This window comes from Rhynchophorus ferrugineus, unplaced genomic scaffold, assembly GCF_030347505.1.
Source record: "Rhynchophorus ferrugineus isolate W39M unplaced genomic scaffold, kcgeb_rfMv2 rfM10, whole genome shotgun sequence".
Classification (NCBI taxonomy): domain Eukaryota; kingdom Metazoa; phylum Arthropoda; class Insecta; order Coleoptera; family Curculionidae; genus Rhynchophorus; species Rhynchophorus ferrugineus.
This window is the reverse complement of record NW_027472589.1, coordinates 5,948,730-6,237,087: the sequence shown is the minus strand read 5'-3', so window position 1 is coordinate 6,237,087 and position 288,358 is coordinate 5,948,730. Positions and strand designations below refer to the sequence as shown.

Sequence of the window (288,358 nt, the reverse complement as noted above, 5' to 3'; positions counted from 1 at the left end):
CTTGACATATCAAATTTCCGTTTATCGTTTTAACCCCCGGCTTTCCGGTGGTGCCATCTTCTGTAAAATACTACATTTACTACACATAGGTATCATTTTAATTATTTTGAACCATTCTGAATCATTCTATTAAAAAAACTGTTGATAAACATCTGCACATATACATAAATTAATATGTCAATTAAAATTATTAAAAACTAATATATTAATTGATATAAAATCGCATAGTTATTAATGTAAATTATTTAATCTTAGATTGCGTTTCATTTTGTTATTGGCTGAAGGTTGAAGATAATAACATAATAATAACGCCTAACACGCTAAGCTTGAATTGATTAAAAGAACCACCATCTTGGTGGTTTCATTGAATTTACCAGGTTTTTACTTTTAGTCTATATACTTAAGTTATCTTATTTGATGCGTGTTCGATATATTAATTTCTTGTTTCTTTGTTATTTGTTTTAAAGACATACTTCTTTGAAGTTGGTTATTACCATTGCTATTTACCGTACAACTCAAAACTTTATATTCTCTTAGTTTGTTGTATTAGTAAAGCAACTATAAGAATATATAATAAGTGAAAATCTTATTAATTAACTTAGTTATTAGTCCAGCAGCTATGTTAATTTTGAAGATTAAGATGGAAGATATATGCTTTTTATTATCTTTATTATACATATATATATATATATATATATATATATATATATATATATATATATACATAGGAACTATTTACTATTCAGTCAAAATATCATTGATCACTTTGCTGTTTCTACTGAAGAAACCGAAGAATGTTAAAAAGTGTTGTAGCCCTACAACATAAAACTATTGCGGCAAAAGTGATAGCAGAACTCAACATTCACAGTACGGTGCTAGGTCCACAAAGTTAACACAAAGCACATTCATGGAGGAACTGCTTTATAACGGAAGTCAATGCTGACTTTTGAGAAAATATCTGCAGCGTGCATAAATCCGTAAGAATATGGTTTGATCTTATGTATCATCGTCTAGATTGTTTCCTGCGGTTTCTAACGGCCGGGTTTATAACAGGTTTCGCTTTAAGCGTTGTGTAGACGTCCAAATTTTATTGTGAAGACGCGTTGAGTACACTAATGCAATTCTAAGACTGTTTGGTGAAATGGAAGAATTTTCGTCCAAATTGATAATGAGCGATGAAGCCCATTTTCTTCTCAATGGCCACGCCAATAAAGAGAGCAGTCGGTTTTGGGGAACACAGAATCCTCAACTAATTATTCAGTATTCATGCTGAAATCATCATTGGTCTCTATTTTTTGAATATAACCAAGATGTTGCAGTTACTGTTACTGCTGAACGGTACCAAGACATGATTGGAATTTTTCTTGTGCCTGCAATGGAACGGACTAGAGGACATGTGGTTTCAGTAACATGGAGTCACAGCACATACAGCTCGACTTTTCACGAAGTGGCGATTTAGCATGGCCAGCCAGATCTCCGGATTTAACAACACCCGACTTTTTCTTACGGCTTTTTCTAAAATCAAATCTTTATGTGAATAAGCTCTAAACGTTCCAACATCTTAAAGATAATATTGATGTTGCAGGTTGTCATGATTGCGTCCAAACACTGTCATATTCTCAGATGAAGCGTCCACACACAGAGCACAAAGGTATATTCTTGGTTTGAGAAGCATCAGAATATCATTATACCTCTTCCTTGACCAGCACAATTACCAGACCTCAACATAATTGAACCGTTATGAGGATTTTTTAAAAGGAAATAGTTAGTGATTTTGGCACGAGAATGAGAAAATATTGGAAATTATTCAGACATTCTAGGAATCTATTCTGCGAAGAATGTAGCTATTTTAATAGCAAATGGTTGCCCAACACTTTATTAATAAATAAATATTATGCATATATCGGGTATTAATATAATTTTATCCATCTTCTAAACATATAACTATTGACAACATATAGCATTTAGACGACTACTAATTTCATTCTGGCAAATTCAATGGAAAGTTGTTTAAATTTAACATCAAATATGTTATAGATTTTATTTTTCAATCAATTTATACACTTTGATTGTTCTTTCGTTATTTCAGAGACCATCTTGATAATATTTTTAAATTTTTGTGGATGAGTTTCTTTCCATTTCAAATGAATTTCAAGATACCAATGCCAAAAAAAAAACTGCCAATTATAAATCACAATGGACTGACCTCAAAGTATTCTATTATCGAATGATTACCATTCAATTCCAATAATGAAACTGATTAATTTCTGTTGGGAATGTTGCAAAGCTGCTGATATTATATGGCGTGATTCCCTCTTAAGACCTCATATTAAAAATAAATTACATTTTTTCTGTTAGCAAAAAGGTGATGTTTATTGAGCTGAAAATAGTTTTATATATTTTTTACTTTTTCTTTGTCTTTACAATACTGACGAACTGACTTTGATGATCTGTAATTTGTGTTGAGCTAAAAATAGTTTTATATATTTTTTACATTTTGTTAGTCTCATTGAACTGACTTAAAAAAATAAATAAGGAACTCACCAAAAATTTAAAAAAATCAAACTTAGATTTTTAAGCCAAAAAAAAAGCATTTTAAATTATAATATGTACATAATAATCGATGTAATACTAAATAAAAATAATCAAAACCTTATTTAGCCTATCTACTACATGTATTTTATATTCTACTATATACACACAATTTAGCTTAATACCTAGCTAATCCTATTTATCTATTTACGATATTATTTTAACTGCTATCAACTGACTACTTCGAAGTCGGTGCCGAACTCAAACAGTTTGATATATTCTGTTGGTAATTTAATGTTTTTTATGTTGTCACACAATTATATTATTATATTTGGTAATATATATACACAGCCGAACACAGGAACCTCATGCTTTTTCGAAGTTACTTAGAAATAGTGTGATGGTGTGCAATTTGTGTTATTTAATGTGTTATTATGAAATATATGAATGGAATATTATTAAAGGGAAAATAAAGTAGCAACTTATCAGTTTTTTTAACTGATAAGTTATCGATTGGTGAAAATGAGAAGAAACAATTATTTCTATCAGTTAGTAAATGGCACGGTTTTAACATTTCACTACATAAAATAACAGTTATCCATTTAGTGTTATGAAGTTCACTGTATACAGACGCTAATCATTGAAGGCCCAAAATCTCATTTTGGATAATCAATATTTTTGTTGTTCTCAGATAAAATTCTCAAAGAACTTTTAAACCGTTTAACAGTTTATGAATAAACTCTTTCCAGCTGTTGACATGCGCTGGGAACGACTCAATATGAAGAAAAATGAGTACTATACCAGAATTACCTGAAAATGCCATTTGAATATATCGTAGGCATACCAAGAGGAGTTTTATGTAACGTGTTGTGACTAACAATGGAAATTGAATCTACTACGATAATCTAAATGCTAAAATTCCACTCACATCGACACCGAAGCGGAATATTTATGGTCATAAAATCATGCTGTGCATGTAGTTAAATTGGCAAAATTTGATGTACTACTAGTTATCAGAACTGAATGAATGTAGAGTTCTGTCGAGTAGTAGCATACTCACTAGATATAGTACCTTATAATGGTCTCCCGGTCACACACTAAAAATTCTGAAGAAATCTGAAAATGGATCGATGACTAGATAAGTGCCAAACCAACCTCATTTTTGTGACACGGTATGGCTATATTTCCAGAAAGATAGGAAGAAGGCATACTAAATGATTAACTTAGATCAATCAATTTATAAATCGAACAGACATGACTCCGTCCGATTATCATTTCTATCGCCTGTGACTCAGTGGTACACGCGGCATTTGTACAATATTGAATTCTAAACTAAAATTATATGAAAGTATATGAAGTAATAATAACCAGCAAATTAAATGATCCCCTCAAAATTAATTCACAGTCTATAAGTCAAATGACCCCAAAGTATTTTACCCCACATTCATCTTCAACAACCTTGCCCGCTACAACTTTCTAAGTTTGCCTGTTAAACTGTTATGATATCTATATTTCGGTAATATAAATATTCTTGTTATACTTACTTAATTTAACTCTTCAAGGTTGATGATCTAATGCCGATATTTGATAAGAGTGAATTATTGGGTTATTGATTCCATTAGTCTACACTATCATGTTAAGAGTTAATATACAGAGTGATTTAGATATCAAAAGACAACGACTAATGTCGAAATCCACTTCATTGTTCGAAATTGGTTATAGATATAGTCGTAAGGATTTTTCTCTGACTATTCTGATTTAATTGATAACATATTTAGAGGCAAAAGTTAAAATAAGTAACGAAATTAAGTTCAAAATCCTTTGAACCAAAAATGTTTTGGTGCAAAAAGTATATTTTCGTCTCTAAAATGCCGATGTGTTTTTAAAGATTCCCCCTTGTTCGAAATTCCTATTATGTCACCATTCGCTTAACACTTTCTATTTTTTTTTATCTCTTAGCGTTGTATTTCTTCAATACACACCGAACGTAAATATGATATTCGCATATGTCCAGTCGAAACCCAGTTAATCTTATTTTGTAAAACTTAAAGTAATTTTAATTTTTTAATATATTATTAATAGGCATTTCTGACTAACTTATATTTTGTCTCTACAGTGCCTACTGTGTCTCTAATATATACCCAGGAAGATCTATTAGCCCCTACTTGCTTTCACAAAAATAAAAGTTAGTAGCACTTCACTGCACAAATATATGCTTCACACGGCTTGGTTCTCTTGACTCTGGGTCTTAGATTAAATTAGTGCTATCCAAGAGTTGTTAACATTAGAGTGGAGTCTTCCCTCATATTTTGTTGCGAATCTCTTGATTTCCTTGATGATAGTTGCAATCCGAAACTCTCGATGCAACTAGTTGTTTCTATAGTATCTGGATGTATTCATAATACTTCTTGAGATTTTATTTTGAAATGCTTGTATTATGTTGATACTTCGTCTCGCAGAACATCGCTATAACTGAATTCCATATGTCCATATAGGTTTACAGCACTCACTCATTATATATGGATAATTTAGATTTTCTTTCAAATAAACTTTTTTAAATTCTTTATTAGGATACAAAATCGCGTTCTTTTTTCTATATATTCTATATTTCTATATAATATTTTAAAATCTGTGATCTTATTGTTACTAGTGTTATATTTCTCCTATAATAAACTCGAATAAATCAACTTTAGATGGTTATCATGAAAATTACGTGACAAACAATTAGTTACGGACGTATTATGCTGAATCGGTTTTATTGATGATTAACGTTCTCGTTTTGTATCAAATTCGTATCAAGGCTACATTAACTGGAAGAACAAACATACATACGGATACTGGCAAAGTTTATGCAGTAAAAGTGGAACCCTTGTTGGTTCTCAGTCACCACCGATACGGTGGTACTTTTCCTTCGTCTATCCCAACACTCTACACGTTATTATTTAACCATTATCGACAACCTTGAATGAATATCAAACTGTAACGCATTTTAACATTATGTAATTGATATTAATAAGACAGCGTTTTTGCCTTATTAATTCCTGTGTTTGTTTTCAATTCTTTTAATTGGTATATCAATGTGCACATTAAAAATGCACAGATATTTATCAAGGAATGATTAAACATGTTGCTATTGTGACATTAATGTTCTTCCCCATTCCTGTTCAGACAGTATTGCAGCTGCTTTTGGTATATTAGATTGGAGAGAAATTATTTAATTTTTAGTTTTTTTTCTAATGCATGGTGGCCTAAAGTAGTACTTTCTGGTATATTTGGGTAGCTCGCCTGATAAAAAATATATGCACATAGAATAGACAGACAATATATTTATATATTTATATATATATATATATATATATATATATATATATATATATATATATAATAAAATAAGTAATAAGTTTAAAGTAGTGTCATTTATATATTGGACGTCGCTAAAGATTTTCTTAAAATTGCTTACAAAGTTACATGGATGACCTTGTGTCTGTTACTCGGTGTTTCTGGTCTTTTTGACGTTCAGTTTGCTTAACTAATGTCAGTAGACATTTGCAATTACGGTGCCATTACATTTTAGCAGCTCGTAATACTGTACACCTTGGTTATCCCACCATATATACAGAAAGACTTATTGCCATGAATATTCCACTTTGGTATCGATGTAGATGGCTGTTCTGCATTAACCATTAACTTTTCTGGTGATTAGAATTATCGTAATATATCCACTTTTCCTCTCCAGTTATAATACACCATAGAAAACTCTTGTATCTTGACTGGTAACCATTACAATTATGTTTAATAATTCACAAATTAATAAATTATTACACAAATGTTATTCATTAATGTACATAAACAAAGAAGACTGTCGCTGTTTCTGTTAAGTTAAAAAATGTGTGAAATAAAAATAGTCACCACAAAAATTACTTGTTATCTCATTTAGTGCTTCTATTCTGTTTTATTATTAAGATTAAGACATTATTAGATCAACATAACTGTGAGTTAAATGAAAAAAGAAACACTTAAACTCGTTTAGCCAGTAAGAAAATATGGTAATGTTTGTTTCGTACAACTTTCTCGAAGGTCATAAATTACACATAGTTTTTTAAATAAAAAAAAACCAACAGGAAATGGGGAAGTCCATCAGGAATCACATCTAGATTATTTGATTATATACCCGTATATTGCGACATGTTAAAACATTTATAAAAGTAAGAAAAATAGAGTATATGTTTTACATAGTACATGTTCGTACCATAAAGATTAACGGTTTTGATACTAGGCTATTATATACTGCTAAGGCTTTGACGTACTAGCACATAGGTAAGAGCACTTTATCTATGGTTTGTAAACTGTAGTTGACCTAGAAGCAGATTGAATTCTGGAGCAGTGCTTAAATTTATATCTGCGACATCTTCATCTTCGTGAACTAGCTCATAAATCGATTCGAAATTGGGTAACTTTTTGAGTACACATTGAGTATACGTGACACTCGCAAATATTACTTTGCCTATTCAACAACTGAAGATTATGTTGTTGTATTTAACATACACATTTTGGAGGTCCCGTTGTTATTGTGGAAATTGTTCTTGATCTCCAATTCGTAAATATAAAAGGAGAAGCTTCTGTTTCTAACCGACTACGAAAAAGGAGGAGGTCCTATGTTCGGCTGTATGTATATATATATATATAGATATATATATATATATATATATATATATATATATATATATTCTTAATGTATGTTCCCCGATTTATTCGTCAATTATGGGCCGATCTTCAAAATTTTATTCGAAAGAGTGCACTTTCGAGGTGCTGCCATTGGAACCAAATCAGGATGTATTGGGGAAAAGGGGGGAAACCCTCAAATTTCAAAGGTATATACAATGTTTTCAAATATTTCTATAATAATGAGATATTTGGGTATAATGTTATTGTTGAGCTGATGTGACGGAAAATCGGAAGTCGTTCAGTGCAAAAGCCATTCAGTTTGCTTGTCAGACACAAACTATAGCATATATGACGCCTTAGAAATATTGTGCACAACTGCTTCCATGGTGTAATGGTTAAAGCGTTTAGCTCCTAAACGGAGGTCGGGCGTTTGGCTCCCGATGGGGACAATTACTATTTGTTATCGTTTAGTTAGAATATTTGTCAAATCACCTAGACTAGGTAGTGGACCCAGGGGTCTGAAGCGCTCTTTAATTTCAATCATTGTTCCTTTATTCCTATTTTTCCTCATACGTTCCCTGCATGTTTACTTTGCGTACCGATCGTAATATTAAATAAAATAACTGTAGATTAAATAAGGTTTTTGAATATTTTGATTTAATTATTACGACGATTATTATGTACATATTTTATTTAAATTTTTTTTTAAAGTTTAATTTAAAAAATTTTGACTATTTTTAAATTTTCAGTGAGTTCCTTATATATTTTTTGAAGACGGCTCAATTTTTTTGTTACAAATATTTTATATTATTTAATAACATTTGTTGATATTTTTTATTATAGTTTCGGTCTGATAGTTCATAATAGTTAATAATCAATAAAACAAATATAGTAATTAAATTTTTAACGGAAGTGTTGAGAAATCTAAACATCAAAAATTATGTAAAAAAAAGAAGAATCCGAATTATAAATTTATTATTACATGAAAGGCATTAATACTCGTCATATTAAAAAATTCTATTATTGCCTTTAACCTTGATAATTACTCGGTAGTAAATTTTAATAAACAAATAGTTAAATACAGTTTTTTTCTTATTATCTGTCCACAATTAGATGGTAGTTAAATATGACACTAGTAATTGCTGAAATGTCGAGCTAATGATTATATTTTTTTGCTATCATATTTTTTATCATACCATATTATTGTTATTTTATTCATAATTGGTAGATTAAAATGCTACATTGCATTGGAATGTATTATTCGAAAAATGCGTAAAAGTAGAATGTAATTTTCCGATATTTTTCTTATTAAGTGAATAAAATAGTCATATATAATACGAAATATCTAAAATTTTGTAGGACATCTTAGGTTATAAAGTCATTTGTAGTTCGCAAATAGCCACAAGAAGAACCTTTTATTTTCCTTTATAATAGTATGGTTGTTAATTTGGATATGATCGAACAAACTGAACATTTCTTGATGAAAAAAACTCACCCATATTGTCTACCAAGTCCCGTACTGACCTGATAAGTATTTTGCATCTAGTTTTAATCAATCATCTAGTGACAATCTCTCTGGCTAAACTTTTTGTTTATTGCACTTTTTATAAGGGAGCTCCAATTCTGAGAGTGGAGATGTCACATCTGCACAGCCTCTTGTGCTGTTGTCCTACACTGAGTGCTAATGCCAGCTCGGTTGTATATTGTGCAAGTGTTCTCTGATATTTTATGCTATGATGACTTATTTCCTGCTTCGCTGTTCTTATATTGACATCTAGGTACATGTTCGTTCATGACGTTTGTGCTTTGGGGAATATTGAGCATGTTCATTAGTAGTTTGTTCTAGAATCTTTCTGCCATTAATTACAATATTGCTATTGCTTGCTGTGCCGCACAGTTGAATGCCTTAGGTCCATATTGGCTTAAGGATTGCTCTCTATATCATCAGTTTGCTTTCGTTGCCTAAGTGGCAGCGTCCACCTATTAACGAATTTGAGTTTAATGACACCATATAAGAAAAATCACTGAGGGGGGTTAGAGTCATATCTCAATAAGGTTACAAAAACTGTTTCTGAAAAAATGGCCACCGATGATTTTAAACTATATTTAATTGAATATAATATATCAATTTATGTATAGCTAACATTAAAATGGTTCTTTGAACTAAATCCTTCTAAACAATTACTTTTGGGCCGCTCATTTTAAAGAAAAATTAACGATTAATTTATAATTATTAACAACTATTGCTCATAATAAAATCGATCTCAATTAGGAAAAAAAATCGGAATATAATTAGTTTTATTATCAGCGACCCAGCTATGGATTTTTTCCGCTGGTTTTTGTATACGGTAACCTTGAAATTGTATTATAAATCTCTTATATGTAACGCTTGATTCTTTTTATATTTACATAAAAAGAAAAGGTTTTCTGCGGATTCAATGCCAACGCTTGTGGGGAAAAATCGCTCTGTTCTACATCGTTGTTTAACGATGTCGTTGAAAGTTATGATGCCAATTAAAACCAAACCGCCGTGCGAGCTATGATGGAAATTAAGAGAATTAAATCTGTTTAGATATAGGTTAGGTATATATTATGGGTTTTGATTTTAAATAAGAGATGGTAGTGTTACGTTTGGATTAATTTGATGTTAGAACTTGTGAGAAAGGGTCTGATAAAAGGTAAAGCATTTCATTAATCTCAATATCCACAGACCTCAATAAACAGTATTAGGAACCGTTGAGTTAACCATTATGATATACTCGTCAGATCTGTTCTTATTTCGCATGAAAAAGCATAGAATACATAAATGAATCTGTGTAAAAACTTTCGAAATATAAGCAGTTAAGGGGTGTTTTATAACAATTTCTTTTATTAATCTCTTAGAACTTCAACAATCTGCCCGTGGGAATATGTATTATTATATGATTTCCGTTATATAATATAACTATCCTGACATGTAGAAGATCGCTTCAGTAAGTGATCTACTGTACAACTTATAATCTAAATCTTATTCTAGATACTATTCTAACTTATTCTAGAGATTATTAAATCTCACTCTATGTGTATGTTAATCAGTTCGTATGGTAGTTTGCGTTTGCTTTCGGATGCACCCGCCAAACTAATAGTATTTCACTTCGAATCACACTCGTTATGTGTTCTATCGGGATATCGCTCTGAATAAGTTTGTTGGACACGTAATATGGGGCATCGACGATGACTCGCAACACTTTATTCTGGAACCTCTGGAGGATATCTATGTTACGTTTGGTAATAGTACCCCACAGCTCAATACCATAGGTCCAAATGGGCCTAGGTATTGACTCAGATAGCAAAACCTTGTTATATATTGATAATTTAGATTTACGCCCTATCAGCCAATATATTTGATCCAAGCATCTTGCGTTTTGTCACTATATGTTTCTTCCACGTGAAACGTCGATCAAAATGCATTCCCAGATATGTTGTCTGCTTTCCTAAGTTCATAACTATGCAATTTTACTGTGGGACAAGTTCTTCTACAAAGGGTGAATGTCACATGGGTGGATTTTGTCTTATTTGGTTTGATACGCCACATTTTCAACCACAATTCGACTTTGTTAAGATGACGTTGGAGGTTTATTGTGGCTGATATTGGATCCTTGTGTGATGATAAAACCGCTGTATCGGCAGCATATGTTGCAACTGTAGTGTTTCTTAAGGTTAGTATGTCAGCTGTATACGATAGATATAACAGTAGGCCAAGAACACTGCCCTGCGGAACACCCGAATTTATTGGATGTAGGTCAGCGTATTCGTCACCCTATTTGACAATAAAATGTCTGTGTGTGAGGTGTGATTTCAGCAATTCAAAGTGTCTAGTGCCAAAAGCTTTTCAATTTAACATGCAGTCCAGTATGCCACAACTTGTCGAAGGCCTGAGATCGAGATATAACAAAATGAATTTAAGGATTTAAGCTCCATTCAGACAACTTATTATTAATAATTTAATTGTAATGTGTTACATTTAAGTAAAAGGTGAATTTTGTTCAACATATCAAAAGCGAGTCCTTTGCAGTTTCGGTTTAAATAATCTGACCATTTTTTCAGATTGGATGTAGGAATGTGCGTGATAGTACAACAAAAAATGTTTGGTTCGTCGACCTGAGTTGATGCTGGTGGAATTTTCACGATGAATCTGCAGGTTTTTAATTAAAGTAATATCGGTATATTGTACCTATTTACTAGATTTAATGAGGCTGTGTCAGTATATCATTTAGAGTTTAATTAAAAAAAAAAAAAGATTAATTTTGCTACTTCTACATATATGTACTAGAATATTAAATATATAAAAGCATGTTAGTAAAATTATATGTTAGTATATGATCCAAATTTATTCAGTACAGTTTTATCAGATATTGTTCTGTTTCGTTACTCTCTAACTTCTCTTCCTGATGTTTTATTTTTTGGTATTGGATTATTATTTTATGGTGCTTCTTGTAAATCTACCACAAATAATTCTTTCCCAGCTCTTTATTTATATTTACATATATTTTTATTTATATTTATTTATATATATTATTTTATATTACTTTTATATATTATTTTAATTACTTCAAATCTTCACCCGGCCGTATTATTTTAGTGGATAGTGATATGATGACATATCTTGTAATAGTCCATTTTTAGGTATCTTGCTTTTATGTATAAGTAAATTTGTTTCAAAAATTAGAATTTTTTTACTTAAAAGTAACATTTATATTTCATAAACATGCTGTAATAGTCTCTTTGTATTGGTATAGCGACATTTTAGATAACTATTTTAATAGTTGACATTTATTTCTTCCTTTTGTCAGTTGGCTTATTGCTAACTTTCAACTTTTTCCGGTTTTAATTTTTATTATTATTGTTATTTCGTTTTTATCATGTCAAAATGTTATTTCATTTAAACGAAAAGCCACTATTTGGACGGTGTTTTGTCCACTAATATATATATATATATATATATATATATATACATTAATTGGGAATACATAGTACAAACAGATAATTAACCAATCCTAATACAACAAATTATAATAAATTAGCGGTAACAAAAAGTGTATTGGTTATCAAGCCGCTATGATTCAGACAATATAATTAAGAACGTAAAGGTTAAATCCACCGAGCGTTTCCGCTTCGCGGACTTCTTTTTTATACTATTTACAGTCGTTATTTTGAACCCGTTCTGCCGAAGAAAAAAGACAAACATCATACGGTTTAATTCGTTCGATTTTTTGTACGTTTTCTAATTATTTTACTCGGAATTCTTTACTAATAGCGTCATAATAATTATGCCTTACCAATAAGTGGCATCGCTTTTTAATTAGTTCTTGAATTTATGGATTAATGAAGTTTTTAGTTTTCGGAAATGTATTTTTAATTTTGAAATATTATTAAGTTGAGAGTATCAGCCCAGCCTGACACATAGATGGCGCTACTAGAATTAAAACCATATGTTTTTTAGTTCAAAAAACGATGGCAAAAATCCACGAATTGGGCTTCGAATTGCTTCTTCATCCACCGTATTCTCCAGATCTGGCCTAAAATCGTAAAAATGCTCGTTGGGAAGAAATTTTCGTCAAATGAAGAGGTAATCGCAGAAACTGAGGCTTATTTTGAAGCAAAGGACAAATCGTACTACAAAAATGGTAACGAAAAGTTGGAGGGTCACCCTTGAAATGAATTATGTTGAATAAAAAAAACTAATTTTGCCAAAAAAATGTGTTTTTTATGGTACTTAAAATTATTTTAATGCAGTAATTCATTTAACATATTTACCCAATTGCTAAGAAACATTTCGTCCTATGACAGAAAGGACAGATCTCAGATATTTTTGCTGGGCTGCGTCGCAAAAGTTTGGACAAGTTTCTGAAATGATAGTATGTTCGAGTTAAATATTGTCTTAGAAGAATGAAGACGCAATGAAGAGCCTCGAAAATGACTTGGATGAAGACTGTAGAAAATGACAACAGAACAGTTGAGGTTAATAGCGAAGAATAATTAAATTAATTCAATATGATGATGATCATGAGGAAGCTTTTTAATACCCTGGTCCTTCTTGAATATATTTTTGAGTATTTTATTTCAAAATTTCTAGATTTTTCTTGCTCAGATAATCTCGGATTTACGTGTCTCGGACTCACGTCTAGGGATCTAAATAATTTCATACTTTTAATTAATATTATTGTCTATTGGTTACGATCTTTTTTAATAACTGTAGTAATATTTACTCATGCGGCAAATATATTTAATTTTCTTTTGAATCTCAAGGTTTCATTTTCAGAAAATATCCAAGCGTCGTAATTCCTTGCAAAAATTATCTGTATAAAAATATCAGATAAATACTTCAACAACGATCATAACTATTAAAAATTAGTTCTGTTCGAAATGCACAAGAGCAAAAAAAACCGATCTGGTTATTAAACAGCTCGGGTGACTCATTCTTTTAATTAACAATAACTTTTAAGGTTAAATAATACGAAAATTTCCGGTGGACAGTTTCTTTTTTTTAACGTTCATTTCTTCTGACCCGCCACAATTGGGCGTTTCTTCTCTTATTGTTTCGGCTGTTTCGTGTTTCGTTGGTCGTCGCGTTTGGAAATAAATAATTGACCGGTTCCCGATACGTTTTGACTTGTGTTTCTTTTTGTTTGCCTTCTGCGTTGTCGTAACGTAACGCCGCGACCTTCTTTTGTAATAGATGCACGTCAATTAATATATGTTTTATTTTTGTTGCGAATTATATATATATATATATATATATATATATATATATATATATATATATATATATATATATATAATATAGTAGTTTCTTTAAAATTACTAAATATTTATAATACAATTACTAGATATAGTGTGATTAAAAAGTTTACATGAGATTTATTGACATTTTCAGAGGAAGTATATCTTTTAAACGAATTAAACAGATTAAGGTTCTAATTATTAGTAACCACTAACTGTAATATGCGCCATATTATCTAGACATCTTTTGGATTGCTGTTGTAGAAGAGCTCGTTCAAATTTATTTTCTTATAAATTTGCTGATGATGTGACCTCAGTATTATTTTGATTATCTCGATAGATCATTCTATATGAGACCTGATTATGAATGAAGTCATTAGTTTGAGAGGCGACAATCAATTTACAGTACAGGAATAAATCCAGATACGCAGATTATCATAGTTTTACAATAAAAAAAAGCTATTTGATTATTCTTAACTGATTTTTATATATTTTGCTATGGTAAAAATGAAAATATTATGGAATTATTTTTCAGTTATTCAAAGTATTAACTATTTGATTCTATAAATCTTGCTAATCTTTCAGACAATTTATGAATACCATCCCAAAAAAATGTTTGTCCTTTGAGGAAAACCATTCATCGAGCCATTTTCTAACTTGTACGAATTTGGCGAAGTGCTGCTCCGTAAGCGCGTAGATAGTCGTTTTCAAGATCTGGAGACTACGGCGGGCGCGATAATATGTCTCCTCCAAAGGCTTTCAATACTTTCTTGACTAGTTTTGCTATATGAGAGGACGCGTTATCGAGCTGTCAAATAACCTTACCGTGTCTTCGTGTCCATCCAGGACGTTTTTCGACCAATGCATGGTTCAAAATGATCATTTGTTTTCGGTAATGATCACTATTCTAGCATTGTCTTGCGACCAAAACGATATGGCCATCAAGTCGGTGGAATTTTTCTGCGCTTAAGGTTTACAAAACAAATCCACTTTTCATAATTTCCCCCAGTAAAAATGAATAATTAAGAACTCTCGCAAGCAGACAATATTAAATATCTGGGAATTCATTTTGATCGACGCTTAATATGGAAAAAACATATAGTGACAAAACGCAAACAGTTGGGCTTAAACTAAACCTGATATGACGTAAATCCAAATCATCTATAGGTAACCAGGTTTTGTTTCATAAGTCAATTCATTTACAAAAACATTTACAGAACTGCTCGATCATGCGATCAAGTGGTTCAAATTCTGGAGGTTGCAAATCAACCCCCTGAAAAGCCAGGCCATCATTTTCGCAACTTAAAATCGATACCGCAATAATTCCATTGCTGGATAATGTCACCTACCTACGTCTCCACTTCGACCGACGGTTCGGTTGGCTTCTCCGATCTGCCCTTCTAGCAGACTTCCTATCTCCATCAAATGCTTGTTTTACAAGATGTTAATTCCGTCCGTACAGCTCTACGGATCTAATGCCTAGTTCAAGTTTGTTACACCCAACCAGGTGAAACGGCTTCAAGTTTTCCAAAATAAGCTCATCAGGAGAATCTTAAACGCTCCATAGTTGGTCAGAAATCATCAAATTCACAGGGAAAGTGTCACTCCAGAGATCAAGCACTTCATATCTCAATCCTTCCACAAACAACAACTCAGCTCAAGTTTTTCTGAATACGCGCTTGTTCGTGAGCTGGTCGACATGCTAGGAGCTTAGCACCGCGTTATCGCTAACGTCCTCTTTACCAGCCTGAAACGACCTCATCCGTCGCTGCAGTCATAACTTTTGCTCCCACAGTAAGTTCGCGCATCTATAGTTATTTTCTCCATCGGTTTTTTTCGCTGGGTCCTCGTGCCCTATAACAGCTGTCCGGTTAGCGGGTGTCAATCTTCAAATTTAATGCAGTAGCAATAGCGAGCCACAGGGGTCAACTGTGAGGCGATTTCGGCTTAGTGTAATCATAAGCCCAGAGGCAGTGCCACATAACCCAGTCCAACTCATCACTCCAAGGCAAGACTCCGTCTAAGTGTCCAGGTATGCTTCATTTATTCCACCGCCTGGTTTCAGGCCAGAATAAAGAATAATCAAGGTATATGCCTAAGAAGATCGGAGTTATGAGCTGATAACTTGGTTTATCATTGAGATCATTTGTAAATTAATTTATCTTTAAGTGAACTATGAAGGAAACAATAAATGATACTCACTATTTCTCCCACTATTTTTCAATGACATAAAAAATATAATACAATGAAACAAACTGCATTAACAAATAAAAACTTTAATTAGTTCACCGGGAAAAAGTTGAACTGGTATTAATCATAATGAGAACAAAAAATGTTTAAGGTTAACTATCTGCCACTTATCCGGAAGGTAACCGATTATTTTAAATTAATTCTTTTGACCCCAAACAATCGGCTGTCACGACGTCTTATTCGTTGAACCGCTTTTAATTTCCTTATAAGGTGGCTTTTAAAATAAATAATGGATCGATTCCTGAAACGTAAAAATTCCATTGTCCTTCCGTCGCTGTAATTGCATACAGTGACGTTTTATTGTTGAGAACAGTAATGGAACACTAATTGCAAGTATATTTCTATAATTCTAAATAACGTTTCTATTCTTCTTCGAAAGGTCTGGGAATTTCGATAATAAACTTTTTTTTTATATAAAATTAATAAACTTACCATCAAGGTTTTGGTTTATTAAACTAACTAAACTAAAATAAAAAATAGATGATTTTCTATCTTTATATTCCAAAACGTATAACTTCCTTATTTGCCTTCCTTATATTAATCTGTTTATTATGGTAATTTTTAATTATCATTATAATATAAAAATATATATTATAGATGAAATAATAACAATAATATTACATTTAAAAGGTGAATAACGTAATTAGTTTTATTAAGAAAAATAGGTACAATATGTATTGTCTATTTGCCTTATTGATCAGGTCTATATCTGAACTGTTATTGCTCCCTTGTGGATCTCTAAATTGGTAAGACCCCATCGCCCTGCCGTACAGAGTTCTGGCCCTTGTTCTTTTGTTCAGGGTGCATTCGACCATTATGTGCTTCGCGTCCTCCATATCATTACCACATTTGCACAGACCTTCACTCTCCCTCAATCTAAATCTGCTGATGCATGCAGCCATATTTCCATGTCCTGTCGTTAGTTGTACCGCCTTTCTGCTTAAGCTCAATCTCTCGCATCCCACCCTCTCGCAGAAGTCATGGAGAGTTCTACCATCGCTTAAATTATTCCATGCCAGCTGCCATCTGTCGATTGTTTTCGCTTTTTCTCTCGCATTTGATCTGTCCCTTACTTATCCATCCCTGGTTATCAATGTCTACTATCGCCTTTTTTGTTGCCTCCTTTGCCAATCTGTCTACCCTTATCATCCCTGGTGTGGACAGGCCCCTTGTCCATTATATGTTTATATTAGTCGAATTCTCAGCTCTTTCATTGCAGTTCTGAGGTTGTCTATGTAAATATTCTTCCTTGGCGAACCGTGTTCGGGCCACCATAAGGCTATCTTCCTATCAGTTCTGATAATGTGTTTGCCCAATTATTTTATTTTTGTTAACAGTGTTCATCACTAGCGTCTACTCGTATTGTTGTGTCTGATTTTGCCAGTTCCATGTTTGTCCAGGCAGTCTCCCATGTCCACGGTTCGGATTTTTGATCAACTGCTTTGGGGCCCATGAGGTAACCATATCGTTTGCTCAAAGTGGCCCGCACGGTGTAGTGTGCAAAGGTGGAGTGCCTGCTACAATCCTCAAGGCTTCGGTTGATGTAGTTCTATAAGCCCCCGTTATGGCTATCAGGGGCGGTCTCTGCGCACTAGACAAATCGTTTTTGATTCTTATCTCGTCTACCTTGCTTCCCCATATCTCTGTTTCATACAGGGCCGCCGGCTTTATAACCCGTTATTCCCAAATACAGTATTGTTTCCTGAAATCTTCTAGTTTTATTGTCTACTCGTATTGACGGTGGTCTGACCTTCCTCCCTCCCCACAGCCATAGTGCCACAGTCTTCTCCGAATTGCAAATCGCTCCGTTGTTCTGCGCCCACTTCTTGCATTTAGCACTTATCCCAGGCCACATCTATGTTGTTTTTATAATATTTATTGCTGATCAAAATAACCTGATCGTCCGCCAACTCCTGAATCCAGCTGTGACAGTTCCCAATATCCTCTCCGTGCATTGTCCGGAACCAGCAGTTCATAAACCTGAGCCACATCGTGAATCCAAGATTGGAGCCCTGGGGAGCCCCTGCCTAAGCATTCTGTTATGTTGTTACTTGTCACACTCCTGTCGGACAAAAAGCTCGCCACTGTAGATGTCAATTTCCGTCCTATTTGGCACCTTTCCATGTCGTTTAGCACTGTGTTTTGTGTTGCAATGTTAAAGGCATTCTTAAGATCCAACGTCACCATCAATACGTGTCTTTCACATCTTGTCCCATCTCTTATCCAATTTACCAGGTCATATATGTACTAATAAAAATAGTTAAAGTATCATTTATCCTACGCTGACAGTGTTACACAGTTCTGTATGATCTCTACTTGAATCATGTTATTCTTACCAATATGTGTAGAGATACTTGTGTCATATGTTCATGTTTATTTGAGAATCTAAAAACATATCGTAAAAACGTATCTAAAACATTATTTTACTCGACGGAAAGACTAGAGTTTCCATCCAATAGCCATTTACATTTTTCTGAAATTCATACGAAATGAATGATGATTGAAAATATAAATATATAATTTAATATAATAAGTAAAATATAAACATATATACATAAAGAATAAATATATGGCTTTTATTACTACACCAATATATACATTAGTTTTTTTCTTGTCAATATTGATAAGCAATTTTTTTATTTACAAGAAACCAGATCAAGTTACTATCAAGGTTAGGCTTTAATTGTTCAACTAATTAAAAAGAATGTTTATTTTACCAGGTTGGTTTTATAATTATAGTTAATTAACATATATTAATTGATATAATATAGAGTATTTGCTATATAAAAGTCTAAAAAGCTAATAAAATATTGTATTAATAATAAACAGAAAAAACCTCAAATAAATGTTTAGTTTCTTTTTTATGGCGTTATAAATGCTAATTCCTTCATTTATGTGTTCAAAACATACACTAAATAACACATGGGTTCAAAAGAAGACAGCAACAATAAAAATATGCAGATTGTTCCAAGAAGAAGCTTATTTCCTATTATTTTTATGATCCATTGGTCCCAACTCGTTAATTTATTTTGTTCTTGGTATTCGTTAATTTATTATATTTTTATTCAAACTATGATTCAATAAATTTTCAAACTGATAATAAAACAACAAACCAAAAGATATATTATGAATAATGTAATTAGTTATGGTATTATAGTGTCTTCCGTAGATATATGATAAGAACAATCATAAGTTACTCAACTAAATTCTACGTAATTTTGGCGTTAGAACAATTCGTGCTTTATTCACCCGGTATAACACCTCTGGATTATGATTTTAATTATTTGATAAGGAATATAAGTTGCACATCTCAAGACTTTGAGGGCGGAGGTGCAACAAGACTTGGAAGGAAATTCATGGAAATAAGTGAACAACAGAGACCATAAGGAACTAAAGAAATCTGACTGCTTTGAACTCTGAAAACTCGGTGACAATCAAGCTATTTAGAGGAAAATGTAGTAAATGTATTATCGGATTACCTATATTAATGATTTGCTGTAAGAATGGAAAATGAAGACGAATTGAAAAATGGCAAGTAGATCTATGTAAATACACCAGAAAATTGTTTAAGCTATAAAAAGTACAAAAAATAAAGAATTGATCATGATTAATTACATATATATAGAATCGTGGTCTGGAAACCACGTTAAATAGTAAAAAGTTCTATTTAACGTGGGCTCCGAACCACGATTCTTGACATTACGCCTGTCTACTAGCGAGTGATTAGAAAATATCCGGTCTTACCCAGTCTGGCTACTGGCGTGATTGGGATTATTTTCCTTGTCGGATTTCGCACTGTTACTAAGGACACTCATAAACATAAATTTACGACCATACCCCATCAGGACGACCGTCCTGTCGCCTTTATCACTGCACCAACCAAGCCGGTGAGAAAGTACATCAAAACCGTAAATATGTAACATAAAAATAGATAAATTGAAGACGGACAAGAATAGTATATGAGGAAGGATATTCAAAAGACAGTTAAGGGCAAGAATTGACGAGTTTGGCGATGAAGATGACAAAAGGCTAACACATGATAAATGAGAATTGGTAAAACCGAAACTAAATTTAACAAGTTAAAAATGGGAGAGGAGAGGATTCGCTAGGAGAAATAGAAATGAAATATTTGAAGGCTGAAGACTAAACATAGAAATAGCAGGAAGAGTTTCAACAAATTAAGATACGTAAACTAAGGATAAACAAAAATAATGAAGAAACCTGGCATTTATGAAAACAGTGATAGGCGTACGTTCATTTAGTAGGCACTCTAATTTATAAATAGAAATGGAAGAAAAAAGAAACAAAAGAAAAATTAAACAAAGAATTGCAGAAAGGTATTTTCTTTATTAAAATCAAGATTACGCCATAAGAAAGGCAGTTGCTACTCTACTAGAAAACTACCTGGAACCTTTATTGACGACACAATTATTATGGCATTCGAAATATCTCTGCCTGAGGCAGTAGGAAAAGTGGCAGTTAACAAAATTTACAAATGGACTAAAGACTGAAACAATAAAAATTCAACTTAATAACTCCAAATCGGTTCATGTTAATTTTGCATTGCGGCAAAATAATAAAAACCAAATTATATCACTCAATGGAGTCCCAATTCGTCATGCAGTATCAACTAAATACCCCAGCATCTATCTTGACGGTAGATTAAATTGGAATCATCATATTAGACACAAATCAAAGCACATTAGAACCAACAATAACGGTTAGTCGCAAGATATTTTCATCTTGAACCAAAATCAAAGAGACCTATTTATCAGTCAATCATAAAGCCCATTTGGACCTGTGGGATGCAAATATGGGGTTGCACTAAAAGTTCAAATCAACTAGTCATCCAACGCTGCCAAAACAAAAATTATTCGATTAATTACCAAGGCCGATCGCTACGTAAACAGCGAAGCTCTACACGATGACCTGGATATTAAATGGATTTGAGAAGTTATCCAAGATTTCGCCTTGAAACACGAAAGAAGATCATACTAACGTGGAAGCAATACAACTGCTGGACAAAATGTAGTAATAAAATAATTTATAATTAAGATTGTACTAAGCATATCTGATAAAGATGTTATCAAGAAAATGAACATATGAACCTTTTAACTTAAATATAATAAACTTCATGAAATTTCTTTGGTAAAAAAGTGATGTTGAGAATTTTTACGAATCTATTTTGCATCGAGATTCATAAACTGATAAATTCAGGCAACCACAAAAACCACTTTCGATTCACTATGAAAATGACAGCAAAAGCAACGAATTACTCCAGTTCGACGCTTCGCCGAAAACGTTATTGTTTTAATCGCTCGCCTGACGAAAAAATGCAGTTCCACGGCGATTTTTTACCCGCCCGCGGATAATAGGATTTTATTTTCGTAATTAAAATGCCGAAAAAAAAAACTAATCTGTCAGGCGTCAAATGAACCGGAAAATTAATCGGCTCTTAAGGTTAAATTTTCGGAATTATTCCGGTTTGTTTCTTTGCTCTTGTTTGGTGGTATTCGCGCGATTTTTGCACCGTTTTCGACATGTAAAACGTGAATTGTTTTCTTTTTCTCGGTCTCTGCCTTTCATGTCTCCGCCGGCCTGTCTTTGATTGGTGACATACCAACCCTGACCAAATTAATTATTTAGACACTTTCGAATCTTTGAATCTCAGCGTACAACATGCTCGATTGTCCGGTTTAGTCATGAAACAACAATCCCCAACACGATCGGTAGACCGTTTTTTTTCGATAATCACTCCGTTATGGCCACCTTTGCGGTTTAGATTTAAAATAAATCGATCGGTTATATCTGGTATCTAAACAAAACTCCATCAGAGTACCATAAACTAAATGAAGTCAACCGGAAACTATATAAATAGCTAGAAAAAGGGACGTGTACAACATATATGCGGTTATGTCAGTTTTTGAAGTACTTTGAGTCAATTCCTCATCATCTAATATGATTCAGAGACCCTATAGGCCCATACCTGTTGAATGCAGCATTATATGTTGCGTTGCTAACTACAGATTTGTTATATATACTTCCACAAATCGTTCTTTTACAATATTCCTCATTTTCCACAAATAACACCCCATTTACATCACTTTAGACAGATTGAAATATCAAAACTTATTGTTACTTTATCACCAAAAACTGCAGATAACCTCCAAATGCACAACTCGGACGTTATCCAAGATTTCTTCTTAAAACATGAAATAAGGCACCTGAAACACAGCAACAGAAAGCAATACAGCTACTGAAAAACGCTCAGGAAGGGAACCAAACCACACGATCTTATAAGATCTCACACGATAAGTTGTTTTGAACAAGTGTAATTTGATAAGTGTAATTGAACAATAATAATAAATTAATTTGTAAATTGAGATTATGGAAATGCCTACGAACAGAAAACGTTTGCTTAGCTATATTCTGGGATGTAGAGTATGCCTTCGATAAACTCTAGCATGAGGGACTCATATATAAACTACATAGTATTTTATCGAAATAATATGTGGAACTCTTAAAGAACCATATCTTAACCAGAACTTAAACTAGAAGAAGCTTATTCAAATAATGAACGAAAGAAAAACTAATATCTGTTTCTCACTGAAAGCAACAGCAACTGAGAGCAATACAGCTACTGAATAACGATCAGGAAGGGAACCAAACCACACGATCTTATATAAGTTGTTATATAAGTGTAATTGAACAATAATAATAAACTAATTTGTAAATTAAGATTATACTAAACATATCTAATATTTTATGAGCAAATATTCAACAATCGACAAAGTACTTAGAATCACAGATATTATTGGAAATGCCTACGAACAGAAAAGCTTTACTCAGCTATATTCTGGGATGTAGCTTAAGCCTTCGATAAAATCTAACGTAAGGGACTCATATAAACTACATAAAATTTTATCGAAATAATATATTGAACCTTTCAAGAACCATATCTCAGCCAGGAGTTAAACTGGAAGAAGCTGCTTCAAATAATGAACGAAAGAAAAACAGATGTTACAGAAAGAGTTTTAGGTTCTGTTCTTTATCTACTCTGTTACAATGGCTACATTTGCTGATGCCACTGCGATACTTGCTATTAGAGACATTAGCAAGGAAACAAATAGAAAACTGCAACACGCAAGTGATAATATAAATTAGTGGACACAGATATGGAGAATACGAATCAACAATAGTGCATATTGAATCAAACTGTTCATATACCAACAAATATGAATAATAGTATTACCCCATACAGCAATTCTAAGTAACTTGGGATGAATATTGACGTAAAACTTTGTTGTAAGGACCAAATTTATTGGATACTACAATAAGTTGCTGCTATACAAGCAAATACTGAAACATATATGAATCAATAGAATTCAATATGAGAATGTTCTGCGAGTAGTAATATCAATATAAAACAACTACATCTGAATAATGTCCTGATAAGTATTGGATGGATGCACCCAGATACTGTAGGAACAGTTGCCTACACCAAGACCGTCGGATTCCAACTGTTATAAGGATTAAGAGATTTATAACAAGACATGAGGAAAGATTCTGGAAACAGCATTGAAATCTTTCTAGATAAGTACTTACGTTTAAGTCACTATAGAGACCAATTATAAATTAGTCAGAAACGACCAGCAAAAACGTATTAATAAATTTGAAATATTGAAATACATTTATAACACATTAGACTACAGACGATTCTAATTAGCTTTGACGTTTAATTAATTTGAACATTAATTCATTAATTATTTTAAATTTATTCAAAGTAACGTAAAATAATAGTACTAAAAAGTACTTAACATATTTAAATATAATAAAGAAATTTGTTATACCTTCTTCTACAAGATTGCTAATTTTCCACGAATTTTCTTCCTCACTAATAACCTTTTATTAATGGTAATATTGTAGCAATTAGTATCAATATTGATTGTTTTTCGTAGATCCTCTGACTTACTATAAAAAAAATATTTTTTCAAAAGTACTAATATATAAGACATAAAATAATAATATTAATGAATAAGTAATAAAATTATCTAAAATAAAGAGGCTATTTGACTTAGACCATCAAATGAAATAAATCAAATAGTATTTAAAATCAACATTATTATGTACAGAAAAAAATTAATTATACTAAATTATATTCCTTTACGTTTACGGTTTGCAAAATCTATACGTCTTTTTTATGATTATGTCAGACTGCCGTTAGTGGTCAATTACGGTTAATTATAAGTGATCATGTGAACACTTCTTCGAAATTTAGGTTTAGGAAATTCCCGGTGTAATCGAAATCATGTGGTTGGTCTCACATCATTTGTGTTACGTAATCTAGAAGTTTTTTAACCTTGCATTTCTCTTCTTATGTTATCAAGAAGGTGATGTCCTAGAAACAAACAAGGTTTCGTTTTGGTTGAAAATATCTAAACTTATTCTAATAACATAACATCATAAATTAAATGAAAAAATGATTGTTCGTTTAACTCTTTAGTTGACTTCTTAGAATGTAGCACTTTTTGTAGTCTATACATACTTATACTGTTCTAGTACAATATGTTTTAGTAAAACATGGTAGAACTCTTATATAATGTAATAACTAGAAATCTAGAATAAATACAAACTTCCAATATCAATTAAACTATGGATTATATTTGATAGCAACTTATTGGACTTCTCTGTTGACAACTTTTTTACTGCTTTTAAAATGCTTTCATCTTAATTTCCATACTTCTTTAAACTGTTAAAGCTGAAGCTGATATTAAACACCATTTCAAATAGTATATATATATATATATATATATATATATATATATATATATATATATATATATATTTACATATATATATATATATATATATATATATATATATATATATATATATATATATATATATATATATATTATACAGTATGTGGGAGTTGAGATTAGTGACAAGTTTCTGTGACCATTTCAAAATACTATTAGTGTTAGATAATGACTTCGAACTGGCTGTTGGGGAAATCAAACGAAATAACTGAACACGTAAGAAGATATTTTTGCAGAAATAAAACCTAACCTCATATTCATCTTATATTAAAAAGTTCTCAAAGAGACAGAAATGTTATTAATATCTCTGCAGTATTCACCAAATGCTACATCTTTAGATTACCATTATTTCAAGTTAATGTCAACGGCGCTACGAAAAGTCATACGTCAACAAGATATTCAATATATTTCCTGTCGCAATTTGTAAATTTGAATTACAATCAGTCAATATTTTCCTTCTCCTTTTATTCTAGTTAAAAAGAGAGACAATGCTGTCAGATAAGTTGAACCTGTAACCGAACTAGCCTGTCAGAGTCTACCGGTTGTCAAATGTATTGAAAATTCTTCAAAACGATAGTGATAAAAGGTTATAAACTGGCGAACGTTATCTTAATGCTTCGCTTGTTTTGATAAATTTCAAATCGCTGCTTATTATTACTCTGACTGAAAATTCTGAAGCCTGACAGAAAATACTGCGTCACTAATCAGTGACTTTGAACAGGAACGAGATAATGGAGGCCCCCTCTTGCCTGTAAAATTCGCTAGAGAGGTAAGCATTTTTACTGTTAACTATTAATTTGCTGCGATTTTTATTAAAAATATGTTTTTGCGTGTTGCAGCTTAATATTTATTTATAACTCTTTGCAGATATACTATGCTTCATCCTGGAAACAGGAATGGTTAATAACGCCTTCGGTTTGGATGAACTCGACGCAGAGATATGTGTAATTCTTCCGAATATACATGAGCATTTATTTAAAATGTATGGGGAGAGAAATAATAGTAACTGTTTTACAGATATGGCAAATGGATTAAAGAGAATGCCGTGATTAAATCTAGTTTTATCAAGAAAGATGTGTAGAGGTATTAACAGAAAAATCTAGGGAGTTATACAGTAATATCAAAATGTCTTTACAAGGAAACATTATACCGAAAGACACAAGAACTAAGCGTAAAATGTATAGATACTCTCTAATGACAGTAACATTTATTACTTGGATATACAATTGTTAATTAGGTGGATTAAGCATCCAGGGAATACAACTACATAAAAACGCGCCTACAACTCTAACGCATAGGTGATATGGAAAAGGTTTTAATTTAATGTAGATATAATCAAACACAACCCTAACTTACAAACTATGATAACTGCATTATATTTACTATAATGTCAAACATAAATTATATTTGATAACACTATTACTGTTTAATTATTTTCTTTGGATTAGAATTTTATTGTATATCAAAGCCAAACTGAACTAAAATTCAGAGTTAATACGGCAACATTGCGACATTTTGACCTTACAAATTCAGATGGCATATATACGAAACGTTTTTGGATAGACTATAGATAATTTATCTAAGAAAGTAAATGGAAATCATATTTGGATACCTAATAAACATATACTCGTTGGTTAAATAATTTAACGAATGGTTGATTAAATTTATTTGTTAGTTTTTTCCCGTGATTTGAACATAATTAACGTCTCGATATTGTTGGTGGATTCGAAAAAAACAGCGTGTGAGCGTTTCATATCGAATCATTGTTGAGATAACTATATGGTGATCATTTTTCCATTCCAATTAAAAGGCCGAAATAGTTATAAATATTGACGACCCTGACAACGTGTTCGCGTTGTACGTGACCAGATAAAAATACGCACGATTCGAATATGATACCACGTGGTATAATTCCTTTCCAGTTCAGCCATTGCCCCATATATTCATGTCGTTTTTTCTTAATGTAGAAACCACAGCGAGGGTCATGAGAAGTGTGGTCATATTCGTATTTTATTTACCATATTTTGTTTTTTATCTATCAGTATGAACTACGTCAACACTATTATGACCTATTATGAATCAAATGAGCAATTTTTTTTGCATCATAAAAGATATATGTTTAAATACAAATTGGAAGAAGCACATACCCGTCAAACAGAAACAACTTGGACTTAGTTCTGACTCTGACTCTGGTTCTGAATCTTAGTCCAAGTTATGATTAGATAACAAGATATTATTGGGGAACCCCCAGCAAGTCCAATAGAGCTCTAGAGTCCTCTAGAACCAATAACGAGTATAATTCAACGTGTTTGTGTAAAGTACTTCGAAAGGGTGTTAGTGCATCCCAATATGCTCGCTGTGACTGTGAAGTGCGTAGACTAAAACGTCTAAAACCACCTGATCTGATTTTTGTAAATATATAAACTTTAAAATAAGCTTCAGAATAAAAATAGTTAATTAAGATAATATTTTATACAGGAGATCACTTAATAAAGTGATTTTCTGCATGACGTGTATATATAAGCATAACCAATATTTATTGCTCTCTGAGCAGATTGTGGAACTACTAAGAATAATAAATAAAATACAAATAACTATGCAAATAACAGTTTTTTGCACATACATATTAAAAATATATATAGGTAAAACTTGATGCTAAATAAGTATAACTTCTGAAGAAATATTGGTATAATTAACAGTCATTAACAGAGGCGAAGGCAGACGTTTCCAAAAGGGAAGTAGTATACCAAACCATATATTTAGTACAAGATGGGCAAAAGTCCCGCTACCATTTTGATTGCGCTCTATTTTGGGTATGTGACGTTTAGCTCAGTTTAGCTTTACCCATTATGTTGTGTAGGCGTCCAAATTTTATTATGGATAAATATACGCCACAAGAACGAGCAGAAATAATGATAATATTTATTTAAAATAATCGTTCAATTATTGTTACTCAGCTGAAAATGCGTCAATAGTAGCCGGACTTTTGCCTCACGTGTATAAGATAACAGTAGAAAAAATAGATATCCAAGAAAAAGAGATATATCTAGTCTTTATTGATTTCGTAAAGACATCTGACAGTGTAAGAAGAGAAACACTATGAGTATCAGAAGAAAGAAGAGCCAATATTAAAATTGCAAAAATAATTCAAGAAATACACACGATAAATACTAAAGCCGTCATTTCGGACAACATGGAGTTAAAGACCTTCAAATCCTAAGTAGGACTAAGCAAAGTAGAAGTTTAACCCCAACCCTGTTTATATTATTATTAACAATAATACAGAAATGTGAAACAGACAAAGACAAAATAGATAAAGAAATTAATATTGTTATGGGCATTATCGGAATGTGCATAATGTGCGATTATTTTGTGGGATAATAGTGTCATTAGACGTCTTAAACGGAAAAAAACTTCTGATCTTGCAAATGTTTGAACACTAAGGTTATTTGTTGGTATACTAGTTCTAATAAATACATTTAGTAAAATGGAAAGAAGAGAATTGGATGTTGGGTTAGTAATTGTTCCGCAACTTGTTTCTGCTCCAAGTAACTAATTAGAGACTTCTAATTAGCAACACTAATATTTTAAAAGAATTTTGTAGATATTTGACAACAATAACAGCAACCACTAAATTTTTTCTTTGTCAAACTTCTTTATCTTTCTAACTCCAGCATTTTCAAAAATTGTAATGCTTTGAAACAACAATTCTGGAGGGTTCAAAGCATGTTTATTTTAGACATCACTCATACAGTTATTCACATTTTAATTAGACTAGCCATGTTAACAATACCAATTTTATAATATTGATTAGTTTTTAGCAACCACTACATTTTTTCTTTGTCAAACTTCTTTATCTTTCTAACGACAATTCTGGAGGCTTCAAAGCATGTTTATTTTAGACATCACTCATACAATTATTCACATTTAATTAGACTAGTCATGTTAATAATACCAATTTTACAATATTGATTAGTTTTATTATCAGCGTTGTTATCTCCCAGAGACTCCGATGCGTCGGTAGACAAGTAACCCCTTACTAAACGACTTATGGGATGAATAAGTTACATTGAAGTAGTGTATAATGTTATAATAATGATGTTCTTTATTAAAGTGACAATATTTTTAATACAAAAAATATATGTTATTGTTATATACCTTATAATATGTTATATTTTCTCAGAACAAGGTTATTGTGGGTGTGCATGATAGATGTTCTGTATTGTAACTTGAATACTGGAAGTTTTTTTAGTCAATACAATAGTTTCGTATTGCAAAATCAGAATTTAAACAACAATGAAATCAGCTAAGGTTTCAGGAAGTGAATAGAGTTTTTGGAGACAGGTAGTAAAGTATTTGACGTGTACAGGCATAACATATTATCTGCTATAATAATACGTTTGTTTTAATCTTATTCTTTATTTTTTGAAGGTAATATAAAACACAAATCTACTGAGATAAGGGTATCCACTATCTCGTAGATACATTGACATATATTGTAATATATCAGATGGTAGTTATTCATCAATATTTGGAGGTACATGGCTTTTCCTTGACTTCTTTCTATGTACACCTGTACTCAGGAGTACTGGATTCAATATTACTGTCTTGTCTAATCTCTTTACGTTTCCTCCTGTCCATCTCTGTTACAGCCTTGTCTCTTCTGAGGTCTTTAATTTCTGCTGCTTGTATTTTACGTCTCACTAGCGAATGTCATGGTTAGTGTATAATTAGTTCGTCCATTTCCGTTTTAGTTTTTCATCATATTTCCTTTTCATTAATTAATTTGCTATTTACAGAGAAGTATAAACTTATGATTTTTACAATTCTAACATTAATTTCAATCTTAAGGCTTATATTACTTTAGATTTCTATACCCAGATACTTAAATGCTTTAAAAGAGTTAGGGCCGTTAAGGACTGAGGCATAAAACATTATCCTCTGAGTCTAAATGAAATATTTCTTCCAGATTTTCTGAAATTATATTTGCTTTTTCAAAATTGTTCCTCCCATCATGCTTTCTGATATAAGGAACTTCAGATATGGGAAGTTTAACATGTTTATTTAGTTCTCCAGAGTGAATACTCAACATTTTGTTTCGAAAGGAACCCAGCGATTGATGCTTGTTTGATTTTTTAATTTTCTTTGTTAATTGATGTGCCAGAACCACAAAAATGCTACTTAAGCATGGTTTTTGTACAATGGGCATCTTCGTCTAGCTTAAGCTTAGGTTTTTCGCCTGTCAGTTTTCGTTCAATAATAGGGATACTTCTCCAAATAGCTTCTTGAATGGCAGTGGTAAAAGTAACTATTTCCTCTTATAGTTGCTTTGTTATTTTCAGAGTATTAAGAGTGTATTCATATTAATATCCTGCTATAATAGGCAATTCAAATAATCCCCATCTGTGTGTTTATTAACCAGAATTGGATTTGGAGCTTTCGTGTTTATTTCATCACTGATTGTTAGATATATTGGAAAATGATCCGAGTTTAAATCGCGGCTACTTAACTCAGCAAAAGTTATATTAATGGTCTGCTTGTTCTGATAAATTCGTTCTGATAATCGCTGCTTATTATTATGATGATTGAAAATTCCGAAGCCAGACAGAAAAGATTGCCTCTCTATCCAGTTACTTTGAACAGGGACGAGATAATTGAAGCCCCCTCTTGTCAGTAAAATTCGTTAGAGAGGCAAGCATTTTTACTGTTAAATGACAAGTTGCTGCGGTTTTTATTCATAATATTTTAACGTGTTGCAGCTGCACTAGATATTACTATGGACACGGTCACTAAAATATCTCAAAAAAATGAAAAATATAGTCAAGATGTGCTTGATATTGGCTCTATCAGAGATTAAATATATGAAATGTATAAACCAGTGAGTAGTTTTTCAAAACAAACATAATTTAACACAATTATTTGAAAGAAAACTGTTAGTCTGAAAAGTATCGAAGACGTCTAATGGAACTTCCGGATACTGCTTTTAAAAGAATACAATTTTTAAGAGCATATATTAAAATAAAGAAAGACTTATTATTTCAATTTATCTATTTGGATGAGATAAGGATATTTCAGAATGGGACCAATATACCCTATGGTCACCCATGGCAAGATAATAATAAAAATAGTGTTATAAAATCAAAAGTTGATGGAAAAAGGTATACGTTGGAATAAGAATTGATTAGGTTTTATCAGTCATAACATTTATTAATAATTCATTACAGATATATTGTACTTCATCCTGATAACAGGAACGGCTAATAACACCTTCGGTTTGGATGAACTCGGTCAGACACATTGGAGAAGAAATTGACAAATGATGAAACTTTCTGAATATGATATGGTTCAATGTTGCCGGTTTATAATACAGGGTGATGAAAATGAAAACCAGTAAAGGTGAGTATATAATTAATATATGATAACTGTAGGAAATGTTATTGTAGAGTGTAAAAGATGTATGTGCAGAGTGGTGGAAACACAAATACAATCGTTGGTGGAGGATGGATTAGGTATCCAGGGGATATAACTACCAACGCGCCAAGAACTCTAACTCATATGTGGTAAAAGAGTTCAATGTAAATATAATCAAACAGAACCCTAACCTACAAACTATTATAGCTGTGTACTTAATTGTAGTTTGAAGTCCTTTGTATATATGCATTATATTTACTATAATGTCAAACATTGATAAGCTATTTGTGTTTAATTTGTGTTATTATTTTATTTAGATTAACATTTTGTTGTATGTCAAAACGATTTATATATAAATATATATATATATATATATATATATATATATATATATATATATATATATGTATGTATATATATATATATATATATTGTTCTCATTCAAGTGTGACCTTATGAAACACGTACTGTACACATTTATAGTAAATTTCAGGAGTTCTTTTTAGTATTTTTTTTTCGAAATCAAAACGATCTAGTCGCAAGTGCATATTTTTTGTCTTTCGACCGATAGCGAGATCAGAAAATCAATTAGCGATTCGAGAGGAAAAAAAATTAATAAACTACCGAGAGCGGGAGGGACGGACGGTTCCAAGACCCTGTACGAGATCCGAGCCCGGCAATGTTCTCACCTTAACATTGACACAAAATTCCAGTTGTCACATTTTAGTTCATTGTGAAGGATTTACTTTGTTTTACGACGGATTCGTATTTTACGGTCCCGTAGTCCGTGGTCAAACGCGGGTTTTCGGCTCGGCGAAAAAAAATAGTAATCAGAATCACCTGCCGAGAGCTATTAGAGTAAAAAAAAAACAACGCACAAGGTAAACAAGTAGTGGGTTTTTATGGTTGGTCTTTTTTTACAGATACTTTCTTTAAGGTTAGAAATGATCTATTAGGGGATTTCATGTACCGTGATATTAAAAGGGCGTTTATTACCGAAAAATTGGTACAACATGTATTAATTAAGATATTTTCCATCATTTCCTACCACTTTGACCCATATCTCCGGTAACATAGCGATATTGTGCCGAAATAAAGGTGTTTGTTTACTAATAATGCAATCATCGATTCATTTTCGGATGCTGTATGGATTTAAACTGTAATAATCCATCCTTCACAACTTTTGCATCATTTACTAGGGCGTTGTCATGCTAGAGGATGACTTAGTGTGTTACTGTCATTCCTGGTATTTTTGCAACAATACTTTCAATTTCTTTAAATGCCATCTCTCAACATCTACAATAATAGTTCATAGAGTATATATAGAGGTGTTAGTTAAATAGGCGCAACCGAGGAAATGTTTTGCGCGGTCCAACTAATGGTGGCTCTGAAATTACTTTTTTTATTGGTTCATTTGAATTGGCATAAAAACGCCTTTGATTGGCTCATTTCTATAACGCGATTGTTTTTTACGGTCTGTTTATGACGTCATTTTTGTGTGTCTGATATTAAAGTAGGATCAGCATTTTTGCGTCTTAATTATAATCGGTATTATTTGATTCTAATGTATTTCACATCATGTATTGTATCAGACGTCGTTTTCCCTGGAAGAAATAACAGAAGTTAGCTAGAGTAAGGATGTGTGCGTGACTTAGTATTACGTTTACTTTATACGTATACAATAATTTATATAGAGCATTTCTGTTCATATATATATTATATATATATATATATATATATATATATATATATATATATATATATATATATATACTAGAAATAGATATAGCAACAGAAGACATCATGGAAATATTGATGTTGAGTATTTCATGAGCTCAGATTTGGTGACCATGACGTCTAAGATAGAAGATGACTTAGTGTAGGGCAGAAAATAAATGATAACGCGGAGTTGAGAGTTCAAAATGAAACTTTTAAACTTCAAAAAAAGTCACTATAAAAATGTATTGCTATATTAGAGTTAACCATTAACACAAGGTCGTTATAGAAATGAAAATTAGATTAATTCATATTACAATATGAAGACTTTAGGTTTTGTCTTGTAGAATGAATGAAAATTAACTTGAAAATACTTAAATAAAAGTATAATGTTATATCGATCAGTTGAAGCCACAGAATTGGCTTTTAAAAGTTTCAAGTCTTATCTCATACAAGTAGTTCTAATTTAAGCTTTTGGTCTTTTGATCCAAACATTAATTTAATAAAATATACGTATATAATATATTATGGCAGATACTTATTATAAGAGAAATATAGTTTAAAAGATACAAAGGCTTGAAACATATATATTAATGGGTTCTTTAAGTTAGATACCAGACTGAGAATATCTGATATCAAATTGTACAATGGTATTTTTGTAATCCTAAACAACATAATCTTCTCTACAATTCTAGACAATCCTCAATAGATTCAGTTAAGTCAGTTATACAGCTTATTTGGACTAATGACTACGTAACCAACGAAGAAATGCACGATGATCTCGAAATCAAATTTATTTATAGAATAATCCAAGATTTCACCTTATAAGATAGTTACTCACTCAGATACCCAGATAGATCTTTACTTACTCAGATGGATCAGAAGATTGAAGCAAGTACACATAATTCTACAGAGTATAAGTCTTACCATTAACTTTGTCTTAAGTGCTTTAGTAATAACAATAGTAATACATTAATTTTATTAAGCAAAGTTGTACTAAAAAAACACTTCACTAAAATTATTATATCACATTAAATTCGACATTTATGAGACAATTCACAGAGCTACCTACATTGGCTTCTATTTCTGTAAAAATCTAATTTTAATAATTTCAGTTAAAAATAAAACATCATTTTACCTATAAGTTTATTTTGTATACAGTTTTGTTGCTACTCAGACTTATTATTATTATAAAATGCTCGTTATATAAACTGTTGCTTATCTAACTAAGTGCTACTATAATAAGTATATGCGTCGACTTTTTTATTAGGGGAATAACATTTGTCATTGGTGTATGACAGACTAATATTTTTACAGTAGAGCTCAACGTTTTGAATGAAATCTGAATATTATAAAACACAAGTAATATTTGTGTCATTTGTTTTTGTCACTAGATTTTTCATATTAGTTATTATTTACAATTATTCATAGAGAGAAAAAACCTAACACCAATGTACTAGTTTGGGTTTATTAACAAGCATTCAACAATTGATCAGGTCCACAGAATAACCGATGTTATTGAAAAAGCATACGAAAGTAACAAAGTATGTTCGGCTTTCATTTTAGATGTAGCACAAGCCATCGATAAGGTTTGGCATGAAGGCCTTGTTCATAAACTACAGAAAATGTTACCAAAACAACACACCGAACTACTAAAATCGTACATTATAGGCAGAGTGTTAAACAATAAGGAGCTTACTCTACAATTAAAGAAGCTAAAGCAGGTATACCACAAGGAAGTGTACTGAAGCCAATGCTTTATCTACCTTCAATAGTGGTGTACCACAATTGGAGAATATTACGATGGCTACATTTGCTGATGATGCTGCATTTATCGATGTCGGAGACAATAGTGAAGAAGCCACACGAAAATTAGAACAGGTAAGTGACAATATAAATAATTGAACACAAGCTTGGAAAATAAAAATTAACGAAAGTCAATCTGTACATGTGCAGTTTACCTACAATCAGACCATACAAGCACCAATAACATTAAATAATATTATCATTCCATATAGCAACAACGTTAATAATCTCGGAATGAATCTTGATACAAAACTTCGCTGGAAGGAACATATAAAGAAGACAAGAAAAGAACTGGAATTGAAATATAGGAAAATGTATTGGCTAATTGGAAGAAAATCACAATTATCAGTACATAATAAATTGCTATTATATAAGCAAATACTGAAACCTATATGGACACACGGAATTCAATTATGGGGATGTTCTGCAAAGAGTAACATAAAGAAAACACAACTTTTTAAGAACGAAATCCTGAGAAGTATTATGGGCGCACCCAAATACTACAGGACTGACTACCTACATCGAGATCTTCAGATACCCACAGTCAGCCAAGAAATCAAGAGAATTGCAAGGGGGCATGAGGAAAGACTCCATTTTCATGAGAATATTGAAGTATTGCAACTTTTGGATACCACCACAGCGGGACACACACTCATAAGAATCAAACCATCTGATCTTATGTAGTGCTGTGTAGTGAGGTGTATGTAATAAAAAATACAGCAGTGACATGTATAAACATTATTTCACCGGGAACTGAAATAGGGCCGAAGGGTCCTCCTAGTTATATATCTGGATTTAAGTTATCATAAAACAAATTTTAGATTAGTCTGAAACGACTAGTGACAATGTGACAATTAAATAATAAAAAAATTACAACTATTATAATAATTATCAATAAAGTTACATTTTGAGCTTATTAAGAACCAATTTTCAACTATATATGGTGAGATTAAGGCATGGTTGATTATATTAAAGACGTCTTATGTCGTCGATTTAATGGGTTATCCTGCCTTATTTTCACCAAGCAGAAAACGATTTTTATATGTTAACATTATACCTAAAATTGATTCAAATACAATTAAACCTGCAAATACCTGAAAACAGTAAATAAAAATTCATTTCTAAATAATATATAACTATTAGTGATCTCAAATCCTGAAATATAAAAGACAACCCTCTTATATCGTTTCCTTCCAGGCAAATATTCCTTTCTAATTAGTGTAAGACAATTTTTGAACCAAATCTCTGGTATTTTCAGGTATGCGAATAAAAATCCTCATAAAAAAATCGTTATGGGCAAAGCTCTTGGTCTAAAGCAGTTCCTTAGTATCCGTTCGGTACCTTTCTATCTTTGTGTAATGAGTTTTTATGCGAACCACGCCCACGTAAGTACTAGTTACTGCGTCCGCGATATCTGAAAGTCCGCGAGTTTGAAAGGTCCTGTTGGCCTCAGCACGAGCTGATAGGAAAATCTAAATAACGTTTCGAGCATTTCTTAGAAAATATCGTCACAGGTTTTGATATCAATCCAAAAACAGGAGCTGGTATACCGTTTTTTTTTTGGATTATTCCTTTTCCTTCATTTCCTTGCACAATATGTTAACTTATAATAAAACTATTTTATATCCGCATTTCCAAACATGGAGTTTCCAGTTTAATGTACCATCGAGACGGGTGCATCTTCCATTCTGCTTAAAAACTTATGTTGTATTTTCGTTACAACATTGCTAGAGGAAGATTTCTTACTATTAAGCTGTATTTTCCAATGTCCCGCCTATTTGTGAATCTTCTAGTTTTTCTATACCTCTAGACAGATAGGCATATTTTGCCATAATGAATGTACTGTTTTCTTTGTTGTTGGTATATCGATATTTTCGAATATATACGGAAGTGGTCCCAAGATACTATCCTGTGGAACTTCAGATGAAAAGAATTCAAAAAGGTTATTATATTGGTGTTGATTCTAGCTCAAGAAGTAATATTAAGTAAAAAAAAATATCAAATTAACTTAATACAATTGAAGTATTCAATGCCTGTATAACATTTCTATAAAATAAATGCGAAATTATTGGTGATTCATATAGTCAATAGCAAATATCACTGATTTAAACAAGATTACTAAGAATTTAGTATGCAGTTATGTATAATATCAACACAAAAGATATAGTATGTAGTATTGTAACATTTAAAACATTACACAACTGTATGTATGTTATATTTTTTGTCCAAGACCTGTGCATATATTTCATAATAGTCGACATTATTTGTTGTTGGCAACATTGATGCTTATCCCATTAAAATAATGTAATTTAGTTATGATATGCCTGCATGATATATTACGAAAATAAAAATAGAATTCGGTGTTACATTGTGCTACATTACTAAATACGCTTTAACTTGTATAATGTTGATATTTACAGTGACTTTGAGCAATGTCAGCTTCTACTTCCTTCTACTACTACTTCTACTTTTTCTTTTATTCTCGCATGTGTAACACAACATGTATATACAGAAATTATATTTTTCCTGATTTCATATAAGATAATAATAAGAAAATTATGAAATTATTAAATTAAAAGCAACAAATAGTCCTTAAAATCAATATATACCACCAGTATTTCATTATATGTTTTTATAGATATCTTTAATTTCCCATAATTTATTAAAATTATTATTTACCTGAAATCCCGAAAATAAAAGGCAACCCACCAAACTCATTAATTCTTATTAGCAGGTCTTCTATGACTTTTTTAACTATATATGTATATATATATATATATATATATATATATATATATATATATATATATATATGAAATTAGATGATGAATAGATTATGAAAAGATTTTCTTCTTTTTTACTATTTTACTATTTGATTTATTTATCACACATATCACGCAGTTGACATGCAAAAAATTGAAAATGAAGAAAAATAAACTAATCAATTTAACTTAAAAATAAAGAAAATATTGCTATTATAAGGTCCTAGAATACGTTTTATTATATTTATAGTAGATTTTATCATGATAAAGGAATAAAAAAGAAAAATGCGAAAAATAAAAAAGAGAAAACATTCCAAAAAGGTACCAGTTCTTATAAAAAGAAAAAGAAGCTGAAAAAAGAAGGTAATATATGAGATGAAGTGTAAAAATGTGATGGAAAAGGTATAATAAGGTATTATAAGAATCTTCTAAATACTCCATGAATGATATTGATTTCTAAGAAATATCCTCAATGTAGTATGTTAGTTATTATGTTAGTGATAGAGACTTACAGGAATAATTAACAAGCCTACGAGGGTATAAATCGTTAGAATTATAACATTAATTGCGTCACTTTATTACCAACTAATATATATACTGTTAAATCATAAATTTAATGTGTTGAAAATCAATTTGTTTCACTCAAACACCACCAAGCTACTAAAAAATCTTATTACCGGTAGTAAGCCCAAGAATTATTATGAATGGAACTGAAATATCTACTTAATGTCATTCATAAATACCAATAAATTTAACGACAGGTCTGCAAAACTCACACGTGTTGAAAACGCACCTCTAATAATTTTTTATTACGTTTTTAAACCAACCCAAGGCATTTTATCAATTTTCTTTGTCATTTTCCTCGGGTATTAGTTACCACTAAAGTAAAATAAGTATCAGTTCTAATTTAATTGAGTAATACCTTCATAATAAATAATTATCTACGAGAAATAACGTTAAAATAACGGCGAATTTTTAACGAATTCACAATTATCGTTGCTGCTTACCATGTATGACTCATTGAACGTATAGTGGAGAGTTCAAAGCGGTTATATGGGGTATGTAATTTAGATTCCATTTCAGATATTATAGATATTAGAAATCAGTGAATTTTATTGCCAATTCGCTTGATTCTACTTAACGAGTAACGTATACAATTGAGGTATTTTATGGCAACAGTAATTGTAACAAGTTGCAGGATTTATTTTCCAGCTATAAATATTAGTATTCTATTCAAATGTATATAAGTGCGATCTAAAGATTTTTTATATATATTTTAAAGTCTCCTTTTACCAACTATGGGTTTATCTGGACTGGACCTACAGTTTAACGTTAAAGCCTACCGACTGGCGAGTGACCAACTTTAGAAATCATCCCAGAAGATATCCGGTCTTACCCAGACTGGTTACTGGCGTGACTGGGATCATTTTCCTTGTTGGATTTTACACTGTTACCTAGGATTCGAACCCGCGGCTATCGCAACAGTAGGATTACTGTTCCATCGCCTTTACCGCTGCGCCACCAAGCCCGCCGATCTAAAGATTGTTCTCTAATATAGTAAGCTGATTAACAATCGGCGAACATACATTAAAAATATATATATATACAGCCGTACATAGATCCTCCTCCTTTGTCGAAGTCGTTTAAAAAATAAACGTAGATCAATGCTGCGCATATCAGCCAATATGTAGAATTGGACGTTAATCAATTGGGCGTCAAAATGGTAAATGTATATAATATAGCAGATATTAATTCAAGAAATTATTTTTACTAAAAACCGAAAAATTAAACTAGAAAATGGTATCCTTAAAAGTTCTGTGTATAAAAAGACTTCATAAATTATTAACATATATATAGCAATAACATGTTTTGTTTGTAATAATAATTTGCTAATAGTGATCAGGGAATGAATTATTATTAAAGAATACTGGATTCTCACAGATGATTCGTAGACACCTTTCTTCTTCCATCCATTAGTAGATTTCATGTGTCTTAAATGTTGGATAAACTACAAAACGCAGAGTTATATGATCTTTCAAGCTGTACATCAGAATCTCTGGTATCACAGCTTTTGTGATGAAAGAATTATGTATAGTTTACTTGTGTCGTGTCTCCTAAGATAGTCATTTGTTACTTCTATTCCTGTCTGTTTTCTTGTTATTCTTCTCTTGTCATTCATCTTGGTTCACTATTTAGTCTTATGATTTGTACTACACTATTTTGCAAATAAATTAAGCAAATAATCTAAAATAATCAAATCCTTTCTTGTTATAGTGTTTCAGCACTATTATATCTTGTGTATTTCTTTACCTGCTCATTCTCTATGTGCATACAGGTACATTACTTTATTAAATAATTATACCTTATATTTATACATTATTTTATTATATATTAATAAAGTCTTAAGTTTTCTTGGGCTAACTAAAGATGATGAAAATAATATTACTAGCTTTCTAAATTCGCCATTTCAAATAAAATCACATAAAATACTCACCGTCAAAGAAGCTCAACAAATAATAATCAGAGAGATGATCTAATATGATCTAATAACCGGAAAAGTATTACAGGAACTGTCAGAGAAGGAGGTAAAATTACCAACGTTCGTATTTAATGCTATATTGCGAACTTATTATTTCCCGAGCATCTGGAAAGTAGCTCAAATAATAATGATTCCTATAAGTTTATTACCGATAATATCCAAAATTTCAGAAAATATACATAGAGGGGCTCAAATGTCTAATAAAAAAAAGGAAAGATCATTCTGAGCATCAATTTGGGTTTCGCAATAAGCATGGAACAATTGAACAAGTGCATAGACTTTTTAACGAAATAAATATGGACTTGGACGCCAAAAGATATTGTCTGCGTTCCTAAACATAATCTCAGGCCTTTGATAAAGAATGGTATACGCGATTGCAAGTTAAATTAAGGAAACTTCTCCCTCATCCGGATCATGAGCTACTAAAATCTTACAGTAAAACAAGGTGATGATCATACCGAATTACATGCTATATATTTAGGAGTTCCGCAAGGTAGTGCACTGGGTCCACTATTATATCTTCTGTACACAGCTGATCTGCCTACAACAAAAATAACCTCTGTTGAAATATACGCAGACGACACAAATGTGGCTGAAAAGATGGCGTATAAAAGCCAACGAAACAAAACAGTAATATAACTGTTATGCTGCGTAGAAGAACATGTCCACCAGTCTATATCAGAAATTGTCAAGTTCCGCAAGCAGGGGATGCTAAATATTTTGGTATGCACCTAGATCGACGCCTAACTTGGAAGAAGTACATGCTCGCCACACGAAGACAACTTGGACTTAAACTCTACCAAATGTATAGGCTTATCGGATGCAAATACATTGGATAACAATATATTATTGTATAAATCTATCCTCAAATCTATTTGGTCATATGGAATCCAACTATGGGGAACCACTAGCAAGTCTAACGTATCCATCATACAACGGTTCCAAAACAAAGTGCGTGTCATTGTCAATGCTCCGTACCATATTTCACATGAAGTGATACAACACAATATTCCTCTAGAGTCAATAATGAGTGTAATTCAACGTGTTTGTGTGTAGTACTTCGAAAGAGTGTCAATGCATCCCAATGTACTCGCTAATCAGCTAAATATGCGACGTGATAGTGAAGTGCATAGACTAAAACGTCTAACATCATCCGATCTGATTACTGTACTTTAAAATAAGACTAATTAATTAAAACAGTATTTTATACAGGAGATCGCTTAATGAAATGATTTTCTACATGCCATGTTTATATAATATAAACTTTACTGCCCTCTGGGCAGATTGTGGAACTACTAAGAGAAATAAAAAAAACTTTTCTTATGGCTATATTATCAACTTTCATACTTCTTTGGGAAAAGCTTTGAAACTTTGATGGCTCGTCTTCTAATACTAATATATGTGCAGAACTATCAGAATTGTAAAATGAAAATTATGTGAACATTGATATATAGCATAATAACATTGATATATAATGATATATTTATATATATATATATATATATATATATATATATATATATATATATATATAAGTTAATTACGTTAATTCTAACTAATTCTAGACCAGACATATATTGTGATAACAGAGTATTTGATTATAAACTATTAGGGAAGAAGAAACAGGAAGAATTTAATGTTATATTATCAATCATCAATTATCAGAATCAAATCAACGATAATAAATCTTATTATATCTGGTTAAACACTAATGATGACTTTATTCCAAATATTTCATCAGATTTTTATGACAGAAAATGCACCAAAAAACCAACTTCTAATTACAATATCTTTTAGCGAAATTTATTAAATATTCTGTTTCGTAATTTTAGTTTTTTTGCGACAAAATAATTGAATTTTAGTCTCTCGTTTTGCGTTATTGTTAATTTTTTGGTAAATATTATGGTCGACATCGACGCCCAAACAAAAAATGTGCAAGGAAACTTTTTTGAGTGGGACCTAACCAAGTGTCCACCTTGAAATTATATTGATGATTATGGTCACGTAATAGTTCTCGATATTGAAACTAGTGTTGTTTTTTCATCGATACTAGAAAAATGAAACGTAAATAAGATTTTAAGGTTTTTACGTCACGAATCAAAGGTAACACCGGAGAATATTTCATCATTCTGCGTTTGTAAGTCCTGCTGATTATATATGCAAATATTCGTTTACACATATGTTTAATCAATGAGGCTTACTTACTACTTCATTCATGACTTCATGAATTTGCATTGACATGAATGAATTTAAACTTCATGAAAAGCTGAAGTTTTTTTTCAAAATTCCGTAATTTTCGTGCACAAAACGTTATAGTAATCGAATGTTACAGTCTGGAATGGAATATAATTTTGTTTTTAAGATGAGCTTGATGTAGCAGTTCATAAATGTTTCTCTTAAATTTATCATTGTTTACTTTCAACAATCATTTCTGCGCTGGAGCAAAATGTTCTGGACAAAAGGTAATTCTATCTGAACCTTCAGATTCAGGAAAGCAATTCTTTTATTCTATCTTTGCATCTAAACAAATAATTTTTCAAATTAAAGATAGAAATAGAAAAAAATATTGTTCTTGCATTTAACAATTTTCCAGTTCCTGAAACAAGAAGTTGAACTAAAAAAATTCAACTACGTTGCAAGTTCTTGTAAATTGTATGTGTATTTGAAGAATATAATATAGATGGAATCAATTCTTACTACAATCAATCTTTACTCAATTATCAAAACTCTAGTTGAAATTTTGCTAATTTATTTGTACAATTTCCATCTTCTATAATATGATATATGAAGATTTATAAATATATACTTTTATAAATATATTTAATTTTAAAAAAATTCTGAAGAGAATAACAAAACAATATGGAAGGGAAGATAATATATATATATATATATATATATATATATATATATATATATATATATATTTATATTTATATTTATATTTATATATATATATATTATTTATATATATATATATATATATATATATATATATATATATATTTATATATATATATATATATATATATATATATATATATAAATATTATGGTCGACATCGACGCCCAAACAAAAAATGTGCAAGGAAACTTTTTTGAGTGAGACCTAACCAAGTGTCCACCTTGAAATTATATTGATGATTATGGTCACGTAATAGTTCTCGATATTGAAACTAGTGTTGTTTTTTCATCGATGCTAGAAAAATGAAACGTAGATAAGATTTTAAGGTTTTTACGTCACGAATCAAAGGTAACACTGGCGAATATTTCATCATTCTGCGTTTGTAAGTCCTGGTGATTATATATGCAAATATTCGTTTACACATATGTTTAATCAATGAGGCTTACTTACTACTTCATTCATGACTTCATGAATTTGCATTGACATGAATGAATTTAAACTTCATGAAAAGCTGAAGTTTTTTTTTTAAATTCCGTAATTTTCGTGCACAAAACGTTATAGATTATAAATTATCAAAACTTAGTTGAAATTTTGCTAATTTATTTGTACAATTTCCATCTTCTATAATATGATATATGAAGAGGCTTTTATAAATATATTTAATTTTAAAATAATTCTGAAGAGAATAACAAAAGAATATGTAAGATAATATATATAATTTATTTATCAATATTTAAATAACACAACTAAAATCCAAATGTATGATTCTATTAGAATATGCTATAAATTATTTTTCATACCACCCTTCAAGCCCACAAGAATCAATACAATTATACGTATACAAGTCCTGGTGATTATATATGCAAATATTCGTTTACTCATATCTTTAATCAATGAGGTTTACTTACTACTTCATTCATGATTTCATGAATTGGCATTGACACGAATGAATTGAAACTTCATGAAAAGGTTAACATTTTTTTTCAAAATTCCGCAATTTTCTTGTACAAAACGTTATCAATATGTATATCAAAAGAATATAATGTAAGTGGAATCAATTATCTTTACTAAATTATCAAAACTTAGTTGAAATTTTGCTAATTTATTTGTACAATTTCCATCTTCTATAATATGATATATGAAGAGGCTTTTATAAATATATTTAATTTTAAAATAATTCTGAAGAGACTAACAAAAGAATATGTAAGATAATATATATAATTTATTTATCAATATTTAAATAACACAACTAAAAACCAAATGTATGATTCTAATAGAATATGCTATAAATCAAAAAATCAATAAGATGTGAAGATGGATACCATATCAATTAAATGACTTGCAAATGGAACATCGAAAAATCATCTGTAAAATGGTTCTTCGAAGGTATGATCCGTAGCCATTTCTGCGTCGAACAGTGAACAGTGATGAAAATTAAATTTATTTTGAAAACCCTCCTGGCAAGGCCGGCCGATCGACTCCAAGGCCAAACCGTTTCGGTTGCAAGACAATGCTTTGTGTTTTGAGGGACTGGAGCGACGTGGTGCATTACGAACCGTGGAAACCTGGCGAAACATCGCTACCAACAACACATAATCAATTTGAATCAAGTATTGATCGAACAACCTCCGAATTGGGCCCGAAGGCACGGTGAAATGATTTTAGAGCACGATAATGCGCCTAATGATCTCATGAAGCAAAACTGGTCAAGGAAGCGTTGAAAGCACGGGATGGGATATATTGTCGCACCCGCCATACTTTCCAGATCTTGCCCCATCCGACTATCAACTTTTCGCATCAATGGGACACGTGCTTGTAGAGCGGCACCTCATCAATTTCGAAGAAGTAACAAAATCGCTCGATAAATGGTTTTTCCCAAATGACAAACGGTTTTTTTTTGGGATGGCGTCCATAAATTGCCTGAGAATCAAATGGCCAATACTTTGAATTAATAAATGTTGCGATTTTCTTCGAAATTATGTAGTTTCTCCTGAAAAAATCGGTGATCACTGTAAGATCGAACTGAACGCAGTAGACCCGTTAAAAAAATATATAGAATGTTCGGAAACTAATTTAAATGTGCTTTTATCTAGTTGTCTTGTTTACAGCACGTCCCAGTCAAATCCCATCGGACCAGTAGCATGGCCTACGTGGATACAGACACCGTGCGTAATTCGTCGACAAAAAACTGCTTTACCGATGTTTTTGTTACCTTTGCCGTACTATTTCGGTACGGCTCACGTCCGATCGTTAAATCGGCGGTCTACGTGGCCGGCCGACAACAATGCGTCGTTTATTTATTTACATTTTTTGCCGTTGCATTTCGTCTTGAGACCCGGATATCTTACGGGCGGCTTCAGCCGAAGCAGTCGCGTTCCGCTTCAGGGAACCAATCGCGTTTTTTTTCTCCCGTCATTGTTCTCTCTCTCCGCGCGGTCTTGACTGGGAAAGGCAATCGACCGTGGTCCGAACTCCGAATAAATAATCTAAATCCGATTGTTCCAGTCAATAAAAGTCGAAATTGTGCAGTTGAGTACTGCCCGTGTGTAGGTTATGATGCAATCGTTCGCGACTTTCCGATTGGGCGCCATGCCATGTCGTATATACTGTGGATGGAAAAAATATTCCCCTAGGTACCTGTCAGGAGTGTTTTTGTTTTAATTTGTTTCATTAATCTCCTAGAACGTCAACAATCTGCCCGTAGGCAATAAGTACTATTATATGATTTCAGTTACATAATATAACCATCCTGACATGTAGTAGATCACTTCAGTAAATGATCTGCTGTACAACTTATAATCTAAATCTTATTCTAGATACTATTCTAACTTATTTTAAAATCTATCCTAACTTATTCTAAAAACTATCCTAGCTTATTCGAGAGATTATTAAATCTCACTCCATGTGTCTATTAATCAGTTCGTATGTCAGTTTGCGTTTGAGCCTACGCACTTCACCATCATCGCGCACATTTAACTGTTTGGCGAGTGCATTGGGATGCACTGATAGTCTTTCAGAGTACTTCGCACTAACACTCCGAATCACACTCGTTATGGGTTCTATGGGGATATCACCCTGCATCAATTTGTTGGACAAGTAATATGGGGAGTATCGACGGTGACTCGCAACACTTCATTCTGGAACCTCTGGAACATATCTATGTTAGATTCGCTAGTAGTACCCATAGAACAATAAAGACGCAACTCAATAGGGGACTCTGGCGCAAAGTTTTTCTTTGCCCAACATCCAGAGGGAGCCATAATGGGCTATTCAAGTAATTTTATTGGTCAATTTAAATCTCCATTACAGACACCTGTAAGAAAAATATTTTACTGTAAAGACAATTGACTGACTGATTGACTCATTGGTAATGTTTGGCACGTGACAGCATTGACGTCATGTTTAATTGACCAATGAAATTAAATCAATTAAATATACATATAAATATAATATTTAAAAATAAACATAAATATAATCTGTAAAAATAAATAAATATAAATATAAACTATAACAATAAATATAAATTTATAATGTAAATTTATCTACAAAATATAAATATAATACAAAAATAAATATATCTATAAATTATAAATGTTATATATATATATATATATATATATATATATATATATATATATATAACCATAAGCAAAAAACTTTGGTGCATTGCAAATCAAAATGATCTCTTCCATCATTTCATTAGTACTTTTAATATTTTATCCGAAAGATCATTATGGAATGTACAATTGAACTGTTTTAAATTTACTTTTTTTAAACATTTGACAAAAATCTTGTTATATTAACGACGTGGCATAATCGTTGAATAAAATAAGACATAGCTCAAAGACCTACTGACAGTATAATAAAACAATTTTGTTAAAGTCTGGGGCACGAGATATTGTCTTGCCTCTATAAAATGATTCTCGATTTCTGGATCTACTGATTTATTCATAATTGTATGTAAGCAAAAATCACATTTAATTTCTTTTTAAAAACTTTTACTAAATAACCTGAGATGTACACTACGGTACAACGTAAAACTTTGTTTGCCTTTATAAGAACATCTCGATTGAAGTTATAGAGTCAAGTAATTAACAGTAAGAATGAGCAGGAAGAAAATTACCATTACCTTCTGGAGTTTGTTCAAATGTCGATGATACTTGCTTCGAACACTCTTTTCTGGGATAATGGAAATATAGCACTACAAATATAGTAAGACAGTTTAGAAATTAATGGTAACAATTATGAACAGAAATGTGACTGACTCCTTCAATTTATCTTCTATATAATTTTGATTTTGTTCCACTTCCATTTGTACATATTCTGTGCCTCGTGGTATTATTTTCACCATCATTAAATTGTTCATAAGTACTTAAAGAAAAGTTTAAATGTACCACAAAAATGTCTCACAAGGTAACGATCATAAATCTGTTTTATGTTTAAGCCAACCAGTTTCGTATTTTTAATGTTTTCTACTCATTTCTTAAACATCGCTTTTTTAATGAAAAACGATGATGAATTTCCTCACTATCTGTGCATCCTGGCACTTCCTTCCTAGAACGGGAATGCATTTCAACTACCGACTTGTATATAGTAATAAAATAAAATAATAATTTAATGTATAAAGGTTATAAAAAGCTAACCACACTGTTCTCAATATAAGGCACATTGAAAATGGCGCGCAAAATAAACAAAGCATAGAACGAAATGAACCAATCAAATTCCGTCGCGGCTCTTAGCATAGCGAATAAAACAAGTAATATGTTAAATGTAGCGACATCTACATGATGGACGTCGCGAAACATTTCGCCAAAATTTCCTATGAAGTTAAATCTATATTTCTCTATGGTAGTACCCCACAGTTCAATACCATAGGTCCTAATGATAATTTAGATTTACACCCTATCAGCCAATACATTTGGTTTAGTTTAAGCCCAAGCTATTAGCATTTCGTAACTATATGTTTTTTCCATGTCGAACTTCGATCGAACTGTACTCCCAGATATTTAACGTTGTGTGCTTGCGGAAGTTCATGATTATTCAATTTTACTGAAGGGCATGTTCTTCTACAAAGGATGAATGCCAGATGGGCAGATTTTGTCTCATTTGCTTTGATACGCCACGTTTTCAACCACAATTCGACTTTGTTAAGATGAAGTTGGAGTTTTTTTGTGGCTAATATTGGATCCTCGTGTTAGATGTTGCAACAATAGTGTTTCTTACGGTCGGTAGGCCAGCTGTATATATAAGATGTAACAATGGGCCAAGAACACTGCACTGCGGAACACCCGAATATATTGAGTTCATCACCCTGTTTGACAATAAAATGTCTGTCTGTGAGGTACGATTTCGGCAATTAAAAGTGCGTATGGGGCAAAAGCGTTTCCAATTTAATTATTTTAGTTAATTAGTCTAGTGTGTCACGCCTTGTCGAAGGCCTGAATAATATCGGGAAATGTAACGGAGCAATATTTTTTATTGGTTAAAATTTTGTTAATTTGGTTAACTAATCTATGTATTTGTTCTACTGTTCCGTGTTTATTACGGAAGCCAATTTGATGGTCCGGAATAACGGAATAATAATTCTCTTCCCTGCGATTATTTTGAGTCTTTTAATGTATAATTTTTCGAAAAGTTTCGAGATCACAGGTAACAGGCTTATAAGACGATGAGAGGAGACGTTTTCTGATTTTTTCCCAGGTTTACGAATCATAATGATTTGAGCCACTTTCCAAGTGCTAGGAAAGTAATTAGGTCTTAGCATGACACTAAATATGATTGTTAATAATATGATGCACTTTCCTAGCAGCTCTTTTAAGATTCTTCCAGTTATTAGATCAAAACCACGAGCTTTTTAGACTTGATTTCTTTATGTATTGTTTGTTTTACTTGTTTAACAGTAAATTTCTCATGTGGCGGATCCATCTGTAATAGAGTGTAAAGAAAGTTAACTATATTATTTTCTTTTGTTGTAGATATTCCAGACGGGTACGGATTAATTATTGTGTTTAAGTGTTTAGAGAAAACTTCCACATTATCTTTATCATTCCTAGCCCAGGTATTGGTGTCAATTTTAATGGGTGGATTATGTTTTTAATATATTTTTTTACTTCCCAGACAGAATATTCCGTTCCGTCAGTTGGTTTCTTATTTATTAGCTCTTTCAGTCTTGGTTTCTGTTTTTATTTCGCTGCTATTTCTGTATCTCTTTCTCTTTTGAGCGGTAAATTTAGAGATATTGAACTGTTTTTTAAAGTAAGAATCCAAATTATAAAACACACGGTATAATGCTCAATTCTGCACCAAACCATCGATATATGGGTTTAAGCATAAACTCAATAACCACTGAAAACGCGGCCCAGCACTGCATTCCGTGCCAGAGCCTCCCACTCCACAAGTAGAGAACGGAAACCGAATAACATACTGCCGAAGGAGTTTGAACACATCTCACACCTCGATCATAGAGTAATAGAGAGACAACTCAATAGGGGACTCTGGAGAAAGGTTTTGCTTTGCCCAACTTCCAGATGAGGTTAAATCGGCCATTCAAGTAATTTGATTGGTCAATTTAAATCTCCATTATAAGCACCTGTAAGGAAATGATTTTGATGTGAAGTCATTTGATTGACTCTTTGTCAAAGTTTGGCACGTCACTGTACTGACGTCACGTTTATTAAATAATTACATATATATATATATATATATATATATATATATATATATATATATATATATGCAATATATATGTATATGAGAGCCAGAACGTTAAAAATCAGTCGAATGAAACAAATAGAACCAAAAATAGTAACTAAAAATACACGATTGAAACAGTCGATAGTAAATAGTAACAAAATCATTCGGTCCGAATAGTCGACTGAAACAGTCATTGGTAAAAAATTATAAAATCAGTCGAGCCATAAATAGCGACTGGAACAGTCGATAGTAAAAGGTTAATTACTAAATAGTCGATAATCAATTTGGGTCGATTGTTCCCAACACTAATATTTTCCCTAATAATTTTGCCACCCACTATATGTCCAAATTTTCTCATCAATGAAATATCGAGGTAAATAACATAACACGCATCAGGTTATGTACAAAAATCACTCACAAAATTATTAGAGAATGTTTAACTAAAGACAAAACTTACAAATATTGTTAAACCACAGTGTATATTAAGAATGTGACTCAGAACGTGAGAACCTACCAGCTGTTATTTTCAAAACGATAACCTATAACTATTTATTTTAAAAATAATGATTTAGACAAAGCCAATTATGTACAGTACTCGTTTTTTTTGTTGTTGTAAATATGGCTTTAGTTCTATAATAACTCGAACAATTGCATTATTCACAGTATTGTCCATCGGAAGCTATAATATGTTTAGATATTTTAAAAAGTATATGTATGCCATCGAACTATCTCGAGCTAATTTCTGATTCCTTCTAAGGGAATACATTTAATTCTGGTAAAGGGCATTCTGTCAGAAGGGTTTAGGTTTGAGTAATATTTTCTAGTCAGAACTTCCTGCAGACTGATGAGTTGTCAATAGTCACTCTCATTATCAGGACTCTCGTTAGTAGTTCATAATTCCTTCTGAACCCATCAGATGTGCAAGGATACCTACGATCTTAGTGTATATTCGTAAGTTTAATCACTTTTCATCACTCCTATCAGCAAACAACCTAAAAAACAACCAGATGACTTTTAAGATCATGTTTTAATGTCTCTCTAATAATTAATATGATAATCTCTTTAATTTATATAACATATCATCCGGAAGGTGGTAAAATAACAATTATTTTATGATTCAAGAAAGTCCTTTTCGTTTTTGGAACCTATCTTCGGCTAGTAATTCAACTTTACATTTTTGTGGATGGTCTGGATGCTCTCTAACTTTCACGTTAAAATTTACATATTTGATGCCTCAAAACTAACCTCTACAAGGGCTTTACTATCCAAAGAATTACAGTTCTTCAGTAGCCTTCGTCATTAAATTCGAACGGTGGACTTAATGCTTTAAGTTTGTTACCCTTTTCTACAACTCTTTGTTCGAATAATGGAAAAGGAACTGGACATCTCTCAAGTGATATAATTAGGTAAGAGAAACGATAGAATATTTCCACGGATTTCGAGCTATTTAGGTGTCTTTTCCAGACCTAGAGTCCGTTTGTGAATCTTAGTGACTGCTGTTTGTAGTTTTATTTTTTCAAAAAATCGTTTCAAATACTGTTCCTTTTGTTGTTTTTCAATAATCTGTCATTGGCGCTAGCTACAGGCAATACACATTTATCACTTACCAGCCAGTAGGATTTACGAATTGCTAAAAATTATTATGCCGCAGGGTGTTAACTGGGGGTAATTGGTGCCTATGGTTCGGAGCCCGCGTTAAATAGTGAGACGTGTAGCTTAAAAATCAAAGAGATTGGCGTGGTGTACAAGATCCATGTACATACATACATTCTAATATTAGTAACAAAGCACTCTTCGTAAAGGAAAGGTCTCTTTGGTTGAGTACTACTATGAAAAAAAAACCTCGACTAAATATAATATAAACTTAAAATAATTACTATTAAACGGTATCCAATCTCCGATAACCACCCATACAATATTAATTTAAAACATAAGGAACTGCTCATAATTACATATATCTTTAAAATATTACCGTTCCAAATGCGATACTACTTCATGCAAATATTTTAATTATCAGTTTATTTTTCTGTTAATATTGTGCCAATTTGCATATTGAGTCGCTAATTAGTTTCATGCAAATGTAACTAATAATAGATACTTTTAAATATATCGCTACAAATATTGTTCATAGCGAAACACGGAATGATCAGGTTGTTTGAAGTCAATGAAAACATAATCGACATTATGTGACTCTGTAGTTTAGATTGTTTTTAATTAATTCGTAGAATTTAAATGAAAATTGATTGTTGTTAGTAATATTTAATTGAATTAGATCCAGCATTCAATATGTACATTTCGACTATAACAAGTCAATCGAAAAGTCCCCGGCTTACCATAGTAAATCACATTCTTTGGCAAAATTAGTTTATATTATTCAACATAATTCTCTTCAAGTGTGATACACTGCTTATAGCGACCCTCCAAATTTTCGATACCATTTTTGTAGTACGATTTGTCCTTTGCTTCAAAATAGGCCTCAGTTTCGGCGATCACCTCTTCATTCGACGAAAATTTCTTCCCAGTGAGCATTCTTTTGAGATCTGAGGACAGAAAATAGTCGCTGAGGGGAAGATCTGGAGAATACGGTGGATGAGGGAGCAATTCGAAGCCCAATTCATACATTTTTATCACCGTTTTCACTGACTTGTGACACGGTGCATTGTCTTGGTGACTGGGCACTTTATTTTTCTTCAAATGCGGCCGTTTTCGGCGATTTCGTCCTTCAAACGGTCCAATAACGATATGTAATAGTCGTTATTCATGGTCCTTCCTTTCTCAATGTAGTCAATGAAAATTATTCCATGCGCATTCCAAAATATGGACTTGCCAGCGGATTGTTGCGTTTTCCCACGCTTTGGAGCGGGTTCGTCGTGTGCAGTCCACTCGGATGAGTGGCGACAGGAATTCGGAGTGAAATGATGGAGCCATGTTTCATCGATTGTCACATATCGATGCAAAATCTCGGGTTTATTACGCTTGATCATCTTCAAACACTGCTCCGAATCATCAACTCGTAGTTATTTTTGGTCAAAAGTGAGCTCGCGCGACACCCACTTTCTACAGAGCTTTCTCGTACCCAAATATTCGTGAATGATATGATGTACACGTTCAGTTGATATCTTTAGAGTGTCAACAATTTCTTTTTTATCCATATTTTTCAGAATAACAAAGGCTGTTTCACTTAAAATGTTATAATTCATAAACTAACGATCCGACAGCTGTCAAATTTATACACCCATCTTGTGAGGGTTAGGGCTAACTATAAAACATGGATTTGTGGCAACCGCCACGACCCTTTAGGCCAGCACGAATTCACCAACAACAACTAAAAAGGTTGGCAACGCCGGTGGATTGGTACCATGCAGTTCCAGGCTATAAAAGACCATCACGACGACGTCTCGTTCTCTTTTCTTTTCCCATTGTAATAGTACCACTTCCACAGCGCTACCGTACTTCCTCTACCTAACCTAATATCCTGTCAATTCTCCCGTCGACCACATGTATAATTTAATATTAAAATAAACACTATTTCTTCAACCTATGTTTTCAGTTCTCGTGCAAATTCCTTCCAAAAATAGTAGTCAGTGTTCTGACAAATAATCGCAACGGCAGCCACACATTTCGACCGACTGACCGACCCGACGAACATTCCTACAGATTTAATTCTAGTAGCGCCATCTATGTGGCAGGCCAGGGAATGACGCTGTTTTGCGCCATTACCATCTTCTGAAACATTTGAATGTTCTGTGTGTTGGTATCCTAAATGCAAATCCTGTTATATATCATATAAATACATCAAATGTAACTCTTGGTTGTAGATTAAAATATTACTGGGTCTTGAATTTTTTTTTTGCAAGAAAACATATAGTTGTCTATATCTATATAGTGTTCGTTTCATTTTAATTTAAAATCTAATGTTATACCTAAATACGACTAAAAGAATGACTTTTTTATACTGCTGTGAATCAAAGACGTTGGTAACCGATTAACCATAAAAATAATTAAATAAAAAACACACAAAGGAGTTGTTTGTTTTTTTTTTTGGTTTAATGCTCATTTCAATCAATTATTCTATTCTATATGACGTTTGTTTACAATATTTTAACAGCAATTATCCGTCAAAACCCATAGCATCGCACCATTTACCGCACCTAATTGTGACAAACGTTCGTAGAATATTCAGTCATAATAAATTATCACCATAGTAATACTTGACAAATAAACACACCGGCCGGCTTAGAATTGTATTGAAATTTTAAGCCGAGCTATTTTAATGGATCGGAATTGTCAGTGCACGTATGAAACTGTAGAAAAAATGGAACAAAAGAAAAGAAAAAAAAAACAATACGTTGTACGATTTATTAACATGTTAGAAACCACGAAAAAAACAACGCTTTTCAAAGCCAAAAAATGGTTACGCTGCATTAGTTTCAAGCAATTGTTAACATTAGTTGCTTGATATTTTTTAAAAAATACTACAACAATAAAATATGAGAAAGGTTTTAATAAAATCTGAATGTATGCGATTTAGATTCATTTTTAAGATACATTGTTTTTTTAATATTTATTTAAAAATATGTAATACACTTATTTTCTCTTTCTTTAGATTTTTTTTATATTTTAAATTCTCCTTTTTACTAACGAGGGTTTATCTGGAGATAGAAGAGTTGAATATATATATATATATATATATATAGTAGATTAGTCTTTAACGATTATTATCTATTAGAAGTGTCAGCCATCGAGAATGATGTCGATATATCGATATGTCGGAGAAAAAAAAATATCGATAATTTTAAGCTTTTTACATAATATAATAAACTTTTACAAGTAAGTGCCAAATATATATTGAACGTTTAAAATTAAGTACCAAAATAAACAGTTTATTAAAAGTAATTAAACGTTTTTTATAATGTTTAAAAAATATATTTAACCCGATAAAAAATCCTTTGCTTGATTATGTTTCGGATTATTAGTGATATTTAAACTCGTATCGTGTATATCAATTTCCGCAAGGTGTAAAATTGGAAACGACAAAACCAATCGATTCAGAGAGGATTGTGAGAGAGCCAGGTTTGATTTTTCAAGTGATCTGTCGTTGACATGAAGGGGCTTCAATCCTTTTGTCTTCCGGTACATTTTAATCAATAAATAAACACGGCTTCCCGCAAAAATATGATTATATTATCAGTACAAACACATAGAGGCGGGCCAAACTTAATTTAACTGTAAATTTGTTTGTATAATTTTTGTTTTGTATTCATTTCGTATATATTTAATTAGTACTAAAACTTCTTTAATTAGCTTTATTATTAAGAAATTATTGATATTTTTTCAATATGCTTTACGAGCTCTATCTAATAGATTTTTTTAACTACGTTAGTAGTTTTTATTTGAATTATTTGGTTAGGCTTACAACAATGTATAGTCAACCTTAATAGACGATAGCGACAAGTTATGAGCAATAAAACATGATTCCTTCTCTATTGTCTTTTCCTAATCCCGATTCTGCCACATTATCCTTAGCCAACTTGTGTGAGGTCATTGTAATATTCACCTGTTACCATTTGTTGAGGGTATAATCTTTTCTTCAATATTTTCCTCGCTGTTTGTTACCATTGGAGGCCCTCCTCAAGCTCTTTCGAGTCCGTAAAATTGTTGAAAGAAAGACTGTTGTTGCTTGTCTTGAAAAAATTGTGAATTATTCTATTGCTTTTCTAAATTCATTGTAAATACCTAGATTATCCCCACATAACTTTGTAATGAAGAAATTTATGGTTAGTTAGCAAAATGGTTAGTTCACCAACCATTTTGCTTCGAAATTTAGAAGCACCAAAATGTCAGGAAATTCGTTGTAAAAAAATAAGGAGCAATGTTTTTGAAGGTACTGTTTTGAACAGCATGTTTCAAGGTGAACTTCTTCTTCCACCACCTTCAGACTCACCCACTCGATTGAAACGTTTGCAATGTTCCATTCGCTTGGTATTTGCAATGACCATTGCAGTCACAACGTCAAACAAAGTCAATTTGTGGATTGTATTTATAAAATCTATGTTTTTCGCGCAGGCAGTTATATATTGCGTTCTAAAGGATTAGCACACCATCAAGTTTGTCCATCTATACCCCTCGGGAATTACCCAAAATATTGTTAAACAAATCGCATTACGATTAATTCCTGCTCATGTTAGGACTGAATTTATACCTCAATATTTATTTTTTGTACATAACATACCTGTTATGAAACCGACATGACTTTTTTCTTTCTTGCGATTAATTGAAACGGTTTTTAGTTTCTATATAATACTTTTAAGCTTATAGTATATAGATATACTCGCACACAAGTAATCTTTAGTTATATATATATATATATATATATATATATAATTACTATCTAATTACCTAATTAACATAATTATTCGATACCAGTTCGAATGAATATAAACCACGTAACTCTATAGCTATTTATTGGCTCTTAAACACATTGTGAACTTGATATATTTATATATAATCGTGAGACATTGCATAATAGTGAATAATAATTTGTATTCATTATAGCACACCTGTTCGAACTGCACTATAAAAATGGAAAGCGTATGTAACAAATCTGTCATCGAACAAAATCAAGCGCAATCTTAAAATGTATCCACTTTCAATACTTGAGATCGCATCAGTTCTTTAATAGATTTATTTTTATTAATGTGTTAGAACTTAAACAATCTGCCCGTGGGCAACAGGTATTATAATATAATTTCCGTTATACAATAAAATTCTACTGACATGTAGAAGACTGCTTCAGTAAGTAATCTGCTGTACAACAGCTAAATCTTATTCTAGATAATATTCTAACTTATTCTAAACTTTATCCTAACTTATTTTAAAGACTGTTCTAACTTATTCTAGAAATTATTACATTTTATTCTATATGTCTATTGAGCAGTTTGTATAGTAGTTTGCGTTTGAGCCTACGCACTTCACTGTCATCGCGCACAATTAACTGTTTGGCGAGTGCATTGGGATGCACTAATAGTCTTTCAGAGTAGTTCGCACTAACATTTCGAATCACACTTGTTATGGGTTCTAAGGGTGTATCGCACTGAATCAGTTTGCTGGAGACGTACTATGGGGCATCGACGATGACTCGCAACACTTTATTCTGGAACCTCTGGAGGATATCTATTTTAGATTTGCTTGTTGTACCCAACAGTTCAATACCATAGGTCCAAATGGGCCTAAGTATTGACTTATACAACAAAACCTTGTTATCTAATGATAATTTAGATTTACGCCCTATCAGCCAGTGCATTTGGTTTATTTTAACCCCAAGCTGTTTGCGCTTTGTCACTATATGTTTGAGACTACCTTTGGGCTACCCGCTAAACCCCACGCTCAGCTGATCCTGTGACCCTAACTGATACTTCTTACTGTTAGTAAGGAGGGTGCCCGTAACCGGTAACACCGTTAGGAGGCACAAGGGCCAGCCACGGACATGGCGTCGGTATCACACCACGCATCTCGCGGTACCTGAGTTAATCGCTCGTCGGAGAAGGTCGAGATAATTTGGAGTTAGAGTACGACGGGGCAGTGTCCGATGCGGTAGAATAAGGCCACTAAGAGCCGAATGAGTTATTGGTCTAAAATATCGGCCAGCTCGGTAATACATATATTGTCCGAGAGACGAAATGTGGAGAAATATCTCGACTAAAACTCGGATATAAAATCGTGAACTTGGGGTACGTCTGTTTCTCTATGAATTTGATTATTCCTGACGAACCAAGGGCATTGATTATTGTCCTGAGAATTTTGTTCTGCAGATCTTAAAGGCGTTCCACCTGACTAGGTGAGACGTATTTGAGATATATACTGGAGCCGTATAGAACGACTGATCGAACCAGTATTTTATACACGAGAGATTTTATTGAGAGACGAAGCCTGCTGGCCGGATTGATAAGCGGGGAACAGCAGATTGACAATACCTTGATCTTTCTGGAGAAACCTTTAAATCTGGGAGTTTCACCTAAACTTGCAATCGAACACAAGACCAAGATAAGTGGCTTCTTATTACCATGAAATTTCTGCCTTCTCAATTTTAAGACGCGAAATACTCGGTGCTTGCCACCTGTAGATATAACACTTATAAGAATATAATAATTATATCCAAAAATAACATTTCCTGGACCGTCTCATGGAGTTATTTTTGGAGTCTGACTTGAATGTGCGGTGCTACTCTTGAAGAAGCAAAGTAAGCAGTGTCGTCTGCGTAAAAAGCTGCTTGTGGCCCCTAAGGGATATTTGAAAGAAAAAAGATTAAATAAAGCGGATTAAATAAAATATATTTAATCTTCACCTGGAACGATCGTCCTGACAGAAGTGATTTAATGAGAGCTGTTAGGTCATCAGGTGAACCTAACTGAAAGCATTTCGCCACTAAGCATTCGTGCCAAACCCTGTCAAAAGTTTTGGTTAAATCCAAGAAGACCGCTCCAAGTCTTTCACGTCGGTTAAAAGCACAGTTGAATTTTGCGGCCAGCCGATGGGCCTGATGAACGGCTGAGTATTTGGCGCGGAACTCGAATTGCTCATCTGGAATGATATTGTTTGTTTTCGTAAAATCATTAAGAGCATCAAGAATTCCAGCAGCTCTTTCAGCAACTTTGCAAATGGAACTTAGTAAGCTGATCGGTCTGTAATCAGACGGTGATGACTTAGCTCCTTTTTGGGGATAACTGCGATGAATTCATGTTTCCATGTGGATTGGAAGTGTTGCAGCCTCAGAATGGCGTTGATGATAAGTTAATTCGTTGAGTTGCTTGTTGGGCAGCTTTTTGAGTTGGGCTATCGAGATACTATCGAAACCCAGGACCTTCTTCTCCCGAGTCATGCTGATCATTTGCGTGAGTATTTTGGGAGTAACTAGTTGGTTTAGAAGATATCTTGGAGGCACTTGAGACTGAACGGAGTCGGCCCACCTAATGATTTCGTCGTTCATGGCAATTTTTTTATTTGTAGCGGGAGGGAGGCGTTCCATCTGAGCCTCATAGGTTTTAGCGAGGAGCTCGGCCTTTTCGTGGTCGGTGACTGCGAAAATTCCTGTCTCCGCTGACTTCAGGGGAGATGACGTTTTACGCCTTCCCCACGAGGCTTTTAGAGAGTCGCCAGGAAGTTGGGGGACCATCCAACCTTTGATCCGCTAGAAATGAGTTCCAATTCTCGGATCGCCAGGCTTTAATGTTTTTTCACTTCCCGTTTTACTCTATTGGCCTCCCTTTTGTCCGTCGAGTTACGGGTGGCACGAGCTCTACGACAGAGATGATTGATTGATGACTCTTCCTTTACTGATTAATAGGATCGGCTAGATTAGTTCTACTCTGTTTAAGTAACGCCTGACTGTACTTTTTATTTGTATTTTGAATGTTAAATAAAAGTAATTAAAATACTCTATTTTGTATTTTAAATAGATGGCTAAGAAGTAAGGGTGGCACGAGCTCTACGATAGAGATGATTGATTTTGAGTCTTGCGTTGGTTGCTAGAATGTATCACAACAGACGAGAGGCAAATAATTCAATACAAACATGAAAATCTGGAATGTCTGGAAGCTTTTATATATATATATATATATATATATATACATATACATATATATATATATATATATATATATATATACACACATATATATATATATATATATATATATATATATACACACACACACATATATATATATATATATATATATATATATATATATTCTTGTAGTTCTAGCTTCTTGTAATTACTATTGTTGTTTGTTTGTTGTTTTTACGAACAGTGACAAATGATCAACCGTGGACAAACATGTATTTAGAGTTAGTTTTCTAAACGATAAAAGTAAAATGCTTACCACTTGTTGACAGTTATCCCAGTTGGTATAATCACGACCTGAGGATAGATGGTTTTTTATCGGGGAGTACATTTGAAAATTGTGTTGATGGAAAGGAACTCCTCCTTTACTGATTAATAGGATCGGCTAGATTAGTTCTACTCTATTTAAATAACGCCTGACTGTACTTTTTAATTTGTATTTTGAATGTTAAATAAAAGTAATTAAAATACTCTGTTTTGTATTTTAAATAGATGGCTAAGAAGTATTTTGTGTTTCGTATTTTATATATATATATATGCGAGATACTATTTTATAATTTATACTTTAATTAAAAGAAAATATGTATTTTGCCGAGCTCTGAACGGCGACCACGACACAATCCTGAGGGTTTAAATTTATTCTAACGTAAACAAAACCCTTAAGTTTACACGTCTCACTACATATTATTAAGATAAACATAAACATATATAGTATTCCAAGTCTGATCGTATCCGTTGATCAATACAACATATATATATCATGGTAATCCAATTAGTAATATGAATGACACTATAATTTACATAAATCTTATAAACTATCATTTTAAACTACATATAAATCAGTTTAGCTCAAGACTATTGCTGAATTTAATTAGGCTTTATCTGTCTTTAATTTGATCTAGTTTCTAGTAAATTATATATCGGTATAGGCAAGGTTACCACCGCTAAGTGTGTGACCCAAAAAACGATTTCCGACCACAAGGAAGTAAGGTCTCCATCGTTTACTATAAATCGACGATTTTCAAGGAATTAAACCGAAGGTTCCACGTGTCCCATATTGAAAGTACACCCGCTATCTACGTCGAGTTAATGAAATCTTTCTGAATATGAAAGGGAGTAAAACAAAACCAACTTTTCTTTTTTTTGATATCAAGTAACTACTGTCGATGGTTTTTTTTATAGAATTTATGGTTGTTACATATAATGCGTTATCTCTATAAGGTTTTCCCTAAACCAAGCGGAATGTTTCTAGGATATTGACATTCAATGATTCCTTGCGTATGGTTGATTATACATTTTAATTACTTTAAAATATATTTAGTGCCAGAAATGCTAAAAAATGGGTCAGAAATCTACTTTATTATTAGTGGAAATGTACAATAGGGTACGGAAAGAGGAACAAATCCCACAAGAGTAACAAATATTACTTATGGTACCGATACTTAAAAAAGGAGATAAAGAAGACCGTAATAAATTGTAGAGGGGTCACTCTCTTGTGCAAAGCCGCGAGGATACACGAGTAAATTATGGAAAATCGTCTAAAATCAACGGTAGATAACTTGCTAATCCAATTGTAGAGTAGATTCTGAAGGGGAAAAGGTATAAAAAACCATATATTTAGTGTGAAAAGATCAATAGGTTATTATAAAAAAGGAAAGGACATTTGGCAGAGTAAGAAGAGAAATACTTTGTGTTATATTATGGATTATAACCCTGTTTATAGTACAACGTCGGGAAAAAGTCCAGCTGCCATTTTAATTGCCTATAACTTTGCTCAAAGAAATGATCAGTAAATCTGGTTGTCATAAAAGTGTATTTGGTATTTACATTTTTTTTCAATAACGTATTATATAACATAACATTTAACATTTAACAGTAGTTAAATCGAAACTGAACTAAACGTCACATAACCAAGATGGCGCGCAATCAAAATCGTATCGCGATTTTTTCCCTTTTATAAATCTACGCCATAAGAATGAGCAGAAATAGTGACAATATTTATTGAAAATAATCGTTCGACAATAATCTAAATTGATAATGAGCGATGAAGCCCATTTTCTTCTCACTGGCCATGTCAATAAGCAAAACAGTCGGTTTGGGGGAACACATAATCCTCAATTAATTCATGAAACATCATTACATCTGCTAAAAACAACTGTATGGTGTGGTATTCATGCTGCAAGCATTATTGGTATCTACTTTTTTTTAATGACCAAGGTATTGCTGTTACTACTGAAATTGTATTGTGCCTGAAGTGGAAGAGCAAGGACTAGAGGACATGTGGTTTCAGCAAGAAGGGACCACAGCATACGCAGCTTGTCTGACAATTATTGAATGACGTTTGTCCACGAAGACTAATTTCGCCAAGTGGCGATTTAAAATGTCCAGCCAGATCTCGGGATTTAACACTTTTTCTTATGGGGGATTTTAAAATCAAATGTTTATGTGAATAAAACCCAAACGACTCAACATCTTAGAGACAATATTCGTCACGAAATTGAGGAAATTATGCTTCAGATGTTGCAGGATGTCATGAAAAATACCTTAAAAAGAGCCGAAAGTTAGCCGATAATGATTCAATCATAATGAAAAAAAAATTGTAAAGACCAAACAATATTTTTATGAACATCAAATTTACTTATCTTTTATTTGAGCAAAGTTATCGACGATCAAAACGGTAGCGTGACTTTTGCCCCAAGTTCTATACAAAACAATTCACAGACATGTCTCTTTGTTTAAAACTCCGAGCCATATCCTGAAATTCTGGAACTCTTTTAGCGAAAGGAGTAATCGACTAAATCTTGGGGATAATTTAGAGAAGAGCCTAGTTTTGTTAGTGTTTAGGATGGTCAGCTAGAATTGATCTTGGCCTGGTGCTGCTTTAGATGAAGTATGGTAAGAAGCTAAAATTATATAATAAATAATTAATAAATAAATAAGGATTATAATAAACAAATAATTAATAGATAAATTCTTTTATCCTGCGTAAAAAAAACATTCCCATCAGGGAATGCTAATAATTATTAACTCCCCCAGGAAGAAGATGTTAAATATCTTGACGTACATCTAGACAGATGTCTAACTTGGAAGAAACATATTTGCTAAAGGACAACAAATTAGACTTCAATTAATCCAAATATTGCAATTGTCTGACGGAAATAGAAGTTATTTTTAGATAATAAGATATCTAAACCCATTTGGTCTTACAGAATCCAACTAATATCCCTCTAGAATTTACAATGAATGTAACTAAAGGCGTTAGTGTTGAGTACTTGGTCACAGGTGATTAATATGTTTGCAGATTCCAGAGCAAGATTTAGAATAAGATATTTTACACAGGAGATATTCTATATACAATAATTATTATAAAAAATATTTATTACCCACTTAACAGATTGTTGTACCATTAATGCTAACAAAAAATGAATTATAATGAAGCTAAAGACATTCATGATCACTGTTTTCCTAAATACAGATTGGTATATATAGAAACATTATGTACAAACTCTGTAACTATAAAGAGTGCATTTTACAGTGCTAGAAATTTAAATTCAAACAAAACTCATAGCAAACCAAACCATTTTCAGATAAATAATGATCTGGCAAATATGTCCCCCTATATTTTTACAATTTTTATTAAAAAAATTAATTATATTTTATTTAAAAGTATAAAAAAGTATTGTGACAATATGGCGTAGGTGCTGGTTTAGATGAGAAATAATTTAAAATAATATATTAACACGTATTATTATATAAAAAATTTGTAATATGGATATAAATTTAAGAACTAAATTGGAAATATTATCTTTTCTGTATCATAATTAGATATTACCTTAATATTTGGAAAAGTTATTCAATTTATTTTCTACTTTTTATTTATAGTGGCACCATCTTTTGGTAGCAATCATAGTTATATTATAAACTCTTTAAATATTAGATTGTTTATACAAGATAATATTACTATTAGAATGGAATAATAATTAGTCTTGAATAATTAAAAATTAGAATGCCATTTAAAACATAACTGTTTATTATAAAATATATTCTATCTGCGATTTTTAGTATTTGGTATCGTGATCTACTGAGACGGACGCGCCGTTAGTGTCGCCCTGGGCCGCTAGGCGGCCAGTAAACAAGCAACCTACAATTTTCGCCGACCATTTCCATACTAGGTGCGCCGCGTCGTTTTTAAACAAATTCCTGCCGAACAATTTAAATTGCCAGCGCGAAAACCCCGCCTTAACCTACCGTAACCCTCCGCGGATCGAAATAACGTGCAATTGTGGCGACCGGAGGCCGTTTTCGCAGCCGTCCGAGCCGGTGACAACTGTGGGATGGGTCGATGCAGGTCCGTAAACCGAATTGCTGGCGTGGAACGGGAACTTTCCGGCGTTTTTTCGGTTTTTTAGCGGCGAGAAAACCGGCACCCGTGGACTGATGGACAGTGGTGTGTGCGGGAACGGTGCAGACGATGCCTTTTGGACACGATCGCTTGCAGGTTAGTCCTAATTTATCACGCCATATCCTAGGTAATGGTTTATATAAACAAAAAAAAACACATGTTGTCGTATACGACATCGAACGGGCTGTTGCTGGCCAACTATTCGGAATTAGTATCCGTCAAGTGTCCCGACACATCCACTCGATGATCCCGATAGTTTTTTTAAATAATTAAGCGTCTTTGTTTGCATTTCTAACCCCAAAAATTCTAATCAACGCATCGTTCACACTCTAAATACGTTGGAATTCCAATTCCCGATTGTTCGTCGATCGTTTTGTACTAAAATTAATAATGCATCCGTATCGCATCGGGAGAGCTGCACACAGTTCAATGACCCGCGTTTTTTGTTTTGATACAGGAATCGTCTCGGACTAATATGGTGTTGTCGGTGTGATAAATGCACATTGAATTTGATTGAGACATTTATTATACTCACTTAATGGGTTTGTTTTTTCTCTCTCTTTACGTGTTAAGCGGTTGATTACTTTTGTTATTGAACTTTGTAACGCTCGCCTGGAAATATCTCATAATTATTATTATTATTTATGCGCCAGTATTGTGTGCGTGTTTCGACTAGGCCAGATAAAGTTTTCCTACGATGAATTGCCTATTTTGGAGAGAGAAAAGGACGCCGTGATACAGCGGGTTTAATAGAATTGTTTAATTTACATGAATAGATGAGTAGGAAGGATTATAAAGATGACTATGAAGAAAACGTTTTCTCAACTAGTGCTCGTCATTTTGTTGTAATATTTTAGACATTTAAAACGTTTGATTTTTTTTGGTTGTTGTTAAATTCAATTCAGTTGCCGACATATTGTTAGTATCAATACATAAAAAAGAATAAGTGAAATTCCTGAATGTTAGTGAAAAGCCTGATAGGACTTTCATATTTATTTTAGGATGACTGAGTTCTAGCTTCGCATGAGATGTGCATCGGTTCAAGAATAGATTATATATGGATTATAGAATTATATTTTCCGTCACATTTTCTCGTAAGGTAATAAGGTTTTGTAACGTAATCTCTTAGAACGTCAACAATCTGCCCCTGGGCATTAAGTTTTATTATATGATTTCCGTTATATAATATAACCATTCTGACACGTAGAAGATCACTTCAGTAAGTGACCTGCTGTACAACTTGTAAAGACTATTCTAACTTATTCTAGATATTATTAAATCTCACTCTATGTGTCTATTAATCAGAAGCTATACAGTTACACTTCAGAATACACTTCTACACTAGACAAGTTCGTGTAATTTGGTTCGCTTCAATCTTCTGATATCCTGCGTGTCATCCATTAGCTGTACTGCTTCCACTTTTCTGTGATTTAACAACCTTATTTCATGTAAAATCTTGGATCACTTCGTATATCAATTCGATTTCCAGGTCATCGTGCGGCTCTTCGTTGGTTTCATAGCGGTAAGCATTAGTAATCAACCGTAGGACTTTATTTTGGCTACGTTGGATTATTAGTAGTTGGTTTGATGTTTTAGTGCAACCCCATTGCTCCAAATTTTTGGTTTTAGATCCGGTTGAGAGTATCTTCTGACCAACCACTACAGTTGAGCTTGACTTTAAGTCTAATCTGCTCTGTTCTTTGTCCAACATGTTTCCAATTTAATCTACCATCGAGATATATTCCGAGGTATTTGGTTGATTCTGTTTGAGGTGTTTGTCGTTTCGTCGCAATGCAAAATTAATATGGACGTATTTGGAACTGTAGTTTCCAGTATCTAGTCCATTTGTAGATCTTATTGACTGCTACTTGTACTTTTTCTACATCCTTAGACAGGGACATATCCTTTGCTATGATTACTGTGTCGTCGATAAATGCTCGAAGTACAGTTTCTTTCGTTATTGGGATACCAACAGTTGTAGAGCAGATATTGGACAACATTTTTGGGCGTCTAAACTTAGCATACCAATCCTTGATGGTTGATTGTCCTGGGGCACTATCCAGAAACTCGGCATCAAGCCAAGTTTTTTCTTCAATAATTTTCCTTTTTTTACAATAACAAAAGTTGCTTCACTCAACATGCTATAGTTCACAAATTAATGATCCGATAGCTGTCAACTTTATACAGGCATTTTTGAGGGTTAGGGTTAACTAAAAACATATGGATTTAGTTCTAGTAGCGCCATCTATGGTTCAGGTCGGGGACTTGATAAATTAATACCGTAGTCAGGAGGGTATCAATTGAATAATGTATTCTACCTTCAATCATAAATAAACTGATCGTGAATGCTAAAAATACAACATTATAGTGTTATCACTGACGACCTACTTATTTTGTTTGTCCAGTTTATTGTATATAAGTGAAATAAAAATTGAATGTTTTCAACCTTGACCTTTTAAGCCTGTCTCGAGCAGGACAAATTGCGTTGATAGAAGAGCGGATGAAAAGTCAAACCACGTCAATTTTTATCGGACTCGGAGGTAGGAAACGAAGTAATTTGGAGATGTTTTTTAAATATCTTGCATGATGGAATATTGTCTCGTTTCGGACGGCACAATCTGGCTCAAAGTTCCACCGAACTGTTCATCTTACGGTGGACAAAGGACTTTTGTTAAGTTCTGGATACAAAGCCGTTTGAGTCTCGTAATTGGAGGGAGGTATGATAGTGTAGGATAAAGTTAGTATCCGGACAATGCTTGGATTCATATGGCGACTTGTATTATAAGTGAACATGTAACGCTTTCTAAGCTTTAACGAAATAATTATTTTTGTTCACTAGGCTACATTGTTATAACTATTATTATATTTCTGTTAACAATACTTTTGCGATACGAGGGCAGCTTGACAAGTTATTGATTGAAATATTTATTCGGCAAAAAGCGTTTTATTTCTCAACATAATTTCCTTTTAATTCGATACGTTCTGTTCGGTTTTTATTTCGCGTAGTGATGACATCTTCATTCGACACAAATCTCTTATGTTTGGGAACATGATATAGTCGCAGAGGACCAAATCTGGAGAATATACAGAATGGGGTGGTATTTCTTTGGTTCCATCATAGAACCACCATAGAGAGGGATTGTCAAAATAAATGTTCTAGATAGATTCGTAAGCTCTTAGAGGTTTTTTTATATCATTTTTATAAATGCTTTTCCGAAAATTGATTGAAGACTTGTTCCTTGTTTTCTCTGTCTTCTAATTTTTATATTTATTATTAGAACATTTGCCTTTTTGCTCTCACTGTTAATTATACAAGTTAAAAAAATTATATTACCCAAGGAAGTTTAATGAAATAAATAAAACCAAAAATGTATTAAATAAATGAGTAATATATTCAGTTATTGATAAATCTGTGGAAAAATATGTCTTTCAATTTTTTTTATACATACGTTGAAATATATTATCCGAAAGATAATGATTTAAATGTTTAAAGACACTGCATGGTAACCGTTTTATCTTTTTTTTTTATCAATTTTGACCTATTTCTCTGTATTTGGTGATATGGGGACTTATATACGAATTAGATAGCGTAACTTTTTTTCAATTAGATGCAATTAAAACATTACTCCGCCTATAATATTTTAAATTGATAAATTGATAATAAACATCTTTAAGACCAATGTGCAATTTTTCTTTAAACTAGATCATTAATTCGAGAAAAAAAACTGTTATCTAGCATCTTTATGTTGTAGAGCTTCTACGTTCAGCTGGCTCATTGTCATTTCGTTATATGGTCACACCCTATTCGGTCTCGACATTGACATGGTTTTATTTATGACTTCTGTAATTGATTGTTTAACGATAACCCTAATTGGATTTACTGTTAGATAGTTTCATATGAATGCATTGGCGTATTTAAGAATGTTTATGAACTGAGACCTGGAGAATTCTATGCAGGAAGATTCATTCTAGAGTTTTTAATATTTATTTTTCTGGAATTACACTTTCATGAAATCACCAACATGTGAACTTTATTATATGTGTGCAAATAATACTTTTAACGTTTTCTGATTTTTGTTCTACAGAAATTGTACTACATGCTTTATTTTTGTGTGTTTTTACGTATTGTTTTGTGTTTTTTACATGTATTTAATTTTTTTATAATATCGTGATATTTTCCTTTTATTAAGTATGTTTCCATTCCAGTGTCCATTAGTGTATATCTTTCTCATATTTCAGTGTATATCCTAGGTTTTTTAAAACTCTTAATATATTGTATTAGTTTTTTCCGACTAAGTTATGATAATTCTCTACAGTGATTTATGCATTTATCTAAAAGGACTTATCGGCCTTTACTTAGTGTCTAATAAATTAATATAAAAGTTAGTTTCACCTTTCAGTGTTTTTAGTATTTAATGCATTTCAGCATACAACTACAAAATAACGCACGGTTTGATTATTTTGAGCCTGCGTCCTAGTTCAATGTGATCCAAGAGTTGCGGTACTTCGATGTTAACATGGGAATGGAGTCTTTCGTCATATGTTGTTGAGAACATTTTTAATATCCTCTAAAACAGTTGGAATTCAAAGGTCTCGGTGTAAGTAATTGTTCCTATAGGATTTGGTTGCGTTCACAATACTTCTCAGGGCTTTATTCTGTTTACTATTATTATGTTGATATTACTTATCGCAGAACATCCTCATAACTGAATTCCATAGGTCCATATTGGTTTTGCTTGTACATCAGCAACTTACGTACGGATAATTTAGATTTTTTCGGGCGCTAATAACCTTATTTAGTTATTACAACGATTATTACGTACATATTTTATTTTAAAGTGCTTTTTTTGTGTTAAAAATCTAAATTTGATTATTTTTTTAATTTTTAGTGAGTTCCTTATTTATTTTTTGAAGTCGGTCCAATTTATTTGTTAAAAATATTTTATTACATTCAGTTTTTCGTCACAAATTCTAACTAAATTAAATTATTTGTTTTGTTATCTTTAAGGAATAAAAATTAAAAAAAATAAGGGAATTTATTAAAAAGAAACCGTATTTGTGGTACCTAAAATACTCCACTCGGTCACGGAAAAATTATATAGTAATATATTAGAGTATATAGTAATACTGCTTAGACTATGTGTTATTACGGTCAGTATGACCAGTTGGGGTAGTAAAAAGCCGGAATCATGTTTGTACCCCTTATAAAATCTCTTATTCCGCGCTATTCAATATATCGAAATGATTAATTTATTTACCCATACATTCATGAGCGTAAACATATTTTTTTACAATGGTCGCCTAATCCATTTCAGCGTCAACCAAATATATGTTGCTATGATGCCACGTAAAAAGGCTAAACTAGGTCAGAGCTGATAATGCGACGACACAAAAATAATTAAACGATACCAACATCTCGTATCGTAGGTTGGTGTGGCTTTATCGTTCTGTAAATAATGCGTTAAAAATAGTGGGTCCTTTCGGTACGAAAATATCCTTATTTGTTTAATTATTTCGAGAGCGAGACGATTTTATTTTGACTGCCGCGGTCGTATTTTTTTTTTAAATATAATGTCGGTTTATACGCATTAGAAAATCGTACATGGGTACAAAGTTGGGTACTAATTAGTGATTAGGATATCGGCGAGTAGTGGCTTCGTCTGTTGTATCAAGTAATTGGGATAAAAAATAATAATTCTGTAGTAAATATGAATTTATTCGTTAACTAGCGACCCGCCCCGGCTTCGCACGGGTGCAATGCTGATACTAAATTAAATACACTACAGAAAAAATATGAACGTTGTATATAAAAACATAGCGGCCCGCTCCGACTTTGCACGGGCATAAAATATATATGCCTATGTCACTCAATGAAAACATGATTAAAATCGATCCAGTATTTTTGGTTCATTCATTACTGCCCTTGGCCTGCACGCATTAAATTTGGAGTAAAACAATTCCTCTTCCCCTATACTTACTATGAAGATTTCCTGCTATCTTTGGAATATCTAAATTCATACAATTTTTATTACATTACACATTTTTAAACGCAAATTTTAAATTTGTAATATCTCCGAAAATATTTGTTTAATTTACCTGCTGTAAGGAACCATATTGATCTATATTAATTGCACACTGTATTTAAGGTACTTAATTCGATAAGGATTAATGCCGTATTGCTTAAAATAGCTTCGTAAATAAGCCATTTTCTCACGTAAAAAGTAAACAATAAAAATGGTTAATGTGGGTTATCCCTAAAAGATAAACATATACCATCGCGGACTTTTTTGTAGACCTTTTTATGGTGTACAATACTGTAGTACATTAATTTGATCTAACTCGTAGGGTTAGGCAGCGTTTTTGCTAATTGCTAAATAAGCCTAAAAAATAGGTTAATTTACGACATCACGTTAGAAACCTCTAAAATTAGCAATGTTGCCTTAGTATATTATGCATGTATTATACATATAAACCTTCCTCTTGAATCACTCTATCTATTGAAAAAAACCGCATCAAAATCCGTTGCGTAGTTTTAAAGATTTAAGCGCACATAGGGATATAGGGACAGAAAAGGCGACTTTGTTTTATACTATGTAGTGATATAGTTTGGGTGTTCTAATATATATTTTTATATACACTGATCGACATAATATGAACCTGCAATCCTTCGAAGAAGAAGAGAGTTTTCAACGGAATGTTCCAACGGATGAAATAATCGTTAGTATGTTCTAGATAGAAATCTACTCCTAACTCTGTGCTCTATAACTCTTAATAATGATTCAGCTGTCGTCCGGCGATTGTTCTGGCCAGGGAAGATGTTTGATGCTAGTGTAACCAAGACCGAACCTTTCCTATGGGCGCATTATATTTTTGATATGCCAGTGCGTGGCAGCAATAAGCTAGCCACAGTAAGAACTCTTAATTTCCTCTAAAACAGTTAAATTGCAAAGGTTCAGCTACTATTCCGTTTCGCTGCTGATGTTTCACCACATGAGAAATCGCGCATTTCACCGACTGCTTGTTTTAACCATCGCAGATTAAAGTGATTGGTACATTGAAATATACAGAAGCAGTGTTGCTAACATGCAACGAGATGTACTGCATAGCATGAGCTTTTAAGCTTTTAAATTGTGACCTAAAGTCAGAGAGTCATCGAAAGCTACGAAAAAAAGAACAGTTTTATTTTTCATTATCATTTAAAAACACTTTTGAAGCATCTTTAATATCAAATGTTAGACCTGAATAATAATGAATTCAATATAATGTCCATTATTTATCAATATTTAGCTTTTTTTGCTTATCATTTCAACGGACATGATGAAACTAATAAGGAATCCAATACAAATTAATATTAATTAATAGTATTACGCTAAACACCGCATCAGACATTAATGACGTAGTTATTTCGTAACCATCCGTTTTACGTTTTTAACGTGCAGTTTTTATACGTTTGAACTTGTTGACTTATTCTGATTTTATTTGCCCCATTTATCTTATATTCCATGTTATAATATAAGTAATATGCAAATAGTGCGACACTATCCCTTTATGAGAACTGTAAAATTGTATAATTTGCCTAATTATTCTCTCAACTTAAACTATCTACTTGGTTTATTGACTTCGTAAATGTTGTGCACCATCTGTATGCAAGTGTTGTCAAAAACCATAACTGAAACCAAGAAAAGTCTTGACAAAACACCAACTATTAACGTACGATCAAATAGTGGGTTTCTCTGAGTGAACATGAGTCAAAGAAAGACAAGCTGTGTCTGTGGATGGTCTATAGTTTTTTAGATACGTTGTGTCCTTCGTATCCAGCCAGCATTTCTTCACCGGCGAATATTATTCAGGGGTTTTGGACATATTTAACATTGATTTGAAGCAAAAAACTGCATTTGGCGAAGAAAAAGCCTTGTTCCATCAAGATGTACGTATGTATTGACCACGGCAAATATCCATAAGTTGGATTACGAACTGTTACCCCATCTTGTATATTCTCCAGATTTAGCTCTTCTGCGACTAGTTCCTATTTCCAAGCCTGAAGAAATGGCTTTGGGTCGAATGAGGACGTCATCACTGAAATATCTTGAGAAAACCTATTATTTGGAGGGAATAAAATGTTGGAAAAACACTGGACTATATGTATTGTATCAAAAGGAGATTATATTGACAAATATAATGATTTTTATCGAAAAAAAATCTTTTATTCAAAAAGTCACTGAGTTATCAATCCGGCCTCGTACATTTAGTAACATTATCTGAAGTATAATTCATCAAATCGTTTCATGTACAAGATACCAGGTATTTGATTAATATTTGTTATTAAATTTTTCTAATCTGACCATGATGGAACTTTTTTCTTTTTTTTTTGAATATGTATGATGTATGAAGTTATTAGGCAGCCATATATGCAAGAAACAATAAATAAAGCAAAGGATTACCTCAAATCTAACCCGTATTATTATTTACTCTATATTGCGTTTGCCATAATTAGCTACATACTACAATAGTTTGGATAGTGGGATTGTTTTATTGTATTTATATTAAATGAAGTAGAGTTCTAGACGCGTTTTTATATAGTTGTACTCCCTGTTGTCCTGCCTATCCCATCCAAACCGAAGGCGTTGTTGTAGGCAATGCTTCTTTCCACAAGTCCAAACAGTTCTTCATTGTACATTATAATAATTCTTGGTCGCGTCCCATATCGATTCGACAGGATTAAATTAAACGAATTTAAGCATTAGACATTTAAACAAATATACTTTCAACACAGTATAGTCATGTTGCTAGAGAAATGGAAAAATGTTGAGGAAAATGCTGGAAAATATTTTCATTAATATATATCATAGCAACTGTTCTCAATAAATGACTGTGTCAATAAATAAAGTAAAAAATCATTAGAAAACATGTAAGAAGCTATTATTTACTTAACAACTATTTCAATCTTATTTTCATTGATATATAATACTTATATGTCTATATGTTATTTATATATACATATATATATATATATATATATATATATATATATATATATATATATATATATATGTAGTTATTTTACTAAATGTCACTTTTATCTTTTGCTTTGCATACACGCTGTTTTGTCTTATTTAACTTGTATCACATTGTTGATGCTATAGACTTAATAGAAATCAATCAATCAATTTATGGTATCCTAAAACCATTATTATCTTGAACAACTTTTTAAGAAAGTAACGTCTAGATTATTTAACTATTAAAATTACTTTTATTACATTAAATTCTTATTATTACATTGCATTGAATTTAGACATTGCAATTGGCAATACATGCGAAGACGTGAGTTCACTATTAATTTAGATAACACTATACAAACTGTCAAGTGCTACGAGTATTTGGATGAATTTGTATTTTTTTGTAGAAATACCATGTATTACGGTTAAACTATATGGATTAAATTAAACGAATTTAAACATTAGACATTTAGACAAATATACTTTCAACACAGTACAGTCATGTTGCTAGGAAAATGGAAAAATGTTGAGGAAAATGCTGGAAAATATTTTCATTAATATATATTATAGCAACTGTTCTCAATAAATGACTGTGTCAATAAATAAAGTAAAAAATGATCAGAAAACATGTAAGAAGCTATTATTTACTTAACAACTATTTCAATCTTATTTTCATTGATATATAATACTTATATGTCTATATGTTATTTATTGTTAATTTACTAAATATCACTTTTATCTTTTGCTTTGCATACACGTTGTTTTGTCTTATTTAACTTGTATCACATTGTTGATGCTATAGACTTAATAGAAATCAATCAATCAATTCATGGTATCCTAAAACCATTATTATCTTGAACAACTTTTTAAGAAAGTAACGTCTAGATTATTTAAATATTAAAATTACTTTTATTACATTAAATTCTTATTATTACATTGCATTGAATTTAGACATTGCAATTGGCAATACATTCGACGACGTGAGTTCACTACTATTTTAGATAAGACTATACAAACTGTCAAGTGCTACGAGTATTTGGATTAATTTCTATTTTTTTGTAGAAATACCATGTATTACGGTTAAACTATACGGATTAAATTAAACGAATTTAAACATTAGACATTTAGACAAATATACTTTCAACACAGTACAGTCATGTTGCTAGGAAAATGGAAAAATGTTCAGGATAATGCTGGAAAATATTTTCATTAATATATATTATAGCAACTGTTCTCAATAAATGACTGTGTCAATAAATAAAGTAAAAAATGATCAGAAAACATGTAAGAAGCTATTATTTACTTAACAACTATTTCAATCTTATTTTCATTGATATATAATACTTATATGTCTATATGTTATTTATTGTTAATTTACTAAATATCACTTTTATCTTTTGCTTTGCATACACGTTGTTTTGTCTTATTTAACTTGTATCACATTGTTGATGCTATAGACTTAATAGAAATCAATCAAGCAATTCATGGTATCCTAAAACCATTATTATCTTGAACAACTTTTTAAGAAAGTAACGTCTAGATTATTTAAATATTAAAATTACTTTTATTACATTAAATTCTTATTATTACATTGCATTGAATTTAGACATTGCAATTGGCAATACATGCGACGACGTGAGTTCACTATTATTTTAGATAAGACTATACAAACTGTCAAGTGCTACGAGTATTTGGATGAATTTGTATTTTTTTGTAGAAATACCATGTATTACGGTTAAACTATACGGATTAAATTAAACGAATTTAAACATTAGACATTTAGACAAATATACTTTCAACACAGTACAGTCATGTTGCTAGGAAAATGGAAAAATGTTCAGGATAATGCTGGAAAATATTTTCATTAATATATATTATAGCAACTGTTCTCAATAAATGACTGTGTCAATAAATAAAGTAAAAAATGATCAGAAAACATGTAAGAAGCTATTATTTACTTAACAACTATTTCAATCTTATTTTCATTGATATATAATACTTATATGTCTATATGTTATTTATTGTTAATTTACTAAATATCACTTTTATCTTTTGCTTTGCATACACGTTGTTTTGTCTTATTTAACTTGTATCACATTGTTGATGCTATAGACTTAATAGAAATCAATCAATCAATTCATGGTATCCTAAAACCATTATTATCTTGAACAACTTTTTAAGAAAGTAACGTCTAGATTATTTAAATATTAAAATTACTTTTATTACATTAAATTCTTATTATTACATTGCATTGAATTTAGACATTGCAATTGGCAATACATTCGACGACGTGAGTTCACTACTATTTTAGATAAGACTATACAAACTGTCAAGTGCTACGAGTATTTGGATTAATTTCTATTTTTTTGTAGAAATACCATGTATTACGGTGAAACTAAATACGTAAATAGTAAATATATTAAAAATAATGATATGTTCACCATGTATCTTTTATTTATTCATTAATTCTCCATATAAGCATCAGCGCATCCGACAGATGGTATTTCAACAGCATTCACTTCAATTGTCGGAATCTTCATAGAGCTGCGTTACACTGGGGACTTTATAAATAACTTAACCAATTAAACATTCATATAGCGAGATAATTAAAGCTGTTGCAATAGAATTGTTTTCGTCCGCCGGCTCGAAGGTCGCTGTGCAGTCAGTCGTACGCAACATTTGATGCACCAGATGAGATCCGAGTGGGACTATTTATCAGGATGCAACATATAAGTGGATGCTTCGACTGTTAATTCGTTCGTTGCGTAACCGTTCTCGAGAAAATGACAGCGTTTTGTTTTATTAACACTTCGAGGAGTCATTTTTTGTGCAGGTAAGATTGCGCAACTTCTTGTAGTAGCTTTCCTTTCACCGTACGCTTTTGGAATTGAACCCAATGACCTTTTTAAGAACAATTTAGAAATATAGATGGATTAGCTTATGCCACATAGTTTTTATACCTATTTTAAGAGGCTGTCAAAACCTTAAATTAGAAGGAATTTCCACGAGACCGCTGTTGATTGCTGTTGATGTATCTAAACTAAGTATTGCAAAAAAACTGATCGTTATTTAAGCAGTAACACTACAAAATAATTTTGCAACCTATCCGTGCATTAAACATCTATGAAAACAGCGCAAAACTAGGGACCTCACTAATATACACCAAATACTACACAGGGCAAATTATTTCAATAATTTTAACTATTCCTTGTGTTATTTATTACCCGCTACAATCCACTATTATTATTATTAGTGTTGGGAACAATCGACTGAAATCGACTATCGACTGTTCAGTAATTGACTACTTTTTACTATCGACTATTTCAGTCGCTATTTGTGGTTCGTCTGTTTTTACTAGTAACTGTTTTCAGTCGCTATTTTCGGTCCGACTGATTTTATTACTATTTACTATCGACTGTTTCAGTCGTTTACTTTTAGTTACTATTTTCGGTTCTACTAGTTCATTCGACTGATTTTTAACGTTCTGGCCTTCCGTCCTAGCCGCGACCTTAAAAGTAATTTGCCGAATTTATGCTTATATAGATTTATATGTAATATATGTGGTTTTATGTTTTTTTTTGGTAGTGAATAACTATATATTGTAAATTAATATAGCAGTATTTTGGAACGCTAATTTTTGAGGGCAAAGAAGTAAAATTGTAAATGATAAATAGCAATATAATGGCATAATAGGTAATACTTTGGGCTGATATAATTGGTAATATTTTTTTGATAAACTTTCAAGATTTTTGTCCAGGCCTCTTGTTTGTCGAAACTTTTTTCCTAAAATCTTGAAAACTAAAATTAGGTTCCAAAGGTTTCAGAAATTGCATAGATCCAAAAGAATTGAAGAATTTTTTACAGTAGCAGTTGTTAAATTTCTTTTAAAAATATTAAAGATAAAGAGGTGAATAAAGTATATTAAATATTTGTAATAAATAAATTTTCTGATAGGAAATCTCTACTTTCATATTTTGTTGGCTGTTAAGAAAAGCACCACAGTTTTTATTTGTTAACGAATGGATTACCTTAACAGAATTTGTTCAACTTTTAAACCCCATTGAAATAATGACCACCGAGTTATCTGGTAAAAGATATCCCAACGATGTCTTTAATTATACGGCTAATAAGAGGACTGCAACATTCTATCAGATCCAGGATTTTAACAAGTGAATGGGGAAAAATGACAAAATTGTCTATTAGATGTCATCAATAAAAGACTGGCAATTTTAGAAATGAATACGATATGCGGGAAATCCACAATTTTAGATCCTAGATTTTAAAAAGCAGGATTTGGTATTGCAAATAATGCTGAGGCGATACAAAAAGTTATGACAAAAGAGGTATCTCCCATTCTAACTTCAAAAAATACAAATATAGTTCCATAAATCGAAATTCAATACAAAACTAATTACCAAGAAGGTATTGACATCTGGAGATATTTTGGTAAAGAAATGGCTAGAATGAAAGAAATAATTACTATAAGTACTGCAGCAACTTTACAGATTTAGCAGTATTTGGAAATTCCATTTATTGGGAGTTTAGAAAACCCACTGGATGTTTGGCAAACCCATAAAATGAAACTACCTGAATTATATCAGTTACACGTAAAATATTGCTCTATACCCGCAACATCTGTCCCCTGAGAACGAGTTTTTTCAAAATCTGGGCAAATAATTAACAATCGAAGAAATCGCCTCGCGGGAGAAAAGTTGAACATAATAATAATCACAGTAATTTAAAAATATTTCCGTTCAAAAATAAATAAAACTTTTATAAGGTAGTTATTGTACGATCAATTTTAGGTTCATCATGGATTAAATTTTTCAATAATTAGGTATATGTTTACATATTATTTAGAAGTTGTGGTTATTGAAAATCTTTAGTTTTTAGGTTTTATTTAAGTTGTATTGTACTATTTAAATTTATTATGCTGTTATTTAAAAATAGCAATTAATATATTAAAACACGATAAAACATTTGTGGTGTTATTATTCCATTCCTTCATCCACAGAACATTCAGTATAAAAGTAATCCTACTTCCTTCAAAATTATATTATTTATTACATGATAATAGAATTTTTTTTCCTTTTCTTTTTTAAAGTTATCACATGAATGAATCTCTGTCTCGCTTATACTACCATTGGAGAATATAAAGACATTTAAAATTAACTGCTCCAAACATTTATCTCCGTCCTTTCCTATCTCACATTTTATACTGACAAGAATTCGTACATCTTCGTTTGATATCACGAATGAAAAAAAAACACTCGAACCGTGCATTTGACTGAAAATAGTAATTACTATTTTCAGTCGCTATTTTTTTGACTATCGACTGTTTTGGGACTATCGACTGTTTTCAATCGATAGTTCCCAACGCTACTAAATATTATTTTTATCTTTTGTTTTGCGTAAACGCTGTTTTGTCTCATTTAATTTCTATCATATTATTGATGCTATAGACTTGATAGAAATCAATCAATCAATTTATGGTATCCTAAAACTATTATTATCTTGAACAACTTTTCGAGAAAGTAACGTCTGGATTATTCCAATATTAAAATTACTTTTATCACATTAAATTCTTATTATCAAAGCAACAGGAGAGGCTTTTTTGTGACCTTACGCGATGGTTCTGTTTGCTCTACTTACCCTGCTCAATTATTCCCCACAAATCCCATTCGCAGAAAACGCAGCAGCAGGATTATGAACCCCATTATAAAAAAAAAGAAGTTTACTTAGTACTTATTGTTAATTAACGCTAATGCAAATAGTGTTCTGTCTTGTAGACGGTTGTTTATATTTTATGGTGTTGTTTATGATTCTCTTTGTGTTTAATTAACGAGATTATTACGTAATTTTAAGGCGTATTTTGTTGTTGTGATTAATTTTTTATGTCATCAAAAGGTCATCAAAGATTTCATTTGATTCCAGATTATTTTCAAAGTTTACAGACAATACTTATGGTAATGTTATAAATATGAGACGAAATATGGTTACGCTTTTTTTTATAAATCTCTTCTTTATTTTGCTGTTATTTGCCGAAAATGAACGTGTAAAATAGAAAAAGAAAAAACTGGAGTTAAATATAGGAAAATGTAGTGGTTAATTGGAAGATAATCACAGTTGTCGGTACATAATAAATTGCTATTATATGAGCATTATAATAGCAATTAGCAATAAAATGACGAAAAGCAATATAAAATTTTCAGGACAAAGTCTTAAGTAGTACTGTAGGTGCACCCAGATACTATAGGACTAACTACCTACACTGATACCTTGAAATACCGACTGTCACTCAAGAAATCAATACTTGGAAAACACCAGAATAGGATACACACTCAAAAGAATCAAACCATTTGATATTATGTAGTGTAGTGAGGTGCATTTAATAGAAAAACAGCAGAAACGATGGAATAACTCAATCAAAAATGTATATAGTGTTTTTAAAGTAAGGTGATAATCTTAAAGTCTACAGCTGATAGAGTTTTTAAAGGATTATTTTACCTTGAATAATTACAATTTAAGAGAAACCTATGGTCCTCGTTGGGGCTTTTGAACCACGATTTTGGTTCCCAAATATTCTAAACTATTATTTAACAAATTAGGACTATCAATTAAATTACAGAATATAAATATTTTGCTGGGTTTGTGTATTCTAACTTCTTATATAACTTATCTCTGTTAACTTACTTTTTAATACCTTAAGATATCAAACATTATTTGTATAAATACCGAAGATATTGAATCGTCTTTCCAAATCAGTAAAGATGACGATATTACGAATATTTACCTAACTTAGGCAATAATAATATCAGTAATTTATAATCAGTAATCAGTATTTTATATCTAAATACTCTCAAATATTAAATAAATACCAAAAGTTAGTGATATTGTTGATTGATGAGTGAAATATTCATGATTTTGAAACACCAGTATACCTATTCGACATTTAGACATCATAAATGTGAGAAGTTTTATATAGTTTTTGAAAGTTAATAGATCACACCTTTTTGTTTTCATCAATTATATAGCAGCTTAAAACATAAATACTTCATCTGGTTTTATCTTTTTTATTTTTGTCTCTATTTTCCCACTAGAAATTCCGTCCCTTTTACACATGTAACAGCATTTCTTAACCTGCAATTATTTGTTGTTTTGACAGAAAGAGCACTTGTTTTCATTATGCACCTTTGTTTTTAAGAATTTCAAGAATATTCTAATCGCCGAGGATCGATTTTGGAAACCTAATTCTAATATTATTTTGTCTCTAGACACCAACTTCTCGGAAGGTTTCTGACAAGTATATGTACAAGGCACATTAATTTTAATTGACTATTCATTAATCAATCAAACGTTTTTAAACGAAGCGTTGATTTATGGGGAATATTTTACGGCGTTTGGATTAGTTATCAATTATGTCATCTAATATTAAGCCTAACCCTTATTTTGTTGTATATTTTTTGAATCTGCAGATTATTCGACCTATTATATCGACCCTCGTGCCTTATTATTTTGTTTCAAAAGCTAATGCTTCTTTAAAAATATATTATATTATTATTTACTTGTTTATTATTGCATATATATATATATATATATATATATATATACCATTGGGATTATTTTGGGTGAGAGATGTAGCTTAAATATCTATATACACTGTAATGGAATAATCTCGACAGAGTTGGTAAGTGGGGCATGAGAAATTGCCTTGCCTCTATAGAATTAGTCTCATCTTGTTGGTTTACAGAGTTAATCAACAGAGTGTTTAGTTTTTTTTTAACATATTTTTTTGAAGGGTATATATTTCTGACTTCATGTATTCTAAGAGATTCAAAAAAATTCACACGAATCTTGGTTAAGTAGCTTTAAGTCAATATACTAAATACATTTTTTTAAATGTATTAAACCCTTAATAAATTGATTGTTTAATCTGAAGGTTTAAATTATATTTAAATATTACTAACATTTGAATGAAATATTTTGAAAATACGTTAAAAAATACTATTTATACTTATAGTTTTTATATTTAATTAAAGTTAGTATTGTTTCACTGCCAAACTAACCATTTTAATTGAGAATATATAGAGTGTTCTATTTTAACTTCTTTTCATTTTACAGCAACAACGATGAATTATTTTTCATTTTTACAGTAACATTTCATATGAAAAAACACCTAAACATTCTAGACCAAAGCACTATTTTACTTATTAGACTTATTTCCTATTTGTACATTTTTATAACTGTAAATATAACAAAGGGCAATATAACATATATTTTACTTTTACTCTTTTATGACCTTTCTAATCCTAATAATTTCTAAAACTTCTAATTCTAATAAAGCAAACATTTTATTATTTTTCTGTGATGATTTATTAACATATATTATGTGTTTTATTAATGGTATTATAGAAAAATCGAACGTAGGTAGAACAACTTTTGCTAATTCCAATGTTACACTTCCTGTTGAACGACCTGTTCCTGCTGAAATGTCAATGTTTTCCTTATCGAGTGGTAAAGTTAAAGTAACGTTAGATCTCTTTGGTCGCTCTAATGTTTCTGGTTTTATATTACGGTGCTCCCTCCCATACAGCTAGCATTCACGCAAGGGCATGGCATATAAGGAAGCCAGCGCTAATCTGCGAATGATGTGTTGCAAGGATCATTAAACCTGGACTTGATGGCTTGATGATTTGAACAATGTGGTCCGATGATTCATCCTTTACTTACCTACAAATGTCCGGGTTTATCTATTGAGGACTTCCTGCTTCCTACAGCCAACCATGGTGAAGGTTCCTTTATGATTTCTGAGACAATATCGTGGTAGCCCGCTGGTGCTCTTTTTTACATCAATGGTCAGACTATTGCGAATGAATATCTCGACACTCTCAATGATAAAGTTCTTACTAGGTCTAGCATATTGTTGCCAAATACTGCTATATTCCAAGATGACAACAGGCACATAGTTACAGCCAAAAAGGTCAGTCTTGGTTTCAGGAACATTAGAATATCATCAGCCATCTTCTCTGGCCGGCACAATCACTAGACATTGACATAATTAAACCAATTGGATGATATTTCATCCTTTGGAACATTCTGATACCCTCAATGATAAAGTTCTAACTATGACTAGCATATTATTGCCAAACACTATCATATTCCAAGATGATACACAGCCAAAAACCGTTGTTCAGTTGGTCAGTATCAAATCAGGGGTATCAACATATCATTAGACATCTTCGCTGGCCAGCACAGTTGCCAGACCTCACCAGAATTGAACTAATTGGCTGATATTTAATCTTTTGGAACATTGTGTTGGAAATTATTCAGATATTCTACAATAGAAAATATTAGCTAAAAAAACTAGTTATACATAAATTTTTTTCTAACCAAATAGCTGTTCTAAATTAATGGGATTTCTTCACTGCTGCGAATAATAGTTATCATATTTAGTAGTCTTTTGTTATCGTTTTACTCCATCGTTTACTACACGAAGCGACATAAAATATTCAGCCGTTTTTTCTTATCGACTTATTTTCAATTACACGGTACACGAAGTAACAATCAGTACGCTTTGCCGTATCCTATTCTCGAGATTGTATCGATTCAATAATAATAGATCGGAGCTGGTATCGGTGGAAAAATATTATTTATTTACAGTGTACACTCTCGAATCGAAGGTCGATTGACCGGCCGACATTATTTGTGGAGAGCCGGCTTTAAAGCTTCGTTTTGTTTTCATCAGTGGCGTCGTTCGGTGTTTTTTTTATCTGTATGTATGCGCGGTCTGACCGACGTAGGATAGTCGGAGGTTTTTGCTCCGTATTTATTCCGACTCGGTTCTTGAGTTTTTGTGGAGGTTTATCAAGAATTAAAAGGAGTTGACGCCAGAGGCGTGTCGTAAAATTCAGGATTTTTATTAAATAGTGATGGCCCTGTGGCCGAAATTCGACTACAATTTATTAAGTTATAATCATGTTTCCCTCATAATAGAGTAAATGGATTAATTTAAGAATAATGTTAATATTCCTAAAACTTGTTTTGATAATATTTTTAATATAAGTAAGCAATAACGAAAAAAATTGGGAACTTTAAAAAATTAAATAAAATATAAAGATTATATTCAAGTATTGTATTTATAATTATTAACTGAGCTTGTTGACTTCTCAAAGTGTAAGTCTATAAAGTATGTAACTAAAATCATTCAGCGTCGTTAATAAGAGGTTCAAAAAAATAAATAGTCGTATAGTTACATATTTTGTTAATCTTTATCAGCGGTTTCGAATATTTGCAAAATTACTGTTAATAATTCATAACTTCTTCTATTTGTCCAATGTGTTCCGTCTAGTTAGTTTCATTTTCTCTACATATTTTCATTATTTGATTTATGTATTAATATAAGTTTTATCTTTTACACATATTTGGTCCTAAAATATATATTGAAACCGGTAAATTGAATTAGAAACCAGACTTATATACTCGGTTCTTGAGTTTTTGTGGAGGTTTATCAAGAATTAAAAGGAGTCGACGCCAGAGGCGTGTCGTAAAATTCGGGATTTATACTAAATAGTGATGACCCTGTGGCCGAAATTCGACTACAATTTATTAAGTTATAATCATGTTTCCCTCATAATGGAGTAAATGGATTAATTTAAGAATAATGTTAATATTCCTAAAACTTGTTTTGATAATATTTTTAATATAAGTAAGCAATAACGAAAAAAATTGGGAACTTTAAAAAATTAAATAAAATATAAAGATTATATTCAAGTATTGTATTTATAATTATTAACTGAGCTTGTTGACTTCTCAAAGTGTAAGTCTATAAAGTATATAACTAAAATCATTCAGCGTCGTTAATAAAAGGTTCAAAAAAATAAATAGTCGTATAGTTACATATTTTGTTAATCTTTATCAGCGGTTTCGAATATTTGCAAAATTACTGTTAATAATTCATAACTTCTTCTATTTGTCCAATGTGTTCCGTCTAGTTAGTTTGATTTTCTCTACATATTTTCATTATTTGATTTATGTATTAATATAAGTTTTATCTTTTACACATATTTGGTCCTAAAATATATATTGAAACCAGTAAATTGAATTAGAAACCAGACTTATATACTCGGTTCTTGAGTTTTTGTGGAGGTTTATCAAGAATTAAAAGGAGTCGACGCCAGAGGCGTGTCGTAAAATTCGGGATTTATACTAAATAGTGATGATCCTGTGGCCGAAATTCGACTACAATTTATTAAGTTATAATCATGTTTCCCTCATAATAGAGTAAATGGATTAATTTAAGAATAATGTTAATATTCCTAAAACTTGTTTTGACAACATTTTTAATATAAGTAAGCAATAACGAAAAAAATTGGGAACTTTAAAAAATTATATAAAATATAAAGATTATATTAAAGTATTGTATTTATAATTATTAATTGCGTTTATTAACTTTTCAGAACTTAGGTCTATAAAGTATATAACTCAAATCATTCAGCATCGTTAATAAAAGGTTAAAAAAAAAATAAAAATAGTCTTATAGTTACATATTTTGTTAATCTTTATCAACGGTTTCAAATATTTGCCCAATTACTGTTAATAATTCATAACTTCTTCTATTTGTCCAATGTGTTCCGTCTAGTTAGTTTCATTTTCTCTACATATTTTCATTATTTGATTTATGTATTAATATAAGTTTTATCTTTTACACATATTTGGTCCTAAAATATATATTGAAACCAGTAAATTGAATTAGAAACCAGACTTATATACTCGGTTCTTGAGTTTTTGTGGAGGTTTATCAAGAATTAAAAGGAGTCGACGCCAGAGGCGTGTCGTAAAATTCGGGATTTATACTAAATAGTGATGGCCCTGTGGCCGAAATTCGACTACAATTTATTAAGTTATAATCACGTTTCTCTTATAATAGAATAAATGGATTTATTTAAGAATAATGTTAATATTCCTAAAACTTGTTTTGACATCTTTAATATAAGTAAGCAATAACGAAAAAAATTGGAAACTTTAAAAAATGAAATAAAATATAAAGATCATATTAAAGTATTGTATTTATAATTATTAACTGAGCTTGTTGACTTCTCAGAACTTAGGTTTATAAAGTATATAACTAAAATCATTCAGCATCGTTAATAAAAGGTTCAAAAAAAATAAATAGTCGTATAGTTACATATTTTGTTAATCTTTATCAGCGGTTTCGAATATTTGCCAAATTACTGTTAATAATTCATAACTTCTTCTATTTGTCCAATGTGTTCCGTCCAGTTAGTTTCATTTTCTCTACATATTTTCATTATTTGATTTATGTATTAATATAATTTTTATCCTTTACACATATTTGGTCCTAAAATATATATTGAAAACCAATAAATTTAATAGAAAACCAGGCTTATATGATAAAAGAATAATTTATCTATCTAATTATTTTGAAATAAAATTGCATCATTCTTTACTTATTTATTCCACTATTCAATCTTTAAAACAGTAGCTGTCATAATTTTTGTCAATGAAAGGGGTAAAACAAACCAAACAGATAGTTAATGGATGGGATAATTCGACATTTTAAGACCATTTAGTATGTTAAAGCAAGTCTAAACACACATTGTGTGATACTACATGATGAAGTATTGCAGTTTTGTGTGAAGATGTATGAAGACATGAGGAAGATCGTAAATTCGGGAGATTTGAGTATTTGTTCCACATAAATATTACAAGGAATTTTAGTACAGTAGATACAAAAGCAACCCTTTTGTAACCCTGTTATGTACTCATATACTCAATTTTTTCAGTAGATTTGTGTTCCGCCTAGTCTTAATCTACTGTTTTCTACTTTGTCTTCTCAAATGAGGACTAAAAACTCGCCAACAACAAATCAATTTTAACTCTTGTTACAATACATACATATTTGTTACAATAACATTTACAGAAAAATATGAGTACATTTATCACCTCTAATATATAGTCTGTTCGAAGTTTAATTTTATATGCGTCATCAAGATGTGTAATGTATTGCCTGTTGCAATTTGTAAATTCGTTTTAGAATCAGACAATATTCTCATTTTATTCTAGTTAAAAAGAGACACAATGCTTTCCGATTAGTTCGAACACGTAAACGAATGAGCCTGTCAAAGTCGTCCGGTTTTCCAGACGTATGCAAAATTCTTGAAAGCAATAGTTATAAGAAGTTATAACTCAAACCTTTAAATTATTGCTGCTGTATAATTAACTGTGGTTTTTCGATGTACTATAATGTTAAAATTAATTATACTTGATAATATTTTTGTTCAATTATTTTATTTAAAATCTGATTTAAAAATGTTCCGCCGGTATTTTACGGTACAGCGCTGCCAGATATACGCCACAACGTAAAATTACAGGTCCGTAGTCGATTTACGTATAGCAAAAATAGGCGAATAATCGACCATATTAGAATTGGAGTTGGCAGATAGTCGACCATGCCCAATGAAAATAATGTCTAAAGTATTTGTTTATATTTTTGAAGATTTGACGGCTATTCCTGGTTTCTGGATTTGGGCATATTTCGTTTTATTAAAATTTTCTTATTTGTGGGGCATATCACAGAAAAATTAGGTGAATTTAAGTCTAACCGTGTCAAATTTCAGGGCTCCTGATGCTACCGTTTTCCTCAAAATTGGAAATGGAATTTTCGCCAAGTCCATTAATATATAGAAGAAGATATTTATGTTCAACGACTTCGTATCACCTGCATCTATCCAACTGCATCTTGCCAACTGTAAAATATTTTTGTAAAGACCTTATGTAAACCCCGACCCTAAAAAGCCCGAGGGGCCGTTGGGTCATTAATTAATAATAAATAAATAAAAATCTAGTAGTGGTAACAGTGTTTCTAGTCAATGATGATTTTTCTTTGTGATATATCTGTAACTGGTTATGATTTTGTTAACTTATTTCTGATACAAATTTTATTTTTGCCAAAAAAAAACTGTTATACCGAGGGTTTTTCTGTACTGGACCTACAGTTTAACGTCGGAGCCCACGTAACAACCACGGTTCTCGCCATTAAGCCTACCGATTGGTGGTTGCTGGCCAGACTGGGATCATTTTCCTTGTCGGATTTTGCACTCTTGCCTAGGACAATCATAAACATACATTTTACGACCATGCCCCATCAGGATTGGAACCCGCGATTATCGCAACAATAGGTAGACCGTCCTGTCGCCTTTACCACTGCGCCAACCAAGCCGGCTATTATGTTTTATTTTGATTTTTAAAATTTTTATATATCTGCATTATTACCATTTAAATAGTTTATTCTGTATGTATTGTATTGTGACTGTATAATTAGTGTGGCCAAACTTATTTATAAGACCACATATATTATTCAGACTGGTTGTTTCAAGATTATTTTGAAAGTCTGTATTGCTATATACGGCAGTATGATCCCCAAGGTCTCTTTAAAATGTATGATAAACATTAATGGTACTTTTAAACTTTCCGAGTATCATTGTTTGTTTTATCAGAGTACATAATAAAATACTTAAAAACTATTTGGATGGTGACATTTTCCATTGCGAAAAAAAGATCATAATGGTCCGAAAATATATTTATATCCCTTTAGTTAATGTTTGTATTTAAATATCGAATATAGAAAAGTTATGAATATAAAAAATATGAATATAATTTTAGCTATTTTTTTGCTCTTGAAATATGGTTTTTAAAGCATAGTACAAATATTCTAAAAATACTTTTATATCTATATCGGAAAATCAATGCTGGTTGCATAGATTGGTATTAAATATTTCTTATGAATGATTTATATATATGGAGGATGATGGAGGGGATAATTCGACATTTTAAGACAATTTAGGATATTAAAGCAAGTCTAAACACACATTTTGTGATACTACATGATGAGGTATTGCAGTTTTGTGTGAAGATGTATGAAGACATGATGAAGATCGTAAATTCGGGAGATTTGAGCATTTGTTTCACATAAATATTACAAGGAATTTTAGTACAGTAGATACAAAAGCAACCCTTTTGTAGCCCTGTCATATACTCAATTTTTCAGTAAGTCTGCCATCAGTAATTGAATTTTGATATGCCTTAACTCAAGATCAAATATCCCACAATGATCTTAATAAGACTATTCTCACAAATTCCATCTGGTGCTTGATGAATTAAGTGCTGGAACATTGTTTTAGTAATTTAGGCATGGGCATTATACTGTGTTCACACAAATTTGTTTCTGCAGTAAAGCAACCAAATGGTAAAGCTTGTTCTTCAAGGATGTTACTTATGTAACAATTTGCAGTCATTAACTTACATCCCCATATAATTTTAACATTGTCTGTGCAAAGCAAAATCGTAGCTGATGGATTATGATAAAACTTTTTAATAATTTTTTCACTGTTGACATTTCCCACATCCTTCAGTAATTCTTTTTTTATATACGTTAGCCATAATTCTTTGGCATCATGAAGCGTTTAAATTAAAGAACCCACGCAATGAATTATTATAATGCACACTAATTATAAAGTGTTCTCTCAATATGTTCGCGGAAATACTTTTTAAAAATATGTTTATCGTTGCTAAAGTGATTTTATATTCTAGTATAATATGCTCCAATGTCAATACATGTATTCCAACGCTTCTTCACTTATTGGGGTCCCATTATTGCAGTGGGTTTTCAGGATTTCGATATAATTCATCTAATGAGCATCCACGAAATTCAGAAGTTTCTGCAAATATTTTCTGAGAGGTCTGAGAGTCATCGGCCAGTCAGGGGCAACTAAATCTGGCCAATAAACTGGGTATTAAAAATATTCTCAACTTTAATGGTAGTATTTTTTTTTCTGATTTTAACGATAGTAATTTTTTTTTCTTTGAAGTAATTAAAGTGGTCGCGAAGATTTGAAATAAACAAAATTAGTAGCAATTCTTTCTTTCATTATGGATTAAAAGTTTATGTTTAACTGTTTAATGATGGTAAAATATGTAACTTAAACGCACGTTGTGGGTGTTACCCATGTTTACTTGAATGCTTTAATATTTTAATATTTAGCTGAAGTGACGTCAATGTTTCGTAACGTTTTCAATTAGATTCGATTTTTCAATATTTAAATGATTTTCGGAGAAGTAGCTGTTTTAATGACGCGATAGCTACATTTATTTTTTTCGAGACGGTTGACTTGATATATCAGGTTCTACTGAATCGATTTATTTGACATTTGGTGTGAGCTTTCTCCATACTTTATTCTATCGTATCGAAGAAAACCATAACAAAATCAATTATTTTTAATTAAATCAATTTGACGATAGAAAATTGTTTCACTTTTTTCCGGACATATATCTAAACCGTAAAAATAACATATTACGTCTGTTTAGATAAGTGTTTTGGATCCTTTCTGAATGGTATTTAATCTATAGTGGTAATATATACTTCAAGGCCGCCGCTCTTTACGTTATTATTCAGAAAAGTGTGTTATTTATTATAATTCTGCGCGAGATAATATTTATTCAACGCCGTGTTTTGAACGAACTGATATTTTATCGGACCACCCTACGCCACTGTTCCGATCTATCCGACTCGAAAACAAACAAGTCTAATAAAAGACTGAGTCAACCTGAAAAATAGTTTCTCCAAGGCAATCCATGATTTCGTAATTATATATCGAAAAAATCTAAACAATTTATAGTCGAGATGGGGACTCGTATGTTGACGAAAACTTAAGTTGAATGAGCGAGATGGTGGGAATAAAAAGTGGATTTTAATTGATTATGGTCTAAAAGCATTAAATTAACTATACAGTGTTAGTGATTTATTTAATGACCATACAAAAAGTATGAGGGCTATTCGAAAAGTTCCCAATATAACAAAGGAAACATGTTTTTAATTTATATTATGTTGTTGGAGAACTCATCTTTTTTTTTTGATCCGTACTCCACTACACAAGATCAAATGGTTTAATTGTTTTGTTTTTTTTGTTCTGGTGTTATCCAAGAGTTATCCATGTCTCCTTGCGATTTTTTTCATTTCCTGAGTGAGAGTCGGTATCTGAAGGTCTCTGCGTAAGTAATCATTCCTATAGTATCTAGGTACAAGTATTATGCTTCTTAGGACGTTATTCTGGAAAGCTTGTATTATATGCAAGTATACTGTATATAATACAAGGGCCTAAAACAAAATTATTTTTAATAAAACAATATAAGATAATTAAACACTTTAAATATGTAAAGACAGAGGGCAAAATAAATGATATAACGACTACTTATTCAATCAATGGCAAAGTAAATAATGTAAATAAACGGGCGAGATCTTAATTTTTGAGGTGGTCGGGTGATAATTCTGCAAACATAATAAAACCTACCTGAGCAACCAATTTTCAACGACAATGGTGAAATTAAAATAAAATTGACATATTACGTACATAGATGCTTCTGTTGTCAGGTAATTAAAATATAACTGTACTGGCAGTTATAATAATATCGATAGTAATGGTATCAGTAAGTGAATATATCGACAAATGGTGGCAATGGATAGTATCAGTAATCTCAAACAAAGACGAAGACGATGGTAGACAATAAAGTGTTTAACAAGGATGGTTAGCAATAATCTTGGTCCATAGTAGTCAGTAATTGACGGACGATTATTATAAAATAGGGAATCATTAACACAGACAATAACGTTGATTGATAGCAATGATAAGTTGTGGTAGGATGAAGTATGAGATGTGCACACGGTACGAAGAGGAAGTAGCGGGCAATGTACCAACTTATACCCCAACACCAACAATAATGGACGTGCAATGAGATAAAGGAAGGTAGACGCACAAGATCATGCATTTAGGGTTAGTAGTAGTCGCCAGGGTAAAGCTATATGTAAATGTGTCAATCACCATTGCCATAAATGGCAGCAAGTTTAGCCCTCTCCTCGAACTGCATTTGCCAAAACTACGTTTTCTACAGACTACGTTTTTCAATCGTGTCGATTATACAGTGTTTTATGCTACACAACCCAATTTTTCAAAATGGTGAGTTTTTCACAGAGTATTCCAGTTTTTTTTTAAATTTTAATTCTATTCATTTAACTATTTATTTATCTATTCAGTTATTTATTCATTTATCTATTAATTTAACTATTCATTTATCTATTAATTTAACTATTCATTTATCTGTTCAGTTATCAATTTATTCTGAACATTCTCCGCTATTTATTTATTTAATTGTTATAACTCATAATCGCTATAAATCAAAAGGTAATAGTTTTATGGCTGCAACTATGAATATAAATTGCAGCTATCTTATAAGCCATAAACCATAGTGGCGAAAGTTTATAGTTACATGATAATAGTTATGATTATATAGTTATGATCTATGGATAATTTGAAGCATACATAAACGCCACCGAAAGTGGTTTCTACTGGCTCTTGATGGCAGCGTATCTAGCGTGTGACTTGCTCCCTTGTACGCATTGCACGTCCATCAGAGTTGGAGTTAAAGAAGTGAGTGCACTAGTAACAGTACTGTTCTGTTATTTATTTTGTTTATTTATTTTAAAAATACAGCTTAATCCTAGCGAAGCCTCCAAACCTTAGTGATAGTATATCTCGCGCCTTGATCACATTGCACGTCACTATTGTTAGTGTTAGGACATAAGCTGGTACGTCCTGTGCTATCCCTTCGTACCGTGTGCACATGCCATACTTCATCCAAGCATAATTTATCATTGCTATCAGATATCTTTCAACATGATTCTTTCTCTGATGACACGTTTAGGCATTGTTATTACTATCGGCAATGAAAACTCAACAGACCGACGTACAAATTCAAGTACCAGTCCATTGGCCTTATTTATCAGTATCATCACCGTTGTTAATCAATCTGGCCGATAATTCCTTTAATAATTATACGGCTGATTTATAGTTCTTTTTATCTTACTCTTATTCTCGAAAATTGGTTGCTCAGGTACTTTTTTATCTATTTCAGAACTGTCGCCCAACTATTTCCTCTGTAGATGTTTACCACCTGTTTACTTTTAGTTTAATTGATTTATTGTCGTTTGTATGACCTTTGTTTTGATTGTGTATATATTTTCTTGTAACTAAAATAAACAAATATCCTTTAAAAATAATTTATATTTTTTAATTACGCGCACATAATAAAACTCGTTCTAAAATAATAAATAGTATATGAGAAATGAACGCCAATAAATATAAAATTATAATTAGAACATAATAAATCGAGACTTATTGAATAATAAATGATAAGTAAAAAGAGAAAACTGGAATACTCTGTGAACAAAAACACCATTAGATGAAACTCGACTTGGACGGCACAAAAAAAATAAACTGGACGATGAGGACATCGTGACTCCGGCCGTCGCGTCTTTAGAAATGGACTTTATAAAGTTCTAACATTCCTAGGACTTGATCACATCTAGCGAATACAACCCCCGAAGAAAGAAAAACATTGTTGTCATTCATGGCAATTATTTCTGTTAGTAAGTATTTGCAACGGTGACAAATCGTATAATTAAAAAGTGGCAATCCCGCTTAATTCCTTTACATTATCGTTCAAACTTTTTTTAAAAAACACTTGAACGATCCAAAACTTAAAAAGGTCTAAAATATCGAGATGGAATTCCATGTACCATAGACATTCGGAATGATTTATGATTTCCTTGAACGTTACATGTCTGTGTCTGTATTTTAAGGAAAAAAATGTCGATAAAATATAAGCAAATAAACCTCGGTTTTCCATTACCGATAATTGTGATTTTCTTCCAACTAACCAAAACTCCAGTTCTTTCATTTTCTTTTCAAGATGTTCCTTTCGTTAATTTAACTTAAAAACTTTGTCTAGACCTATAATTGTTAAAGGAGCTACGTTTATTATCACTTGAGTTATAGCATTGATGATTCAAAAAATCAACTTGAGTCGTCTGTGATAAAGAAAACATGATATATTTATATTTTTTTATACCTCATCAATAATTTACTTTCAGCAGAACTGTAAAATTATTCCTACCAAATATTTTTAAATGGTTTTGACGTCCCCAATTCGGCGATGACATATTAGCGTTTCATCAAACGCCGCATGTGTGCACAGTCAACGGTTCAATATTTTCAGATGGAGGTGCCAAGAATTGGGAGAATCCACGTTGATTCGACAGATTGTTTCTCCGAACTGCCAAATTAAAAACGAAACGGATTTGCATAAATATAAACGATGACTTTCCAGGTGGAGTGATCGGCGGTCAGGTCTGAATAAGGCTATTCGGTGTTCTTCTTGCTCATCTTTCTGCATATTCCTTGGTTTTCCTAGTTCTTTCACGGTTGGATTTAACCTTTTCCTATCCGTGATGATCCCGTCCGTGATGATTCGTTTAATATCAATCTGGGTTTCGTGATCGTTCTTGAGCACCGGGCTTGTTTCGGTCATAGTCAGTTATAGCACCATATTCTCATAATTTATCACTTTTTCATCTTATGTTTTTATAACTATTTTTTGCTGTTTCTATTTTCTTTAGATATCCATTATCATTGTTTTATTTTCATTCATAAGTGTGACCGTATGGCTTAAGAATTGATGAAGAGGCCAACGACTAATGAATAGCACGATATTCTAAAAAATAAAAAAGTACTTGAGATCAGTAATACAGGAGAGCATTTTTGGCTAACGTAAGATATGATGACCATAACCTGATATGACCCTTACCCCTTATGTATTATGTACTAAAGAGGAACCTTTGCAATTTGGAATAATCTTGTCATATCAGCAATTCAAGAGCTTGATGCACTTCACTGAAGACAGCTGTTTAATTACTTCTCACTATTCTTTATTATTCATTCATATTTATTTATATCAGTCTTATTCACCATTTTCGTGTGGTATATATTGTATATTGGCCTATACTGTCTCTTGGTATTGCTGCTGACGGTATGATTAATATTGTAGTGTACAATTTTTTCTGTTCACTCTTTAATTCCTTCCTAACGAGATAGACCGTAGAGGATAATTATTTTTTGCCTAAGACCTTTTCAGAAAGCTTAAATTAAATACTAGTTTAGACAATATCAAAGCTAACTTCGCCTATAAGACACTTGTTTTTTTTTCATATATTTATAAGTTGTGATACGAAAAGGAGATAATTTGTTTCTTATTTTTATTAAATGAAGAACATTATTGTGTAGCAATATCAAAACAATAAGAAGGTTCGAATTTACAGTGGGATACTCAATCACATAATAAGTTACTCACTCTCTAGATATTCAGTCAATCATTCAATCAATTACGTAATAATTTATCACTTTTTCATCTTATGTTTTTATAATCATTGTTTTATTTTCATTCATAAGTATGACCGTATGGCTTAAGAATTGATGAAGAGGCCAACGACTAATGAATAGCACGATATTCTAAAAAATAAAAAAGTACTTGAGATCAGTAATACAGGAGAGCATTTTTGGCTAACGTAAGATATGACGATCATAGCCTGATATGACTCTTACCCCTTATGTATTATGTTCTAAAGAAGAACCTTTGCAATTTGGAATAATCTTGTCATATCAGCAATTCAAGGACTTGATGCACTTCACTGAAGACAGCTGTTTAATAACTTCTTATTCACCATTTTTGTATATTGTATATTGGCCTATTGTATATTGTACTTTAATGTATGTCTCTTGGTATTGCTGCTGACGGTATATTTAAAATTGTAGTATACAATTTTTTCAGTTCACTCTTTAATTCCTTCCTAACGAGATAGACCGTAGAGGATGAGTATTTTTTGCCTACTAACTTTTTTGCGACCTTTTCACAAAGCCTAAATTAAATACTAGTTTGGACAATATCAAAGCCAACTTCGCCAATAAGACACTTTTGTTTTTTTCATATATTTATAAGTTGTAATACGAAAAGGAGATACTTTGTTTCTTATTTTTAATAAATGAAGAACCATTATTGTGTAGCAATATCAAAACAATAAGAAGGTTCGAATTTACAGTGGGATACTCAATCACATAATAAGTTACTCACTCTCTAGATATTCAGTCAATCATTCAATCAATCATGTAATTATTTATCACTTTTTCATCTTATGTTTTTATAATCATTGTTTTATTTTCATTCATAAGTATGACCGTATGGCTTAAGAATTGATGAAGAGGCCAACGACTAATGAATAGCACGATATTCTAAAAAATAAAAAAGTACTTGAGATCAGTAATACAGGAAAGCATTTTTGGCTAACGTAAGATATGATGACCATAACCTGATATGACCCTTACCCCTTATGTATTATGTACTAAAGAAGAACCATTGCAATTTGGAATAATCTTGTCATATCAGCAATTCAAGGACTTGATGCACTTCACTGAAGACAGCTGTTTAATTACTTCTCACTATTCTTTATTATTCATTCATATTTATTTATATCAGTCTTATTCACCATTTTCGTGTGGTATATATTGTATATTGGCCTATACTGTCTCTTGGTATTGCTGCTGACGGTATGATTAATATTGTAATGTACAATTTTTTCTGTTCACTCTTTAATTCCTTCCTAACGAGATAGACCGTAGAGGATAATTATTTTTTGCCTACTAAGACCTTTTCACAAAGCTTAAATTAAATACTAGTTTGGACAATATCAAAGCTAACTTCGCCAATAAGACACTTGTTTTTTTCTTATATTTATAAGTTGTAATACGAAAAGTAGGTAATTTGTTTCTTATTTTTATTAAATGAAGAACATTATTGTGTAGCAATATCAAAACGATAAGAAGAATAAGTTACTCACTCTGTAGATATACAGTAAATCGTTCAATCAATCATTGAAATTTGACTATTTTAACTAGCGTTGGGAACTATCGACTGAAAACAGTCGAAATAGTCGATAGTCAAAAAACGATAGTCAATTTTTTTTTCAATTCGTGCTGTTAGACGAAGATGTACGAATCCTTTTCTGTATAAATTGTGAGAGAGGAAAGGACGGAGATAATTCCTTGGAGCTGTTAACTTTATATATGTTTATATATTCATTATAAACGAAACGGAGATGTATAAATTCCTTCACGAACTAACTATACTATAATAAATATAGACAATACAATAGATCTTAAAAACTATAAAACTAATTCGTGACATAACTAAAAATAATCGCGCAATATCTACTAGAGCTGTTTTAAATAAAGTAAATGCTTTACTTATTATTGAACGGAAATATTTTTTAACAAAAATCGAGAGGGTAATCGAAATCATGTGTGACTGGGTATCATTCCATTAACAATTTTGAAAAATATCGTACCAAAATGCTATAATATTAATATACAATATATTGTTATTTACAAGCAAACTATCAAAAAAATCATAAAACTACATTTATTACATATAAATCTATGTAGGCATAAATTGGATACATTTTTGTTCAGAACGTTAAAAATCAGTCGAATGAAACAAGTAGAACCAAAAACAGTAACTAGAAGTATGACTGAAACAGTCGATAGTAAATAGTAACAAAGTCAAAGCAAATATAGCGACTGATCGACAGTAAAAGCAGTCAATTTCGGTCGATAGTTCCCAACACTACTTTTAAGGTTTATGAATTGTTCTCTATAATATATTTCCCCATTTATAGAAAAGTGGTTATTGTATGTCCAACTTATGTTGGTAGCCGTGTAAAAAAACTGATTGCAAAGAATCTATAGTTATAAAAATTACTTTTTAACATTTCCTTGAACTTCAATGTATTTATTAATATCCCTAATTTATGGGTTTTATCATTGCAGCTATTTTGCCAGAAGACTAAATATTTCTTTACAGCAATTATTACTTCTTTGTGTGATAGATCCATTGTTTGTATTTGTTTTGTATCTATATCCTGTTCTAGTGTTATCCAAGAGTTGTAATACTTGTAATTATCTTGATTTCCGAACAGGAGTTTTTCAAATAGCTTAGATATTACTGGTTTCAGTTAGACTTATCTTTTTATAGGTTTTTATTAATTTTCTAGATTTTGGGATTATGACAATTTCAGCGCAGTGACGGAAATACGCTCAGAATTGTCCTAATCCTTACCCGTCTTTGGTCTTTTTGTTTCATTGTTAGAAATGTGATATATCTACTACTTTTAAAATATATTCGGTTTTGCCATGAAATGTATTTGATAAAATGATGTATTGGTTTTACTGTTGATGAATAAAAGGCATTCGCACTGTAAAAATATTAAATTATATATAAAACCGAATTCAATTTGAAGGAATTCAACCGAGCGAAAAAAGGGATAGAATAATTCTCTTGATACTATTACCGCAATTTGTCTCGACTGGGGTGCTGTGTCGTATAGTACGCAAAAGAATGGGATGATGAAGAAGGCGGCGGGGGTAACAAAAGGGCCGCTAATCAACAAACACGCCCATTATGGCCGGTATAAGGCCGTCAGGTTAGCCTCGATTTTTTCGCGTTCTTCTCGCTTTTTTTCCTCTCCCCGCCGAACCCCTCCTACTTCACCCCTCAACGGGCACGAAAATACATTCCTCCCACGTCCCTTATTTTAGGAGCAATTTTTGCAGTTGCCGCTGCGCAAACAAAGCGCAACAGTCGCCTTTTGACGAGCCATGAATGATACTCATCAGCCCCCCTTCGACGGTCATCCGTCGGGGCTTCCAGCGCCAGGGGCCGCGGGGGTCCGCGCGTGCCTTCCACGTCAAGTCACCAGACTCCTAGTTTTCTACTGTTTTTTTATTTGTCTTCATTCTTTTTGCGCCACGTCGATTTTTATGATGTCTATTTTTAATATACTTGGAGAATGTTTTGTTTATTATGTGAGTTGTAAAATGTTTAGTAATTATTATACATACGTTTTTAATCTACTTTAATTAACTGTTTTATTTAATTAGAAAAATAAGCAGGGGTTAACTTATTGAAACATCGATATGAACTATTATATTAGCTTCTTGTTTCCTATAATAATATATAATATATATATATATATATATATATATATATATATATATATATATATATATATATATATATATATATATATATATATATATATATATATATATATATATATATATATATACCATATGCCACGGTCCTCGGCATTAAGCCTACAGACTGGCGAGCGACCAACTTAGAAATCATCCCAGAAGCCATTCGATATTACCCAGCCTGGTTACAGGCGTGACTGCGATCATTTTCCTTGTGGAATTTTGCAAATATAAACCAAACTGAATAGGTCTTTGTAAATAGTAATAAGTGAACAGAATTATGAAATTCCTAACACTAAAAGAGAGAACACCCAAGTCCCGGGATCACCCCATGCCTCAATCAAGGACCCAAGGACCTACAAAAAATACCCGACAGAGATATTCGACGGTTTCTTCTTTCTCTGGGCTCCCTCGAGCAGGTGTGTTATCAACTGTATATTGCTAAAAAAAAAACATTGATATAATTTTTTTATCCGGTATATCGATATTTTTGAAACAATATCGAAAACGATATATGGATATTTTTTAAAATATCTCTTTCCTATCTGGGTATTATCTATAGGCTTAATACAATACTTACGATACATCGCTCTTTGGCGACGGAAACCGTAAACAGGCTGAAAGGTGGGAAAAAAGTGATTATCATTGGACACTGTACCGATTCTTAACAATAAAGTTCAAAATTTTAAAAAATCCCGTAGCACCAAGATTGGTATTAACCTATTGGCTTAATAATATTCAACGAACCCGGTACAAACTGGATGGGCCGGCCGGAAAAAACGACAAACTACGTCGTAAAAACAGATAAAATTGTTTTTGTTGATAATGGCGGACAGAACACGGTAGTGCATGCGGCCTTGAGACGCGACCGAGTGCATACCACAATGCAATTGAACGGATATAGTGTACAGCAAACAACTAGCGACATTATCTAACCTTCAGTCGCATGACTATTTTGAATGTATACTTGAACTTGAACGTTAGGTATTAATTTATTTGAGGTGTCGTAATGTAGATGTTGCCATTATTTAATCAAACGTCAAAATACGTAAACACGAATCCTTCGAAGGATCTGAAAATTATTTACCTTTTGGAATAATAGTTTAAAAATGATTAAAACACAATGACTTAAAGGGTTGTTTTCATCCAGTAATGTTATCATATAGATAACATGTAAAGACTGGCATATAACTGGTATTTACGTACATTAATATATAAGAAGATTCACTCTGAATTTCAAGTAAAGAATTGGTTTCGATTTAAGTTTCGTTTTAGTTCGGTTTTGACAGGAACGGCCCACCTACTGTTGCGATAATCGCGTGTTCGAATCCTGCTTAGGCATGGTCGTAACTTTATGTTTGTGATTGTTTAACAATTGTGATTGTCCTTTTTCAATATTGTTTCAAAAATATCGATATACCGGATAAAAAATTATATCACCGTTTTTTTTTGCAATATACAGTTGACGACATAGCTGCTTGAGAGAGCCCAGAGAAAGAAGAAACCGTCGAGTATCTCTGTCGGGTCTTTTTTGCAGGCCCTGCTCCATCCTGGGGTCCTTGATTGAGGGCGGGACTTGGGTGTTTTCTTTTTAGTGCTGGGAATTCCATAATTCTGTAAAAACCTTTTGTTTCCTGGGAAATGCCATACTATTTACGAGGATCAATTCAGATTGTTGTTTTCCTTATTTGTTCTGATACAGGATGGATACTCACATATATTTATGAAACATATAGACTAAGTTAGTTCAGAGCAACTTCCATCCACTTTTGGTAACCTTACACCCTGAACTGTGATACTTTTGCGTTAAATCTATTAAATTATGTTAAGGAATGTTTCAAGTAGTGTAGGGAACTATTGACTGTTTAGTAATTGACTACTTTTTACTATCAACTCTTTCAGTCGCAATTTTTGGTTCGACTGATTTTACTACTTTTTACCAGTGACTGTTTTCAGTCGCTAGTTTCGGTCAGACTGATTTTGTTACTATTTACTATCGACTGTTTCAGTCGTGTACTTTTAGTTACTATTTTTGGTTCTACTAGTTTCATTCGACTGATATTTAATGTCTGGATATGTTGTCCTAGCCGCTATTATGACAAAAATTACCAATTTATGCTTACAAAGATTTATATGTAATAAATGTAGTTTTATGATTTTTTAGTAATTTGCATTTTGGAACGATATTTTTCAAGATTGTTGATGTAATGGGGTAAAAAGATTAAAATTGTGAATGATAAATAGTAAAATACTTTTGACTGTTTTTATAGTAATGATAGGTAATATTTCGATTACTCTTTCAATTTTTGTTAAAAAAATATTTCCGTTCAATACTAAATAAAGCAATTTTTCTATTTAAAAAAGCTCTAGTAGTTATTGTGCGATTATTTTTAATTATGTCATGATTTAATTTTTTAGTTTTTAAGTTCTATTGTATTGTCTATATTTATTATAGTATCATTTATACAGTATAGTATGTACATCTCTGTCCCGCTTATAGGAAAAATATAAGCACATATAGATTAACTGCTCCAAGCAATTATCTCTGTCCTTTTCTCTCTCACAATTTATACAGAAAATGGATTCGTATATCTTCGTCTGACATCACGAAATGAACAAAACACTCGAACCGTGCATTTGACTGAAAATAGTAATTACTACTATTCATCCTTAAAGTTATATTATAATTATTTTCTATATGACTTATTTTTCTGTTGTGCCTGCAACTATAAATAATGTTCTGTTAACTCTAGCCTGACTAGGTCATTGTACAAGTTATCAAAGAAGTCTAAGAAGTTATAGTTCAATTGATTATAACCACATTTTAAATAAACTATTAAATGTTACGTAGTTGTCTTAATGTTTATCTAATTTACAAAATTAACTAGAAAAAATATGTCGATTATTTATTTTTAAGTATGATTTAATTTGTTATTATATAGTAATGAATATTATGATACTAGGTATTCTTAGTCGTGATGTTTTGAACAAGACAATCTCAGGTATCTAATAATAATTACTAAATATTTTTCTTATATCTTATCAGATATGACTATATGATTTATAAGTTTCTAAAGTATTTTTGTCTCACTACAATTGATTCGGTAAGAGTTTTATTTATTCTAGCTGAAAAGTCCCGGGTCTATGTAATAAAAAAATTGTCCATTAGTCTATTGTCACATATCGACGCAAAAACTCGGGTTTATTACAGTTGATAATCTTCAAACACTGCTCCGAATCATCAACTCGTCGTTGTTTTCGGTCAAAAGCCAGCTCGCGCGGCACCCACTTTGTACAGAACTTTCTCATACCCAAATATTCCCGAATGATATGACGTACTCGTGCAGTTGATATCTTTAAAGTGTCATTCAAAATCATTTTGTGGATTTTTTAAAAATGTTTTCGTCGGTAATAACCTCTTTTGGGCATCCACTAAGTTCACCGCCTTCGGTATTCATTTCACCACGTCTAAACTTACCATACCACTCTTTGATGGTTGATTTTCCTGGAACAGTGTCCGGAAACTGGTCATCAAGCCAAGTTTTTGCTTCAACTGTATTGTTTCCCTTCAAAAAGGAATATTTTATCAACACGCGAAATTCCTTTTTATCCATTTTTTTTTTCACAATAACAAAAGTTGCTTCACTCAAAATGCTATAATTCACAAACTAATGATCCGACAGCCGTCAGCTAACTAAAAAACATATGGATTTAATTCTAGTAGCGCCATCTATGTGTCAGGGGACTTTTCAATCAACCTGTTAGATAATGCTCCGATTTGTCTCTGCATCGAATTTTATTGTTGAAGCATCATCCTCATTGTCTTCATATTTTTCAAAGAATTCTCGATAAAAATTTTTATCCTGGTGGCAAACATTGATAGTCACGCGTATGGATTTCTTAGCGACAAAACTTTATCACAGTGCAGCTTTTTTATTTCAAGTTTAAATAAAAATATTCTTTTAGGGTTTTAGACTCTACAATTCATGTAAATATTACTAAGAAACAGCTATTGTTTATTGATACGTTTTTTTTTGCGGAATCAATAAGTAAATAACTGATTTGTTCAATAGTGGCTGTCGCTCGAACAACGCGACAAAACTATAGCACAATTAGGGAAATTGCATCCTCCTATATATTTGACAACTTTGATTGGTTTTTTCGACAGTGTTTCATATAGGTTCTTGACATAACCTTGATCTGGCTTTTTCCAGTCATCTTGGGTAGCATTTTTTAGTCATTTAGCTATTTTACCATAGGGGTAAACCGCACGTTCTATCTTACCCTCATAATTTTCCATAATATTCAAACCTCGAGCACGCTTATCCCGTTTAAAATTTGAATGTTGTGATCTGAAAAATGGTCTTGAACGATTCACAGTATGAACAGCTGCATTGTCATGCTAGAAAATATAATTTTGCCGGCGTTTTATGTTTCGTATTTGGCCAACTGTTCTTTGATCAAGTTAGTTTAACTTATACTACCAATTTCAATTGAAATAAATTGTATTTCCACATATTTCGCTTCGTCCACCCAACTGTTTGCGACTTCAAATCAGCTGGTCAGTTTATAAGAGCTTTTTCGCTTCTACTTTTTCTGACAACAATCTTGCTTAACGTCCATGAAGTGTTCCAAGGTTACTACAGGTATATTTTTTTTTATCAGAGATGTCATCTTGTAGATCTAAATATGATAATATATATATATATATATATATATATATATATATATATATATATATATATATATATATACAAATATAATTAAGTATGGTTTCAACAATATAACCATCAATTAAAAACCATTAGGCCATTTTTTGTTTTATGATCAGTCCTTGTTAATTTTAATTGCCATTTTTCTTGTTTATTTTTTTATAAATATGTCGGTCGTGCCACCGAGCTTGTTCGTTTACCCGTATTCTAATCTGTGATACGTCGGATATTCGCTTGACTTCGCGTCATTATATTTCCATCAAAAATATTTACATAACAAATAAGTAATGGAATTTTTCAGTTTAACGGCCCTGTATCTTCCACTGACATCATGTCATGTCGCTTTAGTTCATCGTAAAGTACCAGGTTCTGTTTGGTTTTGTTGTTAGTATGTGCATATTGCGCTTTTCCATGCAATAGGTATTTATATATTGATATAGTGACTGATATAGGGTGGCTTGTTAAGAACTCTTGAACTCTGGTCTTACCAGTCCATGGTCATTCTCAACTATACTTATTAGAACTGTTGAATGTCTGAAATGAATAAATGTCTTTTTTGGATGAAAATATTATCAGATTCAAGCATCTTGTAATTGACAACCGCAGTGATTAGCGAGTTTTGTTTGCATATGGAGAAGTTAAAATAGGGATAATGGCTTAACAACTTCGGGTTGGCAAAAATAACAAAATATTGGAATTAAATTTTATTTATTTTATTCGCCATTAAAATATAATTAGTTTAAAGAGAGAAAAATTAGTGAAGAACTTGTTCAAAATAGTTATTTACGGTGACAATAATGGTTGAATAGTGTCAAACGCTTCACATGTTACTCGAGCTCATAGAAAACAACGGACAATATTTCCAGGACTAACATCACTGAACACAAAATTAAGAACTCATTATTTAAGACCAGTGTACCGAAAGTATTCGATTCATGTTGCAAGAGGTTTTAATAGTGATCCAAGAGATTTATACAATTGTCTAACGAAGGTAACCTATAACTTTCTAAATAAAGATATGTAATATACTTTTGAAACTCTTTACAACATAAAAAAGAAACAAGAATCAATAAATATTTAAGTATTATAGCTATAATAACTTCAGATCAATAAATTCTGACGTTATTCTCGATATTTCGACCGGACTATCTTTTAATAAATATAAATCCGTTTATTCTTTATCATCCATCTCCGGAAAATGTCATGCGATAGCGGGAGCACAATCAATACGCCATTGATATCTCTTCTGAACAAAATACTAGACGGTTTTTTCCTTAATTCCGTTTCGACCAAAATGTGATTGAATATTGTTGCCAGTCAGACATGGCAAAAATAAAACGATATTAAACTTCTTATAGAAGGAAGCTTTCTATATATTAAACGTTATATACTAAATGTATATCAGGCCTTGGAGAAGAACAAAAGACTAGTAAAAGAAGAGAATAGTAGTAATCAATGTTATTACAAGATCTAATATGTGAAATTGTGTTCTGAAAAATAATGTTTAATGAGTTTCGCAATATGAACACTTAAAAGAATATTGTCGTGTTGATGAATTAGTCTCATAGGAAAGTCTTACAATGAAGAGACATATAGTCTATCCAAATTAGCAATTATCTCACGTCATCTAAATTTATCACATCAATACGTCGCAATGTTGTCGCATTTAACTTTAACTTTTAGTTTATTTTAGCTTTTATATATAACAACAATCTAATGTAAATAAAATAATAAAACATTTTTTTAATACAATTTATTTTTAACATTATAGTACATTATTATCAACATAAAATATGCATATATTATCGAAGGATTTAAACTACAATTAATTATACAGCAGCATTAGTTTATCGGTTAGAATTGTTTTATTATATTTACATTAAACTCTTTTCCAAACCACCTCTGGTATCCCCTGGAAGCCTAATCCACCTAATTAACAATAGTATATCAAGTATTTATTATCTACGTATTTTACTTTCGTTACAGAGCATATTTGCCTTGTTACGTTTAGTTCTTGTTTAGTTCGCTGCTGTGTTTCCTTGTCAAGTTATTCTATTATTACTGTATTTATTCTGTTACTACCTGTGTAATTTTTTTTTGATCAAATTATATTAATGGCGTGGGACATTGTCCAGCTGATTTTCAAACCAGAGCAATTTATGGTTCATTTCTCCATGGTAGTGGCTCTTGGACTTGAAGGAAAACACTAGCTTCGCTTAAGAAATAAGACTAGTATCCTGTAAAAAAACCGGTTTGGTTGGCGAAGTGGTGAAGGCGACAGGACGGCCCACGTACTGTTAGTCGCGGGTTTGAATCCTGCTGGGGCATGGTCGTAAAATTTATGTTTGTGATTGTTTTAGGCAAGAGTATAAAATCCGATAAGGAAAATGATCCCAGTCACGCCGCTAACCAGGTTGGGTAAGACCGGATGTCTTCTGGAATGATTTCTAAGTTAGTCACCCGCAAGTCGATAGACTTAATGTCGAGGACCGTGGTTCAGAGCCCACGTTATTCCAAATAAACCGTCGTTGGTAAAAGGAGACTTTATTAAATATTTAGAAAATGACAACAAATATATTATTATACCTAAACTTTTAATATTAATGGAGATTATAAATGGAATTCGTCTTCAGAACAATTGTTATTTTTTTACTTTTTACTTATGAATGTATTGCTTCCGACATCATTAGCTCATTATTCCTTTATTGGGTATTGAAGCTTCTTGAACATTTATGTCTATTTCCGTTCGAAATTATTCTTATATTTGAAAAGATTGATATTTTTATTATAGTTTTTATTTTTGATTTCTTTGTTGCTTGAGAGAAACGTCATAAACGTATTCGCTATTTCAGTTAAGAGTTATTTTATTTTTCTCTATGGTTCACTCTATATTTCAACAGACATGGTTCAACGTTTCTCCAAGATTAGTTTTTCTTCCAGGCTAAAAATATTCATCTACGGACCTCCCAGCTTCTTTATTAGATTCGAAGTGTTCCCAGAGGCAAATTTCTTCAACTTCTTGATCGAATGAAAGTCTGTGGGTGCCAAATCTAGAGAATATGGTGACTAAAGCTATGTTTTTTAAAATTTATTTATTGCTAATCAAGGTAGCGTCTTAGGACCTCTCCTGTATCTGCTCTACACTGCTGACATTCCAACAACAAAAGAAACACTTCTTGGAACCTTTGCTGATGACACAGTTATTATGGCAAAAGATATATCTCTGCCTAGGGCAATAGAAAAAGTGCAAGTGGCAGTCAACAAAATCGACAAATGGACAAAAGATTGGAAAATTCAACTTAATAGCTCCAAATCTATCCACGTTAATTTTGCATTAAGGCGAAATAATAAAAACTTAACTATATCACTCAATGGATGCCCGATTCCTCAAGCAGAATCAGCAAAATACCTTGGAATCCATCTTGACGGTAGATTAAATTGGAGGCATCACGTTAGACAAAAAGCAAAACACATTAGAACCAAAATAAAACAACTATACTGGTTGAACTTGATCTAAAATCAAAGAGGTTGATCTATAATACAATTATAAAGCCAATTTGGACCTATGGGGTGCAAATATGGGGTTGCACTAAATATTCAAATCAGTTAGTCATACAGCGCTGTCAAAACAAGATTCTGCGATTGATTACCAATGCCTATCGCTATGTAACCAATGAAGAACTGCACGATGACCTGGAAATCAAATGGATTTGCGAAGTTGTGCAGGATTTCGCCTTGAAACACGAAAGAAGATTACTAAATCATTCTAACGTGGAAGCAATACAACTGCTGGACAGCGCACAGGATGTCAGGAGACTGAAACGAACAAAACCATACGAACTTGTGTGAACATTTAGTGTGTATTATTAGTGTAAACTATAGCTATAAGTTAATAATTAATAAATAATTATAATTTTATAATTGAGGAATACATACTAATGTATTTTCTCGTACTCGTCTTGCTTGCTAATTAATCCAAGCACATAGGAAAAGTAGTAATAAATTAATTGTAATAATAATAATAATTAAGATTGTACTAAGCGTATCTAATAAAGATGTTATATAAAAAAAAATTTATTGTTAACAATTATTGTTATAATTTACATATTATAGTCTATTCAGCGACAATCTATAGTTCCGTTCTCACCTTACATCCCTTCACTCACGCCTTATCACACAAGTTCCCAGGGTTTAGTTCTCTTTAGTCTACGAACAAAGTGACGTCCATGCATTAGCTGTAGCGTCTCCGGATTTTCATATAGGTACAGCCTGGCTTCGTATTTCCCTGCGAACCTTTTACTTTCTTCCTTGACTGTAGGAATTTCCAGATCACAATGGAAATCTTCGTTGCGCACTTACCAAGGGCGTTCACTCGCTTAAACCTTTGAGTTTTATTATTAAGTATTGTCTTATGTATAACATCTCTAGTTTGTTGACATCATTTATTCAAATCATTTATAAAAATAAGTAATAAATTGAAGAAAATATTATAATATTTTAAAGTGTCGTTTCAACAGTATTTCCTAGCACATTACCCACCCTATACTAGTGCATACATTCTTTATTTATCTAAAGATACACATAAACGACAGACTGGCAGTTCATTGAACTTCGATTCGTTGTAACAATGTTTTTTTCTTCAGTATTATCAAAATTAGTTTAGTAATATTAATCAAAGCCAGATGGAACAGGCCATATATGGAGTGGTTAGCTGATAAATGGTAAATTAAATGAAAATTAATGAATGTATCGTTCTAATGAACGTTTGTTTTCGGCCTGTTTATTAGAAGAAAAAGAGAATAGCGTCCCGTACTTGGAATTTCTTAATACTTAAGCAATCGTGTTGAAATACAGATTAAGTTATTATGTGAATGGCCTCATGTGTGTTGATTTGTGGTTAGGTTACATATTTAACTTAATTAATAGCAGTTTTGTTAATTTAGATATAACTTCGTTGGAAATGTATAACATAGAATTAAACATAATATTTATATAATGTTTTATCAGCTTTTGACATGTTTTTGTAGCAGCATTTATGAAATTTTAAAACTACACAATAATATTTGTAGTAATTAGCAGAATTTTTGATATTTTCTATAAATATCGTATTAAACTAAATTTAATTAGAATTATTACATAATATATTTGATAAAAATAAATAATTCTGTTTGAAATAATTTGCATATTGTCAAGGGGTGACATTTTTCGAAATTGAAAAAGAATGACTGCACTGTGGTTGTAATAACTGGAAATTGAAGATTAAACTAAATAATGTTGTGGGCTAAAATAAAGGATGGTGGGTACTTCAAGGTCATAAAGTATTTCGCATACTGTAGGTTTGCAGGAATATTTACTATTATCCATTGACAATATTTAATCATCAGAAAGGCGAGTAATTTTTTACCAAGACATTGTCAAATACTTTGCTACTATATAAATAAGGGCATAATTACAGCGAGTTTGTCCAATGGAAGTAAAAAACGCTTCAAGCTTAGATAGTCTGCATATCCATTAAAATCAAAGAAAAATCTTTAGTGGACCGCAAAAAGATTCTTTTACCTCCAGTATGTATAAAATTGAGCTTAAAGAAACAATTTCCTATTATTTCTGCTCAAATAATCGCAAGTTAATGAATTTTACAGGGCCCATAAATAATTTTCTGTTGAATCGAATGGTGTTATAATAATTTTTATATAGTCTTTCATTTTTATGTTATACAATGATGAATATATTTCGAAAATTCAGTGGCTTTCTGTGTTTGTCTTTTATCGTAAAAAGTATACATAGTAAAGCAATTTAACATAGATTTTCGTTTCTTTCATCTCAAAATACATATATAATGTGTGAATAGATATATTTTCTGAATCGTTTGGTGGTGTGGTAATATTTGTACATGATCACATAAAAATATTAATTTAATAAAATATTGTGGCCGAAATGATTTTGCCCAGCATTCCATTTTGAAGTGACCACATGTGTCGTCCAGATATATAAATTGAAATAATAAATCTTAAAAGTGGTATTCAAAGACTTGAAGTTCCATTAGACCTTTTCGTGTGTTATCAATACACTATTTAAATTCTATGTCTGCTACCAGGTATGAAGGGATGACTTACATCCCACAAAGAACTGCATATCCCTAAGTTTTCAATGGACACTTTACACACTAACAATTGTCTCTGTAATAATATTATTTTATATCAAAAAATCTATTAATTGCTTTAATACATAAATTTGATCTCGAGTAGCACTAGCATCAAGGTGATCTTGATTCGTTACCCGTTTTGTATTGTGCTGCTCTTTGAATTCACCCGCTCTTATATTAATATTAAGTACAGCTGTAATACGCTAAAATATATTTCCAATAAAATTGCAACAACTTAATAATAGTAATTATAGATAACAAGTCAATTAAAAAGTCCCTGGCCTGACACATAGATGGCGCTACTAGAATTAAACCCATATGTTTTTTAGTTAGTCCTAAACCTCAAAAGATGCGTGTATAAATTTAACAGCTGTCGGATCATTAGTTTGTGAATTATAGCATTTTTAGTGAAGCAACTTTTGTTATTTTGAAAAAAATGGATAAAAAGGAATTTCTCGTGTTGGCAAAATAATGCTTTTTGAAGGGAAAAATACGGTTGAAGCAAAAACTTGGCTTGATGCCAGATTTCCGTACAGTGCCCCAGGAAAATCAACCATCAAGTATTGGTATGCCAAGTTTAGACGTGGTGAAATGAGCATCGAAGACGGTGAACGCAATGGACGCCCAAAGGAGGAGCAGTGTTTGAAGATGATCAAGCGGAATAAATCCGAGTTTTTGCCTCGATATGTGACAATGGATGAAACATGGCTCCATCATTTTACTCCGGGGTCCAATCGACAGTCATCCGAGTGGACTGCACACGATGAACGCGCTCCAAAGCCTGGGAAAACCGAAGAGTCGGCTGGCAAGGTCTGCATGCGAATCCCCATGTAATAATTTTCATTGGCTACCTTGAAAAAGGAAGGACCATCAACAGCGATTGTTACATAACATTATTGGACAGTTTGAAGGACGAAATCGCCGAAAAACGGCCGCATTTCAAGAAAAGGAAAGTGCTGCTTCATCAAGACAATGCGCCGTGTCACAAGTCAGTGAAAACAGTGGCAAAAATCCATGAATTGGGCTTCGAATTGCTTCCTCATCCAACGTATTCTCCAAGTTTGGCCCCTAGCGACTATTTCCTGTTCTCAGATCTCAAAAGAATGCTCGCTGGGAAGAATTTTCGTCGAATGAAGAGGTGATCGCCGAAACTGAGGCCTATTTTGAAACAAAGGACAAACTTTACTACCAAAATGGTATCGAAAAGTAGGAATCAGTGTATCACCCTTGAAGGGAATTATGTTGAATAAAAAAAACTAATTTTGCCAAAAAATGTGTTTTACTATGGTAGGCCGGGGACTTTTCAATTGACTTATTAATAGGGTGATGCTAATTGGTAAAAAGAGCAGGAAAATTCGCTTAGAATTTAAAACGACTCATACATCTTTACAAACTGAACTTGACATTGTCTGTGTTTTTTTTGAGGGATTTTGTTATAATTACCTATGATAAATGTACTTAATGGCTGATTGGCTCACTGGAGTGGTTGGATTGATAATTCCTTCTTAATTTCAACTTGTTAGAGATCTGACATCAACGCAGATAGTCAACGTAGATTAATCGACGATTCCTCTGCTGGAATACAAATCCGCGAGACCGACATCCATCCACACGTAAACATCGTGCTTCTTAAATAAATTTCTGTTCGTAACGTCGCGAAAAACCGGTGGAAATTATGGTATTGGTAGGCGATATTATGCTGCTGTGCGAATGCGGCGAGGACTTTGCAATCGTAAATTTAAAATAGACGTTGCAATGTGCGATCCGATGCAGGTCGAATGAAAGTTAAGACGTACTTGACAGGCCCGGAACAAATTATCTGGATATTAATTAGTATAGTTGTAAGGTTTTTTTTAATATATACTCATTTATTTATGATAATACTGTTGAAACTATGCCTGTGGACATTTTTAAATGATAATGGTTTTATTTTATTTAGTAAAAGTAGTCTAAACGTTTAATACAGTCATATTTAGTATAAACCTTTACATCCATGTGGTAATATTATTGATAAAATGTTTGTACCTCTAAATGACCTGAATCCTCGGTATATTATCAAAATTATGCGGAAAAGGGCGATGAACTAGTTAGTTTTGATATATAGTGTATAGTTTTAGAGATATGTAAAAATTTGGTTTAAGCAATTTTTTCTAGAAACTATATTAATGTTATTATATTTGAAGCGAAATTATTCTGAGCAAATATGGTAATACTATTAAATTTAGTATAAAAATTTACTTATATGTTGCTATTTTCACCGGTATATCTTCATCCGAACAAGAGTTATAAGGAGAAGTCCGAAACTGGTAAAAATCACGATTTTTCATGAGTATATGTATGGAAAAAATGACAAAAATTGTTGTATCTCAAAATGGCCTGAAACTTCGACGTATTATCTAAATTACGCCGAAAAAAACGATAAAATCACTAGTTTTGATATATACTAAATTATTTTTGAGTTATTTGTAAAATTAGGGTTTAAGCTATTTTTCCCAAAAATCATATTAATTATAATATGTTTGAGGCGAAATTATTCTGAGCAAATATGGTAATAGTATTAAATTTAGTATAAAATTTTACTTATATGTTGCTATTTTCACCGGTATATCTTCATCCGAACAAGAGTTATAAGGAGAAGTCCGAAACTGGTAAAAATCACGATTTTTCATGAGTATATGTATGGAAAAAATGACAAAAATTGTTGTATCTCAAAATGGCCTGAAACTTCGACGTATTATCTAAATTACGCCGAAAAAAACGATAAAATCGCTAGTTTTGATATATACTAAATTATTTTTGAGTTATTTGTAAAATTAGGGTTTAAGCTATTTTTCCCAAAAATCATATTAATTATAATATGTTTGAAGCGAAATTATTCTGAGCAAATATGGTAATAGTATTAAATTTAGTACAAAATTTTACTTATATGTTGCTATTTTCACCGGTATATCTTCATCCGAACAAGAGTTATAAGGAGAAGTCCGAAACTGGTAAAAATCACGATTTTTCATGAGTATATGTATGGAAAAAATGGCAAAAATTGTTGTATCTCAAAATGGCCTGAAACTTCCACGTATTATCTAAATTACGCCGAAAAAAACGATAAAATCACTAGATTTGATATATACTAAATTATTTTTGAGTTATTTGTAAAATTAGGGTTTAAGCTATTTTTCCCAAAAATCATATTAATTATAATATGTTTGAAGCGAAATTATTCTGAGCAAATATGGTAATAGTATTAAATTTAGTACAAAATTTTACTTATATGTTGCTATTTTCACCGGTATATCTTCATCCGAACAAGAGTTATAAGGAGAAGTCCGAAACTGGTAAAAATCACGATTTTTCATGAGTATATGTATGGAAAAAATGGCAAAAATTGTTGTATCTCAAAATGGCCTGAAACTTCGACGTATTATCTAAATTACGCCGAAAAAAACGATAAAATCACTAGATTTGATATATACTAAATTATTTTTGAGTTATTTGTAAAATTAGGGTTTAAGCTATTTTTCCCAAAAATCATATTAATTATAATATGTTTGAAGCGAAATTATTCTGAGCAAATATGGTAATAGTATTAAATTTAGTACAAAATTTTACTTATATGTTGCTATTTTCACCGGTATATCTTCATCCGAACAAGAGTTATAAGGAGAAGTCCGAAACTGGTAAAAATCACGATTTTTCATGAGTATATGTATGGACAAAATGGCAAAAATTGTTGTTTCTCAAAATGGCCTGAAACTTCGACGTATTATCTAATTTACGCCGAAAAAAACGATAAAATCACTAGTTTTGATATATACTAAATTATTTTCGAGTTATTTGTAAAATTAGGGTTTAAGCTATTTTTCCCAAAAATCATATTAATTATAATATGTTTGAAGCGAAATTATTCTGAGCAAATATGGTAATAGTATTAAGTTCAGTATAAAATCTTACTTATATGTTGCTATTTTCACCGGTATATCTTCATCTAAACAAGAGTTATAAGGAGAAATCCGAAACTGGTAAAAATCACGATTTTTCATGAGTTATATGTATGGAAAAAATGGCAAAAATTGTTGTATCTCAAAATGGCCTGAAACTTCGACGTGTTATCTAAATTACGCCGAAAAAACGATAAAATCACTAGTTTTGATATATACTAAATTATTTTTGAGTTATTTGTAAAATTAGGGTTTAAGCTATTTTTCCCAAAAATCATATTAATTATAATATGTTTGAAGCGAAATTATTCTGAGCAAATATGGTAATAGTGTTAAATTTAGTACAAAATTTTACTTATATGTTGCTATTTTCACCGGTGTATCTTCATCCGAACAAGAGTTATAAGGAGAAGTCCGAAACTGGTAAAAATCACGATTTTTCATGAGTATATGTATGGACAAAATGGCAAAAATTGTTGTATCTCAAAATGGCCTGAAACTTCGACGTGTTATCTAAATTACGCCGAAAAAACGATAAAATCACTAGTTTTGATATATACTAAATTATTTTTGAGTTATTTGTAAAATTAGGGTTTAAGCTATTTTTCCCAAAAATCATATTAATTATAATATGTTTGAAGCGAAATTATTCTGAGCAAATATGGTAATAGTGTTAAATTTAGTACAAAATTTTACTTATATGTTGCTATTTTCACCGGTATATCTTCATCTAAACAAGAGTTATAAGGAGAAATCCGAAACTGGTAAAAATCACGATTTTTCATGAGTATATGTATGGAAAAAATGGCAAAAATTGTTGTATCTCAAAATGGCCTGAAACTTCGACGTGTTATCTAAATTACGCCGAAAAAACGATAAAATCACTAGTTTTGATATATACTAAATTATTTTTGAGTTATTTGTAAAATTAGGGTTTAAGCTATTTTTCCCAAAAATCATATTAATTATAATATGTTTGAAGCGAAATTATTCTGAGCAAATATGGTAATAGTGTTAAATTTAGTACAAAATTTTACTTATATGTTGCTATTTTCACCGGTGTATCTTCATCCGAAGAAGAGTTATAAGGAGAAGTCCGAAACTGGTAAAAATCACGATTTTTCATGAGTATATGTATGGACAAAATGGCAAAAATTGTTGTATCTCAAAATGGCCTGAAACTTCCACGTATTATCTAAATTACGCCGAAAAAAACGATAAAATCACTAGATTTGATATATACTAAATTATTTTTGAGTTATTTGTAAAATTAGGGTTTAAGCTATTTTTCCCAAAAATCATATTAATTATAATATGTTTGAAGCGAAATTATTCTGAGCAAATATGGTAATAGTATTAAGTTCAGTATAAAATCTTACTTATATGTTGCTATTTTCACCGGTATATCTTCATCTAAACAAGAGTTATAAGGAGAAATCCGAAGCTGGTAAAAATCACGATTTTTCATGAGTTATATGTATGGAAAAAATGGCAAAAATTGTTGTATCTCAAAATGGCCTGAAACTTCGACGTGTTATCTAAATTACGCCGAAAAAACGATAAAATCACTAGTTTTGATATATACTAAATTATTTTTGAGTTATTTGTAAAATTAGGGTTTAAGCTATTTTTCCCAAAAATCATATTAATTATAATATGTTTGAAGCGAAATTATTCTGAGCAAATATGGTAATAGTATTAAGTTCAGTATAAAATCTTACTTATATGTTGCTATTTTCACCGGTATATCTTCATCTAAACAAGAGTTATAAGGAGAAATCCGAAACTGGTAAAAATCACGATTTTTCATGAGTTATATGTATGGAAAAAATGGCAAAAATTGTTGTATCTCAAAATGGCCTGAAACTTCGACGTGTTATCTAAATTACGCCGAAAAAACGATAAAATCACTAGTTTTGATATGTGCTAAATTATTTTCGAGTTATTTGTAAAATTAGGGTTTAAGCTATTTTTCCCAAAAATCATATTAATTATAATATGTTTGAAGCGAAATTATTCTGAGCAAATGTGGTAATAGTATTAAATTTAGTATAAAATTTTACTTATATGTTGCTATTTTCACCGGTATATCTTCATCCGAACAAGAGTTATAAGGAGAAGTCCGAAACTGGTAAAAATCACGATTTTTCATGAGTATATGTATGGAAAAAATGGCAAAAATTGTTGTTTCTCAAAATGGCCTGAAACTTCGACGTATTATCTAAATTACGCTGAAGAAAAACGACAAAATCACTAGTTTTGATATGTACTAAATTATTTTTGAGTTATTTGTAAAATTAGGGTTTAAGCTATTTTTCCCAAAAATCATATATTAATATTAATATATTTGATTAATGCAATAAAATATGTTACTATATGGCAATGCATTCTTTGGACCTTTTATCAGTTATTTTGGTTATTTATGTTACTTTATGTGTAGTGTTAAGTTTGGAGAAGTCAATAATAATTCATTTATTGAGTATAAATAACTTTAATATAATTTCTATATTGTAAAAATGAAGTTCCTGATTTTGTTCGTGTTACTGTTTTAATTAACATACAAATTTGTATTAATTTATTTAATATTCCATACTTATATTATAACAAAAAAGTAAATAAAATTCATATATACCTCTATTTGATGCTCTGAAGTTGCAGTTCTGAAATTAATCTTACTCGTGATAATTTTGTTATAATGTTAATAATAATTGAAAGCAATTTAAAAAGGTTAGTGAGTGTGAGTTCCAGAGATAGTTACATGTATTTTAATATACATTCATTTGTTAACTGGAATTATTGATATATATTAAATATTTTTCTGTTCTTATATTGAAAATAGTCTGGAATTTAATTTTAGTAATGTTAACATAACATTTTTAGGTTATTCTCTTTAGTATCTTTTGAGTGAAACAATATTCACTTTATAAATTAAAAAAGGGCGACCACTAGTTATTATTAAATGTTTCCCTTTCATTTTTCTATCGTTTCATCGAATCAATTTATAAGCCGTGTTTGTTACCCGAAAACTGACTGTTATACAACAAATTATTTCCCCAGACACTGAAGATAAACTCAGCCCACGCGAAATAATCACAAACAATGTCAATTAACTTGTTTTTTTTAAGTATATTTCGATCGCGGTGTTGCCAGATCTACCGTTTTTAATAACTAGTAAAGTAGAAATGTACTCGCGATATTGTACCTAATAAAGTAATGCTTGGCCATATATTTTTTGCGTGCCTTGCCAAGGACTTCGCAATAGATAATAACGTGTTCCTCAAATTATTATCGTCGGTATATCGGTTCGGGCTAAATATTATTCTGTTTATGTCCCCAGCGTATAATAATAAATTCTGACTGAGAATCAGACAGTCGGTACCAAAGGTTAACGTCGCTATCGTTCCTGATAGCCGTTGTCACTTTCCGTCTGATTCGCTTTCGTGCCGTTCGAGTATTGCGATTGGCTGAGCCGCCGTAAAATTCTAATTGCACGTTATTTATGTTTTTCTGACATTCGTTTGTTCGATGCTACAGGTTAGCCGACATAGTTTGCTTGTTTTCATTGCCATGAATAACAAAATACCACGTATACGTATATTGCCATGAATGTAGAGGTATTTCCGATCAATAGGGGACGCTGTAGCTTTGACAGATTATGACAGGCGTGTTGGCGAAGCCACTGTCTTAAAATAAACACACAGAGAACGTGATCCGAGAGTTTGTAATCAAGTTTTGCGCCTCTTAACCAGCAGAGGGCGGAGGAATTTAAAAAAGAATTTTAGTGAAACAATATATAATCAAAAAATCACATTTTGTACTGCATAGTGGTGCATAGCCAGGACAATAAAACAGTGAACTCATGTCATCTATATTTGTGACGTCAAAACGTCGCAAATTGCCGCCAGTTTTATTTTAATTCGGCTTAATTCTAATCTAAATCAAACAATATTATCAAATATGATTGATTTCAACATTGTAATACATATATTGCATATATGGTGACTTAAACTACCGTATAGTATTATATTTAGATTGAACTCTTTTTCATATCATCTATGAGATAGAGTTTTTTTAATGTAGCGGTATCCCTTAGAGAGCTAGTCCTCCTAATATTTTTATTAATAATAATATAAGTATTTAAAAGAAATTGATAAAACAAGTCATGAGATATATATAAATAAATAATTAGATTTTTTGCATGAACTTCATTTAATAAAATATTTTCACCCCAGGTCCATATTTGATAAGAACTATACTATACACCGTCCATTTACTAACTTATAACCAGAACGTGTACCGCGATCGTCATTTTTAGTTCATTTTTCATAAACGATGACACATTCCCAGTGTTTCAATATTTTCCAGATGGTTCCACAACTTGACGTGTGTTTTTGACAAAATCAGGCCTCGGATCCATGTAATATACATTTTATTAAATGGAGATATATATCGGACGAAGAAGACATCAAACTTTAATATATATTCTTCGAATCAGTACGAGTATAAGATAAAATAAGAGGGGAACTGTAGACTTGCGAAGTTGTAAATACAGGGAGAGTGTGGTTAGAATTTAACGATTGATACAACTCAATATTAGTTTTTTTCAACGTTTTCGGTCGTTTTTATTAATTTTAATAGGTTTTTAACAAACCATTTTATAGATAGAGATGTATAATATTCAGATTTCTTCCCACTCTTTAGTATATTATGATAAATTTCCCAAAAATAATTTTAGGCTCAGCAAAAGAATTCACAATATCTTGTAGCATCCAATAATTTTTAAATTTCCTTCTCTGGGAATTTTCAATCTAACAAGACTGATTTGTTAGCATTTTTTATTTTACTTCGTTAACTCGAAGAAATCTGCGTATATGTCACTACAATGAGCTTGTTTTGACATCTGTTTTAAAAACTTAATGATTACTTTACTGCGTACGTTTACCATTTAAGCTCAAAGTTAGGAGGTAAACACTTATTATACAAGTTCACGTGGTTTGGTTATGTTCAATTCAGGAACTGTATTACTTCATTTCCACTTATTACTTCATTTACTTTATTCCACAGTGCGGTGCTTTTGTTACCTTATTTTATGTTTAACGGAGAAATCCTGGATAACTGCGTAAAACTATTTGATTTTGAGGTCATCGCGTAGTTCTTCATTGGTTGCGTTGTGATAAGGATCGGTGATTAATCAAAGGGCTTTATTTTGGGATGCGTTGGATTCTTATTTGGTTGTAGTCCAGCCCCATAAATCCAAATAGAATTAATTGTTATGTTCGCCGATTTCTCCGTCAATTATGGACCGATTTCCAAATTCTTTTTTTATTCGAAAATGCGTGCTTCCGAGGCACCAAGTTTCGATCTGATGGATAGTAGTGAGGAAAATCGAATGAAAACCTCAAGTTTCAAAGACACGTATAATGTTTTCATATATTTTTTATCTAAAATATTCAGATATTCGTGTATAATGTTATTGCTGAACTGATGTGACAGAAAATCGGAAGTAGTTCGGTGTAAAAACCATTCACCTTGCTTTTTAGGCACTAACGATATTATATAAAACGTCGTAGAAACATTATAGGCAACTGTTTTTGTGGTGTCATGGTTAGAACGTTGAGCTCACACGCGGAGGTCGCGGATTCAATTCCCAGAAGGGCAGCAATTTTTGTTATTCTAGTATGATTGGATCATTTGTCAAATCACTTAGACTACGTAGCGGACCCCAGGTCCTGAAACGCTTGTTATTTCCAATCATTGTTTTTTTATTCTTATTTTTCCTCATATGGGCTGTACTGTCACTTGGGCTATCCACTATAATACTTAAATAAAATAATTGCGTAATTTTTTGAGTATATATATATTACTAAAAAGAGAAAAATAAAATATTTTTACAAACTAAACAAGGAACTCACTAAAATGTAAAAAATAATCAAACTTAGGTTTGTAATACAAAAAAATACGTTTTAAAATAAAATATCCACATAATAATTGTTGTAATAACTAAATAAGGGTGAACAAACACAAACCTTATTTCATCTATCTACTACCCGTATTTTATATTCTACTATATACACACTTTAGCTTAATACCTACCTAAACATATTCATCTATTTACAGTAAAAACGGTGAAGACTTATTTCTATGCCCAGTGACATAAACAAAGATCAATAAAACGAATCTATTTATACTTAAAACAACGTTTTAAAATAAAATATGCACATTAATAGTCGTTCAAATAACCAAGTAAAAATAATTTTATTAAATTTTAATTACTACCAACTGTTACCAACTGTTGCTTGGCAGCGACTTCAAGCTGATCAGTTGGTAGTAGTTAAAATAATGCTGTAAATAGATGAATAGGTTTAGGTAGGTATTAAGCTAAATTGTGTGTATGTAGTAGAATATAAAATACGTGTAGTAGATAGGTTAAATATTTCTTTTGTTTATTTTTACTTAGTTATTACAAGGACTATTATGTGCATATTTTATTTTAAAACGTTTTTTAAGTTTAAATAGATTCGTTTTATTGATCTTTATTTATGTTATTAGGCGTAAGAATAAGTCTTCACCTTTTTTAAAACCAAAAACCAAACTTGCATTGCAAAATAATTTTTTTATATTTGATTTCACAACTACCGTATTTCTTGGAAACAAACAAATTAGAATTTCTCTCAGCTGAAGCTTGTTTCGACATTTTCCTACGAAAAAAAAACTTATTTCTACTCCTAAGATAAAAATTGAGAACAGTAAACCAGACATCCGAAACGAATTTAAAACAAAAACACCGAGTAACATAACATTTACCATTTCCTATGCATTTTTCTAAGAACCAACGATCATAAACAATTGCAATGATTTATCTGAACGCCATATGCGTTGGTGAAACAACAAGCCACTCGACAAGAACCCGCCAAAAGAAGTAGTAAAAATCCAGCTAGCTCGCATTTGACACGTTAGAAAGTTGAAATTCGCGATTAATTAAAGAAAGCGACGAATTAATGGCGATCGGCGATTGAAACCGTAAATAGCGCTATATGCAAATCGAGAATATGTCTTAATTACTATTACGATTTGACAGGTCTGATGTTCGTAAAATACCTAATTAGACTGTATTTAATTATAGTGTTCATTAAACTTAACAATAGCTAACGATTTCTTTACATATATTTTTTAAATTGTCTAAATAATATAAATAAATGTCATTAATTTTTTGTTTTTACCAAATATATATTTCTGGTTAACAAATAGTGTCAATAGTTGTTGGAGTGATAATTAAGGCTTCGCTTTTTCACACTTTTAAATAGACTTATAGCAATCATAGTCTTCGAAGTTTTTTTGGTTTATATATATATATATATATATATATATATATATATATATATATATATAGTCTGGTGCCATCAAATCAGGTAAATAAGGCGTTGTCACGATAATCAAAACAACACCATGCTACATACATTGATAGCGTTTGGCCAAGGTACGGGTACTTAGGTGGGAAGCTTTTATGCATCCACTTTATAGTAGCGATTTGACACCAAATGATACGACCTGTTCTTGTCTGTGACGAGTTATTTTGCTAATGAATAATTCGCTTGAAGTTGGCTCTGTTGATAATAGGGATAGGGGCTTCCATTCGGGTTTAAGAGGCCTAAAGGAATTACCTTCAAAAATAGCAACAAGTATAGAACGAAACAGCTCATGTTTGACATAAATCGTACCATTTTAAGTGGAGTTTAGTATCACATTAATTATTCTACCGCAACTACCGTACTAAGTCAATTTGGCCAAATGTATATGTTTTAAAATATCCATGGCGATTTTCGGGTCTCGACTCCTTATTTGGTACTCTTTAGTGGTACTCCTATATATTAGTATCTAAACATAAGTAAGCAATTTCTACTGCTTTCTTTCCTATTGCTATATAATACACAGAATAGCCTTTCGCATATTCTCTGTTTAACATGTCTAATGCTCCTTCAGTTAAGATTATTGTTTTGCCAGTTTGGAGATAATACACGAACAGACTTTCCTTTCGCATTTTAAAAATTAAAGTGCTGCGTTTGGACTGCTCATCAACGTTTTTATTGAGGGTTATAGTGATAAATTCTAGGTGATGTTTTTTTATTAAACACACTTGGTACAATTTCAGTTACAAATGAATTTATTACTGTTGTTCTTTTCATTTGCATAATCATTTTGGGTTATTTCACAAGCAAGAGTGGGGGTATTTGGTAAATATATCAGTTTGTATTTCCTATTTCCTCCATAAATTAGTCTATTTATTATTTGATATATATATATATATATATATATATATATATATATATATATATATATATATAATAATTTTAGTATTATCTATGTATTGCTGCCATGTTAATGCGATTCAGTAACATTTTTTCATATTGTAATGTCAAATCTTGGATAACTAACAGGATTCATGTTTGTTGCAACTACACATCTTAGGTTGTTGAGATCTTAGTTGAGGGAGTACAGTTGTGGTCAAAATTGAGTCTGATTTACTTAGAATTTTGGCTGCCATGATCTTTCACAAGATGATTTTCAAAATGAAAGATGATTTAATGACAATTATTGAACAACATGATATATAATAAATTCTACTTATCAGGTCTATAAATTAATTTTGAATGATTTATAACAGATGGTGTTACCGTGTATTAAATCGCATACAACTGCAACGAACTTCATGTGGGAATTTTCTTTACATCAGTTTGAAGAAAAAGGCGACTGAAGGTCATCAAAGGCTGTATGAACCTTATGGGAACCGTGCTTCATCGATTCTAGAAAGCAGTACTGGTTTGGACGTATTTGAAATGGTCATTTTGACACCAAAAACAGAGAGAGTTGTGGAAATGGCAAGATTTGGAGGTATTACTCAATGACACTATCAATAGGGATCGCTATCGCCTACAATTAAGGCCTTTGAGTCGGGCGCTGCAGGAGAATCGACCAGAATACGAGCAGACACAATAATGTTATTCCTCAGTTGTTGCTGCTTGTTGCAAAACCGGTGAAAACATACTTGGAAACATTAAAGCATTAAAATTCCTATTCTCTGACATTGCTCCTTCTGATTACTACTTGTTTCGTCATAACAGATCAATTCAAAAACAGATCGATTCAAAGTCCCCGGCCTGACACATAGGTGGCACTACTAGAATTAAATCTGTGGCGGCTTAGACAACGAGCTGCACAACGCGCAAAGCCAAAAAATAAAACCGACAACAGCGAAGGGTATTTCTTCTTCTTATACTTTACACTGGCCGATTGCCAACTGGTGTAATTGTCACCATCGCATTCGGCCAGGTACAAATCCAAATTGCAACCCTCGAAATACTCTTTTTCTCATTTTTTCCGCTGTCAGAAGAAGTACCCCTTGTGTCGTGCCGGACCTTTGTCTGTAAACAAAGAATTCCACGTGGTCCTTGTTTTTACTGAGTTATTGTTTTTTTTTTTTTGAAAAATGAGTTATTGTGTGGGTTGCATCGCATAGAACCCACGAATCCATATGTTTTTTAGTTAGCCCTAACCCACAAAAGATACGTGTATAAATTGACAGCTGTCGGATCATTAGTTTGTGAATTGCATTTTGAGTGAAGGAACTTTCGTTATTGTGAAAAAAATTAATAAAAATTTCGCGGGTTGATAAAGTATTGCTTTTTGAAGGGAAAAAATATAGTTGAAGCTGGAAAACTTGGCTGGAAGCCAAGTTTCCGGATACTGCCCCAAGAAAATCAACCATCAAGGATTGGTATGCTAAATTTAGCAGTGGACGCCCAAAAGAGGTTGTTATCGACGAAAGCATTTTAAAAATCCACAAAATGATTTTGAATGACCGAACATTGTCATATCATTCACGAATATTTGGGTATGAGAAAGCTCTGTGCAAAGTGAGTGCCGCGCGAGCTCACTTTTGACCAAGAACAACGACGAGTTGATGATTCGGAGCAATGTTTGAAGATGATCAAGCGTAATTAACCCGAGTTTTTGCGTCTATATGTGACAATGGATGAAACGTGGCTCCATCATTTCACTCCGAAGTCCAATTGACAGTCATCCGAGTGGACTGCACACGATAAACCCGCTCCAAAGCGTGGGAAAACGCAACAGTCGGCTGCCAATTTTATGGCGTCTGTATTTTGGTATGCGCATGGAATAATTTTCATTGACTACCTTGAAAAAGGAAGGACCATCAACAGCGACTATTACATAGCGCCGTTATTACGACCGTTTAAAGGACGAAATACGGCCACATTTGAAGAGAAAGTAAGTGCTGCTTTACCAAGACAATGCACCGTGTCACAAGTCATTGAAAACAATGGCAAAAATCTATGAATAGGGCTTCGAATTGCTTCCTCATCCACCGTATTGTCCAGATCTGGCCCCAGCGACTATTTCCTGTTCTCAGATCTCAAAAGACTGCTCGCAGGGAAGAAGTTTTCGTCGAATGAAGAAGTGATCGCCGAAACTGAGGCTTATTTTGAAGCAACGGGCAGTGTGTCACCCTTGAAGGGAATTATGTTGAATAAAAAAACTAATTTTGCCAAAAAATGTGTATTACTATGGTAGGCCGGGGACTTTTCAATTGACCTGTTATGATTCGCTTCTTATAAAAATACCAAAAATTGGGTCGATTCGTGGATAACCTCAAAAGATACATCGCTCTTTCGAGATAGAATCCGTAAATTGCCTGAAAGATGTGAAGAAGTAATGGCTATCGATGGACACTTTGAATAAAATACATAATACTGATTTTTGATGATGACAGATCGTAAAATTAAGAAACCTTTAAAACTAATCTATTATAATAAAGTCTAATATATTTGATAATCATCAATTGTCTCTGTTTTTTGACTATTTATATTGTATATCCTTTAAAGTCATCCAAGCTGAACAACTTTAAACTATGTTTATGTGCCGTAACATGTAATTGCAGTCGCACGATAGCGTCTCCTACACTCAGCGGTCGGATGTTTCTCCGTTGGCTAGTATATATCTATAATGAGTAACTCCTACGTTGAACCGCCGTGTATTTAATAAACACACACACACAGGCACGCACATCCCATCTACCGCAACATCATAGGTCGGGGCAGCGTTATTTATATTGTCCGTCCTGTTCTCCATTCGGTTTCCTTTTCAGTTTCCTATTTGTTTAGTTCGCGAGGAAAACGACAACGGCTCGTCGCGTTCTCCTGCACCGTTTTGCAGCGGCGGTCTGTCGACGCTCACGTCCTCCTAGGTCCTGCCCCGGCGAATTTGCGTTTTCGGCGGTGGTGATTCACTCGGGCTCGCGATGGTGTCGGTTTGAACCAACTAATGGTCGGTCGAAAAAAAAAAGAACAACAGTCGTATACCTTGTTGTTGCAGCAGAACCGGTTGGGTTTGCAGTCGGCGAAGGTCACGGTTCGATCGGGAACACAACGATAAATATTATGTAATGATTTTTTTTCCTATGCTGTTGCTAAGTATTGGTCGGTAAAGGTCTCCGGAGTAAGTAATTGTTTAATTTCTTTTGTTTTTGATGATGATGGTAGGTAGCGGGATTACTATTTTTTTTCTGTCTGCTGCAGGTTCTGTTCAAGGATTGATTATGCTACTTGTTGTGAGTGTTCGTATTTATCTGTAGTCATTGGTCCATTCTATATATATTTTTTCCGAGTTTTTATTCTTATAATGTTTTCAGAGGAACATTTTGGCAGAATCTCTTGTGTCACCTTCAGGCATTGTCTCTTTCTCTGGTTCTGCTTCTCGCTAAAGAGCTGAAGTGTTGTAGAGTTGTGTGTATGAACTGTGAATGTATGTATATTATTTTAGCATTTAAATCCAAGATGTAGCACTGTACAACAGCCAGATGCCAAATCCACCACGGAATGGTTCCAGTTCCAACATAAGTCTCTCTTGGTTCTGTAATTGAGACACATTGCCTAGTCTTATATATATCCTCTTGATTTTAATTTCTATCATATATTTGAATATTGTACTCTATGGTATGTATGTTGATGTTTATTTCTAGACTTTTTATTTGATCAAATTCAACGTTGGGTTTTTCTGATCCTAGTTTATATATTTTCTACTTCAATGCTCATTTATTCATGCGTAATTATCATTCGTTGTGCATGACGATTCATCGTATGAGAAGCTTTTATGATTTTAGACGTTTTAACTTTAGAAATTTACGTGAAAACTTAGGAATTGTCTATGTCATATTCGTCGTTTGGTTTCTGTATCTATTGAGTCAGTATTTCATGTACTATGTCAATGATTGTTAATATAATTTTCCTATATTATTGGAAACCTTTATATAGAACATATTTTTCATATATAGATCTCTTTATAGAATATATGCTAAATTTTTCATAAAATCTATTTTTATAAAATGTATATTTAAATTGAACTGTTGTTTTTTTCTTAACTTTTATTAAGACAACACAATTTCACACCATTAAACTCTTTATGGGGTAGTTTTGGGCTTTATGGAAAATATCATAAACTTTGTTTTGTTACTGCTTTAATTTTTTATGATGTGAATTATGGCTCACTTCATTAACGTCCAATGCATCATCATCATCAATCCACAGCTGTTATCGCGACAGATCTTTTTATAATCTTGATTCATATCTTTTTCGAAATTGTTCCTCAACTGTGCACTAATAACTTCATTTATAACATAATATTGGAGACAAATAGGTAGAATTTGCTTTAAGGATCACATTTGAAAGGCCATAGAAAAGAATTGGCAAGTTAAGCCTTGGAAAGAAGTGCATTTTAGCATCGACATTACAATCAGTAATAATTTTTGTCTTCCACATGCGCGATCTCAGAAAAGCAAAAACTCTTGCAGCTTATTACTTCAATGATATGTATTATTTTCCTGTATTACTGATACGAAATACTTCAAATCCTGCTGCTCTAACTGCATCCCCTTGAGATTTGCCATACCAGGAAATCCATCTGTTGTCAATACTGAATTACTGTTTAAATCTCAACTATTATACAGATTTACAAAAAAAATCATTAATAGTATTATTATCTTACTTATTATACAATGATTAATTACTAATAAATTTTAAGCCTGCACTAACCAATAAAATAGATTCGATCCCATAAAATAATGTTGCATTTCTGAAAAGACTGATTATTATTGCAAAATCTTGATATTGATTAAAAATCTTGATAAAATCGTGATATTTGTCATATTCTTTTCACACGATTTGATTTCATAATTTTGATAACAACATCTATTGCAAGAAATACAAAGAATACTTTAGTTCTTTTTTTGTGGGCCTCTTAAAAGTTCACCATTAAATATTTTGTAACACTGTAGATCTAACGAAACTAAATTATTTAAGCATTTATTATAAGAAAACTATTGGTCTTCAATAACACTTTATCGTGATGAATTAATGTACTCTTGTATCCGCAACCTCAGAAACATTATTATAACTCTTATTTTCATCTTCTATTGTATCAGATTGTTGAAATTAACACTGATATTAACAGTGCTATGGCAAAGGATTGTTAAATCCATTATAACGCCATCTTTAGCATATTCAATAGTTTTAAATAACATTTTTAACTAAAGTTTCTGTAATTAACCTTTTTTTTCTTTGTTACAGGTAAACATCTCCACATTTTCTTTGTTGTAGAGGATAAGTGATTTACGATGATATAGGGTACGTAACATTTGTAAAATCCCTCCTAGGTCAGTTAATGTTTTTTAATGAATATTATTGTTATCATTATTTGATTTTATGAACTTTATCCCGGCTAAAAATATTTATATCGGGCTGGAAAATTGCGGTTATTTTTATTGGCAATCATTCGTCGATTATACTCACTATTTTTCTATTTTAATGTACCATCAAAAGATTTTTTCGGATCTCTTCAAAGGTTAAACACAAAGTTACGTATCGTAGGTCTACGCGGTCTGGCGTAGATATATTCCAAACAACCTTTGATCTTCGACCGTTTGTTTTTGTATTGAAATACATGTTTGCTTCTCTGGAAATGCTATAATTATTCTTCTGATGGAATATACAGTGGGTGGCCAGATTATTAGGGACAATGTTGAGATTATTTTAGTTTAATTGGATTTCTTCTTGTCTTATATATTTTTTATCCGTATCTGTAATTTATTTGGGTCATAAAAACTACAAAAAATATACAGAACAGTTTTATAATAATAATTAATTAACATATTTAATTTTAATGTTTAGTGATGGCACTCTTTGCTGCAATAAGAGCTTCCATGCGCCGGGCCATGCACTCAATACATGTTTTCGCATTTTCCTGGAGTTTGGAGTTATGATGTCATTCTCTGATGAGAGTTTCGATTGACTGCTGCTTGGTGGTAATCACTTCTTTTGCAATCACCCGTTTGGCTCGTTCACACATGTTTTCTATAGAATTCCCTGTTCAAGGCAAAACAGTGATTTTTTCCACACAAATATGCAGTAACACTTCTGGCTTTGTCACACGGTGCCGAATCATGCATAAAAATATAGTTGTTATGGTCAGGGAACCATTCATTGATCTGCGGTAGTAATCGGATTTCTAGTACTCGCTTACATTGGTCTTGTTTCATTGTCCCTTCTTCAATGTATAGGCGTACCATGTCTTTGGCTGAGATAACAGACCACACCATGATACTAACAGGGCGTTTTACCCTCTCTACAAGGCAATAGGCGAGGAATTGTTCACCAAGACGTCGTTTTACAAAAGAATTTTTGTCAATTAGAATTGGCGAGGTTGATTCGTAGGAAAAGCACACCTGTGAATTAATAGAATCAATACTAGAATATTGACCAATTGTATTATTCAAGAAAGTTATATTTACTCGACTCCAGTCCGATTTCGATGTTGTCTAGCCCATGGGAGTTGTTTCTCTTTCATGTTGTCGGTTAGGCGTTGTTTTTTGGAAGGTCGCCGTCCTATTAGATTCTCTTCAACCAACCTTCTCCGGGTTGTCCTCTCCAAACATTCTTTTTACGATTTTCCAGGCAGATGTTTCTGATTTTTCGATCGGTACGAAGTGTGACGAATCTTTTTCCACCAGACTTGACTAGAAAATCCAGCAACAGATGTTATCACTCTCTGGGAATGTGTGGAGTGCAGTAACAACATTTACGTCTCTCTTTATTTTCTTGGAAACGTCTCCAAAGTCTGATATGCTTGAAACTTTGAGGTAATCGCGTCTAACCATTAATAACATGTAAATTTGGGGACAAACATAGTAAAGGTATTATTATATGGAGCATTACTTACCTTTTTATTGTTCTAGACACAAAAGTCGGGTAAAGATAATGAAATTATATTATCTAGACGATACGATAGTTATATAAGATATTATATAACAGGTCAATTGAAAAGTCGCCGGTCTACCATAGTAAAACACATTTTTGTAGTATGACTTGTCCTTTGCTCCAAAATAGGCCTCAGTTTCGGCGATCACCTCTTCATTTGACGAAAATTTCTTCCCAGTAAGCATTCTTTTGCGATCTGAGAACAGGAAATAGCCGACTGTTGCGTTTTTCCACGCTTTGGAGCGGATTCATCGTGTGCAGTCCACTCGGACGACTGTCGATTGGACTTCGGAGTGAAATGATGGAGCCATGTTTCAATCATTGTCACATATTGACGCAAACATTCGGGTTTATTACGCTTGATCATCTTCAAACACTGCTCCGAATCATCAACTCGTTGTTGTTTTTGTTCAAAAGTGAGCTCGCGCGGCACCGACTTTGCACAGAACTTCCTCATACCCAAATATTCGTGAATGATGTGATGTACACGTTCAGTTGATATCTTTAGAGTGTCTGCTATTTTATTCAATTTCAATTTACGGTCACTCAAAATCATTTTGTGAATTTTTTAAACTGTCACATATACACATACTAATCTGGCAGCTGTCAAATTTATACATGCATCTTTTGAGGGTTAGGGCTAACTAAAAGACATATATATATATATAAATCGAAATTGTTTGTTATATATAATATCTCGAAATGTTGACAAGTTGCACAAAATAGTCAGCAGCAATATCCACGTAATTTTCTATAACAGCAATCAGCAAGCAAATCGCATTCAACTAACAATCAAATAATTATATACAACCAACTGGATTTCCCGAACACAGAAAATACGATATTAAATTAAAATTCGATATGTTTACCATTGCATTATTATGGAAAAAGCCATAAAGTTTTAATTATTAGCATTAAAGCAATTGTTTCTGTTATCGACCAATGAAAATTGAATTTGCGTTATTTTGTATTAAAAATTAATTATTTTTATTTCGGTCTCGAACAATAATTTATACATTATATAAACGTATCTGTAACGAAGTAGTTTTATTTGCGATCAAGTAACATAATGTTACATAAACCATTTTCCATTAATGCCTTTACTTAGTGTTATATTGTTGTTTTCTTATGAGAAAGTCTTTTCAGCTAATTCATTTTTCCCTGTACATAACACGACGTTATATTATATCGAAGAATTTTAATAACGTTGATATTACAAAATTATCTAAAGCTTTACTGTTAAAGCTTTACTGTGATGACTGTTCACTACTTCTGTATTAAATAATTGTGGGACTTATAAAACCGGGAAATGGAAAAATATTGTATAATAATAACTCAAAGGTTTATAATTTCGAAGTTGTTCTTCTAAAAAGAATCTTTAACAACAACTTGAAAAATATGAGCTTTATAAATAAAGTTTTTTTTGTAGCCACAAGAAGCCTCTTGGTGTCGGTTTTCGCTGTAAATTGAATCTGAGATTGGTTGAAGTAAACACCATCGAAGAACTCTTGATAAAGCAGACCTTAACTCGCATTTCTCAAGATATACGCCCTCTCTGTGTTTTTCGATTATTAGAGTGTACCATTCGCCTGTCATAACGTATTATTCCAGAATTCCTCCCGAATGTATGATTTTCTTTTAGTCTCGTCAGCTATCTATGCTAAACTTTTTCTTTGTTAACTACCATGTGGTCTCATCCTGATCATACTGTTGTTTTATCTTTGTCTCATCCTGATCATACTGTTGTTTTATCTTTAAAGTTATATTTACTAGTATCAATATATAAATCACAGAAGTGGATTTGTAGGAATTTAACTTGGATGAACATAAACACTTGTTAATCTCGTACCCTAAGAAGGGTTAAATATCATTATATTCGAACTGGATATTAGTAACATTCTAAACTAGGTGTTTTCTCCTCTTAACTTCATCTATGGTGTATTTTTTACCAAACTACTTTTTCACTATTTTTTTTTATTTCTATTTGCCGTTATTATTCGTAATATTATCAAATGGGCTATCGAGCTTAACACATAGATCAGTTTGTACTAACCTTCAAAAGAAAGCTGCTAAAATTTCATGATATTCTACTCATAAGTTTCGGAGTTATTGTGCTAAGAGTGACACTACTTTTGTTGTTTTCGAAACAATGGAAAACAAAACAAAAATTTTGTGTTTTAACTGGTGCTACTGAATGCAGCCGACGTCCAAATGAAGCGATAACACCAGAAAACATAAAAAAAATCCACAAATCGTTTTGAATGATCGAATATATATAAAAGAACGTGTTGGTTTTATATTGCAGGGGCATTTGGCTATGAGAAAGCTCTGTTCAAAATGGGTGCGGCCTTTTCTCACTGTTGACCAAAAACAAGAACGTGTTGATGATTCGGAGCGCTGTTTGGTCATATTTAAATGTAACAAGTCGCAATTTTTGCGTTGATATGTGAAAATGGATGAAGCATGGATCCATCACTTCACTCCGGTATCAAACTGATCATCATCTGAGTGTACACCAACTGCAGACAGGCTTATTTTGAGGTAACAGACAAATCGTTCTATAAAAGTGGTATTGAAATGTTAGAGCTGCGTCGAAATGATTGTGTGGCTCTTGGTCGAGGTTACGTTGATGGGTAAAGCCAATTTTGAACAAATAAAACCGCGTTTTCTTTATTACGCCCGGGACTTTTCAGTCTATTTTATATCTAGATTGTCCCAGAAGTATAAAACGTCATCTTAGACAACTTCTCGCGGTGGAGCAATTACGAACCGCCCCGATCATCCTTTTTCTTCTTTTCTATTTCATTCTACCCGCGGCATTCAGGGATGATCTTCGGCCGGAGACGTCCGAACTAATAAAAACCGCATCTCGACACCCTCCGAGGGTGTTTTCCAACGGAACGCCGTCCCTCTTCCTTTCTCTTTCGTCCCACCCGCGCCGGGCGCTCGCCGCCCCGGGGCTTCGGGCGTCGTCACGTGATCGGGCCGCCGCGTCTGGACGCCGCCATAATACGGCCTTGAACTTATTGAACCATTGTTTTGGCGTTCGCCCGGGCAGTCTAGTCTTGAACCAGGTCTAGGTTTGCATTTATTTTGTTTCGGGGGGCGGGGGGTCGGAGGAGGGGGTGTATCTCCGGCTAGATCGGTACTGGTGTCCTTGAATTTTTCGAAGGTTGTTGGCGCGGCGAGGGTGGTCGTCGAAGAGGGAGTAGGAGGCGAAGGGTAGGCGCATGGTGTGGAATATTAATTAAAGCCGTTTCGTTTTCATTTAAATTGCTGGCGGCGTTTGAGTAAAAGAGATAATTAAGTTGACTAAAAATAGTGAGATTATTAAAATCCATTTATGAGTCCTGTACATTAATGTTAAGGGATTTACAGCACACGGTGTTACCCTGTTGCAGGTTAATTGAAAAGTTCCCCGCCTATCATAGTAAAACGCATCCTTTTGGCAAAATTTGTTTTTTTAAATTCAACATAATTCCTTTCGAGGGTAATACACTGATTATAGCGACCCTCAATTTCGAGTATCAGCTCTTTATTTGACGAAAATTTCTTCCCAGAGAGCATTCTTTTGAGATCTGAGAACAGGAAATGGTCGCTGAGGGCGAGATCTGGAGAATACGGTGAGTGAGGAAGAAATTCGAAGCTCATTTCATGGATTTTTGTCATCGTTTTCACTAACTTCTGACAAAGTGCATTTTCTTGGTGAAGCAGCATCTTCTTTTTCTTGAAATGCGGCCGTTCTTCGGCGATTTCGTCCTTCAAACGGTCCAATAGCACTATGTAATAGTCGATGTTGATGCGTTTTTCCATGCTTTGGAGCGGGTTCATCGTGTGCTGTCCACTCGGATGATTGTCAATTGCACTTCATCGTGTGCTGTCCACTCGGATGATTGTCAATTGCACTTCGGAGTGAAATCATGGAGTCATGTTTCATCCATTGTCACATATCGGCGCAAAAACTCGTGTTTATTACGCTTGATCATCTTCAAACACTGTTCCGAATCATCAACTCGTCATTGTGTTTAGTCAAAAGTGAGCTCTCGCGACACCCTTTTTGCACAGAGCTTTCTCATACCCAAATATTCGTGAATGATATGATGTACACATTCACTTGATATCTCTAGAGTGTCTGCTATTTAATTCAATTTCAATTTACGGTCATTCAAAATCATTTTGTGGATTTTAAAAATATTTTCGTCGGTAACAATCCCTTTTAGGCATCCACCGCGTTCAGTGTCTTCAGTACTCATTTCACTACGTCTAAACTTGGCATACCAATCCTTGATGTTCACAAACTAATGATCCGGCAGCTGCCAAATTTATGCACGCATCTTTTGAGGGTTAGGGATAATAAAAAAAACATATGGATTTAATTCTAATATCGCCATCTATGTGTCAGGCCGGGGATTTTTCAATTGACCTGTTATTAAATCGCATTTTCAGTCGAAGTATGAACAAAAATGTGTTTCCAGTGCTTTGAAAATGTCTGAATTTATACCGAGTAAGTCCGTAATGTGCGGGAAGCTTTACTTTTTACTTAAATTTGAAGAAAAAGACTGCAGAAGGTCATCAAGTGCCGTGTGAAGCTTATGGCAACTCTGCTGCATCGATTTCAACATGCGAATATTGGTTTCGACGCTTTAAAACCGTTGGTTTTGACACCGAAGATAAAGAGCGTTCTGGCCCAGAATAACCTGAAGACGAGAATTTGAAGGTATTGCTCGATGAATCCATCAACGCTATTGACTCCAATTGATACATTTGACCTTAGGACAGCGCGAGAAACGGCCGAAATATGAGCAAAGGCACAAAAATGTTATTCTTCAGCATGGCAGCGCTCGACCGTATGTCGCAAAACCGGTGAAAACTTACTTGTAAACATCGAAAAGGACCCCATCCGCCGTATTCTCCAGACTTTACTCCTTCTGATTACTACTTGTTCCAACATATGAATCCTGACGTCAAAGGATGTATCGTTCTTTCGAGAGGGAATCCGTATATTGCCTGAAAGATGGGAGAAAGTAGCGGCTATTATATGTACATTGTACCGATTCTTGACAACAAGGTTTCAAATTAAGGCCATCCTTTAAAATTAATATTTAGGCCTAATACGATATATGTTTATTATTATTAATATTATTAGGTATATATATGCTAATCATATTTTCATTGATGCAAACAAGTGATAATCAGGAGATGCAATGTCTGGTGAGTATGCTGGGAGTGGCAGAACTTCTCATTGTAGCTGCAACAGTGTATTCTTCACAATTATATTATTTATTGTCTTCTTGTAACAATAATTCGTTCAATTTATTCAATTGAAATTAGCAAACGCCTTCCCCCTTCTTTTTGTCCCTTTTTCGCTATCTTGTCCATTGCGTAAATGTCAAGAAACATTAATTGATCATATATTAAGTTGTCTGAAAGTTATTTGAGAGTTTGAGCAGGGTGTTGAGTGTTAAGGATAGAAAACTATGTAGTAATAAAATCTTGTTCAATTTATTGTTTATCTTCGTCGTGTAAATGAATGACGTAAAGACTAGTAAACAATTAATAATGACAAACATATAGCAGGAAAACAAAAGAAGAAGGTTTGTAAAAAAAATATGAGTTTCCAGAATTTGATCATCTTTATTTGGTTAATAAGATCTCCATCTAGTAACTGAAGACTGTGTGTTTTCATGGTGATATAGCTTGGCATTGTACTGCCTGGCTAATATTTTGAATTTTTCTTTAACTGTACCTGTAGATAGACCTTGAAAGACGAGAGCACTGCATATATACGAATCTGGATCTTGTCCTAAATTGTGTAGATATTTATAATATTACTATTCCCGATGCAACCTCTCTGTTATATACCATATAGACATCCGTATCGGTTTTAGCACTTGATTGTGAATTAGAATTTTATTGTGTAATAGATATTTTACATTATTTTATATTTGCTTCTCGATAGGTTTTATTTTAGCATGTTCTTTCCATCTAAATAAACTATTTAATAATATTCCTAAATATGCTTTTGTTAAATTTTGTTTTTTCTTTATGAAAGTCATATGAGAACGAACAAATGGTGATTTACTTCATGTGTTAGTGAGCAGCCAAGAAATTAACTAAAGAAAAATGTCGTTTCATAATATTTTGTATAACTATAATGCGATAGTTGTATAAAATTAAGAATAATGGCTCACACTTGTAAAACAAAGAAGCGATATTTAAACTTCATTCTTTAAATTAACAAACCCTCGTTAACGTAATAAATAAATAATTCGTTAATGTGAACTAATTCAAAGCAAGTGTACTTCACATGTTTGCACTAACGAACTTGATTTAAGTAATTTAAATAATAAAAGTTTTATTGAAAGAAACAATTTATACTTATATATATTTTTATAACAAACTAAAGAAATATTTCAACAGCGATAATATATTTGTTCAGAAAAACTATAAAAATCGATTATAATATTGCCCATTCATTTAATAAACTTACAGAAACGCTAAAAATAAACTCCAATTTATTATAATTTTAAGGAAGTAATATTCGTTAATCGATATTTATTAATATCAAGGATATATTAGGCCCAATCAACAATTAATTAATAAATAGATCTGGATCTTTAACACTTTGTGGAGGCATAGGAGTTGTCTTTTGTTTTCATGATAATTGTTGATTGATTCATTGATTGATTAAATTTTATTATGGTTAATGATCTCCCCAACGTTTTAGTATTTTTTTTTGTATCATCCAAGCTGACAATAAAAGGGTATACACATATTTATGGAGCATTAGTTCAATAAAATATTAACCCCAATTTTCATTCATTTGTAACTATTTCAAGAATGATTGTATAAGAATGGATGCGTTTCTTAAATGAATTATAGATGGAGTTACGTTCCTACATTATATATATTTGCATCTAATCATCAAACGTAGGTCTGAAATAGCAGGATTACCATTTTCGTTCCTTTTAACGCGTTCCTTTTGGGACTATCTTAAGAGTATCAACTTTTAATATCTTCATAATGTGAGTTCCAGCCAATATAGAATCGAGCGAAATTTTTTTTAATTACGTCTTCATTAGATTTTCAAATTAATGTATTATTAGTATTCTCTCATAATTCCCTTCAAGGGTGATACACTGATTATAGCGACCCTCCAACTTTTCAATACATTTTTGTAGTACGATTTGTCCTTTGCTTCAAAATAGGCCTCAGTTTCATCGATCACCTCTTCATTCGACGAGTGAGCATTCTTTTGATATCTGAGAACAGGAAATAGTCGCTAGGGCCAGATCTGGAGAATACGGTGGATGAGAAAACAATTCGAAGCCCAATTCGTGGATTTTTGCTATCGTTTTCACTGACTTGTGACACGGCGCATGGTCTTGGTGAAGCAGCACTTTCTTTTTCTTCAAATGCGGCCGTTTTTCGGCGATTTCGTTATACAAGTTTTTTACACATTATACAAGTTTGTGTGACTTGGTTTGTTTCAATCATCTGTTTTTCTGTCTTTTTTCCAGTACCTGTTTTGCTTCCACGTTGGTATGATTTAGTAACCTTCTTTTATGATTTAAGGCGACATCTTGGACAGGAGAATTGAAACAAGTGATCGAGATCTTTACAATCTATTTCTGGTTTCTAAGAAGAGATGTAAAGACTTGGAAAGTTTTCACTTTTAACCAGTTATAATATTCATATAACTAAGCAGGAATATATTATAGAAGACCTAAAGGATGACAGTGCTTATGGGATGAAAGGTAGTGAACCCATCTGAGGGGGCTCAGGATGAGGAACCAAGTAGTTCCAGTTATTCGTCTGGCTTACTTTTTCCATACACCAGGGCCATTATTTTCGTATTTCTTTTAATCAATTTAATGTGCTAGATAAAAGATATGGTATTCAGTACTCGATACTCGATGAGTTGCAGATGAGCGATTATGCAGGAAAAACCTTTAGTTTCTACATATCATGTTTACTTGTTAAATGACATTTCTTATAATAGGTCTGTTGTTAATTATTTTCCGATTTTTTCGCCAAAGTAAACGCTGTTTATAATGGAGTGAATGTTAATATCAATATAATTCAAGTATTTCAGAATAAAGTGCCGAAATGTATTGTATTTCATCCATATACTATAGGAATAATTACTTACATCGAGACTTTCGGATTCAACAATTATAGAGGAAATCTAAGAGACTCGCAACAGAATATGATTAAAGACTCCACTCTCATGTTAACATCGAAGTGTTGAAACTCTTGAACAATACTGAACTAGGACGCAGACTCAAGATAACCACACCGTGTGATTTTGTGTAGTTTCATAAAAGCAATGTAGAGTGTTACTAACGTTTTTAAGTAATTGCAGCAACAAATTATTAAGTTAGTTGGCAACGACTAGTAGTGATAATTATGATTATTTAATTAAGTAGGCAATTTATGGATGCCATTCCAATAGAACAGTTTCTCCTTTAACTTCTTCGAAATGAGGGAAGTGCTGCTCTACAAGTGTGTACCGCATCGATATGAACAGGTGATAGTGGAGCCAGGTCTGGAGAGTAAGGCGGGCGCGATAAAACTTTGCAACCGAGTGACCTCAACACTTCTTTGACTGGGTTTGCTGTACCAGAAGCATTGTCAGTCTGCAAAATTAGCTGTTACCATCATGTTTTTGACCGTACAGTGGATCTTTTTTTGATCAGTTCAAACTGATCATTTGTTGTCGGTAGCGATCAGTATTAACTGTTTCTTCAGCCTTTGTACTACACCAACCTGGTTCCGCTAGATACAAAACAATTTGACCTAGCTATAGGCTTCGCCAGGTTGTATTTTTGATCTTTTCGCTTGATTTCCTCTCATACCTTTAAAGAAGCGTTCCACTGACGATTTTTTACGATTTTATAATTGTCTGTCGTTTAATTATTCGCATATTGGTTCAGAAATTGCGACTCGGTTCACATTCAACTTGTCTGCCAATTGTTTTTGTGTTTTAGTTGGATCTTCAATTAATAATTCCTGCAATTCCGTATCTTTTAATCTTTTCCTTCACCCAGGATCTTCTTTGTCTTGAACGTTGAAATCGTCACATTTGAATTCTTGAAACCAGGTTTTACATGTTCATATGATTCAAGGAAGCTCATCGTAAGTCCCTGTCATCAAACGATGACCTTCAGCTGCATTTTTTTTTGATGAAATAAAAAGTAATACGTTCCTCAAATTATTGTTTTCGCACGCAATTCGATATTTGCAGCAAATTATATAAAGTATAAATCTATATCGCTGTTATTTTGGCGGAAAGTAACTTGTGTAGTTTTAAGGTTAACGTCAGCATAATAAGATGCCATACGTATCAAATCATAGCATTGCATGCTTAGGGCTAGAGAAAAAATCCGTTACAAAATTCGTGAAATGATTATACATTATAAATCCCTGAAAATTAATTCACATTTTTAATTATTTCATGTTTTTTTATAAAATCGGCTTTAAATCATATTCAACTGACGAACAGTAAGTAAGAATTGTTTCCGGAGTAGACAATGCATCGTGAAAGAAGCCAGAGCCGTAGGAATAACGAGTCCGCCGGTATTTCCTGACTTTCAGCAACACCCATCGACCCAGTCGATCCGGCCCGACCTATCCCACTACGTTTGTGGACCCTGCGAGTGGTGAGAGGGGGCCAAACGACTAGGGGGGTGGTTCGAGTCGGCCCGCCCCCGTTAGGCTAGGTCCAGATGGGGTACGGTTTCACGAGAGGGTCTTTTATGGAAAATCCATAGACGGGTGCCCTTGGATCTGTGCCACCTCCAACTGCAGTCGTCGTTTAGCCGTTGCACCGGGCGGAAATCGGTTTCGGTTTTAGTGGCCGTTTCCAGATATTTGTCGGTCTGTCGTAGTAACGTAAGCGCTGTCGGTCATTAAGGGGTTATATTATTGCGACGTCCCGAAAAAGGACGTATTTTTCGAGAATTTTTTTCTCGAAATCTGCTCAGTGGATTTAAATGAAGCTTCGAGCATCCAATGTACATATTTTCAGGTATACAAAACTATTTTTTATATTAATTTAAGGTACAGAATGGCGTCGTAACTATTAACACATTATTTTCGTCACTGTGAATAAAAAAAATAACATTAATCTACATTGATTTTCTAAACTTAACTTATTGGACAAGAAATTTATTTTAAAATATATTGGTCTTAAAGCCAATGCTATGAATATTGTACAAGCTCTGAAGTACTCTAATTTGAAACACGCATGATTTCAAAACATTTTTACTAAAATGCACATTTCAAAATATATCAACTGGCCAATTTTTAAGTCTTGAAGTTAAGCTTAAAATACAATGATGAACATAAGCAATAGCAGAAGACATGATGACAATATCATAAATATTAATTTATAATAATAATATGGGTTAGAGGATTTTTTTATATTTCACGGTTTCAGGGAATCTACAATGTTATAGAAAAATCCCTAGAAGAATTTTTTTTCTGCAATATTTTTAGACGTTCGTCAAGCTTTCGATAAAGTCTGTCATATAGGTTTAAAGCATTAGATTCAAATCCTTCTCCCTGACCAATATTCAAATATTTTAAGACTTAAGGAAGATAAAAGTTGGAGTGCCACAGGGAAGTGTATTGAGGCAAGTTCTTTATATGCTGCACACTCGGGACTTGCATCCAATAACAATGTTCTTGCTACATTTGCAGATAACACTGCAATCCTTGCCATTAGAGATAATAACGCTGAATCAATTGAAAAGTTACAAACAGCTATTGCCGAAATACAATGATTGATAGAAGAATGGCGCATAAAAGTGAATCAAAATATATCAGTGCTTATGGAAATACAGCCAAATATCTTGGCATCACCCTTGATATTAAACTGAAACTGCTGGAAGCCACACGTTAAGAAAAAATGCGAAAAACTCAAGCCAAGGTAAAAGCAAATATACTGGTTATTGGTTAGATATTCAGCCTTGTCGGTATATAATAAGCTTTTACTTTAACAAGTCTTGAAACCAGTGTCTACTTATGACGTTCAACTCTGGGATTGCACCAGCTAAGGCATTAGAAATATCATACAAAAATTCCATAATAAGGTACTGCGAGGTATTTTTGATGCTCCATGGTACATTTATAACGATAATCTATCACTGTAACGTTATCAAGAACTATGCTCAGAGACATGAACAAAAGCTCCATCAGCAAAATCAATATTGAAGTTCTCCAGCTCCTAGATAATGATGGCTTAGTCAGAAGATTAAAGAGAATAAAATCATTTGATCTAATTTAGTGGAGTTACAAGTAAAACTCATTAAGACATTGATGCCCAAGGTGTGAAGATAGAAATGGTAATGCCATGAAGATTTTGTTCTGAAAAAGTTAATGTGGTACAATAACCCAACTAGGCTTCACATTATACTAGTTTTGAGGGAAATGATGATCAACCACATAAATTGATCCAATTGGATCTAAATTATTTCATTGTAGATCTTAATTACTCAATGTGTAGGTCACCACCAATTTAGAATCTAAACGACACTCTAAATATTACCCGCAGATGTAAATACTGTCTCCTATTTTCTATAAAACAAAAAACTGCGATTGCATAAAACTTAACCCAGAATTTGTAAGAATTAATCATCAAGTAAATCGATTTCACCGCCATCTCTATCGATTTTATTCCCTCAAGAATCACTAAACAAACAACGAAGATGTTTCGGAAAACAAGGTAAAAAGTTTCACAGCGTTAATGAACGAAAGTCAATAAAAAAAACTGGCAACAAAATCGAAGGTAGTATAAGCCCTTAAATAAAACAGTAGGCTTTGCCGATCGATCTGACGCAATGCACTTGCTGTCGTCGTTTTTCTTTTGTTCGGTTTTGTTTTTATGTTCGATCGATCGTGTAGTTAGACGTTCACTTTCTAATGTCAGTTTATTTATTGTTGTTTTTTGTTCGTAATTTGTTTCTTTGAAAGAATGGGCGAGCGTTTCGCAATAGAGCGTATGTAAATAGTTTGATATTGCTATAATATTTTTTTAAATTCAACTTTCTATTAATTAAATTAGCGTTGGGAACTGTCGACTGAAAACGACTACCGACTGTTTGGTAATTGACTACTTTTTGCTATCGACTGTTTCAGTCATGTACTTTTAGTTACTATTTTTAGTTCTACTAGTTTCATTCGACTGATATTTAACGTGCTGGATATGTTGCCCCAGCCGCTACCTGGACAGAAATGTACCCGATTTATGCTTACATAGATTTGTATTTGATATATATATATATATATATATATATATATATATATATATATATATATATATAGTTTTTTTAGTAGTTTGCTTGTAAATTACAATATATTGTTATTAATATAGCAGTATTTTGGAACGATATTTTTCAAGATGTTAATGTAATAGGGTCAAAAGATAAAATTGTGAATGATAAATAGTAAAATACGTTTGACTGTTTTTATGGCAATAATAGGTAATATTTTCATTACTCCCTCGATTTTTGTGAAAAAAATATTTCCGTTCAATAATAAATAAAGCATTTATTTTATTTTAAAGCTCAACTAGTAATTGTGCGATCATTTTTAATTATGTCATGGATTAGTTTTTTTTTATGATTAGGTATATGTTTAATTATTATACATCTTTAGTTTTTAGGTTTTGTTTACGTACTATTGCATTGTCTATATTTCTTATAGTATATTATTTGAAAATAGCAATTAACATATTAAAATACGCTAAAACATATCTGGGGTATACTCCATTCTATAGAAAAATTCCATTCCTTTTTACAGTTCCACAGTACATTCAAATATAAAAGTAATTCTACTTTGTTTAAAACGAAATTATTAATTCCATATCAGTAGTATTCAGTAATTTTTTTTCCTTTTCTTTTTTAAAGTTAGTATTAGTTAAAGTTAGTACTAATGAATAAGTACGTCTCCCTTATACTACTGTTGGAAAATATAAGCACATATAAAAATAACTGCTCCAAGCAATTATCTCCGTCCTTTTCTCTCTCACAATTTATACAGGAAAGGGTTCGGACATCTTCGTCTAACATCGCGAATTCAATAGTCATTGGTAAAAAGGAAAAACATCAGTCGAACCAACAATAGCGGCTGAAACAGTCGATAGTAAAAGGTAGTCAAGTACTAAACCGTCGATAGTCGATTTCAGTCGATAGTTCCCAACACAAGTTTAAAGGTTGAGAAGGCCTCATCTTGCAAGACTCTAAATTTTCTTTCGAAATGATATGCTTTCAGCAATCGACAGTACTTCCAGGTTATCAATTTGTTCATTTTATAGATTAATCCTAAAGACTATACCCGGTCAAAAGTTGGTGAGAGTTTTTTCAACAACCTTTGTTACTATATAGACTAGGTCGATTGTCGAGTGGTGATTTCGAAATCCAAATTTCTCAAATTATTTTGATATCACAGGTAGCAGCAAAATAGGCCTGTAAGATCCAACTTTTTCTGTCGGTTTGTCAGGTTTTTTAAACATAATTATTCGAGCAACCTTAAAAGAGTTCGCAGCATGTTTTAGTCTCAAACGGACATTGAATATGTATGTCAACATGATTATTGCTTTTCATGGCGGCTCTTTCAATGGCCCAGGTGAAATATCGTCAATTTCAGGAGCCTTTTTAGGATTGAGTTTGTTGTCAATTTCTGTGGCCACTTCCATTGGTGAAATCAGATTTACCAACATTCATAAGGTTTTATTCAATCACTGTCACGTTCAGAAACACTAATTAAGTGAATAACTATGTGTCTGATGGAGCTCACACAAACCGAAGGTTCTGTTTTCAACAATGCCTCTTTCCATAAATTCAAACAGTTCTGGTTTGAGTATCCTCCTCAACCTGAATATTTATTGTAATAATTCTTTACAATACCCCATATCAACTCAATTGAATTAAAAATGCAGTGATAGGGAGGAAGGTCATACTCAGGAAAGGAAAGTCAACTTCATACTCTGTGGCCATAACATTCAGTAATCTGATGTACTATGTATCTTTTCTCAGGCTTATTTCTAGGAAAGTAAATTACATAAAATGCAATTAAATATTTCATTTATATTTACCGAGTAACAATTTGAAATAGTTCATTCTTTAACGTGATTTCCTCGAAACTTATTTTATGTATTTTAAGCCATTCCTTAATTGCAGCCTTTGTTGGTGCACTTGTTGGGATTTTCCCCACCAGTGTCCTATATATATGGTAGATATGGTGCATTGTACATAACAATAACTCATGGTTCCTCCAAGTACTTTAGAAGCTGATTTTCAAACTCCTACAAGGACAAGTTAAGACATTTCTTCATGGTGGTCACCCTTGGACTTGGTTGGACCGAAAATAGCGACTGAAAACAATCGGCTGAAACAGTCGATAGTAAGTAAAAAGTAGTCAGTTACTAAACCGTCGATAGTCGATTTCAGTCGATAGTTCCCTACATAAGTTTAAAGGTTGAGAATGCCTCTTCTTGCAAGACTAAATTTTCTTTCGAAATGATACGATTCAGCAATCGACAGTAATTCCAGGATATCAATTTGTTCGCTTTATAGATTAATCCTAAAGACTATACCCGGTCAAAAGTTTGTGAGAGTTTTTTCAACAACCGTTGTTCGAAATTTCGAAATATAGTTACTTTATTTTGATATCACAGGTAGCAGCATTTATTCGAGCAACCTTAAAACAGTTCGCAACATGTTTCAGTCTCAAACGGACATTGGATATATTATCAACATGATTATTGCTTTTTATGACGGCTCTTTCAATGGCCCAGGTGAAATATCGTCAATTTCAGGAGCCTATTTTTTAGGATTGAGTGTGTTGTCAATTTCTGTGGCCACTTCCATTGGTGAAATCGGATTTACAGCTACTTCGGACTGATAAACAGGACTTATCCCCAATATAACCTCTTGAAATTGTCACGGAATAAAAATAATAGGTCAGATCTGTTTTGCAATCAGTTAACTGGTTTTAAACTTATCGACATTAAACAAGCTCACGGTTTCGATGAGGGACGATTTGCCGACGTGCGGCTAAAGGCAGCGCGTCTCGCCGGGATTAGAACTAAACGAGCGAACCAACGAGAGAAAAAACACAACGAGCTACAATAGATAAATAGTTGGTCAAGGTCGAAAAATAAGCCATTTTAATGGCGCTGCCGGAAATCAGCCTTAATCGCGTAATTATGTGGCGCGCGATGCACGAAAACAACCTCAAGGCCGTTTACGTAATGCGCCAGTGCAGACCGGTGGATGCATTATTTCCATTAAAAAAGAGTTGGCTCTGCCGGTCCCGACCGTCCGTCGTCTATTATTGGACGTAGGGCGTAGTTTGATTGCGCGACGTCCGTACAACTATTTAATTGGTCCGATTCGGACAAATAAAATTATTTTCGCTCGTTAATTATAGTATGCAGCTCGTTATTTTCGTACTTGACCGCTGCGAGGCGCGACGGGTATCGTTTGTCGTCGTCTTTTGCTGGGCGTCTTTTGTTTTTCCTTTTTGTTTGGATCTCGGGGGTCGCTGGGTTCTCCTTCGGGAGTTATTGTTGAGCTCGAACGGGAATAACAACCAGGACATATTTTTATTCCTTTTCATTTTTTTTGCAATACTTTTATGGGTATTTTGGTAATATACATTTCGATATAGAGCGGACGCTCGTTAATGTGAACTAATTCAAACCCATTGTCGTCCACGTTGTCGAAATATTTACACAAACGAACGTTATTTATGTGATTTGAATAAATGTTTTTTGTTAAAAGATCTTTCTTGATAAAACTACATTTAATCATCCTTAATGCATTTGCCATATCTGCAAAACAGTTAGTGTTATTTCTCTCTTCATACATGTTAACCAAATGCTCATGTATATTCTGAACAATAACACACATGCTCATAAAGCTTTCGCACTCTATAATACAACTCCCTACAACTAAAGTATATTAATTGTATACTGACCTTTAGTGGTTTCCTCTTTCATCACCCTGTCTTGCTAATCGTGAGCATTGAATCATAAACCAACATTCAAGATTATATTCAATCACTGTCACTTTCAGAAACACTAATTAAGTGAATAACTATGTGTCTGATCGAGCGCACACAAACCGAAGGTTCTATTTTCAACTATGCCTCTTTCCATAAATCCAGACAGTTCTGGTTTGAATGTCCTCCTCGACCTGAATATCTATTGTAATAATTCTTTGCAATACCCCATATCAACTCAATTGAATTAATTGAAGTAAAAATGTTAAAACGTAATCGACAATTTGTTGCAAAATTACCACAAGATTTGAGCTCGATTATCTCTCAAAATACAGTTTCTGCATTCATATCTTCATTTTCCCACTAAACTTGGGAGACACGACCGACCAGAAAGCAGGGTGAGTACACCGAGATATAGCGAAAATCGAATGACAGATCCTTAGCAGTATAATATACTCAGTTTAAGCTCTGTTCGGTCAAAAGTAGTAAGATAAATTAATTTATTGAATATTTCTAAAACTATAACTAATTTTAAAAAACGGTTCTTTGATATAGATTCAGCCTCCCAATATACCTTATAAACAGCTTTTGGCTGTTCAAGTGCAAAACATTGGCATTGTCTTCCAATACCTGCGTACGTAATATGAACGAACTAAAACATCTTTGGAAGATGTTTCCTAGTTCCTCACTTGTTTCCTAGTTGCACTTAGGGAAACATCGTCATCTTCTCTTTGGTAAAAAAGATATTATTTCAAATTTTTTTAGACAATTCCTTGATCCTTGAGCAACGCCAGGATTATCCTAATTTAATATAGTTCTTCGTAGTGTTACATAAATACATACATAATATACATATACATTGTAAATACAAATACATACAAAAATAAATCAAATAGCCTAGCTGTAAATTTGGCAACATCGACTTTTAGCATTTCGGCTAGCAGCGAGTAGATTGCGCCGACGAATATACGAATAGTTCCGAAAGTAGTCGAATCTCCGGACCACGATGATTTTTAATGTATACTGAATAAAACGAGGAGTCCAACCCCGAAAGTCGTGGTGCAGGTCAGAGCTCTGTCGGTATTCCCCCATCACAATACTCACTGTGTCTGCACAATTGACGCGACTTGCTGCTCGCTTTGTCGCTGACGAGAGCCTGAGAGCGTTTCTGTTTTTACGTCGTTCATTTTCAAGTAACAGATGGTCTATGCAGGAAGAACATTCTTAAGTCGCAATTTTCGTTTTAATAACATCATTATTGTGTAGGTTTCAACATATAATAGACAATCTGGGTTAATATCGATATTAATCTCCATTCCTAGCTAATGTTTAAGGATATTTTTGTAAATTTAGAAGCTTATTCTGCAATAATGTAAGTTATATTTTATGAAAGGGTTTTAAACAAAAAAAAACTATATTTTACTTAAAAACAGATTTATTTAAGAAAAGAAGAGACGACTGACTGAACGACGATACAAAGCGACACTGAGAGTTCTTATCTATCCATCAGATAGTCAAGACCGTAATATGTATACATTATTGTTTTCAATTTATTTTTCATTACTAATCACTACTTTTTGTTGCGTTTCTAACGGCATTTGAAAGATCTTTGAAAGATATTTGAATGTTTGTCCTGGGTTTTAATCCAATACTTCCCCAGGTATTTTTTTATCATCGACATCACAATCACCACTTTTAAAACCTTTAAACCAAAACCGACAATTGGGATATGATAACAGGCCAATTGAAAAATCCCCGGCCTACCATAGTAAAACACATTCTTGGGCAAAATTATTTTTATATTCAACATAATTCCCTTCAAAGGTGATACTGTGATTATAGCGACCCACGAACTTTTCGATACCATTTTTGTAGTACGATTTGTCCTTTGCTTCAAAATTGGCCTCAGTTTGGTCGATCACTTATTCATTCGACGAAAATTTTTCCCAGCGAGCATTCTTTTGAGATCTGAGAACAAGAAATAGTCGCTGGGGGCCAGATCTGGAGAATACGGTGGTTGAAGAAGCAATTCGAAGCCCAATTCATGGATTTTTGACACGGTGCATTGTATTGGTGAAGCAGCACTTTCTTTTTCTTCAAATGCGGCCGTTTCTCGGTGATTTCATCCTTCAAACGGTCCAATAACGCTATGTAATAGTCGCTGTTGATGGTCCTTACTCTTTCAAGGTAATCAATCAAAATTATTCCATGCGCATCCCAAAATACAGACGCCATAACCTTACCAGCCGACTGTTGCGTTTTCCCACGCTTTGCAGCGGTTTCATTGTGTGCAGTCCACTCGGATGACTGTCGATTGGACTTCGGAGTGAAATGATGGAGCCATGTTTCATCCATTGTCACATATCGACGCAAAAAGTCGGGTTTATTATGCTTGATCATCTTCGAACACTGCTCCGAATCATCAACTCGTCGTTGTTTTTGGTCAAAAGTGAGCTCGCGCGGCACCCACTTTGCACAGAGCTTTCTCATACCCAAATATTCGTGAATGATATGATGTACACGTTCAGTTGATATATTTAGAATGTATGCTATTTTATTCAGTTTCAATTTACGGTCATTCAAAATAATTTTGTGAATTTTGTAAATATTTTCATCGGTAACAATTTCTTTTGGGCGTCCACTGCGTTCACCGTATTCGGTGCTCATTTCACCACGTCTAAACTTAGCATACCAATCCTTGATGGTTGATTTTCCTGGGGCAGTGTCCGGAAACTGTGTATCAAGCCAAGTTTTTGCTTCAACTGTATTTTTTCCCTTCAAAAAGCAATATTATATCTACACGCGAAATTTCTTTTTTTTATTTTTTCACAATAACAAAAGTTGCTTTACTCAAAATGCTATAATTCACAAATTAATGATCCGTCAACTGTCAAATTTATATACACATCTTTTGAGGGTTAGGGCTAACTAAAAAACATGGATTTAATTCTAGTAGCGCCATCTATGTGTCAGGCCGGGGACTTGTTCAGTTGAACTATATGACTGTGTAAGAGTTAGTCTCCGTTTTTTCTAATGTTTGGCTTTAAAGTCAGATAACTATAGCAAAATGTATTCAATGAAGCCATACTGTAGCATTTTTGAGGGGCCTATTGAACATTCTAAATATAAACTTAGCACGTTGGTTTTTGCTTAGTCAAAAGCACTTTTTGCGACCTAATTGTATTGCCATCTAGATCATTGTAATGATGATTATTGAAATTTACATCACAAAGAAAACTCAAGACTGATCATCTTTGGAGCTGTTGTAGAGATTCAATCCTATAGTGTTCCAATTTCTATATATTACATTATAGGTTAATGACTCGTTGTCGTCAAGATATTGGATCCTTAAACATTGGGTGTGAATTGAAATTGTAAAACTGTGGCGTGAAGATTCTTTTCTTTATCAGGTTTTATTTATTCCGCAACAAAAAGCTGTTCTCAAACAAGCACATTGTAAAATCTACTATTCACAATCATTTTATTCTATTTACGTCACCTAAACACGCTGATTGTATTTTATAACTAAATAACTTTGTATTTTTTATTTCAAATACACAACTTCAGGATCTTTGATATTGTTTATTTTAAATGCATGAGAGATATTATTTTGTAATTTGTATTTTAATTAGAACAAGACATATTTTACGCAGTTCCGGACGGCAGACACATGAAGGATTTATCCTTCAATGAATTAATCTTATCAAGAATAGTCCCCACGCCAGGAGATATTTCGGTTGGATTTATCTGGTAAACTGCAGCTATAACATTGAGTTGAATGAACTCAAGTGCCCTATAAATGGAAAAATTTTGAATACCACTTGATCAAACAGTTAAAATCGTCAGTTTTATCTTCCTCGGTCTTCTTGAGTGTTATCAGGGAAACTTTATCATAAATAAAGTTTTTTGTTTACATTTCCGGAAATGTTGATTTCATCTCCACAAACATAACGACGAACATATTTTAGATGTGACAATTTTTAGATAAATTACTGTGTGTATATATTTAGTGATAAAACCGTTGATATTGTGCATTGCATGCTAGGTGCAGCTGCTCTCGATTATATCGTGTTTATTTACCACGCCAGCTCTTGGCTCACCCGCATATCAATGCCGATCGATAACAATAATAATGATTTAACATTAACCGCAGCCAAGAGCGTTTCTACATAATTCGCTTCCTACCATAACCCTTCGGTTCGTGCGGTGTGGGTTCCATGTACGGGTATGCGTTGTGGTTCGCAGAACGGACTCAGTACGTGACCTACGCCACAAGAAACGGGGTTGGCCGTGCATTTTGACTGGCTGGTTTCGAGATAACATTGTCCCGAACGCAGTTTTATTGTTTAATGTACCGGATGTTCGTACGTGACATACGTATACGGATCGTTTGTACGAAAAGTGAGTGAATAGGTGAATAGGTACTGATTTTGTGGATTGTATGTAAAGGAAATGAAGGATCAGGTTATTCAAATTAATAATTTTGTCGTTTCTCTATATATACGTAGTTCTTTAGGGATGATTTTCTAATATAGGAGTTTGCGGAGATCGATTTTTTAAAATATCTTCAAGCTTAGCCCGTTAGGAGTATTTTTTAAAACTTTGTTTCCTGAGATATAGCTGTTTTAGTGAAGTTGAATCTAAAAAGAGAGACGGTTGATATAATATTTCAACTTCTACTGAACCGGTTTGCTTAAAATTTAGTGTGAGCCTGCTTTAAACATTCTTTTATCGTTTTAAGATAAAAAAAACACGACCGAAAACACGATATTTTTGTTAACCATTTTTTACATTTGTGATTTTTTTATATTTTGTACTTTACTTTGATTTTTTACTCATATCTGGTGAGTACAATATGAGTAAGTTGTAACGGTTAAACAATATCGATATATTTCGTGGATTTACTAGTCCATCAACAAGCGGTATATTCACAAAAAATACTTGGTTTGAAAGTATATCGGGTTTTATACTTTTTAATACTAAGATACTCAAAAGTAACGATATGTTGTATATTAGCTTCGCAAGAGGGTTTGATATGTGTCTCAATGTATGTGTGTATGTGTATTTCTTGATGCCATTCAAAATGTGGTTATTACAATAACAAAATACAATACAAAAATGTAGTAAAATGAAAATTACTAAACATTTCTTTGATCCACGGTGATGTTGTTTTACTCAGTAATATAATAGTTATTTTTATTCCGGTCTATTGTATTCTATGAATCCAACATAAAGATCAATTTATTTCTTCTTTAACTTACTGGAGTCGAGTTTTCCTGCTGGTCGCCGGTATCAAATTAATTATCAAAAAGAAAGAGGACAGGTTGGCAGTCGATCTGCAGTTACTCGAAACGTTTCTTCGTGTAGTTAAGTGGAGTTCGGGCGATAGTATCGCAACTGAAGTTGCATGTAGATTATTTGCATTCCCAACGACCACTGTTCCAAATAAGAACCATTGAAGCTTTTAAAACATCCCTAGTTCAAGGATTCCCGGCACACGCATCACAGTTCAAGGTTTAAGGGCACCAAAGGTGGACTGAAGTTGCTGTGAGTTAACACATTCAGTTTAGACAGTTCCTTAGTCGCAGACTATTGGAAACTGGAGTCACCAAAGCTGGGAAACCATTGCATCGAGGACTACCATGGAAGTGTGGGTAGAAACAGTGCATTTTCGATCGGTTGAAGATATTCAAACATAATTTTACAATTATAAACTATCGAGACAGAATAACGTAACCACTTACATAACAGGTCAATTGAAAAGTCCCCGACTTACCATGGTAAAACACATTTTTTGGCAAAATTAGTTTTTCTTTATTCAACGTAATTCCCTTCAAGAGTGATACACTGATTTTAGCGACCCTCCAACTTTTCGATACCATTTTTGTAGTACGATTTGTCCTTTGCTTCAAAATAGGCCTGCCGACAGCTGTCAAATTTATACACGTATCTTTTGAGGGTTAGGGCTAACTAAAAAACATATGTAAAACATTTTGAGGGATGTTATCTAATACAGCCCAGACTATCTGGCTATCTGTTTTTCTAATTACATGACTACAGACTAGTGTATTAGTGAGACGGGTTGGTTTGTTTTTTCCTTGGTATTCATCCAGTGGTGTCTTCTTTCCTTGAATAAATAAAAAGAATTGAATAAATTTAAAGTATAATAATAGTTTTTTTTTGTTTAAAACCCTGTCCTAAAATATAACTGACATTGTTGCCACATTTCAATTTTTTCAATTTCCTCATATTCCGTTCTTATTCGTAACATTTGGGTATGTAGCAGGTAGTATCAAAGTGATGTTATAGATGATTTAATATCTCAAAATGTAACTATTTGAATTATTATTGTTAATTTGAATCGATGTCTTGAAGAAACTCATTATGAGTAATATAAAAAGTTAGGATAAATAATAGTATTTTAATATTTGTTCGTTTTTATGAATGGCTGTAAGTATCGAAAAGTTATTTTTAGTTAGGATTTTTGGTCACTCGATCGGTATATTGTTTTATTTTTCGAATATCTTCGAGGACGCTCAACTATATTACGAAATAATGTTTATATTTATCAATAATTTAACATCCATTAATGATCATAGGTTATATTGAGTTTCTGTTGTCAGAATTGCCCATTCTAGAAATGTAAGATCGTCCTTGCTTCCCATATTTGCTTTACCTTTCTCGGGTTCTCACCGCTGATTATTTATTTACTTCCCATCCTGGTCATCTTTGTTATATTCCTGACTCTTGTGAGGTTTTGGATTTGCACTGTTGGTATCTTACTTTTATCTCCCTTTGACAGTATCCATGCCTGGCAACAAAATATTATGCTTTTATTCGGAATTTGTTTGTCTTTTCTTCCATTAATATTATAAAAGTGTATTATAATAGAATATTCTAATAAGTAATAGTAATAATTAATCTTGTATCAATTGTTCATTGTTGAGAACAATTACTATAAAATGCTCTATATTTTTTAATTGAAATAACATCGGAAATGTTTTTTAAATACTTGACAACACCGTATAACCACGAAAAATGAAGAATTATATATTATATGTTGTTTTTAGGCATCTGGATCAATTAGAACCAACGGAAAGATCACTTGTGGCGATTCTGATAGGAAGGCAATGCCAGAAGCTCGCTGCCCCCCAAATAAGGAATTCCTGAACAGTATGGTGGCCAGCAGGTGAGTTATTTATTTATTAGTTTAAAACCCCAGTTTTAATTAGCCTCTCCACAGTACAAAAAATATAGCAGTAATAACAGGCCCCTTACAAAATGAAAATTCGCTTCTTTTTAATTCATTACAATCGAACGTTGAGTAAATAACATGTCGAATATTATACCGAATAACAACTGAGACTGGTTGTTGAGGATTCTTTAGGCGTTGGTCGTGTTTTTTAATAAAAATCAAGAGATACTACTTTAACTTAAAAGTGTTTTGCTCTGAGAATTTTGCTCTTTAAATCAACAGAATATGTTGATGCTATGAACTCAGTTTTTTATTGATCAAAGTGCGTAAATAATCAACTCTAGCAGACAAAAAAGCCTCATGGTCTCAGGGCAGGCGAGTAACAGTGGAATGTTTCAATGTTGTGAATTATTTACGCCATTTTCGGACACAGTCAATTATAATCAATATCTGTAATTTTAACAGTGATCCGAATAATTAACCGACAGTCAGATTGACAGTTGTCTATATATAATTAAATCACTTTAGATATACGCAGTGTATAAAATATATTTGATATTATTATATTTTATTACACAGTTATTAGAATGTAATATAACTTTTGGTTAGATAAATAATCTTATTATTACGAAAACAATAGCAATTACAAAATTATACCAATTGCAGTACCAAACCTAATATAAACATTTTTTTATGGAAATATAGCTTTTTAATAATTTTTTTATGTATCTTGTTGTAATTTTGAATGACATTTGTTTAAGGATGGATTATATTTATAAAAACGATTAGAATATTGCATTTTTTCAGCACTTTTTCAGCCTTTCATAACCACTTGGCTGGTATACAGCAGAAAGTTAAATAAGTGGTAACCAGAAAACTCTTCACAACTCTTGCAATGTTAGTGGTACTCCACTATCATGTGTAAAAATTCTCAATTATCCAAGACACGCTAAAATTTAATTTTTACGTATTAAATAATCGTTTCCATATACCTCTTTTAGCAAAATAAGAACGTTATATATGTATTATTTGCAAAATTCACGCCAGTAACCAAGTTGGGTAGGACTGGATCTCTTTGGAAATGGTCTGTAAGTTGATCTAAAAGTGGCAAAGAGATTAACATGACCAATATTCATATATATATATATATATATATATATATATATATATATATATATATATATATTTATATTAGTCATGTACATACATATAGATATATATACATATAGTCTATATATACATCTAGTCTATAGAATTTGTGGCGTCAAAACATCGCAATGTTGCAAAAACATTGACATCTAAAAACTATAGCTAGCCACAATTGGTTAGAGTTATAACCTTTTATCACTATTTACGTGTTCGAACTAATCAGACAGCTGTGTGTCTCTTTTTAACTAGAATAAAATGAGAAGGAAAATATTGTCTGATTCTGCTTTTTTGTAAAACGAATTTACAGATTGCGACAGGCAATAAATTAAACATCTTGATGACGTATGTACAAAAAAACTTTGAATAGCCTATATAGCAATATATTGAACTTCATGTATTATATGTAGAAAAGTAAATTGGCTTACCATGTCTTATCATACCCAAAACTTACTGAAGGCTTTATTTTCATTTGTCTTTAAGATCCAGTAAGTAAATAAGGTAAAAGTAACTTTTGAAAATGTTAAATTGTTGATTGAGTCGTTTATTTGTTCTTTTTGTTAAAGTTTTTAATTTATCAAACGCAATAGTTACTAGTATGGTTATTTATATTTTATTATTTGTGCGGGAGGAAATAAAAGTAAAAATAAATAATAAGCTTTCTCTAAATTTATTGCCACTAAAACGGAAAGGCTGTGAATACTCCCACGATAGTGCTGTAATCTAAAAATAGCAATTATATTACACCACTACCGTATACCAGTGTTTTATATATGACATAATAGATGCAGTAAAGCTCCGGCAGTTCCCCGTTTCAAATATATATGAAATCTCGCGATTCCCACAGGAGATATGGGAGTTTTTGAGGCACTGATTAAAGAACCGAAGGCCGTAACTTCGCGGGTGGGGATACACTTTAATACTGTAAAGCCATAAATTCAAAATGCTCGTTTATTTTTCTATGTTAGGTTTTATTATATTTTGTTTTTTTTTCTATTTAACAACTTGTTTTGAACCTCAAAATTATTTTATAGGAAGTTTGTGTTTCGTCTCACGTATCACTCCAAGAACCAATGTATCCCAATGTATAATCACTTTTTTAATCGACTTCGAAAAAAGAGGAGGTTCTATTGTCTGTCGATTTTTCCGTCAATTTTGTAACGAAAACATATCAAAATTAATATTACTGTTTTTGCTAAAAATTGAGTTATACACCTAATAATTATAGAAATGTCTTCTTAACTACGTCAAAACTAATTCACCAATAATACAGAACAAATTGTATTGTAAGTGATTGTTTCTTGTGTTGTTTAAGCGAATAAATATGTCACTTTTAAATATTAGAAAGCTGCTTGTTCTAGATAGTTAAACCGAACAAGTGTAGATAACTAGAGCAATTTAACATGATCAGTTCTCGCATTTGTTTTTATGACTGATTTTTTTTCACAAAAATGATAATGGACTCGTTTAATTCGAGTTCATTTTTTTTCTTGTACATGTAACCGTCTTAAACATTTTCATCGTTATTTTCTTGGTTTGGTATTTAGATGTTGTTTGTGTGTGTGTGTGTGTGTGTTTTGTTCAGGTTTTGGGGGCTTGGTTTGACCTGATTTATTTGTTTACTCGCTGTCAGCACCGGTTCCGTGTTCTGTTATGTATGTACACGTTATTTCTTGGAGTAATATTGTAGTATTATATTCGAGTCGAGATAATTAGTTTTTCGTTTATTTTCAGTTTCGAATTTTCATGTTACAAACATTGATTTATATCTTGTTATGAATTACAATGCTCAGTTTTTATATTTAGACTCTCACTATTACGTTATTTTAAGCTTTTGGTGTTGTTGATGCTCTAAAATCAAAGTACTATAACATTTGAGGCATTGTAAAACCTCTCTTTGTTTTGATTCTCTTGATTTATACTTTAACTAATTTCATGATATTATGGATTACTCTAATATATCTTAAATTATGATATTATTAACAAACTTTACATTAACACCACGTTATACCTTTCAAGGCTGAAAAAGTATGGAGATAACTTGAACCACAATCTGACTTAACATACTACAATAATGCAATTATGCGGTTGCACACAATATTAATATGATCCAAACTTATCAAAATAAAGTTCTTCGCAACTTTGTTAATATCCCATCATACATTAAAAATGGGGACATCCACAATGATCTAAGGGTACAGCTAAGAAAGAAAATAGTGAAAGAAATTAAATGTTCTACGAAAGTATATCAAGATAGATTGCGTAATCTCCATATATACGAAAACTGTGCACCAATGTACATATAGTATTTCCAAAGAAGTTTTGTACATACATCATCTAAATTTGTGAAGTCAAAACGTCGCAATGTTGCCGTATCAACTCTGAGTTTTAGTTCAGTTTGGGTTTGACATACAACAAAATTCTAATCTAAATAAAATAGTTGAATGAAAATGTTATCAAATATAATTTATTTTAATGTTACAATAGATCTAATACATACATTATCGAAGAACTAAAAAATACAATTAGGTACACAGTTATAATAGTTTGTAGGTTAGGGTTGTGTTTGATTATATTTACATTAAACTCTTTTCCACACCACCTATGAGTTAGAGTTGTAGGCGCGTTTTTCATGTAGTTGGATCACTTGGTTGCCTAATCCACCTGGCGAAAAGATAATTTCTTGCAACAATCTGTAAAGCTTTTCCAGGCTTTAACCAGGATCTTTTTTGCTTAACAACACCTGATTTATTATATTATATTTGATTCCAAAAATTGCTCTTAAGGAAATGCCTTTTTCGCAACCTTATATTTTCTGAACAGTTCAAGACTTCATACATACTTTTTACCGTGAGTTTTCTAACTATTAAATGTTATATTTTCCAATTGTTATTTATATTTATCACTTTTCTGTTTGTAATTTAGCTATTTTTTTATATTTGCTATTCAGGGTCACCTTAACAGTTTCCACGATATAATAATAAGTCAATGGAAAAGTTCCTGGTCTACCATAGTAAAATGCATTTTTTTGGAAAAATTATGTTTTTTTATTCAACATAATTCCCTTCAAGGGTGGTACACTGATTATCCTCCCTCCAACTCCCGATTTGTACTGTACGATTTGTCACTTGCTTCGAAATAGGCCTTAGTTTCAGCGATCACCTCTTCATTCGACGAATATTTTTTCCCAGCGAGCAATCTTGAGATCAGAGAACAGGAAATAGCCCCTGGGGGCCAGATTTGGAAAATACGGTGGATGAAGGAGCAATTTGAAGCCCAATTCATAGATTTTGCCATCGTTTTCACTGACTTGTGACACGGTGCATTGTCTTGGTGAAGCAGCACTTTATTTTTCTTCAAATGCGGCCTTTTTTCGGCGATTTCGTCCTACAAACGTTACAATAACGCTATGTAATAGTTGATGTTGATTGTCCTTCCTTTTTCAAGTTAATCAATGAAAATTATTCCATACGCACTGTTGCGTTTTTCCAAGCATTGGAGCAGGTTCATCGTGGATAGTCCACTCGGATGACTGTCGATTGGACTTCGGAATGAAATGATAGAGTCATTCATTGTCACATATCGACGCAAAAACTCGGCTTTATTACGTTCATCCTCAAACACTGCTCCTAATCAGCAACTTGTCCTTGTTTTTGGTTAAAAGTAAGCTCGCGCACCACCCACTTTACACAGAGTTTTGTCATAACTAAATATTCGTGAATGATATGATGTACACGTTCAGTTGATATCTTTAGGGTGTCTGCTATTTCATTCAGTTTCAATTTACTGTCATTTAAATTCATTTTGTGGATTTTTAAAAACTTTTGCCCATTGCGTTTACCGTCTTCGGTGCTTTACCACGTCTAAACTTAGCATACCAATCCTTGATGGTTGATTTTCTTGGAGCAATGTCCGGAAACTCGGCATCAGGCCAAGTTTTTGTTTCAACCGAATTGTTTCCCTTCAAAAAGGAATATGTTATCAACACGCGAAATTCCTTGTTATGCTATAATTCACAAACTAATGATCCGACAGCTGTCAAATTTATACACGTATCTTTTGAGGGTTACGGCTAACTAAAAAAACATATAGATTTAATTCTAGTAGAGATCTATGTGTCAGGTCGGGGACTTTTCAATTGACCTGTTATATGGCTTAACTCTGCAATATTAGACAATATATTTGTAGAATTTCCTGTTAGTAAAACTATTTTTCAAGATTTTCACAGGGCTGGGTTTCTTAATCCTCAGGATTTTTTGGACTTTTAGCAGCTGTGTCAATGTGACCACTTATTAAATCGTTATACGTTTTTCCAAACAAATACTGAATAATTAGTAGATTTAACTAACAATATTTCTCATTTCTACTGGATTTTAAAGACGTGAAATTAACACTCAAACATTTAATAATATACGAAAGTAAAGTCTACGAAAGTAAAAAAGTATGCTCAGCTCTAGAATATTCTTAGATGTAGCACAAGTCTTCGATAAGGTTTGGCATGAAGGCCTTGTTCATAAACTACAGAAAATGTTACCAAAACAACACACCGAACTATTAAAATCCTACATTACAACCAGAATGTTTAGAGTCAAACAAGAAGAAGCTTACTCTACAATAAAAGAAGCTAAAGCAGGTGTACCACAAGGAAGTGCACTGGGGCCAATGTTTTATCTACTCTACACTTGTAATATACCACAAATGGAAAATGTTAGGATGGCTACATTTGCTGATGATACTACGATTATAGCTGTCGGAGATAATAGTCGAGAAGCCTCACTAAAATTACAACAGGCAGGTGACAATATAGATAATTGGACACAAGCTTGAAAAATAAATATTAATGAAAGTAAATATGTGCGTGTGCAGTTCAACTACAATCAGACCGTACAAGCACCAATAATATTAAATAATACTAACATTCCATATAGCAACAACGCTAAATATCTCGGAATGAATCTTAATTCTAAACTTAGTTGGAAGGAACATATAAGGAAGAAAAGAAAAGAACTGGAATTGAAATATAGGAAAATGTACTGGCTAATTGGAAGAAAATCAAAAGTACTGCAGCTTTTGGATACCACCAGAACAGGACACAGACTCAAAAGATCTGATCAAACCATCTGATCTTGTGTAGTGTTGTGTAGTGAGGTGCATATAATAAAAAATACAGCAGTGACATGTATAAACATAATTTCTCCAGAGACTGAGATGGGGTCGATGGATCCTCCTAGTTATATACCTAGATTTAAGTTATCATAGAGACAAATTGTAGGTTAGTCGGAAACGTCTTGTAACAATGTAAATAGTTAAAAAACCATTTAATATTGGAAGGCAAAACAAATATTGGGTGTAATAATGCGATGGAAATATAGATTTTCATTCATCCATTCATTAAAACAATTTTCTACACCAGAACACAACTGTTAAGTATACGGGAGTCCGAAAAACCCAAACAGGATTGGATGAAATTTAAATAGTCGTCAGTCACTCGCTTGATATATACATTTTCCGTGCTTTTGAAATTGTTTTTGCGTCTATATCGAAACGTCGAAATCAATATTTGTTCACCGGTACAACCAGGAGTTTTACAGGAGTTTTTTTTGCTCTGAACGAGCGGAACAATCGGTCGCTTTCTCTCTAAACTTTTCAGTTTATTTCTACTCCGTCGAGCTCTAAATATAGACTCATTATCAAGAATTTAATAGATAATGATAGCCGGCGAATATTGCGTTTTGATTCTCATAAATTCTAAATTTAGAATAATCAATAACCCCGATATCAATTTAGTTGTCGTGTATTTCGCAATTTTTGTGTGTTGTGTGTTGTAATGCGTCGGCTGAAAAATCATCGGTCTGACTAGTAAATAAACCTTTTTTGAGCGAACAGCGAACATTATTTATCTGTAACAGTTTCCTTCCAAAGAGCAAGAGGGGATGAGCTAACTAGGCGACATTGCTCTAGCATATTTGTATAAAAACATGTTATTTGTATATTTATTAATTAAATTATGCTCATGACAATGACGAATAGTGATAATCTTAGTCTCTGGTGTAATAATGTTTATGTATTAATACTGTGTTTCTTTTCAATACACCTCACTACCCTACACAAGATCAAATGGTCAGATCATTTTGAGTATGTCCCGTTTCTATTATTATCCAAGAATTGAACTATTTCGGTATTAACATGAGTGTCTTTGTAATTCTTTTGATTTTCTGAGTAACAGTCGGTATCTGAAGGTCTCGGTGTAAGTAAACAGTCCTGTAGTATCCTTGGACATCTACAATACTTCTCAGGACGTTGTTCTGGAAAACTTATATAGTATTTATATTAGTTTCCACGGAAAATCGCGGAATTGCACATGTCCATCTAGGTTTCAATACTTGCTTGTACAGTAGCAATTTATTGTGTAATTGTAGGCATATATTTTGCCTTGTTCGCCATATTTAGACGCTCTTTTTCTGCTGCCGCCATAATTTTTCAAAATATTTTAATTTACTCCATCCTCTAGTAACTTCAAATATTTTTTTTGGGTATCACAAAATCGAGCTACGCGGTGATACTGCTCAGCTTGAAAAAGGCGGTCATTGCAGAGGTCACTGCTGTTTCGTTAAATATTTCGTGACAGGCATCACTTATGTATTTTCCTGGTGATTCCGGCTAGTTTGGTCTTTTAATTCTTCATATTCAACTTTTTTAATAGACTCTTTTATCATCTGTAATGTTTTCACCACTTCTCACAATAACTACAAGAATATATCAATATGTAAATATTTTATGAATGTAATTTTTTGGGTACGAATTTTCAACAACATTGGATGTGTGTTTGTTTGCTCTTAATTTGACATATTCTACACCAGAAAAAATATGTCCCCTACAGTTAAGAAAAATGTAGCACAATAAAATAATTTATACATTACATAATACAGCCTGTTGCTAATAACCAGCTGTTCTGGAAAGAGCATCTTAAAAACAAACGAGCAGAAGGTCTTATAAGGCTAAAAAATACGTTTGTTGCTTGGGCGACAATCTGAATTACCACTCCCCGAGAAACTGTTGTTATACAACCAAATCTTGAAACCGGTGCGAACCTACGGTGTAAAATTATAAGGTTGCATAAAGAAATCTAATATTAACATGATACAATCTTACCAAAACAAAGATCTCATGGTAGCAACGATCGGCGAAGAAATTAAATACCAAGAAGCACCAAGAGATATTATGTGATCACTTTATAAGTTAGGATTGTCTTTTATTATATTTGCATTGCACTATTTTCCATACCGACTATGAGGTAGAGTTATAGGAGCGGTTTTTAAGGTAGTGGTATCTAATTAATTAAGAATTGTCTAGTCAATGAAAATTATTCGATGCGTATCCCAAAATACAGACGCCATAACTTTGCCAGACGACTGTTGCATTTTTCCACTCTTTGGCGCTCCAGGTTCATCGTGTGCTGTCCACTCGGATGACTGTCGATTGGTCAAAAGTGAGCTCGCGCGGCATCCACTTTGCGCATAGCTTTCTCATACCAAAATATTCGTGAATGATATAGTTCAGTTGATATCTTTAGAATATCTGCTGTTTCATTCAATTTCAGTGTACAGTCCTTCAAAATAGTTTTGTGGATTTTTTTAATGTTTTCGTCGGGGCCTCGTCGACAAAACTTCTTTTGGGCCTCTTCTGCGTTCAGCGTCTTCGGTGCTCATTTCACCACGTCTAAACTTAGCATACCAGTCTTTGATGGTTGATTTTCCTGGGGAAGTGTCCGAAAACGCATCATCAAACCAAGTTTTTGCTTCAACTGCATTGTTTCCCTTCAAAAGTCAATATCCTATCAACACGCGAAATTCCTTTTTATCCATTTTTTTTCACAATAACTAAAGTTACTTCACTGAAAATGCTATAATTCACAAACTAATGATCCGACAGCTGTCAAATTTATACACGCATCTTTTCAGGGTCAGGGCTAACTAAAAAACACATGAATTTAATTCTAGTAGCGCCATATTGTGTCAGGCCAGGGACTTTTCAATTGACCGTTATGAGTTATTGGTCATACCCAAAATCTACCCACTCCAGATAATCACTACATAGTATAAAACAAAGTCGCCTTTTCTGTCCCTATATCCCTATATGCGCTTAAATCTTTAAAACTACACAACGGATTTTGATGCGGTTTTTTTCAATAGATAGAGTGATTCAAGAGGAAGGTTTATATATATAATACATGCATAATATACTAAGGCAATATTGCTAATTTTAGAGGTTTGTAACGTGATGTCGTAAATTAACCTATTTTTTTAGGCTTATTTAGCAATTAGCAAAAACGCTGCCTAACCCTACGAGTTAGATCAAATTAATGTACTACAGTATTGTACACCATAAAAAGGTCTACAAAAATGTCCGCGATGGTATATGTTTATCTTTTAGGGATAACCCACATTAACCATTTTTATTGTTTACTTTTTACGTGAGAAAATGGCTTATTTACGAAGCTATTTTAAGCAATACGGCATTAATCCTTATCGAATTAAGTACCTTTAATACAGTGTGCAATTAATATAGATCAATATGGTTCCTTACAGCATGTAAATTAAACAAATATTTTCGGAGATATTACAAATTTAAAATTTGCGTTTAAAAATGTTTAATGTAATAAAAATTGTATGAATTTAGATATTCCAAAGATAGCAGGAAATCTTCATAGTAAGTATAGGGGAAGAGGAATTGTTTTACTCCAAATTTAATGCGTGCAGGCCAAGGGCAGTAATGAATGAACCAAAAATATTGGATCGATTTTAATCATGTTTTCATTGAGTGACATAGGCATATATATTTTATGCCCGTGCAAAGTCGGAGCGGGCCGCTATGTTTTTATATACAACGTCCATATTTTTTCTGTAGTGTATTTAATTTAGTATCAGCATTGCACCCGTGCGAAGCCGGGGCGGGTCGCTAGTAATTAATAACTGCATCAATAAAAATATAATAATCAGTGTTATAGCGTGTGTATATATATATATATATATATATATATATTTTCTTTTTTTTTCGAACGATCCTCGAAAACCTGCGACACGTGGCAACGCAGGATTTCATTCTTACTCGCACTTCTCGTCATCAGTCGCGCACCTCAGTCCTGTGCGAGCTCTCGTCGAGTCCTACGCCGCGTTTTTTCGTCCTCGTCGCGGACCTCGTTTTCTGAACCGTTTGCCATCGCCAGTTTTCCGTCGTCTATCCGCAATGAACCGCGTTTACCTTTCGCGAGCTTTTTAAACAGCTTCCAGTGACAATAGTGCCGCCGATCACCAGATAGGAACCTTTCAGTGTTGATGAATCCGATCGGATAGAGTGCGCAATTCCCTCCAACCTCGTTGGCGGTCTCGAGCTGTGCTCGTGTTGGAAAACAAACCGGCTAGGTCGGTCCGGTGTGCAACGTTGCCGTTACGTCTCGTTTTTCCATGGTGCATCCCCGTCTCTATGTTGTCGCAGGTGTTGCTCAGCCCGCAGAGGGGTCAAGGTTCGTCCAATGAATACCCGAGCACGTCGGACTATCGCGGTAGTGGTAGTGGCGCGTCTTATTTTCAACAGAAACCACCCGTAGCTACTACGGCTACGATGTCTCAAGGACGTAATGTAGGGCACCATCAGGATATGCGGCAGACCGGCCACGGGATGGCCCAGCATCATTGGTATACCCCGCCTCAGACGGCTTACAGCTACAACGCTCCAAGGTGGGTTGTTTTCTGGCATCATCGAGTCAACCAGGGAGTAGTTCGTATTTTTATAATAACAGGTCCATTCAAAAGTCTCCGGCCTACAATAATTAAACACATTTTGTTGGCAAAATTAGTTTTTTTATTCAACATAATTCCCTTTTAAGGTGATACAGTGATTATAGCGACCCTCCAACTTTTCGATACCATTTTTGTAGTACGATTTGTCCTTTGCTTCAAAATAACGAAAATTTCTTCCCAACGAGCTTTCTTTTCAGATCTGAGAACAGGAAATAGTCGCTGGTGGCCAAATCTGCAAAATACGGTGGATGAGAAAACAATTCGAAGCCTAACTCATAGATTTCTGCCATCGTTTTCACTGACTTGTGACACGGTGCATTGTCTTGGTGAAACAGCACTTTATTTTTCTTCAAATACGGCCGTTTTTCAGCGATTTCGTCCTTCAAACGGTCCAATAACGCTATATAATAGTCACTGTTGATGGTCCTTCTTTTTTCAAGATGGTTAATGAAAATGATTCCATGCGCATCCCAAAATACGGACGCCATAACCTTTCCAGGCGACTTTTGCGTTTTCCCACGTGGGTTCACCGTGTGCAGTCCACTCGGATGACTGTCGATTGGACTTTGGAGTGAAATGATGGAGGAATGTTTCATATATCGAAGAAAAAACTCGGGTTTATTGCGCTTGATCATCTTCAAACACTGCTCCGAGTCATCAACTCGTCGTTGTTTTTGGTCAATAGTGAGCTCGCGCGGCACCCACTTTGCACAGAGTTTTCTCATACCCAAATATTCGTGAATGATATGATGTACACGTTCAGTTAATATATTTAGAGTGTCTGCTATTTAATTCAATTTCAATTTACGGTCATTCAAAATCATTTTGTCATCACTGCCTTCGGTGTTCATTTCACCACGTCTAAACTTAGCATACCAATTCTTGATGGTTGATTTTCCTGCGGCAGTGTCTCGGCATCAAGTCAAGTTTTTGCTTCAACTGTATTTTTTCCCTTCAAAAAGCGATATTTTATCAACTCCCGAAATTCCTTTTTATCCATTTTTTTTCACAATAACAAAAGTTGCTTCACTCAAAATCCTATAATTCACAAACAAATAATCCGACAACTGTCAAAATTATACACGCATCTTTTGAGGCTCAGGGCTAACTATAAAACATATGGATTTAATTCTAGTAGAGCCATCTATGTGTCAGGCCATGGACTTTTCAATTGATTTGTTAAATGAATCTTATATCTTTATATTTACACTTCTATAAAGGCACCGAAATCATTAAAAAGATAGTACTAGTCACATGGAGACAGGTCAGGGTTATGTAAAGGAAACGTTATAATTTCCAAACAACTTCCAGTTACGTATGATTTAACATTGGAAGTGATGGTACACAAATCTGGAACCTTGGATAACCTGCTTGGAACTATCTCAAAGTATTTTTATATAATTTTGAGTTTTTCGGATAACTGATACGTCTTTTAAGGTCAGTATATGTGGTATCAATCAAGAGGAGTGATAATCAGAAGGAATAGTATCTGGTAAATATGGCAGATTACCTATATAATTGTTATCCTATTGTAACTCGCTTTCAACAATGTAACAAGCGAAGTAAAAGTGATTTCAAATTGTGTTTTATTGGATAATAATTCGACAATCATCATTGTAAATCGAAGCTCCTGCATCATCAAAAGCCTCTTTGATCTTCTACACTTTCTGTGAGTGGATCTCTCTGATATTTACAACACAAAATCTATCAATAATTGGACAAAAAATGATTTGTTTGTTCAAACTCCTTAAAAATAACAGTTAAGAACAACAGTTAAAGCCGAATATCAGAGCAACATAGATAGCAATAAAGATATGTAAGAACGCATAAACTGTGGCCTTGCTCTTGTCACACATCACCAACTTAGATATATTTTTTTAAATCTTAAGTAATGTTCAGATCTATAAAACAAAACAAAAAACACAAAGGTTTATAAAAATTATATTACCATTCGATTCAACGTGAAATGATTTAAAATATGTGCAACTTTCATTAGGTTGTGATGTTTCTCTTAAAAAATGACAGCATAAAACTTGAAAATGGCCGTTTTCAGCATGAAGAACAATATATGCAATAATTAAACAATTATGACTGACAAAATCTAATCAAATTTTATTTTAACTTTTATCTTTTTCCATCAACTTTTGTTGTCTACACTTTTGTTATTAGCATCTTGCCAAGAGTGGCCCAATGTTCCAATTTGAAATATCCATGTCTTTTAAAAAGTTGTATTCTTTTAAAGCATTGTCTGGAAGACTCATTAGACGTTATCTTTACACGCCATTTAGATCCTGTTTATTAACAGTGTATGAGGGGATGGCTTACATTACATAAACAGCGGCATATCCCTACATTTTCTATGTATACTTCGGAACTAACTTATTGTGCAAGCTAATATTTAATAGTACCAGTACTTACCACTCTAACGCATTTCATTATCAAGAAGGGACCCCCATTACCATTCCTGTTCCGAGTAACTGATTAAAGACAAATTGGGACTAGCTATTTATTGGTTTCTGCATTTTCAATCAGACTAATCACGAATATTAAGTAGCGTTTTGAAATGTATATCAAAACAGACAAAATATATACATATATATTAAATTTTTAATAATTTTCAGTGAATGAACATGAGAAAAAATCTCTAATTTTCAGATCGTGTATATGGAAAAAGTGACAATTTACTTTTAATTTTTGGATAAAGATAAAACTATCAAAATATAGGTACTTTGAGGTGAATGAAATGAAAATCCAGGTTAAGTTGCTATATGATTTATATTTTTTTAAATACCTGACATAAATAGAAATCCAATAATTTTTTGAAATAACAGTAAAACATTTTGACAATGACAAAGTCCTGCAAAGTTTCGTATCAGCTGGTATGCAAGACTCACATAAGGAGCAAAACAAGCGATCAAAACATATAACTTATTTTATTGCTCTCTCCTTTAATTGGCTATAAACATTACCAGAAATCCTTCAAAACACAAAAACAATTACTTTATTGACCAAGTCCGAAACATCTAATTTTGTATTCTCCAGTTCGATCGATTAAGCAATCATATCTGATTGCTCCTTAACACATCCTTAAAGAAATGTGATCATCATCCGAAGTGGTTTTAATGGTTTTTATAGGTCTGTGACGGAACCGTGTAGCGAAATATCAAACAAACAAATACCAGTTGTTTTTGACAAGAAGCGCGAAGGAAAAAAACATTATTGGCTATTCCGAAATTGCCAATAGAAATGCAAATGACGCGACACAGTCGGTTGTATCAATGCCACCACCTGCTTTGAAAATAAAATTACTTTTATTATCAGTTGCCATCTGGTTTAAAAATAAATCAAGTTGCAATTTTTATCTATTGTTTTATACAAGATGTTTTAGAGATTTCGATTTAATCTATTATTTATTTATTTGGTATATATTTGAGAAACATTAAGCCACTTTTACATTGACAACTCTGACTTATATTCGTTTATAACCATTGCAGAATATTTTTGTGTTTTTAGTTATACCCATATTGTAAATTAACAGTAATAAGCTAATTTTTTATCCTAAGTCGTTACGGATTTCAAATTACAAAGTACTTATTCGACGATAGACACTTTGGGCTTAACATCTATGTCACTATTTTTATTATACACGAGATTTACTATTAACTTCACTGATCTAGATCAAATGGTTCCACTCCCTTTAATCTCCTGACTAAACCATCATTATCTAGCGGCTGGGGAACCTCACCTTGATGTGCTGAAGGAGCTTCTGTCCATGCCTTTGGTCATGGTCCCAGAAAACGTAATCGACAAGACCAGATACAGATTATTGCAGTAGCTTATTTTGGGATCTTTATATAATATTTCCATTGCTTTGGCTGGTACAACCCCAGAGTTGACCACTATAAGTCAACTCCGATTTCAAGACTAGTAGGTAACGTAAAAACTTATTATATAGTGACTTCAACTTAGTTTTTCACATTTTTTGTTAACATGTGGCTTCCAACTTAAGTGAGTTTAACATCAAGGGTCATGCCAAGATATTTCCATTCCATACGGGACTACTTACGGGTTTTTGAGCTTGATTCTTTTGTTGGTTAAATCAATATAGACTGATTTATTTTGATGTCCCATTTTTCTGTCCAGATTTCAGGAATAGTTATTTATAATTGTTCGGTCGATTACTAAGTATTACTATCTCCATTGGCTAGAATTACAGTGTTCTATGTAAAGGTAGGAAGAACATTTCCATTGAATGTAGGCAAGTCCCGAGTATACAGCGGATAAACGACTGGTCCCAATACATTTATCTCTGGCACACCTGTTTGTATTTTCCTCAAGTAAAAATAGGCATCTGCTTGTTTGTCTTAAATGTTTAAATCTTGATCAGGAAGAAGTATTTTAATCTTATGCTTTAAACCTTCATGCGAAACTTTATCGAAAGCTTGAGTTACATTTTAAAATACTTTTCATATTTAAAATAATTTACAGGACAAATTTTTATTTTTTTCTAGTGGTTTTTCTGTGACGTCGGTGATTCTGTAAACCTAATCAGTCTTGGGATGTTGTTCTCTGAAACCAAATTGGTTTTATCCTTTCGAATAGAAGTTTTTCAAATTCTTCGGATATTGTCGGCAATAGTGATATTAGTCGGTATGACGTTGTTTCATCATACATACCGAATATTAGAAAATATATCATAATTTTATTGTTGTTAATAATTGATTGTTAAATAATATATTTCATTTATTACGGTTATCTGATGTTTTTACTTAAAATTTAATAATGCAAACGTAAAGGATTAAGATTAATGAAACACAGCCTGTGGGATGTCCCAAATAAACACACATTTTACAACTATTCCTTTATTTTCTGACTTGCATAAGTACGGGTTAGTTCATTAAATTATTGGGCTAGTTTAGATGCTACGGTCCCAAATGTCGTCAACAATTAATATTATTATAACTGTAGTATTTCGTTAGGAATTTAGATGATTTTATATATATATATATATATATATATATATATATATATATATATATGTATGTATTTTAAAGCCTCCTTTTACCAACTTATGGTAATGGGTTTATCTGGACTGGACCTACAGTTTAACGTGGGTCTTAACCAACATCCCAGAAGACATCCGGTCTTACCCAGCCTGGTTACTGGCGTGACTGGGATAATTTTCCTTGTCGGATTTTACACTCTTTCCTAGAACATTCACAAATTTTAAACAATCACAAACATAAATTTACGACCATGTCCCAGCAGGATTCGAACCCGCGATCATCGCAACAGTAGGAGGACCGTCCCATCGCCTTTACCACTGCGCCACCAAGCCGGCTTACATGAAATTGGAAGTGTTAGGTCCTCGCATGTATTTTGATCAGCGATATCTATTGGTGAAATGTGAAATATCAATATAAATAACCTGTTAAATTCTATGATTTTTGACATTTTCTATCCAAAATAATGATTTTCCATTTATTATTATTAATTTATTCACAGTATTCATTACTTTTGTTGTTCAAGCACACTTAGAAATCCATAATCATGCTGCTTCGTCGTATTCTAATATTCCGGTTTTGGTTTCAGAGATTTTATTTTTTTTTTAATTAATTGAGTGACTTATTGTTGCAAAACAATCATCCTCCTGTTTGACAGTCTCGTCACATGTTACAATAGTTGTAAAGGATGCACTGTTACAGCTTGAGTGGTATGGTCTGCCGCACCCAGCATTCTCGCTAGACATAACGCTTTCTGATAACGACTGCCTGGATTGGATGGCATATGACAATGTTGCGAGAAAGATATGATATTATACCAGTATTTCTCAATAAATGCCATTTTAAAATGAAACGATGATCAGAATAAATGCAAGCATTGATGATGTTTACATATTAGATGTAAAAGTAGGTAAAATTAGAAGACCACAGAAAATTAACAAGTTTATAGAAAGTACTGAGCAGTAATACATTGAACACATACTTTATAGACAATAAAGAAATAATAAAAACTATATTAAATTTTAATTAAACTATTTAACGCATATTAATGGGTTTAAAAAATAATGACGGGAAGCCATAACTTACAAACACCATGAATCCTAGCGGCAATACAGGAATTAGAGAAATATTAGTGTATCTGCAAAGAAGAAAGCCTGCAAAATAATTTTATAAGTAATAAAGAGCGATTGATGAGTCAGAGGGAGTTCAGAAGCCATGTTTTCTGAGTTGTGGGGGCGAGTTGTTTGTTTTGTAAATGGGGTATTTGTTTCACACATTTTTGTATACAGGTGGTTCAAAAGTTTACAGTAATAATCTGAATTTATTGTTTTGCCAGTAAACCAGATAAAAATACTTTTTGCACCCCAAAAAGACCGGCTCTAACACTTTTCTTGGTCGATTTCTTATCATACACTCTTTGGAACCGAAGATGTTAGTCTATCCTCTTGTTTTGTTTTAGGATTGTGGAGGATGACTCACAAAATCATTATAATTGTTTTAAAATTAACATCCATATTCGTTTATATTGCATTGATAGCAAATACAGCATCATTTATGATATGTTTTTGATAGTAATTACGAAAAATATATAACTTAATTTTAGAAAGTCTAAAGTATAGTTACAATACATACAGCAACCATTTTATATTTCTATACTGTTTTGTTAAGTGCACGAATGAAGGTTAAACAAATTACCATTGAAAAGAACAATGTGCGCTATGCTAAGCAGGAATTATTTAATATTTACCGAATGTCATCTAGAACTAGAACGCCTGAATGTCAATGGAAATGGCTCCGCTGATAATGACTTGTAAATTAAATTATCCAAGTGAAATCGAAGATTGCTGTGATCGTATTTCGAAAGGAGTTTCTCTCTGTCAGCCAATAACATACCATACGTCACAGGGTTAAGATTTATTGTTTATTGCTCTCGACATCAGGACTTGTTGCCGACTATTCGTCCCAAACTGACTAAGATACACGTTTTTTGTTTTCGAACATATGTTATAGGAGTTGTCTTATATGTATGGTATGTATGGAGTGGACGATGGGTTGGATAAAAAGTAATTTCAGGTTTCTTGTGTTTTTCAACTTTGCCTTCTGCCACTTTTTTTGAAACCAGATTTCCACCATTAAGAGAGAACTGAGCAAATGGTAGTCAGATGGGCACAATTATAGGGTGTATGCGTCGACACTTTTCAGCCAATATCTCTCAATTGTTACTGAGTTACCTTTGTCATGGTGGAAGACAACGCCCTTTCTAGAGATCCAAATTATCTCTATGTGTAGGAATATTCGTCTGGACGGTCGGAATGTGCGGCTGTCCGAACACTCACTACTATTTTGTAGAAGGAATTCACACGAGAACTGAAAATACTGGTTGAATAAAACTTGTTTATTGCGATATTAGGTGATACATGTTGTCGACAGGAGAATTGACATGATAATAGGTTAAGTTAGAGGAAGTGCGGTAGCGCTGTGGAAGTGTAGAGTTACAAGGGGATAGAAAAAAGAAAGTCGTCGTGGTGGTCTTTTAAATCCGGGAACCGCATGGTACACCATGGTTCATAACCTTTGAACTTGGTGTAGGTGAATACATGGAGACCTAAAAAAATACATGGTGGCCTAAAGGTTGTAGCGGTCTCTACATCACTCCTAATGGAGCTGCCGTGGAACGTACTTTTATGTGGTGCAGGTTCACCCGCAATCACGCAATGAATCGCCCAGGGACTGCTTATGAGATGGGGATCCCAACCTGAGCGAGGAGTTTTACGGGATCAGCTGCCATCGAAGTTGTAGCAGGACGTCGTTCGTCTTGGGGCGTTCCGATTTATTTGAGGGTACCTTTAAGTGTGGTGCCTTCCGTGTCTTGTTTCGTGATGCGAGTGTATTCATATGCTGATGTTATGCATGATGGGCTTCTGTGGTTTTCGGCCATCGGGCTAGTCTCGTGGGATAACGTCGACCATGTGATGTTGATGGGTCCCATTCCTTGTGCTATCCTTCCATGCACGTGTCAAGCACCTGTCAAGTGGCTTATGTTGAGCTGGTTTACCTGTTAGGCACTTCGATTACGTCGAAATGAAACAGTTGTGTGTACATTATGTGACCGTTATTTATTGATGTAATATAAAATGTGGAAAATACTAATTAGATAAAACGGATGGCAGCGGTGTTACCTGGTGACGAGGTTTCGGCACGTCTGAACCAAACGATGGTCGGTTACTGAATGATCGAAAGTACCCTTTAATAACATCCCATATAAACGTCTCACCATTGCCAGATAATCGTTATCATTTCGTAGTTGGCACTGTTTATAGATAGTTATTCCACGATGTAAAATTCGACATGCCTCAAGGTCGTTACATTTGAATATCCAAAATTTAGCTAATTTTCGTGATCAATAGAAATGGACGATCATCCATCGATGCGTTGTGATTACGTAGTACTTTTTATCGCGTAGTACTTTCTATTTTAGTACTACAATCTTGCAAAATCATTTGTTCGCGTATCTTCGGATTTGAATGACGGTTTTTCTTGAGGACCTTGATTGAAAGGCTTCTATTAGAACATACTGTAAATTCCATGATGATTATATTGGGTTTAAACTTGTTAATTCCTCATATTTAATCTTAAACCGGTTCTGAAACATTGAGAAATAAGTTAATAATCAGGAAACGCTTAAGCAAGTTGACACACAATTAAAATAAACGCCTAGTGCCGAAACTTTAATGTGATATAATATTTTACGTCATTTATTATCGATTTCAAATAATTATTCTTGGTGGGTTTGTAAAAGTTAATAGCAATGCTGATTCTTTAATAAAATAACAAACCTATAAAGGAACTTTTATTGAGTGAAGTTTTATTTTAAAAATAAGTATGTTTCGTGGTCATATAAGTCGTATATATAACCGGATATTGATGTCTCAATCTTATTCTCGTGACAAGACTAAACCTTGATCAACTTAGTAATTAGATAGACAGTATCACTCACATAATTAGCGAGTAATGTAACAAGACGCATATGTTTTAAATATTTACCATATGTATGACATTGTAACAACTGAACTGTCATCACAATAACGTCCGTCTTGTTTTCATTTTCTCTATCCATAACATCCGTTATCTGTTGACCAGATTATTATAACCATTTTATCAGTATTGTTACGTATTTAAATCATATTAATTAAATGTAGCGTTTCTCTTAATGGAATAAACGTAAATATTCATTTAAAGTGAATTTATCATAATATTATTACAACATAGGATTTGAAACTGTAAACAGCATGTGATTAAGCAATCAAATCCGTACAGATTCTCACGGATTCTGCAATTAACAGCATATCTTCATTCAGTTTACTATCAAGAATTGGGACTCTTAAATATATAGCAGTCGATCTGCACCATAATAATGATATAAGTGATACACATTGTCTTAGTTCCTTTGTGATTAATTATGGTGGTTTATAACTAATTAATCATATAGTTGGTATTGTTTCTTTTGTGCAATATGTTTGATGTGTTTGACAATCGATTAATTAATCGTCAATTGAAAAGTCCCCGACCTACCATAGTAAAACATATTTTTTGGTACAATTAGTTTTTTTTATTCAACATAATTCCCTTCAAGGGTGATGTACTGATTATAACGATCCTCCACCTTTTCTATACCATTTTTATAGTACGATTTGTCCTTTGCTTCAAAATGGGCTTCAGTTTCGGCGATCATTTCTTCATTCGACGAAAATTTCTTCCCAGCGAGCATTCTTTTGAGATCTGAAAACAGGAAATAGTCGCTGGGGGCCAGATCAGGAGAATACGGCGGATGAGGAAGCAATTCGAAGCCCAATTCATGTATTTTTGCCATCGTTTTCACTGACTTGTAACACGGTGCATTGTCTTCGTGAAGCAGCACTTTCTTTTTCTTGAAATGCGGTCGTTTTTGGGCGATTTCGTCCTACAAACGATCCAATAACGCTATGTAATAGTCGATGTTGATGGTCCTTCCTTTTTTAAGGTAGTCAATGAAAATTATTCCATGCGTATCCCAAAATACAGACGGCATAAACTTGCCAGCCGACTGCTGCGTTTTCCCACGCTTTGGAGCGGATTCATCGTGTGCAGTCTACTCGAATGACTGTCGATTGGACTTCGGAGTGAAATAATGGAGCCATGTTTTATCAATTTTCACATATCGACGCAAAAACTCGGGTTTATTATGCTTGATCATCTTCAAACACTGCTCAGAATCATCAACTCGTCGTTGTTTTTGGTCAAAAGTGAGCTCGCGCGGCACCCACTTTGCACAGACCTTTCTCATAATACCCAAATATTCGTGAATAATATGATGTACACGTTCAGTTGATATCTTTAAAGTGTCTGCTATTCATACAGTTCCAATTTAGGGCCATTCAAAATCATTTTGTGAATTTTTTAAATGTTTTCTTCGGTAACAACCTCTTTTGGGCGTCCACTGCGTTCACCGTCTTCGGTGCTCATTTCACCACGTCTAAACTTAGCATACCAATCCTTGATGGTTGATTTTTCTGGGGCAGTGTCCGGAAACTCGTGAAAAAAAAAACTAAATTAGTGTGATAAACCCATTTTAATATATCATGGTCCCTAGGATCCTTCCTACATTGTTGTCTTTGATCTTCACTCACACTATTCAAGAATATAGTCAAGATGTTTGTTCAGTAAATGAGTTATAAAACTCATTTCAGACAACTAGGAGCCTATCAACTTGTCTGTCATGCCTATCATCACTTTTTTATTATTTATTTTATAAATTGTTGGTAGAAACTTCCAGCTAACCTACAGTTTGTTTTTACGATGACTTACAGGAGTTAATAACAGAAGTTATTCAAATATCTTAGATATTATTAGCAGTTCCAGGTTTAGGGATCATGATAATTTCAGCCATCCTTCAAACTTGTGGGACCTGTTTTAGTCGAAGTTTTCTCTAGATTAATGTTAACTTTGATTACTTATTTTGGCATCATCATTGATTTTGTACATTCTATGGCCAGCTAAGTATAAATTCCGTTTGGTTTGAAAGTTGTTCTAAATGGTCAGCAAATGCTTTCGCTTTTTGTCGATTGTTTCATTCCCAATTTCCACGTACGTCTCTTATAGGTGGAGTGTGTCTAGTCATGAATGTTTTAGATATTGGATGGCTTTCCAGAGTGATTAATCTGTTTCCTTGTCATATATTATATTTCTCAGTTATTTATGCATTTGCTTTTAATTGTCAATATTACCCTTTTCAACCTTTAGGTTATAATGTTTAAAATATTTTAATTTCAGGATATTGTTAAGTTAATCTCAACTTCTTTAAATGTTATTCAAATCTCTATGTCTTTTGTACTCATCATTGTTCCGGAGTTGGAACATGAAAAAGTTGGTGAGTTTTATAATTCCCTTTCTTGGTAGTTTTAGTTGCAATTGCCCTGTTATTATGTGGTGCCTGAGAGCCTGGCGATTTCTTTAGATTAATGTTAACTTTGATTACTTATTTTGGCGTCATCATTGATTTTTTACATTCTATGGCCAGCTAAGTATCAATTCCGTTTGGTTTGAAAGTTGTTCTAGATGGTCAACAAATGCTTTCGCTTTTTGTCGATTGTTTTATTCCCAATTTCCACGTACGTCTCGTATAGGTGGAGTGTTTAGTCATGATTGTTTTAGATATTGAGTGGCTTTTAAGAGTGAATTATCTGTTTCCTTGTCATATGTTATATTTCTCAGCTAGTTATTTATGAATTTGCTTTTAATTTTCAATATTACCCTTTTCAACCTTTAGGTTATATTGTTTAAAATATTTCAATTTCGGGATATTGTTAAGTTAATCCCAACTCCTTTAAATGTTATTCAAACCTCTATATCTTTTGTACTCATCATTGTTCCGGAGTTGGAACATCAACCTACGATTATCAGGTTTATAAATAGAAGCGTTAGTTAAAATTATTGAAAAAGCTGGTCATATATTAGCTATTAAAAAGTTCCAGTAATTTTTCATACCTGACAATATTTCATGTTGACCCACCACGGTTATCATTCAAGAGTCGTAACAATATGGCTTATTGTTTATGCGTCCTTTGTAATGGTCTTAGGCTGTGGTATAAATACATGGTGATGAATAAACAATTTACCGATAACTATTGTTCATTCATTGAAAGTACTTAGCGGGCATAGTTCACCTTTTTACTCACTACTTATATTATAATGGGACTCTTGATGTCAGTTTTGTTGTGAAGTAAAAGAAAACTGCATCTAAGCAAATGACATTTTTACAAATTCTAAAGCCGAATAACATCATATAATTAAAATAAAATAACTGTCGGAAATGTATTAGGCCTCTTTATGTGGGTCATGGTAAAACTGCACTATAATAATATTAATTTCAGATACAAAATATGTTTTAGTGAATCAATTTGAACCAGCACAGTCCTCATTAACTCATCAAATATTCAATTAATGGATCTTGAATCATTACTGGCGACTCAGGGATTTTAATAGCCACGCCACATAATGAATAAACATCACCTTAGGGATTAAAATTCGTAGTTTACAAGAGTATTATAGCTGTCTTCTGTTTTTATTTTTTAACATATTTAATTTATAAAACTTTGATCCATTGATCTCACATATTTGATGTTGATTAATATTCTCTCATTATCATGAACAAGCAATTAGTGAACGATTGTTCATTCATTGTACAGTTTGTCATAATGTTCGGCTCTGTGTCAGCTGCACCATTACAAAATAAATTAGTTCTTTATTGGGCTTAAATATAATATTATTAAATTCTGTTGTTAATGTCTGTCATTAATAAAAAATAAAGAAATCAACATTTCGTTCTCTTCTATGGGTCATGGTCAAACTGCATAATATGTCATAATAATCCTTCGCCATTTTAAAATAATTTTTAATGTATATTGCATTATTTTCTAATAAAAGTCAATAGTTCATTATAAAGTGTTGTTGTGTTTATTGTTTAAAATTGATAAATATTTTCGTATTATGATAAATCAGCAATTTATATACTATACATATTTCGAACGCTTAAAGATAGATATATGTAGTTATATAACAAGCAAAAAACGATTAATAATCAAATCTTCATTCATTGCTATTACACTTTCGTGTCCTAGTTAGTTCGACGATGTTCTAACAATGAATGAATAAGTTTTCTTCGTTATTTCTCTTAGTTTAGTGTGTTGAATGTTAAAATCGGTCATGGTCCAACTGCACCATTTCCAAACTATTTGAAAAATTTGACGAGATAAACTCGTTTTAAATCCTTTCCCTGAAAAACTAATAGCCCGTTATATGGTATGCAGCGTCGCTTGGTTAGTTTTCTCGGGCATATGCATCATAAATTTTTTAACCGAGTGCTTGTGGTTGAATAATAAAAAGTTTATTAAACCCAATCAAAAAACCTCTCGTTATAAATTCGGATTTTCGAATAATAACGTTGTTTTTTTGTTACCTGGAAGGATGGTAATTAATGAACGTTCCTGCTAACTGTTCCGGCAACACGCATATATGGGTATAGTTCAAATTCTGATACAGTGAACTTTGTTGTTGTTTTTTTTATGACGAAGAAAGAGAACATATAATACGAGGGTGATTCTGGAAGTTCTCGACTTGATAAATAAAGGATAGTCGATTCTGATTCTAACAGTAATTAATAGTTTGAGATAGGCCTGAAGTTATAAAAATCTACTGAAGAAGTTGAAGGTCGAATTTGTGGAGAATTGGGGTTTTGTTTCCCTTATGATTAATTTATATCAATTAATATTTCATCAATTTGTGCAGTGGACAACAAATATTTCTGATATTTAATTAATATATTTCATATTATCAATTTAAATCGAAATAAACAAGTATTTATTCAACCGGAGTTTTCAGTGCAACTTCCTTCTACAAAATCGTAGTGACTGTTCGGACAAACAATCGCATCGACAGTCACACATTCCAACCGACCGATCAGACGAATATCGCACAAGGTGTTCAGGATGGCCAGTATAATTTTTCATTGAAACACTTTGAACTAGAAATAAGTTTCTTTAAATAACCTTTCGTAAAGTAGCTTTCAGTCAAATAGGGAGTTAATTTTCTTGATAATAGGTATAATACAATCGCCCGAGTTTCATCTGTTTTGTTGGTTACGAATAGACTAATGCACATGTAGCTGTTAGTGTTTAAACAGGGCTATCGTTTACAAGAGAACTCTTTGAATGTTTTTCCTATATGATAAATTAGCCAGGCAGATGTTGTACAACAATAGAGCCAGGAGTATTCCCGAATTAGAGATAACAAAATCAATTCAGATTGATTTTTTTTTAACATTGTTCGGCAATTGCAGACAATTATTTTCTTCCAATTCTCCTCTATCGGGAACTTTCCGGACGTTCAAGGATGCCGGGCCCATACTTCCAACAATACCCCATGATTATAAGGTCCATTAGTGTGATCCATGCCTTTTTTAAAGGTCGTTCATTATCGGATATTTTTTTCGCAGGCCTATTAATTTCATTCCGCGTCCGATTGGTAAGCCCCGAAAACCCTTGCCAAAGTCCACGCCTGGATCGTGTCTCGGAATCAATTCGCCCTTAATGATCCCTAAGTGACTGTTATTATTTCTTCCTCCGTCGTCGTTTACCCTCCCGCGTGCCCCGTCCCCTCCCCGTCTGTTCGGTAACATCATTTTTCTTATTCGGCTTTTTCGCGAGTTCCTGTATTTCGAGAAGTACAATAATAAAAATGGGTAATCAATTGCGAGGGGGATGGGAGAATTCGGCTTTGCTTTCTAATAAAATTATGGGACATTATATGAACAATTCTAATAATATTTAACATCCGTCATGCTCAGACGTAGCTTTTTATTGAAATTCTGTGTTATAATTTACTAATACCAATCAGATCTGTAGTAGATGGTAGTTCAAGATTTTACACTACTGTTTTCATTTTTAATTTTGTAGTTGCTAGAAATACGAAGTCGTGAATTGCATTAGTTTATCCTTCATAATTCTTGCAACGCTTTTACATTTATTACTTGCTATAACAGGTAAATTGAAAATTCCCCGGCCTACCATAGTAAAACATATTTTTTTGCAATCTTTTTTTATTCAACATAATTACCATCAAGGGTGATACACACTGATTATAGTGGCCCTCCAACGTTTCGATACCATTTTTGTAGTACCATTTTTCCTTTGCTTCAAAATAGGCCTCAGATTCCGCGATCACCTCTTCATTTGACGAAAATTTCTTCTCAGCGAGCATTCTTTTGAGATCTGGGAACAGGAAATAGTCGCTGGGGGGCAGATCTGGAGAATACGGTGGATGAGGAAGCAATTCGAAGCCCAACTCGTGGATTTTTGCCATCGTTTTTAGTGACTTGTGACACGATGCATTGTCTTCGTGAAGCAGCACTTTTTTTTTCTTCAAATGCGGCCGTTTTTCGGCGATTTCGTCTTTCAAGCGGTTCAATAACGCTCTAGTAATCGTCGCTCTTCATGGTCCTTCCTTTTTTAAGGTAGTCCATGAAAATTATTCCATGCGCATCCCAAAATACAGACGCCATAACCTTGCTAGCCGACTGCCACACTTTGGAACGGATTCATAGAGTGCAGTCCACGCGGATGACTGTCGATTGGCCTTCGGAGTGAAATGATGGTACCATGTTTAATCCATTGTCACATATCGACACAAACTCGGTTTATTACGTTTGATCATCTTCAAACACTGCTCCGAATCATCGATTCGTCGTTGTTTTTGATCAAAAGTGAGCTCTCGGGGCACCCACTTTGCACAGAGCTTTCTCATACCCTAATATTCGTGAATGATATGATGGGCACGTACATTTCAGTAAGCACAACTTAAATGGCAGTGTACAAAGCAATTTACACTTTGTTAAAGGGATATGATAGAGAAATACAGACAGTAGAAAGGAAATAATAAAGATATAACAAACAAAGAGATATAAAAAAGGGTATAACAAAGATAGACATGATGAGGGGTATAGAAATTAGAAAATACCTCACTAGTGCATTAGTAAAGGTAGAAGAATACATAGAAATGAGAGAACTCACTAGGTGGGGACACTTACGGCGCAGGTAATAAACATGGGAAGAGATGGCGAAGAAGAGAAAAATTAGACGGCTATCTAAGCTAACCTGGAGCATATATGTATCGGAGGAATACTTCAAAAGAGAGGAAGAAGCTTGACGGATGCAAGACGTTTGAGCAGAGACAGAAAAAATGGAAGAAATCTATATATTGAGCAAGAGGGAATAGACAATATACATGATACATAACCGTAACACATAGATAACGCTCGTTTTATTGCATTCACTGCTTCAGTTAATACTAACCTTCAGAAGAAACTGTTAAAATTTCATGATATTATACTGATAAGTTTGTGAGTTATTGTGCTAAGAGTAACACTACTTTCATCTACATCAAAACCAATTTCGTGTTTTAATTTTACATTGCTTCTTGATGATAAAAAATACAGCGAAGCAATGGCTTGAAAAATGTTATAAAGACTCTGCTCCATCAGAAATAACAATAAAACGTTGGTTTGCGGACTTCAAACGTATAGAGACACTCATGGTGCAGATCGCAGTATATTTCCAAATGAGGTGGTAACACCAGAGAACATAAAACAAATCCACAAAATCGTTTCGACGGATCGAAAGTGTTGGTTTTATATTGCACGATGAACGTTTGACTATGAGACAGCTCTGTTCAAAGTGGATGCCGCGTTTGCCCACTGTCGACGAAAAACAAAAAACTTGTTGATGATTCTCAGCAGTGTTTGGCCATGTCTAAACGTAACAAACCGGAATTGTTGCATCGATGTTCCAATGGATGAAACATGGATCCATCACTTCACTCCGGAATCAAACCGATCATCATCTGAGTGGGCAGCAACTGGTGACAGGCCTAGAAAATATATTGTTCTTCAAAAGTATTGAAATGTTAGAGCGGCGCTGGAATGATTGTGTGGCTCTTGGTGGAGATTATGTTGATGAATAAAAAAAAGCATTAACACACCTACCACTATGTGGTACAAAAGGTGTGTTGTTTGCACTTTTCGATATTTAAATGCTGCCTAATAATTTTTTAAAGATTTTCGTCTACATTCAGATAATTTTAAAACCGCAATATATTAAATTCGTCATCATTCGCCATCCGAGGACTTTCACTAGTCATGGTTTTAATAACAGATCCATTATTTTTATGGTGTATCAATTACGAGCGGCAAAAAAGTACATTTATTACCAAGAAGCACTGGCCGGCTACTAAAAAACGGAACGGTTTAGACAAAATCGGCGTATTTCTCTTAAAAACAGATCTCGAACAGAGCGCTTTTAATTTAATCTACGTCGAAATTGGACAGCTTGCGGTCAGATTTTATAGACGAGAGACCAACGCTCCCGAAAAAAGCTCGCAAATTTACGTTAAACTTTCGTATTTATTTTTTTTTCCTCACGTTCACAACGACCACACCGACTAGTTGTAGAGTAATTGAGAGATAACTCTGTAGAATCCTCTGGAGGTCTTCGAATTTTCGCAATATTCAAGATTATATTTATAACGAATTAAACAAATAGTTCAACAGCGATTGTTATTTTTTAGTTGTAAAAAAAGATCGGCAATTTTAGTACCATCTTCTATTGCCTTCTTCATGGTCCTGTCTAGAAATATTTTCTCGATGAAATTGTTGATTTGAGCTCATATGTGCTTCGTGGCTATTCATCAAGGCTTACATTAAATTCATAAAAACTACCTGTGTGAATATTGAATCGTGTGAAAATCCCAAAATATAAAAGACATCCTCTGTGGTCTTATTATCTAGGAATAATTGTATATGAAAATACCAATCTAAGTCTGTTCGAGGTATGCTAATTTCATATATTTATTTTTTTGTAGGCTAAATTAAAGATAGATGGACGCCTATAACAATTAATATATATATATATATATATATATATATATATATATATATATATATATATATATATATATATATATATATATATACATGACACTGAAGTCGCTTTGTAGAATGTTCAACACATTTCATTTTTTAATACATCCAGCACATCATACATCATTTTTTGAACCAGAATCTCTCGTGAATATCAAAGAAACTAGTAGTGGCTAGTGATGCTTAATAATAATGCACAGTATTTTTCACAATTTCATAGTAAAATCCCTCGAAATTAATTCACTGTCTTTTCAAACCGTTAATTAAAATCACATAATCTATCCTATTTGACTAAATATATTTAAATGAAAAATTTTAGTTTATATATATGTTTTTTTTTTGAGTACATGACTTTATCAGTTTAATTTTCGAAATTATTTCAAGGATGTTTCGATAAGATATGTGTGTTTTCTGTCGTGGAGAGTGAGATATTCTCTGTTACTAAACTAACACATATTTAACAAATAAATTCTGGTTAAAATACAATCTTCTCACCTAAAATGTTTTTGTTTTCGAACAGTATTAACTAACTCTCATATAGCAATGATACTTTCACCTACTAAATATAGTTTTTAACATGTTTATTCATATATACAAAGTCCAAGCCAGTTTCATATATGCAGTTAGTGCTTTGGTTTATGTTTTAAATAATTGTTCGTTGTTTATTATTAAATATCATCGACATTATTTCCCAAATTTTTTAAATATGGAAAGAATTTGATGACGTTGCTATTTCAAGCGATATCCGATTAATTAGGTTTCATCGCAATTCTGTAAATTTCATGGCCGTTACCGGGTAAAAAGCTTTATTATCGATTATAGCCCGATTGTCTGATGTCTGATGATATACAATATAATTCCTTATCAGATTTTGTAATACCGTGGTAATTGCGAAACTAATATCGTTAATTAACAAACTAATATCGTTACCGATATCGATACATTCTGTATTAGAAGGAAAGTTAATTAGAAATTTATTAAATATATATTACGTACTTAGTACTTGTTTTACATTGACCAAATCCTTAAGACTTTAGTCCCATATATAATAGGTCAAGACTTTTGGATGATTTTCCTTTCAAATGTTATTCTTTTGATTTATCTTATTCACCAACTGGTTAGCTTTTTTACTTGAACAGTTCGGATGTTCGGAAAAAATACAGAAAAGTACATGTTTTTCCAAAAAAAAAAACTTTTCATTGCATATATTAAAAACAAAACGTTATAAAAAAATCATTGTACTAATTATTGTAATTATTGTACTCCCATCCGATTCAACCTTAAATCTATTACAATTCCTGCAATTTTCATTCACTTATAAGTACCTAAACGGAAATTACAGCAGAAATACTTGAAAATTGCAACCAATATATATCTGATGAAAAAAGCGCCTTAAATGTTTTCCTCCCATATAAACATGAAACTCTCAAAATATATGTATTTTTGGGTAAAAAAAATAAAAATCTGTATTAGATGTCTGTAGGATTCATAATTTTTAAGATACGAGACATCAATAAGAAACCACTGATTTTTTTAAATTCACTTTTCGTTGTATAACTAAAAAACTAAAGGTCAAAACATTATTATACTACCATTCGTTTCAGCTTAAAATTCTTTATGATTCTTGTAATTCTGATTTCTGGTTTCACTAACCTGCGATTATTTGAAAGGAAATGACAGTCTATCAAAAAATCGCAAATTTTCACGACTAACACATAAATTTAAAAGTCCCCGGCCTACCATAGTAAAACCCATTTTTTTTGGCAAAATAGGTTTTTTTATTCAACATAATCCCCTTCAAGCGTGATACACTGATTATAAGGACCCTCCAACTGTTCGTTAATATTTTTGTAGTACGATTTGTCCTTTGCTTCAAAATAGGCCTCAGTTTCGGCGATTACCTCTTCATTCGACGAACATTTATTCCCAGCGAATTTTTTTCACAATAACAATAGTTGCTTCACTCAAAATGCTATAATTCACAAACTAATGATCCGACAGCTGTCAAATTTATACACGCATCTTTTGAGGGTTAAGGCTAAGTAAAAATCATATGGATTTAATTCTAGTAGCGCCATCTATGTGTCAGGACGAGGACTTTTCAATTGAACTGTAAGCGCAACGATTGTAAAACAAAGTATTAATTATATATTCCTTCAGTGATTCGCAGGGTCAAATAATCTAGGTTCTTTATTTGGAAATTTTAAAAATTATTACAGGCCAATTTGGGAAATAAGGGTCCTGATTTCTTATAGTAAAATCAATGGGGTTTTTACCCTAACCTCTTAAAGAATAACCCTATTTATATCGTTTGCAGTACATAAATATAAATGATTGAAGTACTGTAGCAAATAATTTGCCACTTGATGGAAAATGTCTAATTAAACAATAACGAATTCCGCGAACGATGAGAGAGAGAGGGTTTTTTCTCTTATTAGTAGGCTTTCTGAAATTCTAGAAAGAAAGGAATATCTTAAGTTATTTTTAAATGTCTGGTCTGTTAATGTGGCGTCTCTCTGTTCTTTAATTTGCGTTTTGTTACTTTTGAGTATGCCCTTTTTTCGCCTCTGATGTGGGTCTAATGAAATTTATTTTTATGTTAGTTTTAATCTAATAATACTTTTATTTTCAACGTAGCTGCTAATTTGTATTGTTCCTAATTAATGTCTAATCAATTTGATTGATAATTTGTTTCTGTTTTCCTTTTATATTGTTATTAACACTACATATATATATATATATATATATATATATATATATATATATTATTAAATATATATATATATATATATATATATATTAAAATATTTTGTACTTAATAAAAAAAGGGAGTAAATGTTATAATTTAAGACCAGACTAGTTTGCTTTATCTAAAATTTGAAAACCAAAATTTTACATGATTTTTATTTCAAGAATCTAAAAGACAAGGAACTTTTTCAACTTTTAATCTGCTTCTTTGATTTATATGATATAGATTTCTATGAATTAAACTTAACAGTTGTAAACAACACCCTGGACACTTTTTTCCCTGTCATATTATTATTAAATAGCACCGAACACACAATTTTCTGGCTACACTCACTACAGTCATACATTGTTTTTAAGCTGATTGAAATAATATAATCATGTCATCCAAGGAACCTTCTTTTATGACTTCAACCAATTCAAAAAGCTTCTTCCTCGGTGTGTTAAGGATTTTGATATTTATTTTTTAATAGAAAATTGAAAATAGATTAGATTCACCAATATATTTTACTTGATGATAGTCCAAGGTGTAATTGATGTACAACATTGCTCCCACCATTTTTCTCTTTATAGCTTTACTGTCTGTCTGTTTAATTTACGCATCTCACTATCACGTCACACATTTAGGTGATTATCGGGCACATTGAGCTATACTAACACTCTTATGATTCTTCTTCTCTCGTTATGATTCTAAGGACAATGGCAATGGCTATGTTAGGCTTTCTAGCTGTACCCCATAGTTGGTTTGATTGACCATAAGTATTGATTCATATAGTAATTGTTTGTTATCTGATGATAACTTGGATTTGCGCCCGATAAACCATTATATTTAATGTAGTTTAAGGCCAAGTTCTTTTCGTTTAGCAAGTATGTGCTTCTTCCAAGTTAAGCATCGGTCCAGATGCATACCAAGATATTTAGCATCCTCAGCTTGGGGAAGTTTACAATTATTAATATTCACTGGTAGGCATGTTCTTTTACGCAAGGTGAATGTTGATGGGTAGATTTTGTTTCACTTACTTTAACTCGCCATGTCTTCAGCCATAGTTGTATTCATTTGGTGTGTTTGGAGATTCTTTAATGTTGTTGCCGGATCTTTGAGAGGTGCTAGGATGGCTGTACCGTGTGCATATGCTCTCACAGTATTGATTTTTGTGGTCGGCAGATCTGCGAATAGATACACACACTAAAAGACTGCCTTGCGGATAGTTCAGTGAGTTCATCATCGTTTTGTTTTATAGAGAATTGTTTTTGTCATTGTCTATTTGTGAGATAAGATTTTAGTAATTGAAAATGTGGACGAGGGAAGAGTTTCTTTAATTTAACCTGCAACCTTGTATACCATTCAACAAAGCTTGAGATATGTCCAAGAATGCAGTCGATATCAATTGTGTTTACAAGTGACTTTTTTAATAAATGTGGTATAAGAAGTTCTGAAGCTATGACAAAGACTCGTATTTTCTTTTGAAAGAGATATCTAAAATGTCTAAATAAATTCGTAGTTCTTAGTACACCCGTGTTCATTCAGAAGTTAATATTGTTCTTTAACGAATTTTTTCATCGCATTTGTCCAGCGGGCTTACCTCCATGGAGGTTTTAAATATGTTATATCCTCCTATAATATGATTTTATATCGATGTCTTGTGTAATTCCAAAAAAAAAACTCATCTGGGCAACATTTTATATACTGTACAAACACATTTATTACGTTTTTTTTAATTTATATTTTTTCCCGATGTTATTTCATATTTTCTCGTTACATATTAACATAATCGGATTATTCCTATCCTTTCCAACCGATAAAATGCCCACAAAAATATATTCCTAGGCACAATCAAAACAATATCGCGATATTTTCGTCCGAGCCTTGTACCGAAACATCGATTTCCCCAAAGTGCAAAAACGTGTATTGTTATGATTACTATGCAGTAGGCCGTGATGTATGGTAAGCGGCGATTATGCATTCAGCAGTTTAAGACAATGTTTTAAATTTTCGAATAGGCGGCGGATGTGTCATGGAGGCAGCGGCTGAACCGTGACCTTATTAAATCCGAATCTCCATCGGACGGTAGCCTTGAAAATCAATCAGAGGTGTTATTTGCGTCTGGCCTGTTCCGGGTTTCCGAAAACTTCGAGATATTTGCCGGTTCGATTTCGAGAATGTGTTACCTATTCGTCGGATATGCTGGTGATTTAATTTCGGCCTTGTCGGTAATTATTTTTGATTTAATGGAGTGTTGTACTCGAGAAATGTGAACAAATCGATTTTTAAAATATTTTCAAAGCTTAACCCTCCAAGAGTATGCTCTTGTAGGAACGTTCGTCGGGTCGGTCCGAATGTGTGGCTGTCGATGCGGTCGTTTATCGGAACACTCACTACGATTTTGTGGAAGGAATTTTCACGAGAACTAAGAACACTAGTTAAAGAAATACTTTTTTATTTCGACTTAAACGTCATGATGGTCCTTTGTAGCCGGGAACTGCATGCTACCAATCCACCGGCGTTGCCAACCTTTGAACTTGCTGTACGTGAATGCGTGGTGGCCTAAAAGGTCATAGCGGTCGCCACATCACTCTCCTCTCAGTGGAGCTGCCGTGGAACGTACCTCTATATGGTGCAGGTTCCGGAGTACACCCTCAATTACGCTATGAATCGGCTAGGGACTGCTTATGAGATGGGGATCTCAAGCTGAGCGAGGAGTTTTACGGGATCAGCTGCCATCGAAGTTGTAGCAGGACGTCGTTCGTCTTGGGGCGTTCCGATTTATTTGAGGGTACCTTTAAGTGTGATGCCTTAAGTGTCCCGTTTCGTGATGCAAGGGTGTTCATGTATTGATGTTATGGATGATGGGCTTCTGTGGTTTTCGGCCATCGGGCTAGTCTCGTGGGATAACGTCGACCATGTGATGTTGATGGGTTCCATTCCTCGTGCTATCCTTCCGTGCACGTGTCAAGCACCTGTCGAGGTACTTTGATCACGTCAGGGTCACCAATTGTAGGAATGTTCGTCTGATCGATCAGTCGGGATGTGTGGCTGTCGATGCGGTCGTTTATCTGAACACTCACTACGATTTTGTGGAAGGAATTTGCACGAGAACTAAAAACACTGGTTGAACAAATACTTGTTTATTTTGACTTAAACTTGTGGCGACCGCCACGACCCTTTAGGCCACCACCAATTCACCATCAACAACTACAAAGGTTGGCAACGCCGGTGGATTGGTACCATGCAGTTCTGGAGTATAAAAGGCCATCACGACGACGTCTCGCTCTCTTTTCTTATCACCGTCCCCCTGTAACAGTACCACTTCCACAGCGCTACCGTACTTCCTTCACCTTAACCTAATATCCTGTCCATTCTCCCATCGACCACATGTATCAATCGTAAGTTAGAATAAACAACTTTGATTCAACCAGTGTTTTTAGTTCCCGTGCAAATTCCTTCCAAAGATAGTAGTGAGTCTTCTGATAGATAACCGCAGCGGCAGCCACACATTTCGACCGACCGACCGACCCGACGAACATTCCTACAAACTGATACATGTGGTCAACGAGAGACTGGACAGGATATTAGGTTATGTAGAGGTAGTACGGTAGCGCTGTGGAAATGGTACTGTTACAAGGGTATAGAGAAAAAAATAGGGAGCGAGACGTCGTCGTGGTGGTCTTTTATAGCCGGGAACCATATGGTACCAATCCACCGGCTTTGCCAGCCTTTGAACTTGCTGTAGGTGAATGTGGTGGTCTAAAGGGTTGTAGCGGTTGCCACACACTTAAGAGCCTTTTACGAAATTTGAATTACACAAGTTTACAAATTTGGGTGAACTTTTGGACCCGAGCATATGAAAATGATTTTTAATGTTATTTGATTTCCTGAACTCAGATCTTCAATCAGTGTGTCAACATTGGTTGTAGTGTTTCAGTTTACTCATAGTGACAGCACTGCGCTCGTTTTCATCTTCATTTTTTTTTCAACGTCTAACATCAGAAAATTTTATACCACAATCTGCTTCTTGTAGGCCATCCACATGGCGTCATCCTTTAAAATAATAATAAATAAATTACAAACTATATTTTATCCAAACTCGACGTACTACTGGTGTTCTGATTGGCGGCCAGTGATGGACTTGCATCCCTGGCGTTTCTTAGGATCTGAGTGACTGTTCCTTACTAAACTTTACGCTGCCTGTCTATGGATAATTATAATCACTGAATTTATAAATATTCACATTTCAATTTTAGTTTTTGATATTTACATATTGTATCAATGCTTAAGAACTAATATAGTGTTTTATATTAATCAACACATTTCCTTTAATAAACCATGTCTCTAAACTCTAAATATAATATTTCGCAGAACTGCACATTGAACCCTGAATTTTTCAGCACTATGCTTGTTTATACATCTGCTCTGCATCGGCCAATAATTGATCAACGATATTTTGATCATATTTCAGCGTAAAAGCTATTTGTTGTTTATGAGCTCTCGGGCAGTGAATGAGTACAGTTTTCCCCTCTGTCCCTCCTTAGTCGAAGTCTATTTTTAGTCAGTATGTTTTCTATAGCTTTTGTAGAATATTTACCGAAAAAAAAGTAATGAATAACCTATTCTTAAATTAAGAACGCTTAAGTCATCACGTAATCAGAAGATTATATCGAAATATTGATTATATTTAAGTACTATTTGTATAATAATTATTATAAGCAATGAAAAAATGATTTTTCAAGATATTTAGTGGTGACAAGTGTTTGTATCCATGAAACTTCACCAGAATCTTCTTACTCTTTGCATGCATGTTCAAATTTCCGCCATTATCGCTAATACCTTTCTGATTTTGCTTATAATTGAATACATTAACATTTGGTAGAAGATGAGAGAATATATAGGTTTTAACTATATGATTTATTATTTATTTCAGCTATATAAAGCTCCATAAAACGGAAGTCTTAAAAATAATATCATATAATAGATCGTATTGTGATAAACGACACAATATAAACAAGAAAATACTAATCTAAGTAAGAAACAATTGAATTACAAGTATATTTATGTTACATAAACTATATTTATAATATTTTTGACAATAATTAATCATTTTTTTTCAAAATATTGTTAAGTCTCCTTTTTACCAACGAGGGTTTATCTGCACTGGACCTAGAGTTTAACGTGGACCCGAACCACGGTTCTCAGCATTAAGCCTACCGATTGGCGAGTGACCAACTTAGGAATCATCCCATAAAACATCCGGCTAGATAAAATAGCCTGGTTACTGACTTATTGGTTACTCTTGTCTTAAACAATCACAAATATAAATTTACGACCATGCCCTAGCAGGATTCGAACCCGCGACCACCACGTCGTCTTTATCACTGCGCCAACCAAGCCGGCTAGTCATATATTTCTAATAACATAAATGAGCTACAAGATAAAGCCAGAATCTTCAACTTTATCATCGAATCCTCACTTACATTTTACAATATGAGGATTACTTTAAAAACTGAATAGTTTAATGTCAACAAATGATGTCTTACTACTTATTCAGAAAGCGAGTTTGCTTTTCTGTTTTTATTTTTTTGATATTTTTGTGTTTTAGTATTAATCTCTTCTCGACTAGGGCCCTGACCAATAAACTGGACATCTAATATATGATATATAATAATTCCCACGCTAAGAACTGATTTCTTGTCATTTCCATCAGCTGCTAATTGTGTACTTTTAACAAGCTTATGTTTATGTTAAGAGCATAAAATATTTCCTTATTTTATCCTGAATACATTATAAACGTTGAAATAGCCTATATATTATTAACGTTTTTATTGCCTTACATCATTTTTTACATGAAATTGGCAGGTTTGTTTTACCTATCACTGCCTAGTTCTACTTTTGACATCATTTGACATAAATATCGCTTTGTTTAACAATAACTCACAAACTAATCTTACTAAATTATCACATTTACTGATAATTGATACCTTACATAAATATTTCCATACTGTCTGGCGAATTTTCTCCATTAAATAATAAATAATTATGTTATCACAACAAACTAATTGAATAATAAGGTAAACGTAAAATTAACCTAAAATAGGCCATCTAACCATGTAAACAACAACGCGCGGCAACAGAATGCTAGAAATTGAGTTTCAAAAAAAAATCAAAATGTCATGTATGCTGTAAGCAAAAACAAAATTGTTTTAGTAAAGTAAAAGTATTTTAATTACTATATATAATAAAACTTTTCCGTAACACAATACTACAGAAGCTGACATTATCTAGTTGATCTCTTGAAACTAGATTAAATTTTTGTATCATAATAATATTAAATTTATAATTGAATATGTCACTATGGCTACTGACAAATCATGTTAATACATTCTTATTAATTACAATTAAAAATAATATAGCTCCAATATACAATTAACAGGTCAATTGAAAGGTCTCCGGCCTGACACATAGATGGCACTACTAGAATTAAATCCATATGTTTTTTAGTTAGCGCTACCCCACAAAAGATGCGGGTATAAATTTGATAGTTGTCGGATCATTAGTTTGTGAATTATAAAATTTTGAGTGAAGCAATTTTTGTTATTGTGAAAAAAAAATTTCGCGTGTTGATAAAATATTGCTTTTTGAAGAGAATAAATACAGTTGAAGCAAAAACTTGGCTTGATGCCGAGTTTCCGGACACGGTCCCAGGGAAATAGACCATCAAGGATTGGTATGCTAAGTTTAGACGTGGTTAAATGAGCACCGAAGACGGTGAACGCAGTGGACTCCGAAAAGAGGTTGTTACCGACGAGAACATTAAAAAAATTCACAAAATGGTTTTGAATGACCGTAAATTGAATCTGTATGAAATAGCAGACACTCTAAAGATACCAACTTAACGTGTACATTATATCATTCACGAATATTTGGGCATGAAAAAGCTCTGTGCATAATGGGTGCCGCGCGAGCTCACTTTTGACCAAAAACAACGACGAGTTGATGATTGGGAGCAGTGTTTGAAGATGATCAAGCGTCGATATGTGACAATGGATGAAACTACCTTGAAAAAGGAAGGACCATCAACGGCGACTATTACATAGCGTTATTGGACGCTTATTATGGAAAACGATGGAACGGTTATTTGGAAAACGATGGTAAAATCCATGAATTGGACTTCAAATTGCTTCCTCATCCACCGTATTCTCCAGATGTGGCCCCCAGCTACTATTTTCTGTTCTCAGATTTCAAGAGAATGCTCGCTGGGAAGAAATTTTCGTCGAATGAAGAGATGATCGACGAAACTGAAGCCTATTTTGAAGTAAAGAACAAATCGTACAACAAAAATGGTATCGAAAAGTTTGCGGTGGGTGAAATAAAAAAAAGCTAATTTTGTGAAATAAATTTGTTTTACTATAATTGGCCAGGGACTTCTGAATTGACCTGTTACAATTAAAATGACACGCGCAGAATATAGATTGGACATTTCGATCGACCTATTCAATACCAAAAATAAATCGAAGCAGTGTAAACGGTAGCCTTTTGGAGTATTTATACGAAACTAGTTTACTACGACACGATACTCGAAGCGTAAAATACGTCAGTGCTGGTGTTAAAAATATGTGGGTATAAACAAACACTCGGCCTGCCAAAAATTCAGTTTTTGGACGTTATATCTACCGCGAAGCGTTCGATAATACGAACGTATATTTTATTAAATACATCGTTTTTCTATTATTTCGCCTCATTTATAATTTATAATTGCATAAATCATTTATAATTACTTAAAGGTAACGGAACAATCCAAAAAAACGAAATTATATCAACAATAAGCGGTGCTAAGGTCGTTTAACGTAAAACGTCATATTGCATTTTCTAAGATCCGCTATAATTTACATAGAAATGTTTAAGTGGGGAGCTCTCTTCGCCAGCTTTATTCCCCAGACATTGTTCCTTGTTTAGATTGATAACCCATAGCTCACTTTGTATCAAGATACTAACAATACCAAGGAATGTCTTATGCGAATGCTGTTAGAATGATGGAAAACTATATGTCGAGTTTTTATATTGAAATAAAACAGAATAGACTTCAAATATATTATTATAAACTATTACCAGTACATATTTTTTTTATCTAATATACGTTAGCAAGCACGCCCTGACATTGCACAGTGACACCCTTTTTTCGTTTTTTTTTCCATATTATTTTCGTTTTCAGTTTACCGAGATACATAGTTGATATCTGTTGAAAATACTTGAAACAACTTTTTTGTTAAAGACCTGTCTAATTTAAAATAACTGAATGAGTAATGTTCATATAATTAGTCTATATACTACGATATGAACGATAACTATATTACATGAAGTCTATTTGAATAGATAAATAATACATTATAGGCAAAGGAAATATGTTTATAATATTCGTGAGTGAAAACATCGAACCTAAACTTATTAATCAATCAGAATTGGTTTTGGTGCGATTATTGGTCGAATATTTAATCACAGTATGTGGATTTATGTTGAAATTTTTCGAACATCGATTAATTATTAAATAACATATAAAGAGGTCAAAGTAAATATCCAAATATTAATTTCACACTCCGAGAAATTATTAATAGAAATTCAATAGTCTATTCAAAGTTGTTTTGTACATACGTCATCTAAATTTGTAACGTCGAAACGTCGCAATGTTGCCGCATCAATTCAGAGTTTTAGTTCAGTTTGGATTTGACATGCAACAAAATTCTAATCTAAGTAAAATAATTGAACAATAATGTTATCAAATTTAATTTATTTTGACATTATAGTACATCTTAACACTACAGTTAGTTATACAGCCACAATAGTTGGGTTATATGAGAGTTATAATTTCTTATCACTATTACTTTCAGGAATTTTGCATACGTCTGACAACGTCTGACTTTGACAGGCTGATACGTTTACGCGTTCGAACTAATCAGACAGCATTATGTCTCTTTCTCACTAGAATAAAATGAGAAGGAAAATATTGTCTGATTCTGAAACAAATTTGCAAATTGCGGCAGGCACTACATTAAACATCTTGATGACGTGTGTACAGAAAAACTTTGAATAGACTAAACATGTTTTTCCCGGTTTAAAATAAAATTAGACTACTTGAGCCAAAGTTACGACTAACAATTATACACTATACAAGTTCTTGTAGTGGTTTGGTTCGCTTCAATGTTCTGATTTCCCGCGCCTTGTCCGGTAACTCTATTGCCTCTACGTTCCTGTTATTTCATGTTCTAAGACGATATCTTAAGGAAAATCCAAGTACAGTACGCGGTCTATCTTAGTAGCACCCCATGTTTGCAACCTGTAAATCCAAGTAGGGTTTATTATGCCCCGGTAAATAAATTCCTTTGATCTTATGACTTAAGCTGATAGTATCATTCGTCTAACCAACACATTTGTTTGACTTTGAGTCGAAAATAATATTGCTGAAAAGAAAGTTATAGGTTAACTTCATAATAAAATATCATAATTATTATATATTTTCATCATATCCAACAATTTTTATTTTGTTTAATTTGTTCTGACCATGGAGAAATAGAGATTTAACTTCATAGGAAATTTTGGCGAAATGTTTCGCGACGTCCAACATGTAGGTGTTGCTACGTTTAACATATTGCTTGTTTTATTCGCTATGCTAAGAGCTGCAACGGAATCTGATTGATTCATTTCGATCTGTGGTTTGTTTATTTTACACGCCATTTTCAATGTGCCCTATATTGAGAACAGTGTGATTAGCTTTTTATAATGTTTATACATTAAATTATTATTTTATTTTATTACTATATACAAGTCGGTAGTTGAAATGCATTCTCGTTCTAGGAAGTGTTGTGTGCCCGGGTGCACAGATAGTGAGTGAGTGAAAAAATCCTAAATTGGTTGGGTTAAACATGAAACAGATTTATGATCGTTACCATGTGAGACATTTTTGTGATACATTTAAACTTTGCTTTAAGTATTTATGAACAATATAGTGATGGTGAAAATATCCACGAGCCCAGAATATGTACAAATGGAAATGGATCAAAATCAAAATTATATAGAAGGTAATTGAAGGAGTCAGTCACATTTCTGTTCATAATTGTCGCCATTAATTTCTAAACTGTCTTACTGTATTTGTAGTGCCTATTTCCATTATTCCAGGCTCACAACCAGGGTGTTCGAAGCAAGTATCATCGACAACAAACTCCAGAAGGTAATGGTAAAGTTTGTATTCATTCAGCCATCCTCTTTTCTGCTCATTCTCACTGTTAATTACTTGACTATATAACTTCAGTCCAGGTGTTCCTATAAGAGCAAACAAAGTTTTACGTTGTACCGTAGTGTACATCTCAGGTTATTTAGTAAAACTTTTTAAAAAAGAAATGAAATGTAATTTTTGTTTACATACAATTATGAATAAATCAGTAGACCCAGAAATTGAAACTCATTTTATAGAGGCAAGACAATATCTCGTGTCCCAGACAAAATTGTTTTATTATACTGTCAGTAGGTCTTTGAGCTATGTCTTATTTTATTCAGCGATTTTGCCACGTCGATGATATAACAAAATTTTTGTGAAATGTTTAAAAAAAGTAAACTTAAAACCCTTCAATTGTACATTCCATAATGATCTTTCGGATAAAATATTAAAAGTACTAATGGAATGATGGAAGAGATCATTTTGATTTGCAATGCACCAAAGTTTTTTGCTTATGGTTTATATATATATATATATATATATATATATATATATATAATATTTATATATATATATATATATATATATAATATTTATATTTTATAGATATATTATATAATCATATATATAATTATAATTATATATATAATTTAATAAATTTATTTCAGAAAAAAATTGTTTTTTATTTAAATTTCATTGATCAATTAAACACGACGTCAAGGATTATGCTGGCAAACATTACTAATGAACCAATCAAATGTCTTCACAGTAAAATATTTTTCTTACAGGTGCCTATAATAGAGATTTAAATTGACCAATCAAATTACTTAAATGGCCCATTATGGCTCGCTCTGGATGTTGGGCAAAGCAAAACTTTGCGCCAGAGCCCCCTTTTGACAATTTACTGTATTGTTTAAAGTATGAGAGTGTTTTAAAGCAGTTACTATCATCATCTAACTTTATCACGTAATACAAGCACAAATACCAACTTCATTTAAAATAAATCCCTGCTACGTTAATTATGGTGACAAAATATTGTGCTTGGTATCACTATAAATTTATTTAGAGTGCTGAATATCTTGTAATGGGAAATGGCCAATATCTTATTGTTTTACACTATAAAGGTGGGTTCGTACGCATGATCAATAATTATTTTTATTTATTTTTAATCCGTCTTCTAGGCAAAGTTCCAAAATACTATTTACAATAACATACATTGTTGCAGCTGTGTATATTTGGTATTTTAATTACTATTCATCTCCATCAACTAACTAACATGCAGAGTTATTTACTAACACGTTTACACCGAGATGATAATCATTGAGATCGGGACCTTTTATCAGTGTTACTGTATTAAGTCTAACTTGAGAGCCAAATTTTAGAGGTTTGTAATTAGGAATTTGGTTATTTCTGTTTTCTTATTGATTAATGCGAAATATTTTAAATTATATAGAAGAACAAAATATGTTTACAAGCTGGATGTTTTGATGAAATTTCATATAATTCGTCATTGTTTGTCTGACAACATTTATGTATTAGCTCCAGGTAAAAAGCATGCACAAAGCCTTAGTTTACAACCAGCAGAATTTCGAAAATGAATATTAAAATGCTGTGCTGCCGTCCATTTTGAAATATACAAAGAGTAATGGATCATTATAATATGAAAATTAAGAGCTTTAACAACATTACACCCTGTTAACATCCCATTTTAAAAGATGTCTACCAAGATTTAGCGCTACGTTTATTAAAAAATAATACTAGAACTAAAATACTGTTTGAAGATGGATATTTTACAGATTTGTTTAAATTAGCTTGATTAAGATTCGATTTTACATAGTTTTGATGGGCTTCTATCTTGACTTATTGGTGTTATACTTATTATTATTAAAGTTAGAGTCAGCAACTGTATGACGTCAGAAAATGTATAACGTCATAACGTTACAATGTTGCCGCATCAAAAGAATATTATCACATATATTTTAACATTGTAATACATCTAGTGCATATATTAGTAAAAGACTTAAACTAGAATTAATTATACAGCCAAAATAGTTTGTAGGTTAAAATTGTTTTACTATATTTATTGAACTCGCAATAGAGGGAGCCTATTATCTATTTTCTGTTCGAAGTAACAGAGATGCAACCTGCTTTGTGCAATCAGTCTGTGGACGAATTTACAAACTGCAGTAGGCAATACATTCGACATCATGATGACGTGAGTTCACAGTTATTTTGGACGTATCAGTTTATGGACTAGATATAGTTAATCATTCTTTGTTGTTCTGTTGGTATTTTTTTTATACGAATTCAACACATGACACGTCACGTACAACACTAGAACATAATCAGGATTTTGTATACCAATACAGAGATTTATTTATAAACGTGTTTGACCTAAACTAAATATATATATTGTTTATTAGAAAGTCTTCATTGTTCTCGGTTGTTTTTGAATCGCTGGAATTACTGGAAGGTCTGACACACACACACGCGCGCAGTTTAAGGTTCGGCAGAAATCTCGCCGGTGTTGACAGACTAAATTGTTGTCGACTTGCTCAGCATCGTTCAGAATCCTATCCTCGTTTTATATTCGCTTAAGAAAATCGTCCATTGGTTTCTCCGTTTATGAATATTTGCCAGATATACCAGTAACAATAAGCGTATAACCAATTCCATTCCTTTGATATATCGTCTGTTAAATCTGCACTGACCATCTAGTAATCCTTTGCTGAGGTACAAGCAAAGATATGTGATATGCAATCAATAGGTGATAGCCTTTTCATGTTAAGAAATGAGATGTAGATGCCTCGTTCCGTATGGAGGACAAACGATTGATTAGGATTTGGTTGAATTAACCTGCAGTCTCCAAAGTCTGGTCCAGTTACAGGATCTGTCTACGGCTAGTTCGTTATATTTAACAGTTATGGGACCAAATATAGAAAAGAATTATGTGGAACCTCTCACACATTTCACCGATCGCTTGTTTTAAACACCGTACAACAAAACGTAATCAAGAGAATTGCAAGGAGGCATGGGGACAGACTTCATATTAATATCTAAACGGAACAACTGCTGGATTCAACAACAGAACCAGACACAGACGCAAAATAATCAAACGATTTGATCTTTTTTGGTGTGGTGAGGTGCATTTATTAGAAAAATAGCGGTGTTATCGCATAAACATTATTACACCAGAGACTAATGTATGACCGATAGCTTCCCCTAGATATATACCTAGATTTAAGTTATTGTAACGGCAAATTGTAGGCCAGTCGGCAACGCCTAGTAAAAATATTCTTTATACGCAAGCTTCATTGTCTATCATAGTGAAAATAATACTAAGACTGGGGAGACTTTGTCTCTTTCTTTGGTTAGGTTAAATAAATTAAAATGATTTGAAATTTGACCACTGTCTGTTTTCATACGAATATACGATGGTATCACAGAGCCCCGTCCTCCTCTATAATAACCTTCGTTCATGTAAACCAACTTAACTGCCATCCGATCAAGTCATTGTAACAACTTTAAAAAATAAATAACACAGAACAATAGTTCAATCATCAGAGTTCAAGAAGTAGAAGCGGCCAACCATGCTAAAGAGAATCAATATGTCAATGCAGACCTTCAGGAAGTACCATTGGTTTTCATAAAAAGAGACCAAGCAAAAACACCCCTAAGCCCATCATACCAAGGGCCCTTCAGAGTCTTGCACAGAAAAGAAAAGTATTTCAAAATTGATAATAATGGAAAAAAAGATAACGTATCGATCGATCGTTTAAAACCAGCGTATATCTCTCAGGAGTACCAGATATATGAAGAACACTCCTACTGTCAACCAGCCATAAGATCCATCTATAGGATTCAAAATTTCCCGCGTACCAGCTCCTTAGGGGGAGAGGAGGCCCTGTGGTGACGTCAGGCCTCTTCTTCTTACTGGCCACAGAATAAGATTGATCAAAAACAATCAAGGGCACACAGAAAAATAGACAGCAGATTCATTTATCTTTCGACGTCCAAGCATCTTACATTCAATTAACAATCATCCATTCGATAATCAAACATTCATACATTTTCATTAGTTAATTAGTTGTATAATAGTTGGTGTTTTTAATAAAGTGTTAATGGAAACATAGTTTCATTCAATAAATTACACGAAGACCTCCATAAGTGGACCTCCATTTCATTCCAATCTTTTAAATATATTCGTGTTTATTTATACGATTTTATTTATTCTATATAATCTGTCAGTCAGGCTATTTATGCGAGTGAAACATAATATATATTTGAAAATAATAATTGGGTGGGGGCGTGATTGATGTGAGTGTGGCCTCGCCAACTGTTCGACGGCCTTGGATACAGCGTCCCCGACGTTTGCCTAAAATAATAAGAAAATAAACACGATTTCGTAATTTTTATAAAGCGGCGTAAAAAGTCGGACCAAAAAAAATTAGGCGGGCAAAGGAATCTCGCCTTTTCGGAAAAGTATTTGTATTAAAACTTTATCGACTTTCTTCGGATCGATCATCAATCGTGATATAACTTTTGAAAAAATTTGATAAGGCCGACAGATGCGATGGTTTTTTCTTCGTCTGTTATGTTCGAAAATTCGAAAGGATATTGGAAATGAAAGTGTCCGGAGAGCGAGAGGAGAGAGATCTTTAAAAGCTTTTTAATCTGATTTATTTTCAATTTATATTAGTCAGCTGGCTAGCAATATTAGTTACTGTTCCTTTATATTACTCTATATAGCAATTTTGATATTATTTTTTATTTGTTTTTAATTCACTTATATTGTACGTTATTGACATCCACAAAGGTCTAATGGTTTCTATCATTGGTCACCGAAGAAACTGAACGATTTTTGAAAGTATCATTAAGTGTTACGGAAACCTACCAGGATGCCAAAAAGACAAAAATTATGACCCGGCATCTAAAAGCGAAACTTTAAAAGCGTTTTTCTCGAAACTACTTTATTCAAGACGTTTCACATAATAGTTTCAGTTTCGCTGAATCGATTTATTTTAATTTTCTTTTTTAATATTTCAAAGTGTTCTTTTTACCAACGGATTTTTCGGACTGAACCTACAGTTTAACGTGGTCTCCGGCATTAAACCTACAGACGGGCCAGTGACCATCTTAGAGACCCAGACATCCGGTCTACCCAATGTGGTTACTGGCGTGACTGGGATGGTTAGTTCTTGTCGAACTTTCCGCAGTTGCCTATAGAGACATTTACAATTACAATCATAAACATAAATTATATCCATGCCCCAACAGGATTCGAAAGCGCGACTGTCACAACAGTAGCAGCAACAGGACTGCACCAACGAAGCCGGCAATACTTCATATTTGGTGTCCTGACTGACTTCAACAACAATATTAAGAAAAATAACTAATATGTGTGGCATGTGCTTTTCAAATAAAATTAAAGGTTTAATACTTATTGCACAGCCCTGGTATAAAAGTTAAACTAGTATAATATAATTACGAAAACCTTGGCCATTATTTTTAATTTTATTAGAATGTTGAACTTGAAACAATGTTTGTGAGCTTGTTAACCAGGTAATCAAGGTGACAGGACAGTTTTCCAGTTGATGCAATAGTTACAGGTTCAAATGCTTTTCAGGAGAATGATTTTCTTAATTTAGGTTTGTCATTGCTCACAGGCGAGAGTATAGAATCCGATTAAAAAAAAATTATCGCTTTGATGAATGTCGTCATGCTATCACATTTAGATTGCAGTGGTGAATGGTGATGGGCTGATTGACATAGTATACTTTAACTTATTTTTATTGTTTTATCCTGGTATTTTACCTAGCCCAAATGCTGTAAAACTATGGATTATGTACTTATATTTTGTGAGTTTTCTCTTTTGACTTTGATTATTCTGCATTATTCTATTTTGATAGTTATTAGCATTTGGTCGTTCAAATCAAATCAATGGATTATCTATTAAATCTAATAGTTTTCCAACTGCTTTCCTAGCATTATTTTATAGGGGGTTGCTCAAGGACTCTTTGGTCATATTTGTGTTTAAAGCACTGAGCCAACATATTTATCCTATCGTATAAGTAATACCAGCAAGAATAATATAAGTATAAATAATTGTTCGTATAGTAATGGTAGCATGTATTTTGTAATATGCAAACAGCTATATAAATTTACTTTCATGTGTTTCATTAAAAGTCATTCTGATTTCTTCTTTCATTTTACGTTCTACGTTCCAAATTTCGTTGCCATGAAGACAACAGTCTTCTAAACCATAAAATCTTACTAATTTCTTTATTAATAATTATATTGCCTTACCAAACTTTTGTAAATATAAAGTTAACCTAAATAATACTTCTTAATCACAACTCTTCTGAATCATAACACGTAACTGCGATATATGTTAAGCTAGTTTAGATTAAATGCGCATGACCAGTTTTGGCAAATCAAGACGCACGCTGGGGTCCTTCTACTGTCATCTCAGTCTAAGTCGATTCAAAGTTACAACATTTTGACAAAGAGAAAGAACGTGAAGACGGAAGAAGAACTAGTTTTCATTCCATAAAGTTTTCCCATTCAAAAAGAGAGTGCAAAGGATTGATAGTGAGTCAGTAAGACTAGGTCAATCTTGTAAGGTGGAAGGTTCGATTGAAATATGGCATATATCTTTGAAAATCGCAAAGAGCTTGGGTATGCGCTGTAAGATGTAGAGCCATCTATATAGATATGTTTGCGCCCAGGGTAGAAGCAGAGAAGAACTTGGACATACGACATAGGACTCTTGGAGAATTAACACAAGGACGTTCTTATAAAAGGGGTAATGAGGGTCCAAGTTAGCGAGTTAATTTCAACTTTGGAAAGACAACTCGCAATTATATGGGAAATTCATTTGGAGTATTTAGGGGTAGACTAACTCAAATTTAATAAAAAAAAAAGAATAAGCTTCAGCCATGACTCGAACCATCAACAGTAAAGTATTCGATATCTCGTACGGTTTTGTTTTGAGAAAATTTTTTGTAACCACACACTTTAAGAATATATTTATCATAATTACCTAACTCCCCTGTTGAGTGTGATTTTTCAATCCTTCCTCTTCATCGTTTTGATTGAATGAAATATGGGTTTTACCGATTATGGTGTGCGATTAACATTTCCGAAGTGTCCACTGGATGTACAAATGTATTTTCTATGCAAATTTATTTATGATCAAAACAAGGATGGCGATCGGCGGCATGTAGACGTGGTCTACGATGACGACCGGTTTTATTCAGTCAGACATAACGTCGATATATTTTGCGCATTCGCGTATTTTACATATTCAGGAGTCAGTGAAAACAGATAGTTTAAGGCTGATTTCGCCATTAAGTTATCATTTACATATCCTACCTGATGACTGAAAATGTTTGGTGATCCTACTTGATGTGATACTTTATAAATTCGCTTTTAATTGGTTTCTTCATGTCTTTGAATTTTTTTTTGATGATACTTTTCAAACCATATTTGTATTCTTTTTGTTTAACGTTAAATAGCTACTAAACTATGTAATAGAAAAAAGAAAAATTATTCCAGAACATCAGTTTGGGTTTCGCGATAAGCATGAAATTATAGAACAAGTGGATAGACTTGTAAACAAAATAAACATGGACCTAAATACCGAAAGATATTGTTCGGATACTTTCCTAAACATATCTGAGGCTTTAGACATACGGGCATACGGGCTTGCAGGTTAAATTAAAGAAACTTCTCTCTCATCCGGACCATCAGTTACTAAAATCGTATCTCACTGCTCCCCAAGGTAGCGTAATGGAGCAAATACTATATGTCGTCTATATAACCGATCTACCCACCACAAAAATAATATACTGTGGCAGCATACGCAGATTGCACAGCAATCTTAGCATTTCATGAAGATCCAGTCACAGCATCAATGAACCTATAAACCCTGGACTAAATAAAACTGTGTTCAAGATATAGCGCATTAAAGCTAATGAAACAAAATCCACCCATGTAACGTTTACCCTGCATAAAAGAACATGCCCACCAGTGAATATCAAGCATTGTCAACTCCTCCAAGTGGAGGATGTTAAATATCTTGGTATGCATTTAAATTGACGCCTAATATTGAAGAAACACATACTCGCTAAACGAAAGCAACTTGGACTTGGAAAGTATTGTCTCATCAGGCTCAAATCCAAGTTATCATTAGATAACAAAGTGTTGCAGTATGAGTCTATACTCAAGCCTATTTGGTCATATGGAATCCAACTATGGGTTACCGCTAGCAAATCTAATATAACAATCATTCATCGGTTCCAAAATAAAGTGTTGCGTGCCATTGTTGATGTTCCGTACCATGTTTCAAATGACTATGCGTGATACAACGCGATATTCCTCTAGAACCAATAACGAGTATAATTCAACGTGTTTGTCTGAAGTACTCGTGTCAGTGCATCCCAATGTACTCGCTAGTCAGCTAAATATGCGACGTGATAGTGAAGTGCGTAAACTAAAACGTTTATCACCATCTGATCTGATTATTGGATAATATTTAGAATAAGACTAATTAATTAAGATAGTATTTTATAGGAGATCACTTAATGAAGTGAAAATCACCTGGCGAAGCCATCCAATCGATTCCAAGGCTAAATTGTTTTGGTCTTAAGACATAAAACATGTATTTAGGGGACCAGCGTAGCGTGGTGTATTATGAAATGTTGAAACCTGGCGAAACAGTTGGTAGTGATCGCTACCGGCAACAAATGATCAATTTTAACCGTGCATTGATCGAAAAACGTCCATAATGGGCCTGAAGACCTGGTAAAGTGACGTTACAGCACGATCTTAGCCTGTCTTAAAAAGCAAAACTGATCAAAGAAACGTTCAAAGCATTTGGATGGGACATACCATCGTACCATCCAGATCTTGGCCCACATGACTGTCATTTTTTCGCATTAATGGGACAGGAGCTTGCCGAGCAGCACTTCGCCAATTTCGAACAACTTAGAAAGTGGCTTGATGAATAGTTCTGCTCAAAGAACAATAATATCAGGCGTCGAGAAAAAACCCTCTTAATTGTTGCATATTCTTAAAGAGTTTAGCTTTGAGAATATGAAAAAATGGATTTTTTATAATGCGTAATTTAGAATTCTCGCTTAATGAACATGACTGCCGTACTATCAAATACAATTTATATAAATCGTGTTTTAACGAACGATACACAATTAATAAGAAATAAAAGAACAATATCGTCCAGTATATTTTCCCGAGTTAGAAATTTTTCCAAACGATTCGTAGAGAATTCCCAAGAACAGAAAATGTTTCGTAAACAGACGTCCTTAATGAGCAGTCATAATTATACGTATTAAGCAAATTAGTATACGACCAATGGTCGGAAAAAAATGTTTTTATCGATATAACTAAATTCCCCGCGTGTTTATAACAAGCCGCGGGCGAATTAATGAAGTTAAAAAGAAAAACACGACGTTATATAACTAATAAATGTATGGCAGTTAAAATGGAGAAACAATCCGTAGTCATTAACCCAGATATAGAGGCTTCTCGTTTTCTTCCATCGCGATAAGTAATACTCGGTGTGTGTGTATTACGAACAAAACAAAATATGTATTTTTTGTTGTTGTTATAGTGTGTGTATGGGCAGAATGAAACTGCTAAAACATATAATAATTTTTTATTGTATCGATTTAAATACACTAATCCGCGTTTTTATATATATTTTTAGATTATTCATTTTTTTTTGTAAATGTTGAATTAGTTTAATTCAGAACCAATAAAACATTTTAAATACATCTTAAAGCTTTGTAGCGTAGATCGAATGACTATATGTTGTGGTCCCATTGTCCTGCATTGGCGTATTTCTTCTTATTTCTGGCTGAAATCGTTCCCTTCTTGAGATCTCTCTTAGATTCTACTGAAATCATTCGGTTTTTGTTTAGTGTTTCATCATAAGTGCATCAGGTGTACAAGAAACTTGATATTTGACCTTAACTTTTTATAATTTGATCGTGACTGGAATTGATTCACAGTTTTTGAAGACGATAATTGATATGTAAGTTATTCGTAATGTAAGTAGTGTCAGAACCACTTTTTTTCTGATCTGGTCTACTCTGGTTGGCATCATTCATGCACACTTGTAAAATTGAAGCCAATCAAATGCTATTATATTTTTTCCATGTTATTTGGTTATGGAAACAAGAATGAAGTTATTAGGAGGAAGATAGAATGTAGATTAAGAGTGTCGTGATTGTGAGTTATTATTATTTATTAAATTACAATATTACTTACTTCGATAGTACGTTTATAAGACTTTTAAACGTTAGTAGGGCAGTAAAAATAATAAATACATCAAAATAAAAAGAAATAAATCACCGATGATGAAGCTACATCTGTCACATTACGTTTTGCAATTTCTCCACATATCTTTACGTTTTTTCTACCTTGGATCGAAAGTAAACAACTTTATTACACAATTATAACACTTGTAACTATCAAACAGTGAGCTCTTGTGAATTTACTACATCAACACTTCGAACATCAAGTTTTCTTTTTAAATTTGCCAAAATGCAGCATTTATTCGCTGGAAAATAAACACGTAAAAATATCATCGAATTAGTTTTCCAAAATTAGTCCTCATGTCCACTATGTCTCCAGCCGTTGTGTATCATATATTTCACAAAAAATATAACCTACCAAAATGTCATGTAAAGTTTTTTGTTTACTTTTATTTAGTTAATCATTAAATTGTTTTTTTTTTGTGTAAAAAATTTAATTTTGATTATTATTTACTTTTTAATGACTTCCTTATTTATTTTTTGTAGTCGGTTGAATTTTTTTGTTTATTTTTATATTAAGGTTTATTAAAAATACTTATTTTCTTATTATCGATATTCTCTCGACATCCCTAGATTTGTCTGTTAGCGTATTTAGCCAATTCGACTGCTGCGCCGACCTTGTCGGTACCACAATGTTGATGTACCGTCGCTATGCAGAAAACAACCGGCCAAGCCGGCCGACGTGCTCGCGAAGTGAAGAGGACGGTGCCTGTGCCGTCACACCATGCCGCGTATAAATAAAAATTAACGTCAAACATATTTTAAGCATATTGAGAGAGGTCAACAAACGAAGGCGTAACATTTTTCTCTCGTATGGTCGATGTAAACGTTCAGAACATCTATCCGTATCGTTGCTGCCTCCTCTTAATGATCAGATTCTTCGATGAACTACCGTTAAAATAAACCGTAAAGATGACGGAGACGTGATCCGACAACATCGATACACGCTATTAATCGTTCCAACATCAACAAACTTTCGATGCGATCGCAAGATCTTCTGATGTACGAGTAAATATTGGTCGTGGAGATGAGTTATTTGGTTGTGTTCCGAGATAATTAGCAGAATTTTTCGTTGGAATCGGGAGTATGTTTGTGGCTTTAGGTGTTCCTGTAAATGTTGTTCGTTAAAAATCGTAATATTAATTCTTGCTATTATCCTCTAGTCTCTTAATTGTTAAGAACAAGATAACACTGCAAGTTAGTAATGCAACTTTGTTGTGTTCATTATTGTTAGGACAAGATTTGTACAAAAAAAATCACGACAGTTACATTTATTTATCATAATATGAAGAGAGTGACCTAGAAGATAACAGGTTAATTGAAAAGTCCCTGGCTTACCATAGTAAAACAGATTTTTTTGGCAAAATTAGTTTTTTTTATTCAACATAATTCCCTTCAAGGGTGATACACTGATTATAGCGACCCTCCAACTTTTCGATACCATTTTTGTGGTACGATTTATCCTTTGCTTCAAAATAGGCCTCAATTTCGGTGATCGCCTCTTCATTCGACGAAAATTTCTTCCCAGCCAGCATTCTTTTGAGATCTGAGAACAGGAAATAGTCGCTAAGAGCCAGATCTGGAGAATACGGTGGATGAGGATGCAATTCAATGAATTTTTGACACGGTGCATTGTCTTGGTGAAACAGCACTTTCTCTATCTTCAAATGCGGCCGTTTTTCGGCGATTTCGTCCTTCAAACGGTCCAATAACGCTATGTAATAGTCGCTGTTGATGGTCTTTCCTTTTTCAAGGTAGTCAGTAAAAATTATTCCTTGCACATCCCAAAATACAGACGCCATAACATTGCCAGCCGACTGTTCCGTTTTCCCACGTTTCCAGCGGTTTGAAGCGGGTTCATCGTGTGCGATCCACTCGAGTGACTGTCTATTGGACTTCGGAGTGAAATCATGGAGCCATGTTTTATCCATTGTCACAAACCTCGGGTTTATTACGCTTGGTCATCTTCAAACACTGCTCGAAATCATCAACTCGTTGTTGTTTTTGGTCAAAATTGAGCTCACGCGGCATCCACTTTCCACAGAGCTTTCTCAAACCCAAATATTCGTGAATTATATGATGTACACGTTTAGTTAATACCTTTAAAGTGTTGGCTATTTCATTCAGTTTCAATTTGCGGTCATTCAAAATCATTTTATGGTTTTTTTTATATTTTCGTCGGTAACAACCTCTTTTGGGTGTCCACTGCGTTCACAGTTTTCCGTGCTCATTTCATCACGTTTAAACTTAGCATACCAGTCCTCGATGGTTGATTTTCCTGAGACAGTGTCTGGAAACTCGGCATCAAGCCAAGTTTTTGCTTCAAATGTATTTTTTTCATTTAATTTTTTTCACAATAACAAAAGTTGCTTCGCTCAAAATGCTATAATTCACAATCTAATGGTGCGACAGCTGTTCAATTTATACATGCATCTTTTGAGAGTTAGGGCTAAGTAAAATACATATGGATTTAATTCTAGTAGCGCCATCTATGTGTCAGGCCGGGGACATTGCAATTGACTTGTAAATTCACATAACACTGACAATTTTTTAATTGGTTTAAGCCACATTACTGACGAACATGTGTAACTAAATAGTAATACATTCATTCAAGATTTACAAGTGGACTTAGTAATAATCAATTAAAACAAGCTAATTCAAAATATTATCAAAGTCACACTGAAGAACCTAAAGAAGCTACTAAAAGATATATTCTATAGAGTCATCATGAAGTACATAGAGAAGAAAATAAGGAACGACCAAAGGTCTGGGCACGTCTGGATAGCTTTCAACTGGAATCTTGTTGTTAATCTGTATGACAGTTGGTCTGTGTGTAAATAATTGTTCCTATAGTATCTGGATGCATTCACTACTTCCCAGGATAATGCAGCATATATAAAATATATGTCGTTTCTATCGCTGACGTAGTCATATTAAAATTATACGGCGACAAAATAAATTTTGATGAACCAATATAATCTTATGGCTAAATATAAACTATTAATAACAAACATATTTGCGGTTATATTTGTTTCTTTTAGCGGTTATTGAACGGATTTTTCAACTACGGATAAATGATAATGTGGTCGTTCTTAGAATAACACGCTAACAAATTTTTTTAAGGTATGTACTTCAGGTTTTCTTAGAAATATTAGAGATGATTTCTTCACTATTCAGGTGATAAATTCTTGAATGTAGTTAAACCCATGATGAATGTACAAGTCTTTTGTTTATGCTGTGTCATTCTTGGTCTTAATTAATACGTTTTTTTATTAAGTACTCAAGAAATAATAAAGCAACTACATGGTAAGCTTTGAAAAATAGGTAGGACTGAACTTTGATGTTCAGCAAATGCAGTAAAGGTTATTGTACGCCGTCATAGACGCAATAGATATAATTTATGTGTCTGGTTCTAACATTTTTTAACATTGCATAGCACTTCAAGTATTTTTCATTTAAACCTACATGGCACACATATTTCAACTAGTTATTAACAACTGTCTAGTGATGTTGCCTTCATGGTGTACTTAAAGTTATTGGTGCACTCCACATAATTTTAAAATAGAGCACAGTTTCCCACAACTATATTAATTAAAAGGGTTACAAACTCTTTCGGTGTTTTTGAGTTTCCACAATCTTGCTTGGTGTTTTTTTCTGCAAATCATTTAATTTCTCTGCTGACCATTAGTGGTAATTTTGCATGTCTTGATTTCTAATGCATCATGGGGTGTTAACACTGCCGCAAACAACTTTTGATAGTGAGTTTGAAACGTGTTAATATTACATTATTTGAAACAGTTTAAAACAAAATTGTCAGAAAACGGCTCAAATGGCAGTAGTTTTTCAATCTGATTTCAGTGTTGGAGACCTCTTTAGCGTTTGTTTGGAAACAAATTATCAGAAATAGATAATAGTGAGACATGAAAGTGATTCAATAAAGGGGGGAATAAAGATTAGTCATATCTCAATCCAATATTATTCAGTAGCTATAATACTTTGATATTTATTTGTTAAATTATATTATTTTTCTTAAATATGTTACCAGTATTTAACCTTTAAATGTTTGTTTCAGGTAAGAATCTTCAGATTAACATATATCCACAGACATTCGATCAGGTAATCGATATCAATTTTATTAATCCTTTTGTAGCAACTATATATTCATAAATATTGAAAATAATATATTATCCAGAAGTCGAGAGTTTTTTGACAAAGTTCCTGATTTATTTAAAAACATGGTATGTTTCTACTCTCCGTTCGAAAATAGTAAACATTAGATCATTAATGATGAATTTATTTAAATAAATAAATTATTAAGAGTGTGAATTAATTTTAAGGTAATTCTGTATCAAAACGACACATTCTTGTTGGTGATAATGACATAATGAAGTGTTTTTGTAATTTTTTTAAACTTTGACTGAATAATTTGTCTGTATTAATTTATATATTAATTATATTAACTATTCAATATATTGAAACTTCTTTGCTTTGCCAAGGTCGACTGTATCAAGAAGAATATGGCTCCTAGAATCTGTTGGACAAAGACTAACCTAAACTAAATATATACAGCTTGTCACTATCAAATACTCCATCTTCAGATTCGTGTGAATAAACTGATGGTATAATAGAGCTGCTTTTACAAAATAATCATTTCGACTATTTATGAGAATATTTTGTTAAGATACTAGCTGATAAGGCAAACTTTCTACCGTCTGATAGACAATGAATGCCATGTCACCTTTTTGCTAAACTTCATGTAAGAGTTTATTAACATACTACAGTATTTACAGGCATTTTTATTAAGTTTAATAATTTATTAGGATAAAATATATAAAAAAATAAATATACTTTTATTGATATTTCTATATTTATAATTATCAAGTATTTCAATGACGTGCCAGTAAGATCTTAGCTTTATTGAAGTCATGTATGTGTTGTGATTCAGTGAAGCATCTTGTGATACGACACTTTTCATTTTATTATCAAGCCCAAGAAGAAATAAAGCGGATGGTTTGCCGACAATTGAACATACCACGTATGTTTGACCATGAAAAATTATGAATTTTCTATATTCAGACCACAAATATTGAGGGGCTGATATTTTATACTGATAACACACATCACATGGATTGAGATGTTATTCATCGGTAAAACATAAAATACCTTATCATAATAATAAACGATAGGGAGTTGATCGATAGCCTGGACTCACGAGAGCTCTTGAATGTCGTCCCAGATCGAATGTGCCAGTTGTTCATCTTTGTTGGTTCTGTAAAAATTGCATTGCAATTGCATCTTCCAGTTTTACACCAACATTCTTCTCTATATATATGTTATAAAAAGAAAAGAATATATATATATATATATATATATACATATATTTCTCGAGATGGAACAATTATCATCAATCTTCCAACGTTTTTCTAGCCTCATTAGCATCTTTATATATCAGAACGAATAACCTGTCTAATTACTAAAATGCACTCGTACCGTTCCTTGTTTTTTGTTATCTCGATAAAGCGCTTTCTCTCTGTGTATCTCGATAATTGATACGATCCATGTAACAGGTGAAGAGACGTTATCTTGGTTTCATTGGTCGGAAATATGAACGATGAAAATTCCTTCTAACATGCTTGGGATTTTTTCTTCGTATATTTTAATGTTATTCAAAGCGGTTCTGTGCTGGGACCTACGAAGTCCTGTTAAGCGGTTAGAAAAAATCCGATCAAGCGTTCGTGCTGGGTCGGTAATCTCTTTGGCGATGTAAAATTTAATTTTCCTGTCGTGTTGAATATTCCGAGTCTTTTTTCGCCATCTTCATTTTGAAAGCTCGTCGCTGTCGAGACGGTGGTATATAACACACACACACGCATATATATATATATATATATATATATATATATATATATATATATATATATATATATATTGTTGATGTGGTTTTACATCAAACTCCAATGATGTTTTATTCATTTTTCGTTTTAGGAAATTAAACTAACTTAATACTAATCTAATATCGTAAATCATTACGTTATCATTCTGTCCCATCATTTCAACAACTTGTTTCTTCAATTAAATATGAATTTACTCATTCATATACCGTTCCCCAGGAAAAAGATAGTCAATATGCTTCTCCAACATCACCGTTGATAACGCCTGTTTGTTTATGTTGTGATTACTTTATTTTTAACCGAGAGATTAATCCAAAATTTATTTTTCGAAGTTTAGAAATAAATAATAATCGCTAGTACTCAAATCTAGCAAATATGATAACCAAGCAATATCAAGCGACTCACTTTTCATTCAACAAAAATATCGATATATTGGAGAAAAGGAAATATCCCATATTGCAAGAATCAGGAAAATATTCAAGAGAAAAAATAGAAATATCTCCAAACATTTTAAAAAGCAGCTATATTTTAATAAACTTTTTAAAATTTAATACCAAAATGCAATAAAACTTTGAAATTATACTACTATACTAACTAATTTAAAAGGTTTTTGAAATAAATATCTTTAATTTTTATTGGCAAAGTATCGATGTACCAGCAGCTTGGTAAAGTTTTAACGTTGTTTTAAGTAACCAACAAAAACCGAATGTTACTTTACTCAAAAGTAATAACGTTTCATTAACAGTTAGTTTCTTTCTTGTAGAATTTTTGCTAGGAAGCTGTATACATGAGATATCAGTCGAAACAAAGCTACTAAAGAAGCTGAATTTTTGTATTTGTTACGTATGTTGTGCTAATACTGTTGATATTATACAATTTCGGTTTCGAGTATTAAATAAAATACCAGGAAAATATGGAATGTAATACTTAAATTATATCTCTCTTACTATTGAACGACTATTGATTATTTAAACCAGCGTTATTATGTTATAAAATAGAGGAAGAAGATACAAGCAATGTTATGAGGGCGACTAAAGAAGAAAAATGAGCTGTAACTTTTGATGTTTTTTTTATTATTTTCGTACAATAGTGCAACGTATAAAATATGACATGCCAATGAATAAGAGGGAAACTGTTCAATAACAGAATTTGCCATCGAATATTCGATGTATTCCAGATGCTATTCTTTTCGAAAGTTATAACATGTAAGTGAACATTGCATGATAGAAGAAAAAATTTAATTTCTGAAGCAGTGCACATGAGTTCAATACCCATCATTCTTCTTGTATAAACAGAATAGAGTCGATATTTTGATTTCTTTTTCTATGCATTTTTTCGACCTAAATTTACTGCAAATAATAATTATTGTCTTGTAACCAAAAAAAAAAATTAATTAAAAGTCCTTTCACATTTTTGTACCCTCCAAACTTTACTCAAATTAATTATCATCTATTTTATCGCAATTAGTGCTTTTTTTCTTGATACTTAATAAGGCTCTTGCTACGTTTTTCAGCACTAAAATTTTTTAAGAATATTTTATTAAAATTAGAAGTCGAACCAACTTAAATATAAAGAGAGAAGATTTAATTACGTCCTCCAATATATTTACCTTCTTTTTCTGTTTGCATTTTTTGTCTAAAAGTTCTGCTAGATATTGAACGATTTTTCAACCTGATATTTTCTAGCAAAAATGAGACTTTCTTAACGTTATCTTAAAATGAACTTGAATTACTGTATGACTTATTTTTACTGTCAGATTATGGAAAAAAGAATCGTATTAACTCAGCCAGTGCGGTTTGAAATATTTTGCCTCAAAATCAAAGTAAACCATCCCAGAAGACTTGCTGTACTCTTCTGTCATGCAATTTTTCATTTACACGTTATAATTTTCGAAAAGAATAACATCTGCAGATAAATCGAATATCCGATGGAACATTCTGTTATCGAACAGTTGTATTTATGTAATATATTTCATTATTATTTATCATACTGTATACATCGACTGAATATTGGAGGTATATTATTCCTGTTAACTTAAATGAAAATGATCGAAGCCTACAGCTTTAATGGCATATCTTTTCTATCATTGTATGTCAAAAAATCATGGAAGCACCTACATGAATCCTGAATTCTACACAACACTTATCACTTTAAACCCGCTTTATTGACTTATGAAAATTTAATTACTAGATTAGTTTGGTTTCTATGAAAGATTAATTACTTTTAAAAACAGAGGTTAACCCCTGCCTTACTTTTTCTCATCGCAAGTAACCACAGGCGAATGAAAATTACAAGCATAATAAATAATTTTATGCTAAACTAAATTTAAATATAATAATTTTTATACATACGCCTTTTGTTTGTAGTTTATTTAATGAATAGTTTACCTTAAAAAATGTTTGGGTTTCAATGTTGTCATTTTGAATATTCTTGTTGTATCCCGAAAATTATAAATTTTAAGGCAACTTAACATGGATTTTTTCTTTGTTGTTTTTTTTTCTTTCACCCTAAAACACATATATTTTGGGAGATTTATTTGTTTTCCATTTATATACTGGTGAAAATATCAGATTTTTTGCCATTTTTATATTTTGCTTCTATTTTCTTTCGAATAATCGTAATGTTTTTCATTAACATTTCATTTCATTTTCATTAAGGGATAAAGAGTTTTAAGTTGAATAATGGCATTATAATATAATAGTTTTATAAAATATTAAATTTTTTGAAATTATACAATATAAACTATGTTTTCAAAAAATTAGCGGATTTCTGTTTATGACAAATAGACATATAAATTATAAATTCAAACACTATTTCATATTAAACTACAGGAAATGCTACCAAAACAACACACCGAACTATTAAAATCGTACATTACAACCAGAATGTTTAGAGTCAAGCAAGAAGAATAGCTTACTCTACAATAAAAGAAGCTAAAGCAGGTCTACCTCAAGGAAGTGTAGTGAGCCAATGCTTTATCTACTCTACACTTGTGATATACCACAAATGGAGAATATTACGATGGCTATATTTGCTGATGATACGTCGGATATAGCTGTCGGAGACAATAGTGAAGAAACCTCACGAAAACTATAACAGGCAAGTAACAATATAAATGATTGGACACAAGCTTGGAAAATAAAAATTAACGAAAATAAATATGTGCATGCGCAGTTCACCTACCATCAGACCGTACAAGTACCAATAACATTAAATATTATCATTCCATATAGCAACAACGCTAATAATTTCGGAATGAATCTTGATGCAAAACTATGCTGCAAGGAATATATAAAGAAGAAAAGAAAAAAACTGGAATTGAAATATAGCAAAATGTGTTGGCTAATTGGAAGAAAATCAGAATTATCAGTTACATAATAAATTGCTATTATATAAGCAAATACTGAAACCGATTTGGACATACGGAGTTCAATTATGGGGATGTTCTGCAAAGAGTAACATAAATAAAATACAAATATTTCAGAACAAAGTTCTGAGAGGTATCGTGGGCGTACCCAAATACTATAGGACTGATTACCGACATCGAGACCTTCAGATACTCACAGTCAGTCAAGAAATCAAGATGATTGCAAGGAGGCATGAGGAAAGACTCCATTCTCATGAGAATATTGATTAGATGGCTTTGAGATACCACCAGAATACGACACAGATTCAAAAGAATCAAACCATCTGATGTGTAGTATTGTGTAGTGAGGTGCATATATTCAAAAATACAGCAGCGACATGTATAAACATTATTTCACCAGAGACTGAGATAGGGCCGATGGGTCCTCCTAGTTATATACCTAGATTTAAGTTATCATAAAGACAATTAGTAGGTTAGACGGAAACGACTAGTAACAATGTATTAAATAAATAATAATAAAAAAAAACTATTTCATATGGATTTTTGTTTCTTTTTGTTGAAGTTGTAAACTATTTTAAAGGCCCATCTTTTCATTAATTAATAAATATTTAGACTGACTGATTCTGAATTTCTGACATATTCAACAGGACTTTTGTAATAGCCATCTCTAGTGAATTTCGTTTTTAAATAAAAATGCACTTCTTGAGGATTGCTGTTACTACAAATAATAGAAAAATAACATAAGATTAACAAAGTTGTCCCTGTAATTTTTTTGAGCAATTTACGATAATTTATCTGAATAACAGGAACATCAAAACTATATGCCTTCTACGATCTGTCAAGTGACAGTCAACCTTATGGGAAGAACCACATCCATGTTTTAATTAATGGATTTATTATAATATGATTTTTTGTCAATGGCAATTTTAAGCAGATCACTCTGTGAGTGGTGTAGTAACTTTTCGTTTCCCTTTTTGATTAGATACTGGTCGAATGTTTGGACTTGATTTCGTTATGTTTTTAGTGGGGCTTTTATCGACCAAGAGAAAGTCTAATTAGTTTTCTTTATCCATACGAATCGACCCAGCGCAGACCAGACAGAGACGGAAAAAACAAACATGTACGAGCGAATGTTGAAAAACCCGAGTCGGTTTTCGTTTGTTACCCAGTTGTTGATCTAATATTACAGGGGCTGAAATCCGATTCTATTAGGCATCGTTAAGACGCATACATCAGTCGGCGAAATGGCTTGGCTAGAGTCTTATCTAAATAAGTATCTCGACATTTAAGATACATCTGTCCGAGAGATCGCCACCGCTAATATTAATGTTATGTTCAGAATCTTAATATGAAAACGGTTATTTATTTTAGAATTTTATCAGATCTTGCATTCTGTAGTTATTTTCTGGTAATAATCATCCTAGTTTAGCTAACAGTTTCTCCGCCCATGTTTTTGTTTAGCAGAAATTTATATGGAGAATATCATCTAATTGTCAATAATTTTTAATTGAAAATATTGTATTGCTTATTGTATGTTATTAGATCTTCACAATATTTTAAACCATTCTGTAATAATAATCAGCCCTTTTAGCTGTAAATTTATTTTTCTTTTTCGTATTTTTACTAATTTAAAAATAGTAAATAATTTTACTTAATTATTATATATTAATTATTAATTATAATATATATATATATATATATATATATATATATTTATATATATATTTACATATATATATTTACATATATATATATACATATATATATATATATATACATATATATATATATATATATATATTTATATATATATATATATATTTACATCCACTCTTAAGAATTAAAAAAATTCATTCATACATCATTTTTATCATCAACTAGGTTGCCTGTATGTTTGTTGCTACACTTATTTGAAAAAAATAGTGAAAAATTCGCTGGCTATCAATTATTACACTTAATTTTAAAGGATGTTTAATATGACTTTTATATATATATATATATATATATATATATATATATATATATATATATATATATATATATATATAGAAAATGATAAATATATTCCATATCTGCATAGTGTTTGGTATTCCGAAGGGTAAGAACGTATTGAAATTGATCTGTTACTATGCAATAAAAATATTTTAGTAATATAGTAATTTTTATGTTATAACTTTATATAAGTTGTAACATCTTCATTGATATAATCTTCTTTTGCTATATCCAAGCTGTCAACTTTTATACACAGATGGTTCCAAGTCATCCGAGGCAGTAGACGCAGGTGTTTATGGTCCTCTATAATAGAAACTTATAAATCTCATAAATATTCATCCATACATTGGGCAGAATTAAAATTTATTATAAATGTAAACCATAAGCTTGAAAAAAGAATTCTATGAGTATGGACTCCAGCTGTATTTTCTTTAAATAAAGCTACTCATTTTGGCAGATGGGGAGACATCTCTTAAAAACTTGCTTTGCTTTATATAAAATATAATTATTACTACAATGTTATTGTGAAAGTTATGTTACAGATAATTAAAACAGTTCAATCAATATACGCCAGAATTTAGAAAACATACCAAGAAACAATACTTAGCAACAAAAAATTAAAATGTATGATATATATAAAAATTATTGCTGTGCTTTTATTATGGTAAAATCTAGGAGTTAAAAAGCATCTATTATTAACAATATAATAAAGCAGGCATGATAATCTGTTGTCTATAAAATCAAGCTCATCTTGTAGGTCTACAAATTGTATTATGTTATTTTGTATTAATGTATTTTATTAACATCCTTGTGGAAAAAGTTATCTCGGTTAAGAAGCATTAAGCCAAAATATTAATTATAAATGTCTTTAACAATATATATTTGTGTCAAGTAAATGAACCCCTTCAAAATAATTAGGTTTTTAATTGATGTCATTTTACAAACAACTTTTTAAAGAGTAACAAAATGTTTTCATGTAGTACAATCATATTTACCTTTAATGTCATTTTGCCATCGCCCCATTTGGGCACATTTGTGTTGTGTTTAGAGTGTTGTGTAAATAATAATATATATATGAACACAAATGCTTTATATAAATAATTGTATATGTAGCAGATACAAGTAATGCTAAGTCACACTCACATCCTGAATCTGGCTAATTTGGGTTATTTCTTCCAAGGAAAACTACCTCTGGTTTTTTATTTCCGCACATACACTGGATACACAACACACTCGAGGATGAAGATATATTATAATCATATAATAGTGTTTGTATTTAAGACACAAAAATGCTAATTTTATTTTATGTCAGTCACACAAAAATGGCGTCGTAAACAAACTGAAACAGCAATCGCTTTATAAAAATGAACCAATCAAATGGCTTTATAGGCCAATTCAAATGAACCGATCAAACCTCTATGATATACTCTGTTATGTTTTATGTTAACATGGTGCTTCGACACACAGAAAGAGAACTCTTAAGACTATCTATAATCTAAATCCAAGTATTGTTTGGATCTGTCGTTCGAGATATTAGCTTTTGAAGCTCGGAACACTGCCGCCAATAAGCTACTTGTGTGTTTACTCCTCCTTGTGCCTTGCAGAAATTAGAACACGGCTTCACGGCTAATCTCAGCCTCTCGACAAACCGCCGCGCCGCGTAACAGCGAAGCGCCGGAGGCTGTTTCCTTTTGCATTCGTTTTTTTTCCTCGATTGCGCGAAATATTTGGGCACCGCCAATGCCGTACGTTTCCTTGGCGGGTTCCCATGGTAACCGGGCTTGGACGCCGTCGAGCCTCCGCGACGTTGTCGCCTCCTCCTCCGACATTTCGGTCACGACCGAATCGTTCTTCCTACGATTTAGACTACGAACTGGACATATGCACTTGTTATAATCTAGCCGAGAATTTGCACAATTACGCGTCCTTATATACGCCTTGTTCTTTACCACAGTTGTTAGGTTAGAAGTCACTTTTAGGTTAATTTTGTATTTATATTTTTTTGAGGTAATATAATTATTTCATATGCAAAATTAGGGGCAGATAATGCGAATATAAGTGTATAACAGAGGGTATATTTTTATGTTGGCATTGACGACGATTGGAATAGATATAGGAACTTTGTATATACGTTATCAAGATGTTTAATGTATTGCCTGACGCAATTTCTAAATTCGTTTCAGAATTAGACAATATTTTCCTTCTCATGTTATTCTAGTTAAGAGGAGACACATGCTGTCTAATTAGTTTGAACACGTAAACTGTTCTGGCTGTACAATTAACTGTAGTTATTACATGTACTATAATGTTATCATAAATAATTATATTTAAAATTTAAAATATTTATATTTGATAACATTTTTGTTCAATTCTTTTACTTACATTAGAATTTCGTTGTATATCAAAGCCAAACTGAACTAAAACTCAGAGTTGATGCGGCAACATTGCGACGTTTTGATGTCACATATTTAGATGACGTATGTACAAATTAACTTTGAATAGACTATCCCTTCAATTTTTTTTGCTAAAATTTCTAAGTATCTTAACCTACGATAACATTGTTATTCGACAAAATACTTCTATATAAATAACCTAACTTAAATTTTAAATTCAATTGATGAATCAACTGTTTATTCAAAGATTTCGGAGTAAATGATCAAAATACATGCGTACCTGCATGTACTAATACAATAAGCTTCGATAACATTCACTAAAATCAACAAATCGTTGACTTGAACCATCCAAAACCTATCAGATGGTCATGGTTCACTGCAAGACAGCTAAAAATAATTCATACTATGAACAACAATTCTTCGTCACTTCTCAACGCTTGTCCCCACTTTTTTTACTCTGTAAAAGTATGATAAAACGTACATGGTAAAAGCATTATGTCATAATAATTACTAAATGTCAAACCTGATAAAATACAAATTCCTGATACATTTTTATGGATCCCAGGATGCCACGAATGTTCAAAATTTATTTCGCTTAAATATTTGACGAACGATCTTCGTTGAGCCGTAACAAATATTAATTATTCCGTATTTTATTATTGGTAATTGCGGCGCTGGACTTTTGAATGTACGTGTATATTATTTAGAACAATGGCATTACGTAAATGATGCTTTATAAATCCACAAATAAAACGATGAAATATTAACGTTATGCCTGGCGTTACGGGCTTTCCTCTGGCGTCGCTAAGTGTGCGTGACGAATTTTATTTCTCGAAACGCGTACCAGCTAACTCGATGATCTATGGGAACGATTTTAGCGGGGCTACAGCAAAAAAACGCCCTTTCCGATGAGGATTCGCCTGCAGAATGTTATAAGGCGCGTGAAGCCTATTTTTAGCCTCTTGAATAAGGAGTGTTTCGAATAAGGAGACCCACAGTTTTGTTGGTATTGTCGATACTCTTTAATATGTAAAGACATAACATTTTAATCCCAACCTTTTACCAATAAACCTTTGTCTAACAAAAGTTTAAACTCCTATCAAAGCTGAATATTCGAAAAATCGCGAATAGAATCGCTGAAAATCCCTAGACTAATTAGTGAAACAATTTTTAGGCAATATTCAACTTTATTCGTCAATATACTCTGTTTTTAAGAGTAATATATTCAATCTAGGGATTTTTTTATTAATTTTAGTACCTTTTTCGTAGAACTCTTTCCCTTCGTCTTTACTTACAAAATAGGCGTCAACTTCAACATCATTTGTTTTGAAGTCTGCAAATAGCCAATACTTACTGTCATTATCCTTTTATGTAAACATGATAACAAAATTTTTTTAAATGCTTGGGTATTATATTTCAGGAAAATTTGCTTCGCCACATTATTAAGTATTAAGTATCAACATATATTTTCACCAGGGCTGTAAAATCAGCATCTTCGTCATTCCGTTTATCCAAACAATTGCTTTCAATGAATTACGAAAAATTGACATTAGAGATTTACTGAAAACGTTTTTAATATAGTAGGCTATTTACCAAGGTATTTTTCTACTTTTATCCATTCTGTCAAAGAATCCTGAACACATATCGGAGCTCTGAAATAAGCGGTACTATTCTAAATTGTCCGAGCAATCTCTTTTGTACTAATGGTGGCGATGGCGATCTTCCCTTGGGTATAAGTCACTTAAATCAGGTTTGTTAATGTAAACATTTCGATACTGTGTACTGCACTTAGTTTATATTGGCTAGTGTAAACTTAAAGGTATAACAATTTGCAAGCGTTTATGGTCTTTAAATGATACAGACGTTAACAAATGAAAATGTTACGACGAATTTGTGTTCCCTCTAGCGATGATACGATTTTCATAGGACTTTCTTTCAAAGAATCGACTCTTGGATCTATTTAAATAACGTGTTCTTTTTTTTTATATAACACGGATGTTGGCAGAAAAATGGTTGGTGAAGATAAATAATACAGAATATTCATCAAGATACCGGCTTGGATTTTCATTAAAGAAACTCTATTTTTTCAATCCTTGAGATTTGATCTGTCCACGTTTGGGTTTACTTAAAACGATATAATAGTAACGTCAGAAAATTAAGGTTGGTCTGGTTTATATTGAGCTCTACAAAGAAACAATATTCTAATAATACTCATTAAAAATAACGAGGAATAGAAACCACCAGAGTATCCTGAAAGCCTATTTAATGCTTTAAAATAAAAGTTTTTCTCTTTTTTTGTATCAATGATGAAAATGAGTGGTAATTTCTCTTAAGTGTAAGTAGGGAACAATTACGATCGAATACGGATATCCTTGTCAATGTTTTTTCGAATATTCTTAATTTATATAGTCACTTAAATCAGGTTTGTTAAAGTAAACATTTCGATACTGTGTACTGCACTTAGTTTATATTGGCTAGTGTAAACTTAAAGGTATAACAATTTGCAAGCGTTTATGGTCTTAAAATGATACTGACGTTAACAAATGAAAATGTGACGACGAATTTGTGTTCCCTCTAGCGATGATACGATTTTCATAGGACTTCACAAAGAATCGACTCTTGGATCTCTTTAAATAACGTGTCGGTTTTTTGATATAACACGGATGTTGGCAGAAAAATGGTTGGTGAAGATAAATAATACAGAATATTCATCAAGATACCGGCTTGGATTTTCATTAAAGAAACTCTATTTTTTCAATCCTTGAGATTTGATCTGTCCACGTTTGGGTTTACTTAAAACGATATAATAGTAACGTCAGAAAACTAAGGTTGGTCTGGTTTATATTGAGCTCTACAAAGAAACAATATTCTAATAATACTCATTAAAAATAACGAGGAATAAAAACTACCAGAGAATCTTGAAAGCATATTTAAAGCTTTAAAATAAAAGTTTTTCTCTTTTTTTGTATCAATGATGAAAATGAGTGATAATTTCTCTTAAGTGTAAGTAGGGAACAATTACGATCGAATACGGATATCCTTGTCAATGTTTTCTCGAATATTCTTAATTTATATAGTCACTTAAATCAGATTTGTTAATGTAAACATTTCAATACTGTGTACTGCAGTTAGTTTCAATTAGTTTATATTGGTTAGTGTAAATTTAAAGATATAACAAACAATAACCGCTTATGGTCTTTAAATGATACAGACGTTAACAAATGAAAATGTGACGACGAATTTGCGTTCCCTCTAGCGATGATACGATTTTCATAGGACTTTACAAAGAATCTACTCTTGGATCTATTTAAATAACGTGTCGTTTTTTTTATATATAATACGGACGTTGGCAGAAAAATGGTTGTTGAAGATGAATAATGCTTAATATTCGTTAAGATAAATCCTTGAATTTTCATAAATAGCTTTGATATTCGATCTGTCGACGATTGGCTTTAATTAAAATTATATAATAGTAACGTCAGAAAACTAAACTTGATCGAGTTTATATTTAGCTCGGAAAAGAAACGATATTCCAGTATCACTCATTAAAAATAACGCGGAATAAAAACCACCAGAGTATCGAAAGGAACGAAATAGTTTCGGGTCGCGACAACTTCAGCCCGGCTCAGCCATAATTAAAAGTCGAACGAAAGGTTCTTTTTTTCTCTCTCCCGTTGGCTTTCGTTTCATGCCATACTTCGACGTATTCAATCAGTTCGCGTTTCTTCTTGGTGTTTTTTTCGCGTCCCACTCCTCCTCCTCCACCGCCGTTCCGTGCCCGCGAATCGTCGTTCGCTTCGACTTCGTCGGCGGCCGACGTCACCCTCTCGAGACCGAGGAGTCTAGACTACGTCGTCCCTGACAAAATGTTGCCAAATTATTCTTTTCATGGGACGCAATTGGATTTTTTGTCGTCGGGCTATAAAGAATTACGGTCTTTTTTTCCCATCTCGGTGCCGCTATGTGTGTATTTTCGCTTGTTTTCCGTATCGTTTCTTGAAGGTTTTCAATCCGGTTCGTTATGGCCGTTTCTCTCGATTGTGTGCCGGAATCACCATGTGGTGGGTGATATGGTTGTTCTTACTATGTGCTGGTGAGCACCTAGAACATTACTAAAGAAAAATGCTAAACAATACATCGACGCGTAAGTGTAAGACCCCTCACTCTCTCTTCTATAACTCTCCATTAGGGTTCAGTTATGTTGAGATTTGGCCATTGTGCTGGATAGGGAAGATATTTTATGATATTTTGATACTCTTCTCGTTCAAGCCAAGTCTGAACCTTTTGGGCTCTATTCATGAGTGCACTATCATCTTGGAATATGTCAATGTTTGGTGGCAATATGCCCATCACAATAGAAACTTCATCATTGAGGATGTTGAGATATTCATTATCAGTAATCCGGCCGATGATGTGAATGGGAGCCCAAACCATAACGGAACCTCCCCCATGCTTGACTCTAGAAAGCAGTTCATTGGCCCATACCATTCTTGCGATCATCAGGTGTCCAGGTTGTATGATTGTTGCACCTGTTTCGCAGCTTAGCGTGGGATTCCGATATAAATGGGTTTTCAATCGCAGCCTCTCCATGAATGTTAGCTTTGTGAAGCTCCCACAGTACTATTTCCATCAAAACAGTGTTAATTACTCACGTGACTGACGAGTTCTGCTGCCGTGATAGTTTTATGTTATATAGTCACTGTCAGTTAACTTTGGCCTTTGCCCACTATTCCTCTTCACCGACGACGTTTTACCATGTTTGGTGTATGATGTCATTACCGTTGATACTGTCACTTGTTAAACGTTAACAAATCATTCAGAATAAAGTGTATAATACACAGAAATACATATAAACCTTGACATATAAAATAATAAATACATACGTCTTGCATTGTTTTCACAGTATTGGTAACATGTGACAAACTGTACTATATTGCATGGTTTTCCTATTATTTTATCTACCCCTGTAAGTGGTTTTAGTAGGAAATATCACCTTTCTAATGTCAACCAACGTAAACTGATCGGACTTTTACAGGACGATATTGCCAATAGAGTCGTCTATTGGAAAAATAATAGATTTATTTTCAATAGACCTAATATTAGTTACTAATTTAATTAATATGATAAACAATATAGTTCATTACTTTATAAAGTGAAATATTGTCCATTTTATGTTATTATATGTTATTGGTTCTTCAGGAACCATGTAGTAGTCATAGCAACACAAGAGATCCAGGAATATGAGCTATTTCCTATTTTGGATAGTCAGGTTAACCAAAGAGTTGAAAGAGACAAAAAATATCTTTCAATTATGAATGCTTTGTAGCATTTTATCTATTATTCGCTAAATTTGTTTCCTCTACGGGCCATTTTGCCATTACTAAAACCTATATGGACATACGGAGTTCAATTATGGGGATGTTCTGCAAAGAGTAACATAAATCAAATACAAATTTTTCAGAACAAAGTCCTGAGAGTTATTGTGGGTGCATCCAAATACTATAGGACTGATTATCTTCATCGAGACCTTCAGATACCCACAGTCAGTCAAGAAATCAAGGGAATTGCAAGGGAAAGACTCCATTCTCATACGAATATTGAAATATTACAACTATTGGATACCACCAGAACAGGACACAGACTCAAAAGAATCAAACCATCTGATCTTGTGTAGTGTTGTATAGTGAGGTGCATATATTAAAAATTTCGGCAGTGACATGTATAAACATTATTTCACCAGAGACTGAGTTAGGGCCGATGGGTCCTCCTAGTTATATACCTAGATTTAAATTATCATAAAGACAAATTGTAGGTTAGACGGAAACGACTAGTAATAATATATTAATTAAATAATAAAAAAATTATATCAAAAGAATTTTTAAATATTTAACTACCATTAAATTATTGTAGGTATTAATTTATTTATATTATTTTATATTCATGTATTAATCAATGTAAACGACTATCGAACAATCTAAGCCTTATTTCGCTAGTTTTAAACACTTCTCTACATAAAATAACATTTTCCATTTAGTATTATTGAGGTATTCAGTGTATACACACACTCGTTGCAAGCCTGTAAGACTTATAGGAGGAAGATCCCAAGTCTCAAAGAACCTTCAGACAGCTTAATGGTTAATAAATCAACTCTGGAAACGTTTATATGCGATGAGAAAGATCTAAAAGAAGCGAAAAATAGCTACCACACAAAATGGCTTTCAACATGAGGATTTCATGATGGTTAGCGGGCAAAATATGAAAAGTTCTTTGTGTATTGTAACTGGAGATAAAGATTTTATTTACTATGGTATCTCCTAACGCAAAATGAGATGGGTTAGTCCAGGAGAGCTATCAACATCGAAGGGTATTCATGCTATATGGTGTTGCTGTACATATGATGGGATCAATTAAGTGTAGCATATTACGAGTTGCTAAAACTGAATAAAATAATCACTAGATATCTACTGACGTCAGTTGAACCAACTAAATAACGTACTGTTACAAAAAAGACCAACAATAGCGAGCAGAGATGCTAAGTCTCTTGACCACTTGTTCAGATCTATGCAGTTGTAGAAAATGAAAAATCACTTTTCGAATGTTTTACACAGAACTGCATTTTAATACAATAATAGTTTTCAACAATAATTTTCAAATACTTTTGTTCAATTTTGGAAATAACTTAATTGTGTGTATTTTTTCAGTAAATCTACCTTCACTAATATAGTTTTCATTTAGACCTCTAATTAATCGAAATTCCTAATATATTTATACCTATATATGCCTTATTTTCGAATCTATAAAACAATCCTTAACTAATCACCTGAAACTGTCAAGCAAAGGTGTATCATACATAACGTTTCCGACAAGTCAATACGTATCCCGAAATAACAATTTGTTCCCGTAGTTGCCCCGTAATTTTCATGCCGCCGGGACCTCGAACTTTCCGCGTGGGCCAATCAAATTCTCCGAATAATTTTTACCGAAAATTTGTTTAACATCGATCGTAGCTCAACTAAATTACGGCCGATACGGAACAAATCAGAGCTGTCCGTATCGATTAACGTCGATACGAACTCAAACAGAGACCAGAAGAAGGATTAAACCTCCGACAACAACAGATTAAATGAAACGAAGCGGTAGAAAGGAAACCCAATCTGCAAAAAAAGTCAAGTTCAAGGACAAAAGCTCCGAGAGTATCGCCGAAGATTTTAAATTTTGTTTTTTATGTGAATAGTTCGATGAGACAGTACATAGACAAAGACATAAGGCAGGAGAATAGTTTTATTCGCAAAGCATTTTGGGTCAAAGCTTGATTGGCGAAGTGGTAAAGGCGACAGGACGGTCATCTTACTGTTGCGATAGCCGCGGGTTCGAATCCTGCTGGGGCATGTTCGTAAATTTATGTTTCTTATTGTTTAACATATGTCATTGTCCTTAGGCAAGAGTGCAAAATCCGACAACGAAAATGATCCCAGTCACGCCAGTAACCAGGCTGGGTAAGACCGGATGTCTTCTGGGATGATTTCTAAAGTTGATCACTCGCCAGTTGGTAATACCGAGGACCGTGGTTCGGAACCCACGTTAAACAGTAGGTCCAGTACAGATAATCTCTCATGGGTAAAAGGAGATTTTAATATATATATATATATATATATATATATATATATATATATATATATATATATATATATATATATATATATGGCATAGATTTTATTTTTTTGTTATAATACAATAGTCAAAAGTAGTAAAATATTTCAAATAAAATCTCTAAATAGATATTCTGGAAGCGGATTTTTGAATTTACACATTGGTTAGAAGTCTGACGAAGCTAAATTGGGTAAATGAGGAGGTCCCAAAAAATTTTTTTAACCAAAAATAGATATTTTGTCATGAAAGAATATTAAATTATTTTAGAATTTTTAAGTTCAAAGATATTTTATAATACGTAAAGTAAAATCCTAAAATTTCACTTTTCATTGTTCTATATTGTACTTACTGTTTAACATACTACTATTTTATTCAGTTCTTTAATATCACTTAACATTCGGTAACTTAAAACTATATGAATAAATACCAAAAATAGCACAAAACATCGTAAATCTTCACGACTTTATAACATAGAAAGATAAAACTCTATATATATATATATATATATATATATATATATATATATGCAATTTGGGGTAAAAAGAATCCATGTTAACCTAATACTTTTAAGACATGGAAATCCACTAATTTTTTGAAAGTACACTTTTCATTATATAGTAATAAAGACTAAAAGTGTAATAAAAAGTTTAAAAAGGTGTTATATTACCATTAGATTCAACGCAAAGGTCTTTATTATCCCAATCATTTTTATTAACCTGCATTCTATTTTGTGTTTTCACATGCCACAAAAGCTGATAGAGAATTTGAGGTTCCAATCAAGAAACCAATGCATAGTCTTGATTAATATCAGCAATGCTGCATTTTTTTAAATAAAGTTTTGATGTTCATAAATCATCAGTTTTTTTAACTTTTCTGTCATTCGTTCTGCTCTGATTGTCTTTTTTTTGTATATTTCGTAGTTTTCAGTTGACTTTTTCTTCAGATATTTTCTTTAAGCTTTCTTCTTTTGTTTTATATCTATTAACCACCATGCTATTTGTTTTTGATCTGATGTTAACTCCACAGGTAATTTCGCTACATCCAATAATTAGTTCTTGAAACAGTTCTATGTGTTTCCTCTTTCTACCAATCTGTGATTGATTGTTTTTTTCTCCTTTTTTTATTTTCATTGTATATTGATGGATTTTCTTATAATCAAAGAAAGTAGTAATGCCTTCACCGTATTTTCCGTTTGCTTCATCAGTGATCTGTGTTAGAGAAGTAAAAATAGTAGTGAAACAATGATATTGATATACCTGCAATTAGTATAAATAAGTTTTAACCATAAGTAACCAAGAGTACCCATAATAATACAGAGAATGCAATATTACAGTAATATTGACAAAACAACGTGAGCCAGCTAAGCTTGGTGTCTGCAACCAAGTAACATTTTTAACATTTACATTAGTATGTATGTATGTATGTATATATAATGTTTTTTTAACAAATTTTATCTCCTTATAAAACTCCCATTTACGGCACTTTATTCGCCGTTATACTAATTCCTCCTCTTCCATTCGAGCGATCGTTGAAAGCCCTTTCTTTTTCCGTCACCCGAAGCTCTAATTCCAGCGCCGAAACAATTTCGCCTATCGAATTAAAAACGTTTTTTTTTCGCGCTCACCAACGTTTCGCCCCCTCCTTTCTATTGCCGCTGCCTCGTCTAGACTGCGACCCTGACAAAAATTTACCAAATTATTCTTTTTCTCCGTAAAAACGCAATTTATTTCTCGAGATATAACGAATTGCCCGACTTCCTTTTTTCTCCCTTCTCCATTTTCCCTCTCGTGTAACTGGGTATTTGTCTGACGTACCTTTTTTTTATTGTTATGTTGGGCCCCTTTGTGTTCGATACGACGACTTTTTGATTCTCGGCTAAGTTAACGAGTGTGTTTTGTAGAGATTTTGTTGATTGTTCACTATTCAATCGGTGAAGCGGACGACTGGAAATATATTGGGTTACGTAGCCACGAAAACACCCAGGTCCTTTTTTTTGTTGCCTTAAATAATTGGTAATCAAAATCGGCGAAGGTTTAGAGACCACCCATCGTTTCTAACTAAATTGTAATATACCTTAGGCGTACAATTTTAAATGTTTTTTTTTAATTGAAGCTTTATTGTGGAATATTTTATTCAAGGTATCGATGGCTGCTACTTTTTCTCTTCTTTCGGGTAATTAATTGATTGCATCTCGAAAGGACGATGTATATTTTGATGATGTCCACGAATCAACCCATTTTTTGGTATCTCCTATAAGAAGTGAAGCGCTGCTCAAACAGCCTACGATTCATATATCTGAACAAGTAGCAATCAGAAGGAGCAAGGTCTGGAGAATACGGCGGGTGGGGTGGCCCTTCCCATTTTTATGTTTCATGTGTTTGTCATGTTGCAGAATAACATTGTTGGATTTCTGTTCGTATTCCGATCATTTTTCGCACAATGTACAGCTCAAACGCATCTATTGTAACCGATAAAGATCTCCATTGATGGTTTTATCGAGTAATGCCTTCAAATCTTCCTGCCTATCCAAAGCGCTTTCTTCGGTATCAAAAAATCACCACTTTTTAAACGTCGCAAGTAAAACTTACCTCAAATGCGACTTATTCAGTACAAATTCAGATATTTTCACCGTACTAAAAAATTGTTGCTTGTTTGTACTTCGACGAAATGACACATACTGAAAAGGGGAAGCCTCGGTGAGACGTCAACATGAAGTTGGTTACAAATGTACTCAAAGCAATTTAACGCCAGTGATATATAGGCCTTTATAACAACTTTATTATGTATACAGTTGATTGTTTTTCGAAATTATATGTCTTGTCGTTTTGAATCAGCAAACGATGATTTTCAGTGACTTTTCTCGTTTCATGAAACCACAAAAGAACTCCAAAACGTTTTCAGATACAAAACTCCGTTAACTTGTTTAATTTTGATATTAAGTAGGATTAAATGACATATGAAACCGATTATAGCATTGCATAGTTATGGCTAGAGTGTTACAAAAACCGGAAAGTAATTACCAACAAACCGGGTGCTGTTTTATTCTTATATATTTCTTTATTTATTTTTACCTGTGTGTCCAGTATGTGTTACATCAAAATAGAATTATAATTATAGATTTGCATCTGTGTGATTGGTATCTAGGTCATTTAACCTTCTAATAACGACTATTCCGATCTTACCAAAGATATAATAACTAGCCAAGGATGAACATTCAAACCTATTACCAAACTAAACGGTTTTTACTCAATGCCAGATCCGATAGTCCAGCCAATCGATTAGGCTTATTGTTTTTCTTTGCCGCGCTTTCGGATTTCGATTTCGATATCTACAACCGATAGAGGTATGTGGTTCGGAAACAACACCAAAAATAATGTCTATGTCACTAAAACAAATAAACCGATCCCCACGACGAAAACAATTCGCTTGAAAAACCAGTACTTAATTGTATCCGAATAATTAATGAAAACAGAAAATGTAAATATATGTTAGACGTATGTCCATGACGTATAGGCTTAGTATTCACTATTTGCAAAACGAGAAACAATGAAAGAGAAAACATTCGTTAGACTGGGAATAAGTTATCTGATTCTCTGAAATGTTAAAAGGTGTTAACCTCAAAAACTATTAATTTACTTAAAAAAAACTAATTTATTGACACTGAGTATTCTTGTCTATTAGAAAACAGACCTCTCACTCATGCAGATAACAATAACAGATGACCGGATAGTTTAAGCCATATTACGTAACATGTATACACCTGAAATAACCGCATAATGTAACACTATTTTAACCTTTGATACATAAAACTACTCATTTCTTGACATTGTATATTCGGTCAAAAAACCCTTCGCTTTTCTATACCTTTTCAGACGTAAACTAACGGTGTATTCTAGTCTATAAATTATAAAATAATCGATTTATTCATAACTTTAAAGCTTAGCGCTTTAAGAATAAACTCTCAAGACGATTTTTCAAAATTTTAATTATTTTCGGAGATATAGCTGTTTTAGTGACTCGGTATCTGTACCCGTTTGTAATTAACCTGATACTTTTGGTAGTATTCTAGTCTAGAAAGTAGAAAACATCGATTTGACGTCTTCTAGCGTTTGGCGATTTGGTTCCATCTGCAATAGCGTCTCACCCCGCTAAACCATGTACTTTTATGTAAAATATGTATCAACAATTAATATTAAGACAGTGTTCTAGTTTAGAAATTTGAAAAAATCAATTACTTTTTCATCTTCACAGAACTTAACCCTTTAAGAATATACCCTGAAGAAGATTTTTGTAAATTTAAGTTATTTTCGAAGATATAGCTGTTTTAGTGACTCGGCATCTGTACGCGTTCATAATTAACCTGATACTTTTGGGAGTATTCTAGTCTAGAAAGTAGAAACATCGATTTGACGTCTTCTAACGTTTGGCGATTTGGTTCCATCTGCAATAGCGTCTCACCCCGCTAAACCATGTACTTTTATGTAAAATATGTATCAACAATTAATATTAAGACAGTGTTCTAGTTTAGAAATTTGAAAAAATCAATTACTTTTTCATCTTCACAGAACTTAACCCTTTAAGAATATACCCTGAAGAAGATTTTTGTAAATTTAAGTTATTTTCGAAGATATAGCTGTTTTAGTGACTCGGCATCTGTACGCGTTCATAATTAACCTGATACTTTTGGGAGTATTCTAGTCTAGAAAGTAGAAACATCGATTTGACGTCTTCTAACGTTTGGCGATTTGGTTCCATCTGCAATAGCGTCTCACCCCGCTAAACCATGTACTTTTATGTAAAATATGTATCAACAATTAATATTAAGACAGTGTTCTAGTTTAGAAATTTGAAAAAATCAATTACTTTTTCATCTTCACAGAACTTAACCCTTTAAGAATATACCCTGAAGAAGATTTTTGTAAATTTAAGTTATTTTCGAAGATATAGCTGTTTTAGTGACTCGGCATCTGTACGCGTTCATAATTAACCTGATACTTTTGGGAGTATTCTAGTCTAGAAAGTAGAAACATCGATTTGACGTCTTCTAACGTTTGGCGATTTGGTTCCATCTGCAATAGCGTCTCACCTCGCAATACCATGTGCTTTTATGTAAAATATGTATCAACAATTAATATTAAGATGGTGTTCTAGTTTAGAAATTTGAAAAAGCCAATTACTTTTTCATATTCACAGAACTTAACCCTTTAAAAATATACCCTGAAGAATATTTTTGGAAATTTAAGTTATTTTCGAAGATATAGCTATTTTAGTGACTCGGCATCTGTACCCGTTCGTAATTAACCTGATACTTTTGGGAGTATTCTAGTCTAGAAAGTAGAAAACATCGATTTGACGAAAAAGAATTTTCAAAATCGGTCCATAACCGACGGAGAATTCGGCGAACATACATTAAAAAGCCTCCTCCTTTCGCGAAGTCGGTTAAACATATGTCCCAACATCTTTATGATATCAAGTTGAATATTACATCGTAATGATACATGAACTAGATAACACCAAATACAATTATTTAAATATAAAAATATTAGTATAACTGAATATGTATAGTTTAAGAGCAAGGGTCCATCGGAAAGACCCGGCAAAATCAATAACAAACAACGTGGACCTTTTTGTTCACTCGCGTTTTATTTGAATAATAACGAAAAACGTCCTGATACACTCGCGACACTCGAAATCAGTCGATAATATTTATGTTTTGGTAAAGCCGCCACTCCCCAGGAAATCTCCAAGATAAAAAGTACACAAAAATACAGGAAACTCATGAAATATTCAGTCGAACATTCGATACAGATAAAGAACAAAAAGAAAGGCGAAAGGTTTTTCGTATCGGGCAAATGAAAAGAGATCTCTTTTTTGTTGTTGTTGTTGTCTGCAACGTCGAGGAACTCTCTAATGGGGAACCGAAAGATGATACGTTTATTTCAACTTTGTCTGTGTATATATAAATGTGTCGAGAGCTGTAGATATTTGGTGTAAGAGTAAGTTTTTTCTTGTAATTTCGAATCTTTATTCGGAGACATTTTATTCAAAGAATTGTCCATCATTTATCTCTTATTTTTCATAGAGCATATAGATTTTTACGTTGAAGAATTTGTCTCTTAAAGCTATCCAAGAATCCACCCATTTGTTGGCTTCAGTGCCTGGTGCGTATCTTCTGGTCTCTAATTCAATCGCCCTTAAAATTCTGAAAAAACTGCAGCCAACTTTGATTTCACTTAAGCCAGTTAATGTATCTTATTTGTACAAAGGTGGCTGAAAAGATGGCGTATAAAATCCAACGAAACAAAATCCAGTCATATAACTTTTACGGTACGTAGAACATGTCCACCGGTCTATATCAATAATTAACTCCCGCAAGCAGAGGATGCTAATTAGCTTGATATGCGCCTAGAGCAACGCCTAACTTGGAAGAAGCACATACTCGTCAAACGGAAACAACTTGGACTTAATCTCTACCAAATGTATTGGCTTATCGGGTGCAAATCCAAGTTATCATTAGATAACAAGATATTATTGTATAAATCTATACTCAAGCCCATTGGTCATATGAAATCCGACTATGGGGAACCGCTAGCAAGTCTAATATATCCATCATACAACGGTTCCAAGTGTTACGTGCCATTATGTACTCGGTACTATGTTTCAAATGAAGTTATACCACGCGATATTCCTCTAGAACTAATAACGAGTGTAATTCATACAAAATATTTGTGTGAAGTACTTCGAAAGAGTGTCAGTGCATCCCAATATACTCGCCAATCAGCTAAATATACGAAGTGACAGTGAAGTTCGTAGACTAAAACGTCTAACACCATCCGATCTGATCATTGGACATATGTAGACTTTAGAATAAGACTATTTAATTAAAATAGTATTTTATACAGGAGATCGCTTAATGAAATGATTTTCTACATGCCACGTATATCACTACATAGTATAAAACAAAGTCGCCTTTTCTGTCCCTATATCCCTATGTGCGCTTAAATCTTTAAAACTACGCAACGGATTTTGATGCGGTTTTTTTCAATAGATAGAGTGATTCAAGAGGAAGGTTTACATGTACAATACATGCATAATATACTAAGGCAACATTGCTAATTTTAGAGGTTTCTAACGTGATGTCGTAAATTAACCTATTTTTTTAGGCTTATTTAGCAATTAGCAAAAACGCTGCCTAACCCTACAAGTTAGATCAAATTAATGTACTACAGTATTGTACACCATAAAAAGGTCTACAAAAAAGTCCGCGATGGTATATGTTTATCTTTTAGGGATAATCCACATTAACCATTTTTATTGTTTACTTTTTACGTGAGAAAATGGCTTATTTACGAAGCTATTTTAAGCAATACGGCATTAATCCTTATCGAATTAAGTACCTTAAATACAGTGTGCAATTAATATAGATCAATATGGTTCCTTACAGCATGTAAATTAAACAAATATTTTCGGAGATATTACAAATTTAAAATTTGCGTTTAAAAATGTGTAATGTAATAAAAATTGTATGAATTTAGATATTCCAAAGATAACAGGAAATCTTCATAGTAAGTATAGGGGAAGAGGAATTGTTTTACTCCAAATTTAATGCGTGCAGGCCAAGGGCAGTAATGAATGAACCAAAAATACTGGATCGATTTTAATCATGTTTTCACTGAGTGACATAGGCATATATATTTTATGCCCGTGCAAAGTCGGAGCGGGCCGCTATGTTTTTATATACAACGTTCATATTTTTTCTGTAGTGTATTTAATTTAGTATCAGCATTGCACCCGTGCGAAGCCGGGGCGGGTCGCTAGTATAAATATAAACATAACAAATACTTATTGCCCTCAGGGCAGATTGTGGAACTACTAAAAGTAATAAAAACTGATGGTTTTGACATTTCTCTACATAAAATAACTGTTTAATGTTCTTCAGTTCTCCATTATATACACACGCTAGCCATAGAATGCTCACAATTGCATTTTAGACATTAGTTTTGTTGTTGATTTTATGATGTCACTATCAAGGAACCATCTGGAGAACCAAACCAATTCGAAGGCAATAGATTTTAAAAGATTTACTAGATGTAAATCCAGTTTAAACTCTTAAAAAGCTTTCAGACAACTTGTGCATTGATAGCAGTAAGAAAATGCTCAAAATACATGCAAACCAATTTTACCAACTAACATTAGTTATATTATTATGATTAATATTCCCCAGTTCTTACATTTATTTTAAGTATTTGTGAATCGAGGGTTTTGAAATAGTTACTAATTGAAATTTATATATGTAATAACACTAATTTATATAGGTCAATGGACATATATGATTAAAATTATGATATGCGATAAAAAATGTTTAAAATGCTATGCAAAGAATAACGAATAGGCAGGTACAAATATATCTATCGACACGTTACATTCTTAAGTTCGATGGAGTTCTATTTTTAACCACCACACAAGATTTAAAAAAAGAAAGAGAAATAGACCTAGAAAAAAGTCTCGTTTTCAGACGAAAACATCTTCGCTATGGAAAGAAAATTGTGATAAAATTCGTTTCTATATATAAATATATGGACACATTATGTTATCGTTCACACTCAGCTCGTATAATACTCGGTATTAACAGTACTATCGTTATCCACCATTCATTGTCTGACAATCTTTTTTAATTATATAGATATTATAATAATAACTAGTAAACGCCTTGTGGTCGAAATTCGGGCACTATTTATTTAATTAGTCTATTAAATGTTTGTATAGTAAAACAGGGAATATATGAATAAAATAATATTGAAATTGATATTGGCCTTAACATATACATTAAAATGATAAAAAAAAACATCATTAGGTAATTTATTTTTACAATTTAGAAAGGTATATATTTACAATCTTTAAATTAACTACCGATTTTTCAAGATTTAGATCTATAAGGTAAATAGTAAAAAAAAAATTCTGAACTAAAAGAATAAAATGTCGTATAGTCACATACCTTATTTAACTCTTAAAACACCTTAATATTTATGAATTCTTTAATTTTTTTTACAAATATACGTATGTATTATTAATTCGTAATCTGTTCTATTTGTCCTATGGAATGGATGATTACTTACTTTGTCTTATACCCCACGTAGGAACTAACAACTCACCAATAAATAAGGAATTAAAATTCTATAAGGCCATTGTCGTTATTATATGACTGTATTTTAATTATTATATAAAAACCCTCGTAGTTTCGTAAATTTGTTACTATAAATGACGTTGATCGTGTGCTAGATCAACAAAGATGATCAAATATACTTCTTATTGTTTTGTTCATCGTACCAAACTTACAACTTTCAATAGTTGAGCAGCGAGAAACGTAGATAAATATAAACGATTATTTACAATCCAAAGCCGTAAAATTTGCAGTTTTTTATGTTTGTTTGTTTTGGGAATTTTATTGGAATTTGAATTAGATACAAATACATAAAAGTCACGTTAGCAACGGGCGAACATGACATCAGAGCGTTAAAATTTATTTTCGGAATATTGCCACATTGTATGCAAAAAAATGCAATTATATCTTCGCCATATAAACAGGCAAATCATGTATGTAATACTACTCTGTGAGTACCTATCAATCGCTATCGTACATTAAATTACAGTTTCCGATGATTTTTGACCTTTCATAGCATCTTTCGTAGCGCATTAACGTGATCGGTGGGAACTTATCTCTACTGTACTTTTCTCATAAACAGTTTGTACACGATTGTTGATTTAACATAGAACTTTTAATTTAATATTAGTAGATTGTTACGTATAGTATGTTTTGTAGCAACTTGAAGGTTATAGATAATTGTGTGCTTTGAATTACTAACTGGGTAAAAATACATTAATATTTTAGTATTTTAAGTATATTTTAACACCTTATTCATTCACAATTAAATATTATAAAATTTTAGATAAAATAAAGAGACAGTAAAAGAATAATAACACAATAATATCTTGAGAATGGATCTGGACTTGATTTTTCATTCATAATTTTAGTAATTAATCAAAAAAATCAAAATATAACGTCATCACTCATGAATTGAAATAGCATAACATAACAAACTAAGAACAACAAAATGAAAATATATGTAACAATTCCTGCTGGCAATATTACCACATATACATTGAAATTGAAATCTCAGCCTTTTCGTACTGTACCATCTGGTTCCTATCTACATGAACTTCAAACCTCTCAATTTACTTCCTTTAAAAAATCTTATTTGTGCTTACTTCTAATTCTTCTGGAATATTCTAATGTTGGCTGGAAAACTGCTGATTCCAATATTGCAATTATTTGTCCATCGATATGGTTAGGTAAAGATTCTGTATACACACATATACATATATATAAATATATATATATATATATATATATATATATATATATATATATATGTATTTCAATTCATTTATCCATGTGTAGACTTTAATGAATCGAGGAAAGGAGTGGAGGAGCTAGCGTAAAACAAAGAGAAGGTAAAAGGAAACAAAAAGAAAAAGAAAGCGCATGGGCAACGCCTTTTTGTTGTTTTAGTTTGGTTAGAACATTTGTCAAATCACCTATAGTCGTTCTTTATTTTCAATCATTCTAATAATTTATTCATATTCCTTTCCTTCGTCGTACCGGCTGCATCTTTACTTGGCCCACCCATTTTTATACTTAATAAAATAACTGTGTAATTTATTAAATAAATATCTAACATTAAGAAGAGAAAAATAAAAAAATGTTTAACAAAATAATTTAACTGACCAAAAAATAAATAAGAAATTCACTAAAAAGTAAAAAAAATCAAACTTAGATCTCTAACAAAAAAAAAAACGTTTTAAAATAAAATACGTACATAATAATCGTTGTAATAACTAAATAAGTATAAATAAAAACCTTATTTAATCTATCTACCACACGTATTTTATATTTTATTATATACAAATAATTTAGCTGATACCTACCCAAATCTATTTATCTATTTACAATATAATTTTAACTACTACCAACTAATCAGTTTGAAGTCGATACCGAGCCCTAATAGTACAAAAATACAAAAAAAAATGTGACATACCAAAAATTAAATTACAAACAAATCTAATTTGTTGCTCGTACCGATGACATTTCAACGAATTTCTCGCAAATGCTGCTTTATTGGGTTGTAAATGAATATTTGTAACAAGTATTTCACCATTATATTGACTACATTTTCCAAGAACACAATCTATTGTAAATATTTTAGTTTTAGTGTTAGGTACGACCCTAATATTGCTACTCTAGTTTGCTATCTGCTGACTGGTGGACTATTTTTTTATACTAATTAATTAAGTCAATACCTTGATATTTCTTGTCATACTTTAACATTTTACCAGTTTTAACTACTTAAAGATTGATGACAATTTTTAAATAATTGTAATTAATTCAGTTTTCTAACATCCAGTTCACATCTGTTAAAATGAATTACTAATAACTATCAAAAGTAAAAAAAAACAATCAGAAATAACCCCTTTCGATTTTTTAATTAGTTTTATATACGTTAATTGATTGTTTTTTTAAATATAATTATGTATGTTGTACTAATGGATAAAAGAACCTGTTTGACTTTATTAAGTTCCTTCATAAATTAAATATTTTTGTTATTAAAGGCTTGGAGAGTTAATTAATTTTTCAATAAATTTATTAATGAAAACGAGGCCATAATAAAGTTCTGTTTATGTTTGAATAAATTCGTACCCAAGACTTTGTCCAAACGGGCTTAATAGCGCGGTGGTCAAGGCGACGGTCTTCCTAGTGATGTGTTATTGGACTCCTTTTCAGGCTATAAGTATTTTTAATTAAACAATAGGTAAGAGGAAAACTATTAATAAAAACACACTGTAGGGTGTTAAGCATTGAATATATCTCATCTTAACTTCGGTTAATATTATTTGGTGCAATGCTTTAGATTCTGCCACGTATTCTTGAGTAATTTTACTCCAGCTGTTAAACCATTCACTGGATTTAATAAAAATGTTAATATAATTTTGAGGCTTTAATATAGATAGCTTCAGGTGTACAAAATTATTTTAAATATATATTTAATGTACAAATCGGTAGTACACATATTTTTCCAAGAATGAAATCACAATAATTTGTTAGGAATTGAAGCATTTTTTGGAATTATAATTTTTTTTATTTGCTAGTACCCAGAAAAATATAGCTAACTTGATACTGAATATTTTAAGAAAATTTAAACCGAGGGAAAACCTTAAATTTCAAAACCACTTACAATGTTTTCATATATTTTTTATCTAAAATAATCAGATGTTATTGCTGAACTGATGTGACCAAAAATCGGAAGTGGTTCAGTGTAAAATCGGTTCAGTTTGCTGTTCAAGGACTAACCATATCATATGAGAAGTCGAAGAAACATGGTAGGCAGCTGTTTCTATGGTGTAAAGTTAGAACGTTAAGACCACACGCGGAGGTCGCGAGTTCGATACCCAACAGAACAGCAACTTCCTTTTTTCTAGTTTGGTTGGAATATTTGTCAAATCACCTAGATTGGGTAGTAGGCTCCAGTGCCTGAAAAGTTCCTAATTTTCAATCATTGTTTCTTTTTTCCCCATATGGGCTGTGCTTTTACTTGGGCTACCCATTGTAATACTTAATAAAATAACTACCCAATTTATTGAGTAAATATCTGACACTATAAAGAAATAAATAAAATATTTTATCCCTCAAACAGTACTAAAATAGTACTGGTAATATAATCGTATTTTAAATACAAAATTAAAAAGGAACAAGACAAATCTAATTTAATATAAATGTTTGGGTACGGTACCGACTTCAAACTGATTTTTATTTAGTTATTACAATGATTATTACGTACATACTTTATTTGAAAACGTTTTTTTTTGTGTTAAAAGGCTATGTTTGATTATTTTTTACATTTTATTAGGGAGTTCCTTATTTATTTTTTTGAAGTCGGTTCAATTTTTTTTGTAAAAATATTTTATATTAATAAGTATTGTACATCGGTAGCCGCTACTTTTTCTCATATTTCTCACAATTTACAAATTCCATATCTAAATAACGATGTATCTTTGAAGGCTATCTACGAATTGATCCATTTTTTTTTTGGTGTCTTCATCAGAAGTGAAGTTCGAAGTCACATTTCGGAACAGGTAATAATCAGAAGGAGACAGGTCTGGAGAGTACGGCGGGTTGTGTATAATTTCCCATTTCAAGCGTTGTCTTTGTTGTGTCTTTGTTCGTATTTCGGTCGTTATAGTTTTGCTTGGTTCAACCGTATCAATTGTAGTCGATAGCGATCCCCATTGAGGGTTTTATCGAGTAATGCCTTCAAATACTCGTTTTTATTTTTTATTCTTGGCTGGTCAGAATGCTCTTTGCCTTCAGTGTCAGTATCACCACTTTTAAAACGTCTAAACCAGTATTTTCATATTGACATCGTTAAAACATAAGCTTCACACAGAATTCGATGATCTTCAGCCGAATTTTCTTCAAGTTAATGTAAAAATAATAAAACTTTCGGTTAGTACGATTTAGTCGGTAGAAATTCAGACATTTTTAACGCACTGATTTTCTTTTCATACTTCAACGAAATGATACTAAAAAGTGTAAGTGAAGTGTAAGTTCCTGTAATGAAGTGCCTGTTAGTGAAGCTTCAACATGAAGTGCACCACAACAGATGGTATTACACCATCTGTTGTAAATTATTTTATATTAATTTTTAGGTCTTAATATTAATAGGATACGATATAGGTAGGATATTTTTAGATGCAATGTATAGTAATAACATTGAACAATATCTTGGAAGACGTATTGTCCTACCAAAACATGCTATCTTTTTAAAAGAAGCAATAGAAAAAAACTCTATTTTTACGCCTGACACAATAGATTTGTTAGAGAAAACCCGCCCTTAAAGAACCCTTTCGCTTTCCAACGAAAATATCTCCGCCAACCGCCGAGAGAAAAGCCCCCATAAAGGAACATTGGAAAAAAGAAAACAAACAGTTTCGCGTATTATACCGTCATCAGAGGCACACGCTAAACATCTCTATAGCTACGTGGAAAAGATAAACACGGCAATTTAGCCGAAAATACGGACGCAACGGGATAGCGGGGGAAAAATAACTCGGCTGCTGCAGCAGTCGTCGGTCTGGTATGACGTCACCGAGGACAAAATTGTTTTTCTTCCTCTCCACTCCAACGCCAATTATAATTAACGTCTTATTCTATCGAGACGAGGGCCTGCAATCGTATTATTTTCGTTCGTCTCGGGTGGTGGAACACAAAAAAAAAACGAGAACAGGTGGGTGTTTTTTTATCTTTCTGTTTGTTAACGTTTTATTGACGTAACATCAATTTTTTTCTATCAAATTCATGAAGCATCAGGTCTTGTTTTCTTTTTGTAAACTTAATTTTTTCCATCGGTCAGTTAAGGCTTTCTCGAAAGAAAGTTATCACGAAAATTGACAGCAGTCTCTCATCTGAAAAGGCCGCTGGAATTTATCGTATTTCATTTAGATCAATGAAGATCATTGTAACGTTAAGAATCGTTATCATCTGCTTAGGTCCTCCCAAAACCTGGGAAGTCAGCAAACGAAATAAAAGCCTATAGACCTATATCATTGCTGCCAGTAATATCTAAGGTTTTTGAAAAACTCCTGTTGAAAAGAATAAAACCGATCATAGAAAGAAAAAACCTAATACCGACACACCAGTTTGGGTTTATTAACAAGCACTCAACAATTGACCAGGTCCACAGAATAACAGATGTTATTGAAAAAGCCTACGAAAGTAAAAAAGTATGATCAGCTATATTCTTGGATGTAGTACAAGCCTTCGATGAGGTTTGGCATGAAGGCCTTGTTCATAAACTACAGAACATACTACCAAAACAACACACCGAACTATTAAAATCATACATTACAACCATAATGTTTAGAGTCAAACAAGAAGAAGCTTACTCTACAATAAAAGAAGCTAAAGCGGGTGTACCACAAGGAAGTATACTGGGACCAATGCTTTATCTACTCTACACTTATAGATATACCACAAACGGAAAACATTGCGATGGCTACATTTGCTGATTATACTGCGATTATAGCTGTCGGAGACAATAGTGAAGAAGCGTCCCGAAAATTACAACAGGCAAGTGACAATATTAATAATTGGACACAAGCTTGGAAAATAAGAATTAATGAAAGTAATTCTGTACATGTGCAGTTCACCTATAAACAGACCATACAAGCACTAATAACATTAAATAACACTATCATTCCATATAGCAACAACGCTAAATATCTCGGAATGAATCTTGATGCAAAATTTCGTGGGAAGGAATATATAAAGAAGAAAAGAAAAGAACTGGAATTGAAATATAGGAAAATGTACTGGCTAATTGGAAGAAAATCACAATTATCGGTACATAATAAATTGCTATTGTATAATCAAATACTGAAACCTATATGGAGATATGGAGTTCAGTTATGGGGATGTTCCGCAAAGAGTAACATAAATAAAATTAAAAAAATTTCAGAACAAAGTCCTGAGAGGTATTGTGGGTGCACCCAAATACTGTAGGACTGATTATCTACATAGAGACCTTCAGATACCCACAGTCAGTCAAGAAATCAAGAGAATTACAAGGGGGCATGAGGAAAGACTCCATTCTCATGAGAATATTGAAGTATTGCAGCTTTTATCTTCCACTACAACAGGAGACAGACTCAAAATAATCAAACCATCAGCTCGTGTGTAGTGTTGTGGAGTGGAGTGCATATAATAAAAAATACATCAGTGACATGTATAAACATTATTTCACCAGAAACTGAGATAGGGCGGATGAGTCCTCCTAGTTATATACCTAGATTTAAGTTATCATAAAGACAAACTGTAGGTTAGCCGGAAACGACTAGTAACAATATATTAATTAAATAATAAAAAAAATCTGCTTAGGTCCAAAGTTAGACCCGAATTTCTAAACTTGTGTTATTAGTGTCTATATATACTCAATAACTCAATAATACTAAATGGAAAACTATTATTTTATATAGAGCAACATGAAGATCATAGAATTTCATTTTTGTTGTTTACATTAGCATTGGTATCAAATAATTTCTCATTATTTATGTAACATTAATAATCGCTTGTCGTTGTCTATAAGAAAGTATCTAATAAACGAACACGCAGTGTAACGCGTGTAATGTATCTAAAGGCGAGCTAATATTTTTCAAAATAATATATTTTTTAAGCATGTAAAAATATCATGGATATATATCGTTGTTCGATTTGAATGCGTCACAGCTAAAAATATCTCAACTGCAGCAGAATCACGTACAAATACGGTGATGACATTTTTTGTAACATTAACTTATGTTGTTGATATATTGCGATTATCGTTGTGTGAACATTGAAACGGATGCAACACTGTACATGAACATGTGTTACGAATGGATTTTGTATGGCATCAACACATATTACATTACTCAACAAATAACTCCGGATTTTGAACATGCGATTACCGGACTCCATTTATTGCGCACGCGTATATATAGCTTCATTTTCCTATACCTTTTTTATATATAAATTATATTTTACAAATAAATATACACAAATTTGATGAATAATTGATTTAATGTTGAAACTACATATAAGGAGGGAAATAAACATTCCACATTTTTTCCACAAAATGAAATTTGAATTTCTATTCTTATAAAAACGCCATATTTAAATTAATTTACATATTTGAACAATTAACATGTACTCCATGAAACATATAAATAAACATTACCATAAAAAAAAACAAAATCGTTCAAATCAAATCCAGCCAATGTAGTGAAAACCAAACGAAAAGCTCGCCAGTATATATGAAAGCAACTATGATCGCTACTGCAATTTTTACTACTATTCCTGATCCACAAACCTCATTAATGAACTCACTGCCTCGAGCTTTCGATTAACATATTGTACATTTTCTAGCCTAGACCGAATGCACGATCGTACTTTTAAAAATAATTAATTTACCTATACTAACTATATAATGCATTGTATTTTCCTTGTCATTAGATCATTAGGATGTCATTAATAGTTTTGTATTTTGTTTATTTGATCCAGGTCTACTTTCATTGGCAAATTTAATTACTTCATAGTATCACTGTACACTGTTCTTACATGTTAGTAAAGTGCTGTCTAATTTCTTCTTCTCTGATTCTCTGAATTTCACATTCTTCGACTTTCACTCTCAACAAATTCTAGTTACATCTCACCTATAAAATAAAATTTAAATCATTACTAAAATATATTATGTTTAAAATAAATGTCTAATTATTACCAGTTACTACAATATTTAGTACTATTCTTGATGGACAAACCTCATTAATAACTTGACAATTTCCAACACAATAAGAATCATTTTCTTCTCTGTTCTTGTTATCATTAAATTTTGGCATATGTTGATACCTATTCGATGTCGTTAAAAATGATTAAAATGTTATATATTTGGCAGCTAACATTCCTACTATAAATAAAATTGATGATGTTTACATTTTATAACTTTTAAAAATTTGACCTTATATACTTCACTTATCCTTATTCTTCCATATTTTAAAACCAATATATGTTAAACCACCAAGAATAACACAACAATTTAATTATTAATTATTTTATAATTAGAAAAGGAAGGCAATATAGTTTATTGTTTTCTGTGTAGGATACTGCGCATGTGCCAAATCCGGAGATATTTGTTAAGTGATACCTCATCCAGCATATTCTCCAGATTTAGCCCCCAGTGACTATTTCCTGTCTCCAAATCTACAAAAAATATCATGTAACTTCAGTAGAGAATTAGAAACATTCCTCACAAAAATATTAACAAGCAAATGACCAAAAGATATAAACCGAAAATCAGTAATAGCAACTCATCCCCCCATTATTATTGTCAGCAGTAAAGCAGGAAAATTGTCAACAAAATAAAAATAACGACCGGGCAATATATCGACCGTATCCTCTATCAGCTGTTCACATTTTTTCAAAAATTTAATATCCTCATTTCATAGTGAGTTAAATATTAAATAAGTTATTTTAGACAGACATTTGTCTTCACTACCAGTTTATTCGACATCATATCTTCAACATTCATCATTTTTCATTTATGTCTTTCGCATTTGGCATCTTTAAAATAAGTATTTATTTTCCTTCTGACTTAATTTGAAGTAAATCAATCTTCCTTTTTTATTATTTATTATAGCGATTTTGTAAGTGTACACAAATAAACTATTTGTTTTTATCCCAATTTGCTACAGTTTGAAAAATTACAAAGTACTTACTCTATATTATATTAACATCTATATCATTGTTTTTAATGTGCACTGAGTTTTACTAATAACTTCACAGTTCTAAATCAAATGGCTTTACTCTCTTTCATCTTCCTACTAAGCCATCATTATCCAGGAACTGGAGAACCTCGACATTGATGTTGTAGGAACGTTCGTCTGGATATGTGGCTGTCGATGCGATTGTTTGTCCGAACCCTCACTACTATTTTGTAGAAGGAATTCGCATAGGAGCTGAAAACACCGGTTGAATAAAAACTTGTTTATTTCGATGTTAAATGATACATGTGGTTGACGGAAGAATGGACAGGATATTAGGTTAAGTAAAGGAAGTACGGAAGCGCTATGGAAGCGATACTGCTACAAGGGGTAGAGAAAAAGAGAAAAGAGAGCGAGACGTCGTCGTGGCGGTCTTTTGTAGCCGTGAACCTCGTGGAACAACCTTTGAATTTGATGTAGGTGAATACGTGGTGGCCTAAAGGGCACTAGCGGTCGATACAATGTGTTGATGAAGTCTCTGTTCATGTCTTTGAGCGTAGTCCTTGAGAACGTTATCGACAGTTTATACGAGTATTTTCAGTTACGAACGTATCATGGAGTATCAACAACACCTCTCAGTACCTTGTTTTGGAATCTTTACATAATATTTCTATTGCTTTAGCTAGTACAGACCCAGAGTTGAACGCTATGAGTCCACATTGTTTTCAAGACTAGTTGGTAAAACAGAAGCTTGCTAAATACTGACAGGACCGAATATCTGCTTGAGTTCGTCACAATTTTTCTTAACATGTGGCTTCCACTGAGCTTAACACGTTCGCTGCCGATCTGGGATCAAACACTTACCCTAGAAGTCGGCTACGTTTTTTCTAATTGCAACAATAAAATCGCGCCAGGGCGTGATCGGCAGTGAGGTTAATTTTCATTGCCGATGGCCGAATAACGCGCGAGCTTGTAGCGAATTAAAATGGACAGAATAAGAAAATAGATTGTTGATTAGAAGATATAATTCTTTTATTTTTTTTGTAAACAATTTTTACGTTGCTTTCACATTACGTTTCCTGCTTTCTTCTGCTCTCGTATTTTCAAAACATGTTCACTGATAACTGCTCTGGTAGTAGGTTTGGACGGAGCCTTTAGTAACCTTTTTTATGACAAACGAAAGTCGTAGATTGGAATACGATTGCCTGAATATTTATTGTAAACTTAGGGCACGTTTCATATCTATTTTTCCACTTTTTGGGCGAGAGGGTTTGACATATTGATATTTTTTCCGCCATATGCAATTCTGTAATACATACGAATCAAAAAGGAAAAAATCGAAACCTTCAGATAATGCTGATATAATTGTATAGGCACGCTCTTAATACCGAACTAAATACAAGGCTTAGAAAGACCACCGCACATTTAACGCTCTGGGGCGTAATTAACGTCCGATGTAAGCTTTAGCTCTAGCACGTTATTGGCAGTGAACGTGTTAATATCAAAAGAAGCGTCTTTTTCAAAAGGAATTATTTTTTTAATGTCAATGTATTGTCTAGTGTAGGTGAGTGCAAGAAACTTAGTTCTTGTATCAAATGAGATTAAAAAGTATGGTATTATTCTTAAATATGACTCCTTTACCGTTATATTGTTCTACTTCTTAATATGTTGCAACAGCTATGTCGTTCCATAATAATAAAACACACCATAAATCACGGTACATCTAAACCCGGAAAGTATCCAAACGGACATATGTTTCTCGTATTTTTAGATACATATTATAGGAAGCGTTGCTTGTCAAACGTCCAGTATATATCACTCCTAATAATAGCGATAATTAAATACGATATGACTTAACAAACAAACACAATAAACCAGTTAACGATGAACATAAATCTAAAATAACATTAAAACTATGGAATATTTCCAAATCGTCCAGTTTTCTTTTTATTTTGGTGCGTCGGACTTGTGTGGTCTTTTCGTTACGATTTTCAGCTTACCCAAAAAAGATGTTCGCTTAATTTTGTTCTAAATATTCGTTCACGGTATAATAGAACATTTCTTTTTCTATATATTTGTATGAATTCAGTATATTTCATATATTATTTTTATAAGAATAAAGTCACGGTCATAATATATCACGGAATCGTAACTTACAAACTTAACATATCTATGAAATTCTTATTTACTCTGTAGCTTAAAGGCTCTATCACCATCATCCTTCATTTCTGAAGCGTGAACACCGAGAAAAACCCAGGAAGCATCACTTTTTACAATAATTAATATTATCTCCAAATTACAAGATGTTCCAGCGACTCTCATAAGTTTACTAAATTATATAAAACGTTTTATTTTCATCTGGGCCGTGAAAATTGGACATATTATTTTACGGAATACCCACGATATTTGAACAAGACTTAGAATAGTTTTGCTTATCAGATGAAGGACAGCTATATAAAATGGGTCAACGATTTTTTGTTTAATTTTTATTATCACATATACCAGTTTTACGAGTTGGGATTTTAAATTTACAGTTTCTAGCCGTCGCATATTGTAACTTTTATTTTTTCATTGAATTAAATATTCAATAGTTCTGTTTCAAGTACCCGCATTTGCTTATCTATCTTACGTTTATCATTCAATTGGTAGTTTTTTTAAATTGTTTATGTATATATAAAAATGCAGACATCCGGTATCCTTGATAGTGATTAAGAGATACGAGATAAGTGTCTGATTTTATGTCTAAACTACCCTGTGTTATCACTTTATAATACGTTATAAATAATGTGTTTTTTCTATTTATTTGTTTATTTATCAATATTTTGATGGATTTTATAGATTATGTTATATGTATTGCCTGGTACAAGGAGACCTATAATTTTTTTAAATAAAATCTTTATTAGATATGCTTAATACAATTTTAATTATAACTTAATTTATTACTACATTTCATTTGTACTTGGACAAGCAAGACGAGTGTGAGATAAATACATCAATATCCATTCCTCAATTATAAAATTATAATAACTGAAGCTATAGTTTACACTAAAGGTATACACTTTATATAAGTTCGTATGGTTTGGTGTGCTTCAATCTTATAATTTCCTGTCCGTTGTTCAGTAGTTCTATTGCTTCCTCGTTAATATGATTTAGTAATCTTTCGTGTTTTAAGGCGAAATCTTGGATAACTTCGCAAATTCATTTGATGTCCAGGTCATCATGTAATTCTTCGTTGGTTACGTAGCGATAAGCATTGGTAATTAATCGAAGAATTTTGTTTTGGAAGCGTTGGATGACTAGTTGATTTGAATTTTTATTGCAACCCAATATTTGCAACCCATAGGTCCAAATTGGCTTTATGATAAACCGATCTCTTTGATTTTAGGTCATGTTGAGAGTATCGTCCGACTAACCAGTGTAGTTATTTTATTTTGGTTCTAATGTGTTTTGCTTTTTGTCTAACATGATGTTAGGCCTATAAGTTAATTTTAAAGTATCGGGTATATTTGTTATCAACTTTATGTCGGAGCCTCAGTAACAGTACAAAAGAGCAAAAATTGTTTCAGTACGTTGAAAATGTCTGTCTTTTATTACTATAATTTAAAGAGAAATGGGCTGTCAAATGGTTGAACAACCAAAAAGAGATATTACTCGCAACCATCAATCAGTACTACAATGCTGGACCATGTGTAATAAAACCGGTGAATATACTTGGAAACATTAAAATGGGAAGTGCCGTATGCTCCAAACGTTGCTCCTTCTAATTATTATTTTAGGCATTATACTGATCTTTCACAATAAAGATTCAAATTTAAAAAATCCTTCGAAACTAATTTATAGGCCTAATATTACTATTGCCCTCTTGTATCTTCCAAATTCTAAATTAGACCACTTGAGTTATAGTTGAGAGTTTTTCGACTGTTCTGGAAGCATCACATCAACGAACTTAAAATTCGCTCTTCCAGAGACATGCAAATACTGCGTTGGCTGTCTAACCGGCACACAGGTGCAGACCAAGAAACTTATCCCTAACTACTCCACTCGTACCTCTCATATAATTGCTGATCTTCTTTCCAGTGCTGGAATTGGCTTGTTGCATCCCCTCCTTGTCCACTATCCCAATTTTTCCCCTTGGACCTTCACTATCCCCTTCATAAACATATCTTTATGTCATTTTTATCAAAGAGAAGATTGTCTTTACCTTATTCGGTGACACCAAGTTCTGTGAATTTCTCCACTTTTACATATTATCCTTAATAGGGGAAAATACAGACAGACTGCTGGGATTTCTACTAGAAATCGATTGTCTCCATAGAATCTAGCCTATGCTAAGTTTATTGTTACTGACCAAATAACCATTACCACTTCGGTATGGATGCTGATGTGTGCTGTCTGCATAGAACCTCTACTTCGTAATGTCTGTCCCTGTCCCCTGTATATCATCACCGTACTATTGTATAGTCGCAAAATGACGACACCAGTGAAAGCAACAAAAAAATGTCATATATGTGTTATACGACTCAGAGTTTAGTCTTGTACTGTCAATTTGATAACCAAAAATGATTGTTAAGAAATCTGATGGCCGAATTCATAACAAACTAACTTAATAGTAACATTATTTTTCAGAATTCTTATGTTGTCTAAGCAATTTTAATCATAATTTGTTTATATTCGATTTCTTTTCCTGTTAATTTGAAAACAAAGATGCCCCTCAAAATATATTCACTATACTGATATATTTAAATGTTTAAATACGTATATTTTCACTAATTTGTTCCATTTTTGTTCCAGCAATACCCGTGAGGCACGAAATAAGGCTGAGAAACAACGAAGAGATAAGATAAACTCCTTCATTAGCGAATTGCACACTTTGGTGCCATTGGTGTCCAAGAGCGCGAAACGAGTAGATAAGATTAGTACACTAAGATTGACTGCGGCTCATTTGAGACTCTACCACAGTAAGTATGCTAATTTTCTATAGGGATATCGAATTTTTATTGCTTTAAAGAATAAATATACGGTTTTTTGTACATTTTTCCCCTTCCCAACGAGGCTCCTCTTTGTACTTTTTCACTTGTGGGAATAATCTGATATCATTGAGACTCTCCATTTTCCCTGGTATCCTTTCTCCATCTCTTTGATGTCCTGATAGAACTTTCACCTTGCTTTTTACTCTCATCTAAATTTTCCAAAAAGTAGTCGAGATGAGAATGAAGAAGATGTATTTATAGACTCATTGGGTAACCTAAAGTTTGAAATGCTTTTAAAATTCTTTTGACTGTTGATTTGTTTATAGCTAGAGTCTTTGTGGTATTGCTAAAAAATTCTATTACTTAAAAGCATCCACCCCTTTTTTTGCGGCTCAGTCAGAAATCTGTCCTATACTGTGAAAACACATTGCTTGACATTTTCTTCTAAGATATCTGAAAATTTTAAAACGTGTGATAAAAGAACTTTATGTGGAGATACCAATGTTTCTTGGAAGACGTTTTTTTCACCAAATTTAAGCGACCGACTCTTTTTCGCCCGTTTATTTTCTCGGTCTCTGCTATCCTTCCACACACCTGCTAACCGTTGCTGCCTATTTTAATTTACGAAGAACCAATTCCAAGATCTTGTGAGTTTCTTTGGAATAGAAGCATCAAAAGCACTGTGAAGTAGAACTACTTTAAGGCTTTTTTATGAATCTTTTGACTGTTGATTTGTTTATAGCTAGATTATTTATGATATTGCTAAAAAAATTCTATTACTTAAAAGCATCCACCCCTTTTTTTGCGGCTCAGTCAGAAATCTGTCCTATACTGTGAAAACACATTGCTTGACATTTTCTTCTAAGATATCTGAAAACTTTAAAACGTGTGATAAAAGAACTTTATGTGGAGGTACCAATGTTTCTTGGAAGACGTTTTTTCACCAAATTTAAGCGACCGACTCTTTTTCGCCCGTTTATTTTCTCGGTCTCTGTTATCCTTCCACACACCTGCTAACCGTTGCTGTCTATTTTAATTTACGAAGAACCAATTCCAAGATATTGTAAGTTTCTTTGGAATAGAAGCATCAAAAGCACTGTGAAGTGGAACTGCTTTAAAGCTTTTTTTATGAATCTTTTTATAATCGTTAGGAAGATACAGAAATAAGTTCCGGCTTTTGAACCTTGACTCATTTAACTCGCCCTTGGAGAACAATGTCTGACTTCAATCATATTCCATTTCATAACTAGATGCCTATAACACTAGATGCCCCACTAGATCTTGACCCTGGAATTATTTTCGTTTTTTATGTTATTATCGTTTTCAGCATAAACCAGCACCAAAATTCAGTTCAGTAAAAATCAACTTTAGAATGTTTAAAAAATTGCAAATGAAAAATAAAATGTGAATTTTTGCATCGTAGCTTTTACTGTAGACCTTATCTATGTTAAATTTTAAATGTCCATTTAAATAGAAAAACACTTTTGTTGATATTATACATCTTTCAGCTAACAATATAGTGATTCTAAATATCGATTATTTCGATAAAAACGCTGTAAAAAATAATATAATTTATCGTTTAAGATTTAACAGCAATTAATTGATTGATAAAAATACCTGTGTTATCTAAATTAATCGCATGTTATGTATGTCAAATATCAAAAGCCAATCATTTAGTTGTTTAGGTAACATATATATTTGATAGGAAGTAGATCGTTTCTAAATAGAATTTTTATATCAATTGATTATGATTAAACACATTTTTTTTCAATCTATTGAACATATTTATAATACCGTAAATATATCAATGTGATCAAAAAAGTACTAATAATTTTAACCAAGATATCCTCGGAGTGGTTTTTTAAGTTCAATGAATAGCCAGGGACTAAATCAGGCAAATATAGTGAGGATATTTTGGTAAAAAAATCGCAGAAACAAATAATAAACATTATTCAGTTAAATATTGTAGAAAACCTAGGATAATATCTGATCATTTTATTTTTACTGGCAAGATATTCACAATTATATCACTGGTATTCATAAGAAGACACTAAAATAAAAAAGTCCTAGGATAATTTATTCATAAAATTAATACTGTTTGAAATACTTTAAAAGCTTGTACTTTTTATAATCCCTGCTCTATTAATTAACCATTTGTTTCAGTGATTATTAAGCATCTGCATGTATTTTTGATCAGCGATATCTATTGGTGAGAGTGCAAGGTATTGGTTGATACAACTATTCAATGGTTTTGATATTTATCCGCAAACAACTTGTGGATGATTCTGCCTCATCATATCCTAACTGTCGGAGTTTCGATGATTAGAAAGCGTTAATTTTGATGTCATTGACAAAAAACTATTTAGAGTTCGAAAACAATGAATTGTAAGACTTATTGATCGCAATATCAAGAAAAAAGCTTAACGCTTGCTTAATCTACTGGCGATAGAATACCTTGTTACAGCTTGAGTAGAAAGTTTCTATTTCAAAAGGATTTTCAAGAAAGACTTTCTTGAAACGTTGAAGATGCGTGAAAATGGTTCAAACTTCTTTAATCGACGCCAACCCTACATCCTCCTAACGACAGCATTGCCATATTGCTAGAACTAATTATTCTTATTAACTAGAAGATGAAGCCAGAACTTCTTATTAAGTAAATGCATTTTAAAGTGAAAAAATGGTCAGAATTCATGAAAGCACTTTGTAGATTATAGTGCGAATTTCATAACTTTTAATGTTGAAGCGAATTATGATTATAAGTAAGATAAATAATAATAATTAACTTTAACTTTCGATACTCTGGTTTCTATCTAAAGCTAAACAAACAAGTATAACTTTCTGGATTTTTTAGGTTTATTAACTGGGGAAAATATACTTTTCACACATCTCGTCCTTTGTGTTTCAGCATTAGCCAAAGCTAGAGAAGTCCCACAACTGGATCTCCCTAAGCATGTGGATCAGTTCCTTCTGGAGCAGCTTATTTGCGATGCACTTGGTGGCTTCCTGATCATCTTGACTTCGGATGGCAAAATCATATTTGTCTCGTCCACAGTAGAAAACCTTCTGGGACACTTGCAAGTATGTATATTTTATTTATATGTTGTTTGGTCTGTGCTCCAGGCGATTGTCGTGGTTTCACAATGATGGCAAGTTTTTTTTATAGACAAACTAAAACTGTCGTATGGCAGTTTGCGTTTAAGCCTTTGCGCACTTCACTATCATCGCGCACATTTAACTGTTTGGCGAGAGCATTAGGATGCACTAATAGTCTTTCAGAGTACTTCACACTAACACTCCGAATCACACTCGTTATGGGTTCTATGGAATCACGCTGAATCAGTTTGTTGGACACGTAATATGGGGCATCGACGACGACTCGCAACACTTTATTCTGGAACCTTTGGAGGATATCTATGTTAGATTTACTAGTAGTACCCCACAGAACCATAAATATAAGCCCACAAGTTATCTGAGGAGGCAACTTTCCTCTCATAGAAAGTATTTCGAACTGAATTTGTCTTTTTTTATATACAATTAATAATTGATCAATATTCCTCGAGTGGGACCTAATAAAAATTTCCCTTCTTCGTTTTTGTTACTGTCTATTCTAGAGTAAAACCCTCGTACATTAAACGTTTAAAATATTCTGAACTAAACCAGCTTTTATCGTAAAAAAAATGCGGACGATAACATCCAGCAAGTTCCACATTTTTGGCCATTTTTAGATAATTGTAAATATTATCACCGTGTTTTGTTTCCGCGTTGTATTAGATGCCATAATAAAGTACTCAGACTTTTATCATCATCGCTATTTATATTGCTATTATGACACGTAAACACGACTAATGAGTGTAAATAATTATGCGCTTCATACGATGCATATATTGATGCATCTTTATGCACTAATACGTAAAAGGTATAAGTATAGGAGATAACGTCGATAACGTCGAATATATATATATATATATATATATATATATATATATATATATATATATACAAAATATAAGTTCTGAAATGTGAATTATTTAAAATAAAAAAACTTATTTAAAAAATTAATCTATAGGAGATTGGCCATATCAAATATTTCTCTGCTCATATCTACTTTTTAAAAATTGGAATATACCATCAGAAATCCAGTATAAGGATAGAAATAAATTGAGCAATAGATCCAGTGCAGATCAACCCTAGATGGTAAAAAGGAGACTAAAGTATCACCACAAAGAAGTGTATTGAGGCTAATTCTTTACCTACTCTACACATGTGATATACCACTAATAGAAAATATCACGATGATTGCATTTGCTGATGAACGCTGCGATTCTTGCTGTGGGAGACAATAGCAAGGAAGCCACACAAAAATTACAACAGACAAATGACAATATAAACATCGCCTACAGTTGATGCGTTTTTCAGCGATTTCGTCCTTCAAACGGTCCAATAACGCTATGTAATAGTCGCTGTTGATGGTCCTTCCTTTTTCAAGGTATTCAATGCAAAATTATTCCTTTTTTTTTTCATTTTTATCCATTGTCACATATCGACGCAAAAACTCATTTATTACGCTTGGTCATCTTCAAACACTGCTCCGAATCATCAACTCGTCGTTTTTTTGGTCAAAAGTGAGCTCGCGCGGCATCCACTTTGCTCAGAGCTTTCTCATTCCCAAATATTCATGAATGATATGGTGTACACGTTTAGTTAATATCTGTTATTTCATTCAATTTCAATTTACGGTCATTCAAAATCATTTTGTATTTGATTTTTGTATCGATTTTTTTAATGTTTTCGTCGGTAACAACCTCTTTTGCGCGTTCAGTGCTCATTTCACCATATCTAAACTTAGCCTACCAATCCTTGATGGTTGATTTTCCTGAGAAGTGTCCGGAAACTCGGAATCAAGCCAAGTTTTTCCTTCAAAAAGCAATATTTTATCAACACGCGAAATTCCTTTTTTTTCAAAACAACAAAAGTTGCTTCACTCAAGATGCTATAATTCACAAACTAATGATCCAATAGCTGTCAAATTTATACACGCATCTTTTGAGAGTTAGGGCTAACTAAAAAACAGATTTTTTCGATTTCGATTTAATTCTAGCAGCGCCATCTATGTGTAAGGCCGGGGACTTTTCAATTGACCTGTTAAAATACATTGTACCGATTCTTTACAATAAAGCTTCAAGTTAAAAAGAATCCTTTAAAACTAATGCTAATGTTCGAAATTCAAAGTTTATCCAACAAACATTGTTTTTAATTAAAAATATACGAGCGATCGGCGTCTTACCCGGTCTCCAACCCCATTTCTAACATGTTGCTAAACGATCAAGACGGTAAACTTTGCCAATAGTTCCTTAAACTTTCGCCAAGTTCGGTCGACGTCTGCGAAAACAGCACAAAATTGGCATGTTATTTATATATTACCGAACACGCCCAAACAAAAAATAAACTTGCCAAGAGAACGGCGGATGTCTGAAGAAAGTCTCTTATTTGAGAACATTCTGCCAAATTAAATTGTTTAATGTTTTATTATTAATATCATTTTATTTTATTTTCTCTTTGATGTAATATCGACAGTTAATAATAATAATAACAGTCGGAACAGTCAACCTGAGAATTCGTGATGCCAGACGAAGATGTACGAATCCTTTCCTGTATAAATTGTGAGAAGGAAAAGGACGGAGATAATTGCTTGGAGCACTTAATATTATATGTTCTTATATTCTTCAACGGTAGTATAAGCATGACGGAGATGTATATATTCCTTCACGTACTAACCTTAAAAAAGAAAAGGAAAAAAATTATTACCGATTACTATTAATAATTTCATTTTAAAGGAAGTAGAATTACTTTTATATTTAAATGTTCTGTGGATCTGTAAAAAGGAATGGAATTTTTAATGTTTTATCGTATTTTAATATGTTAATTGCTATTTTTCAATAATATACTATAATATATATAGGTCATACAATGGATGATAACAATTATACAATTAAACAAAACCTGAAAACTAAAGATGTGCAATAACCATAAATGCTAAATAAAAAATTAAACATATACCTAATCATAGAAAAGAACTAATCTATGGCATAATTAAAAATGATCATACAATAACTACTAGAGCTTTTTTAAATAAAAGAAATGCTGTATTTATTATTGAACGGAAATATATTTTTAACACAAATCGAGAGAGTTAGAAACTAAAAAGTCAATCAAAAAAAAATTACTTATTATTGTCATAAAAACTAGAAAAATAATAAGTATTTTACTATTTATCTTTCATAATTTTAATCTTTATATATATATATATATATATATATATATATATATATATATATATATATATATATATATATATATATATATATTATATAATAACAGGACGTTAATTGATATTATAATTTTAATGACGAACAAAATTCGTCTCAACGAACTTAAATAAATAACCGTTCCAAATGTTGTCGGCGGTTATCTTTTCCAAGTTGTTTTTGTTTTAAAAGTTCCATTTAATTTTCCATCGACGAGAACATCATACCCTTAAATGAATCGGTAAAAGCCCATTTGTGCTTGAAAATTAACAAATTGAAGGCTTATATTCTTTACGTTTAAGGTTCGAACCAAGTTCCGAGACTTTGGCGAGGTTTTACGGTAATAAAATACTTTTGACAAAAAAATTGAACCGACTTCGAAAAATAAAAATGTTTTTATTATTATTGTATTATATTATTATTTTTGTATTGTTTTATTTTTGTATAATCAGTTGATAGCAGTTAAAATGTTGTAAATAGATAAATAGGTTTAGGTAGGATGCTGTCCACTCAGATGACGATGGTTCTGATTCAGGAGTGATATGCTGGATCCATGTTTCATCCATTGTCACATACCCAAACACTGCTCAAAATCATCAGCACGTTCTTTGAAACTTCTTTGAACTCTTGATTTTTGAAAGCTATATATACTCCTAAACCTAATCGAATGCTATTGTAACTTTTACCTTTTTCCGTCAATTTTTGTTACTATCTTGCCAATGACAATGAACCATTTTGAAATATTCAAGTTTCATCAAGATACACAAATTCAAATAGTTTGTCTTCCTTGGTCTTATTTTATGCCTTCAAAAATTGAATTATTTTTAAGGCAATGTCTGAAAGTTCCATTAAACCTCCCCGAAGGTTATCTTTACACCATTTAAACCCTATGCAAGAGGATACGAAAGGATGTCTTACACCTTTCATATCCCAATACCCGCTAAAAAACTTTTTAAATAAAATTGTAGGGACTTATATTATTTAATATCATGAATAATTATCTCTCTAATGGATATTATAGGCAAAAAGGGACCTTCATTATCTCGTTCTTTTTCGAAATATTTTATTAAAGCCGCAAGCAATTTATGACCCTGACTATCTATTGTTTTCGGCATTTTCAAACGGAATGATATCATATATTAGGGAGCGATTTAAAATTTATCAAATTAATTAAAGAACGAAAGTAACGTTTGTCGGTTTTTAATCTGTAGTAATAATAACTAATATTCTGAATAATCTTGGGTACATCTGACAACCGGCCGCCGTCCGTTTGTCAGACGTATGCAAAGTTCTTTAACGCAATAGTGTTAAGAGATTTTAACTCTTACCTATAAATTATTGTGGCTGTATAATTAACTGTAGTTTTCAGATATACTATAATGTTAAAATACATTATATTTGATAACATTTTTGTTCAATTATTTTATTTAGATTAGAATTTTATTGTAGGTCGAATTCAAATTGAACTAAAACTCATAGTTGATGCGGCAACATTGCAATGTTTCGACGTCGCAAATATCCATGACGCATTATTAAAAAAATCGTTGAATATGCTATAATTTATTTAAAAATATTATGATTAGCAAAAACTAATCATATGTTACTCTAACTTTTACCTTTTTCCATCTTTGCATCCATTCCATCTTAATTTTATTATACACTTTTAAACATTGTATTATTAAAAGCAATGTTTCGAAGTTCTGTTAGACCTCTTCATGGATTATTTTTACACCATTTAATTTTAACACCATACATTTTTCCTGAGGGTATTTGAAGAGATGACTTACAGAAAGAGCTGCATATTCCTAAGTTGTCTATGAATATTTTCTAGAGTAAAAGTTAACTTTAAAATAATTGTATTCTTAGGTTTATATTCAAATATTGATTGTTACTGTTTGTTATTATACACATAATAAATTTAATATAACCTGTAATTATTATGGCCTTTAATTTGACAACTGGACGACTTTTGTAAGCTCGTATACATGTTCGGACGCATCAGACAGCATTTTTAACTAGAATTAAATGAGAAGGAAAATATTGTCTCATATTAAAACGAATTTTCAAACTGCAGTAGGCTATACATTATGAGTTTTGTTGTTTAATATGAAAAAATCTGTTGCTGAACACTTTTAGTGATGGTGCTCCGAAGAATCTATAGAATAAAGAAACTTAGAGGCGCATCTCCTATGTTAAAATTGGTTCTAAGTTACGCTCGGAATCCCCGTGTGAGGGCGCTTACGCATGAGCCGCATGACAGTTAGTTACGGCGGGAAATTTAAAAAAATTCGTTTAATTTTACTGGTAAAATAAGAAAATAAATATATTTAAATATATTTTATTGATATATTACAATTACATTAATTTTCCTTGACCATAAAGACATTGATATAATCATAGAGATATCTGCACTACCCAAAACACGTAATCCACTGATATAATCTTCTCTCTAATATTTAAAACAAACATTAAAATAAGATAATATAACTATTAATGGTTCTGTTGTATTATTTTTTAGAATCAACTAAATGAACAACCTACCTAAATTGAGGTACATTTTATCAAATATGACAACTGCAGTTCGGTCTATACAGTCGAATTTCTGATCTAACGACCAAAATTAGAGGTTACTACTCCAGCAGCAAAAAGGAACCTTATTCAGTATCTGCATTAATGTTCTTCTAGAAGGCAAGCAGAATATCTTCGATAACAGTTTATATCCTCTGCCACTGCATTTCAATAAGGATAAAGCCATTAGTTTTTCATCCAACCTGAAACGAAACTGATGGGACAGGCTGAGTTATCTGTAAATTTTTTTATTATTTAATTAATACATTGTTACTAGTCGTTTCCGTCTAACCTACAATTTGTCTTTATGATAACTTAAATCTAGGTATATAACTAGGAGGACCCATCGGACCTAACTCAGTCTCTGGTGAAATAATGTTTATACATGTCACTGCTGTATTTTTTATTATATGCACCTCACTACACAACACTACACAAGATCAGATGGTTTGATTCTTTCGAGTCTGTGTCCTGTTCTGGTGGTATCTAAAAGTTGTAGTATTTCAATATTCGTGTGAGAGTCGAGTCTTTCCTCTTGCCCCCTTGCAATTATCTTGATTTCTTGACTGACTGTGGGTATCTGAAGGTCTCGATATAGGTAATCAGTCCTATAGTATTTGGGTGCATAAACAATACCTCTCAGGACTTTGTTCTGAAAAATTTGTATTTTGTCTATGTTATTCTTTGCAGAACATCCCCATAACTAAACTCCGTATGTCCATGTAGGTTTCAGTATTTGATTATATAATAGCAATTTATTATGTACTGATAATTATGATTTTCTTCCAATTAGCCAGTACATTTTCCTATATTTCAATTCCAGTTCTTTTCTTTTCTTCTTTATATGTTCCTTCCAGCGAAGTTTTGCATCGAGATTCATTCCGAGATACTTAGCGTTGTTGCTATATGGAATAATAGTATTATTTAATGTTATTAGTGCTTGTACTGTCTGTTTATAGGTGAACTGCACATGTACAGATTTACTTTCATTAATTCTTATTTTCCAAACTTGTGTCCTATTATTTATATTGTCACTTGCTTGTTGTAATTTTCGTGAGGCTTCTTCACTATTGTCTCCCACAGCTATAATCGCAGTATCATCAGCAAATGTAGCCATCATGACATTTTCCATTTGTGGTATATCACAAGAGTAGAGTAGATACAGCATTGGTCCCAGTACACTTCCTTGTGGTACACCTGCTTTAGTTTCTTTTATTGTGGCGTAAGCTTCTTCTTGTTTGACTTTAAATATTCTGGTTGTAATGTATGATTTTAATAGTTCGGTGTGTTGTTTTGGTAGCGTTTGCTGTAGTTTATGAACAAGGCCTTCATGCCAAACCTTATCGAAGGCTTGTGCTACATCTAAGAATATAGCTGAGCATATTTTTTAACTTTCGTAAACTTTTTCAATAACATCTGTTATTCTGTGGACCTGGTCAATTCTTGAGTGCTCGTTAATAAACCCAAACTGATGTGTTGGTATTAAGTTTTTTCTCTCTATGACCGGTATTATTCTTTTCAACAGGAGTTGTTCAAAAACCTTAGATATTACTGGGAGCGGTGATATAGGTCTATAGGTTTTTATTTCGTTTGGTGACTTCCTAGATTTTGGGATCATTATAACTTCCGCCATCTTCCAAATGTCTGGAACATGTTTTAATTTAAATATCTGTAAATGAACATATAAATTTCAAGTGGGATATATATCTATCTCCTATATATCTATCAGCCTCAAAAAACTGATGTGATTTAATGTTGTCATTGGGGCATATGTCCTTTGTCTTGTAGTAAAGGTAAAGAAACTCAATAAATATTGCTTAATTATTTCAATGCAATAAATCATTATTATTTAACAAGATACTTACTATTTAAATTACTAGTAGGAATTACACCTTATTTCAGCCATGGCTTTCACAAACTTTCCTGGAGCTACATAGGAGATTATAAGAGATCCCCTTAAGGTTTTCTTTTTATTACACTAATAAATTAGAATACACAGAATAATCTAAAGTAATTGTCAGATATATATAAAAACACACACCGAAAAAGTTGACGTAATTAAACAATACAAATTATATCACCTGAAAATGACCGTTAACTGATTAGGTTAGAATTATTAATACCGAGGCCGAACGAGAGAGAAACATACATACAGCTGTTGCGTTTTCCCTTTACATTTGGCCGCGTAACGGGGATTCCGAAAAGTTTAACGTAGGACCCGATTTTTCCATATAACTTTCACTTCTAAATTTCTTTATTCTATGGTCGTATCTATCTAATTGTCAACGATTTAAAAGTAGTGATTGTGGTGAAGAAATGGCGTTATATACTTCAACCTATTAACATTTTTGTTGGAATGGTGTTTACCAACACGTAAATGGAGGACATAATGTGTGGTTTCCCATATTTCTTACAAATTAAACACCTTTATTATATATGACGAATTAGGAACTACAACATCTGATATTATTTGTCAATCTAGGGTCAATAAAAATGACGAAATTATTTATTTATCCACCTTTCATCGAAACTTGCCTATTGGTGCCTCTTTTTTCTATGCCTAGCGGTCATACTGACCAGAACTAGATATTAGAAGTAACTGTAACCAAACTAGAAAGAACTACGTTTAATTTAATTCGATTTTAAGTACCTCCTTGATTGCTCTTAATAAAAAAAATTAGAAACAATATTAACGTTTAATAAAAATCGAAAAAACAATAAGACTGTTACAGATTACAATATGAAAAAAACAAGACCGAAAAATGAGGTCGAATCTTCGAGCCCGTCGAATAGAAAATCGTTATGAAAGGAACAAATAAAAAAAGGTACTCAATTTATTTCTTATTGGTCAGATGTAATTTAAAAGCATTGAGCGCACACTAAATATGACCAGAATTTAAATGAAGCAATTAAGTTGTTATTTGAACAGCATCTATAAAATACTAAACAACATGTCAATCATTATTAATTTACAACGAAAAAAATGAGAATACTGGAAACGTAGACGGTAAAGTAAATAACTGTAACTTTATTTTATAATATAAAGGGGATGGATGAAATAATATGAACACCTGACTTATACGCCATATTTATTTATTAGTAATTTCCAACGGAATGTTCCAACGGATAAAATAGACGCCAAATAAAATAGATGACTATGCTAATGCACAGCTTGAATGTTTCTCAGCTGGAATAGTTAATGGCTAGAAGTCGCTGAGCACAAACAACCTTTTGTAAACTTACAGCTTCAGCTGCGATACCATTGCCGGAACTCCACTTAACTAAACTAAGAATCCTCTTGAGTAATTGTGGAACAATTACCAATCCAACGTTAATCTGTCTTCTTTTCTTGATAATTAATTTGATTCTAATTAATTGACCTAAAATATATGTAGAACATTATTGTAACATGTTTCAATTGGCAGTATCTGGGAATATAACAAAGCAGACATCTTTGTTACACTTAGACCTAGGCACAAAATTAAAAAAAAAACAATCTTGTCTATATACACTTTATTATCTCATCTTGGTTTACAGAGTTAGCCATAACATCTTTGACTCTATTATTTCTGATAGATGCAAAACAAAAATAATTCGGATAAATTGCTGCTACCTTAATAAGCATATTTTTAAAATGCAATATAACTTGACGCTATTCAAATGTTGATTGGCTTAGCGATACAAATCTTCTTGAACCGTAGGCACATTCTTAGCTTAGCTTAGCATAGCTTCATATTTTTGGTATTGTTCCATTTGAACACTTTTGGGTCTGGCCAATATTTTCACAACTATAGCTCATTTGTTGGTAACAAGGTGAAATATAGATTAACTTTAAAAGCTCTATGTATATAATTATAGACATACCAGGTAAAAATAATGCTGAGAATGACCTCACAATGGTTAATCCAAAAAAAAGGCCTTGAAAGGAAAACGATGCCTCACTATTTTCCTTTTTCATATACCAATAAAGCGTAAACAACTTTGGCTTAAACTTAGCTTAATGTATTGGCTCATAAGACGTAAATTCAAATTATCTTGGAATAATAAGATATCGCTGTGTAGGTCAGTTCTCTACGCCCATATGGACATATGGTATCAAATTGTGGGGTACTACTAGCAAATTCAACATACCAATCCTTAAGATATTCCAAAATAAAGTACCACATGCCATCGTTGACACCCCATATTGAGTCAGCAACCTGCGCGATATCCCACTGAAAACTAAATGCATTCACCAAACAATTACTACCCTCCGACCTGATTAATAGACACCTAAAATAGTTTTTAGAGTAACATAACAGGTCAATTGACAAGTCCCCGGCCTACCATAGTAAAACACATTTTTTGGCAAAATTAGTTTTTTTTTTTAGTCAACATAATTCCCTTCAAGGGTGATACACTGATTGTAGTAACCCTCCAACTTTTCGATAGCATTTTTGTAGTACGATTTGTCTTTTGCTTCAAAATAGGCCTCAGTTTCGTCGATCACCTCTTCATTCGACGAACATTTCTTCCCAACGGGCATTCTCTTGAGATCTGAGAATAGGAAATAGACGCTGGGGGCTAGATCTGGAGAGACTGACTACTACCTTTTTCAAGGTAGTCAATGAAAATTATTCCATGCGCATCCAAAAATACAGACGCCATAACCTCGCCAGGCGACTGTTGCGTTTTCCCACGCTTTGGAGCGGGTTCATCGTGTGCAGTCCACTCGGATGACCGTCGATTGGATTTCGGAGTGAAATGATGCAGCCATGTTTCATCTATTGTCACATATCGATGCAAAAACTCGGGTTTATTACGCTTGGTCATCTTCAAACACTGCTCCGAATCATCAACTCGTCGCTGTTTTTGATCAAAAGTGAGCTCGCGCTGCACCCACTTTACACAGAACTTTTTCATACCCAAATATTCGTGAATGATCTGATGTACACGTTCAGTTGATATCTTTAGACTATCTGCTATTTCATTCAGTTTCAATTTACGGTATTTCAAAATCATTTTGTGGATTTTTTAAATGTTTTCGTCGGTAACAACCTCTTTTGGGTGTACACTGCATTCACCGTCTTCGGTGCTCATTTCACCACGTCTAAACTTAACATACCAATCCTTGATGGTTGATTTTCCTGGGGAAAAAGTGTGTCCGGAAACTCGGCATCAAGCCAAGTTTTTGCTTCAACTGTATTTTTTCCTTCAAAAAGCAATATTTTATCAACACGCGAAATTCCTTTATCTATTATATCTTTATCTAATTTCTTTATATATTTTTTTCACAATAACAAAAGTTGCTTCATCCAAAATGCTATAATTCACGAACTAATGATCCGACAGCTGTCAAATTTATACACGCGTCTTTTGAGGGTTAGTGCTAACTAAATGACATGGATTTAATTCTAGTAGCGCGATCTATGTGTCAGACCGGGGACTTTTTCAAATGACCCGTTACAATAATAATTAAATTAAGTCTAACGAACGGCATCAGAACGAAATAATTTTGATTATCTATTAATCAGGAAAACAGAAAAAACGCTAAAACACTGTTCACACTAAGAAAGTGGCGCACAAAATAAAAACCAACGCATCTAGAAATGCATGCAACGAATGCAATTCAAGCAAATAATAAGTTCAAAATAACATTTTTAAATAAATTGCATTAAAAAATAAACAACAAAATAGTGGTCTAGACAGTGACAAACGTTGCTCTATTGATACAAAGAGAAAGGGTCAACACAAGACCATTTTAATGAAAAGAACACGTACACAATGAATAAAATAAAATCCACCATAGAGGAGTGAGGAACAATTTATAATTATGTCTACTTATTGTCACCACCTTTCACATAAATACACATTTCGTCACCAAATAAAACACACACACATATATCAACGAATACATAAGGTACAATTTTATGAACTATGAACAGTTAAAACCCGAATTTATATTTGAAATCAATTTGTCACGACCTGTCACGATATAAATTACTTTTTGTTTAAAACGTACACGATTTTTTGCCGGTGGTTGTTTGCATACCATTAATATCGAGGCTGATGTGTGGCGAGCATGAATGAAAAAAAGAGACCATTGATCAGTAATCGTATTATAATTTTTTTCATTCTTGCGATGAGGAATTTTAATTGGTCTCCAGTCCGGCTGGTAAAATGAATAGAGGATGTAAATGTCTTTATTTGTGTTCGGGACAAGTTATTAATGATATACGAGCAGATATTAAAACCTGTACGTATGTACGAAGATCAATAATTTAAATGATATCAGCGGTTACCAATCTTATAGAAGAAATAAATGCTCGTTGCTGTTTAACAGCACACAAGACGAATTTTAACGAAAATGGAAATAAGCGGTGACTTTCTTGATCTGGTTAGGCATTATTTATTACTAAAAACTATCACCATAACCAAGAAAATTCTTTGCAACATCAAATTCAATGGTTAAGAAATTTTTTCCTGAGATCGATTATGATCGTTCGAACAGAAGTGGTTCCAAACATTCAGGTGGTCCAAAACTCATGGAATGATATTGAAAGATCAGAGAATGAAAGTAGGTGCGGTGGCTGAAGCCGTAAGTATCTCAATTGAGCGGGGACATTCTTCCACTCAACCATATGCACAACTTTGTGACTTCTTCAAAGAAGCACTTGATGATATGCAGCCTCAACCCGAATGATTTGTACGCCATTTCACGGTAAAGACCAGAACAATCAAAACGGTAGGTTTCTCTGGGTTAACGTAGTCCAAAGAAGATCAAGTTATGTCTGTCGGCCGGCTACAGGTTTTTAGAATGCACAAGGCGTCATTATTAATAATTTTCTTCTATAATTCCTCACCCAATACGAAGGCGCAAAAATGTTAAATAACTTGTGTTCTTTTGCGGATATTGGAGAACCTTTTCGATAGCTCCGTGGTTTGGAGCTCTTTTATTTGTTTGTTAGCACTAGCGATTGACGGACTGCTGATTGCTCACAGCTGCCAATTTCAGTTAGACTTGGACGTAAATAAGCACTCATAAATACAGTCGCAGACGACAGTAAAAGGACTTCAGCGTATGTGATGATGGACCAGAACTACTCATGCGCATTTATTCTAAAGTAGCTTGACAGATTTCACAGCCACGCGTTGTTGTTTACGAGAGTTGTGGTTAGAGAGTAATTTTTAGGTTAATTTTATTTTTACAAAAGTTTTTTAAGGTAATATAATGATTTCTTATTTAATACAGAAAATTAACAGCAAGCAAAGCCAAAATAAATGTATAGCACTAATTTTATAGATTACTATGGAACACTCGAAAAAAAAAATCATCACTTTCGGATTTTACATATATTTCAAGAGATTAACAAAAAGCAAATGTTTAAATGAAAAGTCTTGCGTGAAGATATAGTTAATAGAAATCATGAAATAAATTGATAAGATAAGATATCCAGGCTTTGTGATTTATTATTTCTTTCGGTTTATATAACTCTTCGGAGCAGTTAAATAGTACAGAAAAATTTAAGCAATATGTCGTATAACAACCTAAAGAGTTGTATAACACGTACAACTTTTTAGGAGATTGTTTTCGCAGCATTTTTTTCGGAGTAATACCTCCATAAAGTAAACATCCACCAGCTTCATAAATTGGGTTTTGTCTGTTTCATTAATAATTTTTCTCATTTTCTCTTTCATTTGTGCTCTAAGTTCCGGATTTTTTATTTTCCTTTTGCCTCGAATGTTCCTTATAACATGGTATGAACATTTGACTTGCTTTGAATGGATATAGGTTTGACCTGATTAATTTTATTCTTCCTGGTGTCTCGGTTTCATTTTCTATCAATCAGATTTTTTTTGATACAGTAATTAGAATCAAATTACCGTGTGAACATATTTTGAGGATCTGACCTAGAAATTAATTTAATTTCCCTCCAATTTTGAAAATACGTTGAAGTATACTTGAGCAATTATTTACGCGATAATAAAAATAAATATTGAGATAAAAAAATAGTTAACGACACTGTGTTTATCTTAATATTTATACGAGGGTCATTCAATAAGTCATCGGAAGAAGAACACCACATAATTTACATAGTTTTTTTTTAATATTGGAAATAAAAAAGTCACTGGGGATGCGGTTTGATGAGTATTGTGAATGTAATAATTACGACTTTAGCTTCATAGTTTTTGGCCAGCGAAACTGACTGTCTTGATGAAAGAAGATCAATTTCTCTTTCGAATGGGGAAATCTTTCTTGATTTCTTCACTCAAGCATTGCAATACTGATGCATAGTAATCTCTACTTATATTCTTTATTGTTCTCTTGACTTAAAGGGTCTACAATTATTGCTTTCAATAAAAACAACAAAAAGCGACGGTTTTGTCTATTCTTTTATCTCTGTAGTCTAGTAATGTATCCACATTTCGGATATGTTTATGTCTAAATATAAGTCATCAAAATTTCAACAATGGAGCGCTAAAATAGCCTCAGACCAAGACGTCAAGACTGTTTTCTTACGCCTAGTTTTTCGTGCAAGGTTGGTTGATATATTTAGTTTCCAAATGCTGATGAAAAAGTGCTTTTTAAAATGAGAAATGACCAATATATTTGCAAGCACTTAATAATAAGTCCTACTAACAAACGACCTGACGAGTGACAAATTTTATTTTGAAACAAAATATAGGAAAACATATCTTTTCTCTTCCGTACTAGCTGATTTATAAAAATAATCATTGGTACTTTGTATTAACTGTCATTTACTTTCACATTTATAGGCGTAGATCCATGATTCCTCATCAGCTACAATGTTATGTACTTAATTTTTTTTTCAATTTATATAGAATCTAAAGAAAACAAACCATTCTTCTAAGCTATTTTTTATACATTTATCGAATATTTATACTCGTTTTGCACGTCATCACTGCTTTTTTGGCACTACAAAGGCCTTTTGAAGATTCCTACAACTTTTATCTCTAAGCAATTGATAGTCATGTTAGAAACTCAGCATCTCATAGTGACGCAAAATGGAAATCAGCGGCAAAACTATAAAAGTTATGGAATGGGAAATGGTTTTAATCACAAGAACTATAAATTTACTTAAACAAAGAAAAAGGCAACTGGTTGAATAACGATCCCAAGGATTCTAATCGATTACAGAACAGACCAGTCCCTTGTCCCCCAATCCCCATTTAGATAGTTTTAAACTAGCTGGCAGATAACACAAATAAATTAATGAATGTCATAGATATTGTCATAGAAATATATTGTTGAAAACCTTAAACAAAATTTTCCCTGAATTCTGAACACTTGTGACACATGTTCACTTAATATCAAGTCTCAACATATAAGTACTACCCCTCGTGTAATAAAATTTGAAAAATTGAAACAAAAGCACAGAATTTTGGAACGTGATGTAAACATTTACTGATATCCAGATAAGTGATAAATATCAATTATATGCATAGGACACTTGAAAGTAATAGACGTAAAACTAAAAATTACGCAAATATTAACTTGAAATTCGAAAACAATTTTTACAACACATGTCTATGATTTAATAAACAAAAAATAGTATAATTATTCTATCTACATCGCTCACACACACATATTACACAAATTAATCTCTCATCAATTTACACAATTCACGAAAACAATCAATTATAAACCAAAAACAATATATGCGAAATATTTATTTAGCACTTAATGACTGGATGTCTACGATAAAAGTAAATAATTAATATTTTTAGTCGCATTCATGAGAAACATCGCGTGGTAACAGTAACTATCAGGTGTGGCTGTTGGTAGTTCTTTATTTTCTTCAGAAGTCGCCCTGAAACAACGGTCACTTGATACGGTCTGATATTTAATACCTCTTTTAACCGACTTCAAAAAAGGAGCAAGTTCTATGTTCGGCTGTATATTTTTTTAATGTGTGTTCGCCGATTTCTCCATCTATTATAGATCGATTTTCAAAATTCTTTTTTTATTCAATAGAGTGCAGTCCTGAGATGGTCCCATTGGAACCAAGTCAGGATCTTATGGGGGAAGGGGGGAAATCGTATTCTTCATCATACGGACTGCACCTTTACTTGGTCCACCCATTGTAATAGTTAATAAAATAACTGCGTAATTTATTGAGTAAATATCTAAGACTAAAAAGAAAAAATAATCAATTTTTAACACACAAAAAAAAGTTTTAAAACAAAATATGTGCATAATAATCGTTGTAATAACTAAATAAAAATAAACAAAAATCTTATTTCACTTATCTACGTATATACGTATTTTATATTCTACTATATACATACAATTTAGCTCAATACCTACCTAAACTTATTTATCTATTTACAGTATTATTTTAACTACTACCAACTGATCACTTTCAAGTCGGTGCGGAACCTAAACAATACCAAAATAATAATATAATTTTGTGTCATATACACAAAATTAAATTACGAGAATAAAACAAAGCGAATTTGTTTCATTAAACATTGGCAATTAGTCGAAAAACTTTGTTTTGGCAGCGTTGGATTACCCATACTTGCACCCGATAAATCCAAATAGGCTTTATTATTCACTGACAAATCAATCTCTCTAATCTTAGAAGTTGGGAATATCTTTTACAACTTCCATAGATGTAGGAGTGATATGAAGATATATGATTTTTAATTGCGAACGTATTGACAGAATATATAGACAGCAATGTACTATATGAAATAAACTGCTGTTCACTTTTCTTACGAACTATTTCTTTATGAGAACTACGAGTGATCTGGAACATTTCTTGGAACTTTTTCGTTTATTTTTTCTTTAAATAACTGTGTCGTAAATATCATTTGGAATCATCATTTTCTTTTATTATTTTCAGGCAGACTTGATGGGCGAGTCCTTATATTCAGTCACTGCTGAAGAAGATCGAGACCGTTTGAAGACATACCTGCAGTGTGAAGGAGAGGTAAGTCGAACGTAATTAATTTGCAGAATTGAAATCGCTAGTTTTTCTTTCCCTTAAGGGATGAACTGAACATACATACCTAAAGTGTACTCGTCTACTTGTGATCATAGAAAAGAGCAACGTTTCATTAAATATTTATTAGGAAAACATCCGTTATTACTACTCAGATCATGGTAACCCATGTGAACTTTTTCACACGTGAAGAGAACAATTTTTTTTTAATAATTCAATTATTTCTCAAAGTTGTAATCGTCAAAATGGTATCGAAAATGATAGTAAACTATGGACCGAAGCTTATTTTTTCTTACGATATTATCCCTAAATAAATCTGAGTAAATAATTATGTAATGAACTGTAAAATAAGCTGAACTAAAATTAAAGAAAAAAGATTAATGTTTGGCATTAATGTTATTGGTTGCCAACATTCTAATAAAATAATTTAAAAAATAAGTGGTCAGTGTTTTTTAATATGTGTGTTATTCTAAAATTACAGTTAGGTCAAAGCTGGAGGAAATATTTCAGCATACGCATCAAAAGAGCTGGACCCCGATCTGAGCCCGCTGTCTACGAATGCATCAAGATGATGGGCATACACAAACACCTGCAGCCGAACAACAACGGCAGCAGTACCACCGTAGCCACTGCCAACAACATGATTGCGTCGACTTCGTCTTCTCCAGCACCTTATAATTCTGAGGTAATCTTTTTTTATTTATATTAATGTGTGTATGTATGTGTGTGTGAATGTGAATCAGCGTTCGATTGAATCATCATTTCCACAGTATTCTTTATTACTGCCCTATATTTGCTCCCATTTTTGCTGTCCTTTAATTAAAAGAGATCACATCTCATCATAAGTCTCAAGATATTAAATATAAAAAACTCTTCAACCAAATTACACGACATCAATCGGAACAAGTGATAATCTAAGGGAGCAAAATCTGGTGAATACCGTGGAAAGTATGTTTTGTTCGTTCCAGTTTTGTCGACCTACAAAATTATTTTGTCGATTTTCTACTCGTACATACCATTCTTCTCTCAATGCTTAGCCCAAACGCATCAAATTTGGTGATCAAAGTTCTCCGATGATGGTTTCTTTCGGTCTAAATAGGGACACAAAGGGCATAGTAACGCTTTGACCTTTGAAGTTTAATGTGAAGTTCAATAGTGAAGCAGGATCTCAAACTATTTTGTTGGATATATAAATAATTGGTTGGATGAGCCTACATGCAAGGCCCTCATGTATATATGGTTGCATAGTCGATATTAAAGTAGTTTCCTGTAAATTGTAATGAGCGCTGCGGCGCATGCTCGTACTAATGCTATCCGGACGGGATGAAGATCCCGCCATCTTGATTCATTCTCTGTTGGGGCTTTGACCGAGTGGTTTGTTGAAATAAATAGAGAGCGACTCAGTTGAATACAGTGTTTTAATTGCCCAAACACCTTCACCAAATCGATTCTACAACACCGGTTCTAACAATTTATTAAATTTTAGAATGACAAAAAGCTTAAACTGATCAATCTTAATATTAATCTGCACTCAGCCACAGACATCTTATCTTACAGATAAACAGTTGTAACACACTAAACTTGCATTACTATCATAATTTAATGAAAGATCAGATGATTTTAAGTCCTAAGAAGGTAGATGGAGGAAGCCTAATGTATTGGACTGCTATAGGTTTTGAAGAAAGGACAGAAATAAAATTCACTTCCGGGAACACATATTACCAGTCAGAATGTTGAAAAATTAAAAAAACTGATGAGTGAAAATACTTAGATCAAGATTATGTTAAAAACCTAAATAAAAACTGCCAAAGGGCCTGATAGAAGTTGTGAAATATGGAGAAGGATGTACTAATTACTCAAAATAAAAATTTAAAATATTCATCGGTTTTTTTATACTTTTTTTATCTAGCTCTGGTACAGTTTTGTCGTGTCCTTCGAACGACATAACTTTACACGCAAGCTATAAATACTATAACTGTAACCGCTATAAAACAGTAACTCTCTTTTTGTAATGTTTACATGTACATCATCACTAACCCCTTTAAGCATTTTCTATTTTTACAATATACAGCATAATCAACTAATAACAATTTTGTTATAGATTTTCGTGTTTTTCGCAAAGATATTCCGTCCCGAACCCCAGGTGGCCATATTGCAGGCCGCCACCAGGGACGAGTACATTACGCGTCATCTGATCGACGGCAGGATCATCAATTGTGACCACAGAATATCCCTCATCGCCGGCTACATGATAGAGGAGGTGACCGGTCACAGCGGGTTCATGTACATGCACCGAGAGGATGTCAGATGGGTCATGATTGCTTTGAGACAGAGTAAGTATTAATATACAATCAATTGACAATAGGACATCATCAAATATTAGGCCTATAAAGTAGTTTTAATAAAAACAACACATTTTAATAACATTTTTCAAAATGTGGAATTTTGTGCCTGGAAACGTCATTACACAAAATGAAACACACATCTTTTGCTTGTAGAGACTGATGATGAGCATAAGAACATGCGAAATGTTGTTTCGACAGTTCCAATGTTGCCGTTTCAAGTTCAAATGTTTGCCCATGTAGGCCAAAAACTTAATAAAATGTAACGAAATAATAATGAAAAATGCATTTGTTTTAAGAATACCATAATAATTAAGAACCAAAAATAATGTTTATTACCTGGAAAAACCGGTCCATTGACTAAAAGGCCAAATCGCTTTGGACGCAAGACCATACTGTGTCTGAAACTGTTGAAATCTAGAGACACAGTTAATACTAATGACTACCGACAACAAATAATCAATTTAAACTGTTCATTAATTGAAAAACATTCACAATATGTTCAAAGACATGATAAGGTGATTTTGCAGCATGACAACAAACCAGTCTCATACAGCAAAACCAGTTAAAGAAGCATAATTTGGATGGGAAATTTCATCGCACCCGCCTTACTCCCTACATGTGGCTCCACTGACTACTACCTTATCTCATCAGTAGGACACCCGCTTGTAGAATAACATTTCTTCGAAAAAGGAATTACCGACACACCTGGTATTTTAATCAAGAATCTCTATTGATGAAAATGCGATGTTTCATTGTAGAGAATTGTTAAATAATCTAACCTAACTAAAATTCGATATTTTCAACGATTTTCTACATAAAATAACAATGACAAAAAATAAAAGGCATAATGGACTAACTCGAAAACATAGAACATTGAGGCAAATTATCAACAAATGAAAATATGATCAGCATACGTGCAGTTGCTTACCATTAAGATCCAAATTAAACGAAAATAGAATTTAAAAGGAAAAATGTATCAAGCAAGCACTTAATATGTAAGCCAAATGAAAGAAAAATCCGTAAAGATACTGAAGATGAAAATATAAAACCAAAATACAACAATATGTATTTATTTTTCAGTGTACGATAAGGGCGAAAGCGAAGGCAGTTCCTGCTACCGCCTGAAGTCACGAAACGGCGAATTTATCTATTTGAAGACCTCCGGGTACCTGGAGATTGACGATCAGGGAATCGTGGAGAGTTTCGTCTGCGTGAACACGCTCGTAGGCGAGGACGAGGGCCGGCTGAAGATCAAGGAGATGAGGAAGAGGTATGCTGCGATGTTTAGCAGTTCATTGGCGAATCTATGCTATGACAGCTCCGACGATGAAATATGCCAAGTAAGTAGACGATTATTCGACGCCAGGTCGTCGTTATTCCAAGTTCTTTGTGATTACAGGCACGCATCATGGGATGCTCTCCCGATTCTCGCATGGATATCACCGAAGACCCCATTCTGGTACAGCAGGCCATCCACGAGCTGATGCAGAACCTGCCGTCGCCCGGCATGGACGACATGGCGATGGCTTCGCATACCAACAACAACCAGAACTCGCCAACCTGCGGTGCTAAGGAAATCAGAAGAACCGTAAGTGAATAACAACATCCAGAGGCTCAAGCACCACTGATCTTATGTTATTTTCTCAAGGTGCCCTCGAAAAATCCTCACCTGAAGCTCAAGACTAACAAAAGGTCGGCGTCCATGTCCCCTGATCACATCAAGAGACAACGCATCAACAGCCTGGATTCGGATTCGTCACAAATGTCGCCTGTTAGTCCCTCCATTTTAGCCTATTCAAAAGGCTCGCCTGTAAATAAGATTCAAAAGGTAAAGTAGTTATTTGTTATGGTTATGCTAGAGTAAATTAAATAAAGATTATATAAATAATCTGTAATGGACCACCACAGAAATGTTAGGTATCTGAAAAGGGAATCCAGTTTTTTAATGTTTAATTAAAATATAGGGTTCTTCATATTAATTTTATAACAACAATTTTTGTAAAATTATTAAGATTCTACTATAAGAGGTAGAAAAAATGTGAATACTTTACTATCCTCTGCCTCAGAACTGTTTGCTATGAAGTTGAACGAAGATCTAATTCAATTTTTTAACAATAACTTATCACATATTAACTTATGACAGTTTAATTAAAGACAGGTCTAGTTTATTTCTCCTTTGTTTTTTTTTTCATGTTTTTATTGCCACAATTGCATTTAACAAATAACTGATATAAAAGCGTAGATATATTTTCAATAATATATATATCATTGCCAAAAGTGACCTTTCAATGAACCTTTGAAGTGGAAGAACAAACTTGGCTGTTTCAGATCTCCCAACAAAAAATTTTTGTAAAAATGTATGTAAAAAAAGATTAAGCTTTTTAAAAATAACATAAAAAACATGGATAACATTTTCATGTTCCTAATATCATTAATTTATGCCCTAGGTTATAATTAGGTTTAGGAAAAAAAAAATACAAATGAATATACTATTGATTATTGGCAGGGAAAACATGGATAATGAGAAATGAATAGGATTGAAGGACATATTGACTGAAATATTAACTAAACTTTAATACTTTATCAATCACTGTTAAGGAAAATTGTATAAAGAAATACTATGATATAATAATTTATACAAAAAAAAAGATGATAGTACATTAATAAAATCAGAGTATAATGAATTGATTGGTTTAAAAAACACATACAGAAAATGTAAAAAATGACTACTTGCAAAATAGAGATATTAGAGTCAAGAGATAATTAATTAAAATTAGCCAATTATATCACGATTTCCTGTCTTCTTTATCACCATTGTTAAGGTCACCACAAACTTTTTCTTTGAGTATTTGGTGGCCTTTGGCAGAGGATTCATTCAAATTAAACTACAAAAATAATGAAAGCTGAAATTGCCATTTTAAACCATTATGTAAACAATCTATGTTTTCATATATCTTCCCCGACTTGATATCTTTATAAGACCAACTACACCAGGAAGCATCCTTTAATATGTGGGTGATCTCATTTTCAGTACGGTCAGATATTTTTGTGAATTCTGTTAAACATACCCTGTTTTAATATTAAACTGCTGTAATTTTCTCACTGCGTCTCCTCCAAGTATGCAGTCAAGTTTTCTTACACGGTACAGTTCGCCGAAATTGAGAGAGGAGCAAAATATTGCTGAGTCTCATATTAAAATTACTACCAATTTATTCCCAATTGTAATAACTGATTTTGGAAAAATCAAGTCATCCATGAATATTATCTAAAGTGTATTGCAAATTAGTATTTATCTTTATAAAAAATTAATATAGCTGTCTGTACATGGCTGTTTGTTTGGATTGAATAATTTAGTTTGGCAGTAAAACAAGTATTATCATCCAATTACTGATTTTGTGGTGATATGTTATTGTATCTGAAAAATATTTAAAAGATAAAATAATTCAGGAGATATCATTCGAAATTCAAATTTTTTTAATAATATTTAGGTGTATATATATATATATATATATATATAGTAATAATAATTTGTTTTTTAACCATCCTGTAAAGCACAGCTAATGTGATTTATTTATACTTTTCAGGTGGAAGAGGAATATTCGAAGAAATCGTCGGATATCGCGCTACACCAACAGCATCACCCAGCGTAAGACCACCCGTTTACATTGAGTAATAAAAGAAGACTGATAATAAGCCATACTTAAGCGAGAATTGATAGAAGATACCCTAGGAGAAAAATAAAACAAAGAGCTCAGACTGAGTCACTATTAAAACTTTCACGCGACTTTTTGTTTTTTTTTTGTGTGCGCGACGCATCTTCTGCATTCTGTCGGAGTAGGGAAAGGGCGCCGCGTGAGTCTGGGTGCACACAGTGCTCAGGCACAATCGACGACCATGGACGATCGCAGTACTGATCGAATGAATAATTTAGTACACACTGCCTTCCAGTTGATCGACGACCAAACCAGACACGACTGATTCTAATGCTATGGCATTTTTTACTATGAAAAAAAACCTTTTTCTCCGAAACTCCTATCCCCACCCCCCAACTATCCAAATGATGCCCGTTACCTGGTAATAAAACCCTCAGCAGCGAACTGCACTGAAACCTGATAGTTGTTAAGCGAGAACTTGTGCTGACAGCGGTCGAGTTTGTTCATTGAGGCAGTTGTTTCGTTTTATCATTCCTTTGGAACATTTCGTTATAATCGACCAGACAATAAGCACCCATCTCTTTTTTCCCGCGGGAAAAAGCAACAACAGGAACAATATTAATCGCAATCGAGCCACACTCACCCACTTGATCAAATATTGCCTTGGTGCTGTCGAAACAAGTTCAACATAATTGACTTTAAGTTTACTGTAGGCGTAAGTATAAAATAAACATATAAAACTTGTACAGATTTTTATTCTCGTAAATATTTGTTATATGATATATTTTAATGTTAATCGATAGTATTCCTGTGATTGTAAAAAAATAAGAACACCCTGTGGTTCCTCGAACGACATAAACATCAACTGAATCGATGGGTAGCGGGAGAAGGGGGCATTTTTTATGATTTTTTTTTTGAATACTAAGATAAATTTACCTAGGAAATTGTTAATTTTTAGGCTAATTGATCCTACAAAATTTTATTTGTAGATTCTCTAGTGTTATAAGTTGTGGAATTTGGGATGGTCGATTATTTTTTATTATTTAGGCTCAAATAAATTGTGTATATATTTTATTGTATCACCACTTTGAATGCCGTTAATCAACTGTGAAACAAAATAACGCTTGAGACTTAAAGCTGAGTTTAATCTGTTGTCGTTTGATATCAATATTCTGGCATGTAAAATACAGGACAATGTTAACACAAAACAGAATGTTAATTAACATTAATTTTAATCGTAATAATTCAGTATATTTTAAATGATAATACACCAACTGTTTTGGCTTCAATCAAGAGGCTTACAACATTTTTTAAACTATTTTAGTAAATGTTAAAATTGACGGATCAGTCTTTTTTCTGTATTTACATTTATTACCCCAAATACACATTATTTGTTATATCTCTGGTAAATTGATATTAACATTATTGTATATTAAAATATAGAACAATGTTAACATTAAAAGGAGTATTGAAAAGTCAAATCTAGAGGGTTGCCTTTTTCCTAGACCTGACGTTACCGAAGGTACACATTCTTTTGTTATATCTCCGGTAAGTTGATCTAAACATCCCTGTGTATTAAAACATAAAGCAATGTTAACTTTAAAAGGAATATTAATCAAAATTTCAATTCTCAATCATTAATTTTATTGAAATTGAAGTAGTATGTTTTTAGCGATAAAAAATTGATCAAATCTAGAGGATTACGATTTTTTTTACTGTTTTGGTAAATGTTAAAATTGGAAGAGTGGCCTTTTTTCTGGATTTGATATTTATTACCCGAGATACACATTCTTTTGTTATATCTCTGGTTAAGTTGATATTAACATTATTGTATATTAAAATATAGAACAATGTTAACAGTAAAAGGAGTATTAATGGAAAATTCAATTTTCAACCAATTGTATGGAAATTCATTCAGTAATGATAAAAATGGATAATACATCAGCAATTTTGGCTCAAGTTTAACAATTAATTGATGACTGATTTTCATAGTAAATAGCGGCGATAGTGGTGAATAATTAGGTTTAAAATTTTTCAGTATAGTACAAGAATTGATCGTATAATGTTAGAAGGGTCGCGAAATTTTTGAAACTATTTTAATAGATGTTAAAAATTGCCGGGGGCCACTAGTTTTAAGTTGGACGAGTGGTCTTTTTTTCAGGGTTTAATGTTCATTACCCGAACGTTGTTGTTATTGTATCGGTTTGTTGATGTGATGGGTATAAGTAACCCTTGAACTGAACCTTGTTGTGCGCACAATGTTTATGTCGCTTCAAGAACCATCCAATTGTAACCCTGTTAAATGTACGCAAACGAGCAAAATGAATACGTTTACTACATGTAATTGTGGCGACTAGCTCACTTGTAAGCCCTTTTTTACTCGAGAAATTCGTTTAGGATTTATTTTATACGGAAAATTGTACCGAGCCTCTTTGCCTCGTAACTATACACATCAACCACGCACGAAGCATCTTCGTGTTCTTGTCGAATCGAACAGAAGTACCGGTTACGAGCCAAGGAACCTTTGATTTTTTCTGTAATTAGGTAAGGGAAACAAAAGTTCAAAACAGTGTTGGGTCCGTTCTCCATTTCTGTACCGAAATAAATGAGGATATTATCCTACTCATTCGGTATTCAACGGTATATATACTATGGACAACCACTGGTTTTGGATTGGCAAAATTTCAATTAACAAAAATGCTTTTCGGATGAACAGTGATTGTTGTATAGAGATAAGATTTCATTGTACACGACATGATCAAATGCGTGAGAGGGCGAAAGAGCGGTCTTTTACAAAGGCCAGCTGTTAGCTGTCTAAGTAATGTGTATGGATCACCAATATTTGTTTAAATAAAAGTCGTTTTTATTAAAACATAATATCGTTGTTTTATTTACTTATTTTCTTGAGAAAATGATGAAGGTAGTTAAACATTAGGAACTTCTTAAATTCCTTTTTAATTATTTATAAATGAAATTTGAACCATTTTATTTGACCTTAAAATTATTTCAGTTCTATACTGTCAAAATTTAAAAGTTTAATTATATTATCAAGTTTTCTTAGTTAAATTCAATTAGACGAATCATCAATCTTTGTCTTAAAAGTCTGGAATATGATTACATTTTAGTAGCTCTATGAATGTAGCAAATTAGTTCAATTATAGCAATGCCATGGAAGTAAGACGATATACAGTAACGATGGTGTCAGTAACTAACAATTTCTGAACTGTGATTTGATTGTATAAATACACAAACAAACATATTCTTAAAGGATAAGCTTTTTATATATATTCTAATTCAGGCAAGCCATGCTTGTTCCAAAAAGGTTTCACATGATTTGGTCATGTAAGTATTTTCAAAATTTATATCTATTTATATAGGAGATTTATTATTTCCATTCTATTTTAAGAAAGCCATAGCGGTTTGTATTGTGGGTGCATGGTGTTCATGGTACTTCTCTCAAAGTGCACCAGCTGTGCAACATTATTATTATTATTGAGTAAGTGCTTTGGCTTATATATAATTATAAAAATTATAATCCAAAAAGCTAAAAATTGTAAATAATAAAAGTTTAGTCTATGTGCGAGTATATATATTTTCATTAAAATTTTGGGAATATTTTTAATAAAACTAATTCTGTTTCGACATTGCAGGACCTGAAAACCTGCTGGACCACAGGACTGACAGTACAGCCTTTGGACTATATTGTAACCGTAATAAGAAATATTAATAAGCATATTGTTATATGTATTGTTATTAATGATATCTAACAATTAATAAATAAATATATAGATTACTCAATATTTTGTTTCACTATCTCGTCTTTAGAAACCCTTCCCAATGCCATCTTTATCAAGAAGTCACAAATTAGAATTATTATATTTGGCATATGTGAATATGTGATATAATAATGCATATAATGCATATGTGAATGTTGAAATTCGGCGAAGGTGCCAGAACACCACCATTCATAATATTAATACCAAATGCTATAACTCAATTAAAATAGAACACAGCCAACCAAACATACAACATACGATACATGAAGTTGCCAGGTTTTATTAAAAACGATAATAAGAAAATAAACAATCTTTTTATTATTATTATTAATTTTGGTAAATATATTTAACTTTCGTTTTAAAATATAAGTAAGCTGCTCATATGACGAATAATATACATGTATTTTCATTAATTTTGAGACATATGTTCTGTTTTAGTAATTTTGTTTAGATTATTTGATGGAAATACATTTTTGAATGAATTGTAGACATTTTCTTTATATAGTCAATTATTTTTTTAATCGAAATATATATGGACAACATACTATATCTGCTTGTGTTTCAAATTTTGATGTAAATTTTGATATAGTGCGTTTTCCTTGAATCTTTCGATTAAAAAAATATATACTATATTTGAGACCGACTATATGTATTAAAATTATTTACGTCAATTTGCCGAAGGATACTCCACCATATTGCTCCTATAGTCCGTCTCACATGTTATACTAATAATTTTTTTAATCAGAAAATCCACGGACAACATACTATATCTGCTTGAGTTTCAAATTTTGATTTAATTTTGATATAGTGCGTTTTCTTTGAATTTTTCGTTTAAAAAAATGTATCCTATATTTGAGACCGACTATATGTATTAAAATTATTTACGTCAATTTGGCGAAGGATACTCCACCATATTGCTCCTATAGTCCGTCTCACATAATATACTAATAATTTTTTAAATCAGAAAATCCACGGACAACATACTATATCTGCTTGAGTTTCAAATTTTGATGTAAATTTTGATATGGTGCGTTTTCCTTGTATTTTTCGTTTAAAAAAATGTATCCTATATTTGAGACCGACTATATGTGTTAAAATTATTTACGTCAATTTGGCGAAGGATACTCCACCATATTGCTCCTATAGTCCGTCTCACAGTTATACTAATAATTTTTTTAATCAGAAAATCCACGGACAACATACTATATCTGCTTGAGTTTCAAATTTTGATGTAAATTTTGATATAGTGCGTTTTCCTTGTATTTTTCGTTTAAAAAAATGTATCCTATATTTGAGACCGACTATATGTATTAAAATTATTTACGTCAATTTGGCGAAGGATACTCCACCATATTGCTCCTATAGTCCGTCTCACATATTATACTAATAATTTTTTTAATCAGAAAATCCACGGAAAACATACTATATCTGCTTGAGTGTCAAATTTTGATGTAAATTTTGATATAGTGCGTTTTCCTTGTATTTTTCGTTTAAAAAAATGTATCCTATATTTGAGACCGACTATATGTGTTAAAATTATTTACGTCAATTTGGCGAAGGATACTCCACCATATTGCTCCTATAGTCCGTCTCACATATTATACTAATAATTTTTTTAATCAGAAAATCCACGGACAACATACTATATCTGCTTGAGTTTCAAATTTTGATGTAAATTTTGATATAGTGCGTTTTCCTTGTATTTTTCGTTTAAAAAAATGTATCCTATATTTGAGACCGACTATATGTATTAAAATTATTTACGTCAATTTGGCGAAGGATACTCCACCATATTGCTCCTATAGTCCGTCTCACATGTTATACTAATAATTTTTTTAATCAGAAAATCCACGGACAACATACTATATCTGCTTGAGTTTCAAATTTTGATGTAAATTTTGATATAGTGCGTTTTCCTTGTATTTTTCGTTTAAAAAAATGTATCCTGTATTTGAGACCGACTATATGTATTAAAATTATTTACGTCAATTTGCCGAAGAACACTCCACCATATTGCTCCTATAGTCCGTCTCACATGTTATACTAATAATTTTTTTAATCAGAAAATCCACGGACAACATACTATATCTGCTTGAGTTTCAAATTTTGATGTAAATTTTGATATAGTGCGTTTTCCTTGAATTTTTCGTTTAAAAAAATGTATCCTATATTTGAGACCGACTATATGTGTTAAAATTATTTACGTCAATTTGGCGAAGGATACTCCACCATATTGCTCCTATAGTCCGTCTCACATATTATACTAATAATTTTTTTAATCAGAAAATCCACGGACAACATACTATATCTGCTTGAGTTTCAAATTTTGATGTAAATTTTGATATAGTGCGTTTTCCTTGTATTTTTCGTTTAAAAAAAGGTATCCTATATTTGAGACCGACTATATGTGTTAAAATTATTTACGTCAATTTGGCGAAGGATACTCCACCATATTGCTCCTATAGTCCGTCTCACATGTTATGCTAATAATTTTTTTAATCAGAAAATCCACGGACAACATACTATATCTGCTTGAGTTTCAAATTTTGATGTAAATTTTGATATAGTGCGTTTTCCTTGTATTTTTCGTTTAAAAAAATGTATCCTATATTTGAGACCGACTATATATGTTAAAATTATTTACGTCAATTTGGCGAAGGATACTCCACCATATTGCTCCTATAGTCCGTCTCACATATTATACTTATAATTTTTTTAATCAGAAAATCCACGGACAACATACTATATCTGCTTGAGTTTCAAATTTTGATGTAAATTTTGATATAGTGCGTTTTCCTTGTATTTTTCGTTTAAAAAAAGGTATCCTATATTTGAGACCGACTATATGTGTTAAAATTATTTACATCAATTTGGCGAAGGATACTCCACCATATTGCTCCTATAGTCCGTCTCACATGTTATGCTAATAATTTTTTTAATCAGAAAATCCACGGACAACATACTATATCTGCTTGAGTTTCAAATTTTGATGTAAATTTTGATATAGTGCGTTTTCCTTGAATTTTTCGTTTAAAAAAATGTATCCTATATTTGAGACCGACTATATGTGTTAAAATTATTTACGTCAATTTGGCGAAGGATACTCCACCATATTGCTCCTATAGTCCGTCTCACATATTATACTAATAATTTTTTTAATCAGAAAATCCACGGACAACATACTATATCTGCTTGAGTTTCAAATTTTGATGTAAATTTTGATATAGTGCGTTTTCCTTGTATTTTTCGTTTAAAAAAATGTATCCTATATTTGAGACCGACTATATGTGTTAAAATTATTTACGTCAATTTGGCGAAGGATACTCCACCATATTGCTCCTATAGTCCGTCTCACATGTTATGCTAATAATTTTTTTAATCAGAAAATCCACGGACAACATACTATATCTGCTTGAGTTTCAAATTTTGATGTAAATTTTGATATAGTGCGTTTTCCTTGTATTTTTCGTTTAAAAAAATGTATCCTATATTTGAGACCGACTATATGTATTAAAATTATTTACGTCAATTTGGCGAAGGATACTCCACCATATTGCTCCTATAGTCCGTCTCACATATTATACTAATAATTTTTTTAATCAGAAAATCCACGGACAATATACTATATCTGCTTGAGTTTCAAATTTTGATGCAAAATTTGATATAGTGCGTTTTCCTTGAATTTTTCGTTTAAAAAAATGTATCCAATATTTGAGACCGACTATATGTATTAAAATTATTTACGTCAATTTGGCGAAGGATACTCCACCATATTGTTCCTATAGTCCGTCTCATATGTTATATTAATAATTTTTTTAATCAGAAAATCCACGGACAACATACTATATCTGCTTGAGTTTCAAATTTTGATGCAAAATTTGATATAGTGCGTTTTCCTTGAATTTTTCGTTTAAAAAAATGTATCCAATATTTGAGACCGACTATATGTGTTAAAATAATTTACGTCAATTTGGCGAAGGATACACCACCATATTGCTCCTATAGTCCGTCTCACATGTTATACTAATATTTTTTTTAATCAGAAAATCCACGGACAACATACTATATCTGCTTGAGTTTCAAATTTTGATGTAAATTTTGATATAGTGCGTTTTCCTTGTATTTTTCGTTTAAAAAAATGTATCCTGTATTTGAGACCGACTATATGTATTAAAATTATTTACGTCAATTTGGCGAAGGTTACTCCACCATATTGCTCCTATAGTCCGTCTCACATGTTATACTAATAATTTTTTTAATCAGAAAATCCACGGACAACATACTATATCTGCTTGAGTTTCAAATTTTGATGTAAATTTTGATATAGTGCGTTTTCCTTGTATTTTTCGTTTAAAAAAATGTATCCTGTATTTGAGACCGACTATATGTATTAAAATTATTTACGTCAATTTGGCGAAGGATACTCCACCATATTGCTCCTATAGTCCGTCTCACATGTTATACTAATAATTTTTTTAATCAGAAAATCCACGGACAACATACTATATCTGCTTGAGTTTCAAATTTTGATGTAAATTTTGATATAGTGCGTTTTCCTTGTATTTTTCGTTTAAAAAAATGTATCCTGTATTTGAGACCGACTATATGTATTAAAATTATTTACGTTAATTTGGCGAAGGATACTCCACCATATTGCTCCTATAGTTCGTCTCACATGTTATACTAATAATTTTTTTAATCAGAAAATCCACGGACAACATACTATATCTGCTTGAGTTTCGAATTTTGATGCAAAATTTGATATAGTGCGTTTTCCTTGAATTTTTCGTTTAAAAAAAATGTATCCAATATTTGAGACCGACTATATGTGTTAAAATAATTTACGTCAATTTGGCGAAGGATACTCCACCATATTGCTCCTATAGTCCGTCTCACATGTTATACTAATAATTTTTTTAATCAGAAAATCCACGGACAACATACTATATCTGCTTGAGTTTCAAATTTTGATGCAAAATTTGATATAGTGCGTTTTCCTTGAATTTTTCGTTTAAAAAAATGTATCCAATATTTGAGACCGACTATATGTGTTAAAATAATTTACGTCAATTTGGCGAAGGATACTCCACCATATTGCTCCTATAGTCCGTCTCACATGTTATACTAATAATTTTTTTAATCAGAAAATCCACGGACAACATACTATATCTGCTTGAGTTTCAAATTTTGATGCAAAATTTGATATAGTGCGTTTTCCTTGAATTTTTCGTTTAAAAAAATGTATCCAATATTTGAGACCGACTATATGTATTAAAATTATTTACGTCAATTTGGCGAAGGATACTCCACCATATTGTTCCTATAGTCCGTCTCATATGTTATATTAATAATTTTTTTAATCAGAAAATCCACGGACAACATACTATATCTGCTTGAGTTTCAAATTTTGATGCAAAATTTGATATAGTGCGTTTTCCTTGAATTTTTCGTTTAAAAAAATGTATCCAATATTTGAGACCGACTATATGTGTTAAAATAATTTACGTCAATTTGGCGAAGGATACACCACCATATTGCTCCTATAGTCCGTCTCACATGTTATACTAATATTTTTTTTAATCAGAAAATCCACGGACAACATACTATATCTGCTTGAGTTTCAAATTTTGATGTAAATTTTGATATAGTGCGTTTTCCTTGTATTTTTCGTTTAAAAAAATGTATCCTGTATTTGAGACCGACTATATGTATTAAAATTATTTACGTCAATTTGGCGAAGGTTACTCCACCATATTGCTCCTATAGTCCGTCTCACATGTTATACTAATAATTTTTTTAATCAGAAAATCCACGGACAACATACTATATCTGCTTGAGTTTCAAATTTTGATGTAAATTTTGATATAGTGCGTTTTCCTTGAATTTTTCGTTTAAAAAAATGTATCCTATATTTGAGACCGACTATATGTATTAAAATTATTTACGTCAATTTGGCGAAGGATTCTCCACCATATTGCTCCTATAGTCCGTCTCACATGTTATACTAATAATTTTTTTAATCAGAAAATCCACGGACAACATACTATATCTGCTTAAGTTTCAAATTTTGATGTAAATTTTGATACAGTGCGTTTTCCTTGTATTTTTCGTTTAAAAAAATGTATCCTGTATTTGAGACCGACTATATGTATTAAAATTATTTACGTCAATTTGGCGAAGGATACTCCACCATATTGCTCCTATAGTCCGTCTCACATGTTATACTAATAATTTTTTTAATCAGAAAATCCACGGACAACATACTATATCTGCTTAAGTTTCAAATTTTGATGCAAAATTTGATATAGTGCGTTTTCCTTGAATTTTTCGTTTAAAAAAATGTATCCAATATTTGAGACCGACTATATGTGTTAAAATAATTTACGTCAATTTGGCGAAGGATACTCCACCATATTGCTCCTATAGTCCGTCTCAAATGTTATATTAATAATTTTTTTAATCAGAAAATCCACGGACAACACACTATATCGGCTTGAGTTTCAAATTTTGATGTAAATTTTGATATATTGTTTTTTCCTTGAATTTTTCTTTGTTTGTTTTTGTTTTGTTGGAAAAATGTTTCCAATATTTTAGATCGACTATATATGTTAAAATTATTTACGTCAATTTGGCGAACGAAATTCCATCATATGGCAACTATAGTCCGTCTCAGATTTTTTTTTTCATAAAAAAATACACAGACTATTATGATATGTTATATATATGCTTTTTGGCGAAGGCCAATAATGCTTTATGCCAAAAAATCACAAAGAAATAAAAAAAAAAGAAAAGTAATTGAGTAGGCAGCTTAATATATCAATAAGTGTATATTTGGTTGACGGTCAATAGACCAAAATCTATTAAAGCCAATCTAGGTATTTTAATTTCTTCTAGTTTGTATATTTGGTGGACTATATATTGAGATCTAATTTTGAAATCTAGTATTGGATGTCTTAAGGGATTAGGATAAACGAATGATAAAGAAACATCATCTTTAAAAATAATATCTTTATTCTTTAATTTTGTTTCTAAGCAGCACTGACATTTAAAAGTAATCCTAAAAATCTTAACAAACATATATTTTTATAGTATTGTTATCTTATACAGAAATTTATTAACTAGTTACATAAAATCGACATAATCGCGCAAACAAATACATATGGTGATATAAAATCACGCTCTAAATCCATTTTGTTAATTTTATGATAAACAATTGTAGAATATTCTTAACTATTACTAGGTAGATCTTAATAATATCTTCTTCCTTTTGATGATACAGCAACATCTGTAGAACCATCTCTCCATATCTTCTTCCATTCGTATATCATAAATGACTTGACTTGAGCTGTTCCTGAAACAAAATAATATAGAAGAATATGTATATTAAAATGACAAGATGCTGTAGCACATACTTTGGGTTATCAATTAATACTTGAGAATAGTATAAACATTCATAAATGATTTTTAGATTATAACTTACCAGCTATATCACAGCTATTTGGTGAAGGAATTCCTTTTGCAGACATCATGGTCGCAGTATAAATCTGATTGGATGGATAATTGGAGGTGACCAAGGCTCTACCACTTCGCTTCATATTCATTAACTGAAAAGTCCAATAATAACATAAATGCAAGCTGTTATAAATTACTTATTATAAACTTAACGTATATTACTATGATACCGATTCAGATGATTTTGTATTGTAATTTTATCCATTTTTGTAGTATCACACATATTTTAAGAATGAAAGTAACAGGCGTAGATATAATTTAAATTTCTAATAATAATTACAGTAAATTGAATAAATAAATTGCAAAGTGCTTAAAAGTATATCAACTTTCCTATGCTTAATACTAGAAAATAGTAAGTCCTACATTAGACATTCATAAAAGATTTTTAGAATTGCAATTTACCTGCTGTATCACGGCTATTTGTTGAAGTGACTCAACCAAGGCCCAGTTATTCAGATGTCAGTGTAAATCGTTGCTGTACTAGCAACATCCATATGTAGTGATCTTTAATTGGAGGTGATAAGGGAGTAGAACGTCATATTTATTAACTGAAAAGTACAATAACATCATAAATGCAGAGGGTAACCAACACTATTAATAAAAGTATAATAATAATGTACATAATGACTAATATAATCATTCAGCTTATTTTGTCATGCTTAAACAGTGTTGTAGTGTCCTTAATATTTCAAGTATGAAGCTAACAAACGCAGATATGTTTTAAATTTGAAGTAAGAAACTAATGATTAACAACTTAATGATTAAAAATTTTTAAAAAATACCTTCGCCATTTTGACTCTGATATTAAAATATAATTCCTGGTTTTGGCATCTAGTTACTTTAAGGTGAGTCATTTGAATCTGTATATAATAAAACAAGAAAAAGCGTTTGAATATGTTTTGTAGCGATTACGTGGAGAAATTATTTGGTTTTATTTAATTATTTATTTTATACTTATAACAAGAGATACATAGAATTTTTACTGTATTAAGCATTATAATTTGTAACAGAAATCGATTTACTTACTTGAAATAGTAGCATTGGATATGGATATGCTTCTAGTAACTTTGTATCTTTGATTTAATACATATCAAGCAAACCACAAGCTTTAATTTGAAAGTACAACTAACATAACTTTTATAATTTAATTCAAACAATCTTTTTAATGAAAATAAGTATATACTGAACTATTGAATACTGAATATTCAGTGTCTCACTAGCTTATCTCTAGAAACTCTTTTCCAATGCTATTTTTCTCAAGAAACGTATACTTGATTTTTTAATGTTGAGTTTTGGCGAAGGTGCTGGTAACACAACTATTAAGTATTCGAACTCACGACCAATTAATTTCGTTTTTAGTCAATCATATATACGTAATGCGATATATTAAGTTGCTGAATTTTTTCTATTTAATAATAAAGAGATAAATTCTTTTATGTTTTATTATTTATTGTAACTTTATAGCGAAGATAATTTAATTTGCTTTCAAAATGTGAATAAATTGATATAAATCATATGATATATATCAATATTATTGTTATAGTTTATATTTATATTTATTTATTTTTACAGATTATATTTATATTTATTTTTAAATATTATATTTATATGTATATTTAATTGAATAAATTTATTAAAAAAAAAGGTTTTTTATTAAATTTCATTGGTCAATTAAACATGACGTCAAGGCTGTCACGTTCCAAATATTAATAATGAGCCAATCAAATGTCTATAGTAAAATATTTTTCTTACAGGTGTCTGTAATGGAGATTTAAATTGACCAATAAAATTACTTGAATGGCCTATTATGGCTCCCTCTGGATGTTGGACAAAGCAAAACTTTGCGCCAGAGTCCCCTATTAAGTTGTATCTCTATTATTCTATGCTGATAACTTTATATTTTGTAGTACACTGATATTGTTAATTAATAAATGATTACAGTTTGAAGATTATTTAGTATGCAATATATTTGATTTCGTCAATATTGTTTACCTTTATGTATAAAAGTCCACATATTGCTGATACACAATCCTCATACGAGCTTAATTTCTGCTCATCTTGATCTTGATACTGAGACATCATGAGATGAAAGCGCTATTTGGCATTGTCCCCTAAATAAATATAAGAAAATAAATGAAGTGAATATAGTGAAAATTAATATCTTGTCATGATATAAATTTTATTATAGTTAGTATATACAATTAGTTATGTTTATAATTATTTTGAAAATGTTTTCCGTTGCTTTGTATGTAATTATATTAAATCATGTATTTATTTCAATGTTTATATTATAGAAAATGTGTATGGTATGGTTTGTTAAAAATGTATTAATATGGTTATTATAACAGTAAAAATTTCTTAGGTTTATTCACCATTTCTTTGTAATTTATAAGAAATATAAAGTAACTTCAAGATTTAAATATGTATTTTAATTAATATCATTTGAATTATAGTAATTATATGTTTGAATAATAATTGTTTTATGATATAGTAGAAGTGTATAACAGATCATAATCGCTAGAATAGATTTTGTTTTTAGTATATGTGTACCTTCGCCATTTCGTTCCCAAAACATATTTAAAAATAAATGTAAAATTTAAAAAAGGATAAAAAATTAAACCTAAATTAACATTGGTAAATAAATATAAGAAAATAAATGAAATAAATGTAATGAAAATTAATATCTTGTCAGGATATAAATTTTATTTTAGTTAGTATATACAATTAGTTATGTTTAGAATTATTTTGAAAATGTTTTCCGTTGCCTTGTATGTAATTATATTAAATCATGTATTTATTTCAAAGTTTATATTATAGAAAATGTGTATAGTATGGTTTGTTAAAAATGTATTAATATGGTTATTATAACAGTAAAAATTTCTTAGGTTTATTCACCATTACTTTGTAATTTATAAGAAATATTAAGTAACTTCAAGATTTAAATATGTATGTTAATTAATATCATTTGAATTATAGTAATTATATGTTTCAATAATAATTGTTTTATGATATAGTAGAAGTGTATAACAGATCATAATCCCTAGAATAGATTTTGTTTTTGGTATATATGTACCTTCGCCATTTCGAACTCAAAATATATTATAAATAAATGTAAAATTTAAAAAAGAATAAAAAATTGAACCTAAATTAACATTGGTAAATAAATATAAGAAAATAAATGAAATAAATGTAATGAAAATTAATATCTTGTCAGGATATA

At 32.4% G+C, this 288,358-nt stretch overlaps 1 protein-coding gene and 4 long non-coding RNA genes across 14 annotated transcripts; 2 read left to right on the top strand and 3 right to left on the bottom strand.

Moving 5' to 3' along the window:
- Positions 1-63,643: 63,643 nt before the first annotated feature.
- Positions 63,644-276,727, top strand: Tcmet (methoprene-tolerant). Of its 10 annotated transcripts, none has more exons than XM_076415498.1 (12): positions 123,823-124,174; positions 126,301-126,357; positions 151,065-151,183; positions 247,852-248,018; positions 250,936-251,108; positions 267,754-267,840; positions 268,334-268,537; positions 269,954-270,185; positions 271,278-271,537; positions 271,597-271,785; positions 271,846-272,025; positions 273,782-276,727. In XM_076415498.1, the coding sequence occupies exons 3-12, from the start codon at positions 151,125-151,127 to the stop codon at positions 273,845-273,847; spliced, it is 1,617 nt and encodes a 538-aa protein (XP_076271613.1). In that variant the 5' UTR covers positions 123,823-124,174; positions 126,301-126,357; positions 151,065-151,124; the 3' UTR covers positions 273,848-276,727. The 10 variants fall into 10 exon arrangements, with proteins under 10 accessions (XP_076271611.1, XP_076271617.1, XP_076271613.1 ...); XM_076415500.1 differs by having other exon boundaries at positions 123,839-124,118; XM_076415496.1 differs by lacking the exons at positions 123,823-124,174; positions 126,301-126,357 and adding an exon at positions 63,644-63,976.
- On the bottom strand, positions 98,077-98,643 carry LOC143203747 (uncharacterized). Its single transcript, XR_013007423.1, has 2 exons — positions 98,449-98,643; positions 98,077-98,309 (listed from the first exon to the last, which is right to left on the bottom strand). It is a non-coding gene; the product is annotated as an uncharacterized LOC143203747 (long non-coding RNA).
- Positions 106,654-110,437, bottom strand: LOC143203542 (uncharacterized). Its single transcript, XR_013007367.1, has 2 exons — positions 110,169-110,437; positions 106,654-108,759 (listed from the first exon to the last, which is right to left on the bottom strand). It is a non-coding gene; the product is annotated as an uncharacterized LOC143203542 (long non-coding RNA).
- A 211-nt stretch (positions 276,728-276,938) lies between the features above and the next one.
- Positions 276,939-277,648, top strand: LOC143203878 (uncharacterized). Its single transcript, XR_013007459.1, has 2 exons — positions 276,939-277,346; positions 277,501-277,648. It is a non-coding gene; the product is annotated as an uncharacterized LOC143203878 (long non-coding RNA).
- Positions 277,649-284,737: 7,089 nt separating this feature from the next.
- LOC143203385 (uncharacterized) lies at positions 284,738-285,677 on the bottom strand. The gene is made up of 3 exons (XR_013007327.1): positions 285,541-285,677; positions 285,107-285,230; positions 284,738-284,977 (listed from the first exon to the last, which is right to left on the bottom strand). It is a non-coding gene; the product is annotated as an uncharacterized LOC143203385 (long non-coding RNA).
- Between the last annotated feature and the right edge of the window lie 2,681 nt (positions 285,678-288,358).

Excerpts from the sequence above, each read along its gene's own strand:
- Tcmet (XM_076415494.1), top strand. The coding sequence starts at position 161,819 with ATGTTGTCGCAGGTGTTGCTCAGCCCGCAGAGGGGTCAAGGTTCGTCC. Across the intron at positions 251,109-267,753 it reads ACCTTCTGGGACACTTGCAA|GCAGACTTGATGGGCGAGTC; the intron begins GTATGTATATTT and ends TATTATTTTCAG. Across the intron at positions 270,186-271,277 it reads CATGATTGCTTTGAGACAGA|TGTACGATAAGGGCGAAAGC; the intron begins GTAAGTATTAAT and ends TTTATTTTTCAG.